We start from the raw sequence: 271528 nt of genomic DNA, 5'->3' as shown, positions 1-271528 counted from the left end.
TTTCAGGAAATTCTGAAATTCAGGAAATGTCTCTTCTAAGACCTCACTGAGGTTGAAAGCACAAAAGGTTTTTCAGCTACCTACAGGGAAATTATTAATGTTCTGCTAATTTTTCAAGGGAAACTTGCCTACTGAGGGGTCAGACAAGCAATCCACCCTGTGCAAAACTAGTGGTGGAAAAAACTAAGGGAGAGGCAAGACCACCTTTGCTCTGTTGGGAGCTCTCCTGGACTGAGTCCCTCATCTTGCAAAGCTGCATCCTCTGCCATAATGACAGTTTCCTCACAGTTGTGTCTCAACCAGCTAAAACACAGTTTTACTCTTGCAGTTAAAAGCCTATGCTCTTCCTCCTCCTTTCCAGTGTCCTCTGATTCCAGTGACTTCTCTGCAAGTTGACCAGAGGAAGCTTTCTCCTGGGCTGCCCATGGTGCTGGGCTCGTCTTCAGAACCACCTGTATGTAACAAGTGCCTCTAGGTGCTTCTCATAGACTTGTCTTGCTCCATTTATTCAGCTCTGCAAAGAAACAGAAAAAGAATCAAAACTACTAGTAGCTGTGTGTTGGTTTTGTCTGTGTGCATGCTTTGGAAAACAGGTAATCAAACAGTGTATTAAGAACCATGAGAGTGACATTTAGCACAGAGCAGGTCTCAGCAGCTCTTGGTGGTAAGGCAAACACAGCTGTGCAGTGTCAAAAAACTAAATTTGGAAAAGGAATAAGAGAATCACTTGGCACTGGTACAGGTATATAAGTCAGCTGGGACCCTTTGGAGGCTGAGGTCACCTCATATAACCTCTTCTGGACCCAGAGCAGGTAGGCTTCCATTAACCTAGCTTTTGCTTATAAGTAGAAGTACATCAAATAAGCAGTCCAAATGCATATTTTTTCTGTGAAATTCAACCACACATTACTTTATCCTTAAATTGATCCTTTAAATACACAAAAGTGGTGAGGAGAATACTATAGTTTTTCTAAAGTGTATCTGAGAGATTTGCTGAAGTAAATAACAACTTTGTGGATGGCAAAAGAGCCTAAATTTTACACACCAACAGAATTTATTTTAAAATTTAAAAAAAAAAAATCACAAAAATGTGATTAATGTGTGGGAAGCAAATGTGCCCTAATTCCCAAATTGCTACCTGCATATCTGCTTATTATTATAAGATTTGCAAACAGAGGAATGTGTTGGAATGGGCAAGAAGGAGATGACCTGCAAGCCCAATGGATCCACAGGAGAACAATGTGTGTCCTCCTTCTGCTTCCCCTGCTCTACAGAGGGGAGATCACATGGTCCTTCACTCCCAGATCAGTGCAGGGAGAAAATGCAGATAACAAAGAAGACAACTACAATAGTTCCACTCACATTTCTATTAATTTAAACCTCTTTACAGCATATGAAAGATAAGGGGGAAAGACACACATTGTTTAGAATTTAAAAAGTCTTATTAACCTTCCATAACTGTCTGACACTACTCAAAGGCCCAGCTGCCTGAAAGACTCCAATATGTAGTCTCTGATTTCACCCCCCTTGCCTGCCAAATAGTGACTGTAATGAATAATCAAATCATATTGAATTTTACATTCTCTGTAGAACTTCACTAATTTTTCCATGGCTAAATAAATATATAAATAAGACCTTGACATTCAATTTCACTTATATGCAAACAGTGGATAGGAAACTCTATTACTCAGACTGCAAACTCTCTGAATAAAGAACAAAATGTCTTACTAAGACATTAGGCATCTGGGAAAATGGAAAAGTCCTTCCTATGTAAAATTATTCTGATAATAGCTGACAGTTTTGAGCAACAAAGAAAAGGGAATTATGAGAGATTTTTCTCGTTGTCCTTCTTAATTTTTTGCCATTACAATGCTGTGTGTTTGAAACAAGCAAAAGGAGATTTTTCTTCCTTCCTACAAGTCATAGTTAAGCTGCTATGCTCATTGTAGCTGAAAATTTTGATGAGTTCAGAAACAGACAAATTCAGGAAAGAATAAGCCACAGAATCATAGAACCATCATAATGCACCATCTCTGGCTCCCGAACTCTTTGAACCTTAAATTCCTTGAGGAAGGGAGATCGCTCCAGAGAAGTGTCTGTATACACTTGTTCTGTTCCCAGATGCACAGTGCATCTGCCAAGAGCCATTGAGGGAGCAGGATAAGGGACAACAATGTCCTTTATTTTCATCATTCCTATGACAAAAGTGAATTAAATATTGCCCAGTTGCAGTGGTATCTTCAGCACAAATGTCACCATGTGTCTGGTCTACATTGCACAACAGTGGATATAATACAAGATATATCTCCTTGATATTGGACAGCAAGGTCCTTAAAGTAGTTAGAAAGCAAAATATACAAAGATTTTGAGTTTATTTTACAAATTTTAAAATATTAGGCCTGCCTTCAACTTTTCAGAAGAAAAAGCAAAATTCTGGAACAAAAACCAAAAAAAAAAGCCTAGCAATTTTTTGGGTAACTAAGCAGATATTGTTGAGGTTATTCACATGGATACTGTAAGCATTATTTGTGCACCAGTTATACGTTCTGGGAGGCTTAATGTACCTAGAAAAACATTTGGAAGAAATGAGTGACCAGGTGTGTTCCTGGAATTCCTTTTTTCTCCCCAGGCCAGGGAACAAAGATGTAGAATACATCAGAAATAAATTGTTTAGAAAGCAACTGATGCATCAGTTGTGCAGGGTGCTAAGGTATTAAATAAGAGAAATAAAAAACTTTAAGAAGTAATATGTTTAATACTTCTGACATAAGTGTAAGAGATTCGTGTGACTTTAATGACTAAATTAATCTTAAATTGTCCCTGACCATCTGAGATGGACTTGGCCTAAGCAATTTGATCATTCCAATCTTTTTGTTAGAGTATGGTTTTGACAAAAAGCCCCAAATCACATAAAAATTTTGAAAGCCTTGAGTAGCAAGGTTAATTTCAGAAACTGTAAAGGATTAATTGGTTCTGATTACTGTGATTCAGCAGATGACTTGGGAGGTTGGAGAAGCAAAGATTTCTGGGTGAGTTCTCAAAGGAAACTTTATATCACACCTTCCATTTCTATAAAAAAACCATAAAAATGCTAAAAGCCCTCATGCTTATGCCAGGATCTTTTGTCATCTATTTTCTCAAATATAATAGATGTAACATGTTTATCTCCCTACAAGGAATATTTAGCTACATTATAAATTAAAGGATTCTATTTTGTGTGTGTATGCTTACTTGCACTGATGCAAAGTTGGGCTTTTGCACACCACAGACATGGACTGACACACCAACAATAAATTGCTACACTTCTTACATAAATTCATTGTCAGGCACAGAAAAGGTTTTGCTGGAAGCAGTGTGCACATTAGTGAATTTTGGGGTGATCTAGCATTAGGTATTTCCAAATTTATTTTGAACTTGATCTTCCATTCACAAATAACAAAGCCACATTTAGTGTTATGTTAGGTAAAATTCATTTAAGCACACAGAAGCTGCAGGGCAATATTGTGCATCCTGATAGCACATGCCTGGCCAAAGCATGACCAAAGATCTTTTCACCACTAAGGAGTGATAAATGCAGGGTGAAAGAAGGACTGAAAGTGAGTCAGAGAGTGAAAATTGCTGCCAACATACATATGGTTACTCTTAATTGCCCCTTACACCAAAAATAAGAAGATACCAGTGAAAAGAAGGGACATCAATCCCTTTTGTATGAATGCTTTCTTGATGAGTCTGGGTTTTTTTCAGTATTTTATTAGTATTTTGCAGGTGATGATTAAAAGCAAGCACTGGGCACAAATGCCACATCAGATTCCCCTATGGAAATTCCCAAAAACATTTGCCTGTAGCTTTTCTATATGAAGTGATGTCTCAAGTTTTCTAGGTCTGATATTTTGGGATCTCCCAGAACAAGAAGTAAGTGTCAGTTCTGCTCTACTTTTGGGACTGTCTTCATTTCATGAGGGCAAATCTCCTGTTTTCTATTGCCTGAAAAATGGTAGACTCCTTACTATTTGGTGGGCCTTAAAATTTGGATGGCAAGTGTTTTTTAACAACAGTTACTTTTGTGGGTGACTTTGTAATTGTTTTTGTTTTTTTAAACTGTCCTTGCATGCATTTGATTTCAGTGTGATCAGTATGTTTCTATGTATAACATCTTGGGCTTTGAATACTTTCTGTCATCTAGAGAACTGCAAATGGTTAATGTATTGGCATGATATATAAATGTGTATTTTGCCTTAATTCTCAGATAAAGAAAATGGGGCAGAGAGAAACAAAGTAGCCCTGTGCTGAGGCCACACAAAACCTGTTCTTAGTGTGTTTCAGAAATATATCAAAACTTGCAACAATAAAAACATTTAATTTTCATGAACATAATGCGGAAGAGAGCTGATTTGCACTTCCACATGTATCCTTCTACCTGTCCAGTCATTTCACCCTGAAAGAGATGAACGTGATAATTCTCTTTAATCCCTTTCAGAAGGTGACAATTTCTCTCCACCACTAGGAAAAAAAGACAAGGTAACCAGCCCAGATGCAGACATCTGAAGCAGGCTGAGATGTAAGAAAGGTGATCTTAACCTTACATTTAACCAAGCATTGCCTCCCCAGGGTAAACCAGAGCAGTCCTTGAGCCTAGCAGAGGTGTAATGTGCTGCCCACCAGTACAGCACTGGCTTGAATCAATCTTCACTGAAACATTTTCCTACCTCTTGAAAGGAACAGAAATAAAAACATCCCTGAGTGAGTTGCTGATAGAGTTGCCAAAGGTATCTATCAGAAAAATGATATCTATATGCCTATTCATTTTTGAACTGTGCTGATAAGTTTACATTAATTCTACAAAATCATCCTTACAAAGAAATGGGCTGGACAAATGCTCTAATTTTTAAATGAGAGTTATGCCACCTATACAGATAATGGCAAAATACAGATAAATCAAAGAACAGAAATTCCTGCAATTTCAGTTGTTTTGTGACTTTTATTCTATTTCTAGACAAACTTCTGAAATAGAAATAACATTAGGAGATAAGTAGCTTTTCTAACAGTGAACAGTATATTTCCTACAAATAAAAGGAAAGTTCACCATTACCAGATATATGAGCAAATACATGACATGGAGTATTTCTCCCTTTCTAGAAAAATAGTATTGGAGATGTAAAGCAGAACTATTTAAAGGAGTCTGTACATATGTTGACTTTGAAATGCAATTTCTATGGAAACAACAAACAAAGAGCATATCACAGAGAGTGCCAAGCTCATATTCATGCCTGGACTGATTTCAGGTCTTTTCCTTGCTGAGAATTAAAGCAGAAGGTTTTCATGCTGAATTCTATAACAAAAGTCTTCCAGCATGTTATTTTCATTCCTTGACTTCTCCCCACACCTTTTTGATAACAAGGCACAAATAACACATTTTATTTTTCCTTAAAGGCTAATAATTTTGAATGCCCCAAATTTTGGGGTATCTACTTGTTAAACATTTTTCATTTTCAAATATTACCATGTAAAAATAGTACAGCAAAACTGTGCACCTGAATATGTCAGTCCAGGTTTTCATGATCAAAGTAGAGAAATGGATGATTTTAGTTGCAATCAGTATGGCCTTTTCAGATATCTACATCACAAGGATCTGAAATACATTCTATAAACACCTATTTATTGTAAAGGGAATCTGCAACAGACTATGTATACATTTCTCTGTGTGCGTGTGTGTGTGTGTATTGCTAAACATAAAGATGTTATGATATATTACACCAAATATAGTAGGTACATATACAGAATAATCTGTGTTTAGGAGATTATTTTCCTAGACACAAACACACAATTTAAAAAGAATCTTGAAAGATGAAGGAAAAAATCCTAGGAGACTTGGAAACTTATTTGTATTTTGATAAACTATGAAAATCTAGCAATTCAGAGAGTTTGTTTCATTATTAATCAATTAATTTTGTGTTTTGAGCCTCTTATTAACAAAAAGGTGCTTTTGGCAGAAATAAAAAAATATGACAGAAATTTCAAATTTTAATACAATACAAATAATTGTGAAAGACCATGTTGAGAGAAAATATGAAAGCTTGCAAGATATAGAATATGCTATGCTGCTTGTCATTAAAAAAAAAAGAAAAGAAGTAATTTTTTGTTAAACAGTGTGTGAAAAAAAGGTGCCTAGTCAATTTTTTTTTAAAATTCTATTTTTTTGCAAAAAAGCAAAGAATAATCAGGACTTTTAAGGAAGATTTTTCAGCTGCCATATACTTCTTTGGAATGGAGGAGATAAAGTAATATCTGCATTACCAGGTTTTTAAACTTTAAAACCATTAAATTTTCACAGTTTCCTTAATATTGCAGCACATATTTTATGAGGGTACAGAACAATTAAAATGTGGGAAGCAGAAAGACTCCCATCTGAAAATATAGCAATATACAGAACACTGAGTATCCTCAATCCTGGTCTTACTTAAATAGGTGTTAAATTTTGAGTTTGAGTTTGAGTTGAATAACAGTAATTATAACTCTCTTCAGTTTAGTTTTCTTCTTCCACTTTTCCTAAAAAAAAAACAACAAAAAACCCAAACCACTCTACATCAAAAGAACAAACCATTATATTTTGGGTTTATAAATGACTTGTCTAAAGGTTTTAATAATTTTGTTTTATTTTAATTTATTGAAAGATAGCCTGAAAATCCATTTTTAAATTAAAAGTTTATGTATTTTATTAAAATTTCTCAAACTAAATCTTCTTTTGTCTTAATTTCCTTGTATGCTTTTAGTCAATTTCAAGCTCAATTTGCTTTTGTTCTAGAGTGATCAAATCTACATTTATCAATGAAAAACGGACCTTTTTTTCTTTTAAATATCTGTTCAAACATCTGAAGACACGCAGTCTGGCTTCAGAACATACATGCAAGAGGAAAACTCATAAGAGCAAAATACTTCATTAATTGCTAAATTTCAAATGGAAACAGCTTTATTTTGACATTTCCTTGCAAAGTCTGTTTTTGTAATGTAAAGGTTTTGTGTAGCCTTGTCAAAGAACAGGGTGAAACTAATTAAAAATCAAATTGTATCTGGCAGATACAGTTTCTTTTGTGAGCTAAGATGCATATATTTATTTACCTGCAAGCAGGTCCTTCCATGAATATGTGACAGGTGAGACAGGGGACTTATTTCAGGTCTCTGGAGATAGACATTTGAGCCATTTCAGATGGAGAGGACTAGGAGAGGTACCAGGAGGCAGACTGGTACCTTCTGGACAAGGCAGACAGTAAGATGGTGAAGTAGACTGAGGCATCTCAAGAGAGTCCTGTTGTGAAAAACAATCTTACTAAATAATGTCATGGTAACTTTTGTCTTATTAGTCAAAAAACCATGCGAACAATTAATGAAAAATAATATTGGTGTTCAAAAGGCATATTGTGATAACCAACATAGATTGAAAATTATGTTTACATCCACCTTGAACTGGAGATTAGCTGCAGGAAAGAGTGGTTCACAGTAGAGCTTAAAAACCTTTGAGGAAATTATGCAGGCTGAATGCATGTACCTGTGTGGCTTTGAAGCAAAATGTGAGCAATAAGTATCACCATTTGAGGACTCAAATTTCCCTCTGCTTGGTCATGTCCTCAATGCTTTTAGCCTTTGCTGCAGGGAGGACTCCCTTGGGTGAGATGAATCTTCATCGTTAGTGCTATGTGTAAAGCATAGCACATTCAGACCTGTGCTATATATTCAGAGCCCTACAAAAGAGAATTAATACATTGGGAAGTCTGGCTGTTATTCTTATTTTGACAATGGCCTCATTATTTTATCCTCCTAATCTGATTTTCAAAGATTTATACATTAATTTTTTGTACATTAATCCCTGAAACTATGCTTGGAAAGCCCATGCTATTAATACCACACAACTAATGCACATGCCAGTAGCAGACAAAATTTACAAGAAACAGACAAACCTCAGAATAATAATTTCATTATATCACCCTTATAAATCATCCCAGCTGTTCCGACACTTTAATTACAAAGTGACACTTCCAGTCTTAAAGTATTGAGGCCTGTGTAATAAATCATTTCACTTTATACATGCTATGAGTCTGACTACTGTAGGGGAGTGCAAAGGCAGACAGTATACAAGAGATTAAATAATATAACTATAAAACTCAATAAAAATATTGCGCTAGTCTTGAATTTATTACAACATATATATGTGCAATATATGTAGTGATTTCCCCATACTCCTTCCCCATATACTACATAAGCTTCTAGTGGACTGCAGTTATGGGCTGAACAGCCTGGGAGCAGGAAACAAGTGGCCAGTACTGGAGCTATTGTACACAAAAAGTGATATTTTATGAAAGCTGCATGCAAAGGACAAAAGCTCCAGAATAATTTCTCTAAGCATCTTGTAGACAAGGGAGTAGGAAGAAAATCTGAGTGAGGAAAAAAAATGTGTGTGATTTGTTTTCAGTCTTACACAATCTCAACATAATTACAATTAAGAAAAAGCAGAAAGGATAGAACAGTTTGCTGTGAACAGTGGCTTCAGGATGTCAAAATGAAAATGAACAAAACTGAGTAATTATAGGAGTAAGTACAGTCCTAGCATGGAGCTACTGGGGTCTGCTATTCTGTTAGGTATGTACAAAAAAATCACAGTAATGTTAACAAAGGCTGCAGAGACAGACAGTGTGATCCATGCACCCATTCCTCTTCAAATTTACCTACAGAGTTATTTGTTCTGCAGCCTTAAATCATGAGAAGCCATTGTTGTTCAAGACAAAATGCCATATTTTATCTTCATTTTGTCTTCATTTTATCTTCGTCACAGACCTAGCACTGAAGCAGCAGGATTGCTGGCAACTATATTGTACAGCCTCTGTGAAAAGTTATTTGCAAGAGTAGATGTGTTGGAGACAGGTCAAGCTGTTTTGCATGGACAGAGCCTTTCAAAGCAGTGGCTTAGATGCTAGAAATGGTCTCCCTTCTTATCACACGATCCTTGTGTCCGCTGCATGTTGCTACATTCACTTTGCTGATTTCAGTTTGTTATCATGAAGCTTTAAAGGCATTTGACTAAATCAGAAATATGAATGTTGCAATTAACATTGATTTGTGTGCGTTCCCCTTTGCGAAGATGAAATAATTTCACAGATGTCTCAGGACATGGAATTTTTATGTGATCATATTAACCTCAGCCTACCAAGCAGCAGTCTATAAGCTGTGAAGCATTATTGGGCTGGCATAGAGATATCCATTATTTTGTTCAAAAAAGAAGCAGCTTCCCCACACACAATTATTGCTTTTAGATAGTAATTCTCCCAGCATACATCCTGGTTACAGTGTTAACATTGTGTGATGCAAAGTGGTATCCATAATTAATGAGCATCTCAAATCTAGGCAGTCATGATTAAAATTTCCTTGTTGCCATTTTTGTCTTTTTTTTTAATTTGTGAGATTCGAATGGAAAAATAATATTATGGCCTCTGTCCATCTTTATTCTATACTTATTTTCCTTATTGAAAGTTTCATCTTTTTGTCTATGAACCAGTAAGGTTCTGCACATAAAGAAACCCATTCTGAAATCAGCTCCATATGGACAGACCATATGGGCACACTGAGTCCCACTGAAGTGAACTATGGTTAGCATTTCTTATTTCTGCTATAATAACATGCATGAGTCCCTAACTATGGGCCTTGCTGTGCCAGGCACTGCACAGACACAAGAAAAACTTAATCTTAGTGCTAGCAGATAAACCACCACAGTACAGATAGCATGAATGCTGCAAGCCATTATGGTGACAGACTAGATTGTTAAATGGCACATATTGGTATTACCCTGTCAGATTTAATGAAATCACCATTTTTATATCATTCCCTTTATTGTGCATCCCTCTAGAAGAGGTCATTCTCATTTCCTTTCTGGGTATAAATCACAAGTGTTCTTTCCTGCTGCCAGTGAGGTTGCACATATGTGTGTTAAGGTTAGAATGAAACATCATTTTGCACTCCAGATATGTCTAGAGAGGGAGGTAGCTGTGGAATATGGGATAAAGGGAACATGTAGTGCATTAATAACCTTACAGGAGCTAATTTTTCTTAAAGCTGGGTGCAGTAAACTATTCAGTAAACATGTCCATGTGGAAAGGCACTGTAAAATACCAATTTCCATATGAATTTATGCCTATAGTGCTTTACAGATGTTCCCTTTATAGGAAAATCCTGTATAATGACAACAGAATTAAACCAAAGGTTTATTTCCTGACAGTTATGTTTTTCATGGCAAATATTTGCATGTAAAAGCTGGAAAGAATGATGCTGATCCACCCAACAAAGGTGAGGACATGCTTATCTGTCCTAGGAACAATATAAAGGTGACTCTTCAGAGAGAAGAAGAAAAGACAGAAAGGCAATTGCATGTACATATTTTGTGTTCATCAAGGCTGCTCAAAATTTCACAATCAAGATCTTTCCAAGTAGGTCACAATTATATTGCAAAGTGCTTGCTTGAAAAACAGTGGTGGGTAATAATCTGGAAACTGAAGATTAAAAATAAGAGGAAAAACCTTAAGAGTTATGATAATATCCCATTAAACAATTTATCTGGGGCTGCAATGGATTCTCTATTATTAAAATTCTTTAAATCAGGTTTGGAATGCTTTCAGGAAGAGATGCTCTCACTTAATCCAAAGTTATGGGCTTTACTTACAGAATTTCGGGTGAGAGTGTCTGACCTGTACTATGCAAGCAGTCAGGTTAAATGATCATAATGGTTCCTTTTGGCCTTAAAATATATCAATATATTAAGCCTCCTGCTGTAATGCTCTGATGCAGAGGCAATTTACATCAGTTCTGAAGCGCACTTAAATTAATTGTTTCATTAAAACCCATTTGAATGCTTCTACATCTTGATGTGTGCTACTTCTGGGTGCCTCACAGATTTCATTTGGAGCTCTAAAGAGCCTCTTATGTTTGCCTGGCCTGACTTGTGCCTTCTGCCGGCCAGAACAGCCTGTTCCTGGGGGATTCACGCGGCAAGGAGCCCTGATACCATGTCTAGTGCCCGTGGGTGGTTCCCTGGCTACCACTAGGAGGTGCTTCCAGCGGCTCCGCTCAGTACTCCTGTTGGCATCATGAGGAATGAGTTCAGCTCTGTGTGGGAGCGAATTTCAGATCTTTCCTACACCTACAGCCTTATGCCAAAAATAAGATGCAATCATTTGTTTCCTAGGTGATAATGGCACTGAGCATGTGCAGTCCCTGCTGCCTCTAAAATGGTGAAGTGTGTTATCAGCCCTCCTCACAGAGCTTTTGAGGCAATGTATCAAGCAGCTTTTACTGCAGAACAAATGGCTTCTTGATTATGTACAGAAGGGGGAAAAATGTATTGAGGTTTGCAATTCAGTACTCATTCTTGGCAAAAATAATTTTATTCTATTTGTTTGCTTTTTCTGTGCTAAGTGAAGGGAAGAGGGAGCAAGAAATGTCAATCCCAAGATTTCTAAACAGTAGAAGACCTTTCAGATATTCTTTCTTGATAGTCTTTTTTAATCTGTGTCTGTATGAAGCTGCGGAAGTTCTGGTTCCAATCTTGTTTTCTCATGAAGATTTTGAAAGCTTGTCAAAGCAGAATATAATCCAAGTGTATCTTCTATCTATAGAGCATCTGAATGCCAAAAAGACATAAAAATATTTGCATTATGCTACTGTCCTTTGCAGGAGACAGTAAAGGGTAGCATAAAAAGTATAAAAATACTTTTTGTATCTTGCTCGATTTTTTTAGTTCATCTTTTTTTTTTTTTCAATATTTCAAATGTCTGCAAGTTTTGAAAATATGCAAAGAATTACTGAGTTCTTGAAATACTGCACTTCACTTATCAACTTCAATTTCATTTTCATTTACAATACCTATTTATAGGGGATTTTATTTTAAAATGTAGTATTTTATTGAAAGGTCTACTAAAACTTCTTTGCTGTCAGAAATTCTTGATTTCTTTGGCATAATGTCCACTGAAAAGCCAATCAGTGATGACTCTCGCTACACATTCTACTCCAGTTAAGGAAAATATTTAAGTTAAAAAGATAATATTCTTTTTTTTTTTTTGTTTAATCTTCTGAGTAGCACTAATCATCGTGGAAAAATTAATGGGATTTCACTATATAAAAATTTTTATAGCCCTACTTTGGGAAGTTGAAATTTGTTGATTAAATTATGAGCATTTTCATCCTGATTATAAGCGAGAGTCTAAGTCTGAAGTTTCATGCTCCTGTGTCCAACTCTCCTAGGCCAAAAGCTGGAACAATCTCTGTGCTCTATTATTGATTGGTGTAGTGAGGTGAAATTCCCATTTCCACAAAGTGAAGATGTGCCACTTTGTCTTGGTGTCCATGGGGACTGTTATCTGCACCTGCCACATCTAGGGGTGTGAGCATATGGGGAGGAGTTTCTTTCTCTGTAAATTGCTTTTAACACAAAATGCTCCCCCCCTCAAGCCTCCCAAAAAACATGCGCATGCACAGCCCCCCACAAACAAACAAACCAAACCAAGGCAGACCAAACAAAAAAACACATGAAAAGCCCCACAAAAATTAGAAGATTGGCTTCTCAACTTCTCCCTTACAAAATCCAGAGGATGACATGGAATTGATGAGAAGGCAAGCTCCAAAATATTTGCAGCTAAATATTTCTCATCTTGTTTTTCTACTTTAATCAAAATCCTGATTATTTTATCAGGTTCAGAAAAAGGTCACAAAGCAAAATGATAATCTGCAGAGCTTTCAAATCATAGTAAACCCATAAAACTTAATTTACATGGACAGTTGTGATATTAAAACCCTGGAGGATTGCAGTTCATAAGACTGCAACAGAGCAAAGTTCTGTGTTTCAGTGGACATGATTCTTGAAGACAATATGGTTTGTTAAATTGCATTTTGATAATATATCTTGGTATGAACAAAGTTATAGAAAAAAGTAATGAATCTATATCACAAAAACCCAGAGGAAGGTGTGATGAATACTGTTATCACATCAATTGGTCTGATAGCTGGCCTCGGTGCTGAATTGTAACAACAAGCCTTGAATATGGGTAGGTGATTCTTGCCATCTTTCTAATGGTATTTTAAAAATCTTTGTTTGTTCCAGAAGCCATCTTTGAGAAACTCCTGGCTACAGGAGTAATTTATTTTTAGTCAACACAAGCAACAAACTTGCTATATTTGAAAATAATTTCTTGAATATGGCCACAAAGAAAATATGGCAATGTGCACTCTCAGTATCTTCTTTAATGTAGCAAATCATTACCAAATTGAATGTACTCTCTGCAGTTGTTTTACAACTTCCTCCACACTTAACTCCTTTTCTTTATATTAGTTCCTTTTTTTACTGAAATTATTAAGGGTATTTCTGAAGAATTAACAAGTGTCTGCTTGCTGCAGAAGCATGTCAGTAGCGTCAATATCAAAGAGACTGCCAATGCTCTGTGTGCAAAACTGAAAAAAATAAAGTAAATCTAACCTGATATGTCTTGTGAAGTTGGTTCCCTCATTGCATCAGCAAAGCTTTTGCATCCTTGTTTTCAAAGATGTTAAACTCCATGTAAGCAAAATCATGTTGTTTTGTTTGCAAACAGTGTCAAAAAACCCAGAAGTATTATCAGTATTTATAAAAAGCTTAACAAAAAGAATCTCTTTGCTGTGGAAGTATTAGCTTCAACTCAGAAGGGAATTGTATATTCAAATGTGGTCCTAACAAACTTGACCATGTTATGAGAGCTTTGTTTCTCTTTTTCCATTAGAGCTAATAGACCTGTGCAGAAAGCAGTGTTTTGGGGCCATTTTACATGTGAAATTTGACTGTGTGCATGAGAGTTGTTGTGTTGGTTCTTTTTTCTGTACAGCACAACATTTTATCTCTGCTTAAAACAATAACTCCTTGCCTTCCTTGCAGTAACACATGCATAGATATCACTGCAGTTTTGGCATTACACACAAATACCAGTCTTCTTCTAGGTCAGGTCCTCCAGACATCTGAGAGGTTCAGATGTTTCTCTTTCCTAGAACTGACCTATTATTTCAAGTTGCTTTCATTCATGCTGTTTATTCAGTGGGTACTGGTTTGGAACCAATCAAAAGCCCATTCACTTCTATAAGCATAAGTATTTTTCTATCTTTCTGCAGACTTTGGATATTACATGGCTTTATGAAATCCATCTTTATCTCACCCCAGTTTCATATCAAGCAAGCAGAAAGTGTCAGATTTTTGTTTACTTCCCTTCTAAATTTTTAAAAAAAAAATTGTTTTAGCAAGACATGACCACCTTCAAAGAAAAGTGGGAGATGCAGGTAAGGCAAACATTTGGCCTACCCTAGAGCTGTACTAGAAACATGGAGCAGTTACTGCAGTTTTCTAACAAAGTGCAGCAGAGCTGTACCTGTGGGGGGAAAAAAATACACTGATTTCTGATTTTCCTTACTTATTTTTTATTCATTTTTATTTCTTCTACGTTCAGAGATCATCCAAGCACTCATACATGAGACCTTCAGAGATAAAATTCTAACAATTTTTTCATTTATTTCTTTTATTTCCCATCCTATTTAAGCCTGAAATGATGTCTCAGAACTTCTTGGGGCCACAGTGGGATTTTTCATGTGGCTTCTTAAGATCAGAATTCATATTGGGAGTGTCAGTGGGGCTGCACTGTGATAAGCATTTCTGTCAGCTCAATGCTGTGGGAGTAGCTGCATTAGAAATATGCACAATAAGGTAGGTTTGATAAATGAATAAGCTCAGAGTGCTCTTTAGCACACCATGTGTCTGAGCTGCTTTAATGCACAGACTGATGTTTAAACACAGGAAAAGTGGAGAAGTGATCATTTAAACTCCATATTCAGCTAGTGACCCATGCTGGGGGAAAAACAGATGGTTGTTTCACTCACTCTCCAAAAAGAAGTGAGTCTTGACCTGAGTCTTGACAATTTCTTAACTAGACAGTTTTTTTACACTGTTTTTCCTTTTTTATGAAAACCATGTTATGTTCATCTGGCCTAACTCTAAGAGCTCATAAGGCATCTTATGATGCCTTATGTATCTGCTTCTCAATTACTCTTGTTTTCATAAATTAGCCAATCTTGAGGTACATTCACTGAAAGACTTCTTAAGGATGACAGTAATTGTATCAGCCAGGCACCTTATCATGATCAGGTTTCTTCACTGATCATGAAGAAAGTATAGATGACCAGAGGTAGAATTCACATTACAGTAGCATACATCTGATAAGGAAAGTTTTGTTATGGATCCACTCTGAATATCTAAGCTGTTCATGCTCACACATTACTGTAAATTACTTGGATCCATCAGCAATTAGATTATTGATCCAGTAGGCTACCATGGCACACTCTTGATCTTGAAAAAAGAATCCAGAAAAGATATTAGGAGAAGCCCTAAGTATAGATAGAATATGACCAGTCAACTGTTTTTTTTTTTTTTTCTTAATGGAACAACTTTATACACCTAGAATAATATAGCATTCAAAAAGAAAGCCGTATTTCTCTTAGTTGTATTTTCTTTTAGTGTGCTTTGTTAGTCAAAGGAAGAAAGTTTGACAGAGAAAAATATTTGGACTTCAGATTTACCTAAGGGAAAAACAGAGCAATATGTAAGAGAAGGGAAATATACTTGGTATTTAATTATAGGTCAAAGTAATTTATCTACTAATTTTCTTCATCAGCCTCTTCCTTTTCTGGAATGGAAAAAAAACAAAAACAAAAACAAAAAACAAAACCAAAAACAAAACCATTTCACAAATTCAAGAGCTTACTCAGTGCCTTACTCAAAAAATTGAGATGCACCTGCTTCTTCAATGGGCCATAGAGAATTAATTAGTTTGACAGAAATTGTAAATCTGTAAACAGCAGCCACATTTCTGGGTCTCAAAAAAGTAGTCATCTTCAAAATACAAAGACTTTTTTGTCAACTTGGTATTACTATGGTAACTATAGTAATTGTTTACCTAGGAAAGCAATATTGGGGATTTACAATTTAAAGACATACACCAAACTTAACACCTCTGATTACTGCTTGCTTTAGTCCATTCCCCCCCCTCTTTTTGATGTCCTGCAGGAAGGTGAGGGACTGAAATAATCTTGTGTCTATGTCCCCTGCCACTGTTACTAGTTCTACTTCTGAGCTGACATTTTTCACAGAAATAGCTACAAGCAAGGAGACAGAGCTGGCTCCAAGTCACCTTCTGTGGCAGGTGAACTGCCAAGCAAGCATGTGCTGATCCAAGTCTGTGTTACTGCTATAGTAAGGTTGTTCTGTGCTATGTATTTCCCAGTCTTTTGCCAACCTCCTTTGTTCATAGGGGGAAGGGGATGCATATCACTGTGTCAGCAGGAGGAATCAGCTGGCCAAGAATAGCTGGAAATATAAGTGTTTCACCTGAAATACACCAGTAAGGTGACTAGTGTGGAGCATTGCAGTGACATTTTGCCACTTTCTTCTGGAGGACAGATTTTTTTTCAGGTGAAATTCACCACCTTTTTACTCTATTTGGTTTATTTTCATGGAGGGTAGTCCTGAGGATGGCTCTCCAATCAAAGGGCAGTTCTCCACAATGGTCAATGATGAGCTGGCGTGCATGAAATTCCACATGGGAATGGAAGAGCTTATGGGAGAGGCTGAAATGGAGAACAGGGACAGGTCACTTTCTAGTGGGTATCTGTTTCCAGTCAGGAAGACCAAACAGATAAGGTGTTCTACAGACAGAGAGAAGCAGGCACACATTCATATATGAGAACACATTGCAATCCAGTGATTGGAAAAGGAAAACTTAACACAAATTTTTTAAAAAGCCAAAAATAAAGACCATGGGCACCATTGGTCTGTCAGTCTCATCTCTGTGCCTGGTAAAATCATAGAGCAAATCCTCCTGGAAACTACACTAAGGCACATGGAAAATAATGAAGTGATTGATGACAGCCAACATGGCTTCACTAAGAGCAAATGCCTGATAAATTTGAAGGCTTCCGAACCACAGGCATATGGTTGGTGGATGAGGAAAGAGCAACTGCTGTCATCTATCTAGACTTGTGCAAAGCATTTGACACTGTCCTGCAGAACATCTTTGTCTCTAAACTGGATAGACATGAATTTGACAGGTATACCACTCAGGAGATAAGGATTTGGTTGCATAGCTACAAAGGGCTGCAGTCAGCAGCTTGATATCCAAGTGGAGACCAATGATAAGCGATGTTCCTCAAGGATATGTGTTGGGACCAAAGCTGGCTAACATTTCTGCATCCAGCTCTGAGGTCTCAACATAAACATGGATGTGCTGGAGCGTGTCCAGAGGAGGGCCATGAAGTGATCAGAGGGTTGGAACACCTCTCCTGTGAAGACAGGTTGAAAGAAATGAGGTTGTTCAGCCTGGAGAAGAGAAGGCTCCAGGGAGACCTCCTAACAACTTTCAGTAACTAAAGAGACAAATAAGAAGAGGGAGAGGGGGTTTTTAGAGGGGTGTACACTGACAGGACAAGGGAGAATGGTTTTAATCTGACAGAGGGAAGGTTTAGATATATGAAAGAAATTCTTGGCTGTGAGGGTGGTGAGACGCAGGCACAGGTTGTTCAGGGAAGCAATGTTCCACCCCTGGAAGTGCTGAAGACTAGGTTAGATGGGGCTTAGTGCAGCCTGGTTCTCATGGAAGGTGTCCCTGCCCATGGTAGGGAGATGGAGTGAGATGATTTTTAAGGTCCCTCCCAACACATACCATTCTATGATTCTATGAACGAAATGAATTTGTAAGAATGTTTACCTCTAATATCATTCTTTGTCTAATATCATTATTTCTCAAGGTCTGGATCCTGGAATGAGTAGAGTTCTCAGGGGAGAATCTATTTCAGAGCCAGGAAGTTCTCTGCCTTATATTCACATGAATCAATAACACTGACACAAACTGGATCTCATTTTGTGTGGGTTTGGGGACTTCATAACATAATAGCACCACTGCCATTGCATCCCCACTGTTCAGCTGAAGCTACCCATCTGGGGTTATCAGGCATGAGTTCAAAACTGGTTGAGTTTCACCCATTCAATATTCTACTTTCACTGCAGAGAGAAGATAGTGTATCATACTGCAGCATAATTGGAGGCTTCATTCTGTCAGCCTTCATTAGAAGCGCTCCCCCACTCAGATTGGAACTCACTGAGTAGAAATAGGAGCAGCAGCATCAGATTTTGAATGATGTGAAAATGCTAAACCACTTTTTTTCAGCACTGACAAAAACATTTTTGTAGAGTTTGGAATTTCCTGAGAACCTTAGTGTTACTGAATTTTACTTTCTTATTTTTGTTTTGGAGTCATGTGTACTTCACTCAATATTAATAGGGAGGCCTGACTATACCCTAAGCTCTCCTTTTAATGTATGCATGCTGATTGCATTTAATTAAGATCCTCACACACCAGTTTTGAGTCTCTTGATAACTGAGCTATAATTCTTTGGTGGGAAATAGTGATTGGAATAGCATAGGATACAATAGGTAGACATAAAATGCACAGATGCTTCAAGAAAGTGGAAATAAAAAAGGAAGCAAGAAGAAATCAGGTAAATGTAATGCATTTTTATTGATTTTATAAAGTTAAAATGCTTATAATATTTGAACCAACAGGAAATTGAACTTGAATAATAGGAATAATATCTTTAGTCATAAAGATAAATATAAGCCAAACTTTCACAGTTGAAGTTACTGCCCCTGAATACTCCTACTAATGTGAACCAGAGCTGTAATTCTGCAAAAGTTCCACTTACCCCTTTTGACAAGTACAGCTACTTTAGACATTAAATTAATTCTCTATAAAGTGCAAAGAAAGAGTTACAGGGAGGACACATTTCCTAGGGTAAACTCAATCATTTGGTTTTAGTTTTTTACTCAGATGTCCTGAAAACAGGTTTTGTTCTCTTAAAATAATTTCTTGTGGGTAAATCTGAGGATATCTGTGTGCTGCAATCTCTTAGCAGCACCAGATGCACCCTGTTACTCACATAAATCTCCATAGATAAATTTTTGTTCCCCTTTCACACACTTCTTGCAAGCACTCTTCTCAGAGCTCTGTATTTTGTCTTCCTCTCTCATGTCTTGTTTTCCACTGATGAGCATAAGGGTCAGGCCAAACAAGATCTTACAGGCATTTATAATTTTAGATTCTAAATCAAAATCTAAGGTAAAAATCCTTACTAGGGGCCTGAATAGCATTGAAGGAGATTCAGACCTAGGTTCAGTTTTGAGTTTCTGATTTTTCCCAGCTTCTAAGAGCTGGGTTGCTTCCTTGCACAGAACTAGAACAGCCTTCAAAGTATTGGGTATTTCACTGTCTCCTTTATACCTATGCACAACCAAGAGTGAAAAATTGGTCAGATTCCTTGAAAGCACACTGGTGTGCTTTCAAGCTGTGGATATCCCTCTGAGGAATAGATTCACTTTGGAATCTCTGCATAGAAGTGGATGTATCTTAATGTCTCCATTTTTGTCATTCTAAACAAAATGGTTAAGGTAGATCACATGAACTGCACCCTAAAAAAAGACAATATTCCTATACTCACTCTGTAGTGGTTTAAACCCAGCTGGAAATTAAGCACCACACAGTTTGTCACTCAACCCCCTTCTTCCCTACCCCCAATCTGGTGGAATGGGGAGGAGAGTCAAAATAATATTTGTAGGTGGAGACCAGAACAGTTTAATAATCAAAAAACAACTAAAAATATAGTAATGATTGTAAATTATTATAATAATGATCACAATTTGGGAAAACTCAAGTGATGCACAATTCAATTGCTCACCATCTGCTGACCATGCCACACCCCTCTTCCTGACCCCAGATTTATTCCCTTTCTGGGTAACTCCTCCCAGTTTATCTACTGGGCATGACAGTTGTACAGTTTGGAATATCCCTTTGGTCAGTTCATGTCACCTGTCCCGACTATGTTCTCTCCCAGTTTCTTTTATGCAGTGGCAGAGCAAGAGACAAGAAAAATAATCCTTGACTTAAGATAAACATGACTTAGGAAAACCCCAAAATATCTCATTTTGAATCCAAAACATAGCAATACAACTGCCACTGAGAAGAACTTAACCCTATGGTAGCTGAAACTAGGAGAATTCTTAGGAGAATATGAAGCTTATATATAAATCTCGACAAAAGAGGCATATAAAATCAGGCCCTTGCATTCCTCAAGGCTGGAAGAACAACATGAACTAAGGATAAAGATTCTAAAAGTATTATTATACCCTAGTAGGCTAGATTTTCTTTTAATATGTGTTGCATATCTGCACCTCTTTTTTTTCTCCTACATAACAGATTTACCATTAGTATACTTGCTAGGGAGGCAAGAGTAATTTTCTTGATTTGAAGTAAGTAATGAACTATAAGCATGTTGGATAATTCCATCTTATCCAAAAGGGAGCAAATACTGCCATGTATTTATTTACATTATATATATATGTATATTATGTATATAATGTATATATATAAAATGTGTACAAACATATCATATCCATTTTCCCCCATTTTTTTTTCTTTGTTTTAGAGATTATTTTGCAAGAAAGCAGACACTTGGCTTATTTGATCAATACAGCATCACCTTCTTGTCCACACTTTGATTGTGCTGCCTGTGTCCCACAAGGTTTATTAATTCTGGAACTGAGGAGAATCCAAATTAGTATTCCCTTAGCCTCCTTATTTTCTGTCTTAAAATGATAGTGTGGTTAGGATGCTCTTTAGAGACACTGATTATAGTGGAGATTTACTCATACTCTTTTCCCCCCTGCAATTATCTGTAGGTACAAGTTCCTCAGAGTGCAGAGATACAGCAAGTGTACAGCCTTGCCAATGTGTTAGTATTTATAGGTGCTACTGCCACAGAAGTAATGAGTATTACCAGTTGTGGGCTTGTAAATTGTAGTCATTATGTCTCCTTATTCAGGTACCAGTTTATTTATCTTTTGCTGCTGCTGTTGCAAACAGGAAGGGGAAGCTTTCTTTTTGTTAACTTTAAAAATAGTATCAAAATAGGAGGGAAAATTTGGTAGTAGGGGAAACTGAATCTACCATCAGTAGAGAAGACAGAAGCTAATTTTATGGGTTCTCTGAAATGGTTGAGAATGATGGAAAGGGAGGAGGGGAGAAAGGGGAGAAAGAGAGCAAAGGAGAAGAACCTTTTATATATCTGTATTTATTGGGACCTTGTTTAAAGGGTCAACGAGAGGCATTAGGAATGTAAATGCCATGGCCACCCCCATCCATTCTGCTTGCCTCCTTTAATCGTTGATCCAGCTGCTCCAAACATCTGGCACAATGAACTCTGACTCTGGGCTGTGATTCACAGGGAGTCCTTGGGGATGTGTGTGTAGGAGCTGCTTTGCATCCCCTATGGCTGCTTCTACACAGATCTGTGTGTCCTGCTTGTGTGGGAATCCTCTCCATCTCCTGCTGGGGTCACCCTGTTCCCTGCCAGCCAGCTGGCTGTCTCTGTTGCCAATGAGATGTGCCTGCTTTCCAACTCCCTCATCACACACACAGTCCCAGGGGAAGGCAGATGACTGCTGTGACAGCCCAGCAAAGCAATGGCACCTCCCCTCTGCCCCAGTTCATCTAACATTGATTACTTCCAGACCCCTGTGCACAGCAATACCACTTTGCTTTTGGTCTCACCATTCCTTTCTACAGACACAACCCTCCCCTCCTTCTGTCTGTTTGTGCTTTTCTACAGATATATGTCCTTTCTTCTTCTCTGTCTCCAGGCTCCTGACCTAGCCATTTCACAGCACATGGTTAATGAGAAAGAATAGAGTCTGAGAAGTGTGAAGAATGAGAAAGATGAGTGTCTGAGAGAAGTATGGGTCTAGGGAGGAACAGGAAAGATGCTCCTTATCTGTCAGCCCACCAGGGCAGCAACAGGAATGGTAACTACTGGGGTCTCCCATTTCCCCTGTCATTTAATAACCCATCTTGATCCCTTCAAGCACCAGCACAGAAGCCCTTGGAACTGTATAGAGGAAGCAAAGAGTTAGAGTCACACACACTCACAGTGCCCTCTGCTTATGACCTGGCCTTTTCCAGAACTTCCATGACTGAAGGACCCAGGAGAGCTGGGTAAGGGTGTGAAGTAGGTGCCAGTTGATGGGCTCCCAGCCAGGCCCTGGCTGGGACTGAAGGATAATGTGAAGGAGAAAGAGGCCATACTCCACACCTGGTAAGGACATGTGGGATATCTATCCTTCACAATCTGGGATAAAAGAAGCAGTCAAGCTGGTAATCTGGTGGGAGAGAGACAGCAATAAAGGGATCACAGGGAATTAGAGACACAGCTGGAGTCATATGAAGACTTTTCCCCTATGCTCTAGCAACTTTATCAAAGTTAACTTGGAGGGGCAGGGGTGTGAGGAGGACATAGTACAGGTATGACATGGCAATGCAATTGCACTGGGGGAGTCACATCATGTAGTGGCTGGGATTTGGGTAATTCAGCTGTTTTTGAAAAAATAAAAAGAGATAATATTTTAAGCAGCAATCCAAAGAGGGGAGAACCAGCAGGGAGTGTCAAGCTGTGGAGCAGTGGCAGAGAAAGGCTGTTAATTCTTGAAAATGGATGCATGAGCTAATCCTTCCCTGCAAATACAGCCTGCTAAATGGTCAGCAGCCTTTTAAATGCGAGCTCAGCTCTTACTTAAATGGCATTTTGCTTTATTATTTATTTATTAATTCATTTTACTTTATTTATTTGTTTATTTGCTAGGAACAGCTTTAAACAAAGATATTATCTCTGTCTGGCATTGTGTTGTGTTGGTTCCTTGGTGTTCCTTCTTATTGCAGTAGGGATGCAGGGATGTGTTGAGTTTGTCAGGGCTCAGGCTGCCTCGGACCTTTCCCACCCATCCACGCTTAGCCACAACCCCCCTCCCCACGCTCAGAGCCGTCGTGCCCACCCTGGCTGGAGGAACAGAGCGGTGCGATGCCGTGCGGGATGGCTGGGTGTGAATGGAAGCAGGAGCCGGGTGTGTGGGGCTGAGCTGTGAAACGGGGGAGAGAGGGAGAGGAGAGGATTTGGGAAAATGCAGGGATACCGGAGGAGAAGGTAAAGCTTCGGCTTCCGAAGGGAAGGGTTAACCGAGGAAAGGTAAATGTGCTCTGCGGGCAGCAGGTAGTCAGCAGGCGAGAGTGTTGCTGTGGGATTTGTGGGAGGGCGGGGAAGCGGAAGGGCTCGGAGGGTACCGAGCCTGTGGGCAGAATGTAGGCAAATAAAAAGCCTGTCCGTAGGTCTGCAGATACGGTCCAAGGATGCTGGCTGAGGAAGCAGAGGGCTGGCAGGGAACTGCGGAGCCTCTGGGTCCTGAGAGCCCAGGATGCCAGAGAGGAGAGAGCCGGGCAGGAAAGGGTGGCTGCAGGTAACACCTGCCGTGGGGAGGAGCGGGGGGCAGCCCGCGAGGGACAGAAGCAGGGGGCACAACCCGCCCGAGAGGCTGGCAGCTCGGTTTGCCCTTGGCGGAGGCATCGGTCCTCATCATGCCTTGTCCAGTGCTGTCACCCTGCAGGCGAGGGAACGGGCGAAAGCTTGAGAGGGCAACCTGTCTTTCCTTCCCTCCTTTTTGCTTGATATTTCTGTCTCTGCGTGTTCATTTTTGTGTAGAGGACTGGTCTCTGCTCCTGCATCCCCCCCTCTCTCCCTTTGCCAGAGAGCAGCAGGCAGAGCCCAAGCTGGCATGTTGCTTGGTTTCCTGGAGGGATCTGTGCCACTTGGTGGCACTAAAAAGTTGCGCTGAAGCCCGGTACTCGCACATACGAAAAGCCCCCTCACGTCCCAGCCCAGTGCGGCAGCGGAGTGCCCGGGACCCCGGCACCGCGACCTGAGCGGACGGGAAACTTCGGGGCGGGGAGGGGGGGGGGAGCAGTTCGCAAAAGGTCGCCGGAACCGCAGGGGTAAACTCTTCCCCGCAACTCCGTTTTAAACAGCTCTGGGTTTTTTTCCCGTCCCCCCCCCCCCCCCCCCCTTTTTTTCTTCCTGCCTTTGGATGATGCTTTTCTGAACCGATTGCCGCTTTCTTAGCTGCCGGAGCATAGTGTCGGAGAGAGGTGTCGGTTTGTAGGGGGACTTTACAACCTTCAGAGCATCTGGAGAGATTTCCTCACAGGGCAGAACGCAGGGTTAGCTCATTATAAACATAGAGAGATTGCAAATGTGAGGAAGGGCGGAGGTGTTTAAGCAGGTGGGTCAGGCTGCAGCAAGTATTTAGGAAGACCAACGCTGTAGTGGCAGAGAGCAAAGACCCATCTGTTGTTTCATCGTTTGTTTGTTTATTCCTCCCCCTCATGCCTTCCCCCTCCCTTAAATCCAGCACTGTTCACGCCTCTTGCAAATGAGATTTGGTCGATGCTGAGAGAACAGCGTGTTGCATGGCGTGTATGTGCATGCATTTGTGGGGGTAGGATACTCGGTCCTCAGCATTTGCCTGTGATCAGAAGAAAATAGGATGTGCCCATAGCTGGAGGAGTGACAATGCTAGCCGAGTGGAGCTCACCTGCTGGTGATCTTTGCAGAGGCATTTGAGGATTATTCAGCTCCAGAAGGTCTGTGTGAGGAGTGCTATCTCTGCCGTGGCTGAAAATAGGAGGTGCCTACCCCTACCTGTCTTAATTATTGCCACCAAAAGGACCAGTTTGCCACCACTATGGGAAGAAGCACTTGCTGCCACTGACAAGGTAACGCTGTGGGTTGGGAGAGGGTATTTATGTGCCCTGGATTGTGGACAGAAACCTTCTGGATGAAGGAGGGACTCTTCCCCCATCTCCTTCCCTTCTTGCTTTTGCTCTGTGCCTTGGTTGATGGAGGACTAGCACAACTCCTGGGGCACCAACAAGCCAGCTGGTGGGGTACCTCTCTAGGGACTGCAGGGGTATAGTGGGGTCAGGGAGCTGGAGGGCAGCTGGCACTGATCCCTCCCTAGGAGCATGATTTGTGTGGGGTTGCAGGAACTGGGGCTGCTGTCATACCTGGGCTTGGTGATGTGTGTCATATAGTCCTTCTGCTCGCAAGTGGGGATTTGTCTCGCTAGGAAGGTATAATGGGAACAAGAATGCATTTTTTTCCAGAGATAGCCAGGCTTAGCTCAGCCATAGACTTTTCTGTGTGACCTTGGGACAAATCACTTGGCTCTGCTCAGTGAGTCCCGTCTGTTACTTGTTTAATAATCAAAGCTAATCCCCCCACGTGCAAAAATGATTCATTATGAATTGAGAGGGACAGTGATAGCACTAGTCGAGCAAGGAGACGGAGACCTAAGCACCAGTGTGGATGCACACATGCATGTCTGTGTGCACAGCCGCTTAGTTGTGGCAGCGCAGGTAGCAATGTTGGGAGTTAACCTCGTCCAGTAGTTTTCTCTAAGACCCAGATCTATGCATTTATTTGTAAAAACGCGATCCTGCGTGCCAAATGTGACCACCGTGGCAATTTTTACCACCGGTTGATTTCTAGGTTGTTTTATTTTTTGTCTTCCCCTTCCCCAGACCTGGCTGGCGGCAAACGCCGGCGGCGGGCGGTGCTCAGCACCAGGGACAGCGTCCGCTCCTCGCTGCCCGCTGCCCGCTCCCCTTCCCGCCGCTGCCCGCTGCCCGCAGGCCGCGTTGTCCCGCACCCTGGGGCTCCGCCACCCCCACAGCCCCACTCAAATTCCATCTCTTCCCTGAGAAGCAATTTCCGGTGGTGGGGAGGGGGTGACTGGGTGCACGGAGAGTCAGGACGTTTCTTTCTCCTTGTCTTGAATACAAAGTAGGGGATCATCTCAAAAGTGTCAGAGGATCATCTTGAAAATACACCATTCTAAATCCTGAAAGGGAAAGATGTATAGAGGAGTTAACTGCCAGGCTCTTTAAATTCCCTATGACTTGTTTTTTTAATTACCATATTCCTAAACATTTCTATGGCATGTAATCTTTTGAGAATCCTCAAATATTTTACCTACATTTTAATATTTATGCTACATGATCACATCACTGATCATAATTTCAAATGTTCACAGAGTATTTTTTGGGTCCCTTTGTGGCTTTTCTGTCATTTTATCTTCCTGCATAGTTATGACATTGCTGGCATAGTGGTAGTACTGGCATCCCACCATAACCACTCCTGTTGCAACTTGCTGGAAAATGTTTTTTGAAACTGCTATTGCCTTTTCTTGATCACCTCCTCCATCCCATGCAGTTTTATCAATTGTTAAAATGTCTAAGATTACAGATGAAAACACACCTGGGTTATTAGTTCCTGCATCACATGGTATAACTGGGTTTTGGTAACAGCAGCAATACGTAGTACATTTGGCAAAATTACAGAGATCATTGCAAGTTTCCCTGGGAAGTTAAGCACCTACATATTAAAGCCAAAATTGTTTCATCAACCTGAGAGCATGTGTGAACACAACATGAGGAAGATCTTCCAGGGATTGCTAAGGATTGTGTTGATAATTAAAGCATTCTCTGGTTATTAGCTATGAAAAAATGAGATCAGCAATTCAGTCTGTCATTTCCAGTGGACGTTCTGACCAAATGGTGGAAATTCTCCCTTGCTGCTTAGCTTTTTTGTATTTTTAAGTGGAATTATGGAAAACTGCTTTGTAGTCTCTCCTTTTGTATAGAGCCGGGGTTGTTTTTTGTTAAAGACCTTGATCTAATGTCCACTGGAATTTGCAGAACTGATAATATAATGAAAAATGTTTGCTTGATGTTGGGTTTTTTGTTTGTTTTGTTTTGTTTGTGGACAGAAAAAAAATAAATCACAATAAAAAACTCAAAACAGAAAAGGGTGCTCACATTTTATGATTTTCAAATAAAGACCATTTGAGTGCATCAGGTTTTGTGTGACCAAAGTGCATTACCTCTGAGGAATGGGTAGGGGGGACCTCCTCCTGCAAAATGAGCCTCCCTGGAATATTGAGAGATAGATTGCCTGAATAGCTTTAATACAATGCTTGGAGTTTGAAATGCCATAGCAGAACTCAGCAAAGCTTAGCATCCTCAGTGTACTTTCTCCCAGTATTGGTCCAAATCAAGATGAGCTGAGAGGTCGCTCTCTTTATGTAACTGTTTCTAAGGCTGTTCCATATTTTGCTACTGTAAGAACTTCACTGTGAGAGAAGTGACATGACTGACTCTGAATCAGTGATTCAGTTGCTGCTTGCTATGGTTTTGTCTTCTCTGATGACAAAACATAGGTTAATTCCTTGGGATATACTGATTTGATCCATATCAACATATATTATCTAGTTTGTGATGGATTTAAATTAATTGTGGTAAGTATTGTAAAGGAATGCCTGGAAAGGATTTTATCAGCATATACAATGGCTTAAAGTTATACAAACATAACATATAAGTAAATTTTGTCACTATGAGTAAATAGATTTTAAGGACGTTAGTTTTTGTGATTTTTCTGGTCCTAAAAATCCTTTAAGGTGAACCTTAAACTTTAGATAAATATTTACAGATATTTGACCAATAGTATTCTTCTTCTGCATAGAAGCACAGAAAGTGCTTTCCTGGATTGGGCCATGAGTTCTACTAGAGCACTGTTTTTTGATTAAGTAATCTGATGTTTTATTTTTATTATTTAAATCTGCCTGAAGATTCAGAAATTATGAACGAGCCTGCTGCAAATTTACAAAAGTGTAACAAACAAGAAACCCAAAGGGAAGTTTGTTTCTCCTCCCTTTTAATTTTTCCCCCCATGATACAGAATAAATAAATAAATAGAATAAATAAATACAGAACAAACAGACAAACAAACAAATAAATAAACAAATAAAACAATTTCCCTCAGCCGAGTTGATGTTTTGCCTGTTGGAGGCCACCGTGCCAAGTGTGCTCAGATCGCACATCACAGGTGTGCTAGTCGCTAGTGGGCGCTGCTACAATAACGTAAGCCCCAGCGGAAAGGGGGTTACCCCGCAGCTTTGAACACACTTAAACCTGCAGGAGCAGAAACCCTTAACAACAGTCAGATGCATCCCCTGTATAAACTCTCAGCCACAAATATAGTGGAAAATCAGCTCTTTGTGAACCGCTGCTCACAGTCTGATTTTTGATCAAGTTGTTTAATTAATGCCCTTAGATATTAGCGTGCTTTTTGTTTCTTTTGGTCTCTACAGACTGCAAGTGCAGATGGACATGCATTTGAGATTGGTATAATTTTGAAAGATTTATATATTTTTAATAATGAAAGATTTGCATGTTGTTTCACGGAATATTACAGATGCTCATTTTCTACTCGGTTAAACCTCAACATGAAGTAGCTGGAACTTTGCCCTAAGGGAACAGTTGAGAATTTCTCCTGACAGAGTCTGGCATGAAGTTTATACTACCAGGGAGAACAGAGGTCACAGGCACATGTTGAGTGCTTCATCAGATCTGTGTCTTCAGTCATCTGGATAGTATGCAAACTTTTGTCTAGAGCAAGACTGAACAAAGGACAGATAGGCGGTGTAATTTTTCTGTCCCACGTCTTCTGCAATTGCTCCAAGCCTCAGGTTAGTGTACCAGAAGACTGAGACCAAAGTGTCCTCTATTGTTAAAGCATGTGACTTCAGGATAAGTTTATAGTTAGATCCATAAAAGAAATAAGCAAGAAATATTGACACACCAGTAATTAAGTACCTGATTCCATTTTACTTATGGTTCTGTCAATTTGGAATAAGTCCATTGATGATGAAGAAATTGAACAGTGAGAAAAATAAATGTGGCCATAAGTTCTGTGCATGTTGTCCATCAATGAGAACAAAACAGATAAATTATTAACTGGGAAACAATTCCCACTACTTTGTTCATGCACTCAGGAGTTCACTGTCTTTGAAAGTGCTGATACCTCTGTTCTCAATCTGAGGGCATGTCAAATTCCCTTTAGGATTGTTTCTAACAAATTAAAGAAGAGTTATATTTAAGCTTATGAAATTTTACTTAATTTTGTTTCAGTACTCATCCTGCTTGTAATAATATGCTGCCTGTAGTAAGAGAGAATTGTAATCAAAATGTGGAGGGACTTGTATGTGATTCTTCTGGGAGAGAAGCACAGTGAAATTGTATATTTGAATAGTTCCCTTGGCCATCTTCTCTTCAGGAAGACATTCACCAGGAAATATAATTAGTGTGCTTAGTCCAGCAGCTCTCTGCTCAACCATTTTGCCTGAAATAGGATTTGTTACCTGATTATTCTCAGGATATCTTCTAATGGCATGGCCAGATGTGCCCAGGAGAAGGATGACAGGCAATTAACATAAATTGAAACACCAAAAATTCTGTTTAAATATATATATAAAGAATATTTTTTTACTGTGACTGTGGTCAAACAGGTTGCCCAAAAAAGTTGTTGCGTTTCCATCTTCAGAGATATTAACAACGTGACTGGACATGAAAGAGATATTAAGAACCTGACTGGACATAAAACTAAGAAATCAGTTTTAATTAAACTTACTGTAATTAGAGGGAATGGACCACAAAACTTGCTGAATAACTGCCTTTCCACCTCAACCATTCATTCTGTTCTTAAGTTTATGAGTGAAAGACTGGAGAACCAAATCTCTATTATGCAATGCAAATACATTGAAATATTTGTCAATATAAATTCCAAGTTGTTTCATTACATTGTGAAAATATTGACTTCAGGTTCTTTGGATGTGAATCCTAAGCCCAATGCTATAAAACAGAAGCAGTGTTCTCAGTGTAATTAGGAATGTTTTAAGTCCCAAGTAAACTGACCTTAGCTTTAATATAGAGAAGACAGTTCATTAATTGTAGAGCACCTGCAGCCTGCGTCTGGCCCCTTCTTTCCTCTTGGATGCCATGGAGGGGAAAGATTTTACTGCTTTCAGAAATAGGAATCCCCTAGCTATGGCATATCCTAATATTGTGGAACCAGAAATATAAAGGAGACTTTCAGCTTTGCCTCATTCTTTACCCTGTAATTTATACTGATAGACACAACTGTAAGCAGAGAAGAGTAAACAGCTGTTCTTTGGAGGGAAGGAGATAAAAATGGCCTTCCTTTCCTCTCTTTCTCATATATCCTGTAGGGAAATTTTTAATCTATAGACGCAAAAAATCTGGTGAATATGTGTTGCAGAATTGAAATGGTGGATTGGATTTTTTTTGCACCACAAGCTCACCCCAAGACCCTGAACTCTCTCTATTTGCACATCTGCAGATTCAAAGGCAGGTAGGTTATAAAAAGGCATTTAATTGTATATCCAGTTACAGTGTGCAGCAGAGCTGGCACTTGTCTATATATACTTGTGTTCTGGATATGTAGCCCTAATTTGAGAAGTTCAGAAAAATAAGCATCCTTGGTGTTAAGTAACAGAGTAGTATTTCTGTTCAAATGTTAGTAAGTTTATAAATAATTAATATTTTTTAAAGTCATAATGCATTCAATTAATTAAAGGTATAGGAATTTAACAGCTGTGATCTTGTACAAGGTTATCCCCTGTAGTTCATCCTTTTGACTGTTTCAAATTATATGCTACCAACTTGAGAGTGATGGAACAAATAATTGCAAGACATAAGCAATAGTGATAGTCTGTAATTAGGGACTAATTAACCTGAACTGAACTACTGTTATTCCTTAGAGGCAAAGGGTTGCAGTATTGATAAGCCAAATCTTTATAGAATAAAAAAAACCCAAACCTTCTTGAAGTGTTTTACAGTTATCTGAACATTATTTTATTATTAGCACTTTATATTACTAAAATTAATATTACATGAACTTATTAATATGGAAATTAACATTTGAATATTATATTAAATGTTTCCTCTTTTTAAGAATTTGCATTTTATTTGGGAATACTCACTCAAACTCACTCACTCCTCTGTGAAAATAATTTATAATTTATACATCTAGGTAAAATAATACAGAAAGCCTAGCATCAAGCAGAAGAATATTTTTATATTTGTGTATCTCATCTTCAGAATTAGGAAGAGTTTCACTGTGTTACTATACTGAACAAACTAGCTGTGAGGAGTAAATCCAAGATTAAAATCCTGTGAGATTTTCAACTCAAAGAAACAGAGGTAGATTTTCTATTGCAATGGTTTCTTTCACTTTACAATATGTAGGCCCTGTTAGAGTCATTGTTAATGGATTAGAAGTGATTGGTGATGTCTGAAATTTATGATTTTTTTTTTTATTGCATCAAAAGATTTACATCACTAAAACAGATTGGAAACTTCTCCAGAATTTTGCAGTTGTTTTGTTAAAAATTAAATTGAGCATATTGGTTCACTATGTAGCTCAGAATCTTAGATTTAAAAGCCCACTTACCTTTCTGTACTACCAATGTATTCACTGGTAGGTGAGATGGTATTAATATGCTCAGGGATCAAGACCTGGCAAACAACTGTTTAAGCACTATATTTGAAAGAGGAAACCTTCTGCTGCAAATCCACTGCTAGGTGCAGAGCATTTTCAAGTACAGTTTCTAGTTAGGTTAACCACAACCCACGATGTGAAGTATTTGCTGATTTGTTTATTTATATATTTATCCTTCAGTAATAGTAAAGATGAGCGCAGATTGCATTGCAATCTATTGGTAAATGTAGCTGATCAAATATTTCGGGGATTAGTACATTTGTACAGTCTTTGTGTTGACTTCTTGATACCAGTGGAGTCTGTAGGGTTGTGTAAAGTATAAGGATTTTTCAAATTGCTTTTTGATGATTTTTGAAGTAAGGATGTTAAAAGGTGAAAATAATTTCATTGCTTTGCTCTTTTAGAATTATTTTTTTCTTTGCTTAAAACAAATATAAATATTAATAACAAAATCAGTTTTCTTAATCTTGTTTAAAAGCAACTTATTTAATGTTGCATCTTGTAAAATAAAAACAGATTTATACATTCTTCATTCCTTAGAATAGCAGCTTTGTGTGTCAACAGCAGTTTCCTAGTGCTGGAATGGATAGTAGAGTGCTGTCCAGGGTACATTAGAGTGGCATATGTGTATTAGAGATACAGAAAGTGTCTGAAATTAAAGGGAGTTGTTTTCGAAGACACCTATTAGAAATGGCAGCACACCTTTCTTCTGTAGAACTAAATACTTTCCAGTCTTTTGTGCATTTGAAAATATTTCCCCAAAGAATTTTTAAACGATTGTCAAAAAGAAAGATGTTGATTTAAACCAGCAGAAGTACAAACCTAAGATTGTGAAACTCTCAAGTGAGATAAAGTTTTCCAGCTTGAAAATTATGAAAGCAAGCATAAGCAGTAGAAATGTATTATAGGCATTGATCTCTGTAGAAATAGGTGGAATTTTAGACAAGATTATAAGATATTGTATCTTAATATATAAGATTATATCTATTGCTGACTTTATAAATAATTTTAAAGATCTTTCTCTTATTTATTAATTTTTGAAGGGTATGAGAATTATGACCTCATGTGCAGCTCTGCATAGCTATCCACTTGGAGATGATGGTGACTCCTTAGAGAACAGATGCCAACTCCTGGTTAACAATCAGTATAGTGCTCCTTCTATTCAGAAGATTTGATAACTGCTTTTCATCAGCTCTCCAACATTTTTCCATCATGTTGTCTCTACCAGCCTAAAAGTTCCTAAAATGGTCCTTTTGCTGTTCCTTGCAATCCTGCTGTTGAAGGAAGATGTCTGCGGGAACTTTGGGCTTTTGGTTTCAGCACAGGCAAATGAGCGAAGAGTGGTTGCACACATGCCTGGTGATATTATCATTGGAGCTCTATTCTCTGTCCATCACCAACCAACTGTTGACAAAGTCCATGAGAGGAAATGTGGAGAGGTAAGAGAGCAGTATGGTATTCAGAGAGTGGAGGCAATGCTACATACCCTTGACAGAATTAATTTGGACCCCACACTGTTGCCAAATATAACATTAGGATGTGAAATAAGGGACTCCTGCTGGCATTCTGCTGTGGCTCTTGAGCAGAGCATTGAGTTTATAAGGGACTCTCTTATTTCTTCGGAAGAAGAGGAAGGGATGGTGCGATGTGTGGATGGATCATCATCGTCTTTCCGCTCCAAGAAACCCATTGTTGGTGTCATTGGGCCTGGCTCCAGCTCTGTTGCTATCCAGGTCCAGAACTTGTTGCAGCTTTTCAATATACCTCAGATTGCTTATTCTGCCACAAGCATGGACCTAAGCGACAAAACTCTGTTCAAGTATTTTATGAGAGTGGTGCCATCTGACGCACAGCAAGCAAAGGCGATGGTGGACATCGTCAAACGCTATAACTGGACCTATGTTTCCGCTGTACATACCGAAGGTAAGAGGTTGCTTTTTACCACATAAAAATGCCTTTGAAATACTCTGATGTGGACTAATTGATGCATGATGATAGTTTAATGTTGTTGGATTTTTACCAGTCAGCTGTCAACAGTATAGACTTTTGCTTAATAATAACTTTACATTCTCTGTGGGTCTGAAGTAGCATCATGTTGTCAATGGCTGAAAACAAATTTTGAAACATAAGATGGTGCATGCTCTAGGGCCACTCACTGGTAAAAGTGCTTGATCTGGAGTCTCTAAATTTAATTTATTTTAGTTAACATTTATTTTTCTTTATCTGCGAATCAATGAATTTATGTAGAGTAATAATTATGACTGTTTTAGAATCAATGGGTAGTGAGAAAGCATCTGGTTTTCATAGTGCAGATGAGAGCTAAATCATCATTTGAAACTGTAGCTGAGTCAGAATGTGTTCCAGTTTATTGTCTGAGCCACAGGTAATAGAAAACACACAATTCTGGCTAATATTTGAATGCAAATTGTCCCAGCTCCTCAAGATCAGATATCTTTTCATCCTTTTTACAGTAGTCCATAGAGTATTGCACCATTTCTTCCTCTCTCTATGGGCATTGGTTTTGGGAGAGAGCAAGGGAAGTTTCCTTGAATTTCCTCACACATTTATGCTCCATCAGGTGTCTAGAAAATCAGAACTGTGTACTAAATTGCTTTACTCTTTTTATTTATTTGACATAGAGCTTAAGCCTTTTATCCAGCATTCAGAAGAGTATGTGATTAAAGGAAAATGCTACGGAAAAGTGCACTTGATTTCATTATTCCTTTTACTGATAGAATTGAGTTCATCTTGCTAGAATTGACTAGAATTTGATACTGTCTTAAGAGCAAGCTTCATCAGCCCCTGCCTAATGACATCCTCATTTAAGGACTTTTACAGAATTAAATTCTGTGATGAGTTTTAGGACCTCACCACTTTGCCTCTGTTCAAATAGACAGATGCTGAATGGCAGGCTTAGAATACAAATGGAGAATTAAAAATTTTAAGAGACTGAGTAGTGGTGGTGACGTTGCTGAACAGTGGCAGATGCTGCTGGCTTTATTACAACCAATAGAGAGCAGATTGCCCTTCCCACACACTGAATATGTTTCTCTGGCAGGCTTTATACTATTCAAAGCCCCTTCTGAGGAGATGCTGGTCCAATGGTATAATATTGAGATCTCTTTCCTCCTACAGATGTGCAGAGAACTTATTCTGCAGCATTAAAAAAAAAAGTTAGAATTTGCATGCAGATTGTTGCAACCACATTTCCATCATGATAGTGAGAGCTGGTAAATAGCTGAAGCCTCTTTTGTATGGGGATGCATGAATACAGTAAGAGTTTAATATAAAATTTCAGTTTTCAAAACAGTGTAAAAATCACTCTATGTGACATCATGTAGTGAGGGTATTCTGTACCAGCTGATGCCTTTGGCATGGTTAGGTGTGCAGCCTTCCCTCCATAAATATGTATGAATAATCTCATGGTCAAAAATAATGTTACTAACAATAGCATAAGATTTTATATTCTGACTACTTTTAATGACTTATCTAGTTTTTGCAATGACCAACTTTCATACCTCTTATTGAGATGGGATGTTTTATATTCAGTGTGGGAATAGTCATGCTTATATCAAAGTCTGATTCTTCAGAGTGAAAATTTGTACTTTTTCCACTTTCTGAGGACACTCTTTAGAGCAGATGGTAGCATATGGCACGTTAATCTTATGGCAGAGGAACTTTGTACTGTGCGTTGGAAAAATGGAAATAGGGACACAACGGCTGGAGTGGGATATAGATACTATGGGCAAGATGAGAAGTCAATGAGGAAAGAGCTGAATGTGAAGGCGAAAAACAATATTATATATGTAGTACAACATGTGCCTGTTTCTGCCATTGTTAAAGTGGATATGGTAAGTGGAACACTGTTAAAACCTGAGGCCTCCTTCATAGCATATTTACAGCAATATAATTTTGGACTTCAGTGAAAGAGCATTAAACTTGGGTGAACCTTATGGTCCTATCATCTAGTTGCATAATCTGGTAAGGATGATGAATAGACTCTCCAGGTAAATAACATCAAAAGTTTTATTACAATAGAATATATGTATTTATGATGGAATAGAAAAATACTAGCTGATCAAGGTACTTTTTTGAAATGTGACAATGTCTGATGTTTAGGACAATTTCCAAAGACTATGTCACATGTTAACCCTTGCATTTTTTTTAAACCACCTTTAAAAAACCCTACACATGCATGCCAAAGAAAAGGAAATGAGTAAATAACCAAAAGACAGATTATTTATTTATTTATGCTGCAATTATTTTTCATTTTACTGTGGTATCTTGTAATATAACATTCCAAATATCCCACTCAACTCAGTGTCCTACATTCACAGGTATTATTTCAAAACAGAAAAAAAATTGTTGAATTCTGTTCCTTGCAATTTTTATTGATGTAGGATTTTAGAAGATCCCGTAGAAGGTAGTCCTTCTTTTCACACATAGAAGGTAGTTCTTGTCAGCTTAATTAATTATCTTTAGCTAATTTTTATTCAGTAACTAGTTTATTAACCAGAGTCTTCTGATCTTTATGATTATATTCTGATCAATAGGATCTTTGGCTTCTGTGAATGATTTCCATGGAGAGGGAGGATCTCCTCCAAAGCTGGATGGAGAGTAAAAAAGAGGCATGAAAAGCCTGTTTCATTTCTTTGGCAGTCCCATGAGCAGATAAATTTATAGGTCTCTTTTTGGTCTAGTGTAAGAAAAGACTGGCATACATCAACAGTTTCATAATAGAAAGCTTCTTGTTTGAATCTCTCCTTATAAACTTAATAATTATCTTTGTCTACAGTGGATTGATGTTTTGGAAGGTTGATCTGAAGTTGGTTAAATCCTTACTGAAGACTTCCAGATTTAAAATACACAAAAAATGTCAAAAGATTCTTGTAAACTTTGCTCCTTTGACATTTAGCATTACAAATTAAACTAGGTGATGCCTCTAGGTTACTTTTACCTCTAAAAGTAAATTTTTTTCCTAAAAATGGGAAGATAGCAAGGATGGCTGTCTGGGTAGCTCTTTTAATTTTGAGGAGGAAGGTTCTTCAATCCCTTCAATAGAAAATGTGAGCAGCAAATGAATGATGTTTCTCATAAAAAAAATAAGTCATCTTCACTTTCTGTAGTGTATTTTACATAGGCAAATCAGAAATATTTGCAAGTCTTAGTCTTGGGTTGTAACTCTTTCTTGGCTCTGTCAGGAATCATTATCACCATCTTCCCCCACTCCAGCTCTTCCTTACATTGAATTGCTTGTGGGGCTCTACTCTGAACCAATCTGCCTTTAAAATAAAACCTTTCCATGCACAATGAGGACTGTTTTTCAAAAAGCCGTATCAGGTCTGAGGTTCAGTCCATGCTGTGGCCCCATGAACAGACAAGTTAGGAGTGCATGGCAGGGAGCTAGGAGTGAGCAGGAATGAGGGAAACTGGGACGTGAAACTCCTTGTACTAAGGACCTATCACTCCAAGCCTGAAGCAACTGCCTCAAAATTTATGGATTACTACAATAGGCATGCCAGGGTGTACTGGAGTTCCTACTGGTCCAACTCTTTCAGCTGATTTTACAGATTTTTTTTTTCCACTTCTGTGATAGGAGCATAGCTTAAACAAACTTTCCTTAAAATTAAACCAACATTCATTTCTTAAACCAACTTCACAGACAGCAAGTCAATAATGCAGCCAAGAACTCTGTGTGCTTCTGTCTGAGGAAAATTAGCACAGCAGAGAGAAGGCCCCTAATTTAGTCTCTCAGTCTTGCAAGAATGTTTGAGATCCTTTTTAGCTCATGTAACTGTTGCCCACCTCTGTGGAAAGCAATGCTCACAGGAAGGCATAGAGAGGGAAATTTGTGTGTGTATTTTTGGGTGATGATGTTTGGCATGCAGGCGGGCCATGCAGCTCATGCACCGTGGGGATTTTTCTCAGCCTTTTCTTGCTTAACCACTTGACACCACAGTTAATCTGGAAGAGGCTGGCTGGCTTCCGAAAGAGACAGAGTTGCCTATTTACCTTATTTCTCATATGAAAGCATTCCTTGGTCTTTTTGAAAGATCAAAGAAAAATATGTGCAATTTTCTTTTCTCCAGTCACTGAGGTTTTGAAGCCTCATTCTGAAAGCCAGTTTGAACTCAGTACCCTCCTGTTAAGCAGACTGACATTTGGACCAGACCTTCCTGCTCAGAAACAAGATCAATCCCTGAGAATCTCTGCTTAAAATTTGCCTCAAGTCAAATGAACTAATAACTAGAAAGGCAATTTTCATTGCCATTGGGAACCATTTATTTTCCTGCACTGAATGGGGTGAAGAGGTGATGTATGCTAGAAAAATAGAACTGGACAGGGGTACAATTGAAACACAATAAGCCAAATATATTTGGGATGGCAAGGGAGAAATTTATTCTGGTTATGTACAAGGTGTAATTTGCTTTTGAAGGCAGCCTTAAGAAATAAGACAGTTTGTTGACATTTTCTTCAGGCAGCTCTGCAGGTAAACATTGAATGAAACTCACCCTTGAAGTCCTCCATGTTTAACTTTGCTTAATTTAAATTAATCATAAGTGCATATAAAGAGGTGTTTCACATTCATTTTCTTGGGATGTAATCTGGCAAGCATAACAAAAGCAGGCCTCTTTTTCCCTGCACATAAAGGTTATGTCACACAGTTCCTTTCATTTTTGTTCAAATATGTCTGGTTAAAAGGTTATTTTTGCCCCCATCATTTGCTCCCAAATAAAAAGCTAAATCAAAATTATTCATAGTCTGTGAGAGTAGGATGAATAAATGAATGAAAGAATTGCAACAAGTTGATGTTAAACCAGTTGCCTGGAAAAAAACTGTACTTATATGAGGTCTTTCCTTCAGATTTTTCTCCTTTAGAGACAACAATTGTATCATAGTCAAAAATATTATTTGCTTTTCACAAAGTAATACAATTGAAATCTGGGTTAATTTAATTTGAAGCAGAGGTGATATTTTTTTCATGCTTTATATGCAGAAAAAACCCATGTTGAAATAATATGCCATGAATGTCTGCGGTTTTGCATTCTTCTCCCTGGTCCGGGCTAAGGGCGCTGCTTCTCAGCCAGACTGGGGTCGGTGAGTGGTCCAGGTGCTCTGGCTTAGCGCACCGGTGTGGGCTGGCCACTCTCTGTAACCGATGCTGGGATGAGGTAAAGAGGTGAAGGAGGCACACCCTGTCCTTGCGGTTGGCTGTAGAAGGTTTTATTGCTGCACGGAGCTGCGATGGAGAGCAGCGACCGCTCCCTAGCGCAGCATAGACAAGATGGCAGCAAACAAAGGAACGCATGGGGTTTTATAGGGGGTGGACAGACACAGGCAGAAACCCCCCTCGCCCAATGGGGACAGGCAACGTGGGAGTGACGTAGACTGTGGCAACCAATGGGGACATGACAGGGGTGCGTACAGGGTTCCAGGATGAACAGGGACACGGGGATGGGGTAACAGACACAGAACTCTCAAGAATGGACAGGGGGGTGGCCACAAGACTGACATGGGGATGCTCCAATGGTAAGTGACCCAGAGCGAACCACCGCGGGGGGAACATGGGCATACACGGGGGTATACAGAACCGGCTAACTAACATTTATCAGAACGCCTAACTAAACTAACCTGGGATGCAATAAATGTCTGTGCTAGTCCATGAAAATATTTTCATTTGCAGCCAAAATCTATTTCTAAAAATCTATTTCTGAAAATTGAAGAATTTCCTGTATAAAGACTGGAGAGTATCCTATTCAATGTTTAATTTTTGCTATTGGGTAAAACTAATTATGTGTTTGGAGTTTTCTGAAATTACTTTTAAACTGTTTCAGACATAAATTTTGAGATCAGAATTATCATAATTTGATATTCTCTTAATCATATTAATATCCTAGAAAAACTGAAAAATATCTCTCATCTGAAAGAAAATATGGGGGAAAAAATACCCAGTTCAAATTCCAGTCCTATCCAGTTGCTTGCTGATTTTAATTAAATATTGACATCTGAAAGAGGTAGCTGTTTTCTGGACTAATTTAAATAGTTGTCCTAGTATCCCAATTGTGAAAAGGGAGCAAATGCTCTCTGCCAGCTGGGAATACTGAGACAGAAAAGTGGAGTAACTTTGAGTTAATGTTTGTGTTGCTCTGCAGTGAGTGACAGCCCAGACAATACTTTAACACTGCTCTTAGGCTGCTCAGGCCAGACATACCTGCTGTGAAGGATCTTGACTGACAGAAAAATATTAAGTGAGGGGTATACTCTGCATTCTGTGAGTGTAACAGGGATGAAAATTCTTAGGGAAAATACCATGAGACTGCAAAAGGAATACGAGCTAGGAGGTGTGCTATTCTAAACCTTAAAAAGAAAAATAATTTTTAAATGAATGATGGAAGGTGGATTTAGCTAAGAGTAGGTAATTTGGGTTGTCAAAATGTCACTTTGCTTCTTTTGTTTAGGGACTGTTTAAATGTCACTTTTTCAGCCACTTAGACTCTACAGTAACTCAATGAAAGTTTCAGTGTCATGAAACTTGCCTTCACTGAGAAGAAACAATAAGAGTCCAGCAACCTCCAGCTTCATCTTCCTTTTTTCCACTGCTCAAGGCCTGGAAATAGCCCAGTTACTGTCCACATGCCCAGGTTGCACCTCTTCAATCAGAGAAGGATCTATAAAGTTGATGAGGTTTGGAAATCTTTCAGAAAACAAAGTTTCACTGCAGAGTACTTACTGGGTCAGAGCAGTTTTATCAAAGATGGTTCTTCTAATGTGTGTTATCAGATACCTAAGGGTAGTGGCAGTGATTCCTTTTCTGTATCCCTCATTGATATTTTGTATTTGAGATTAAAAAGTACATGCTATAGACCTGGTTGGAAAACAGATATTTCATGCAATTAAAACAAATACATTTCCTGAAGTAATTCAAGTCAGAATTCAAAGGTAAAATAACAACATTTTTTAGTGAAGAAAAACTCAAAAAAATTTAGAATTTGGTCAAAATAAACTGCTTGGCAGGTTTATATTGAATTGATAAAAGATAACTTGATAAATCAAATAAGAGCTTTGTTCTAAACTGTGTTCACTTTTAATTTCTTTTCACAGATATTAACATTCCTTAACAGTTTTGGCAAAAGGCTTTTTATTCACGAAAGAGCTTGAAGTTTCCCTTACATCCCATTTTATTTAGCATGTGTCTTGTGTTGCCAATCCTGTATACAAATTAAATATCTTTATATATATTGAAACGTATCCAAAATGAATCCAATAGTTAAGGATTAGTGTCCCATTATTCACTATTTGTAAACATTTGTGGTACTTCCGAATCTTTGTTCCTTATTCTTCAAAGTGTATATTTTTCTTTTTTCATGTATGTTACCTAGTGGCAGGAAATTTAAATCATTAATTTGTTAAGTAATTTTTCATAGATTTTAAGGTTAAAACTAAATTTTGATATATGAAAAAAAAACAAATCACAAAACCAAAAAACTCCTAAAGCATTGTTTCATATTTATTGAAATAGATTCTGTTATTGAGAATTCAGGGGTGATCGGAACACTGTTGAGATGGGACCCAGAAACAAGGGGAGAGAGAGAGAAAAAACTATCCAACACCATTGGAAGGACTAGGATTAGAAAACACTTTTCAGAATGTTAGTTTAAGACCACAGGTAGGAAAAGACTACAAGAAACTAGGATTTAATTTCCTACAGAAACAAGGAAAAAAGAGGATGTCCTGAGCTTGTCAGTATCTTTATACATCAAAACCATATCGTAGGCAGCTTAATAGTACAGGAATTAAATCAATGATGCTTCAAAATTTGAAAATTTCTGTGCATTTAAGGAGCAGAATAGATATTTACATTGGTCCATACATGAAGAACATTTCCTGTGCCTATGAGAGCTAATTTGAGATTTCTTTGAAAGCCAAGAAAGGGCAAAGGGCTTGTGCTGGATCTTTTAAACTTTTCCGCCTTCCCTAAGGCAGTTCTGACTAGCTGATACTTGAATCATGCAGGAGACAATGATCTTGGAGGTGAGCCAAAAATTATATATTTACTTTAATTTAGTTTGAAAGCCACTGGAGAGAGAATAATGTTGCATCCATCTTACTAAAATCTGATTGCAGGCTCATGATATGGAGGCAGCCCATGCTGTAATGCATGGTGTTTATATAATTATATGTGTATACATTAAAGGAGTGATTGGGAAGGTTGTTAACAGAACAGTTGCCATCTACCTTGGCAACTGAATTTGCAGACAATATTCTTCATAAATCATTGCCTTGTTTTTAAATGAACATAATGAGTTCATAATTCTGAATATACTGACTGGAAAATAATGTATATAAGATTTCCTTTAACTGAGGGGTTTGATTTTTTTGTTCTGGAAGTCTGACAACATTTATGGCTGGCCAGATACATGGTCCAGGTGATATATGTGAAAGCCTCCATATAAATTCAATTACATTGTCAAAGGGCAAACAAACAATGTATGGGGAATGGCTTTTCTCAAAGTGCAATATATACTTGAAGAATTGCAAAGATCATATCTGGGGTGGAGGGTAAACCATCACACTGAATGAGTCCCATGGCCAAAATCCAACCTAACTGCTGAGAACAGTGGAAGGATGAGGAAAATTCCTCCAGAGACTGTTCCTCAGTCTATTGTGATCTAGTCAGATGTTTCCTATTTGTCTTTAACTAGGATTACATGTTTTGTTTGTACATTTTCCTCTTGAGATACATTTCTTCTAACTTCCTAGTTGGCATTACAGGGGGTAGGAGGAAGAATAGAGGTATTACTGCCAAAACAGAGGTGCAAAAAAATAGTGAGAGGACTGTGATAAGGATCTAGGAAATTTCAGTGAAGATAGATACAACAGCCAATTCAGTTGTCCAAGACTGAGATTCTGGAGGATATAAGGCAAGCATATATAAACTACGGTTGATCACACATGGCCAAATCACAGAACATGTTCACCCTTCCCAGGTTTGAATTTATGTAAATCTGTTCTCCATATCTTATTTCTGCTGTGTAGGATAGGTAATGAAATGACAGCTAGTTATTAGTAGTTATCACTTAGGCTAAAACATATTGTTTATGAAGATACACACGGAGCATCTTCACCTTAGGACCTCATGTAGAGACAGAGTTGATTTCACTATCAGGTAGCCTGTTCACGCTGTGAATTACTCATTCTTCAAATTAAATAACCAGCTGTTTTCTCCAACCTATAGCCCTTTATTATGATATTTTTTTCCCGGGAAAACCTTCTCTTCCCAGGCATTTTTCTAATCTTTATTTTGGTGAAACCAAAGAGCTCTACTTCTCCTGTCACTTCTGTAAAGTGGCTTTTCCAGGTGCTGAGTTTTTCTTATAGTCCTTGTATAAATCTTTCCAGTTTTGTCAAATTCATTTTTAAGAACATGTACCCTTTCTCTTAGGGAAATTGATATTCTATTTTCTTCATCTTGAAGTCAGGCACGACTTCAGCATACAAAGTGATATTTCTTACCTTATTAGCAAACCAATACCTGCTGGCCTGTAAATATATACTGCTGATTTTTCCCTTCACAGTTATCCTCCTCCCTCTTGTCATAACTTCTGCTTATCTGGCTTACTGTCTCACCATTGTCAAGGTTCAGTGGGTTTTTTTTAAACCCACTGCTGTTGCTTTTCTGATTGCATTAATTCTTTACTGTTACTCCTGGTTAGGATTGATTTTTTTTTGCTCTTATCCCTCCCTGGTCAAAATAAGATTACTGAGCAACTTCAGGTAGATAATTCCATAAATATGACAGGATGCACCGATTTGGAAATTTCTAAAACTTTTGGTTCATGTGACCCTGACTATCAATCAGCGCAGATTGAGCCCTGGATAAAATAAAGGCTATCAAAATTACACACTATTTTTAAAGTTCTTTCACCTAGAGAAGACGTAGTCCAGATGTATCCCAAAGTTCAGGTTTAAGGTCCATATTCTCTTTTTAAAATATATTATTCTAACTAGATATATTTTTCAACAAGTCTACATTCTTAAAGCTTAGTGTATTTCAGTGTCTAAATTTGCAGATTTGGCATTTAGTGAAAAATAGGACATTTTTTCACATGCAAGCAAAGCATTGAAGCTGAAAGATAAACTGAAAATCTTCCTCTATTTTATGTTCAACAGGCTTTATATACAACTTCAGCCTCAATTACGTTAGGATTGAGTTCTTGAACACAATACCTGTTGCACTTGAATAATTCAACACCATCAGGTTGCTTTGAACATGGTTCTTGTAAGCAAGAGGAGTGAGCAGTCAGGGAGGATGTGGACATGCTCTTGGGGGTGTTCCTTTACTTGCAGAAAAAATTGTCAGTGTCTGTGATCTGAGAGCACTGCTGAACAGGCAGCAGACCTGCATCCTGACAGCAAATGAGTGAAGCTATATTTAAGCATGAAAAAGGAGCAAAACTCCTTTCCCATTACAAACTTTGGAAGTTTGGAAGATTGACATAGCTCCTCTGGAAAAAAGGAAGAGAACATTAGAAACATGGGAAAATCAACTTTGGAAGTTTGGAATGGGAGCTTATATCTCTGTTGATGGAGAAAAAACAGTGAGACCATCTCCTTTCCCGTTTCCATGAGAGCTTTGCATCTCAGAGAATAATTTTATCATAGGTTTTCAAAAAAATCCAGGGAGGAAAATAAGTAAAAAACTTGCAGGTGCTGGTCATTTGGTTTTATGAGTAGAACAGAACTTCAGGTTGCATTTGATAGGTAAGTAGTTTTTCCTTTTTCTTCTATCTTTACCACATAAAAATACAGGACTCAAATCATTTTCACATTAACAGAAGCTTTCAAAAAGATTAGTATATGTGCCGAAAATAGAATTCTGAGAGAGTACATATTATCTTTTGAATATAAGCTTTTCATATATCTTCAATCATGGTTATATATAAAAATGGTTTCTTTGGTTTTTTTTCATTCTGGCAGCACTGTGGGATGTGAAGTTACCTTGCTCATTTTCATGCATATGCAAAAAGACAAGCAACTTGTCTGACCTATTTCATTTCCTAAAGGGAAAGTATGAGACAAAATCAAATTTAAGGGGTCTAAAAAAAATGTTAAAGTGAGGTCAGATGCTCTCTTTCCCTGGCTTAAATATCTGCCTTGAAAGACCACTGTACAGGGTATTTCAGTGCTCAGCTTCTTATTTTGGCACATTCATGCCTCCTGAAAAGAAAGTGATATGTAGACGGTCTGTGTCTTACTGGGTATGGAGCTGAAGATTTTGTTCACTGAGACAGATTTTCTATGGAGGACTTTTTTTTTTCTTTTAATCTAAAGGTATTTACACAAAGCATGTCTGTCATCACACTTAAATTGTTCAGAATAAAACATCTGGTGCAGCATGCATTCAGAGATCTCCACCTTATGGGTTTTGTATAGAAGACAGACTGCTGCAATGACTGGGATGAGCTAGGCACACAGTATCTTCTGATAAGCTACCTTAGACTCAACTGAGCTGTGTAAGCTTTATAGTTATACAAACATCCTGTCATGGAGTTTTATTGAGAAGTGAGAGTTGCTTGACCTGTAGATTTACTAATTGTCCATTTCCTCCAGCTTGTAGAGGAATGACATGCAAATAGGTCTGGCACAGGAGACAAAGTGCTGAGAAGAGACTAAGTCACTTGTGGTCAGATATGCCCACATCAGGCTATGGTGAGCCTCTCCAATTGCATGTGATGGCATGTTCATCACACTCAGCCACATTAGGAGAGGGAAGGTTGTTGTGTCCTATACTCTGTGCTGTGGACCGGCCTTTGCTGCTTGATTAACTTCTGTCTCTGTGGATGGAAACACAGTACTCTCTTATAGCCCCCTTCAAGAGTGACAGTCAAACCAAATCCCTCAAACCAGAAAAGTCAGCCTGAGAGTACAGACCATGGAGAGTAAGACAGTGGAGTGGCTACTGGAGAAGGGATTTTGGGATGGTTTATGTGGAAGTGAGATGCAGTTGCTTGCTCTTCTGGACTATCTCTGTGGCCCTGATGAAACTGCAAATTTCATGCCAGTGTCTTACAATGGAGAGACTGGTTCAAATACACATTTGGGCTGTATTGTTGCAGTATTGTTCTCCCAACTCATTAGTCCATTGGGAAGTATGGCATGGGGCACAACACTCTGGAGCTGAGCATCTCAACACAACAGGCTGGATCAGAGCTGCTTTGGGTGTGCCTGCAGTCCCATCTGTAGCCTGGTGGGGACATGCCTTCAGCCATCTGCAAGGGGCCTGCTTAATGATTTTATAATGGCTTGGCATTTTGTAGGCTGAGCACTGGCACACATGGGTGTCTTTGAAGCATTTATTCCAAACACCCACATTTCAAGTGTGTGATAGAAGTGTTGTGAGGAGCAATACTTTGGAGAGAAGGGACACTCAGACACTACTTGGAATGTGGGGCAGCAAAACTTACGGACATGTAGTTTGAATACATGTTTCTGTTACCAAATACACAGGGGATTGTGCCCTTAGAGAAGGTGCTCTGAAACATTGAGGAAAAGCATCTTGATTGACATAGCTCCTCTGGAAAAAAGGAAGAGAACATTAGAAACATGGGAAAATCAAACCTGTAAGGCTGGTTCCTATTTCTCTTTTACACAAAAGCTTTTATCTGATTCTGTTTTTTTTCTCCTCTTGAACAGTTGGTAGAGTGGGTGTTACATTCAACACCTCCGTGTGACAAATCTCAGCCTACAAAATACTGACATGTTACATTTCATTAACCATATGGGACCTAATAATACTGCCAGCTAAAATACAGGTGCAAGTCCTATAATACCTGTTTGCTGTATGTACATGGGCCTATAGAATTTTAAAGTATGTTTTCCTACCCAAATCACAGAGTTCGTTTGACATTTGCAATATGGACAGCTTAACTGAGTTGTATAGAGCCTAAGTTTTAATATCTAGCTGAAGTAAAAGGTAAGTTTTTACTCACAAGATTGAAGAGTTTGGAGGAGAAGGGCAGCATCTGTGTGTGTACTAAAACACTAAAAAATTGTCAATCTTCCCAGGAAGTAGTATTTCAGCATTTTGCAGTCATGTCCATAAAGAAAACTGGCCATAGGTAGACAGATTCCTTAAAACAGAAGAGCATTGACATCCTCTGTCTACAGACAACCTGGAACAAAGTGGCCCAGATTTGGCAGTGCTCTCCCTGTCCTGTCTGTGCTGCTGAGATGTTGGCTTAAAGACATGAACACAACGTAATGCCATTTGCAGCTATTTCATTACAGATTATCTAATCAGGTGGGCTGTGGAAGGGCAGGAGTGAACTCTGTGCAGATAGGATATGAGTGCTAAGAGGGCTCTTAGCAAGAGGAAGCAGAATATCAAAAGGTCTAGGTGAAGGAGGAACACAAGAGTACAGAATTAAGAAAAAAAATTGCAGAAATAGCAACGGTGCTTAGATGATTTGCTTCACTGATAGAATTTATAGACATGAGTACTTAATATACCCTAGTTCCAATTCACAAAATGCCATCTACAAGCCCTGAAATGCTTAATGAATTTAATATAATTTTATCACTAGGAAACCAAAGGTCTGAAAGCTGGCATGCTGTACTGGAGGACAACAATGGTGCCTATCTTTTTCTCAGACCTCTATTCTTCATTGAACTGGGTTGTCTTTCATGGTCATGACCTGTTACTATACAGGAAGTGCCACTTCTTTCAAGTGTTGTATATGTAACACAAGGCCTGAAGTTGTTCTTCAGACCAGAAGTGAAAATGCAGTGAGGTGCTCTCTGTATTCCTGAAGACACAGTTCAATTTCAAGCTAAAGCAAACTATGGAATACAGCAGTAACTCAGAATGGTGTTTGCATTTATAAGCAGTTGATTTCTCCTAAATATGTCAAGTAGAAATGACTGAATTTTGCTTTATAAAATGACTCTTCAAATCAATCATGTTAATACCGTCTCATAAGCTGATGGCTTCTCTCTGGCAAGATGTGTCATTTTGATATGATCATGGTAGAGGTGCTACTTGCTTCATTGCACAAGCAAGAAATTAGTAATTACTTCACAGTTTTGTAGAAGTGTTTGTAAAAAATCATACTTATAACTATGATAATATCTCAGAGATTTTTGTGTGTATTTGTTCTCTACATTCGTGTGAAAACACATCTTATAATGTCTTGCTTATATTTTTTCTGTGGAAAACAGATAAACATTTTACAGTGAAAGGAGAGGATTTTTTAAATGGAAAATGTTTTTCAAAATATCAAGAATGGGTGTTTGTGCATTTTCATTTTCTTTTGGTGGAATTCGCTGTAGTCTTATCATCTACTGCCCACTGTTGTGGACATCCATAGGTGAGACATAATATGTCCAATGGCTATTTTTACTGTCTTCCAAAAACAGCAATGGTGAATTTGCAGTGAAACTATTTTGTCAATCTGCATCGATATGTGAGAAGATGCTCTGACTTCAAAGATCAGCACTTTGCCATGCATGCAAAATTTGCTGAATAAATAATTAGACTGATTGCTTTGGGTTTAAATATAATTTAAAAAGTATTTGGGGCACCATACCAAGTAATTACGTATCTCAGAGGCACAGGGAGTTGGTCAGATCGTGAAGATGATTTATTTAAGGACTTTGCTTGAAATGTGCTATGTATAAAATATATTGTTCTAAGGTTCACAATGAGGTTATTGACCTAGTATAATCTTTGCAACTGAAAAGTCTACAAAAAGTTACCAAGCAACACTTTCTGATGGGAAAGATCTTGTAGTAAGAAAGGATATTTACTGCACTCTTTCTAATCACATACTGCTTAAAGATATGAGCAGTTTACAAACAATCAAGAATTGTTTACCAATTACTTATGAACTATTTATTAGCTAGATATCTAACGTTTCTGATGGAAAGTCAGTAGTAGCAAAACACCCAGTCCTGCAGTGAAAAAAGTATCAGGCAGAGTTACCAGACCTATCTGTGAATAAAAGACCTGTGGAAAAAGCACCCCTTGGATCTTCAGATTAATTTTCAGTCTGAGCTACATTGCCTTGACTCATTGTCTTGTATAGTGTTCTGTCCTGCCAATATGTGAACAAATGCATTGCCAGTTTGTTCAACAGGAACATGAAGATTTCTTTCACAGGCAAGAATTGTTTTGGGGTTTTTTTTCGTACCCCTCTGCCTTTGCTGTAGTTCTGCTGTCTACTTATTTGCACTGAAAGTTTTTCCTCTCTCTTGTTATGCATTTGAATAGCATCTAGCATCCAGGTATGATCACCTTAGCTGGTGCTCATATACATCACTGTAAGGAATTTGTTAAAAGAATTACCATTCCCAAATAGTAGCACTTGCAGTCATGACTCACTTTGCTGTTAGAGCACGACTCCTTTCCTTTTATTAACATTTTTATTTCTGTAGTCCAGAGAATGCAATAGAATTGGACTAAAAGTGATGGCAGTTTCAATCCATCACATACTCTGCAGGGTTCTGGTTCAGCAAGTGCCCTGAACCCTTTTGCTACTTTTACTCTGAACAAGTGAGCTGTCTAAGAGGCAGCAAGTCAGAAAGCATCCTTTTCTGATAGACAATAGACTTCTGATTCTATGTTTGACAAATTTTTAATATTATGTGTTAGAACAAGAACAAGAACTGGAGCTGTGTTCCTGCTGATGGAGGAATTGCCTGCTTGTCTTAATTACATGTTTTGTCAAGGACTCTTATTGTGTGTGGCAACCAGTTTATTCATTTTCCTCCCCACAATACTTTTCTCTGAGCAAAACCAATTGACTCTTTGGTCTTGATTGAAGCAGAAACAGGTATATTATTGTAAATTCTGTAAAACCAGCACCTTGGAATAAAATTGTTGTTGGGGAATGCTGGTGGTTACTGAAATGTTTGTTTTGCATATTTGTGTAGTCGATAAAAAATGGTAGTTGTAACAGGCTGGTGGCTCAAAATTGTATGTGTAAGTTATATTCTCATGGAACTTTTGGCTAACTATTCCAGTTCTGATGCCAACATCTTACGTTTCTCATATTTCTGAGAGTAATTGTAGACTTTTAAAAATAGATTAGCCTGCAGTTGTTTGGAACAGGAAATTTAATCTCCTGGAGCATGTGCATATCAGAAAATAAAAAAGATCAATGGCTGTGCTTAGGCACTGCGCTTCCTAACTGTTAACTCATCCCCTGCTTCAGTTATGGACTATTACAATGACACCTATACAAAGCAAAGCTGTTGCAATGAAGGCTGGAGCTAAGCAGTGAATGCAGAATAATTTATGTAACTTGTCCTTGTTCTGTCCATTCTCCCATTGTGCAGAAGGCCCTGTAAAGCCTATGTGTAAACATAAGGCCCTATGTGTAAACATAAAAAGGCAACATTCTTCTTGGGAGCTTTACAGGAGTAAATGTAATGGAATTCTGATTTTTCAGTTGCTGTACATGAAGAATCTCACTTTGCTTTTTCTTGAAAAGCTGATTAAATCTGATCATACAAGACCTGCATATTTTGAATACTTTGTGATTCATACTGTCTCCAACTGTGCCTGGAAATTATTTGGGACAGTTCAGGCAAAAGTGATTCCAGGGACTATTACAGAAATTTAATATTGTAGATAATAATGTTTCACTGCTAGTGAATGTTCTCTGATGATGAATATACCAGTATAAATGTTACCTTTTTTTCTTGATAAATACCTTTCTTAACCTGCAGGCATATATTAAATAAGGCAGTTATCAGTATAAGTGCAAACACAGGCTTTTTATTTCATTTGAATCTTTACATACTTCTCTTTGTTTTTCAAGGATCTTAATTTCTTTTCAGCTCTCTACAGCTTGTTGAGATATTTAGCAGCTGAAAATGTATTATTATTAAATGTGCTTTGTTTTATTGGAGTGAATAATGAGACACTAAAAAAATCTGTGAGCTTACTCAGTTTTAATTAAATGAATAGATTTTGTATAAACATCTTTTATTGAAAGAGTGCTTATTTCAGAGGAAAAGGTGTTTGAGAAATTAGGAAAGATAATGAATTATATAAATAAGAATACTCAGGATCAAACAGTTGAATACAAGGAAAAGGCAGTAGCAAAAATAGTGATTATTCAATGGTTCTGACTTTCTTATGCCAATGAATGATATCTATTGGAATGGGATCTACTGTTAATGGATTTTCCCACTGGGAATGGAGGGAAGAGCTATGAAACCCTTAAGGAATTTTATTTAGGTAATGTATCATGGATATCCAAAACAATAATGAAATAAAAATTGCAAAAGTCAAGATGAATTAAGTCTCAAAAAGTAAATAAAAACAGATAGCTGAAGTCTACTGTTGCTGTCTGCAAACTTATGAAGAAAGCAAGAACAGATTGTGTCAACATTAAAAGTAATTCAATCTTGGTCCTAGGCCAGAACAAACATTTCTTGGCATAAAACTGGTAGAAAAGATGACTTTATTTCATTTTTTTTCAAGCTGCTAACTAAATTGTCCCAAAGACCCGGTTCACACAATGCACAGTCACTTCTGAGGGGTGATTCAACCCTCCATTTCATTTAACTGTTCATTGGTGATTATTGCCTTCCTAACTCAGGTACTTTAGATAAATATTTTAAATTATGTGTGCTGAATAACAGACATAACAAAGATGAAGACTTTAGAATATGAAGGCAAAGGCAAATTGATTGGCAGGAGGAATAATATGGAAATGACTGCAATGGAAGTGGAGGAACAACTCTTCAGTACAATTAAAGGCAGTGTCAGATGATTGTGGTCCCAAAGGATTAAGACTTGTTATTTGAAAAATCATAAATCTGGCAGCAGGATTTTATCTAGAGGGATTTTTAGATCATCTTTTGGGTGTTTTTTAAAGAAAACAATATTTCAGGAGTAGCACTGTAATACTGGAGAATAACAGGGACAATGGATACAATTTAATGCATGTTTGTGGGTGTGAAATGACTTCATTATCCACAGATCATGTCTCTGTAGTATGTTTGATTTCAAGAAAAATTTTGAAGAGAAGGGCACAGAAGTAAATGTAAGATCCCAGCTCTGTGTCACCCTTATTTCAAGGGATCATTGATTTTAATAGTTTTCTCCATAAAGGGAGAAAACATAGTTTAGATGTCCTCTGTTAAGGCTTGTTAAGTGCTGATATAGTGCTACAGAGGAAATTAGGGTTAGGATTTGGGTTTCATAGTAGCTAGAAACTACTGTGAAACTGAGATGGACAGGAAAGTGGGTGAAGTGGGAAAAGAAGGTATGAAATTGCATAAGGTTATTGTCAGCAGTCTTCCGTGATCAACACTGGGGCTAGTTTCATGTAATGTTTTTGTAACTGATGTAAGTAAGATCAGCTTACTCCCTGTGATTTTCTACTGATGTAAAAAATGTTAGCCAGTGGAAAGGAAAAGAAGAGCAATTGTTCAAGAAGAATTGGGTGGTTTTGGAGACTAGGCTATAAGAAATTGTACTAGGCACTTTATATCTTTTCTGTCTTTAGGTATCTAACCTAAATAGTCTAACCAGAACCAAAGTCATTCTAAGCTTTGTCTGTGTATCAGCAAGAAATTCTGAAACCTGCTAGGGGAAGTTCTATTTTTTAAGTGGCTTCCAGATGAGTTCTGAGGTTTGTCATGATCTCTATTCACTAAATGTGAAGCCTAGTGTAATGAAATTTCTGTCTTGCCTTCCACAAATATTCCTTTCTTCTTTAATGTTTAATGTTCATTTCTGTTGTTTCCCAGGACCTCAGCACTTAGGGAGAGAGGGTGCAGGAGAAAAGAGAATCCAGTATGATAAAGATATGAGAAAGGCAAATGGAATCTTGGAGTGGTATTTTCAGAAAAATAGATTATTTTATCCTGATGTACAAGATTTTGTAAATTATCATCTGATTGCCAAAGTCTGGCAGTCATTAATATCTGGGCAAGAGAGAATCAAAGTGGGGACAGCTGTGGAGAAGAGTTAGTGCAATCTGAAGAGCCTGTTATGAAATCAGGGCCTTAAAGATTTGCCTTTATTTAGTACATGAAAATGAAGCTTTAATGATACAATTAATATTTTTAAATATAGCACATTGGATGGTTCTATGTCTAAAAGAAAAATGCTAAATAAATCCAGGCTGAGTATAAGAAGGATTTCCAGATTCCAGGTGAATGTGGCCTAGAATAACCCCACAATGGATAAACTTTTTGTTCAGTCTGCAGCTGGTTTTGAGTTACAGTGCATGCCTGACCTTCAACAGTATGTCTATATGTATTTTGAAAGAAAAAAACTGCATGGAGTGAAAAGGATCGGAAAGGATACACCTAGAATATCTGAAAGCAACAGGTAGGAGAAGAAAATGCATAAAAAAAGATTGGCACAGTTATTCTTGATGAAGGCAATAATACAATGAATTTTCAGATTACCTTATTTTTCCTTCCCTGAGAAAGAACACTGGCATTAATGATGATTTAAATGGCCTGAGCTACATGGCTGTGAGTGGGAGAAGAGCAAATATTTGTAAACTGGATAAAAACCCTGATAAATGAAACTGAGGTTATAGAGCCTGATGTTAAAACTGTACCATCATTCAAATAAACCAATAGCTATGCCATGTTCAAGTTAGATAAGGAGGCTAGAAAAAAATGGCCTACTATTCAGTAAGGAGGCAGTTCTTCTTAAACAGAGGTGATTTCTGTGTCTTGTTCTTCGTTCTCCTGTCCCCTTCTCTTTCTGTACTCCAGCGTGCAATAACAAAAGAAGCACGATTGAATGGAATGTAGTTTTGTGCATAGGAGGAACCTAAAAATTCCAAAGGAATAATTTAATTGATTTTGGGCTTCCTAGTATGCTAATTACAGCTCAGAGGGAAAAAAAAAAAAGATCAATAAAATTTTCTCAGTATAGGAAAAGGAGGGAGGGAAGGAGGGAGGAAGGAAAGGAATGAAGGAAGGGAAGTAAAGGAAAGAAAGGAAGGGAAGAGGAAGGAAAGGAAGGAAGGAAAGGAAGGAAAGGAAGGAAAGGAAGGAATGAGGGAAGGGAAGGGAAGGGAAGGGAAGGGAAGGGAAGGGAAGGGAAGGGAAGGGAAGGGAAGGGAAGGGAAGGGAAGGGAAGGGAAGGGAAGGGAAGGGAAGGGAAGGGAAGGAGGAAGACCCACACACCTGAGTTATATATCAATGTATTCCTAATGTTAGGTGAGAGACTCAATTTTTTTGCATGCACAGCAGCATGTTTGAAGGCTAGTTCTGGTCTCGGTAATCTCATAGCTGGATGGTCTCTTATTCAGATGGGATCACAAGGGTTAACAAGGAGAAGTATTGTTATATTTGGGGATTTTAACATGAGGATGGTACATCTTGCAACAAGTTTCCCAGCTGGGTTGTAAAATCTCCATCCTTGGAAGTATTCCAAATACTTCAAGTATTCAATTCAGGAAAAGGTCCTGAGCAACCTGATTTAAGTTGCTCCTTCCTGGAACAAGGGGTTGGACCAGAGAACCTCCAGATGCTTCCTCCAACTTCATTTATTCTCTGGTTTAACTGTTGTGTGTGGAAAAAGCAAGGAGATACATACTATGTTGAATTTTGATTTATCTTAACCTTATTCTTCTCTTCTAATCTAGTATAATCTAATCTAGTCTCTCTATAGTCTTATGAAACAGACTGTGATCCTTTGTTTTGAGGGAGGGAGGGATACAGGATGGGAGTAGTCATAAGATATTCCTAAACCTTGCTTTTGAAGCAAGGTTCTGAACCCTGAACGAAGGCTGAGTCAGCCATTGTTTCATGAATGGGATATAACTACAACTAATAGAAACCAGAGGCAGGTTACTCTACTGATCTCACTGAAAACAGTGGGGTCGGCATGGACATCTCTTACTGACGTAGGCCAAATTGGGGCAGGGCTGTGGATCCCATATCCTTCCCACTGAACTGTGTCTGAATTAATTTGGTTAGAAATGAACTTTCTGCAGCAGATACAGAGAGCTCTCCTCACAATGTACTCTGAGCATATTGAGGAAGGTAGGTGGAGGAAAATGAAGTCTATGTTCCATATTTCTTGTCAAGAAATATAGCATGTTCCTTTAGATATGAGCACGTGAATATAAACAGTGCTGAGATTTGTAGGCCTGTGGTAGCTCTCCTAGGTATCAAACAATAGTTTCAGAAGGCTGAAAAGAGCTTCAAGATGGGAGGTAGGCATATTGGCTGTGGGTTGGTATGTGATGCTGGGTTGGTATGTGATGCCAATCTGTTCCTAAGTGTTATTTTTAAATTAACCTTTTATTATCTTCTGTAACACTGGAAAATAAAATTAAAGTAAAAAAAAAAAAAACCCTTTACTTTTTAAAATAAATCTGTGCTATGAGTATCTGACTTAGGTTGTGTGTTTACAAACACTGTAATTAAACTGGAGCAGAGTGGGATTGTTCCATCCTGACCTTCTCAGGAGAACAAACTAGAATTTATATGGACACTGCAGTAGGACTAAAGAGTTTTCTTATCTGGACTGCTTTATATCCATTTGGAAATCTGTGTGTGCATTCACATTTACATGTAATTGACCCCTAAAGCTGTGTGGAGTGACTGTGTGGTCACTCAAGGTCCATATTCCTAGGTGACACAATTATCAGTGCTTGCACTGGGAGCTGTACTGAAGTTTTCTGCCGCCCTTATTAATGCGGCAATGATTCAGTGCTGGTGATTTTTTTTTTCCTCTGACAAATGCAGTCAGACAGCAAGCAATATTTCACTGTGTCAAAAGTTCTTAAGTGGATTCTACCTTGAATAACTGGCATTCACAGAAAAACAAAGATGTTTTTAGATTTATCTATAATGAATAGAGCTAAACAATCCAGTAGATGTAAGCTAATCGACTTTTATGAGTAATAAGTGGGGCAGATCTTTTTCATGGGTCCTACATATCTACATGTTTATAAATAAATATACACATACCTATTACATGTAAGAGAAATTATTAGGATTTATTCCAAAGCTCAAAGAAACTGCATGGAACTATTATAGCCAAATGCAAATATGCAAAAGAAGGTAAATGTTAATCAGGAAAAGGAAGGAGGAAGTGCAGAGGAAGTAATGATCAGTGTTCTGTTTGTTTCACCTGTCTCTCATCTGCACTTACTGCCCACTTTTCCAAATGTAAGGGCAGAATTTCCTATTTCCTAGGTTACCAACTGCCAGTCAGATGGGAAGTATAATGTCAAATTTCCACCCATCCATTAGCAGAGCCAAGTGAATAATGTAGAGAACATGTTAATGACTGATTTCTGTGTGTTGCTGACGATATGGTTCCTTTACCTACTCACCCTAAGACAGGTGAGTAGGTGTGTTGTGAGTTTTCACACAGCTCCACAGATTTAAATGCCAGAAGAAGCCCATCTGCTCAGACAATCAGACCTTTTGCATAACACAGGTCATGAGATTTTACCCAGTAAATCAAGCTGTGGAAGAAATCATCCCTTCCTTTAATTTGAGTGTTATCAAGCCCATGATCTTGTGACTAAACCTGTGTATATCTAATGGAAAGACATTTGGTCTAAATGTAAGGCCTCCAGGAGATGATTAATCAGATACATCCTTTAATTATATTGCAATGGTTAATTACTCTTGCTGTTAAAAGTTGTCTTGCTTCCAATTTGAATGTGTCTGTCTCCATGGAGACATTCTTCTGTGGGAAGAATCGGGTACCATGATCTCTCTCTTCATAGAGGTTTCCATTTGTTTCCTTTTTTTGTAGATTGTTTGTCTTAATCTTAGGCTATAATCATCCCAACTGATGGGTGCATCCTAATAGCTTGGTGTAAATACTGATCTCTTTTATCAAGGCAAAAAATGTGCTTTAGATTTACCTGAGTATGAGGCATTCCAAAGTCTGCCTCTCACAGTTCACATGCTGCTCTTAATAGCTAGAAGAAATCATTATCTGTAAAATGTGCCTCGATTTGGCTTCTCCTAAACAAACTTAATCAAAGTTTCCAGTTTTGATTTCCATTCAACTTGGCTCTCAGCCTCGGGGAGGTGAGGTATTTTTGCCAATATCACAGATTTCACCTTCATAAAGACATACTGAAAAAGAAATAATCTCTCCCAGGAAGGGGCTTGCCTTTTACTAATACCAGCCTGATTTTATCATGCTGTGGTGTCACTGATCAATTAGTCATTGGTCAGTACTTACTGCCTGAGGTACCTGATGAAAAATAGCAATTGACCCCTTTATTTTAATAAATTTTCTGATTTCTTTGTGTAAATTACTTCAGGTTTTGAAATCTAGGTTTCTGAGCCAGAGACTACTCAAGGTAGTCCTTGATATATTTCTGCCTTCTCTTCTGTTGTCAGCATCTCCTAAACACACAGTCACATTCTGTTCAGGCTCAAACCAGTTATCTTATGTAATCCAGCATTTGGGAGCTTTGACATATGTCTGTCTCTGAATAAACTTGACTGAAACAATCATATTGGCTACACATATTTTTCTTATTGATAAAACCTGTTTCAAATACCAGAATAAATATAGTCAGTGATTTTTAAAATGTTATTTTATTGACATGGCATATACTAGTTAGAATTGACTACTGACAGAGATGCTCAGAACCACTGTGCTTTACATTTATTCTTACCCAAATATCATCCACTGTCCACATGAGAGGGCCCTAAAACCAGGAGCATACTGGTTACTAGGTCCTGTGCTAGAAAGGATGTGAAGTTGTTTTTTATTTATTATGTTTTTGAGATTCAGTGCTTTCTCTCCATGGAGATGAGGGCTTTAAAACTACCTCACATAAGCAACATCCGGGGAATTGGTGAATTGGAAAGAGTGGACAGTCCAGGCTGATTTCCACTGACTGTGTTAACATAGCATCTTAATTCACTGATGATTTCAAAAGCATTGACTAAGACATTACACTTGGCAATAACCCAGTCTGCAAACTGGTTAACTTTAGAATAGCAGTTAAAAAAACCTGGTTCTAATAAGATGGCTAGAGAAACAGAAATTTTCTCACAACTTGTCCATAAAATTCTATTTGCCCCAGATTGTCATGTGTGGTAGTGTCTCACAGCTCATGTTTCAAAGGGATCCTGCCCCTGCATAATTAGAAGACCTTTATTGGTCTTCTAAGGGATAGAAATAACCTGATACCAAGGTGGACCCAGCCACAGCCTGCATGCAAAGACAGAGGTGGAGAGGTACAGAAGCATGCCCTGAAAGAATTGGGATGATCCCAAAGTCCTTTCTGGCTGTCGGTTCATCAGATAATTCTATATTTTATTTAATACCTTCAGATAATTCTATTTATTTAATACCTTCAGATTTTTAATCTATTTATTTTTAATCTATTTATTTAATACCTTCAGATAATTCTATATTTTATTTAATACCTTCAGATTTCTGTCATTATTACCATTAGTTCTTGTACAGGCATTCAACCTTTATCTTAAACTTGAAAAATTCTTGATGCAAGTGTCCAAAATAATAAATTTTGGAGGTTTTTTTCAAGTTTTCCCAACTCTTGTGTAAGGCTTCAGGAGTATGAACTTTCCCTTAACTCATCTATCTTTCTAGATCTGTTTTGGTACCCAAACTAGTGTCATCTAGTTCCTCTGTACAGGCAAGAGGCTGCATGTAGAGTGTTACCAGCAGGTGCTGCTGAACACAGCAGAAAAAGGTTGAGCTCTGCCTCTCTTTCATTCAAGAGAGTGACACTAATTTTTGTTTTGTGAAATATTTTGAAACGTAGCCTCTTTTTGACTTCCATTTTGTATTTTGCCTGAGGTGACTGAAATTATCCAAGAGGTAATTAGAATGGGATTGACAGACATACTGTGTTCTGAAGAAATCAAACAAGTATTAGGAAGTCTTTGTGGGAACACAACAAAGAGTAAAAGTGTTTATTGCTTCCAAAAATCCCGAAAAAAATTGAATTTCAAATATATATGCTTAAGATGGGAAAAATTAAATTCTTTCACTATTTCAGTTCATTTAATTCTAGTGTGGTCTTTAAATCTTAATTGTATTTGATTTTTTTGGTCACTTCGTATCAACTTTGGGTACCCTTAGGACAAATGTTCATGTTCATAGTCTCTGCACTGAGTCATATAATTTGTTATCAGATAAAACAAAATTGGTCACAGAAGTAAGATACTAAACATTTATGTGGCTTTTTATGTATTGAAAAATTTCTGTGTCTCAAAGAAAAAGTAATGCCAAAAGATTATTCTGTTTCTTAAACAGATCCAAAAAAAAGACATGATTGGGTAAATAATCGATACATAATTGTAATTCATTTAAGTACTTCAGAAATTAAGAAACATAAAATTAAAAATGTCCTCTTTAAAATAACAAAAAAGCAGCATTAAAAAACTTTACTGGTTGCAAAAAAAAAAAAAAAAAGCAGCATTAAAAAACTTTACTGGTTGCAAAAAAAAGGATCTAGCTAAGTCTTGAAGTGAGGGACATTCTACCACCTCTCTGGGTTTACCTATTGCAATCTTTACTTAGTCTCATAGTGAAGTTTGGTTTTTGGGGTTTTTTTAATGTGTATAGAGAAGCAATTTCCCCTGAACAAGAAAGTTCCTGTTATCCCTTGTCCCATCCCATGGGTTGCTGTGCCAAGCACAGTCTTATTCTGTAAAGATGTTTTAGGTGCTGGAAGACAGTGATTTGATCCCTCTCAGCTTTCTATTCTCTAGGATGAATAAACCCTGTTCTTTCAACCTTTCTTCACATATCAAGTTCTTCAACTGCCAATCACCTTGGCTCTCCACTGGGTGTGTCCTGATTTCTCACTTTTTCTTGAGCTGCAGGAAACCAACACTGTGTATGGCCAATAAGGTATCTCTAATCTCTGATGTCATCCATCAAAGCATGGGCTTTTTTTGGACATGTCACTTGTGTTTGGACCTAGGGAGGGACAAGACTGATCCACTTTTCTTTCCTTTTCTCCCTTTCCTCCACTCCTATCTTTCTCTACTTAAATATTTTGCAGGCCATTTTCACTTTTATTTTATATCATACTCTATGAGGACTAGAAAATACTTATAAATCTGAAATTTTACCTTATATCTACTACTTTACCTTTAGAACCACTTTCATTTTACTTAATAAAAACAGAAACATTTTCCATGCAACTCATTTCAAGGCTTATTGAACTGGTATTTATCACTTTTTTTTATTATTATGGTTAATAATTACACATCTGAGGTATTTTTAAAATTTGTTCAAAGATCAAATATATTATTTGCACAGGAAGTGGTATCATAATGGTCTGATCTTTTTTGGATTATATTTAGTGAGAGCTGAAGTATTTTTCAGACTTCCGGGGTAGAATATATAAGAATTTTTTGAACAAAATGTTGCCCATCGTAGGCTTGTAAAAATTATTTTCCTGACTTGTCTGTCTGTTCCATAATCATATTTATAAATATTGTAATTGAAAATAGCAGAAGGCAATAGAAATTAAGTCACGTACAAAAGCACCCTACCTGCCATAGTACATTTCTGTTGTGGCTTACAATATCTCTTCTATTTTAAAATAAAAAAAACGTATTGAATTATTTCACTGTTTGGTGACAGAACCTGTGTTTCCCCCCAGCTATTCTTACCATTTCCCAGTAGAAAATATTGACTTCAATGAGTTTTTCCATGCAAGTTCTTTGCTGCAGCTCACTTTTCTGTATTTAGGAATCATACTTACATGTGTCTTGATTTTGTTTAACAATTGGCAATGTACTTGTCTTTGCAGAAGCAGCATAGATGGATTGCTTGTTGCTTCTTTCCCCACTTAAATATTTTTAATAAATAATAAAGATTAATATTTTTGCTTGATTTAGGTAGTTGTGTGATCTGGCTGTGTGCTTGTGAAACAGGCATTTCTCTATCTGCCGTCTGGACTACGCTGGTTTTGATGTGTTCACCCTCTATTTACTGAATCCGTGGAGCAATATTTGATGATGTTTGGATGATGGCAAAGAGAGAATCCCAAAGATGATGTTTTTAAAATACTTTGTGAGCAAGATATGCATCCACAGGTTGGTGCTAAAAGGGACTGAGAGCTGCCAACCTCCTGTGAAGGCCCTGGCAATGAAGAATGCAAATATCTCTTCTGTACAGCCAGTGCTCAGCACTGATCAAGACTTTGACAAAGCAGAGTTTTCCCATCACTTTTTCACACACCTACTGGCTCCTGTCATGTAGATAAAGCTGACATGTCCAGAAAAATATAATGTGAAAAAGAAAATTATATTTTTCTGAGAATTCAGAAATTTGGGTTAGGTAGAATTTTGAAAAAATTCAGACACACTTAAAACTGCTATTCTTATTTTTAAAATATTCTTATTTTTAAAAATGGACTATATACATCTGTCCAGTTCTCAAGGACCAAAAGCTGCATTTCTTCATTATTCTGTTCAAAAAGGCTCTGTACCTTGAAATCAGCATGGTGGTTTGGTTCTGACTGCACTGTGGTATTTCACACCAGACTTCTTCCTTAAATAAGGCCAAAATCAAAAAGAGTGCCCTCTGCCAGTACTTGATATGTGACTACAAGACTCTTGTCAGCACAGATGCCAGTCCCAGCCGTTTAGCTCAGCTGTTCTTGCTGATAGCTGCCAAGTGGTGTAGTGGAACAACACATAAATCACGGTTTTGCATATATGAATTAAGTATCGATGAATTTACCATCCCTATGAAGCCTACGCTTCAAGATGACATATCCATTTACATTTAAACAGTGCTTAGAGTTTAGTTGAGGCTTAGACCCATTTTCAACTTAAAAAAACTGTTCATGCTGTCCCAAATTATATGATGTGTATCTGTTTGAGGTACCCTTGTCAGTGGTCATAACAACCATGTCTTTGCCAGTCCCAGCCTAGTTTTACCTCCCACTCCAGGAGCTCCTCTGGCTCCCAGCTGGACAGTGGAGGAACTGCCACCTCATTTCCACTGCACATGGTGAAAAATTGCCTGAGTATTTGCCTACAGAGCAGCACTGCCTGGTATGAATTCACAGTGCTGCAAGCTAAGAGAGTAAATAAGACATTCCCATTACTTGCTGCCATGAGTAATTGATGCCAAGTATCATTAGAGTGATGTTAACATAATTCTGCTTTGCTCCAGCTTGCTGGCACCTGCCTGTGTAACATCAGCAGTGACTGGTTGCTGCATCAGTCAGCCCTTCTTTCCTTTATCCTCTAGAGTTTTGTTTAACTTTGCTTCTGCTTATGGATACTCACACTTTTTTTCACTGGAGTACTGCTCTGACATTCAGCAGTCACTCAAATGCCTGGCACTGAACACTGATGCAGTCCTGGGCACTGGTGGATATTTCCAGATAGAGGAAAACAGCTTTAATTCATTCTGGAGTTGTTAGGGAAAGTGCTACTGAATTCAGGGAGCTTTGGAGAGACTTCAACATGTCCCTTACCCTGAGGTTGCTATCCATGCATATTACACATTCTTTTTAATGGATACAGTTCCATTGCATAGTTAGAATTTAAAATAGCAAAACAGAGGCTGAAAGACTGGAGAGGGGAAAGAAAGATCTGAAAAGCCTGGAAAACTTCCACTGACACAGGGCCGATTGAAATGAAATCTCCAGCAGCAGGGACGGATGGTGGGAGCAACACTGCCATCTCCTGAATACCCTTGGCAAGATCTGGTTTTCCAGATTCTGATTTCTTTTACTCTGTGGAGCACAGCAAGCCTGCAGGTCCATCTCAACATCCCCACGTGCTGGATGCTCCAGTCTCACTCTCAAAAGGTAAGTAATCTAATTGGAGTCCGGATATGCTGAGAGAGAAAAACAAACAGCAAAAAGACAGCCAGGAAACAGGAGGAAGCTAAGGGTTGCAGTACTATGGGAAACAAGGTTTATTTCTAAAATCCTTCTTCACAGGTTTGGACTTCTAGAGTGTTTAAGAATAAGAAGATCATTAGATCATCCAGTCTGGATACCTGCCTATTGAAGTATGTTAAGGTTTTTTTGTTTTACACTGGGCCTCAGAGCTTGTTATTAACTAAGGATGAGCTTCTAGAAAGGTGTTAGAGGCTGAAGTGAAAAATGAACAGATTGAGAAGCTCTTGGTGGTTTGCGTTACCCTCATTCTTAGAAATGTCTGTGTACACTGCAGTTGGAGTATGTCCAGCTACAATTCACAGGTACTGCCTCTATTGCTAAAGTCACAAGTTTCTTGTATTTTTGCCTCTCTGAGAGTAAGTAACATTACAGCCATGCTCTCAATCTGCCTTTTACAAACTGAACATCCATTTCAGAGAAAAAGTAAAGCAAACAAAGTAAAACCAAACAACAGATACAAATCTACCATATTATTGCAGCCACCTCACTGCATAGCTTCTGACATAATTTTCACCACACATTTTAAGGTTGATGTTCTACAAGTAATACTTTCTGTCTTTTGTCATATATTCCAATCACAGTAAAACAATCACTATGATGATACTTAAAACACTGGCATATGAATTTAGCAATTCCTGGAAGGAATGTCTCAGTTTGAGACTTCAGAAGGTGATTCCTTAGGCTTTGTAAAGATTCAGGAGTACATTCTGAAAATACTGTTTGATGGAAATAATATTTTAAAAAATAAGCAAAGTTCAAAACCCAGGACTATGGCAAATGACTGTAGAGCTTCCTGGAACACTTACCCTCAGATAATCCCTGCCTTTTCCATCAAGGGCAGAGCTCTCAACTTGGGAAATTCTGTGTTAGCTAGTGTTAAACTAATGACACAGTGTTTCTTTTTACATACAAATGAACCAACTAAATCGTCTGTCAGACTTCTTTAGCACTCATTTGTCTTCATATAAATAGACTAAGGCTACTTATGCAAAAGGGAAATAATATAAAAAAGCTGTCAGTTTACTTAATCCCAGTTTATATTGTTTAGGAGGCTCAGGGAATAAAAAACTCAAAATACTTTTCTCACTTAATTGAATTGCCTCTCTTTAATTCCCAAATTCACATGATTTTTAACATATTAGCAATTCAATTCACACTAGCTTAAAACTGATCTGGTACAGATTTTTTCCTAAACTTTAATTATGAAATGTCAGGCACATTCTTCATTCTACACTTCATAAAGGTGTTCTTTTACCATCATCCAGTACAGAAAACCAAAAATATTGCCAGAAGTTCAGATTCTTCTTGAATTTTCCCTCCAAAAAACAACCCCCTTGTATATAGTAAATTTCTAAAGTAGTTATTCAAAACACACACACAAAAAAACCCCTGTAAGTAGCACAAAATGCACAGGTGTATGTTGAAGCAATATAAATTCCCACAGTGGGCTTTCTAGGGAGTAAGAAGGCTAAATGGCCTTGTTCTTTGTAGTTTCTTTATCTGAATCCACATCTTCCATTCAAACATTTGTGTCTCCTTTTTAATGTATGGATTTTCTGTTCTGTCCCCTGACTATAAAAGCAAAGCTATTCAAAATCCTAGGCCCCTGGGCAGTTTTCTCTATGTTTTTCATCCCTCCAGCCACAGTAACATGTCCACCACACTTGTACATGTTACAAATATGATTCCATGTAACAAACTTGTAAACACTTGTATAATTGAACTGAGCTGATGACAAATTTTACTATGATTCACAAGTCTTCAGTAATATCATCACTTGTCATTTCCATCCATCCATTGTTTGGGTAAAATGTGAATAGATTCAGTAACATGTAGGGCATTTAATTATTTTTTAAGAGAGAGAAAACTCACTAAAAATATAAGCTGGTTTTTGATAAGCAAAATCAAACTATTCCTTGAAGAATTTTTTCCTCATGAAAGGAATTTGGTAAGTGAAATAAGCCAAACAATATCATATACAGCATTGGAAAAGTGAGGTTAGCAAGGGAGAATTGTTACTGACTGATGTTATGCACCAAAATTCTCTTTTTAAGGTAGCTCTTGAACATAAAACTCTGATGTTTGTGCAGACAACTCATGCATTATTCAGTGGTACATCCATACCTCCCTATAGTGCAGCTGAAAAGATGCTGAAAGCATGATGAGCTGCAGCTCAGTTTCTTGTCAGGGCAAACAGTTGTTACTGAGTCAAGCTATTCAGCTGGTGTTGCTTCTCAGAATTCTTGGTAGTATTGCTCCAGTGGTTGTATTGATGAAGTGGGGTTACAACATCTGTATTTGTAGAGGAAGACTGCTGTTACTAAGGACTGCAAGTCACCACTGCAAATCTTGATTTGTTATTTGCTTTCTTTTTCTTTTTACCTTGCTTGTAGCTCTCTGCTCATCAAGCGTTAGTGCTCGTTTGTGCTGGTGTACCATAGGTGTGCTTTTTGGAGCACATCTTACAGGTTTGTTCCATTCATTAGGAACCTACCTGTCATACTCCCTGAACATATCACTGAGTAAACCAGACCACAATAAAAGGGGGAAATTGTGACAATTACTTCAGAAGCAAAGTTTGAACTAAATGTAGATGCATCCATTATTTGCTGAGAAATATCTGCTATAGAAGGAAAAAAAATATCCTTTTGTATTTATTAGAGCTTTTATTCAGACAGCAGAAAATGAGAGCCCTGGACTTCTTTTGTAAACTGTCAAGCCAATCTGGCCAGCAATATCTATTCAGATGACTTTGGTATGCCAGCTTGACAAGTTGTAGGCAAGGGAGAGCAGTAAAGAATAAACATCAGTGAATTTCTTGGCCTTATCCCCAGACTGGTCTCCTTCTGAACTGGCCTTTTCCTTTTTCTCTAAGGTTCAGCAGGTGTTTAGCACAGCAGGACAGATGTGGGTATGTAAGAGAATTTGGCTAGCAATAGTTATACTGATCAGTTAAATTTGAGTTTGCTGTGTGATACTTTACCAAAAGATGCATTAAATTTAAGTGGCAGACTATAAAGTCAGCTTTAAGTTCTGTTGTGTATTCTAACTGCTTTCAGTTTTGATAGATAAGTACTACATTAATAAAACCGTCTTGCAATGAAATCCCTAAATGTTTTCATGGATGAGTATCTACCACCTCTCTGGGCAACCTGGTGCAGTGTTTCACCACCTTGATCATGAAAAATTTCCACCTAGTCTAAGTCTACTCTCCTTTAGTTTAAGGCTATTATCCCCTTGACCTACCATTTAGGGCACTATTAAAACGTTTGTCTCCTATCTATCTTATGAACCCCCTCCAAGTATTGTAAGGCCACAGTAAGGTCTCTCCAGAGCCTTCTCTTTTGCATGCTAAGCAGTCCCAACTCATCTTTCCTCAGAGGAGAGGTGTTCCATGCTTCTGATCACTTTTTAAAGTCACATAAAGAATGTTAGGATCACAAAACCCTACAGAGACCATGTCTAACAGTGAGTACCTGCTTGACTGTTACCACCTGATATTGCATAAAAACTCATGTGCTGGACCAGAAGGAAAATAAAAGTAGGATAAATCCCCCTCAGCTATTCTTTATTACCCTCATACAAACATCTTTTTCCTGTCCTGTCCAAATATGCAGCTAATTGATATTAATCGAATACTTCTGTGTAGTTAATCCTCATTAGGCAGAATATTTGCAGGACATCTAGCATGTCAAAGTGAATGGAAAAAAATTGTTCTATTTTGGTAGTTTTGCTAGAGGAGATTCAGTCAATGAAGGGAATCCCATCTTTTGGCCACAGGTTTTATCTTTAGTCCTTTCTATTTTTTTTTTTTTTAATTAAGTCCCTGTTTAATTAAGTCCCTATTGTACAGACACTCATTAATGTAAAGAGAGTTTGTTGAAGCCAGTTGAAACCCATAAAACAAGCACATGAAATCTTGCATTCAAGTATGGTTCTTGTCAGCTGTATCTGTCCTCATTACATGTCAAATATTTTATGTTGCTTCTTCCTAAAGGTTCCCCACACTATCTTGCCTTTGCATGCTCTATTTTATGAAAGGAAAAATAAAAGGTTAGATAAAAATATGATAGGGTAAAGAAAGTAGTATCACTGCTGGAAAACTGTTTTTCTCCTGAACTTAATCTGTGATGTTGAAGTTTCCAAAGTAACAAAGGAAAGCTTAGGGAAATAAATAAATGAGTATGAACATTGCTCTCAATGAACAATTGAACCATTATTTTAATTAGGTTAGGAAATTAATTGAGCCAAGTTTATCACAAGTCATGAGTGATTCTGGGATGGTGGAGAGAGATGAGTAGGACAGGGAAAAAGCTGGGAAGAAGGAATGTGAGAAGCAAGTACATTCTTTACCCCCAAACATCAAAAACCTTTTCATAGATCCCCTGGTAGCAAAATTTTGAAAGTATTGACTAGCAGCCATAGGAGCTTAGGGTTTTTTTCTTGAAAGCTTCATTAGAGAATACTCACTTTGGAGTCCTATGTCCTGAAACATTCCTTAGACTGAAACCTATAAAACAGGAGGGATTTACCAGAAAGTTATACGTTTGCAGCATTACTGTCTTCCTCTGAGTAAGTCTCAACTACATCTCTACTGCCAAAAGAGAATTATAGTTGCCTTCAGAATGAGATTTATTTTATCCTAAGGTTGATATGTCAATGACATCAACCTTGCATGAATCTTGCATTAGAAGCATCTATTTTCCCCCCACTGACCTTAAAGAAACCCATAGGTAACAATCATGTTTATAGTTATATCCTATTTATAGAATGTCAGGTTGCTGTTTATGTGTATGAAAATAACATGGTTGATTTCTTGAGAGAAAAGGTGAGCAGCAGCAGCATAGTTGCCTTTTTCTCCTAATTGAAAAGATTTCTTCAAGTCTGGCATTCATTCTGAGTTACAAGTTCAACTTTCCTTGCCTATTAATCTTAATTGCCTTGCTTGGCTCCAAAATGAAGCCTCATGTGCGGCAAGCAGAAGGGAAAAATCACTTGGTTTGATGGGTATACTTTCCTTCATGATCCCAGGATGACTAGTTTCCATCACTGCAAGAGCACACTTGATTGTTTAAATCTTTCCCCTGGACCCTTAGCCCTTTTCCTGCAGGTCTGTCACCTAGGCAGTCAGTCCTCAGCCTGAATTGAATATATGATTCCTGATTACCCATCCTGCTAAGCCATTAGCAAACTCCCTGGCCTGGTAAAACAACCAATGTTGCAGAAAGTCCAGGCCACAGTTGAGTAGCTGCGATAAGCAGCCAGATTACAATCACCCTGCTTTAGAAGGTAAAACAGAGGGATGCAGGCTGCTCCATGACAGTTTGCCCAGTGAGAAATAATGATCCAAAGCATAGCTGTTCCTATTTCAACATGAGCCTGGATTACCTTCCAGCCCTGGGAGTCCATGGCACTGGCCTTAGTTTCCTCACTTTACTCTCATCATGTTCTCATCTCCTTGTTATAGCTGATCCCTGGCATTTACTGACTGCTTTACCTTTGAGCCTTTACCTACAGGTTGAGGTTCTTTATAGGTGCTGACATCAACCTCATTGGTAATAAGGATAAGAAACTCCCTTCAGTTCCATAAGGTTTTGCAAGTCTTATGTTTTCTTTATAATTTTTTTTCAGCTAGACAAATTCAAGAAAATGTGTGGTATAGGCACTAACATGCAACTTTGATGACAACTTGCAGAATCTTCGACTCTGTGAAACTTACCTAGATAGCAGTCTGTTAGCAAAATTTGTCTAAAATTATAAACATTTTATTTTAATGAATTGTAGCAAAATGAGAATATCAGTGTTACTAGTTTATTTTGTCTGTGTACACTTTTCAGGTTGCACTTTTGATTCCGTGAGTTTTACATGAGGAATTTGAATCAAAGATACTAAATTTAGAATTTTGCAACCACATTCCATGCAATTCTGCCTACCTTTCCTGCAGTTTCATTGGCAATTTGCTCATCAGTTCCTAATTTATCATGAGTAACATTTCCCCCCCCTAATCTGAAAGACACCTTATGTAGCAGTTAGACTTGCAACATATGGAATGACGGCATTGAGTTATATATGTGCAGTGGAGATCACACCGAAAATTTGCAGGAAATGAGCTTTAAATACTATCTCCTCTCAGACTTGCCACTCCTAGCCTCATCCATCAGCTTGGCTCTCTCCCACAGCAGGAATTGTGCAGCAATTTTAATTCTCTGGTTGGGCTTGGATGCCTGTCTTTGTAAGGATGTGTCAGTCTGATCTTTTCAATCACAAGAGAAATGTACTTGCAGGAAAGGATATAAATACTCTTTGTCACCAGGATGTTACACATCATTAACACTGTTTAATCTTTTTCTTTGAGGCTTTGTATTGTACACAATCAATTTAATCCATAATTTTCACCTTGTCCTTATGTTCATAGTAACATTTAATCACAATTGCAGCACCAAGTAAAAAAACCAGCTATGTAAAATGCAAATACTGTATTACCTAGGGAAATAAAAATTAGCTGCAAGAAAAAAGAGGCAACTTATTTGTATCCAGTCAAAAAAGGCTTTAATGCCAGAAGTCTTTAATGTTAAAATATAGAGTATGGGCAGCTCATTGTAAACCAAGTTTCTGTTTGACATAAACAAGTTAAGGGTCTTGAAAGTTCATGGACATTGGTGTGTTTTCTTTACTTTGATATTGAAATATCAACTCTGAGCTAAAAGGTCTGGCAGCATTTTTCCTATAGATTCAGATAGGTATAAAGGAAAATTCATATTCTGTCCAGCCTGCCTAGCACAGCACCTTGACTAGCACTAATTTGCTTTGGGAATTATTTTCTTCCAGAATAAAACAAACTGCTATTATTCTGATTTGTGGCCAGTATGAGAAAAAACTTAATGAAAGGCTTCAAGTTATAATGGATTTAATGCTTCCATTGAATACTTGTTTAAATTGCTAAGTACCTTCATTATTAAAAGCATACATCTTATTTCCATTTTCAATTTTGGAAATAACACTGAGAGACACTGGAGATTGCCAGGCAAGGCATAGCTAAATGGACATGACATTCAACATAATGGTTTCACCTTGTTACATAATTTTGAACTTCTGAAGTCATCTCTTCCTGGTAGTTATTGCACCACAGTACAAATTTTTCCCTAGCATATCTATAGAGTTTGATGTTTCAATCAGAATTCTTAGAAATGTTTACATTTACAAAACCTTTTTGGTTTTCAGACCTTATTAATCCTATCATCAAATGAGATGAAGCTGGGAATTATCTTTATATGCAAGGAAATTTCCATTGATGAGTTAAGAGAATAAAGACAGTGCTAATTGGTTACATAATATTAAAATATCTGAAATGTGCAAGAAGACTCAGGCTGTTAATGAAGATAAATTGTGAAAATAGTCACACAGACTATAATTTCCATGTAGTCTTTAAAAGCAATAAAAATATCCTGGTAAAGGAGAAAAATTTGATAATCATCTGAGAATCTGATTATGCTCTAAGAGGTCTAAATCATCTGCTGGTGGCATGTGCATTTTGGGTTTTCAAATTTCCTCCTATCTCCAGTGTTATGTGTCTGTTTTCTACAGAGATAGTGATGCATGCTTCTAGAGTATAATTCAGAAAAGTTATCATAGACAACGATTATATTAAAACTTGATAATTTATTAAAAATCTACTATTCTCATGGCCTGTATGAACTCATACTATGGATATCTGAACCACTTACATTTTACTCATGAGTGGAAGGTACTCAGTGTCCTCAGACTGACTGTTAGAAAGCATCAATGCTTTGTTACTTTAATATGTTCAGTAAATAAATGCTGAAAAATAGGTAGTATATCACAACACAGGATCAGAAAAATTCACATGATTAAGTTTAGTCCATTATATTTTTCTTGGCTCTGTTGTTGGTTTCTCACCATTGATTTTTCTCACTTGTTCCTCAGTTTTTCTGTGAATAAGGCTTCTACTACATCCTTTGGAAGTTTATTTCACTGGCAAGCTGTTATAACTAGGATACATTTCAATGCCTATACAATTTCTAACCCTTCCCTGAAACCTGCACATCACCGATATTTCGTAATGACTACTGACAAAACAAAGTTGTACAAATCCCAGTGAGATTAGGGACCTGCAGTACTAGATAGTATAAGGGTAAGAAAAAAAATTCCATGCATCCCTATTTAAACCTTAAGTACTTCACTGTAGATCTCATACTATTCTTAGCACATTTAAAAATTGCCCCTGGCTTACATGTATCTACTCTCCTAACTGATATGCATTTATGCAGCTATTTCATCTGACAGTCTCCAAGTGGTTCAGAAATTAGGCCTGACTGCATGCCTGTAGGACAGATAGAAATGATACTGCTTTTAATGTAGAGATAAGAAATAGAAAGCACTGGATAGGTTTTACACTGGACAGGGAACGATTTCACTAAGCTAAGAGAGATTTCAACTAATAGTGATGTCGTTAGCCCATGAGGTTCCAGAACACACACTGTCTTACCTGGTCTCCCTTCGGAAGAGAATGAGGGTGTAGATGCAGAGTTCGTGTCCTTCTATTCTAGTAGACAAGTTGAGGAATTCACTGGTTATTACAGGGAAAAATGAGTTTCCTGGACCACACTTTACCTCTGCTGAAAATGGATGATTGTACATCAGTGAATTTTTTCTTACAGATAAAACAATGTTTTGTGCTCAGCTAAAAGCTGAGGGAGGATCTTTACCACCATGATATCTTTGTCACTTTTAAAGTGTGTTCTTTCTAAGCACCATCTTTTGGCTCCTGAAGGTGCAAACCTACAGAGGATGGATAGAGGGGTGTTTGGTCTTATCCAGTATATCTTGATGACTATATATATCCAAATGTTCAAAAATATTTCAAAATGGATATTCAGTGCACACCCTCCTGAAATTTGAAGGCATACTGCTTAGATATTTAGATCTGTAAATATGGAGAATTGAATTATAAATTAAACGGTTACTGTCTGTCCATCCACTTGGAAGAAAGGCCAAAATGGGTTGGGAAGCTGAATATTATATTTGTATCAGTATGTTACTTCTCCAAGCAAACTTCAAGGGAAAACAGACTTTATGAACTAAATTGCTAGGCACTGATTGCAAGAAGTGCTTGGCTAAAGAATGAACTGAATTTAGATGAGGGGATTTTGGTCCATAACCGAGAAGCTGTACAATGAGCTTGTCTCTTATATTGAAAATGCTTAGTATGACAGCCTGTGGGTGGTCCACAATGTACTGATTAAATTTATGCAGAAATCTTCAAGTGGAACAGGAAGAAGAAGCTGTCATTGTGTTTTTCCATAAAGGATTCTATTAGGACGGAATAGCCCTCTCGTATTTTGGCAATAAAGGCAAATTCTTTAGCTGAAGTCCCAGAGAACTCAGTGGCAACTTTGCTAAGTGACAGCTGCGAAGTGCAGTTGCACACTGTCTCTCTGACAAAGATGTGCTTACAAAAATAAAAAAAAAAATCAATCCCTGTAGCAAATTCTCTTTTATGCCCTGAGGGTTCACTAGTGTGCAAGGATAAAACCACCATAGAAATCATGCTCCTCTTGACGCATCTGTGCATTCCCCTTTGCCCCACCACCGATCATATGAGGAGAATGAACTGCACAATTGCTGTGCCAAGAACATTTTTTGGGAGACATTACAAATGAACTATTCACAGCCAATAAGTCCTGTGATATACTTTGAAATCTTCTTACTGGTTTTGTTGAAATTATTAGCAAGCCTGTTTTGATGCTTGCGGTGCAATGAAAGCCCCAAACATTGTACATGAGCCATGTCATATGAAAAGCAGGAAACCTGAGGAGTGACAGGGAGCAAAAGAAGGAAGGAGATATTTTGAGTTAAAAAAACTAATGTTTCTTTCAATAAGCATTTATTAAACTCATTTGTATTACAGTATCATTACATAGCTGGAAGATTGAAATTATTGTCTCTGATACCTGCTTTTGAATCACTGAAGTTATCAGTGATTCAAATCTGAGTCTGCTATGATAACCATTGCACTTCACTGCCTACTGCCCAGAATTTCTCCCTACTTGATATTTTCCATACCTAGAAGTACCCACCAACTAGCTAACTTTCTGCCTGGCTTTCTGCTCACAAATTCACCCGCTGTCCTTCATTTTTGGCCTACCTATCACTTCCTTCTGGGTCCAGTAAAACAGGAAGAGAACTATGGCACAACATTTTGTAGTGAGATTTTGTGTACTCCCTTTCACCGGTGTTAGTGTGACTGCCAGATATAGCTGGCAGTAGCCCTGTGCAGACAGAGCTTGTGTGACTGGAAGGCACATCCATGGTGATTTTTCTCTATGACTGATGGAAGGTAGGATTAAAACTCCCATATATTAACTATGGGATTCAGCTGCATAAACAGAGTTTTTGTTGCTACTGTGGTACCCTAGTACGCAAAATGCACATCCATGAGACATACAGATGTATTGCAAGACTACAGGGAGCCCATGTCTCTCTAATGCACTTATGACCAAGCTGGATACTGTCTTCAGTTTAATATTGTGTTCTGGGCAAGAAGAGAACATACCTGCTAAGCAGAACCCTAAGTTCAAAATTTGGGCTAAATTATTATCTGATCTTCACTGAGAAGTGAGAACTTGTGTGCACGTGTATGTGTTTGTGAGCATATGGGGTGTCCTATTGTGGAGTATCACAGCACCCATTTCTCAGGAGGAGGTGTACGATGGGAATGGCTGATTTCTTCCCTCACCTTTTTTCCAGCTGTATCTGCTTAAAGTTGTTTTATATGTTTTTTAACACAATCTTCCTAACAGCTCTTTTCTTACTGAATTGCAGCTCCATATAACACTTGTTTTTTTGTTCTGTTATTACCGGACCTACAAGCCTGTAATCACTCAAGGACCAGTAACTGTCCACTGTGTTCATATTTTTGACCATAGATAGTTACTTCTACATAGAAAAGGTACCAGTTTCTACTATATTATTTGACACTATCAGCTACACCACATAATTTTGCAAATCACAGAATCATGAAATTATTTGAGTTGGAAGATCCTTAGTTATCATGTTGTTCTAACTGCCTCTGTCAGGGGCAGTGGCACCTTCCAGTAGACCAAGTTGCTCAGAGCTCCATCCAATCTGGCCTTGAACACTTCCAGGGGTGGGAAATCCAAAAATTTCCCTGAAAATTACAGTGCCTCACCACTCTCATGATGAACAGTTTCTTCCTAATATCTAATCAAAATCTGCATTGCACTTGGCCTTGTTGCACTTCACGAAGTTTGCATGGATCAAGCTCTCAAGCCTATCAAGTTCCATCTGGATGCCATCCCTTCCCTCCAGCAGCAGTGTCATCAGCAAACTTGCTAAGGGTGCCCTCAATCCCACTGTCCATGTCACTAACAAAGATGTCAAACAGTGCCAGTCCAAATACTGAACCCTGTGGAGTGCCACTTGCCAGAAACTGAACTGTTGATCATGACTCTTGAAGTGGGACAATCCAGACAGTTCCTTATGCATTGAGTGGTTCAAAGCCAAACTAAAACTGAAACAAATACAGGCAATTATCAGCTGACTGCTACACTACTGCTATCTCAGCTAAGGCAAGATAGAGTTGGCTCAAGCCAAGGAAGACCCTACACTGTTAGGTCAAGAAAAAATCTGTGTCCTTTAATCAATAATGGCAAATTTATATGTATGTGACTGCATTTTCACAGCTACCAAAGTAATACTATGAATCTGCACTCAGGCACCTGCATCCTTTTCCATCCAGGAAATTAACCCAACTACATGATCAGAGTAAGGATGAGAACCTGCCTTACTTTGTGACAGGGAATTCTGCACCTATTTGCAGGCCAGGCAATAATGAGGAAGGCAACAATATGCTAGGGAGAATACAGAATTGTTGGGTAAGTGTATTTTCTTTATAAATTTTACATACACCTTAGTCTGCTAGCCTGCTAGTCTGATATCACCCTGCTTGCAGACAGGGTAAAAGATACAGACAGCTAAAAAGAACTTGTCAAAATCAGGCAAAATAGTAAAACAACAGCAGGAATATAGAGCACAATTTTAAACAACCATGGAGGTGACTGATCCAAACAGTGTTGATGATGGCTGAGAAGAAAAAAAGCTTGGAGGGCAACAAATTGATAAAACATAACACTCAGTTTTTCCTCTGAATCTTGTATTCCTTTCAGCATTATGAATCTGCTTTTGTTCAGAAGAAACAGCTTCTATTGCTCTACATTCTCTTTGTCCACAGATTCAGAAAGGAAATTTTGTAGATGTGAACCCATGATAGCTGAAAAAAGTAATAAATGTTTTCACTGAAGTTAGAGGCTAGCCAGAAGGAGTGTCTGAACTCCATGAGTTTTTGGATAAGGAGAAACAGATGGGTGAAGAGGTCTCTTAGAGGCTGTGCCAGAAAAGAAAGCTCTAGCTAAAGGCTGATATAAAAACATAGTGTGTCTCTCACCATCTTCTCTGGAAATACCACCAAGATTGGTGGAAATACCACCAAGATCTTCACATAATCTAATTCCTTTTTCCCCTTATCTTGGAGACATATTTCTATATAATTTAGCTTATGTTTATACTTAATAGTTTTTATTTAATAATTCCACAATCAAAAACTCTATTGTGTATCTGTGGTTTGAAAGCTAGCTGAAATCCAGCAGGATTCATTTAGATAATAAACAGCTTTTCTAATGTTCTTGCACTACAGAGGTATAGCATCCCATTTTCAAACTGCCAGCATTTTCCTTCTTGAGTTGAAAGACTGCTGAGCAAAGCAGAACTACCTTCAGTAATACTGCCATTGACATATTCAAGGACTGGTATAATGCTTCTTTAAATGATTCAAATAAAGAATGTACAGAATGAAAAGTCCACTGCCTATATTGGAAGCAAATAGCATTTCATGGAGGATTTGAAACATTTCTTTTCTATGGCAGTAGGCATTGGAATAATGCTTTGATTTAGGATAGAAGAAACTTAACAGTTGACTTGTTTAAATATTAATAATAATTTTGTACTTTAGGAAAAAATGCATCATTCTAATCTGAAGATCTTAAACTGCTGCTATTCTGAAAGGAAAGAAACAGCAGTGTTCTTAAAACAAAACAATTTACTTCTTCTTCAGGACAACACAACGCACAGGTAGATGTGTCAGGAGAAGCAAAATGTTGAACCTCTACAATTCCATTACTCCCTACCCTGTTCTGAGCCAATAGATCATAAATGGTTTGAAACTAGTAAGATGAATAAGTATGAATACCTAAAAATCTTATTTTTAATCTTCTGAAGATTTTGCATAATCACACTGAAAGAAGAAGATAGTTTAGGGTAAAACCTCTTTCCTTAGACTTTTCCATCATTGTGCAAATTAGGTTATCATTGGACATCCTTCAGTTCTCATCTACTCATTGTACTGCTCCATCAGTCTTCAAAAGTTCATGTTCTGACAGCCAAAAAATTGTCACATCTAATTTTCTTGATCTCTGGAAGACATTTTACTGCTTTCCATCAATCACGGATAAGCACAGAGCCTACCAGTATCCATGATAGTTAAAACAAATGAGTGCCCTTACCAGCCCTAGGTGCAACCCTCCTGCATGGCTTGGAATTGTAATAGCTCCTTCACAAAGGAGCTACATGCTAGTAGTTTGTGTGCCTTTTTCCTCCCCCACAGACAATCCAAAACTTTCAGCCTGACAATTCCAAACCTGCAAGGTTCCACCAAATGATTTGACACTGATTTAATCAATATTCATTTATTTGTTTGTTGGTTTATGATTTTCTTAGGCTTCTTCTTTGGCTGTGACTTCTAATTTTCATCTGCATTGACTTTTATGTTCCAAAAGACATTTATTTCTCCCTATAAATCATACGAATTCAGGACATGGGACATAAAAAAAAAATAATCGTGATTTGCACTAAACTATTAGGTTGCTAGTACTGTGATCCAGACAGGTTTTTATTTGTACATTGTTATCTCCAGGTCTGTGACAGTGGAAAGCAGGGGTACATATGCTAATGTGCTGTTGGAATTAGACTGAAAGAAAGCATACTGCTGATATTAGCCTCAAGGCTGTAGAAAGGAATAGGTTTATGCAAGACATTCTGTCAAGACATAGCTTATTAGAAGTGTGATTAGTATCAGCTGGCAACAGGAGAGTGGTAGTGTGAAAAAACATTATTTATGCCACAAAATCTATTTACACCTATTTAGAAGTGTTACCGCAGTAAGTGTCTTATAAACAGGTACAGAATTTATTACTGAGCTGTCAGCTTTCCTGGCAAGTAAATAAAAATATGTTTAAAATGGAAAAACACCTTGCAAACATGAATTGAAGAGGAAAAATTAATGAGTGACAATCACTTTGTTTTCCCCTGTAACAAAGTATTTGACTAAAAAATAGTGTCTCTCTTAGTATGGGAAGACAAAAGCCTCTAAATAAAATTTAACATCCGAATATTGTTTGTGCATTTTTTCTTGTTATGTTTTAAAGTATTAAGAAAGAATTGATATGACTCATTGTTTTTGATTAGGTTAATTTTTATTATCAAAATTTACAGCATTAATTTATTAAAAATGAGTATGCCTTTTCTTTGTAGGCAGCACATACTAATTAGCCCTTTTTTAATCTCTGTGTTTGTAAAACTAAAGTTTATCTGGAAGATCTGGAAGATTCAAAACCTGAGATAAAAGGATGTAAAGTCATGTTCAGGGTATTTAAGGTCTTCTAGAGATAGGAACTCTTAAATTTGGTCACTGCCAGCAGATTCTATTGCTATGGAAATCAGTCACAGTTTTGCAAGAGCTTCTCACATAATTTATTGACTGAATATCAAAGTCTTAAGGAGATTTCCGTTGAAGTGTAACTGAAATAGTCAGATATTTTAGGATTTGTTGGGGTTGCACTTTTCTTTTTTTTTTTTTTTTTAAGCTGTGGACTTCTTGCCTTTTTTGGACTGAGAGAAGAAAAGTAAATTCTCAACCTGATTCCAAAAACCTACGCCCTGCTTTGTGAAAGATCATATCCAGATACCTTCTTAGTTTTTAAATAACCTTTAAGCTCTTTTGCCATTCCTGTCTGTGTAACTCATATGCCTGCCCTGTCCTTCAATACATAAGGAAGATGTTGAAACTTTCAGCATTTTCTTTGTGATCTTTATCTTTGAGGAAAATGCAATGTTCTGTGCAATGAACTAAGTTGTTATCTATAAAAGCCTGGTGCAGTATTCTTTGAATCTCAGACTATGTATACTAATAAAAGTAAATCCTGTATTATACCTAGAAGTTCTAAGCAGAGGGAGACCCCATCATGTCAGATTTATCACAAAAAGTCCATGTTCATCTTGTAAGACCTTGCTATGGTGAGGTGTTGCCTGGCCCATGATCTTGTGAATCATATCTGCTTGAAATGCTGCTGCCTAACCTAAGCAAAGCCAGGGAATGTGGTTACAGTTAAATGCTGTACTCAGCCGTGTCTGAGTCCATGGCTAAACCCTATTTCATACATGGAGGAGGTCAACAGGAAGGTGCTAAGGGAGACAAAACATCGCTTAGCTGCAGGAGCTTCAGTTCTAGAAATGAGTCTAAAGGCAGAATTCAAAAAATAAAAAGCATATTTGTTACAGAGGTTTCCAGACATGAAGCCACATGCAGAACAAAAAACAAAAAAGCCGGAAATAAAAAATTCTGATTTTACAATAATGATGATCAAAAAACAGAACAAGCTGCACAGAAATTTTGTGGAATTTTCATCCCTGATGAAAAGTTTCAAAGTTGACCAAACAAGGTCAATCCATGTCTGGGAGGGGCATTCATCCACAAATTCTACCTTCCAGCCTCAATGATTCTCCATTTCTATAAAACAAGGACTATTATTACTGATGGAACAAAGCTGAGTTTTACCTCCTGCTGCTCTTTTACTGGCTTCAAAGTTCTAAAGGCATGGGTTGAGGCGCAGTAGATATTCTCCAACTCCCACCTCCACAAGATCACAGGTACAGCACAGGAGGAAAAGACCTGGACAGCCTTGTGGTAAATGAAGCAAGGAGCTTGGCCTTACCTAATAATTTGCAAAACAAGGCAGTCTGTGCAGTGGCAGCTGTAAATCAGTGTGGAAATATGCATGTGCAGAGTTTCTCTTTGAAAAGCTGAGTCATACCATGAAGGTGGCTTTTATGACTCTGCAGGATGTTAATTTTTTTGCCTTAATCAAGTGCCTGTGCTCTCTGCATTCTGCTGATGTATCTGCTCTGATCTACCCTCCAGTATTTCTGCCTTCTGCTGTACTTACACAGTGTTGAGTCCTTTGGTGACATTTCCTTCACTGAATTTATGGTGTCAGGCACTGCGGGGTGTGTACAGAGCTGCTTTTGAAATACTGTGTTGACTTCTTACACCAAATGCCACATCTCATTTGATATGTTAATTTTAGAATCTAATGAAGTTTTAAGTAAAATAATTTGAGTTAATAATCACAGCTCATGATCCTCAAAAAGGAAGGAGAGTAATGATAATTTAAAACAGTATGGTTTTACTAAGTGTATGAGCTTTTCTTAATATAACTACTAGTTATATTCTGGTAAATTAAAAGCAATGAATATTAGAAATTGTTGTATGGGAGCTTAAAAAAGAAGACTTTTGTTTCAGAGAGCATGAAAGGACCATTTACCACTCTTTTGTAGCTCTTGAAGACTAACCAAGAGTGAAGTCTGGTCTCTCTGTTTACTGAAGGTTTAAATAAGCTTGTGTCATGGTGACATAAAATGGATATTGATGAATGTCTCTGTGACCTTGATTCAGGAAAGTGGACTTCTCAGTTCCATTATAGATGAAGAGAAGGGTGCAGTAATTAAAACTGTTTTGATGAATTGGGATTTAATAACATAATTGCTTTACGATATATAATACTGACTCAGCTGATTCAGCCGTGTTTAAATGCAAGCCTGTTTGTTTTTGGTGGGTTTTTTTAAGTTAGCTTTTAGAAAAATAAAAACCTCATTATTTTATGTCTTTCCTGCTAAAAAGAAAAGAGATGAAAATATGATCAGAGAACACCATTTTAGCTAGAAAATGTCTTTTTTCCAAATGAAGTTATGACTGCTGGATCTAAAGATCTGAGACCCTGATAAATATTTTAGGATTAAAGAAGAAAATTTACCATGCAGACTATGATCTGTATTATTAGCATCCTGCTGTCTGACCTAAATAGAGAAGCGAGGAGAATGCTGATTGCCGACAGACCCCAAAGCTTCCCTGCTTAAATGTGCCATGACATGTGAAATGCATTGTGTATAACCTGTATGCATACCTGTAACTTAAATTCCTCTCAGAAAGTATTGTGATAAACAGGTTTACTGCATTTTAGAACTGAAAGCAGGAGCTAAGAAGCTGGACTATTTCTATTGCTTTTTTTTTTTTATTTTGGATTCTAAGACTCTTCCTTCAAACGTTCCTCAGTATGTAGAGCAGAAGGTTATGATGAAAAATGCATAATGTATTCCATGCTGAAGCTATTGATCCCCCACAAAATGAATATTAAGGCATAAATACCTTATGCCTTTGTCTCAGTCATCAGTGGAAATGAGGATACTGAACAGTACTGGAACTTAAGTTAACTAGTAAAGTCACCATGTAAAGAAAAAGGACATATAAAAATAATATGTTCTGTTTTAATAAGATCCATTCAATGAACAAGGACTTCTGGACTACATTACCTACTAATAGAAACCTGCTGACAACAACTTAGAAACTCAGATGTAAGAAGCTGATTTCACCTTTAAGTAATAGCACTGAATTATTTAAACATAATTGCCTATCATATGATTTGCAGAGTAGGTCTGATTTTTCTCCATAAGGCTGAATATTTTAAGACATTAATCATATCCCACTCAACATCCCTAGCAGCTGACTGCAATTTTCAGATATGTGGGGATTTTTGGGATTTATTGACTTGTGCCCTCTTGAATCATGCATGCTCATTTCTGCTGTGATTCATATAGGATGGCATACTTTGATAAGGATAGCAAAGAGGTACGTCTGAAACCTTTAAGCCCTATTTGATACTGGTTTGATGATTTGGGAATGCAATATCCCCCTATAAATTCTTTGTTCCCCGCCTCTGTAAAAACAGACTTCATCTCCACTGCATTTACACCATTTGAGATTTCAGCCTGAGTTTCTCTTTTTTAGATTGTCAGATTCTATTCTTTACTCTTCCAAGATATTAAATTATGCCCCTTGTTATTGGTGGCACATAAGTAGAGTCATTTAATCACTGGGCCTCTTTGTGTGCAGTGGTCTCCACTGCTCTGTGCTGTTGAACTCAGACTGTGCACATAGGTCAGACAGACCCTCAGGGAACTGTGAAGATCATATTCAGTGGCTTATGTTGTGCTGACAATGATATCAGAGGACAGTTGTGATTTCTGGCCTCAGAGACCTCAGAGTTCTCCTTGCTCTGTGCCTGAGAGGCTCAATGGGTGCTGGGGGAAATGCTCACTTCATTTTCTCTTTTGCATATTGTCTGCTGCAAAGGTTGCATGGGAGATTTAGAGTCACCAGAATATTTCCTTCTCTCTTAATTTAGAACTTAATAAAAACTCAGTTATTTAACTACCAAAGTTTTTGTGACTAGGGAGACTGAATAGTACTGACAAGTTATCAGTGTGCATCTATTGGGTTTCTGAAGCCATCCAACAGAGAAAGAAACTGAATTTTAGTGTGTGCACAGAAACCTCAGTGGAAGTGTTGTGATTTTGCTTCTCTGCTCAGTAACCCAGAATGGAGCTAAAGGAAATCTTATTTGAGTGGAATTCAGATGTTGCAATGGTGTGGGAGCCCTGTGATAATTCACATAAAACTTCCATCTCATCTGCCTGTTAGTGAATTTTTTATTCAATTAGATTAATGAACATTATTTTGAAATTAAAATCTAAAAAAATAAAAAAGAACTTAGGGACATGAAAAAGAGCTTAGGGACATGAAAATTTTCAGGAAAACTGTGCGAATGTAGAATACCTTCTGAATGAGGGATCTCTATCGTCCTAAAGCAGTGAATAAAAAATAAAATTTCACCTTTAATTTTCACTCTTTTATGAAGTGTGGTAGATTTATTTATACTCATTCCCACAATTTTGAGTTCTGTAGACACATATGTTGCTGCAGGAAACTAAATAGGAAGAGACACTATTGAAATCTGTTCTTGATTCTGCCCACAATAGATGTAGAAAATAATTATTTAATGATTATAAAATTGTTGCATTGAGGGAGTTCTTTGCATTATTGGGAGTCCTGGTTTCAACTGGGCTTAAGCAATGACACTGGACCACAGCAGATTTTGCTTGTTAACACCTCTTCCTCATGATTTACAAGTAAAAACCTGACTGGAGTACTCATTTACTCTCCAGGAATACTTCTTTAATAACAGATGCTTTAATTCTTGGAAGAAAAAATACAGATTAAAATGTGCTACAAGAAACCACATGGAAAGTGTGACAGGTATAGGGAGGGATATTCTGGTAGCTCTGTACTGTGATACATTAATTGTTTTGAAAGAATCCCATATTCCTTCATGAGCAGAACAAGAAAAAAGGGACAGTTTGAGAGCAAAACTATTAGTGAATTTGGAGAATTTGAAGAATATTTTTTTTATCTTCAAATTAGAGAAATCTTCAAAATATTCAAAGCTTTAAATAGTTTCTGTAATGTTGTTGATGAAGATAACAATAATATTAACAACAACAGCAACAGTAATAACAGTGATTCAAATAGTATTTTTAGAAGCAGTATTAGGGACCATAGTTGCCAGTGGAACGGAAAGCACCACAGGTATATCCTGATCACATTAATCAGCTGGACACTCATACAGCAAGAGAAACAGCATGCTTGCTATCATGCTCCAAGCTGTGGTTATCAAGATCTAGGCTGTCTGACTGTGAAAGGCCTTTGCCAAGTGAGTAACTGTGTCTTGCATTTGCTTTTTTCCCCTCCAAATTTCTTCCTATTCACTAATCTCATCCCCTCTGTAATCGACAGCTCATCCCCATTTACTCTTTCCACACTTGCCCTGATTTTGCTGGCTTGATACCTTTATTTTATCACCATAGCACTGCTGCCTTGGTCAATTCTAGCTTGGTCAGCAATTCCATTAACCTCATTTCCTACCTATAATATCTCTCATTTCTACCACTTTCCATGTTGCTATCTCACCTGCATACATAATATTACTGTTTCCCTATCTGTAACATCATGAAATATCTTATTAGTGGAGCATCTGATCACAGGTGAACCTCTGCATCCATGTCCTAACAATCACAGATGATCAAAACTGCTCATATAAAAAGGAAAATTCTGTTTCCAACTTGTGTCTAGCCAGTTGTTTCTTTGCAACTTCAAGTCCATATAAAGGCAGTGGTGCAGTGATCTGTCTACTGTTGCACAGTCCCAGTCCTCAGGAAATGCAGGAATGTTATAATGGAATAAGGGCATCCTAATTTCAGAAAGTTTCTCATGCCTTCGTAGTGTGGAAACAGCTTCCATGGATGCTTCAGCCTGCGCATACACAGTGGTAGGCTTAATTTTCCTCTAGCCATTCTCTCTCCTTGTAAAAAGTTTTGTATTTTTGGTTTCCCCTTATTCTGGAATAAGAATGCATGTGATTTATTGCAGTTCCTTTCTAAGTATACGAATGTGAGGAATGGGAAAGGGTATAGAGTTATTCATTAAGACTTTAGAGAGGTAGGTAGCCAGATGTATACAAGATTTCAGAGATTTCTCTCATAAGTGGAGAATCATAATTTCGACTTAGAGTTGCACCTTTCTACAAAAGAAAAACTGTCTCTTCTTGGACCTGCATCTGGCTGAAAGGTTCCATCTGGTGAGATTCTTTAACAATAATATGGACAAGCTATGCACAGTAAAAGACAGAAAATATTCCAGAAAAAATGGACCACCACAGAACATGGGAAAGGATTTAGGAGGCTGTTGGGTTCTCTGTGGAGGAGCTAGTAAAGGTACTGGAATGTCCAAAATACTGACTCAATCAAGTTACTGAGACCAATCCAGCACCCTGAGCAAGGAGAAAGTCTCCTTTTAGTGAGCTTTTGGCTGCTACCAAGAATGGGGAGATGCCAGCCTGTATACAGTAAATCTGACTGACTGAAAAAAAAAAAAAAAAAAAAAAAAAAAAATACAAACAAACAAAACAGATAGAACTTTCCAGAAGACAACAAGGAGAAATCTCTAGTGTCAGGCAAAATCAGAGAAGAAAGTGGGGAAAATAGTCCTGTTGCTTCCATAAAACTGATGGGTGTAATAATCTACCTGCAAAGAGATGAATTTGTAAACACTGACAGGCAAGAAAAAATTCTGAATTTGACAGACAAAACTATTTTTAATTCCTAATCCACTTCAAAAGTGTTGAGTACTTGTTTGAATTGGTTTTGTTGTTTCTTTGTGAAGATTTTGTTTTGTTTTTCTCTCATGGTGTCTTGGGATTTCTTTTCTTTTCTTTTCTTTTCTTTTCTTTTCTTTTCTTTTCTTTTCTTTTCTTTTCTTTTCTTTTCTTTTCTTTTCTTTTCTTTTCTTTTCTTTTCTTTTCTTTTCTTTTCTTTTCTTTTCTTTTCTTTTCTTTTCTTTTCTTCTTTTTTTCTTTTCTTTTCTTTTCTTTTCTTTTCTTTTCTTTTCTTTTCTTTTCTTTTCTTTTCTTTTCTTTTCTTTTCTTTTCTTTTCTTTTCTTTTCTTTTCTTTTCTTTTCTTTTCTTTTCTTTTCTTTTCTTTTCTTTTCTTTTCTTTTCTTTTCTTTTCTTTTCTTTTCTTTTCTTTTCTTTTCTTTTCTTTTCTCTTCTCTTCTCTTCTCTTCTCTTCTCTTCTCTTTTTTTCCTCTAGTGTTGCAAGCTTTTTTTGGGGTTTTATGTTTGCTTTTTTTGTTTTTTTCTGATACAAGCCTTTAGATAATACCTCTTTTTTTCTGTGGCATTTTACAATTAAATAAATGCTTCAAAGGATAAGGGCAGAAAAACAGAGATACATGCTTAGCCACTGAATACAATAAATTTTTCCTTGGCTAATCACAATACTGATTTTTAACACTGTGCACCATCAACAAGGGAGAAAGGGTAAGAGAAAGAGGATTCTTAGGTATTCAAGAAATCTAGTTGTAATCTCTCACAAGTTATATAGATAGTGACATCTTGGAAGAGAGACTTGTATTTATTAAGTAATCACTGATTTTTATCATTACCATTTGTGCAAAGAATAAAAAAAGAGAGCAATTATTTATTCAGCTGGGCTTAGAAATGCAGATTAAAGACAGAACCTATCAAAACAGGTGCCAATAGAGGATGCAAAGACTTAGGAAGGTGTTCACAAGCCAGCTATATTTGAAAAAAACATTTTGGTTAGTTCAGAATAGCTTGAAACAACTCCACTAAATCCTTAGAGATGTCGGGATGTTGATAGGGAATGCTGTACTCTAGTGCTTAATTGATCTGCTGTGGAATACAGCCCTAAGTCAGTGGGGGTTAAAGTGCCTGATAATTTATATTTTGTTCTTAGGACAAAAGATTATCAGTCTTGGGTTTTTTATTTTCTTTCTTTTTTTTTTTTTTTTCCCTGGTATTGATTGTCAGGAAACAACAAAAATTCAGTTTGTATTCTTGTGTTATAACATTTTTTTCGCTGGTGATCCAAACTGTGTCCCAATGGAGATAATCTGAATTAGTAATGATTTCCAATCACTGTGTCTATGGGCATTAAAAATGAAGTATTAGAATAAAGACTGATCAGATTATCAACTATGATTTGCAGTGTCTGCACAACCTTTACTCTTTCTGGAAGAAAACAATAAAACAAAACAGTAAAAATCAGATTAAGTAAAGTTCACTTTTAAACAGACCTATTTTGTCCTGTTTGGGCCTTTTAAAGCTGTTATGGGATAGCAAGCAGTCCACTTCAGGACAAAGAGAAAAGTTCTTAGTATGCACGCATACTGATAACATTCACAGTTTACTATTCTATGAAGAAGAGCAAAAAAGGAATGGGAAAATAAAAATCAGAAATTTTCTACCTTTTTGCGCTAATTCAATACAATCAGAAATTGTGAGGAATTGTGGGAGATTTAATGATTCTTGTCTTTTAGACTTTTTTTAAATGAACAGTGTAAAATTGAATGTGTGGAGTCTCCATCCTTGGAGATGTTCAAAATACAAAAGGTCTTGGTCCTGGCCAACTGGTTCTTGGTGGGCCTGCTTGAGCAGCAGTGTTGGATGAGATGATCCCCAGCAGCATCTTTCACCCTCAGTGTATCTGTGATTCTGTGCCACTGTATTCTTGCCAGTCCAATTGATATCAGTCTATTTCAACTGTGAGTGAAGTCTGGGCAGCCACGGGCCTGTGTCCCCCTACATTACCACCTCTGCTTCCTACATTGCCAAGTTATTAAGCCATACCTTGACTTCAAAGGTGCACCATGAGATGCAGAAGGAATCATACATTGCCTGCTACACAAGGTGTTTATTCACATTTAAGGAAAAACAAAGTGCAATTTTATTTAGAGTTTCCAAGCAGTCTTGGAAAGACCAGCGGGGCTTGTCAATCACCATGCCCATGGATTTTTGGATAAATGAACAGCTGCCTGTACATCCCTAAGGAACTTGTTACTCTGTGATCAGACAGAGTGAATAATAAGTAATAATAATATTTTTTTGGCTGAAACAAATGAGAAGGAATGCCCTCACTAGAATCCTGTGCTAAACAATTCTATCTCAATTGATCTGCAGTACAGATGGAAAAAACATTAATTTTTCAGACTGATCAAAGTAGAGAACGTGACATGGTTGTCAAATAATTGTAGCCTTCCCTCAAATTATTTCCATTGGTGCTTCTCAGACTTGAAGTACATTTAGTAAAATGAAAGGGAAGAGGAAAGAGAGAGGAGGAAAAGAAAGAAAAGGGTAAAAAGAAAGCAATGGCAAGAAAATGGAAAGGGAAAAAGGAAAAGGAAAAAAGGAAAGACAAGACAAGGGAGAATTTGTAGCTGTCAGTACAGTAATATATATAATTCATAATACAATCTCTTTCTTTATATCCATTTACATTTTGTTTAGTTTTCTGATGATTATTATAGGTATGTGTGGAAAGAAATATTGCAGTTTGAACAATGGATTAAAAATAATTGTTCAGTTGCTTAATCTTCATTGTCAGAACTTGCTGTTTAATGTAACAGAAATAAAAGGTAGGTGATGGAAATCAGCATGTATTCTCCTCATTATTACAAAAAAAAATTGAAGAAACATATATTTCATTACATTCTCAGTTCACATAATGCAGTTTCCTTCAAAAGCTGTCACAGCCTCCTCTGATCTTTGAAGTGGAGGTCATCCTTTATTTGTCCAGATGCTTCTGTGTGACTGTAACAGGGAAATTTGGATCATAGGTCTTAAAGACTAAATGTAAATAGAAAGCCTCTATAAAAATGAGTTGCTAAACATGGTTAAATTATTCCTTTCACAGCTAAATTTGTGCACTAATGGAATTATTTTTAATTATGTTAAAGTGAACTTTTCAGTAACCTAATAACACCACAACTTAAACTGATGCAGAACATAAAATTGCCTTGGAAGCAGAATATGTTTCTGGGGAGGTCTAGAAATGTTTGTTCATGTGACTGTGTTGGATACTGGCTTGCTTGCTTCTAACAGTCTCAGTTTCAGTTATGAAGTCTCCCATTCTAGTTTGCTAAATTTCTTTGTACAAGGTTCAGAGAAACAACAGATTTTCCAAATGGGTTTTGCAGCTCTTAGAAAAGGGGATGTTGTGCTGGTTTCAGCTAGGACAGAGTTAATTTTCTCAGTAGCTGTTACAGTGATGTGTTTTGGATTTGGAACAAGAATGGTGTAAGATCTGTACTTTAACCAATAGCAAGCATAAATTTACCATTTCTTGCCTTTTCTCCATCCAGTTTAAGGACTATTGTATTATTGGCTGCAAGGCAACATTATTTAATCAGTAGCAAGGTCCCTCCCATCAGTTTCAAGCTGTTGGTAACATTTATCACATTTAGATTTCTTATGTTCATTATATAGTGAGCATTTTACAAATGAGTGAGATTTGTAAACAGTGTCCACTGGTCTAACTCTTCTGGCATCACCTGGAACACTTTCCTCCCAAGAATCCCCAGAAGATCTCCTCACTATTAAAGTCAGTCAGAATCCATTTATATTCCACACATCTTTTGCAAGAAAAGAATAGTCATGTGTTGTAGAGTATTCAGATGGCCATAACACTGGAAACAATGAACTTCCTATCCACAATATTTTTCCACCCGTTATTGACCGTTTTGGTCTTTCAGTGATGTGGAGGTTTGTTCTTTGAGGTCTCAAGGCCTTCATTCAGCCAAGAAGCTATGAAGGGATCGTGAATGGCCCCCATGAGCATAGGGACAGGGTGTTCTCTGATGTTATCATTTATGAAACATGAAAGGGAGGCAGTAACTGGAAGAGTGTTTATTCATAAAGTTGCTTAGTTGATATGTAGAACATTTTTGTGAGCACTTTAACACTGATTGACGCTTATTTGTAAAGGGGAAAAGAAGATTTCTTCAGGTTTTATAAATGAAATCTTTAGGAATAAATATCATGAGACAGTCTAGGAAATTGTGCACCAGGATAAGCATGTAGTTAGATGAAAACAGAAGGAAATAATACTTACTGAGAGGACATATTAATGAGGAATTTACTTGTTTTTCTAAAAAAATCATACAATTGACTTATTTACAAAGTTATAACAAAATCCCTTGTGCCCACCAATCATTTATTAAAAAAACATTTTTAGTGACCTTAAAAAGCAACAATGTGTTGTTGTATAATCAATACTAAAAATAAAATTATTTACAAGAATAAAAATATAATTATTTTCAAATTGCTATCTTCAAATGGCCATCAAAACCAGGTTTTTGATGTTAATTGAAAGACTGGTGCATCCCCTTTACTCAAACCACCCAGCTTGTTTTTGTTTCCAAAATAAGGAACAATTTAGTGTTGACTTGAACCTTCAAGCTCTTGGCCTTTCTCAGTTGTTACTAATGCATTTATAGACAGATGAATTAACACATGCTTGAGGCCATGGACATGATTACCATAAGCAGAAGTCAACTGATTTTTTTAATCTTGGCATTTCAAATCCCATGCCGCTGTGCTCTAGACTTATTTTCACCAAATATTTAAACTGCAAAGGAGATTGTTTATAGTTGGGCAGTTTTGAATGGTCTGTGTGTGAATGGACAACTCTCAACAGTCTTTGAGGTGTTAGCAATTCACATAGCAATGATCCAAATATATTATTACTAAGAACCTACAATCAGTCATATCATTCTTCCCTCAGATTTTGTCTCAAAATGTTAGTCTCAAAAACTTCTTCCCTGGGGTAAAGACTAGTGGAGACTTTGAGCATAAGAGCATATCAAATCAAACCCTTTTATTTTCCAGGTCTATCACTGGGTTTTGCAACTGCCCTATCTTGACATTGTTGACTCTTATGGAAGACCATCAAATCCCTTCTCCAGCCAAAGGACAAAAGGATGGGTTGTAGCCATTGAGAAGACAATAAAATCTACTTAATACTATTTCCTTATCCTCTTGCCTACCAGAACCTGTGAGAGATGGCTTCTCAATTTAAAATATTTAAAAATACTTCTGCTCTTTCTGCCAATACATCACATGAAAATTTTCTTTTCATTTGCTACTTTCTTTCCCTTGAGGCCTGTATTACAGCATATTTTTCTCAGATAATATAGACATTACAGATATTGATGTTTAAATTTTTTCAAATACTTAATGTTACCACCACACACTTGTATTTATTCCTTATATTGGAAAGCTCACAGATGAATGACTTTAGAACTGTGTTAAGCTGACATTTATCTGAAAGGCAGAACAAGAAAGGTGTTAACTAAAACAAAAGTTAACCAGCTTACTTCAACAGCTTTACTCTGAAATATTTGTTTCATTCAAATGTCTTTAAAGAAACAGATAAGAAAGCTGTCCAGGTTCTTACATTAATTATCTCATATTTTAGCTGTCCTATCTGGAAAGATGTTCCAACCAAACTTTTTCAGTATCTGTCTTTCTCTCAATTTACATTCTTGGATTTGGCATTTGCTTAACTAGCTTGTAAAAATCACCCTTCATTTTGCAATACTGTATATTAGAAAGTATAAGGCAAAAGTACTGATGTTTACATGGTTTTCAACTGTATTGCTCTCCTTTGTATTGAATCAGCTGCCTTTGCTGCTGCTGGTTTGCAGGGCCTGGAACCGACTGCTGATGATGGATAGTGGTTGTAACCTTGCAGCTGAGAACAACAGCTGATTCTGGAGAAAACGTGAAGGTTGTTTCACATCAGGCTCTGAGCCCTATCCTGCTGTCAGCAGCATTGATGCTCCAAGGAAAAAACTCCATGCTGGTGAAATAGAGTATTATGAGTTTTGTGACTGGTAGCACATCTGCCAAACATTTGATAGCTTCATGCTTTTTATCCAAGCATTTTAAACAGATTAGTTGCATATTTAGCTAGCAGATAATGCTAACATTTTTTAGATTTAGTATAGTAAAATCAGTGTCAGAGCTCTATTCTGTGAGAAATGTTTTGATAAGGATAAAACCAGGGCTATTCTTCCTGACAAGCATGTCCCTGCCAGTGTCTATCAACCCTTCCTGGGTCAAAGGCAGCAAGAGAACCTCTGTGTGTAAACAGTTGGTCTGAGAGGTTTCACAGAATGTCATCAGGGAGATGCCATGCCTCATGTCTCTGGTTCAAATTTTGCCTCTCTGTCCTCTAGGATGAACAAGTTAAATCTGTTTAGATAATTTTAATGCTTAAATAATTTTATTTTTTCCATGCTATCTTTACTATTAGAAAGGTTTTCAAGAGCAGAGTCTGAACTCAGGAATACTTACATCCTGCACTTCCAACTTCATTATAAACTTGGTGCATTTCCAAGAACCCATCTATGCAGTGATTCTTTTCTGCTTCCCCTAGCACTGTTCTGTTTTCTCAGAAGAACATGATCCCAATGTCCCTGGCTGTCCCATCAGATGTTGTGGTTTAAGGTCGCATAAACAAAGACTCTTGCATAAGGCAACATTATGCTCACAAACACAGACCACTCATACATGTTCTGAGTGGAATAGAACCTGTTTCAGGTTTATTTTACATCAAACCTTTCAAAGTTCCATGCTAATATGTAAAAATATAACTACCTTACAGACGTCCCTCATGTTTTAAATGTCACCACACTACTGTTTAAACTGGGAAAAAGGTGTGGTCCTCTGTACAAAGTTTTAAAAAAAGCATCAACAGAAACCATCTGTTATTTTTGTATTTGTACTGTATTTAATTACAGAAATGCTCACTTAACTGTCAACTGTCTGACATGAAGCTGTCCAGAATTTATTTAAAATTTAATTTATTTTATTTAATTTATTTAAAAGCTGCCTGTTGTGCTTTCTGATGTCCTGAAACACAGAATGAGTGACAACGTTAGTGTGTAAAATACCATTCTTTATAAAACACATTATAATTTCCTTATAATCTTATTTTCCTTAGAATCTTAAAATTGGTAGTTAAAATACAATGAATCAAATTAGTTGGGTTTGGAAAACAAGAAGGTAATTAGATGTACTCTAAGTGAATGTCCTGCAAACCAGATTACCTTTTATAAGGAGAGGCTTCATTTTCATCATTGAGTCTTTTATAATATGTTTTATGAGATTAATAATTTCTCAGATGTGAAGGAAAATGAAAGCTTTACTTAAATCTTAAATAACTTGGCTTTAACTACTCTAGTTCTTTTGTTTATATATAAATAGTACCTTTTTTTATTTGATTGTTAATTTGATTCAAATATAACCAAGAAACAAACAATGCCTTCATTTAAATTAATTGATATATTAATTTCTATTGTTAGATTGTTAGAATATTTCCATATAAATTTCTACAGAAACTGCGGAAAATACATAGAACTTTAACACTAAAGTATTCCATTCTGAGTGGGTAAACAAAATATTAGTGTCTTTCACAGAGATTATCATGGTTTATAATTGGCATATCCCATTCCTATGAAGAAGGTCTCAGAAAGAGCTGTAAATGTCACTGCGTAGAACTATTCTTAATGCAAATGTGATTTCAAGAACTTTGATCTGCTTCATCTATTCTAATTATCCAAACTATTTCTGGTACTGTCAACAACAAAGTACTTGAAAATGAGCATTAGAACCATGGTTTTGTTTTACAGTATTACTGAGCTGGTTCACACCAGCAGACAGGATCTGAGAGAACAATGTAAATAGCATAATTCACATTTCTTATTGAGCATTGAAGAATTAATTTCTTCAAGGAGTTTTGCTATTCTATTTCACTGAATATTTTTGCCATGATTCTTCTGTTTCACTGCACATGTTGATTACAAACCATTTGCTCTGAGTGCTCTCCACTGAAAATCTCTGAGAGATCAGTTGTTTATTGGGGAGGCTGGGCTAAGGCTTTACTGCTCTCCAGTCCCTCATCTGGAGCTGTAGTGTCTGCTCCCAAAGCACACAAGGCTACCACGGGTGCACAGGTCTCACTCCTTCCCTCATTCAGGCTGTCTGTGTGTCCCACAAGAACTGTTGTGAGAGGAACTAGTATAGTTTGTAATCAGTGCAAAGAGACTTAGAAATCATTGCAGTTCTTCCCAGAAGAGCCTTTCTTATATGTGGCAGCAGAAAATATTCCTAGAAAGAGCAGTAGTAGAAATAGGCTACTGCTGGATTGATCAGCAAGATTTTGTTGTAGTTAGGTAATGTAATGTAATGTAATGTAATGTAATGTAATGTAATGTAAATGTAATGTAATGTAATATAATATAATGTAATCACAGGTGCAATCTACTCAAGTTAGATAAAAAGGGTTTTACAGAGTTAGGATGACATTTAGATTTTATGGCCTTTCCACTTAACTATTGGTTAGAACATTTCCAGACAGAATCAGGATGCCTTTTTCTTTTTTTTTTTTTTTTTTTTTATGTCTTGATTGGTTGTTTTTAAGCATGGACCTGCATATTTAAGCTTGATATACCTGTGCTTCTTCAGAGCATAGGGGCAGTCTGAAAGAGTGGAGAAAATGAATGCTATCACACTGAGTTAAATGAAATGTCCCTTGAAAATCATGGGTCTTTGTTTCTTTCCATGTAAAAAACATCTTTTGAAAAAAGTAAAATACAATAAACACAAAATACATAATACTATTTTTAATGTAGCTATTTGTACCTATTTTCCAGAATTTCAATGGTACATCAACAGTAGTAGAGCAAAATAATGTCACATCACTTCAGAATATGATGACTTGTCATATTTTCAGACCTACTATTGTACAAGTTATACTATTGTCTCCCAATATTTCAACACATTTTAGTCTTTGTGCATAGCATGAATTCCACCTCAAAATCTCATATATGATGAGATTTTTCTCTACTGCTATTTACACATTGTGAAAAACCATGAAAAAATTAGAATATAAATCCATGCCAGAAGAATATTCTAAACCTTAATTTCCATTTTCAAGAGTTTTTTTAAACTCACTAATTTTGAAAAGTTTACAAAATTTTAATTTTATGGTAAGTTCTGAACTTTCTTTTTTCCATATCTGTCTGAAAAGTGTTGAAATGCTTAATTATTTTTTTTATAATTGATTGCCTAAGTGTTGGCAACCTCTGTTACAGTCTCTGAATTTTACAAGTAGAAACTTATCACAAGTTCTTTTATTACAACAATATTGATTTTCCACATTTCCAGGTGTATCCATAATATAATAAAACCATTATAATTACCATTTTAAGCTCTGATCATTTCCCATTGAAATTTTCCAATTAACCTTAAAAGGTTCAATATGTTAACACCACATAGTAAGGATAGTTTAATAGCAGATAGTTTAAATTATCATTGTTATTCTTATTTGTGTATTGCTGGCAGTGTGTGCACTTGCACATTCTACCAAGTTTTGCATGAAATTATAGGAAATTATGTGAATCCCATAGAAGCTGGAAACGGTTTCTGAAAGCAGGAGAGTGATAAGAAGCAGGGGTCCAAAAGTTCTATACTGGTTTGAACTGATTTTTTTCTCTGATAGGTTGGTTAGCTTTGTAATTTTATAAGTATCACAAAGGAACAGGGAAGGAACAGACATACAGCTTTTGTTTTGTAACTTTACAGGAAGGACTTAGCTGAAAGCAGGGCTGCAAATTGAAGTGTGAAATAATAGTCTCATTTTATCTTCAATGTGAACATTTAAATCTGTTCGTTTATGTCCTATGTAAGAATTGTTACAGCTGGAGAGAAGCTTAATGAGAATGTAAGACAACTTTGAAAAAATAATGATCTAACTATTTTCAATGTCCTGGAATGTCATTATGTTCTTGAGCTTCCAGCTGGAAAATACTTATCTAAATTTGAAAAATCTCTGTATTACACCTTTCACCAAAGACAATCTATATAATTGTAATCTATATAATTACTATTTCAAAATCAGTAGAGATTATGTGACTTCTTTTTTCACTATTTGCTCTAAATTTTGAGAATTATTATCTTGAAATAACATAACCAATGTGTTTCTAAATCACTTCACCACAATCCTTACTTTTCTGATTCGTCTTTACCACTCAGTGACTTTTGTTCCAAGTACCAATACTGCATAGTTTTGGACAAATAGTCTTCAGAATAGCTCAACTAATTTCTTCTTCTTAATACAGCTTACAAATTTCTCTGAGTTCTCTCATACAGCCCTTAAATTTTACCTGATTTTGTGAGTTGAAGACATCTGTAGTTCATTGATACAGCTGTTATCTTGTTCTGTAGGTTGATCAGCCAAATCATAAACTCTTACTTCCAGTTCCAAGTTTCCAGAATAAATACAATTAAAACTTGATAGTTTCCCTTCTTCAACATGGCCCATCGGCCAGCACATAGGCCAGATTGAGACAGAAATCCACTCCCTTGGGTTCTACACTAACCCACCATACAGATAAAATCTTACTTCTGTGATCATCTTCCTAACATCCCAATATCATACTAACATCAGCAACTCTCATGCATCATAATCAAGTCACCTTGCCCTTATTTCTCACAAACTAAAGAGATTAAGCTTCATTAGTCTGGAACATACGGCATTTTCTCAAGACTTTGCAAATGTTACGTGTTTTTTTACCTACCCATTTGTCAAACAAGAGCACTGGGGTATTTCACCATGTGGAGATGAATTTTTTGTCTCTCCTAGTGAAGATATTGTGACATTGTTGTGGCAATAACAAGTCAGGTTTATCTTAGTGGAAGATTTTCTTCCTGATGGTGATCACACATTAGGTACATCTAACTTTTTTCAGTTTCTCCCATAGTATCACTTAGAAGATTTCACTTTGCACTTAATCTCTAACAACCTGCATCTTGTGATTTTTACTGACCCAATAAAACACATCTCTTGGTGATTATTGTAACTATGGATCTTCATTCCTGTGGATTAAACTGCAAATTTTTGTGAAGATTAGGCTAAAAATTCAAGCAGCTCATTGGACCTGACTAAAAACTATCAGAATCACAGCAGTCATAGCCCAAAACTTTCAAAGTAACCCTGAGCACTAGATGACATTGTGCTTTATATCTCTAGCTAACAAGGTTCTCTGTCAAGTCAGCTGCAAGTCACCTTTAAACCTACCAAGGCAAGAAATTTCCAAATTAAAACTTAAGCTCCATCTTTAAATCACCTGTAAAATGTCCTCATAATTATTTTTATGATGATTATCCAGCTAATTTGGAGTATTGATGTATAATGAGATCAGGTAAGGACTGTATGTCTGCCATAAATCCTGATTTCCTTGATTCAGTCTGCATGAGTCAGGTCACAGTATGGACATTTATTTCAGCTAAAATCCCTCATTATCTGCCACAAGTACACAGTGTCAGAGTAGATGAGGGGGGCACAAAAACTTCTTTAAACAGAACAAGACCATTTTGAAAAATGTTGTTCTATTGATAGCTATAGAGTAGTTCAGCCTCTTCTGAGATTCAGAGATTCCTTTCTCTCTTGAACCAGAACACATTCGTATCAAAAGTCATGCCTGGCTGAATGTCTCTCTGACACAAACCTAATTTGAAACCTGTTAGTCAGTGTTCTCTGTGAACCTCCTTCCATCTATCTCACACAGGAGAAAATTGGTCCTCAGCTAGAACAAGTGAGGTCAGGTAAAGCCTGCGGCTGACTTTCATAAAATGATCTGCTGCAAAAATTTATTTTCTCTGCAAGGCAAACATGAAGGTTGGTCAGTTTTATTAAACTAATTGTTTGCACACTGTCAGCCTGTGTGAGTCTAAGTTTATTTTTTCTTTTTTTAATGGAAAATGTGTTTTTATTTATTATTCTTATTAGTGATTGACTGAAAATTATGGATAACAAGAAATGTTAAATTAGAACAGGATAGATGCAATAAATGAAAGCCAGTATGATTATCTGTGTCAAAACATGTCATCTTTGAGTGTGGGCAATATGACTGAGATGATGGCTATTTGATTTTTCAGTCTTTTCTTGAAGCTACCAACATATATATCCAAGTGGCAGGCCACATGTAGTGAGGACATCTCCTGAGAATGACTTATGCTCAACAAAACTTTCTCTTTGATAAGTCAGCCCAACAGACTTACAATAATGTCTGTGAGTTACTACACCTAAAACTGATTCCTGGATGTCCAGGAGAAAAAAAATACTTTGATTGCCCTTGCCTTCAACAGGATTAGAATATAAAAACAAAACCAAACAAGCCCAATATAAAGCTTGTACAATAACTTAGAATATATAAATTCAATCTTATGGTACTTTTATTGCCTGAAACGGAATAGCTTCTCTAGATAAACCTTTTACAGTGTCAATAGATCTTTATGTAGGCACAATATTGTCCTAAGAACAGCTGTTTAGACATTCGTTTACTTTGGAGATCATTTGTTGAATCATGTGTTTGAATAATTACTGACGACAATCACTCCAGTCAGAACAAGGACTGTGAAAACAAGAAAAAAATAGGTTTTATCCTGTTTTTTTCACCATATTCTAGTCTTACATGTGTTGGCACCAATAGCACCAATACAGTGCCAACAACTTTGCAGTGGAAAGAAACATGTGTGTATACAAGTGTTTTGTATACACATATATGTATAATGTTAAAGTTCTGATTTCCTGTAAACCCCTGTGATGATTAACATTGTTGTTATTTTGTTGCCTAATAACAAAAGGAAAAAAACATTCAACAGAGTTAAAGAGATAAGACAAAAAAGCAAATCTTTAATGGAAGCTTTCAGGTGCACAAAATACTGCATTGCACATAGGTGATACAGGATTTCTATAACTTTTATAAGGTTAATGAATATACATAGCCTGTATATACAACAGGAAATCAGTTACCTCAGTAACCCATGCCTTTTTCAGCCCCCTTGGAGTGGGTCCAGGGGCTTCTTTGCCCTATTTACTTTTTATATATCTTAAATTCTGATAGAAAATAAGGTGCCTTTGTCAGGAATTCTCTTCTGAAGAATATTACTAAACAGAATTTCAAGAATGCATTAGTAAGGATTTGTTAAACTATGAGAGATGACAGGAAAATACTAGAAGCTACACAAATATATATTAAAAATCTATAAGGCTGCAAAGATAAGAAAATATATATAAAAAGCTAAAAAATCTTTTGCCATCAAATTTATGGTTCAGTTTCCTATAATTGAAACAAATAAATTCTGAGTAAGATGGGTTTAATTCTGTGCATAAATTCACAGTTAGCAGGAGAGTTTGGCCCTTTGCTAACATGTCACCTCTGTCAAGCAGAAGATACTACAGATGCTCACCTAGCTGGTGCTAGACAGGGACTGCTGTGAAAATCTTCTAACTCAGGTTGCAGAGATTCCTTGTGTTCAATCATTTTTTAAGCTACAGAGATCCCTTTATGGCAATATTAGATAAAGTTATCTACATGGTAGACATGTGAAGTTAAATTAAATAATCTCCTTTTGCACATCCATTTGTATCTCTTACTCTCTGTTAAGTAATCAGACAGTGAATGAGTCACACAAGTTGCTCTTCTTTTGGATGAGCTGAACACATTGATCTCTTACACTCTCGATTATTTTTGTCTGAACGATCAACAATTTCTCATTTTCTCTGTTTTATACGGAACTAACCTAACAGCAGCAGCTGTACCAAAGCCAAGCACACAGATAAGGTGACTGTTTACTGAGCTTCAATCTGTCTCATTTTCTGTAGAGCCTCTTGAATGTACCATTGCCCAGAAACTTATCCTCAAATAATGAATTATTGTAAGTCCTTTTCAGGAGCCATTGATTGTCTGAATAGACATTTCCACTCTTCAAATACAGACTTCCTCTTCTGTTTCCAAACTTATAATTTCACATTTGGCTATATTCAAACACTTCTGTAGTTTATGTCCAACTTGCTGAATCACCCAGGATGTTCCAAAACTTTGCTCTATTTTTGTTTATATTTTTCAGTTCATCTGCCTTCATATGTTATGGAATTGATTAACACTTCTTAATTTTTCTCCAGGCTTGTAATAGAAATATTAGATGTCAGAAGGTCTAGGATTACTCCCTGCAGGATCTGGCTACAGTATATTAATTAATTCCCCTTTTACATTAACAAACTATTGGTCAATTCTGAATGTGATGATTAAACTCTGTTAGACACATGCTTTTAAAGTGCATGAATTAAAATATTGAGAATTATTAGAATGAAATTAATATTATTGATTACTAATTTTATCAAAAAAAATTGTAATTTAATTCTTAAAATCACATTGCTTTGATAGCAGCAATTATTTTGTACCACATTAATGATGGTGCTCAACTTCTTTTTAGTTGGTTAAACTTCATATTTCCTTTGTTTAGGATTTATATCAAACAGTTATGCCTATTCTGCAATCAGCTTTGTCTCAGCCAAATGTTACTGGTTTGAAATCAGACTGTATGGGAAACTGAAAGCAGAAAAAATGGAAAGCCTGAAGAAATGTTGTTCAGCTGCAATAGACAGAATGAAATGTCCCTTCCATTTCTTAAAAAACCAAGATATGTTACTGAATAGAAAATTATTATCAATAAATATTTTTTAGTGCTATTGTTATAAATCCCAGGAGCAGTTGTAACAGTTTCTATGTAATAACTAGAGTTTGAAAGAGGGATTTAAATGAGAACTTTTAACTGAAGTTTACTAGGTTTTCACATTACTTGATCCATCCATTGTGTACTTGTGCTTATTTTGGGACCAAGACACATTAAATTTATTAAAGTATATTCTATGTGTCATTTGGCAGCCTAGTTTCAAAGCAAGCTGCATCCTTTTGAAGGACATTAAGATCTTGGCTTTTGAAATTCTTTCTTGTTATTTGGTATTAAAAGGGATTATTTCATGCTAACTTAAATTGCCCTACTTTTTACTATTTTGCATGTCATGGATGTAATATTTATCAAAAGGTGGCCTACTTTAAATACATATCCTAATTGCTTATTTTCAGTAAGTGACTGACTCACAGATCAGAGACATCCCGTCCAAACTCAGTGAATGACTGTGTACTTCTTGCAGCTCTAAATCTTCTACTTCCATCTGGGGAAATTTCAGCTATCCAAATAATCCCATTCTGGACACCTGGATACCCCAGAAAAGATGATCACAACGACCATTTTGTGTATAAGTAAGGGATGAATTCCAACATATCATTGTGGTTCTAAGCTCAAAGAAATACAAAAGACTCATATTTCATAGACAAATATATACATGTCAGAAAATAAACCGAATAAGAGTCAGAAAAAGATCAAACTGTTATTCATTGATAGTTGATATTATTTTTATGCTTTCTGAATTGTTTTTTTTTCTTCTAAATTTTTGGCCAAAGTTTGGTTTTTTGTTCAACATCTCAGTGCTCAACTCCTGTTCAGGATAAGAGGAAATGATGAGTGGAATAATCCTAGGTATGACAGGAAATCTCTCTTTTGCTTAGCTGTTTCTTTTTGCTCCTAGGCTTGCAACTTCATTGCCTTTTTCAATTTATACACACTTTCAAGTTATTAATAATTATCCAAATAATTAATTTCCCATTTTAATGAAACTTTTAAAAAGTTTATTAGAGTGCAATTTGCTGGTGGATATTAGTTTAAAGAAAAAGTCCTCTAGAGGAGTTTAACTTCAGGTTAAGATGTTAAATTGTACCTATGTGCATGTGAACTGTGATCTAAATTCCCATGATATTCAAGAGAGATCTATTCTATGGAGCCTAGAGACTATTCATCACATCAGGAAGTAGGCACCAGGTTTCCTACATTTTTCTGCAAATTGCTATCCAGCTGCCAGTCCCAAAAGATAAATATATCCTGTATGTCCTGAATCACATTTGTATAACCCTGCTTTTAAGTTTTAGCAGCACTGGTTCCTACCAGGCACCTCCCAAACTGAGGCCCTATGTGCTGGAACACCAAAGCACCCATGGATGTGACATGATGTAGATCCCTAAAATGGGATGCCTTACTGAGTGTCCCTGAGCTGGCCCTCTCCCTCTCTGTCATTCAGGTTGTATTTCTAGGTAACTCTGATCCAGCTGATCCAGGGTCTACCCCTAAAGCCCAGCCCCAAACCGTATGTGTGCCATGCCATGTGTGCTACTCTCCCAGCCAGCTGTGGTGCTGGGGGCAGTTTGCTCCAGAGAATGGGATGCATTCCTTCCATCCTATGCAGTCTTCTTCCAGCACTATCCCAATAGATCATGTGTTGCACAGACTGAATTCTACCCTTATGCTTCATCATGCTACAGATAAACATCCTCAATGTCATGCTGCAATAACACAACTGGGACGTGGGCATGTAAGGCTTAGGGAAAACACTGCAGTGCGCTGTGGACACATAGACTGGGGTTCAGCTGCCTAATTCTAAATATTCAGTGTTAATTTATGTGTTGATAGATACCTCACCTTTCTTTCAACTGCAGCTCCAGAAAGAGGTCGATCTTCTGTAAATCTATCTTTCGTGCCAACTCTGTGCAGATGGTTTGGATACATTAGGGCACATAAATGGCACTGGGAGCCAGTAATCAATTTTGTAGTGGTTGTTTTTAACAAAGCAGATATATTTTTTATCATCTAGTTCATAATGATAATCATAATATTGGCATGTTTTCTTTTAAATATCCCAAGTCCTTCCATTGTACAAATTGAGGAAAAATTAATATTTCACTAGTAAAATGAAAATTCTGACTTTATGTTTTCAGGGAACAAGCTGTAAATGTCAGCCAAGTACATCCTAGATTCTGAGCACCATAAGGCAAATGAGTAGAGCCCCAAATTCACTAATGATACATCATATCATTTTTTATCAATTTCATTCTTGCTTTAATTTTAGCAGACAGTACACACAGAATTCCTGCTATTTTTGTATACTAATAGTTGATGATATTACATTTATTCAAAGAAAGCTTGGGGGCAACCTCCTTCCTTAGGGAAAAGAGCCAACCACCACTGCACTCTGGGAAAAATTCATTAATTAACAAGTTATGGAAAGGTTGCAGAGAGAGGGAGAATATCTTAGGACATGGAAGCTTTGTTACAGCTTTTATTGGCAAGACACCATCAGTGTTCCTCTATGTGAGACAAAAAGTAATTTGTAAACAAACTTTGACACATTAATGATGACATTTGAGAGCTGAAATCTGAAAACCTGCCCTGGTGAAACCAAAACAGAATAAATGATTCCCAGTGAGTCAGAAAATAGTTCAGAGCTCTAAAGAAATGAGTCAGAAACTAAATATACTGAGTAGGCTAAAGACATGAAAAAAAACCCAAAAAACTTAAGCAGTAGAAAGAAGCTGCAGGAAGCTCAACCTAATTCAGTCAGGCTAATATGATCAAAATCTGTAAACCAGTTCATTTGTATTAAACATGGTATGAGGTATTTTGATCACTTTGAGAAAAGTAGCATTACATAATCTATTTGCAAGCAGTAGGAATTAAGTGTTTAATGAGAAAGGTAAGCATTCCAAGGAAGGGAAGAAAAGGGAAAGTTAGAAAAGAAAAGAAAAAAAAAAAAAAAAAAAAAAAAAAAAAAAGGAATAATCACCAAGAAGTGATAGAAGTTTCATTGCTTTCATTGCTCCAGACTGGACAGAGCTTGCCAGTGCAGCCTGGAGTGAATGGGCAGCTGCAATCTCGAGGGCTCAGAGACCAATGCTGTTGCTTGGACAGAGTCAGCACTTCCAGCTGCCCTGCTTGCTGTGGTGTGGATCCATACAATTGCATCTGCTGTTCATGTATATGTGACCACAGCAATAAAATGTCCTTTCCCAAAGCTGAACACTTGGACTGGAATTTTGCAATACTCATAGCAATTTGAAAGTTACGCATAAGCATTGAGGGCGCAAGAAATCACTGTTTGCCTGTGGTTTAGTCATTAACTGTTAGTAAATCTGCACATAAAATGGAAGCTAACTGCAGAAAGCATTTTAATCTCTCTTTTCTCTATTCTAAATCATATTATCAGGATGGGGAGATTTAGACCCTCAAAACAGAGATGCAGATGAGATCATACTTGACGTCTTACAACAAATTTCCTGATGGCTTCATTCTTTGTCTCTTACTCTGCTAACATGAGGGCCCATGTAGAAGTATTCTTACAAGTGAAAAAATATTTCCTTATGCTGAAAGTGTGGGTGTTGAAGAGGAGGGAAAAGTACTTTATTCTATTTTTTAGAACTACAGTAAGCTCTACAAAGAGGGTGTTCAAAAAATCACAAAGGTTAAAGGCAAGAAGCAGGTAGTGGTGCTTGGGCTCACTGTGAGTACTTGATTTGCATAGACAGTCTAAGAACAAAAGAACAGTATGGAAATGTAGGGGGCATGAGGGAGATATGAAAGCATCAACTAAAGTGAGTAATAAGCAGGATAATAGAAAAGAAGCTATATTTTAGAGACACTCAGATGAACACCTTTGCAACTATTATCCAGGAGCAGATTCCTGTTACATTCAAACAGGAGGCTCTAAATAATTCAGTGTTATTGTTTCCATTCTTACCATAGACAGTATCAAGGAAAGCAAAAGACGAAAAAAAAAAAAAAAATTAGCCTTCTTACCAGTTTTGTGGCTAAAAATAGCAGTTGAATTTCTCAAATTTACATACACCTTTTTTTTTCCTTTGAAGATAGTATAAGCCTCTTCCACTACCTTCTTCCACTGCAAAATATTAAAAAAGGCAAAGCAGATCTTTCACAGTAGGAAACAATTCTGAAACAGGTATGTTTAAGTGGCTTTGAGAATCTTGGAAAACTTATCAAACACTAATGGGACAATGGAGAGATGGTCAGATCATTTACTTTGAGTAATAAATTAGACATCATAAAGTCTAATTTTTCAGGTACCCACAGTCTTGTAGAATTTTTACAGTCTTGTAGAATTATTCTAAGGTCTTTGACTAAGACTGAGTAGATGGTATGCCTTTTAGATAGACAGGCAATGGTAGTTCTTAAGGTTTTTCAGAATTATTCAGAGATACTGCACACTTATAAATAAAATACCTGAGTCTGGCCATATGAAATATTAAGTCCAGGGTTGTCGGAATATGCTGTAGAGAAGGCATCTGTCTTTTTGCATTCTTTGTGATAAAAAATTGCCAGATGGAAAATAAAGGGGAAAGGAAGGCAACAGGTTGATCCAAGGATAGCTACATTGCTGTTTCCGGTGTCTCCTAAAACTGCACCTTTAGAGAAAAGAAGACAAAAGAATAATGTTTATTTATTTGGTCCTTTGCATGCCCACTGACATGTCTCACCAAGAGGGATGTTTCCAACATCCCTCTATAGTGTATGACATGGAAAACTTCTGTTATCCCTCTTCAACAGAAGTAGCTGCAGGTTCAGGTCCTTCTGTTGGAGAAGGCATCAAATCTGTCTCCCACTTCTGACACAAGTGGTTTAGGTGAGACACAAATATAGAAAGAGTGATCACTGCTGCCCACCAACATTGAATAAACTCTTCCTCACTGTTCTTGAACACTCCAATTTGTATTACATGTGGAGACAGTAATTTTCAAAATCAATGAGCATATACATACATGGTATATTTTAAACTAGTAATCCAACTTCATGTGCAGTTTATTTTTTTCAGATTTGTAAACTGGACAGAGCCACTAATAATTATTGTCTACATCCCATCTCATCTCATATCTTTCGCTCTTTCCTACTGCATGTCCTTACTTGATATGTTCTCGAAACACGGAATATATATTTGTACCCAAAGAAAAATTCATTCAAATACTACAGAGCCTTTTATGCCACATTTTCTTCAACCAGTGCTAAATATCTCCTTTGAATAGGACAGATTTTGCCTTTAGAGTGCCTTTATAATTCCACATTGAATAGTCCAGGTGACGGCCTCTATTTGATCATCTGAGTTCCATCATGTGTCATGCGGGATTTCCTTTTCAGCACCATATTTCTAAGTCTAAAGCTAACTGACATAGCAAAGAGCATGGCACCAAAGCATAGGCATAGGCACTTCAGCAACAAATTTTGAAGGTAGGTGCAAAGTAAGTGTGTGAACATTTTGTTTAAGAAACTTCACAGCTCAAAAGTAATTATTTTTTTAAGAGGTAGTTACATGTGTTAAAATATTAAGATATCTCCTGGGTTTATCACGCCTTCCTTCACTGATGCTTAGAGCTAACATTAGTGATAATAATAGATAATGGCTGTAACACTTACCAATTAATGGTGACCTCCTTTCTGAAGATCAAATACAAATTAAGTTTCCCAGTCTTCTTGTGAAGTCATATATCTAGTTACATCATTGGCAAATATGTAGTATGCTCCTATATTCATTTACCACTTTTTTGCTTTCCCTACTTTTGAATTATGATCCTTTTTTACATCTTCATTTAAATGACATTGTAAGCCTTTGAGAGCATAATTACCTCTTCCTTTAGATTTTTTATTGGCAAGAACTGCATTGCAGGACATTAGTATAATGTTAATAATCCCAGGGACTTAAAAATTTATCACAAGACTGTCAACAGTAGAGTATAAGTGGGGACCAAATAAGAATTCAGCCAACCTACACAGATATAAAGGATATTTCAATGATGAACCATATAAGATGCATGTGGATTATCCTGAATGCAGGTGCTTCACTACTAGAGAGCACATCTTTCTGGTGTGCCATCAGCATATTGTGATGGATTAATGTGTTAGGTACCAAAATACCTTACTGAAATGACCTCATGATAAGTACCCAACAATACTGTAGGGATCAAGATTGTTATATAGTTTGAAACCCAGAGCTGAATGAATATGAAGCAGGTTTTGCTTTGTTAAAATAATTTATAATTTTAAATATTAAGTTTATCCCTTATTAATTTTAAGACATTTTCTTTCACGTAGACAGACAGTATTCCTCTTCTTTCTTCCTCCTCTCAACTGACTTGAATGTTCTTCCAAGGGTTAAGACTTCTGGCAAGAATAATGGAAAAGAAACTAGCATTTGATATCATAAGAACACTGAGAATCTAAATTTTCCTCATTTGATACAAAAAATCTATAGAATGTTTTTGTCCTAATTGGGAAGTGTGCATTCTGTAAAGAGTTCCATTTCAATAATATATTTCACACTGAAATCTGAACATAAACATTGGATTTGAAATCTTTTATCCTGAGGGATGTCTCACATTCAAGTCCAACTATAGAGGGCACAATTTCGTCTTTACTGCTGTAATAGGTCAAACTAAACTTAATTATCAGTGAGCGTTTTGCTTTGCTTTTCTCCAATATGATATTTAAATGTAGGTGTTGTCTTCTGGGCTGTCACATCCACTGTGACATAAAAACCCTGTACATAGTGATGAAACTGAAACTGCTAAATATGTAATGGTGACCTTTCTGTACTGTTTCTGCTGAAAGCTCATCAAAGAAGTTGAAAACTTAAGGCTCACAACACAAAGGTCACCCATCACTTATTTATGTTTGGAGGGACTTTGATTCATTAACAAGTCTGTGTTTTGAGATGCTGCTTCTTCACTAAGGTAACAGCCCAAAAGCTGCACTACTTATAAACAGAATGTGATCTCAGTAGAAGAAATGATTTTATCACAAACAAATCAACATTAATAAGACTGAATACTTAGTGAACAGTCTAATATAGGTGTAATGCAATCAGCAGATAGTTGACACTTCCTCTTCCATTCCTCCAGGTTTCATTAGCAGTTGTCTCGCATCACTACTTTTTCAGACTTGGCAGTACAACCATTACTGGTGTTGTCATGCCAGATGTAGGAATAGTGAGGGTTAGGAGTGGTGTATTTATGAGGAAAAATTTAGAAACCAAACTTTCCTATAAACTGTTCCACACTTTCATTCTGTACACCACTCTTCATCTTTGTTTTGAGTAAGTTTTTGTGTACATTATGTGTTAATTTGTTTTCCTAACAAAAATGATAAAAAATATGTTTGTTGTCTGCGTTACATTATCTCTGATATACTCTTTGAAAGTTAGCTATATTACAAGAAAATCAGTTCCAATTTACAAACTGCATGTCAATGTTCTCTTTACTTTTGGATATAAACCACGATCAGTTTGTTCAATCAATAATATACTGACTCAATGTTTTCATTTGGGAAAGTAAATGTCTCTAATTATTCCCAGTAGTTCAGTTTCATCAAATGAACTTTACTTGCAAATTGTGTATTTTGGATGGCAGCAACTGATATTTTCATATCTTGGAAAAGACTAACTACAGATACATTAAATGAATGGCTGAATAATGGTATGATTCAACTGATACTTTGGAGATGGGTATTTGTGATATGGGACAGCCTTCATTATTTGTTTCTTGTAACTAAGCTTACCTGCTGGTTACAATTTACTGGCTATAACACAGTGCTATTCAGCTCTGGCATAGAGATCTGGGTTTAATGTACTCTGTTACCACAGGAAGAATTGTATTCTGAGCTAATTCAGAGCAAATATCAAGCAAACAACAGTGGACGAAAAAGAAGAACGAGGGACTATAACATTATGTAGATAGAAGACTATTTCAGGGGTCACAGAATTTTTTTTTTTTAAATAAATTGTCAATAGTTGGCTGATTCACTGACTTTGTAGAATTTACTGATTATGAAATTATTGTAACATAAGAACTCAAACTGGGTAGTTCAGTCATGTTGATGAAAAAAGTAATTCACATGAAGAACTAAACTTGAATTTTCATTGTGAAGGAATATTTTTGTAAATTTTGACATTTATTTTCAGTCCAAGAGAATGAAGTCTTGGCTCTTATTTTCTTTTAAATGATGCAATCTGAAAAATAATTTATTTTGAGTCAGTCAAAATTGTTCATACTGATGACATTCTATGTATTTTTTACAACTTTAGATTTCAAACTAGACTTGAAATCCTCCTTTAAAAATGTCAGAATTTTTTAAAAATGTAATTTAAAAAAATGATAATTTTCTAAAGTCATATTTTCTGTCAAGCCTAATAATAATAACTATGTGTCAGGCATTGTGAATGTGGGAGGGTTTTGGAAATTTGATTCCAGACAAGGAAGTCATAGCCAATGTCTTCACCTTCAGGATATGGATCGACAGATAGGCGCATGTTTAACTTGTCTAAAAATCCCTGATGGAGCCAGCAGAACCACTCACACAGATCTTGATTTTGTAGCTTCTTTCTCATGTGATTAACATTTCTGCCATGGGTAGTAGTGGGTTAAATAAAACCAGATGGGCTTGCACAGTTCTGGCCATAAATAGCAGCAATACCTTAATCAGAGTATAAAAGTAACTGCAGTAGACCATAAAAATACCAGATTTGACTGGTATTGTCACTCTGAGCGTGGTCAGCTCTTTACAGAAAAATATGAGATACTCTTCCATGACAATGAACTCTCTTTTTTACATATTTCCTCATCTTTTGTCAAAGTTCAGCTCAGGACCTGCAGTTACACCTACATCTTTGTCATTGTCCAGTCCTTTTCTTCCATTAGAATGTGTAATTTGTTTTTCCACAACTGAATGACATCGTATGGTGGGTCAGCCTTCATTAACCACCAGTTGCCTACCAAGGAACACAGACTGCTCCAGGATGGGTCCTCTGTGAGGCCACAAGTCCTATCAGCCAATCTGCTCCAGTGTGGGCTCCTCTCTCCGTGGAGCCACAGGTCCTGCCAGGAGCCTGCTCCAGCACAAGCTTCTCACAAGTTAACAACCTCCTGCTCTTCTGGAATGAGGCGCTCTGGGGGCTGCAGGTGGATCTCTGCTTCCTTGTGGATCATTATGCAGAGGGACATCCTTCCTCACCATGGTCTTCACCACAAGCTTCAGGAGAATCTCACCTTCTGCCCTGCTTTCTAAACTGATCTTGGGGTCTAAAGAGATGTTCCTCTCACATATTCTCACTTCTCTCTTGCCGTAATTGTGTGGGGTTCTTTTTCCTTCTTAAATATGTTATCAGAGAAGCTTTACCAATGTCACTGATGGGCTCATCTTGTAGCCAGCTGGAAGTGATTCAGCCCAACCACTTGGGAAAATGCTTCTCACAGAAATCACTACTGTGGCTTTTCTGTTACCATAACCTTGGTACATAAACCAAATACATTTTTGGACTCTATAACAATCTTTTCTGAAGTTCTTCTGTCTATCACATTTCTGCTCATAATAAAAACCAGATGTACTTCATTAGTACAAGTGATATTCAGATACTTCCACATTTCTCTTTCTCCATTTTTCTACAGTAGGAAGATATTTACTGTATTTTCATTCTTTAAAAAACTTCTTCCTTTCATAGCTTTACAACTGATTTTCTTAGGAAGTGTAATGCTAACAAGCATCCAATAAACCCTGTCAAACCCAGAACTGATGTTTACTGAACCCAGAGAAGAACAGATAATATTAAATTGTAGAAGAATTTTATTTCCATTTAGAGAAGGATATTAACATTTTGGAGTGAGAAGTTTCCGAGATTAAATCAATCTGTGATACAAATAAAGTTAATATTTATTCATTCCACTTTTCTCTCATGATGTGTTTTATTGATGTACTTTACATCCCTTAATGGGGAAATTTGAACAATAAGTAATGTCTTCAAAGTATATTTGTGTCAAAATCCCTCATTGACTTTATACATACAATTGAACATGAGAAAAACAGGATAGAAAATCTCTTAGAAAAAAGTATTATAGGAAATTGTTTTGTAACAGATATATGAAGTCAAATTCATACGTGTAATTTTATATATTATATACATTAATTCAGTTTCAATAAGAGCAAAACAATGAGACTAGTTAATAAATATAGTAGTTCATACATATTGAATATTGCAATATTCAATACTCATAACTCTGGAGTTATGCCTGTGGCAGATAACTAAATTTTGGGAACTAAATTATGGGCCATTTAGTGCATTGAGTGAAGTAAAAAGCAAAGGGTCAAAGGCTTGCTGTGACATCCTTTGGTCTGATTTCAGGTTTCACCTGAACAATGTTGTCTCCTCAGCACAATTGGAAATCGTGCTGATTTTTTTCTAAAACTGCATAATATTATTTTAACAACTTTTTTTTTTCTCTGAAGGGTATGCTTTAAACAAATGTAAAATTATTTGAGAACTCAAGTTGAAGTTCACAAATAAAAGGGAAAATATATTTGAAAACAGGCTGGTTCATTTTGGCGAGAAAAATAAAAACTTTTTATTCAGGAACAAGCCCAAGATGAACCTTTCTGTCGCTGCATCTAAATAAATCCATTGTGCTCCATGGATCTCTCTACTTATCTTTCTATCTGTGTTTCCAGCTGTCTGGCATCTGCATTCTTTCCTTTAAGGGTATTTTTTGGCAGACAATACAGAAGAGTCCTTAGAAAATTCAAGATTGTAGAAAAAAAAGATGGGACACTGACAGAAGTGCTTGGCCAGAAATAGAGATTTAAGTTACACTCAAACACTCACACACTTGCATACACACACACACACACACACACACACACATCTCATTGGTTTGATAATTGGATAATCTTCATGTTCAGCTTGTACTGCTAAAGAATTTGTTCCACTCTTTTTCCTCCTGTGCTGTCCTACTGCTGCCTTGCTCTGGCTTCATAAAGAGCCTGGCAAAGGAAAAAAAATAGATTTTCTTAGTGTCATGAGCACTGTAGTGCTGGGAAAAGACTGTGAGAAGATGTGACTAGGAGAGGTGAGAGAGAGTTTGACTGATGTTGTTGGGAGCAGCATTTCTGTAGATTAACACTGCTTCTCAAATTCACTAATTAGTATTTTTACATGAAGGAGCAAAGTCAGTTACCGTAAGTAACCCATGGTGGAGGTAAAGGAGACTGAAATTTTTTTTTTCCTGCTAGTGTTTGTTACTGCAGCATTCTTTGATCCTCAAGTTTTGCATGCAATAAATACCTAGGGAGAAAGCAGGATACTAGCTGTCCTGTACGTATGGAAAGAGCTTGCTACAGCTAAATTATACCTGAGTAAGCTGGGAAATTTTTAGAACCTATCCATTCTTTCAAATACTTAATGAATATTAACACGTTAGTGGTATTTCCTAGGAATTGCTTTTTATTGTGTTGGAAAGCTAAAAATAAGACATTTCAAACATTATTTCAACAAACAACTTATTCAGCTTGTTTACTTTTTTTACATGTTGATCAGTTATGCCAGATTTCCTTTGCTCAGAAACTATTCAAGACTACAGACTGTTTTCAACCTAAAGCAGTTAGAAGACCTGATTTTCTCTCCCGTAATGAAATTTGGGGTTAATATGGAGCTAAACAAAAAATTCTGCAAAAAAAATCCCTAGGAGAAAAATAGGGGAAAAAAATAGGAAAAATGTTTCAAGATATCTTTTTAACAGAAAATAATTTTTTTAAATTATTAACAAGCATAAATTTTCCCTTTCAATTCATCATCATAGTAGAATCACATCCAACCCCTTTACTTTGCTGCAGACTGCTAAGCAATGATAGAATACATGAGAAAAAATGAATTTTTTTATTAGTAGAACGTTTCTCCCTGAGCATCTCTCTGAAAGAAAATTATACTTTGAAATCTATATTTTGTGCCTTAATAAGACTGGATCTATGTTACAGCCTGAGAGTAAGTCTTTTGACTTAGGCAGTTTGTAGATTCCCAATAAAGAAAAGAAAATTAAGATCAGAGAAAGAAAAACCAGCTTTTTTGGTTTTTTAATTGCTTGAAAATTGATCATCTAATTGTATGAAATGTCACAAATTAAATCAGATGACCTCTTGTTTTGCTCAGTCTTTGACACGGGTATAAGAATAATTGAGATGTGATGAGTTGTCCCCAGTGTTTGACTTCAGTGACTGTACAAACCTTCCTACACAAATCTTGGTAGATATGATTTGATTCTTTACCTTCAGAATAAAATGAATGAATCTGGAAGAGGTTTAAAATCAGAACAAGCAAAAACAATGGTCCATTTTAAGGAAGAAAGTGATCATATTGAGGTCAGCTGATATTACATATGTGAGGCTATCATATATTACAATATGTGACCAATTTGTTTTAGCAGCTACAAGATCATACTTTTGGGATGACCATGGAGGCAATTTCTTACTGGAAGTATTCCGCACCTTTTCTCCAGCACACAGGGGGGAGGAGAAATGCTCCATAGTCCTGTCATTTAGATGCAGTGCTAGCCTGCATTCAAAGTCCTAAATGTAGGGGCAGGAAAAAAAATTGTTGCTCTCAAGAGAGAGGTTGTTGGTAGTCCTGACATTAAGCTGTTCCTTTAATTTAATGTTATTTTTTGGTTTTTTGGTGTTGGCATGCCTATTTATATGTTTCTCTATGCTCCTCTATTTAGATTTTGCTTAATTCCTTTAGGTTCCAGTCTTCTGAAAATCTCTTGAATCCCCTTAAATATCATCCAGCCCATCTCACATGCACTTGCTCGGCTCAGTAAATTTTATCCTGTTACAAGGGCTCATATTTCAAGTCAATCTCAGGTCCATCTGTATCTCCTTCAGACCACTGCCACCTGGTTTACTTTCTGACCAATCACGTTCGTCACTCTGATAAGTCTATAAATCACACAGAAACCAAGACATGTGGCCTTATTCCTGCTTGCAAATAAGAAAACAGCCAAAGGAGACCTCAACATTTCTTGTATGGTAAATAATTTTCTTACATGGAGGCTTGAACTCTGAGCTTCTCAATAAACTGTTTTTGAAGCAAATATTGGAATATAAAAAGGAAAATTTCTAAAATTGGAAAGGTATACAAAATACTTCAGGCTTTTCTGTGATTGAATATACATCTGAGCGTTCACTTTGAGAACAGTCAGGAGATTTAATTAGCTTGATAGGTGTATCATTTGAAAAATTTACTATGACTCCAAATAGAATGAAACTATATTTAGTTGTGCTCTTTTCCAAACATGGTAGAAATCTGTCTTAGATTCTGAACTCTGAATAACCTGCTTGTCTGTTTGAAAAATGGTTATGTTGCTGTAGAGAATATTAAAAGCTATTCCTACAGAACATAGGAATCTGTTTTAAAATACTTTAGTAGATTCTTGATCAATTCGGGTCAGTTATTTGTGGGATCATATCACTCTTTGCTTAAATGTATTTTGATATCTCTCAATTAATGCAAATTGTCACAAAACCTGAAAGGTTTCACCAATGATATCACAAAGTTATATTTATCCCCATGTAAAAATATTTAGGAATAATATTTTTGCACTATTTTGTGTGGTTCAGTGAGGACATAAGGTGACAGGATTTGTGTTGATATCATATGCAGAAAAATGGTTAAGCATCTTGAAAGTTAATATTACTTTCACTAATTCTTTAGTGGTTTAATTTGATGGTTCCTATAAATGTTCAGTCACTTTGTATTTACATGGTCTGATCCTTTTTCCAGTAAACAGTAAAAGTTTAACTGATTTATTCACACTCAGACTCACACTCTGGCTAAAGAATATATATTTTTAGTTGTATAGTGAAAGGTAAAGATGATATTTTGTTTGTTTACTGTATTTATGTCTCATTTACATTACATCCTTTGGCACACCAGGCTGCTAAAAGAATTTTTTGCTCTAAAGACTGTAAAATGTGATTGCAAAGTCTGGTCTTATGCAATGGCACAATATCCCGAGGCAGGATCCGATGAAGTATGGATGTAAGCTATCTATTCCATATGTTTCACTGATCCTGTTTTTTGCTATTGACTGAGTAGGGAAAGTGGATGTCTTTGGAGGCAATGCTGGTGTTCCCTGTTCCACCAAAAGTACAAGGCAACATAACCCATAGTTTATGCCCTCATACATTTGGCTTTTTGCTTAGCATTCTACTGGCAGTTCCAGGATCTGTTTAAATTTCACCAAATATGTCCTTGACACTCAGCTAGTCAACAGTTTCACAAGGACATTTACCCTATTTTTTGGTGTCAGGTAGGTGAGAGTCAAAAGATACCATGAAGAGCAGAGTGGACTTCTTTCAAAAGCAGGGAACTTTCCAGGTGAGGGAAGTGAGGTTTTCTTCCCTGAATAAATTATATTTATATTCTATTGAAGTATATAATGTGCTCACTCAAGGAAACTAGAACTCGACAACATGACAGGCAATACTGTATTCTCAGTGCTCCAGCAATGAAATAATTATTGAGTTTTGGGTGCGTCATGGAATTGAAGATGTTTACAGAGTGGAACAGTATGACCTTGAAGATTTCTACGAGGCATTTCTCCCAGGTGTGACAGAGCTCAAAAAAGTACCTATTTCAAAATGTAATAAGCAGGTGGAAGAGGCTGACATCGCAGCCTGATCAAAAATCAAATTGACATTTCAGGACAGTGAGCGATGATAGAGTGAGGGAGGAGAAACTGCCTTGGGAGGGAAAACAACTAAAAGTAAAAACAAGTATTTTGGCAGAGAGACAATAGAAAGATGTAAAAACCCTGAGCAACCCGGATCATAACAGTTCCTTTAAAATTTGTTATAATTACTGATAATCTGTTAGTGTTGGGAGCATAAATTTATATATTCTACTGCAGAATGTATTCTTTTGCACTTCTAAAAGGCAAGCTGTCCTTCCAGAATCTCTCTGCATGTGATAAGCAGAGAAACACTCCCACTGGAATATGTCAACTTTTCTAAATCTTTACGATTCAAGAGAGAAAGAGATACATTTAGCTACGATAGATAGATGTCTGCATTAATAAGCAGCATCTTTGCTGAGGAGACTCCCTTGAGGATGCTATGTCCACATCAATGAAATGCCATCAGACTGAGATCTATTATCTTGGCAGCTGTTCTGAAGTGAAACTCACGAGAATCTGAGATGGTGATGCCTGCCAATACAGTTTAACAAATAACAGAATGAAAGGATATGCAACCGCATAATCTGAGCTGATATAGCACAGAGATTAGAGAGACCCAGTAAAGCAAGACAGCTCATTCAGTTTGAAGGCTGAAAATCTGTCCTAAGTTTACTAGGTGGTCTATTATTCTAGAGCATTTGCTGGTGAGATGGTCAACAATTATTGAAGTCCATAGGGACCAGGTAATCTAGACTTTCATATTCCAGAAGTGGTTGTCTCTTTCACGAAGTGGTTTAATATGACCTTGAACAAATTTATATAGGATGTTTGAAACAATTTTAAACTTTATATACTTTTCAGGGTTTTAAAGGCATTGATAATAGTTAAAAAACTTTCGCAGTTTTAAATGCAACAATCATATCTGTTCTTATACACACATACAATATTTTTCAGGAATTAATCACCTATTTTTAGACTGAATTAACTTGTAGATGTAACATATTTTGCGATTCCTTAGCTCTTTTTGCTTTTATGAAGAACAGCATGAAACAATGGAGATCAATATGACATCATCACATCCCTGGGAAATTACATATTCTTCCTCTATCATGGTACAGAAGAGACCTGACAGCATGATCCATGAGTTAGTCAATAATAATGTACTGTGGTTTAATAAATTCCCAGCAGTCCCCATGTAATAGTGTACCAATCTCTAGTTTCAAAAGATTTCTAATATGAGAGAAATGTAAAGAACATGATAAATCCAGGAGTATCATTGTTATCTACTTTTCTATACATTTGGGTAGTTATGTCTTTAAAATTCTAGAATAATTTTTACCCAAAACAGTGTTCAGATATCCTAAAATTTACCTTGTATTTTCATATTAAACCCAGTGTTGATGCTTGAAAGTGAAGCGTCATTTTCCCTTGGTTATGCACATAATCTGGACTCGGTATCCTACTCTAAAGAGAAATGTGGTACAACTTTTGTCACAGCATGCAAGACATAAAGTTTGAAAAAACAAAAAAAGAGAGACTTTGTGGAGAGAAAAGACCTCATATGTTGAGAGTTTAGTCCAAAATTTCTAATGGTGGATTTCTCCTCAAAGATAAAGTCATTTGAAGGGTCCAAAAAACCCTCTGCAGCCCCATGAATTGAAGCATAAAATTTTGCGATTTAAGAGATCTAGAAAGGTTTTCCTTCTTCAGTTTCCTTGTCAAAAACCAAGGAAATATTCCATAATTATGTTTACTTGGTTTATGGTTAACAGTTATCTCTGGTACTTGTGGTTTTATTAATCATTTAAGGGTGCTCTGGCATGTTCTGATTAAATTATGAGATTATATTAGAAGTACAATAAGCTTGAATTTTTCCGAGTATAATGTTATGCTAGAAGATTACAATGATTTTTGTAGCTGGCTTATGTACTAGTTCAAACTGAATATTCAGTATCTTAACAGAAAGTACATGGGTTTTCAGATCTCATAGTGAAAATAACCACATTTTTTGAGACAATTGGCATATTCATGGAACATCTATGACTTTTGTCAGCTTGTCACGTTGCTTCTGTCACATTTGGAATTTCTCATGCTATATCCAGTAGTTTCTCACAGTCTACTCAGATAAACCTCAGGATAGTCACTGACCTGCACATGGCAAGGGATGGAAAATGTAGAATTTTAAAGAAAGCACTCGTAATTCCTGTTCCATATACATTGAAGCTCTGGTAAATTATGTGAAGAATAGCTAACTGAAGGTAACATATAAGGTAAAAGATTTTGCCAGCTAAAATTTTAAGACAATCATTATTTGCATTACTACAAATGAGTGAATTCCAGCTATGTAATGAATTGTTAGATCATCACACAAGTGATATATTACCTGATCATAAGTGACCATTTTTTTTTCAACAAAATTTATTTTTTTTAATCGAATAAGTAAACAACTGGGTCAGTAAGCAATAAAAAAAGTTGTATCTGTATTTCTCTTTAGGTTTAAGTGGTTCTATTTCTGTTATGTATCCAGAGGCTGATACGATTAATTGATAGAATCATAATATAGTTTGAATTGGAAGGGAACTTCAAAGATCAGTTAGTTTTAAGCCCCCTAGCATACACACAGAACCCTTCCACTAGACCAGGCTGCTCAACATCCCATCCAACCTGGCCTTGAACAAACTGTGGGGCCTCCGAAATTCTCTGGGCATCCTGTGCCAGTATCTCATCATCTTCACAATAAAGTTTTTCTTCTTTATGTCCAATCAGAGCCTTTTCTTTCAGTTTAAAACCCTTGTCCTTCATTCTGTCACTATAGGCCCCAGTAGAAATTTTCTCTCTGTCTTTTTTGCAAGTCCCCATAATAAGTTGAAAAGCTGCAATAAAGTCTCCCTGGAGCCTTTTCTTCTTAAGGCCAAACAACCTCAACCCTCTCAGCCTTTCAACAGTTATTTGCCAACAGTTAGTTGCCAAATACTGCAAAATATTTGTTACCCAATTTTGAAAGGTTTTACCATTTCAATCAAATTAGCTTGGTTTTCAGGTATATTAATTTGGGTTTACAGCTAGGAATTGCTCTAGACAATATTATTGAAGAGTCTAAGGAGAGTAACCCTATTTCTGCACACCTATGACTCAATCTCCCAAACTTTTTAAGCAAGAGTTTCACAATTAACATGATAAAACAGAAGCTGAACTATTCCAAAACTACTTTTTACTTTCTTCACTGTTTAAAGCAGGAAAGAGAGCATTTCACTAGGATTGGCTTTCTGTGTAAATGAGACCAAAACTCAGGGCAAAAAATGTTCTATGTCAAGAGCTCTGCCTACAAGGCTATTTTCAAATACTCTCTCTGCCCAGACAAAGGTTGACTAGTAAAGCAAGTAGAGAGCTAGAGAGTGCATACTGGAGTGTGTGTTTTCAGCAACTTTGTTAGATTAGCCCTTAGACTCCTCAGGCATTTATTTTCTCCTCTGTTTTACTGCTAAACAGTTTAGCTTCATATGCGTTATATCGTTGGTCAATTGATTAATTATTTAAGGCTTGTTGCAATTGATATTTTGGAATGGCCCTTGCAAGCCAGCTATGTCTCACCTGAATTGTGAGCAGAAATTAAGCAGTGATTATATTCATTTTCTTGAAACCCTAATGCTGCCCTTGACTTTCCATGGTGCCATGTGGTTTGAATAATCACATGGATCTCCCTGTTTGCCTGATTCCAACTTCTCAGATGGATATTAGTAACTGGACATTCAATTCATACAAACACATAGGGCATAAATTGAGATAGGAAAAGGTGTCCTGCTCAAATCAGAACTTCACAGCAGTTCAAACCAGATAAAAATACAAAATACAATGCCTTGATGCAACACGCATGTATCTTGTCACCATGATCATTCTCAAAGCTTTCTCTATTTTTCAGTAGAGCACTGACAGACAGCTGATTAGATTTATAATATGGGAAGTGATGGACTGCAACAGTTTTTTGTAGGTTGGCAGTTGCAAAAAGAAGAAATTTGGAGCATTTACTAGATCATATTGTATCTCATGTACCAAAGCAGAGAGCATGAGAAAACATGGACATTCATTTTTAACTAGCACTTAGAGATCCGTTGATGACTTATTCCATAAAAAAGAAAGTTAATACTGCTAATTATTATCAGTTTGGGTAAATAGATTTAGTATTGCTTTCTTCATGGTTTAATTCAGCTTCCATGTTCCTTACTGTTTTTTTTTTCTTTTTTTTTTTTTGTATTTATCTATTTTGTCTCTAATTTGACTAAGTTTTCTGTCATTTCAAGAGTATTCTAATTTTGTTCTGATCATTTTACTCAGTTTTGTCACATTTTCTTTTAGAGTCCTGTTGATGCTTCCAAGAGCATCATTAAGGGCCAAAAGTTCCTGAGGAACATTAAATAAATGAAGCTGGACCAAAACCCCATTAGCTTCTCAACCTAAATAAACATTTATGTCCTCATGGGATTGATGTGTTTTTAGCCAACTCAAAATTAAAATTAACATTAATTAATTTGTGTCTCATCTCTATTCCTCTGTGTGGACTAGACTCTGGAAGCTGCATTATTTGGATGGAAAATTGCTAACTAATGTTAAGGTTAAGGAAAATAAAAGTAAACATACTGGCACACCGTGACCTTATCTGTTTTCAGGGAGAACTTGGTAGAGATTCTGACTTCTATGCAAAATGTATTTTGTTTATCTCATCTCCCACTCCTTTTCATGTTTTTAAACCATTGTATCTTTCTCTTCTATCACATTTTCAACATTTTGAAACTGAAAATATATTTGATTTTTGTTTACAGCAATTAGTACAATGCATTGAGCTCCTTTGATCCTGGCTTCTGTTCATTAGAGTGAAGCAGATAATGGCAAAGCAGTTGTGAATGGCAGCAAAGAGAGAATGGTGTCACTGGATTCTCTGGACACTAATCAAGATCTAGTTGCAACAAACAATACTGAACACACTTTCCACTGACACAAACTAAAATCTTCCTCAAGGCGCTAAAATCCTCATTTGTCCTCTTGATATTCCCTTGGTACTTAGTTGCTGAGTGCTACATGACTATTTTCTGCCATATCTCAGAATGTTGGAGGCACTTTGCTATCTCCCTTACATCACAGGTCCAGGTTCTGTGCTTTAGAGAAAGATGAGAACACCTGATGTCGTGTTCAAGTGTTGGCATATAGTAATTTTGCAAGGACAAGACACCATTGCAGATATCCTCCTGGTTATTACCTGAACATAAAATTAAAGAGATGATTTTAGCTGTAGACCTCACTAGTAAACTGGTTTTATTAAACCTTAGAGAAAAAAATTGCTGCCTGCATTTTTGCTCTTCTTGAAGAGAATTCTGAAGAATTTGCTTTAACCAAAAGCAAATAACTAATTTCATGAGAACATAAAACATGTTTTTCTTTTGTTATGAAAGATAACATTGACATGCTCACAGAAGGTCCTTCTCTGTTTGAAACCTTCAGATGCTGAAAATCAATTTATAAATTTCATAAGAAAGTTTCAATATCAAAAATTTCTGAAAGGAAAGAGGCATTGAAAGTAAACAGACTGTTGTTAAACAGAGTATTGTCACATAATTATATATTACAGGTAAAATGGGGATAACAAAAATATTTGCAGATACCTAAATAAATCATATAATAGTATTTTAAAGGTGAATAAGAAAAAAAAAGTAAAAAAAAATACCAAAAAATGTAGAATTTGATTTTTTTCTTTCATGCACCACAAAAATAATACCAAAAAGGCAGAGAAGTTTGCAGAACTTCAATCAGAATTTTCTGCCTTACACTGCTATACTGAGAGAAAATCAACATTAACATCATTAACTTTTATGCAGGAGCAATACACAGAAGCAAAAACCTGCCTTTAATGCTGCAATATATAGTAATGAAAAGCTGACAAACATTCAGGAGTCCACTAACACAGGAACACATAAAGGGAAGAGTGTGATCATTTGGAGACCAGCAGGCATCATTGCAGATTTCTACCTGCCAGCCTTGTTAATGTTATTTTTGACTAATTTTTACAGTTTATTGCAACATTGGTTAAAATTACCTCCATTATTCATGTACTTTCCAGAATTACAAATCATACACATGCTGTGGGGATAGGGATCTTTGCAAAGCAGTTTATTTGTGTACATACCAACAAAGCCCAGTGCAAATCTTCTCAAACCTATTTATCGGAGAATTAAAGCTGTTTGCTAATAACAAATTGGAAATCTGTGGTGCAGAAATATTATGCATAACCTTGTAAATCAGATTAACTGGTGTTCCTTCTTTCATACAATAAATTCCGTAAGGAGCATCTGTTCAAGGCAGTGCCTGATGACCTGGCAGCAGATCAGAGAGCTTGCTGCTTTCTGCACTAATTTTGGAACCTGGTCCAACCGAGAACATCATTACTTAGAGTCAAACCTATTTTACCCTGAGATTAACATACTGTGATACCTGCTCATTGTGGTTGTGCCATTTGAGGCCTCAGCTGTGGTGTACTTAGCGGCTCCTCTGCTCACTCTGAAGTGCTGCTACATTTCATAACATAGACATTCCACACCACTGTGGCCTTTTTTAAGCAAACACATCATTACAGCTGATGAGATAACAGAAATGCAAAGAGATCTGAAAAATCAGAGAAGTTTGCCACAAGAACTGATCTGCTTTTTAACTGGTATGTCATTGAATTTGAGAAGAAAACTATTAATAGTATGAAGACAATGTAAAAACTATTGGACACATATCTAAGACTGTGGATGAATAACAGTGAGAGCATATTGCAAAGGAAGGTGATGAGTTCATCATGTCCTCAAATAAGAAGGGAAAATGAGCTTTAGATGTAACTGACTCTTGGGGAGGATCCAAGGTGAAATTCTGCTATGCGCCTCAGGTATGGAGATTCTGTCTTTGTGGTAAACGTTTGTTTGCACTGTCTAACATAATCTAGAACTGGGCTTGTCATGATGGAGTCACTTGAATGGAGGAATCGTTAACTGTGGCTTAGGATCTCAATACATTGATGTAAAGGACTAGGAAGACAACAGGCATCTAAACCATACAGAAATAAAATGCAATTTTTTTTCCTTAGCTACTTAAAATGAAAAGTAGCTAGTTTTGCAGAGTCATCAATTTTAAATAATGAAGGACTACATACTATTCCAATGGTCCAGCTAGTCAGTAGCCAACAGTTTTGGCTGTAATGCCAATAATGAAAGGCATACCAGCCACTCTATAACAAACATGTTAAATTTTCACAGCTGGTGCTGAGCCATCTAAAAGAAGGTAAAGAATGTTCTCTATCACCTACAGTTTACAAAATATTCCTTGGGAGAATTTTTTATTTCATTTTCCCTGATGTAAAATCAGCCTGTGGAACCAAAAAAGCTCACAGAAACGTGGGAGGAGAGGTTCTCCAATACATGTAAACTTTTTCTAAATAAGCCAGTTCTTTCATGGAACCTAATAGTATGAAATTTTCTAAATCTAGTATTTGATTCCTTCTTCAGCTCAGACTCCTACCCTTATGTGGTGGACTAAATAATCTCCATGATGACACTCTTACTAGATCTGGCAATTTATTTTTAAGGGTGAGAAACATTCTTTTTCAGGTTCAAAATTGCATTGAACATTTGGTGGAAAAATACCCTGCAAACCAGGAAGATTTTCCTGTGAGGAGAGGGAAGGAATATTTTCTTGGAATTAGGTTAGTGAATGAGAATGGCCAGGGTCAGTCAGATTATAAGGAGCTTTGAGCAATACATCAAGTGGGAGGTGTCCCTTTCCATGTCAAGGAGGTTGCGCTAGATGAGCCTTGAAGGTCCCTTCCAACTCAAGCAACTCCATGATTTATGATTCTATGATTTAGCATGTTTTGGGTGAGTTTGTTTGGATATCTGAAAATAAGGCAACTAAGCAAAACAAATGATGCACTCTGCAACTCTAGGTGACTACCTCATCTATGAAAAAAAAAAGATGAAAGATGTGTAAAATAGGTAGGTGCACCATCTCCTGCAGTTGCTGGTTCCAGGAGGATGACTCAAGGTCCCAACTGACAGGTTAAGATCACAATTAGTGTTACAGTGGGAAATTTATCTAGCCTTCCTTTAAAAATAATCAGATGCCTGACACTTTGTAAGAACTTTTTTTTTTTTTTAATCTTAATGTGACTTTATTTCCATTCTTATTCTTTGCTTTTCTTGTATAAATAGAATTATGTATTTTAGAAAAGGTGCTCTCTTACCCTGGCTTTGTGTCATGCTTAACATGGTGAGGTCAAGATATTAGCAGGGGTCTGCAAACAATATTTAGTACTAGCTGAGCTTGTAATCACAATAATTATTAATACACCATTTAAAGGTATAAATACATACCAGTTTATCTATCTGTCTACTCCATACTTTGCTTTATCAACAAAGTAATATATAAAAAATATTACCCTCATCCCCTTTCTGTCTCCTTTCTTTCTGACTGGTACATATGGTTATGTGTCTGTGCCACCTTTGCAAGGGAAATTTTCTTCAGTTACCATCTTGTATGGACACTGCCTGTTACAGTACACTGTGGTCAGACATTTCTGAAAATCAACTGCTCTTGTGATGTGGTCTCCATTTGATCACATCTTGTGATGTGATCTCCATTTATATCTGAAGTCAATACAATGTGCCAAGAGAATGCATGATGAAAAGGACTTTTACTTCCCCAGTCAGCCTTGAGCTTTGCACTTGATAGGGATCTCAGATGAAATTTAACCTGAAGCTAAAATCATGAAGAATGTTGTGATCTTTTTGTACGTAGTACTTAAAAAAAAAAAAAAAAGAAAAAAGTTAAATCCAAAGTCTAAGGTTGTTTTTGTTTTGTTCTTTCATAATTATAATTTTATTTATTTCTCCCTTCTCCTGATATTTACCTTGGTGTTTTTTCATAAAAGACATTTTATAATTAAGTGCTTCACTGTTGATGAACACTGCCACTTAGTGCAATATTAGGTCTTTAAACAGGTTCATGAAGTTTGTTAGGGCCTTATAAGCTGGTGTTCTTGAAAACATAAAAATTAAAATGAAAGTCTGAGGAAGCTTTAAATATGGATGGAAAAAAAAATCCCATTTGACACTTCAGTCTATTTCCTGCTTCTTCTTTCTGTGTGCTCCTTAGTTATACTTTTAATTAAACTAAGTCCTGGCAGGTTTACAATTCATTCATAAAGTCACATAGGGAAGGTCTCCTGCCACAGCCTTTCAGACCTAGTTGTGCCTTGTGGGTATATGTCTGAAAGGAAGGTAATATTAGATATTTTTCTACCCCTTTTAAAAGTATACGTCTCTTCTGGAATGAGGTATAAATTAGCCTCAGAGATTGTTGGGAATGCAGTTTCTAATATCCTGATTTTTTTTTCAGATTGCAGCTCTGAAGGAAAAGTAATTTTTTGTGCTCTTAGAAAATGGAAATTCTCTAAAGAATAAAAGCTAGAAACAATTCAAATAATTAAAATATTTAAAATATTTTGCTTTAGCATTACAGGAAGGAATGTTTTATTTTACAGAATACTTTTGAATCTTTTGGCTAATTTTCCCAGAATTTTTGGTTTAACTATGACAAAGAGCCTTTTTCTTTTGCTCAATTTCTAGTCAAGTCAACAATATCTTTAGAAAACTTTACAATGTTTCTGTGTCCTGTCTGACATCCTCAACACTGTCCAGTTAAAAGCCATCTGCAAATTTAATTAACATTGTTTACTACCTTTTCAAATCATTAAGGAACAAGCTAATATAATGGGTGACAGTGTTTAGCACATCACATGAGGCTATCTTATTGAAACTTGAGCAGTTTGCAGTCAAAAAGAGCTTCAGATTCTCTGATCACTTTGGCCAAAAGGCTTTTACCCTGTTTCCTTTGGGGACCTCAGCACTCTGGAATAACTGCATATATTTTTAATGCTCCCTTAGGTAAAACGTCTGTGAGGTGCATAACCTTCCAAAAAAACTGAAATGAGGTAACACTACCTCTTCTTGAAAGAGAAACTGAGGAAAGAGCTCAGCCAACCATATTTCACTTCTGCAAAAGATAAACAATTTTTTTTTGTAAGAAATGAGTACTTTCCTTCCGGTGTCATAAAAGAGGGACAATGTATTCTTAAAAATAAATCATATCAAGTCAACCTAGTACCCAGTTCAGAACATTTGTGTGGAATGAGTGACTTTATTTTAAAACCACATACTAAGAGGCTATGCATCTAACTTCCCTGTATTAGATGCAAAACAGAACTTAAATCATTGTTCAAACTGTACTTCTCACTTTCTAACAGGTGACATAAGCTCAATGGCCTTCTCACAGATCTGCCTTGATTCCATTTTTAATTATAGTTCCAGTGATTTGAATTATGACAAACAGAGTATGTTTATTAAGTCTGTAAAGAGTACCATGCTGGATGACACTGCTCCTAGAACAGAATATGCTAATGCTTAAATACTTGATGAAGAATGACTGACTGAGAAGCCGTTCGGCAGAAAACTAGACCTAGATAATTAAGATGGATCACAAGTTATACTTGAGACAACAGTGTCATTCCATTTTTAAATAAGGTAAATGTCCTACCAAAAACACACAGAGAGGTTATGAGTTTTTGAGGCATGAAATAGTCTTTCAATTCTACTCTGCCCAGGCAAAGTATAAGATGGGAAAGTACCATATCTTGAAAAAAAAAACTGCACACTATCCTGTCTGGACAACATAAACTAATTGGAAATCACCCACAAGAAAGCAGAATACTGGATTTGTTTAATCTTTAAAAAATTAAGCAGACATGTGGTGACTGTCTTAAAGACTGTTGAGGGCTTCTGAAAATATCAATTTGAGAAGCTATTCACATAATTGATAGAAAATATTTACTAGGGTCAAATTCAAAGAGAATATAGAAAAACAGGTTAAGAACCAGGGAAGAAAAACTTATTGAAAGACTAGCTTAGCTTTGGACAGACTGTTCAAGGTAGCCATGAAATTTCCACTACTCTCGAGAGCTTGTAAGTATGCAATTTTTAGTAACTAATTATCCTTTTTTTATAGGGCAGCTCAGTCTGAAATTCAGCAAATCACAGAATTACAGGATGGTAAGGCTGAAAGGGACCACAGTGGGTCATCTGGTCCAACCTACCTGCTCAAACAGGGCCATCCCAAAGCACACTGCACAGGATTGTGTCCAGATGGTTCTTAAATATCTGCAGTGAGGGAGAGTCCACACCCTCTCTGGGCAATCTGTTCCAGTGCACAGTCACCCACACAGTGAAGAAGATCATATTCTTGCCTTCAACCCCATTCTGTTACTATTTTCTCCATCTTCAGTTTCTGCGTTCCAAAGCTGAGGATCATAGTGCCCTAGTGATATCATGTGAAGGTACATTTCAAAAACCACCTTTACCCCAACAAACTCAAATACATTTTTCAAATATTCTTGTAAGAATTAATTCTTTGTTATCAACCAAGGGACAACAATTATGCAACATGTTCCTGAAATGAGAACATCCGCAAGAAAGTAGCTGATCCCACAGTATTGGTCTTCTCGTCATCCTTCACAGTATACTCTAAGAATTAGAAATATACCCCAAGAAACTTCATGTTTCCCCCTTTAAACCCTTTTGACAAGCACTCCCAGAAATACAATAGACCTGTCTTCCAGTTACCATACTAAACTTCCACAGATTCCTGATAGACTTCTCTCTTCTCCAAGTTTATACTGAGAAAGTCACAAAACTCACTCTTGTCCCAATTGAAGGTTCTGAATAACAATGTGCATAATCATTTAGAGTGAAAATAAGGTGTACCCTTAGCAGTAGCCTTGCCATCAACTTCAGCTGCTGTTGGGAAATTTTAGGCTTTTTTTTTTTTTAATGAATGTTAAACAAACATTTATACATAATAAATGTGATATGATTATTATTACAACAAAGCAAAAGCAAGTTTTTGTGAGGCAAAACTGTCATGTTTCACTCAGTCTGACCAATGTAGATGGTGCTCTTTTGCTACAGTTGTCTGAGTTTTTCATAATATGTTTATTCTTGCCCTATGACCATCAGGGAAACATTTTTACCTTCATTTCACATATGAGGACAGAGGGCAGAGAGAAAGACACTTAGCAGGAAACTCAAGATTAATTGAAGGCCTTTGGAATCTAATAATCTCTGAATTATGCTTCCTTTTGCTGGATGACTTCTGGTATTGCTCACCTTCTGCATCAGCAAAATAAGACATCATGTGTATTTCAGAAAAGACCAGATGCAAACCATAGCAGAGTAAAGAATTAATATTACATGAAGTTATGTTCTAGTTTGTGAATTTACAGAAGTGCAATGTTGTTCATTTGTAGAAGGGACCAACTTTTTTGAGAAATATAATAATTGATAGCCTAAATTAGAACTGGGACTAGGTCCAAATGCCGGTGAATAAACCCCAAACAGCTAAATTCCTTGGGAATTCACTACACTCACAATGAAGGATACAGAATCATAGACCGAAGAGTTCCTATTGCAAACCCCTCTCCTTTCTGTCTTAGCTTCTGTCTCAGCTTCTGTCTCCTGGAAGAAACAGCCTCCAGTCCAATACTGTCAGTCTCAGGTGTTCTTGAACTGTTTTTTATTAATGACAATATCTTAGAGTCAGGTAGATAGAGCTATTTCCCAAACAGAAAGTACAGAAGAATCTTAATCTCTCTAGTCTGAAAACAAGGAGAGCAGTCAGAGATGGCAGCGTGTTTCTGCAAGAGCTGTCAGACTTTAAATTCTCTAGTAGACATTAGCATCATGTAGGACTTCAAACATTGCTCAGTGGACAAGAGCCACAAAGCTGCAGACATTCCAGTCAGCTGGAGAGATCAAAGGAAGCATACAGAAAAGGCTGGTTCTACGCTGTTCCCTTTGCTCACATAACAGCAATGTTTAAATGAGGTTTCTCTTTTAAAGTTATGAGGTGATAATTTAAAAATACATAAAAGTGGGGTGCATTAAACTGTGAAACTAGGTCATCATTATCTTGAGAAATTAATTTATTATTTCAAAATAGTTCAGAGAAGATGAGAGAGAAGAGGCTTTGATATCAAACTGATACTTATGAGATCTCAGATGAGAAGATAATGAACAGATTTGTTTAAGTTAATTAAGTACAGTTATGTTTGGAGTATATTACATGTTACTTTTCTAAAATAATTTAAAAGTTGGTTAGTTAAACAAATACTTTATGAATAGATCTGGTCTAAATGCCTTTGGATTAGAATTTCTATTCAGAAAATACCTAGTAGCTGAAACTTGAACTCATAGTAAATAGTCGATTATTTTCTTAATTAAACGCGTTAAATTTGTTTTTAAATGTTCAAATATTTTAGCTAATTACTTTAGACATAAAATAGCTTCCTGATTCAAAATACATGTTTGAATTTATTTTACATTGCAGAAAGAAATATGAATCTTACATTACATGATAAAATGGTCAATATCTAAATTAAATATTATAATTTCCACAAATTATTTCACTGGATTGAATTTTAAGAAGATTAGAAGTGGGGGGGGGAGGGCTTTGTTTAGCTAACATTTTTGTGATTATGAAAAAATTTCATGTCTTCAAATGTAGAAAACTAAAAACCTCAAAACTCTTCACAGAAACAGAAATTAAGCTTATAGCTAGCATGATATCATGGTAAATAATGTTTCTTTATATTGACACATATTGAATTTTAGTAGGCAACATATAGAGACATAGGCAACCCTTTTGGGTCTGAGTTTTATGAGTGCTTGGTAATAGACAAATGCTGCTTGAAGAGCTTTCAGTTTGAACAGATAAGATTAACATCCAAGAAAAAAAAAATTATTCTCCATTATCATATGGATAGCTAAGGATAGAGTCCCAACTGCAGCCATCAGTGGTGATGTCCCCTATGAGGCCTCAGATGTTAGATTTTGTCCTTTCAATCACTTTGGAAGTGTCTGTGCTTACAGAAGGCAAATATAGCAATTTTAAGGATGGAGTAAGTAGCACTCCTAATTTAATTCCTTATGGAAATTTTTGCCCTGTGCCACTCCTTTGCTGAGCAGGGCAGAAATAAGATTTCTCCAAGCCCAGCCAACATTCCCTGTTTGCTTCAATAGAGAGGTCATTTCTTTGGAGAAACCTGTCCATACAAAAGTGTGTACATATTTATCCTTTTTTTCAATGAAATTCAGATTTTCATGTTTCATATTTTATGAGGGAAGAGCCCAGACATCTTGAAGTTGCTGTCTAACACTTGAGATTATTGAAGTGGGACACCCCAGATTCCAAGTGATTATTAAGAAAAAAGGAAATATTGAAAATATTTAAGTGGAATATATTTGAAAAGACTATTCTCATTTAAGTTGTTTTTAATGGGTTGCTTTCAAAATGAACATTTAATTTAATTTTTTATTGTTTTACATATATATATTTAATATAGAAACTGAAATTCCATCTAAAAATCATTTAAGTATTTGGATCAGATGAAAAGAAGTTGGGTTTTCATTTTTTTTTAAACACACATAGACAACTCCAGAATTTCAGGCATATGTGTTTTGATTTCATTTGGTTTGTACCCTTTAGAATAAAGTAACACTCTATTGTAATGTTCTATTTGCAGACATAGCTACACAGAAGGCTATGATTTTGATCATGTTGTATCAGTGGCATGTCATTGCTCCAGCTGCTCAAAAGACTTGATTTATGCCACTATTCTTGAAAGTGAGATACTTTAAAAGACCCATAGTTGCAAGAGTAAGATGTGGAAAATATCTAGCAGGTAGTAGCAGGTACTATTGGTGTTTTTCCGTGATTAATTTGAATTGTAGCAGTCAAGGACACCTCTAACATTTCCATTTGGGAAACACGCCCATAAATTCAACTTTTGGGAAGATCATCATGCTAATCAGCCAATATGTTGCCTTTCATAAATATACTGTATTACTCCCACATGCATTTTCAAAATTATACCAAAGCTATACCTTCTTTTTTTATATTTCTGGCAAAGTTCATCCTTTTGGTGCGAATGGAAACTAGAGGAAAATGAAGCTCTGTATTACCCCTATTTCTTGAAAAACTTATACTGCAAATTTTAATCTGTCTTGACTTATTTTCTGTGGCTCAGACACAACATAGAATATTATTCTGGTCTGCTCTTCCTTGTCTAGGAAAATAATGAGAGTATTTCTGCTTAAATAAATATGCTTTGTGACAGGAAGAATTATTACCAGCCTAATGAATAACATAATGCATTTCTACTGTTTCACTCAAGGCTCCTCTTCTTTTGCTGTGTGAATTTTCACTGTGGCCTGCCAGAAACAATCCTACATCTTAAATCTCTCCTACAGGTTGATGCTCATCTATGGTCAATGAGAATCTCTTAAACAAAAGAACTAGCTGATAACAATTTTCATGTACAGCTATTGATTAAAAAAAAAGCTCTTTTATGAAAAAAGACATACACGACATCGCAAAAATTCCTGGGCAGGAGAAAATGTAGTTTGTTCTTCCATTTGACAGTAGAGACTTTTCACCTTCTATTGATAACCTTTAATCTGATAAGGCAGATGTTAATAAATTTTGATAAATATTTTAAGAATTAAAACATTGTTTTGCTGTGTAATGCACATAATATCTTAATGGTATATGGTTACGTAGTTCAATTGGCTGAATTTCTGGGCAGGAGGGGAAGCAAAAGCTGCCTGCAGTTTGCCTGACCCTTTTCTATCAGATTGAAGTATTACTTTATGCTGTACTATATTAAGCATCATCTGGAAAAAAAAGCACAATCTGTTCTTTTTAAGCTTCTTAATAGTTTCTAGTACTGATTTATGAGAAGTGGAACCAACAGATTGTTATAGTTAGACTGTAGGTGGGGACACATATGCTTGAGTTTTGAACAAAATTCCAACTCTGCAGCAGGGATGTCTTTTGCACGATGATGTAATTGCTTTTTTAAAAAAACATGAAGAGACATATGGGACTAGCTTTGACTGGGCTTAGGGCCAGGTTTTCAGGTAGGCAACATGCAGGATCCAGGCCAGTATTTTAAAAGAACTCAGCTACCACTTGTTGCCAAGAGGACACATTTACAAAAGTCATCTACTGCTAATAGTTCTGATGACAGCACTGCAGACAAAGTTTCAAGAGGACAGGAACATCAACTAAAAAACTGTGATATGCTCTCCAGCAGAACCAGTAGCAGTATAAAGGTGCCAGTTTCCAAATACTGAAACAGAGATGGAGTTGGGTGGGGCAAGAGGAGCTGAATTTAAATTGACCATACTTGAGCTCCAGCTTGTGTTGTTTGTGGAGTCTTTTCTGATGAACTGAAATTAAGCAAGCAAGAGTAAATCCATCCCTCCCTTCTGTTGAACATTTCCTTCAGAATTTTCTTGAAATTTAGAAGTGGAAACAAAATAGATACATGGATAAATTCCCAGGATGTAGGCAAATTTCATCATATGGGACTCACCAAAAACTGTTAGTTTGTTTCCAGCTAAGGAGTTCTGAATTAAATTTCACTTGGAGGTGAAACTACAAACTGCATAAGACATCACCATTGTCCATCCATTTGTGTAAATCCTGAAGCCCCTATATCCTTTTTCTTGTGTCATAGACTTGGTTGAACAGTGGGAACTGCCCAATTGGTGGAAACTTGCCCTTGCTGTGGCAGTTTTGGTAGTACTGCTATAGGTATACCGAAGAGTCACATCCGTGAGGAGGCCAGTTCCATACAGAAAGCATGGAGATCCTCTTCCACTGTGAACCTTACATCTCATCCTCAAGGAAATGACAGAATGTACCTTACGTGCTTACCCACTCTCATTTCTTCAATGCTACATGTATATGTTTATGCATATATATGTTTTATTCAGAAAGAAAGAGAGCCCAGAGAAAATTTTTGCTAATATATGGTGCAAAAAAATTTAACAGAAAAGATTTTCTTTTTCCATCAAGGAGTGTTCATTATCCCTACACAATAGCTCATACGAGATATACATACCTCATCAAAACACTTGCACAACAGGAGAATTCACTATGAATAATTAATTGCATAGAGTTTAATCATCAAGACAAGAGCACCACTGGTGTATTTGTATGAGTGTCTTGAGGCAAAGCTGCTTTCTGTTTTTATCAAATCTCCCTTGAGCTCATGTCATAGAGCTGTAGTTTTCCCAGCTGGAGACCTCAGTGACTCTCAGATTTGGACTGCCAGGATGTATTTTCTTCCAAATGTTAAGAACACAACATTTTCCTAAGTACCCCTGGTAGTTGAACATGTTTCCTATGATTTTGGATGACACATAACTTTTTGTATGGTTTCATAAAAATCTCCCTGTCTCGATGCTTGATGAAACCATGGTGTTTGCGCTTGAGCAGATTTTATTGGATTGGAAAGGAGATAATGCACTTTGTGCTCTCTAAAAGATGTGCTATTTTTCAGTACTGTAATTAAACCTATTCTCAAGTTTATACCAAGCCTGAGGATAACAGTTTGAATGCTTATAACACTTTCAAATAAATACTGCAGTATTTGCAACATAGAAGATATGCAGTTCTATAAGTAAACTAGACCTGGCTGGGAATTTTCCACTCAGAGTTTTTTGATAGCGAATGAGATCTTCAGAATTTCAATGTCTTTGGGTGTCATAATTTAACCCCAGCCAGAAACAAAGCACCAGACAGCCACTCACTCACTCCCCTACCAGTAGAATTGGGGAGAGAATCAGAAAGGTAAAAACTAAAGAACCCATGGTTTAAGATAAAGGCAGTTTAATAGGTAAAGAAAAGCTGTGCACACAAGCAGAGCAAACAAGGAATTAAATCATTGCTTCCCATGAGATGTTCAGCTGTCTCCAGGAAACCAGGGCCCCACCTGGTGAAATGGTGATTTGAGAAGACAAATACCATCATTCCAAGCATCCCTCCCTTTCTCCTTCTTCCCTGAACTTTATGTACTGAGCATGCTGTCATACGGTCTGGAATATCCCTTTGATCAGCTGGGATCACCTATCCCGGCTGTGTCTCCTTCCAGCTTCCCATGAACCCCCAACATCTTCACCAGCATGAGAGCACGAAAAGTAGAAAAGGCCTTGTCTCTTTGTAAGCCCTGCTCCGTAACAAAACATTTTTATGTTATCAACCCTGTGTTCAGCACAAATCCAAAACATAGCACTCTACTAACTACTGTGAAGAAAATTAACTCCATCATAGCCAAAACCAGCACATTGAAATATATAGATTTTCCTCAAACTTACATCTTCTATGGCAAAGATTGACAATGTTTCCTTGTTCTTTTCATGTTCTGATAGAAAAAGTGAAATAAAACATTTAATGTTGATCCAGAATGACCAAAATTAAAACAATTTTAGACAAAGTAGTTTCTTTCCTGTCAGATGGCCTAATTTTATTTTTGAAGGCCTCTGGGGTCTGCTGGGAATCAAATATGACTGACCACAATTTTTCCTTCAGGCTGACTTTGGCAGCTATAATATATATTTCATGAGACACCACAGTTTTGACCTCTAGATGAACTGTTTCAGCATCCCATGGGAATCATTTGATGCTCATGTACCAGAGGAAACACAGTTTACCCTAAGGGCATGACACAGGCATAAGCAGTGGACTCCTGATTTACTACACTCAGGAAGCACTGCAACAACTGAGCTTAAGTGACATTTTGTCGGGGAACAATTTGCATGGTAGTGTGGTTTCCATTAGGCCTAATCACAGCAAGGAAGAAAATGAAAGTCCCTTCAGGTAGAGAGACCTGCATTCAGGTTGCCATTCTGGTTGGGTGCAATTTGGAAATTTAGTAGTCTCAAGGTCACAGTGATTCATTCCTGGTGTGAAAGGAAGATAATGTTACTTCCTGTCTTCTTGTTCTTTGGCTCCTTTGACTATTTAGACGGTAAGATCCTAAAACTGAGCACTATTTTTACATTCATATTCAGTGCTGAGTGTAACAAAGCCTCTGAGCTGTAGCACCAGAGTGACAGGTTTGACTCCCCAGGTGGGCAAGATGAATTCTTGATGTCTCCAATGTCCAAAGTAAAAAAAAAAAAACAAAAAAAAATGACAGTCCAAATCCATGTCTGATCTTCACTGCTTTGTATACATTTTAACTGTCAGTGCTCCTTTCTACTTGTAGTTCTGCTGGTAAGGGAGAGAATTTTTCTTACAGATTCTTCCATTTGCAAGCTAACAAATTTGTAAAGGATCAGTGGTTTCTTGCAACATCATCACTTGACATTCACAGTTTTATTAATTAATTAACTGATTGTATTTCTGTGGAATATTACTGAGGGTTTAAGACATTACTTTTGAGAAAGATTTCCTGCCTCAGAGGCCTTCTTGTATAAACGAGACATGAAACAGATTTCAATAGCCAGATGGAGGAGCACAGGGAAGCAGACACACAATCATGGTCAGGATGACTGTCAGTGGTATCAGTACATCCACTGTTTAAGCACTGTGACTTTTATGTAGGCCTGGCAGAGAAGAAAGTTTCTGTGCTGAGACAGAATAAAGGAAAAAGGGTATCTGTCTGTTAATATATATTACCAGTTTATCCCCATAGAGAAAGAAGATATTGAAAGAAAATATGAAGTTTTTCCCAGTGATAGAAATTTAATTCAGAACAAACAAACAGGAAAAAAAACCCAGAAAAATATTAAAGCACACTGAGTTCATCTGTGCTCTAGTGATCCCTGTAATGCTAATCCTCAATTTTTTAATTCATTCTCTAGTAGAAGTTTTTACATCAACAAAATAAATTTTACTTTTCATTCTAAGTTAAAAAAATAGTGCTTTTCAGATTGCATTATGAATTAGGTGTTATGAATTATGAGGTTTTTGCATATATTTAATATATTACTCCTAAAAATTAATTCTCAACATTTTTTTTAATTTACTGAAGTAAATCACAGAGCTTTTGGCCACATTTAGTCAGTTTAAGAGAATCAGAAGAGATTGCCATTTGTATATACACTGTTGTATGCATTGTGGACTAGATCGTCACAAGTAGCGAGGTACACAACAGCCTTTGTTGTGTACCTCACTACCTGTGAGTAGTGCAGAAGCAGAGATGCAGTCTCTTGAAGAGGAGTGAATTTTCCAGGAAAATTGGTTGACCTTGCCTTGAAAAATTAATTAATTAAAAGATTAAAGTGATATTGTTATGATTGGTACAATGATCTTTCTGCAGATATGTAACACACTTAAACTATCTGATGTTTCCAAATGAAGAAAAGCTGCTGGAGATTTAATATGTGCATTTGTGTTTCTGTTTGTATTTAGGAAACTATGGTGAAAGTGGGATGGAAGCTTTCAAAGATATGGCAGCCAAGGAAGGGATCTGCATTGCACACTCCTACAAGATCTACAGCAATGCTGGCGAGCAGAGCTTTGACAAGCTGCTGCGAAAGCTTCGGAGCCACCTGCCCAAGGCAAGAGTGGTTGCCTGCTTCTGTGAAGGCATGACTGTGAGAGGCCTCTTGATGGCCATGAGGCGCCTGGGACTAGCTGGAGAGTTTTTGCTGCTAGGCAGGTGAGTAATACTGTGCAGTTATAGCCCGCTGTTTTAGTCAGCTGGGCAAAAAAAAAGAAAACTGTCCCATTTTCTGGACACATAGCACATGCAGCAGAGACTCACGGCCTCTCCTATACCTGTGCATATCTAAAAGATAGGAAGTAACGTCAGCTCTGTCATAGCAGTGCAAACCCTACAAAGACATGCATCATTCTCGTGACATGCCAAGCAAACACGTCTGCTTGGCCTCTCCTCGCAACAACGAGTAAGGGAAAGCTGGCACAAAAGTCTTTGATCTATATCACTTGTTTTGTTCACTGCAGTTTAAAATGCATTGTGTACATATACAGCTGGAAGCTGTGTCTCATCCCAGTAACTGTGTTAAGGATTGCTGATGTGGCCTCTGGGCTTACCTGAAACAGAACATCCCGAAACAGCATTTGTTAACTTTTTCTTCCTGAGTGCCCATGTGCTGCTGTGCATGCTGTCCTAAGGGAAATACATAGGTAATCCTTTCTCTTAGCTCAGTGATAGCAGTGTTTCCTTTCCTAACTGCCAAAGGAAGAAAGGAAAAGTCACTTGGTGTGTGTTCATCCAGAAGGAAAAGATCCTGAGCTCGTAAGAAGAGAAGTAAATTATTGATGTGAACCTAAAGGGTTTTACATTTTCCCCTTATTCAACAAGTGGATCCTAACCAAGACAGGAAAAATGATGTATTGAAAACAAAATGGAGGATACTGGGAGTCAACTAATGTAACTCATCACATTTTCAGTGCATTATTAGAAGGATGACCTGTTGTTGTCCCAGGCATGAACAGGAATACAAGTAAAATGGTGTTAGTGAAACCAGAAGTCGTGGTAAGACCTCCAGGGAAACTTTCAAGGACTGTCTTGGCAGCTGGGACACTGACTCTGTCCAACTGGTAGGATAACCAGCCTCTGTTCCCAGTCTGCCTTGTTGTACACAGCTGCCCTGCCCCCTTAGGCAAAGGGGAAAGCAAACAGCCAACAACTGTGGCTCTTGTCTCTGCCCTTACTCCTTGACATCAGCCTTCATTTTGACATTTTCAGATGGGAATTTTTTAATTCTTTCTCTGATACACGACAACTGTCTCCATCCTTCTTTTCAAATACATTTTATATATACAGACTTCCATGGACTGTGTTGATCCTTTTCTGGACACCCAAAGGGACCACAATCCTCAAGGTGAAATTCATATTAACATTTATAGATGTCTATAATTTAGATACTTCCATGTAGTCATCAGTATTTGCTCTACAGTTAATTGAGCTTAAAATAGGACCTTCTTAGGTCCCTTGTTTGTAATGTGAATATTTTGAGTAGCTCAGAGAAATCCTATTCTAGAAAAGAGTTTGTACAAAAAACTCTTTTGATAACTACCTTTGGTGAAAAAGTCTACTTGTCACTTGTTTAGAGAAGATTGGAGCAAATGCCACCTCCACTATCTTTAGCTGAATCTGGTGCAATAGGATGTTTGCTATCTTCTTCTGTCCTAAATACAAGAAATTGTCAACTATCTGCAGCAGTACCCAAATTTAGAAGCACATAAGCATTGTTTTCAGAAAATTTGTTGGCCCTTAGCTACGCCAGACTCCAAATAGTACATAATTTTTTATGGGATTTATGTACAACAGTGCTAAATTTAGTCCTCTGAGATGCTTTTATGAATAAGAACTTCAGGAATTGCTGACTGTGAATAAGAGTGGACCAATTCAGATTATCTCTTAAAAAAAAAGCAAGGTCTAAAGAGAACTGGGTTTGAGGCTTTGCTTCAAGTTTTTGTTTGTTTTGTCTGTTTTGTTTTGTTTCTTTGTGAAAAATACCTGTTTCGACCTGCAGTGGGAATTGTAATGAGTAATTATAAGAAAGTTGTTATTTGGTATATGACTTCAATTGAGTAAATTGAAAGTGATAGCTTCTCTTAGAAGCCTAAACTGTAAAGTCTTTCCAATTGAAACAAAAATCATTAATTCTAGCTGACCATTTGGAGTATAACCATGCCTGTGGCAGTATTACACAATTTAATTGTGAAAAATGCAGCATGAACTGGAAGTATTTACAAAGAAAGAAAAACGAAAGTGTAGGGATTTTTTTCTATCCTTTTAATTTATTACCAGAGATTCCAAGGTAATGGCTGAGAAGTGGCTACTCAGACATGAGTTAATATGTCCCTAGCCAGTAACTACTGCATCAGACAAGGATGGCTGGAGAGATATAGTCTCTCTACATTTAGCTCTGCACTTCAGAGATCCTAAGGATCTTGGAGCATCCGGTATTTTTCAATATATTTGTTTCCAATTTGATATCAAAAACAGCTATAAGCCAGGGAAAAATAAACCAAAAGAATAAACAAACAAAAACTAACTAATTTTGCCAGCTGAGGACTTTTGTTAGGCTTTGAGTCGCCCTTAGTCTGTAGAGAATTGTTTTATATTTCTGCCATGCAGCAAGAATCATGTGTAGGGTGTGTGAAGTTGTGGAGTAACAATGTTCCACAAAAATATTCATTCTTATGAAAATGTTCTCCTTCCGCTATAGGCTATAGGCTATAATCTCTAGGTTTTGAGACAGAGGTTAAGAAAAAAAAAAAAAAAAAGAGCAACAGAAAAAACAGAGAACTTGAAAGAACTCCTTGACATAGATGGGGCATAACACAATTATATCATTATCCAGTGATAATCTGAGTTCCTGTAGGGATTTAAAGGTTTGTTTTCCAGGACCTTGATGTACTGTGTGCTCTCTTGGGTTTTGACTGTTTAGCTCTGTTGTCTGTGAATATGTACCTGTTAGTCAGAAGCTAGGGTTGTTGGTTGGTTCTGTAGAGAACAATGGAAGACACTGACCTGGGATGGATGTGAGACCAGCACAAACCCAGATCTCATACAAGCAGATTATACTGGGGACCTTTTTGTACATCATTTGTAGGGGAAAAGACAGTAGGCAAGATTTTGAGATGAACAGATGGTTCAGAGTGCTCTAAGGGGAAAGAGCAACATCTGAAATTAAAGAAGGCTCATGAAATTAATTTTTCTTGCAATTCTATGCAGGAAAATGGACTAGGATAAAATTTATACTTTCATTCCTCATCTGATCCTGGAGTTGCTCTGGGCTACCCATTCAACTGAGAAGGTTATAAAAGGGCATTCCAAGTGTAGTGAGAGTGCCTTTCACTGGAATGCAGTGGGCTTACAAAAAAACTACAAAAACTATTTTCTTCCCCCAAAAATTCTTCCCTGTTGTTTTCTTAAGTGGAGAATAATTTTGTTTCTTTTCCAAATGCACAGAAAGAACTAAAGTCACAAAGTTACACAGTAGCTTTATGGGAAATCATAAATTAATCAACATTTCCACTTCCTCTTTGCTTTCCTTTATGTTCCATTTTTAAATTGGATTTACCCCTAATATTTTCACTCTAAAGCCTTGCAAAAATACTGGGATTTTTTGAAGCTATTTCTCACAACATATGGTTTATGCTCAGATAAACAGAAAATGGATTGGCCAAGAGGAATGCATATCACATAAATTCCCTTTACAGACCAAAGGGGAGGAAAAAAATACCTTTTAATAAACTCTCCACTCTTGACCTACTATGCAGTTTGTGAAATTGCATTGCCTGCTTGTGACAGATATGCAAGGTGGCATGTTATTAGTGATTGTAACATTCCAGAGCTTTTTGATTCATAGAAAACATTTTAAGTGCTTGGCAAATGTTTACCTTATGCATCTTGAAGAATTAGACTTAACCTCAAATGCAAAGGTGAGTGTGCTGACTTTCAAATGTGAAAAAAAATGTTATTGAGTAACTTAACTGTTACTCAGCTTAATTGAGATGTGGACACCAGGCTTCACCTGTTTGTCTTCACTGCTTCTGTCATCCACAGGTCATATGCTAGGAGATATCCTTAGAAATAAATTAATTTGAGAATAAATAATACATTCACATAGCAGAATAACTTGGAAACAGATTTCAGACGGAACCATGGAATATTAATTGTGTAGATAAAACCAGCTTGGTTGTACATGATTTTCAGCTGTTCCTCATTTTATGTAATATTCAGACCCAACAGCTGAAATTTTCTTTTGTGTTGTACACCCACCTTCATCCTGCTCCTCTTGACCCCTAGTTTCTGATCTTTGGATAAAGTGTCTGTGATAATTCTCTATTATGATATTTTATTTGATACCTTTCACCTGCAGGAATTCCAAAACTTGTCTCAGAATGACTAAGCATCTTACAGCTAGGTCATATGATTTTTCACAGTAAAATAGAAACTATTAGTTGCAACATGATGAGTATAGATGCAAATGATGAGAATTGACTATTCCTGTCCTACATTAAATTGATTCAGAAAATACTACCACAGCACTGAATAATTATATTCTTTTTGCTTGCTGGATTTATTTTATCTTATATCAATTAACACTTTCAAGATGAGACTCAGCATGGTGTTGGTGACAGGATTTACCAAGGGATTATTACTAAGAAGCAGCTGGGACATAGATAATCTGTTTTGGGGTAGAAAAACATCAAGATTCATGGATGTAGTTACTATATGTCTTTTACCTCTGGACAAGACAACTTCCCCTGGTTGATTTGTTTATTATTAGAAAATAGTTATTGTACAAACCTAAAAAGCAAAAGACAGAAATTTTGCAAAGAATTTGCGATTCCAAGTGCAAGACAGACTTATCCTACCTAAGGGAGAAGGGAAAGGAGAAGGGTATTGGAATGGTAAGGCATTGGAACAATTCCCTGCCCAGGGAAGTGGTGAAATTATGATCCTTGGTAGTGTTCAAAGTGCATGTGGCACTCGGGGATATGTGTTAGTGGTGAGCAGTTGGATTTGATAATCCTTCAACCTTAATAATTCTATGATTCTAAAGGGAAGGTGATGTATACAAAGATAAAAATGACTTGCTCAATGTCTCCAGTTTCCAAATGACATTCCACAAGCAGTACCAATCTTCAAGAAAATACTGGGACTTCCATTTGCTTCATAGATTCACGTATGCATATGGTGCATCAGATTTACTACTGTATTCACTATCATATCTGATTTTTAAAAAGAGTTAATTAAAATCATCCAGACATTCTATTGTATTAAATGACAAAATTATACACAATGAATAAAAAACTATGTCAGAGATGGAAATATGTCCTTAGGCTCTAGGACTGATTCTGATTTTCAGCTGTCCAGCTGAAGAAACATGACCAAAATTTATCAGTCAGATATAATCTCTACATGACTCTTAGATACTTAACTTAGCCAGGATTTACAGAAATAATATAAAACTGTGACTTAGCTGCAGTATGTACAGCAAAGGAATGGGAAATCTAGAGCTGCAGGGCATCCCTCAGAGTTTCCATCTTTGAAGTAGTCAGGACTTGATGACTATATGCTGTAATGTCCTTGTAAAGATGAAGAACCAACTCCTGCATTTTCAGGATTCACTCTGTTCTGTGATATGTGAAGTCTGTGCCTCAGGGTGCCTCAGGCCATGCCTCTGAAGCATGCCATGGCTGCAGAGCACGTCCAGGTGAAATGGTTAAGGGCAGGACACCACTCCTAGCAGTGTGATCATCAGAAGCAATTCAAGTGAGGCTCTGCAAGAGGGCAGAAGAACCACTGAAGCAGTGCCCATTCTTCTCAGAAGAACACAGATATTCTCTATCACAAATCACCTCTCCTAATAAGATATCTGCTTAGCTCCTGAAGAGATGGATTGGAGGAAATTGTTATTGATTTTAAGAGATATTGCAGCAAATGAGCTAAGTAGAAGGTAAGTAGTCGAAATGAGGATAAGGAGGGAGAATAAAATGTGGAGAAGCATTAGTTCCAGGAAGTCCCCAAAGTAATTCAGCTGAAAGGAAACTCTGCAATATATATGAAAAAAAGCTGGTTAGCAACTAAAAAGGGCAACTATAGCTGAAGTTAAATTAAAGCAAAATAGATGATCTGATGAAGGAAATTAGTTCCTTTTAACAATTTAAAAAGAAATCTTTTGTGAGATTTTAAAACGTGTTTGTTGGATAAAGATCTCACTGTAAAGGATGTAGTGATTTTCTTCCAGAAAGTATGCTGTGTGCTGTGGGTTAACATGCCTTTTTCTATCTTTGTACAAGTCCAATTGGTGAAGAAGTTCTTGTAAAATAAAGTAGGATATGAAATTTTGTAGACCTAAAATATGCTCTAGATTAATTTTTGGTTGTTTCTGCTACCTCTGGGAAATATTAATCAGATAAAATACTTCTATCTAGAATACTTTCTGCCAAACCTACAACAAAATTGTGGAAGATAAATGCAATATAAATGTGCAGATCTTTCCTCCAAAATAAGCAGGTGAAAAGGTATTTTTAGAGTACAACTGTGCAACCCCAGCCTGTATGAACAGTCTGATCCTTTTTCTTCAATCCACAGTAAGCAGGAGTCTGGCGCAGCCTCACCTGAATGCTGGTTTCTCTAAGACAACTGTCTGCTGCCCACTCATTATTTATCTCTGTTCTCTTGTTCAGGCATCAATGTGTAGCCCAAGGAAGCGGGTATCATTGTATATGTAGTAATTAAATGTGCTGTAAATAGCAACATTAAGTCAGAATCTTCATTGCTACCCAAAAAAAAAAAAAAAAAAAAACCATGAACTTAACAGCCAGACAAAGGTTTGTTTTCTAGAGCTGTAAAAGAAATTAGGGAAGTGAAAAGTTGCCTTCCCTCCTATATCCAAACAGAGCCTTAAGAAAGAAAGCAGACTAGAGGGTAAAGAATAACTTGGTTTTGAACAGGAGTTTCGTGGTCTCCATTTGAGGCAGCCTCATGGATCAGAGACCCTCAGGGTGAGCAATAGCAGTGGGGTCCTGCTGCAGATGGAAGCAGTGAAGTGGTTGGTCAAGGCTGTTTGTACAATGATTGAAAAAAGCATAATTCCCTTTCTGTGGTTCAGACTCCACAAGTTATGCTGGAGGATTTTAGGGAGACAAGTGAGGCAAACATATATCAAACATATACACTGAAAGTAAATCGATCTACCTGACTGTTTAAACTTTCCTTTATGCCTTTAATTTTTTTTTTTTCTTGGCACCTATCTGACCTGGTTCTAATAAATAGTGCACTTTGCCATCTAATTTTACAGTCACTAATGTAGATCAGGTAGAGGTGATAGGAGTAAGCTCTACACCTATTTGGAAGAATGTCTTCACTTTGTTGTTTCAGGAATGATATGTATTTCTTGGGCTGGATGTTGGTGGTGGTGGTGTGGGAGTGGATGTCTACCATGGCATCAAGCAAACAACGAAGAATTTCCAAGTGTGCATACTGGCAAGCAAGCACACCTACACATCTGAAAACGTAGCATTAGAAAATACTCTATCAGGTCAGATCAAAGGTCCATGAAACCAATGTGTTGTTTCTGGGAGTGGTCAGAGGCAAATGAATGGCAAAAAGTGACACCAGGCCAGGATGGAGCAAAGCTGTCCTGGATAATTCTTGGTGCCTTTGTAAGGGAAGCCCTTGTGGTCATCTTTGTGGCCCTCCTCAGGACTCCTTCTAACAGGTCCACAGCCTTTCTGTGTTGGGACCCCAGAGCTGGAAGCAGGAGTCCAGGGTCTCATGAGAGCAGAGTAGAGGGGGAGAATTACTTCCCTCAGTATGATTCTTCATGCATACTTCTTTTGATGCAGCCCATGATGAGTTTGACTTTCTGGGCTGGGAGTTCACATTGCTGGGTCATGTTGAGCCTCTCATCCAGCAACAACCCAAAGTTCTCCTCAGGGCTGCTCTCTGCTGTTTGGGATTGCCCCTTGCACTTGGTCTTGTTTACCTTCATGAGGTTCACATGGGTCTATCTCTCAAATCTGTCAAATTCCCTCTGGATGGCATCTCTTACCTCTAACCTTGTAATGACAAATCATGTGTGTCCAATTGAGTTATTTACTTCCTGTAAGTAAAGGTCCACTCTTTCTCACCTACAACTAGCATTAACAGCCAAAGGAAGGTGGCTTTTTTAGTCAATTTGTTTGAATAGAATTGTGCCTCAGCACTGTAGGAAAAGACAGTGGTTCCTTCAAGTCTTTTGCTTCTGCACTGGTTCACCTCTACCAATTCATGCTTGAAGGATCTATAGATAGATCTGCTTAAAGTCTTTCAAAGACAGAAATTACACACACTCTTAGTTTGCTTCTTCCCAAGCTTAACTACTCCTTATATTCTTCCTAACGTCAAACCTACAATTCTTTTAATCCCATTACTCCTTGTCCTACCCATGGGAACAAAGGAAGCAGTTTCTACGACTGCAAGTTCTATATTTGAAGACTTATGCTTACCCTTGTTCTGTTTTGACAACTTTCAGTATGAAAGGTTTTACACTTTAGAATGACACAAGATCTCTATTATCCCAGAGGAAATGAGACACGAGGCAAAGTACAGAAAAAGAGATGTCAAACAATCCTGAAGAATTATATAAGGTTTATTTTCATTGCAAAATGACAAATTCATGAGATGACCTACACGGTTGAAAAATAGACAGTGCAGCAATCTCAAAAATAACTCCATATTGCCAACAGACCTGTACTTGCAGTTCTGCGTGAAAGTAAGTCAGAGGCATTGCTGGGAAATTGTGTGCATTTGTGGGTGCCTCTCTGTTATCACACAAGAGATGTATGCTTCTGATTTTATATTTGACTCAGAAGCTCTACTTTATCCCACAGCTTATTAAAATTCAGAATGGGAGAAGTCTATGGGTGGCTGACTTAAGACTTCTCTTCAAATATGTCTTCTGAGAGTGATAGGCAGCAATCAGAATTTTCTCATGTAAGCCTATTTTGAGAATCAGAGACTCTTCCAATTCTAAGAAAAGGAATCAAAAATACCCTTGGAACAATGAAAACATTTTTTTATTCAAGCTTGAGGAAAGATTCCTTTCTGTTGTCTTCCAAACCATGGAGTCTGATCTGTCTCTTCTCTCAGCAAATCTGCTATTAATTCTGTTCACATCTTAGTTTCCTAGTTACAGAGATCCTCTGTGTAGGTAAGCTGTAGAAAAGTGTGTGGCAGACAAAGGGGAAGAAATATTCAACCACTTGGACAGCAATTGTTCACTTGTCCCAGATTTGCAGCTACTTTCACATGTGTTCCATTTTTTTGATTAGAGGACAGTGGGACTGGGAAAGGCAGGCAGATTTTTTCTCCAACTTCACATTTGAGTTATTTAGTTGTACTTCAAACACCTAGAAGATCTGAACATAAAAACATTACCTACACAGCAGAGATTTATACAGGTGAACCCATCTCACTAACACTGGTGAGTGATTATGGAAGAGCATTACTCGGAGTAATGAAAACTTCTATTTTGTAAACTTGTGGTGTAATTCATTTTTCTATCACTCTATTAAAGTGACAAAGCACTCACAGCAGCACATTTCCCCCTCACTACGGCTGAACTGATGGTTTCTAGCGAAGCCATTTTCCCTCCAGAGGTTAAGGCTGAAGGCAACTGACAAGGTGAATGAAGTACCAGAACTCACTAAACCTCATTCTAGTACAATTTAGTCCACTCCTGCCTTGAAAAGACATTATGAATCATGGCAAGAATATACTACTTTCAAGAAGACCAGATGAAAAAGCCATGTCCTGTTTCAAGGAATGAGGCCCAAGCTGAACTTTGTTGATCATTTTCATATTAGAAATGTGTAATAACAGAATTGATTAAATGAACAGTGTTTTAATTAGGAAGCTAAAGTTAATAAAATTTATATTTGTCAAGGGGTCATACTGTTCAACCTTTATTCACGTTGGTTAGTGACACTGAAGGAGGTAAAGACTGACTGAATTATAATGAGTAAATCATCTCTGTCCTGGGAATATATATAGTTATAAAACATGGTGGTTTAATACATTTTAACTGGCATGTTTTTAATCATTCCATGTCTTGAAGTGCTGATATGCACAAATCAGTGTTAATCTTGGATGCTGACTATTTTGAAATATGATTGACTGATATAATTTTTAATATAATTCTACCAATGCAAACCAAAAGTAACATTATTACTCATATCCTAGGAGTTAAAACAAAGTAAATTAAATATATTTCTGAAACTTTTAATGTGTTCAAAGGTTTCAAGCCTTAGCTACATCAATTTACTTATCATAGCCAAATGTGTATCATGTAGATGCTATCTGAGTAAAAAAAATCATTTTAGCCACACTAGCTCTAACTTTATCTGAGCATTTCAGACATGAGGAAAACTATACTATAACATAATGTCAAATCAGCAATATGTTGAGGAGGATGACCATCGTAAAATAAAGGGGTTGATGTTACACACTTAATAGAGATTTTATGGAGCTTTAAGCAAAATTAATATACAAAAATGTGTTATTTAGCTGCTTGACCTGACACCAAATATTTATACAAAGAGCTAGAAACTTGCATAGAAGAGAATGTCAAGAAACTGAAACGACAACTGCAGGTTGTTTGACTGGTTTTGTTGATAGCTCATTACTTGAAATCGCCTTCAGGGAAAGACATTAATGAATGCACAATTGGTTTTGGTCATTAAAAAGAAAAATCAAAGCCAGAACTGCTTCTGAAGTTGTCATCTCTTAGCTGCATTTTTGAGAAACTTGAAGTGCATTTTTTTTTCTTTTTATTATAAGATATATAACTGACATTATCTAGCAATAAGAAAATAGACAGCTTAATTACTTGTGCAGCAATTTCTTTGTCAGAAACCTAATTACTTCTTGCTGCACCAAAAGTCCTTGTCATTGGGAACCTCCCAGTGCAAGGGTTGGGTAAAGGTAATTAGTATTTTCTAATCATGTCCCCCTTATTTTGCACTACATTGAACTTAATATGCCAGTTTCATCTGCTGTCAGCCAGAAGCTCCAGTTTGTTACTTCATTCTAACTGTGCTCCTGTAACCAGAAGAGTAAGTGATTCATATTCCAACAAAGCATTAACTCCTCTCTCCCAAGTGAAAACAGCAGGGCCAAAGGAGCACCCTAAGAACTACAATAAAGAAATAGTACAGGGACCACAGAGCCTGCATTTTGTTCAACTGCAATAATTTGGCTGGGAGATGCAGAAATTGCTAACCACAGGAAAGCAGCAAGGTCTTTCCAGCAGGCCAGTTGAAAATTAATGCCTTCCTTCTGAAGTGCTCAGGGTTAGAGCATAGATTCCAGGCAAGGAAACAGTTTTTGCATTTTATCTGAGGCTTTCTTGTAGCAGGTGATGACTGTTCCATTTCTCTAAGAGTGATGCTAATCCTGAAGTCAGGTTATATACTCTTTGATTCTCTGAGATGAGTGTTATCTGAACCTCAAGTCACACATATTAGGGAAAAGGAGATGATTGATCTTCAAAATAAGCACTAATGGTTTTATATCTTAATTTCATTCCTAATTTAAATCAGTTTTCTATCTGACCATTAAATAGCACTGATGGAGAAGCACAAGACTCGTCTTAAATAAGGCCAGTGTTAAATTGACCTGAGCTTACTCCAATAACCAGTAGCATGGTGCAGGCATTGTACACAGTGATTCAGACCAAGACAAGGAAAATTGTCCTGTGCTGGGGGTTTGGGGTGAATACCTCCAAACATCCATTGTGTGCTGAGAATCAGGGAAGATAAAATTTTCACTAATGTATCCCTCTCTCAGATGGGAATATTGCCTTTGTGGGAAAACAGAGATGTCGTTTTTCTTCAAGTAGGTGGACAGATGCAAAGTCAGGGACAGGTTTATCAGACATCTGTTCTTTAAAAAAGGGGTCCATCTATGGTGAGAATCTACTCAAGGGTAGGAACTTACACATGTTCAGGAAAGAAAATCCTTCACCCTGGATCCTTTTTTCCCAGAAATGGCATAGTAAATTCACATTCCTGCATACCTTTGCACCTTCTCTCTGTTCTCAGAGGCAGGTCCTGACATCTTCTGCTGCCTTTTATCTATAAAAGGAGCTATCAGTTAGATGTGCCAAGGAGCAGCTGAGCCTGCCAAACAGACTTAGTGCTTCCTCCTGACTGAGGAAGCAAGTGCCTGAAAATTCTTCCACGTTTGGGAATTCCCAGCCAGGACTATCCTGGAGGCTACAAAGTTCAAAACCTTAAAACAGTTATTCATGAGAAATTTCAAGGAAGAAATTTGTTTTCTGGCCTTGATTTCAGCTTCACTGATTCTGTCTGAGGATGTTGCATCCTGACATTTCTAATGATTTAGTGTCTGGGAGCTATCAGAGACAGATGAAGGTGAATCTAGATGCTTAGAAATTATAAAATAGTTTCTAAGATTGCTTTCTCTTCTATATATGTAGCAGCTTTAATGGTGACCTTCTCCCTCTTAAGGCTCTTAAAGGCTCTTAAGACAGAATCCAGAGCCTTGTGCAGTGATACTAAAATTTTATATGCTTGTAACAACTGAGAATTTACTATCAGAAGAAGGTAAATGAGTTCTAAGATTAATTGTATACTCCTGCAGATTATCTGCAAGGGTATTTTTGAGCTGCTGTCTTTTGAAAATTAATTTTCTAAAGAATTACTAAGGTTGTACATGTTTGTTTTGTTATTATAATCTCTGTCAGTGCTCAAGAACCAGAAATTTCATCTGATTCAAAAGAAATCAAGTATTATTTTTTAAAAATACTGATCAATATTCATTAATGATGCTGCATAAAATTTATTGAAAAATTATTACAAATTACTTTTCTTTAAAATATTAACTTTAGAAAAATGCAACTTTTATCTTGATAGAGGAAGAATTGAAAAATCCTCACTATAGTAATACATGTTCTTTCAAAGTTCTGGAAAAAAAAAACCCTCGAGAATTAAAAAAATCTTTCTAGAGTACTACAAATTACCTGGTTCTCAATCCCAAATTACAAAACTTTGCAACTAGAAAAATTTTCCTTTATATTAATTTTTAATTTTTTTTTCTTTGGTGGGCATTGCCTTCACTGTCATTCAATTAATTATGGTTGTATTACGCTGGGAATATAGTTCTCACAACTATTTCAACAAAACTAATTTAACTTTGGCATTTTAAGGGACTGTCAAATCAAACACAATAGGTGTAAGGAATACCAAAAAAACATTTATTTTCTTTGACTGTTTTAGAGTGTGTTTTTTTTGTTATTTTTCATCCCAGAAAAAAATTATTTTGAAATGAAATGCTAACTTTGTTCTGTATCAAGTAATGAGGAACAATCAAAAAGTGATGTGAACTATGAACTATGTTTCTGACCATAAGTATTTCAGGAAGTGATGATTTCTGCAAAGCACTCTTTGCCCCAGCAGCCTTTTATAGCTGGGACATGCTTCCTCTCAAGATTCACAAATGTCTCATCCTCCTTTAAATCTCAGTTTAGATGTTGTTCTCTATGTTCCTTCTAAAAACATGGCAATAGTGAGCAGAAGGTCTATATCATATTATCTCATGATACTGTTGATTTTTATTCTCCTATCTTTATGTATTTTTGTGTTGTTTTTACTCTTTTGTCGGATTTTATTTCTAAGTATTTTATGTAGCCCAGTCCTGCAGAGGTCTTAACACCCCAGAGTCCTGGATTTTGTCTATGAATCTTAAATTCAAAAAGTAATATTAGTGATAGATTCTAGTCCCTGCTCCTAGTTAGGTAGGTTTCCAGCTATTGGTTTCAGGCCTTAAAATATTTTAGTCCATTTACTCCCTGTCTGAGCCTTTACAGGCAAATCCTATCTCACATACTTAAAAAGACAGGAAGAGTTTGAGCATTCAGGAGAAAACAGATAAATCAGTCATTTAAATCAGAGATTGTTCGCAGTTGTTCCCATAAACAACTCCTAAACTCAGAGACCTTGTGTAAATCACAGGGTACAATTTGCCTTTTATTTCAGAATTAGCATCTTAATTGGCTATCTTGTTATTAGATCTTAGGAAAAAATGTTTCAACGGGTTGTGATATTTAATTAAGATACAGTAAATTGTTTTCTAAATTGAATTTTGTATTCCAGTAGATGTGGTTATTGGAAAAATCAGTTGAATGGAAACAAGTATCTTAATAAATTATTTTCTTCTGCATTTGAAGCAAGTTCAGTTCTTGAATTAATGCTTATTAAGGAAAATTCTCTAGAGCCTTGAATTATCTTTACCTTGAACTAAATTATTTGTACACATATAAACCTGATTTTGCTGTATTTGCCTTGCCCTTTACCTAAAAATGTGTTTAAGAAAAGGAAAACTCTTGTTTATGAGATATTCCCAGATTTACACCATCCCTTCAGCTTCTCTTTGCTATATGATGTTCTCTTGAAGTGTTTGGTTAGGAAGACTAACTAATTACTGTGCTTTAAAGTCCCACACCAGATTAATACTGGGTGTGCAAGAGGAATTTGCCATTCATTAATTCCCAGTTCAAATTCAATGTTCAAAAAAAATGTTTTGAGAGTAGATAACTCTGTCAGTCCTGAACATTACTTACATTACTATTTTGAACAAACTAGTTGAATTGAAACTGTTCATTACTGGGCTTTTGTTAACAGCTGGTCTGTGTTTTTTTAGTGTTATTCCTCCATCCAGCTTTATGTTCAGCAACACTAATCCAGAGATTATTAATTATCCACTGTAAAAAGATGTGCATAAAAAATCATTCCCTATCTCTATAGAGAGAAAATTTAACCTGAATCATTGTTTTAAAAAATTGCTACTCAGCAAAAACCAAAACAGCAGGGTGTTTCAACATTATTCACATACAAAATCCAAACCACAACACTCTACCAGCTACTGAGAAAGAAATTAACTGTATCCCAGATAAAATAAGGACAGCTTTATAAACCATAATATTCATGATCTACTTCAAGAAGATCATTATATTCAGTAAACTCACATTTATTATGCATGCTTCTATCAACCCAGTTGCACCAGGGAAGTTTTAGATTAGATATTAGGAAATATTTCTTCACAGAAAGAGTTGTCAAGGATTGGAACAGCCTGCCCTGGGAAATGCTGGAAGGATTAAAAGATATGTAGATGTGGTGGTAAAGTGAACACATTTTAGTAGTGGAGTTAGCAGTGCTGTGTTAATGGTTGAATGGTTGAATACTTTCCCAACCCAACCGAAATATTTCTATGATTCTGCTTGGAAAATAGGGACATATTCAAGTCTTAATGAGATGAGAACTTCCACATTTAAAAGGATTGTGGATTGTGGATCCTGAGACAGGTTTTATTGGAATAATCAGATTATTTACTCTATTATAAAAGAGCAAATTTTTTTTTCCTATTTAATATCCTTTTCTATTCTGTAATCCTGGTAACAGTGCTATTCTTGGACAGTAGAGACACATGTATTCTATGCTTTTCCTCACTTTTGACAGTTTTCCTTTGATTTTATCTGCATCATCTGTCTTATTACTTCACCCTCCTGTAGGAACAATAAGTAAAGTAATTAGGAATTATCATGGAAATCTATGTGAGACATTAAATAAGCACTTTACAAATGAATATGTCATGATGACACTAATTTAAAAACAAGCTCTTTAAAATTGTGCATTTTGTTATGGCAGCTGAACTGCTCGCATGCCAAGGAGCTCACTACACAGAGGAGCTTCAAGCAGGCTGAAAAGCCCAATGAAGGAGAGTCACTAGGTTAAAAATACCCAAGTGCTTTATGCAGGCATGAAATATCATTGTAAGGGAGATGAAGTGTGTTTGTTCTGAACCAAAACTCTTGGCTGGCTGGTGATTCTGCAGGGTCATTGAGATGTTAACAGGAAGGGAAAAGTTCCTTGATTTTATGTACACCAGAGGACCTTTTCGTGCCATGGTCTTCCAGTCCTTGAACCTTCAAGCATTTTTCAGATGTCCCATGTGGGAGATCATATCTGATGTGTTGGGTCCTGGAATATCTGAGAGATGGGAGTTTTGGGCTTCAGGTATTTGAGGCATAGTCTTTCATCCTCCACATTGGTTCAATCACTCTGAAATTACTACTGTATGGGTATGCTCTTCCCCATGATTAATAGACAATTTATGTTCAGTCATATTCATAGGACTCTTCTGGGAAAAAAAAGAAGGTGATGAGCCCTAAACTTAAAATTTAAAATTAAATTTAAAATTAAACTTAAAATCTTTTAAGATCATATGAGCCAACAAGTTTGGAAGATCCAGTACATAGCATTCATGATGTTTCTTTAACATTTGGGTTGGAAATCTATAGTTCCTGCTATAAATCATCCCCTCTGTTCTCTATAGAGGGAAATCCAATCAATGTAATCAGCTAATGTTAGACTCTGAGACTGGATGTGTTCAACAACCTAATAATAAGGTTTCTCATAATTTTAATGAGGAAAAATGTATTTCATGCATTAACTCAAATGAATTGTTTGACTTTACTTTCCTCAATAGCTGAAAATTATATTTCCTAATAACCAGTTGCACTGTTGTAAATGAACTTGTGGGCTGTACATGCAAAATGGGTAAATTCTCTAGTCCCAATTTGCATGAGGGTGGTCTCTTGGGAAGAGTGTATTCACACAAGATCAGTGCCATCCTAATGGTCTGAACCTGGAGTGTGTTTAAACACCTTCAAGTGCAGAAACAGGAGCCCACATCCATCTGCATAACTATTACCAACGTCACTTGTTCGTGCTCATGCAGAAACTCTGTGGTAGCCCTTAAAATCAAGACTTGACTTTGCATATCCAAAAAAGAAACCTCTCAATTTTAATTCATATTAAATATCTTTTCAGTGTCCAAATTCTGTAAGTAAAAGAACTGTTCTTCATGCCTATGAATTACTCAGAAGACTCTGAGATATTTAAAATAAATAATAAATAACACTTAAAATTGGTTATGTGACATTTTCTCTTTGCGTTAAAGAACCCAAAGGCATTTTCTTTTCCTTCCCCCTTGAAAATGTCCTATCAAACTAGTCTGGACTTCTTTGATTTGAAAGAAATGACAGGTTGGGAGTTTGTCCTTCATTCTACAATTAATTATGACATTGGATTTATAGCCACTTTAAAAACATTGCTCATAATAGCTAGTAAGAAAACAGTATTTCTATTACTTATATAGACGAATTGCAAACTTTAAAATGTGAATTCAGCAAGTGCAAATAAAACTAATAAGACATGTATAAATGTCATTAAATAGTGGTTCAATTTTCATTTTTGTTCTCAAAGCCCTTAGAGAAAAATCAAAAATAAATATAATGAGGAGATGAGATGCTACATGTCACTATACAGGAAAATTAAGGAAAATTAGGTTGCTAGTACTCATTCTCTGAATATTTAGGTATAATGGCTTCTGATGTTTAAGGATAAATGCAATAATATGAAAAATGAAATTAATGGGTAAGGGCTAGAAGAAATATTATCTAAAAATGGAGGAAGAGTTGCTATAATAATATATTGGAAGACAGAAGAAATAACTTATATACTGAGAATAATGTAAACCCTAAACTGAATGGAAAGGAAAAATGAAGCAGAGGTGTTGACAAGCAAGAAAACTGCTGTGATAATGAATCAGATCATCAGCTATTTACATACTCTTGAAAAAATTTATTTAGGAGGAACTGAAATCTTCCTTAATTCCTCTGGACCATTTCCACCATCCCAGTTCTGTCAAATAAATACACTAAAGATTGACAAATAGGGGAGGTTTTTTTGTCATTCTGCATGTCAACCTTAAACAGCCAAATTGTACTAGTGGCTTGAAATGCATTGTGCTACTTAAAAATAAATCCAACGGTCTCATTCCATTTACAATCTCAATATGTGCTGATTCATTTCACCACTACCAGATTTTGAAAAACACCATCAAAGGCTACCTAAAAACACATATCACTTCAATTTTCATCAGTCATTTTTCTTCTGTAACTTCTAGAAAATAAATAATTATGAATGCTCCTAAAAATCTTAACGGTGGTGAGCAGTAAGCCCTATGCCAAGACAAACATTTTAACTCAAAGAGAAAAGGAGTTCTGTCTTGAAATACATTTGCCACTTGCGCATGCTTGAGGGTGTGAATTAGGTACTGCTGAAACTAACAATTCCCAGAGACATCTCATCACATCAATTTTGTAGAAATGTGAGTTTAAAACCATCCTCAGTACTTGAAACATGTCCAGGCAAAGCCATTATACTTTTAAGATATAACATTTGTATTCATGGCAAGCCAATAACACATGCCATTTGATGACAATGGAATTGTGCAGCTGAACTTGTGATTATTTAAGAACCAATATAGAAGAGCTGCAACACCCGTTAGTTTTTTTACTGCTGTTATTTTATGATATTTCCACAGGAAGCAGAGGCAGCTGGAAATGACTTACCAAGATCTCCTCCACAGTATTTCATTATCAACTAGAGGTACACAAAGAAAAAATTATTTGCTGGACTTGGTGGAAATTTTACAGAAAGGAATTGAGCTATATATGCATGCCTATGTCCTTCAAGTTGAATGACTTCAAGTTTTTCAAAAGCTTCAGAGGTTGCCACACATTAACTATGGAGGTGTTCTGTGGCCACTTAGCATGTGCTCATGTTTAAAATCTGGCATTACCAAACTTTATCTCTGTAGGTGCTGACAAGCTGCAGTCTGGGACAGGATTTCCAAAAAAACGTATCCATACACACTGGCTGGTTCAGTTCTTTGACTAAATCTGTGGTATAAATCAAGATAAACAGACTTACAGGTTAGGAGGAAAGGTCTAGTCACACATTGCCACAATGATATGTGTATGGCCTGTAGACTAGAACTGTTTGATTTACATGAAAACATTTCTGATCCTTAGAAAAGGTATATAGCACTGGGAATGCTTGAGCCTGGACCCATTTTACTTAATTTCAGCCAGCTAAAATTTGAATACGTGACCCGATCTGGTAAAGTAGTTTTGCTCTATGAGAAATAGAAAGAGATAAATATTTATGGGAGACAATTCTCCCTTCCATAAAATAGACTCCTTCATCATTTCATCACTTCCAGAAGGAATCCAAGAGGTTAGTTTTAGTAGTTGCATCTGTTGTGATTTAAGCAAAAACCAGGATACATCCTACCCTGTCTGGACCCTAGCGGCCACTGGAAAAGTGGATATCCTTAAGTCCTGTTTTGCATCTGCTAGCCTTTTTCAGGTGTCTTATCTGCTACATGCTGAAGTAGATATTTTCATATATGCAACTGCATCAAATTCCAGTTGGTGAGATTTAGGTAAATAAAAAATTTACAGTTGATTTAAATTTTAAAATTTAATCTTATCCTTATGGTCTTGAAAATCTTTCTCTTATCTTCCCTGGAAAAACCTGTCAATTTTCAATAATCAGCAAAGTAAATTTAGTTCAATATAGCACTGTTTGATAGACACATAATGTCAACATCATGGTCAAGAGCAAGAATTCAGAGATTTCTTTCTCCTGAATGCAATGTAAAACATACGCTAAAATAAAAACTGCATGGTTCCAAGCACATAGAAATGCTCAAAGCATAGTCTAAAGTAGAAAAAGAAAGGAGGAAGAGATTCATATATATTTACCCATCCAAGTAAAAAGGGTTTTTTAATACATTTTTGTAATTTTCTATGGTGGATATTTTTTACCATGTATCCTGGGACAAAATCCCAGGCTAGTTATTTGATTAAATATGTTTGGGTATGAAGAACATGTGTATTAATTTGCCTAGAAATTTGCCTTTGTCTCAGAAAGAGAGTGGCAAACATGCAAAAACAAAACATATTGAATAAATACTTTTTCACATGGCTGCATAATTATCAGTAGCTTTAATCCAAAAAGTAAGTTATGTTCTCCATGAAAAAAAAAAATGAAAATGAACATATAGTTGTTTCTTTTTAGTTGCCATCATCTGTGCCCAACTCAAGAATTTATTTCCCAAAAATCCTTGATATATGTGGCTATTTGCATATGACATTTGCTTCAGGTTTTTATTCCTCATAGTTTGAGAAGATATTTTGAAAGTGTTTCATGTATATGACAATTCATTTTTGCTACAGCTTATGTGTATGTGTGGGCTTGGGAAGCTACATGTAATATTTTGAATAGATTCAGTAACTTATTTCTAAACATTTACATGATTTCAACCAAATTTTTGACACTCATCTCCTTTTTGAAATTCAAATACAGACCTTGAAACACTTTATGCATATGCCTAATTTTATTTGGCGTTAGATTTCCCCATGCAGTTAGAATTTTTTTAAGTAATCAATACAGAACTTTTTAGCTTGTGACTGAGTCACCTATCCAAGTGTCCATTTCCCATCACTGAATACAGTGAGGGGAGGTGAATCTCCACATGTGATTCTGCCAATCTAATCTGTTCCAGCCATCTGATTAAGCTTTATCACCCTTCTCTGGACTTGCTACAACAGATGCATATCCTTCTTATGGTTGGGGTCCCTGAGCTGGACACAGCAGTCCAGGTGGGGTCTTACAAGGGCAGAGGGGCAGAATCCCTTTCCTTGACCTCCTGCCCATGTTTCTTTTATGCAGCTCAGGATATGATGCTCCTTCTGATCTGCAAGCACGCGTTAAAAACTCATGCTGTGAATCTCATCAACCGACACCCCCAAATTCTTCTTCTCAGGCTTGCTTTCAATCCATTCTTCACCCAGCCTGTATCTGTGACTGGGCTTGCCCCAGTCTTGCCCAGGAGTAAATAATCTTTTCAGAGTGGTGGGGAGCCCTCATGTTAGGTTATGGCTCAGAATGATTTTCCATGGGCACTTTCTGTAGCCCCAGGCACCTCAATGATTTTCAGTTGTATCACATAAAATAGTTCTGTTGAACATATTTGTTTCAGTTTTTGATTTTAATATTCAAAATTCACTGCAAGTATAATGTGAAGACTGGGGCCTCGATGTGCTAAATAATAAAATGTGTCTAATCCTTAAATATTTATACATGCTACAAATAATTTTGCTAAGGATCAAAACTTTCAGGGTATCATTTCACTCTCAGTTCATCCTGATTATAATGGATTCTAATCAGCTGAAAGTAGCATGCAAATTAGCCTGAAGTGTTACTTCTTCTGAGATTTTTTTCACCAGTGGAAATGTTATTTTGAATTAGTTTCTAAAAGATTTGATTATTAAAAGTTGGGTTTTTTTTAGAAAACCAAAAAGTATTTTCTCAAATTCTACTGCTTGTTGCAATATGGAAAACAGTTTTGACTTAGCAGCATTTTCTGATAGAAAAGAGCACAAAAATATAGAATTGAGTATAACTGAGACCCTGTTAACTTGCATCAGTCTCCCAGTAATTGTTTATGCTTATCCATGTCAATCTTGTATATTAATCTCTAAATCTAGGCTATGGAGTAAAAAATCGAGGTTGTGAAGTAAAGACGCTTAGGAAAATATCTGAAGAAATGTCACTAGCAAACCTAAAACAGGAAGTATGGTAGTAGAAGTGGTGTAAGAGTGGCCCATGCTGAGCAAATACTCCATAACTCCTCAGCATTCTTTGACAGTTCTGCATTCAGGTACTGCTGTGAGAGTCAGATGCCACAATCTGTGGGTGACGCATGCACAAAGGGAAGAGGACAAAAAATTATCAAAACCTATACATCAGGGCCAAGAATGTTAATTCTCTCCCTGCTTTTACCTTCCCTCAAGATGCAATACACAGCTCTTTCATCTGCAGTGATACAAATTTCCTCATTCTCGTGTCATTTCAGTTCTTGTCTCCTTTTTATGCACCGTTTTGTAGCACAGTGCAGAAGTCATCTATGCAATGGGTTTGGGTGTGTGATGCACTTCATGCCTGACACACTTGAGCCTCGTGTACCCAGTGTCATCATTCTCATCAGCTGCAACAGAGAAGAAACAAGTGATGTATGACTTTACCTGAAATGCTTCAAAACCTGTAGAGATGTTATCCATCCTCAGTTGCATGTCTAGCAGAGGAAAGCTTAAGAAGCTTGGAACCTGACCTAATATCTTATTTAACAGTGTTTCTTGTTTATTCCACCTTTGCCCAAATTCCTGGTATTACATTACTCCAGGGATACCTCTAGATTACTTGGTCCCTTTGTTTCAGATGACTGCATTTCTCTGTCTATTAATTTTCACATGCCTTAAATGTCATATGAATCTCTTTTGTTTCACCATCTCCCTGTTACCTACCTATTTGTCCCTCTACCTCTCTGCTTACAAGGCTAAACCTTTCAGGCAGTCCTGTCTGAATCTCTGGCAGGAATTGCAGCCTTGCTGCCTTCAAGGTGCAGACAGGTCCTGAATCCAGATGGAATGTGCTGTGACTCAGCAGTTCAAGTGGTACCAGCCCTCTCTCAGGTACATCAGCCCCAGCAGAAGCAGTTTACGGCAAAAATACCCCCAAGGCCATTTGTGTGCGTAATTTGCACTACCACAGATTCTGTGTAGGATGTGGGTGACTCTAAGTGTAATGAGCTATGCAATTTGCTCAAAAAAGCTTAGAAAAACAGCTAACTACCTCAGAATATATTTGTTTTACTAAGTAACAAATGTTGCCCTTATATCATTTAAGTTTAAGTAGTTATTACCCTCTGCCTACACCAGATGAAATACAATAAGTCATAAATTTACCTAGAGAAATTAAATGGTAGAAGCAGCAATTAAATATTTAAAACACACAGGAAAATATGACCTCACAGTTGAAAAGAAAGACCTTCATGTCACAATTAGGGAGGATTCAGTCTTCATTAGATATTTTTTTTTTGGTTTAAATACCTTCTCAGGAAGTAAATGATGGATTTATTTAGTAGAAGTTTTCAGAAGGTCAAGATCTAGTTTTTCTACAGTTTTGGTAAACTGCATATGTAAAATCTTTAACCTGAGGGTCTTTAAATTTTGCTAACAACAGCAAGCCATTTTTTTGTATATATAACTCTATAGCTATATTTAAATCACACTTTTATATACTATTACAAATTAAAACAGCTGATTTTGTCACAGATACATTAAAAGCATCGAATGTCACCCCAAATCTTCTGCAACTGATCCTGGCATGAAATCAACATCAATTTGTCCGTTAGTCACAGCCAACCAACCCTTCTTGAAAGGGATGTAGCTTAAGTCAGTATCAGCACCACACCATTCCACCTAGCAGATTTGGGAGACAAATACTTTCCTCTCAGTTTCCATAAGAATAGTTTTTCCAAGTATGAGAAAATGGGGCTATTCATTGGTTTATTGGATGTGGAACTAAAATTCAACTATTTGAGGTTGGAGTAAAACTGAGGGCATAACTTAACTAAAAGTTGTCTTTAGCACTATGTCAAGACTTGAACCCGCTGTTAAGACTAAACTGATTGTTAGTGTGAAAGCTCATAAGGAGTCAGAAAGTAATTTTCAGAGCATGTGAAAGCATATCTGAATAGGTCAAATGAATCAACAAACAGCTGGACATGACAGAAAAGGCCTCTTTGTGTTTGCCCAAAGCAGTTTTATGGACTAACAAAAGGTAGAGAGTAGAGAGTTCACTGTTTACACCACTTCTAGAGAAGCTTCTCATTCAGGTTGACATGTAGCTAATGCACCCAGTGATTTGGTGAAGGAGTTTTTCATTCCAGAACATGTCTGAAATTGGTAAATGAATTAGCGAGGGTCATAGAAAGGTTTAATGATAAAAAAAATTGCTATATTTAAGAATGGTGATGTGCTGAAGATAATTAATATCTTGTAAATATTTTTCCAAGGTGTACATAGATAAGCAAAAAATTGAATAAAATTAAATAAGATCCAAGATACAAAAGGTAAATTGCACAGCAATTACCTGCTAACTTTCTTTGAGAAGATAAATAATCTTCTGGAAAAAGTGAATGCATTCCATATATCATCTGAATTTCTACAATGCAGATGATGTGATGGCACTGAAAAAAAGAAAAAAAAAGCTGTTGTAGGATTAGTGCTTTAGGATGACTCTACTTCACCACAGGGGTTGGACCAGATGATCTACTGTGGTTCCTTACAACCTGACCCATTCTGTAATTCTGTGAAATGAAATTAAGTAATCACAAGAAGACTTCATGAATACTAGTTTTGTTGAGAGAGAAAATTCTACAAATAGAGAAAGGGTCTTGGGTTCATGTTTATTATTTTCACATAGGCAGATGGCACAAAAAAATAAAAGAGCGTGAATGAATCAAAATTCATTTTGATACATCAAAATTGAGACATGTTGCCAAAACAAAGAATCAGAAAATTGAAGAAGACAAAAGCAGCTGTAGTACTTCAAAAGGGAAAATGTAATACTACAATGTTCAAAAATGTACATCACCACACCAATTCATTTTTAGAGGGTTTGGCTGAGGTGAGATCTTCCAATATTTGCCATCTATGAAGAGACTTCCACTGTAAGCATGTAGTTAAATAGAAATATTACAAATCAAACACATTCATATAGTAATTTGTTTATGTTCTATGATTATGCTTGTCTTAAAATGAGTTGATAATATCTCCAACAGGAATGAGGTAATAATGCTATGCTTATAGAACCACTGTCTAAGCTACAGCTGAGACAAGATACTCAGACTGTAAATCAAAAATTTTGGTCTGATCCTTCTTACAATCTCATCTGGAAGACTCCGTAGCATCTTCCATGTTTATAAAAATACAGTATAACCGGAACAGGCATGAACAAGCTCTGTGGTATGGTTTATAAAATTAAAAGTCCATTTGAGGAACTGTAAGAGAGAAAGGTTTTTCAGTGTGGCACAGTGAAGGAAGAAAGATGTCATGTTTCCTTTCAGTAAATGCAGTAGATCAGAGTAAACATAATGTAAAAGTTGAAGAGGGAGAAATGTACCTTAAAAATAATCCCCAATAACAAGTCCTGGGGCAAAGGTGATGAACAGCTTCCTGGATGGCATTAGGAAGAGCACTGCCGGCATGTTGAGAAGAGATCATTCTCCCCTACTCAGAACTGGTGACAGGTAACTGCTCTGCTGTGTCCACTGAAGGATTCTTTCATCTGAATTGAAAACTTTCTTACACATCTGTTAAACACTTAAGTAGTAACAATGAAAACAAAGCTTCCAAAAGCCATTTAGATTTCAGAGAGAACCTCAGCAGTTTAAGAGAAGAATTATGTTACATTATGCCATTGGGAAACTGGTTTTAGTGATCCAGGAAGACTTTCCCAGTCCTATGTTTCTCTCAGATTTTTAGTGAGGCTGCTGAGCATTGAGTGAGTCACAGACTTGCCATGATCACTTGTATTTCTAGGTCTTCTAAATTCTTCTTAACTCAGCAGGAGCAAGCCACAGTAAAAGCATACTCAAGTACATTTCCAGCACAGTTTAAAAGGCTTTGATTTCATCAGAACTGGGAGATGGTCATAGATGTTCACTTTAAGTATTCCACAAGAAGCAGTTATGTGAACTTGTATCTTCTGTCAAGCAATACCAGGACAAGAACAGCTATTTAGATTGCTCAAGAATTCCAATAAAGACTTTAAAATGTTAGAAGGGGAAAGAATCTTACAGCTGAGGACCCCAAACAGAAGAGGTCAGGTATCAGAGTATATGAGAATGGCATTGATACTTGATATGACTACCTTTCCCATGAAAAGGTATCTTGTCATGTATCCAGAACCAAGTTCACCTTTAAATTGATGCATCATACTCTAATTAATTTGTCCATGTTTCCTGCATTGACACTTTGCCCAACTGTGACAATGTGGCCAGTCTCTGCAACCTCAGATATTCTTCTAGTATAGAGTAGGAAAAGAGTGCAACATCTTAGCATTTTTGAGGATTAAAATTAGATAAAATTAAACAGGAGAAAAATAAAAGTAGGGAAAACCAAGTTGTGGCTAAAGGATTAATTAGATGACCTATAAATACATCAGCAAAAATACAAAAACAGTTGAACTATAGAATAAGTTTTACAGGAGCTATTTTGTGACACTTTTCACTGTCATTAAGCTTTTTAGGTATTTAAATGCTTTGCTGAACTGAGGTGTAATTGACTGATATGAATGGATGAAAAAGATTTGAAAATAACTAAAAAGAACATATTTGCTTTTAAATTTTGAAAGAATGCAAGGAGCTACTAATTCAGCCATCTAGAAACTTAGAAAGTAAAGCTTAACCAGTTAGGTTTCTGTGTAATTGTCCAGGAATTAATAATTTTGTTTTCTTCTATGAAGATTGTCTCTAGTACAATTCCACATCAGCAAAAAAACAAACAATCAAATTTAGGTATAATGAAGGCATGAAATAAAGCATTATATTGAATGCATTAAAGATAGTTATTTGACTATTTTTAGACATCCATCTATACAATATATGACTGCAAATTTAAAGCAGATGTAAAATGTTGATCATTCAAACCAGTAACTAGAGATAGGAAAGCCAGAATGTTAAATTTAGCATGTCTTGTATTTTTCAAATATATTCAGGGCCAAGAACTTCCCTTGAAATCATTAAGCTAAATCAAATAATCCAAATTGTTAAATTATCTATAAAAGAATTAAGAAAGAAGTCTAAATAAATGGATTTGTTTTACATTTAACAAATTATAATTAGAATGAATCCATAATCCCTTTCACTGACAACTTTTACAAAGATTAAAAATTCATGAGGTTCTTTCTTGTCTTCTCTTTCACCCTGAAATTTTTTCTCATAATGTTCAAAAATCTAACTGCAAAGTTAACTGGAACTTTTTATACTTATTTCAATTGCTGTATGAAAAAAAAAAATCTGTTTTTCTTAAATCTTGTACTATCTCTTGCTTTGCTATCAAATAATTAATTTCTCTCTTCCATTGTCCTCTCTTGTGTACTATACTGTCTACACTGCCTTAACTATTTGCTGTGCTTTATTTATCCATTTTTGTATAGATGGATTTCATTGTCAGAATAGTCAGTATGACAACAAACTAAAACAAATGAAACAAGTATTTCAGGAACAAAGTCTATTAGTTATGAATGTCCCTTTTACTCAAGGTTTTTAGTTTGAAAAAGTCAAACTAATAAGCACTAGTCTATTCTTCATGCCCCTGTTCTATAATCTAAGTGGTATCTATGTGTGATTTCTGTAGATTAGATTAGAGCCTCAGGGTTATATTTGCCCCACTTCATCTGCTTATTCACTGTTCTGTATAATATAGCTATTTAGTCTCTCTGTGTAGGTAGTTAAATTGCCTCTCCAATAGTATTTCATTCAACTTTTAAGCCCTTGAAATTAAGTGAGACAATCTCACCCTAAATTGTTAGAAACTTTTTGAAGATGTGTCTGTTACAAACATTTACCTAATAGTCACATTTTCAAGGGATTAAAATATCTAGAAAAAGTATTCAACAATGTTCAGAGTCAAGGCTACCTATTTCCTGACAGATTATTAGTGAAGTATCTCATTAGATCTTCACTAGAGGACTATTTGCATTGAAGTCTCACTTTTCTAGTCTGAGAAGTCTTCACAATTCAGTCTATTTTTCATAGAAAAGTTTTCAGATTTATTGCCTGATATCCAGTGTACACAGACCCTTCCTTTTCACCTGGTTGATGCAGTTTGCTAAATGAGCAAAACACTATGCAGCAAAAAATTGAGTCACCAGGTCAAATCAAACAGGAAGTAAAAAAAACCCATGTTACAATCCTTTTTTTGTAAAGGGTGTATGTGTGTAAATTTTAAATTACTTTCAACAGTAAAAGCGAATTTTAATTTTTTTTTTTTTTTTTGTTATGGTTGAAACTTCATAAATAAATGCCACAGAATTTTTAGAAGTGTCTCTTCTAATTTTTGGAAAATACATCCTCTAAGAGGTGCCATTATGTGGTCTCAGGATGGCCATTGAAGATCATCATAGGCACACTATATTTTCCACCCATTTCTAAGTAAAAAAGTTTTATTTGAGTAGATCACTACCAACACGCTTCATGATCGGAGACAGAGGGTGTTGTTGCAACTGCTGTCTTGTAGCAAAGATTTCCTTTGCAACAAAGCTGTCCATATCACATACGTTCCTTTGGTGCCGTCTATAATGCTCACAAATCACAAAAGCCAAGGGAACAGGAGCACACAACCAGCCTCATAAACAAACAGGAGTGTGAGCAGTCAGGGTACTACCTCTGGCTGCAATCAGTGTAGCCAAACACAGCCTTAGTTTCCATATCCATGGAAGCGGCTGTAACAATGCCCTTCCAGCCCTTGACTGAACTGCTGGATACACCTATTAAAACCAGCAGCTACAGACCACCCATGAAGAAAAATCAATATACATTTGGTTTTGTTGAGTGGAAGAGTTTTCACTTCAGACTGGAGAATAACTTTATCTTCACTGATAAAATCTTCCAGACCAATCATTATCGCAAATCCAGTTTGTTATCCATCTCATGTTTCCATGTCATATTTTCCAAGTGGTAAATACTAGGTAAATACTGAGGGTTGAGTTTAATTCAGCTGAATTTGAGCCATCTGAAACTTTTCATCCTTGCTGTGTTGCTTTTCTGCTATTTGAAGACCTTGGAGGGAAATGAGTGTCTTTCCTGACATCAAGTTGTACTTCTATAGCGTACCTTTAATTCTCTACTTTTCATTCAATCTTCCATCAGGACAAACTGCAGATAAAACCTTTATGGACATTCAGCCCTGTGATGCAGGGTCTTTGATATCTTTTTCTCATGAAGTTTTATCAATCTGCAGCTGTTCCCTTCCTCCCTTCCGTTCATGACTGTGTTATAGAGCAGTATCTCCTTACAGGGTATAAGACCCTGCTCCAGAATTAATTTCTTCCTTAGGCATGAGTGATAGAAAGTCTCTATAAAGAATCTCTCCCTTAAGCAAAGGTGGGTTCTGTATCTGTTATCTGTACTTTTATCTGTATTTGTTATTTGTACTTGACTTCTGAAGTGAGGAAGAGCACCAGATACACACAGGGATATCTGATTTAACTCACTGAAATACGAAAAAATATGGATTTTCTCACCCTCCTCCCCTAGAGTGATAAACCAGGAATTATGCATCTTTGTAGCAAACAGAAGAAAACTCACTGGAAAGGAGGTACAGACACTTTCATTCTCATGTCTTAATGTCCTAGAAGAGATTGTGGAAGAAACTGATTTGTTTCCATTCAAAATTAATTGCACTACTTCAGTGCAGGAAAGCTCACTACTGGTCATAGGAGTATATTAAAGGGAGGATTGTCTGTGACTTACATTCTGATGGTTTAATAAGGAGTTTCTCTACAGTCAGCCTAACTCATATTCTGTTGAGTCAGGAGCAAGCCATGTCTTTTCCAGCACAAAACTTCTCCATCAGAGCTGGATTTCAGTGCATGAAATGAATGTCAGAGTTTGAGTCGGACCAAAATCCTCCTGACAAACCTTTAGGCAAAATTATATTTATTTTTTAAAAAGTAGCTTTTCAAGATCTTTAGCTTTTTTAAAAAACTTTCACTAGTTTTTGGTTGCCACCCAGGTAAAATCATCACATCTTTAAAACCTCTTTTCATATATAGTGATGCCATCTTGGGCTTTTTTGTAGTACCTAGTGGGTTACTCATCAGTTCCTTTAATATTGAAAAGCCACAAGCTAACTGTTAACAGATACAACAATATGTCACTAAGGATCACTGAAGCAGAGCGAAACATATTTCAAGTTTCTCCTGCTCAATTTTGTCCTTCCATAACTCTGAGGGGAAGGGAAGGGAAGGGAAGGGAAGGGAAGGGAAGGGAAGGGAAGGGAAGGGAAGGGAAGGGAAGGGAAGGGAAGGGAAGGGAAGGGAAGGGAAGGGAAGGGAAGGGAAGGGAAGGGAAGGGAAGGGAAGGGAAGGGAAGGGAAGGGAAGGGAAGGGAAGGGAAGGGAAGGGAAGGGAAGGGAAGGGAAGGGAAGGGAAGGGAAGGGAAGGGAAGGGAAGGGAAGGGAAGGGAAGGGAAGGGAAGGGAAGGTTTTGAAACATCATAAACCACTGTCCTACAGTAGCAACTGTATTTGTTTTTGAATAACAAATGTAGTGCCTTTTCTTCTGGTTTTGTCCTTGACATAATTGCAGCCTTGGTTCCAGATCATCATATTAAAACAATTAGTATGAGAATGGGCACCTGTATAAGACTTATCATTTGGTACTTCATTAAAAACCATGCAAAACTGTAGATGCAAGAGAATTGACCACAAGCTAGAATAGAAAGAGCTGTATGCCAGAAGAAAATAGGTTGGAGACACAGACTATATTGTTTTTTCTTGTTGCCATATTAGTACTGTCAGAGACCATAACAATAACAACCATTTCCATTTGTGTAATCACTCTTGTTCCAAATCACATGACAAATCATAGGCCAAACTATGCTTTTGGTTATGTGGCTTAATAAAGGCACAGATGCTTCCATTCCAGAGTTGTGCTAGTGCCACGAAGCACAATTTTATCTTTATTTTTCACAAAGAACGAAGAAAGGTTAATATGAAGCCCTCTTTTGAATGGGATGCAAAAGTAATGTGGACATACAACATGGAAAACATGGGTTTTTCCCAGGGCTTAAAGGAATAATTTGAAAAATCTTAGAAATAGTACCTCAAAAATAGTGTTTTATTTATGAAAAGTTTATAGCAGAAGGGTAACATTTGTTACTTGTAACAGCTCCTTCCTTGATGATTTGCATCACAAAAGTAACAATGCAGCCTTCTCTAAAGACTGAAAGTTACAGGCAAACCAAGAGCACAGATAAGTAAAACACAGCAATATGCTAGCAACATAAGCATTATTTGAGCCAATCACCTGCTAAAAGGTTACTGAATCAGCATACTGTAAGAACATCCCATCCTATTCAAGCACCAAGAACTTTAACTCTCCACTGACTGACCTTTTGTAGAGCACAGTGTTGTTTTTCCTCCTCCACCACTGGCAAAATTTCCATATCTGGTCTCTCAGTCTGAATTTTGCCAGCCCATTCAGTAAATCTTGCAGTTGCTTTTTGGGTAGATATAAAAAAATATATATTTTATTACAAATTGCACTATATTTTAATTTTTTCCCTGTATTCATTTTGCTGTCAGAGAAAGAAGATGAACAAAAGGTAATTCTTCTTTTTATAAGAAATTTTCTAGTTTCAGTTTATTTTTATAATTTCACACTATAATAATCCTCAAGCCAAATACATCTTCCTGTGAAAATGTAATGTATGTCTAGCTGAGCGATTGCAGAACTAGATTCTCTACTGTGTGAAAACCTTCAATTCTGGAAAAGCGGTGTTCTCAAATGCTGATTGAAAGCACACATTTTCTAGTCTACATATTTCTGCAACTGGAAGACTTGGTTCCTCTATATCTTAGGATAACACTTTAAACACCACTATATAATCATAGAATATTGTTTTATGTACCATACCACCATAAAAATATTGCCAAAACAATTTTTTTTCCTGGACGATTCAGACCTTTCTAAAATTAGGATAAAAACCAGACCACAAAAGTGTCAAACTTCAATTCACTTGAATTCATGATTCTTCATGTTATCACACCAATTTGATTCTGCATAACTTGAAATCAACAAATAGATATGTGAAACTCAAGTTTCAGACAAGAAAATATAGTAGAATGTTATAGCTATAATAATAAATAGGGTAAGAATTAGGAAAAGGAGAAACCATTAGAAACCCCAAAGATGAGACGCAAGAAAACCCTACAGAGTTAACTATCTCCCTTTCAAATTAGTAATTTTTAAGCCTAGAAATAAGGCTAGAATAATAAGGCTAGAATAATAAAGCTAGAAATAAGGTTAAATATTAAGGCTAGAAATGTCATACAGTGTCATGACTTGTTTGCACATTTCAGTTTGCATCTAACTGGCTTGTGAGAACATGGTTTTATTGACTTGCTTTCTGTAATTTAATAGTGGTCATGTAGTCATTATTGATCTGCACCTGAAGCAAAACAACATCTTCATTTTCTTTGGGAAAGTAGATATCTGTGGCCTGGATTTGTCTTTCTTAAATGGAGCATTAAATGATGTGCCTAAGCTGGAACTGTTATTATTTACATATCTTATATAAAGAATTTTTCTTGATGACAAAAATAATAATTGTATATTAGAATCCTTGCATGGAGCTCAGAGAGGACCCATGAACAAGGGCTGTCTATCCTGAACATGACCAGTGTCCTGGTTTGGGACAAATATAGAGAGGAATCTCTGAAGTGGTATCCTACAGAAAGCAAATTCAAGCGACCCATCCCCCAACCTGTTTGGGAGATAAACCTCCTTTGAGAAAAGTGGAAAAAACTGTTTATTTAACAAAGTAATCACAAACATAAAAAAAGGAATAATATTAAACAATGGAACCTTTCATTGTTCTGAAGAGGTGGCAAATTCAGAAAGTCCTTTTCACGGGGTGTATCTTGGCTCACTCAGTGTCATTTTCTCCTGCGTTGGAAAATGCTGTGTCCCAGGCCCTGGTGGACCACAGGTGTGAGCTCCCAGTGTTTTTCTGGGTTTTCAGTCCAAAGCAGGGCTGATCAGTTCCAAGAAAAAGAAAAGTCTGGGGAATTTCTCTGCCTCAGCTAGCTAAAAAACAAACTAAAAGCAAAGGAGAGCTCTCTCCCCTTGTCTGTCAGTGCCGTCCAGGAGAGGATGCGAGGGAGCAAGTGCAGCTTCTGAAAACAAAATACGCGCTTCTTCTCTCCAGTCTTAAAGGTTCAGAGCTTAATATCCAGCACAAAGAGAACAGACAACTGGGGATACAAACATCATAAAGTCACCCTAAGACAACTGGTTTGCACCCTAGGCTTCAAAGTCAGGCAAGTGTGTAGTGTTGTTTTAATTGCCATTATAGATATTACCATGTAACATGTAGTGATGCCAAGGTATTAGAGAGCCTTGCAATCCTCCAGCTTCTCTGCTGTGGTATTGGAGAAACCACCCATGTTATTATGACAAAATCTGTCACTGGCCACAGTTGAGTAAGTCTCACTGCAAACTCCAAGCACACTGAAAAGGGAGTATGAAAAAAGAGCATCTGCTACAGAGGTGAATAAAACATAATATGGAATAAACCAGCATGATGCCAAAAGTCTCTTGTATTTGTTTCTTTTCCTGCATTTCTGTGATCTACCACCTGCTCACATAAAGCTGCTTTCACATGTGTCTGGATTAACACTCAAAATTATATCAGGGCAAACTGAACAATAACATTTTCAGACTGTACTACAGGAGTGAACTGAAAACCAGGCAATAAAGCTGAACTCGTGTTAAGGCTCAAATGAATCACCACTGAAATTTGCTAATTATTCCACTTTTAAATGAAAACTAGTACCAACATTCCTTTTTTATTTTTTTAGCAGAACAAAAATCAAATCTTTTATAGCTTTGCTTAACATCAGTGCTGTAAAGTTGAATTTAAAAAGCATGTATGATAGGTATGTTTGGATTTATACCAGTAATTGTTCAGTAACTAGAATGTCTCTCTTAAGTTTTATATTGGTTGCATAGAAAGAGATACTTCCTTCAGATGAGTTATGAAATTGTTAAAGATTCCAGTGCCAGCTCCAGAAAATCCAGAGGTAGTCAGCATAGACAGACCTACAGGATACAGTCGGCATTAATTCTTGCCATAGTCCATGAAACCACAGGGCGAGAATACATTAACAGAGGGCAAACATTTTGTCCCATTTGACAGCTTTCACTGGCACTTCAAGCACCAAGGAGCTACCAATTATTTTAATTACCTCCTCTCTGCTAACAATAGTGCTTGATTCTTAGTTTTTTGAAGATTTTTTTTCCAGAAGACAGATAATTTGTGAATGTTGATAGCAATCCAGGACAGATTCTGATGCTTTTACTCACACCAAGTAGTAAACTGCTCTAGAAGTAGTTCTGCTAATTAGCACAGAGAAAAGCTATTAGCAGCAGGAGACATTTCAGGCCTCCTCTTGAATTACCAAGGCAGATGGTAGAACCTCCTTGAATGTAGAGAAGTGTGAACAAAAATTTAGTGTTTAAAATATATGTTTAAATGAAGGGCATATTTTTAGTTTGTCACCCATTTGAAAAAGACTTTTGGGCAAGATGTTTCTGTGAGAAACAAGAATGAGGCTTGTAAGAAGTGCCCAGGTGTGAGGAAATAAAAGTAATCTGTGGGCTTCAATCTGTGTTGCTGCTGACAGAGTGGCACTTAACTAGTATGTTTAAGTAAATACAAAATCAAATACTAGATTTCTCTTTAATTCCTTTGTTTATTGGGTGTAAATATTAGAAAAACAAGCTTCTGGAGCGCACTGCCTGACACATGAATGCTGTGGGTCTTGGGAGGGACTAGTTTTTTTATTCTGAGGCTTCTCTATGGAACTTGAATTAAGCTCTTCTTGTTGTTATCACTATTAGAGTCTATGTTTTTCTATACACGTAGATACATGCATGAAATAATATGAATGATAAAAGTTAAATCTAAAGGCTTTGGCTTCTGTATCTTTATGTAAAAATCAAACCATTGCAGTCCTTGTGCAGCAAAATCATCTTCAAACAGTATCAGCCTTGGGGAATGATAGCAAATATATTCCGTGCTATTGTCATCTGCTACACACCATTAAACCAAGATTTTTCTAAAGTGACCATGATTATTATGTTTGTTGTCATCAGTGAAACAACAAGAAAGTCCAAGCCTGGTGCTCCGTAGGAGAAGAAGAAATGCAGAATATTAGTAAAAGGCAAGAAGTTGAGAGGCCTTCATAGAGAATGCTGAAAGCTAGAAGAAATTCAGGATGAAGAGAAGATAAGGACAGAAGTATGTTATTTTGGTTGCTAAAGTATTCAGGATAAAATAGGCATATCACATGCACATATGCATGCTGGGGAGACAAACTGATTGCATTTAACAGAGATGAGCAAAATAATAAATGGTCATATAAGTCTCCAGCACAGAAGAATCACATTTAGTCCATGTATAAACAGTGATCTATGTATAATTTATTTTGCAATTATGCTGATGATTTATGAGCCCTATACAAAAACTGTAGACTTACACTATTACAGAAGTTTCATGGGACAGCAGCAACCTTTAGAACAAACAGCCATGTTTCAAACAGGCAAATAAACCATGTTTAGTGATACCAGGAGATGTGACAGATGTCACATTTATCTGAGCTTTCTAAGCAAAGCACATCTGGGTGAGAGGTACTCTCATAAATTCAATTTCCTGGCATCTGTTCCTAAGGTGAATAAGCAGCACATAATTATTGCCACCGTGCTTTTCACTTTGGCCCAACTGACTCCATCCATCACTATACTCTTACCTGGAGGCCCTACCTTAGATAGAGAGCCACCATCTGTGCAGCCTGTGGCAAACAGGTGAGATATGCAAGAAACATCTAGACTAATGAATAAAAGAGCTTAGGCACCATTCCTTGGCTTTGAGACTTACAAGACTGGTAACATTTGTGTAAACACAGACCAATTTTATCCCTCTCCCAAAACACGGTAACAACAACCACATTGCTTTCCAGAATGGGCTGTTACAGACCATACTTGTGGATTGACTGCCCATAACAGTGCTAGTTGGCATGGTCTGAACATATACCAGCCTACATTCATATTAACATTTAAGCAGTAAAATTGAGTGATCTTACCTCTCTCATATTGCACTATAGAAACAGCTAGAGAGGATACCTTAACCCTTTGTCTTTCAAGGTACTTATGTTTCACATCTTGAGTTACAGCTCTGTAGCTTGGATGTGTTTCCTAGATATTTTAGATTTGTTGTGTATGTCTCTAAACAGTTGGCATTCATATAATTGTAGAAATCCTAGTAAGATATAAAATACAAGGAGAGGAAAGTAAAGATACAAAAAGATCTTAACACCATATAAACTAGCCTGAAGAACCATTCTCTAATAAGCCTCTTATTTTTAAGACAGTCTCAAGCCCAATAGTATTCAAAAAGGGTTTGAACAAGCTCAAATATATGGTTAAACTTTTAGGTTGTTTTGTGTAGTCAGGAGTGTGACTCAATTGTCCTTGTGGGTCCCTTCCAACTCAGAATATTCTATTACTCTCTGATTTTAGTATATATGGTTTGAGTTCATGGTATTGTAGTCTTATCAATTTAAAATAATCTCATTTTCTTTTACATAAAGCTAAATTGTAAGGTTACATATACTTGGACTTGAATCAATATTTTAAAGTCAAAGTAATTGATAAATATTTTCTTAAAGAAAATATGCTAAATTGACCCATCACCTTTTATTACTTCAGTGGCTAACAATAAACATTCTTTCTCCAACTCAAAGAAAAATCATTGTGATTTTTGTGTGCCTTGAACAGTTGTGGTTCAGGTGGATTTTTCTTTTTCAGATCTAAATTATTTTTCCCCATTTTCAAAGAAAACTAGCAAATTTTCACATTTAGGTCACACTGCATGAGAGCTGAGGAAAGATTAAAGGTGATTACTCTGCTTTTCTGAAAGCTTTTATTGGCATGCCATTGAACAGTGACATACAAAGCACAGTTTCCCTGGGCAACCCGATAGAAAATTTTAATGCACAAACCCTATACTTGCAATCCAAACTTTACAGGAATGCAGTCCAGAGATACAAACAAAGGAATAATTTCAAAACAACATTTGGGAAAAATTAGGAGCAGAAATGTCTTCCTGATCTGTAGAACTTGGTGAGAAAGATTTACTTATGTGGTTTGGCATTTTTCATGTATCTGTTGTTGGGCAGGAACCAGAAGTAACTTTTTCATTTTTACTTTGGAGGTCTTCTACACATGATGTAGAATGCATTACTTGATCTGGTTCTGCTTGTTTTACATTGATAATGTGTAAAAACTCAAACTGTCCCTCTGCCAGCATGTCAGTCTCATACTTGGATCCCATTCACTGTGTTGATCCTGCTGGTGCATATCCCTTTTCTGTCCCTCTAAGTATGTTGTTCCACATCCATATGCTGCTGCGTACTCCTTTATTCCCATCAGTCCCATCCCTTTGTCTGGCATAGTCTATGTCTCTTTCTATGTCTCCTATGTTCTTCCTTTCTTTTCAGTTATGTTCCTTCTTATACTTGCCATCTCTCTCTTCTCAAACAACTTTTAGAAAGGAAAGTGGTCATTACATATCTCTCCTTAGATAAGGAGAAATTGAGAGGTGGTGATCTGTCCTCCAAGCTCATTCCCTCAGAAGGGCAGTGCTGGACATGGATCTGGTCAGCAAAACCTCACATGGAGGCTACTCATTACTTCTTGACTTTCATACTCCCTACTGTTTTTTGCTGTGGTCCTTTCTTAGCAATAATCAGCTCAACAGGCTTGACAGGCTAGAGAAGTAAACCCATGCAAAATCTATAATGTTCAACAAAGTAAAGTGCAAGGTTCTGCACTTGGCCTGGGGCAACCCCAAATATTGATACAGGCTAGAGGATTGAGAGCAGCTCTGCCAAGAAGAACGTGGGGATACTGGAGGATTAAAAACTGCATGTCTCAGAAATGTGCACTCACAGCCCAGAAAGCCAACCATGTCCTGGGCTGCATCAAAAGTAGTGTGGGCAGCAGGGTGAGGGAGGGGATTCTGTTCCTCTACTCTGTCCTCATAGGACCCCACCTGGAGTGCTGCATCCAGCTCTAGGGTCCTCAGTACAAGAATGCCATGGACCTGTTAGAGTGAGTCCAGAGGAGAACTACAAAAATTGTCAGAGGCTGGAATACCTCTCATATAAAAAAAGGCTCTGGAGAGATCTTTTTGCAGCCTTTCAGAACTTAAAGGGATCAGAACCTAAGTAAGATGTAAATAAACTTTTTACTAAAACATCTAAAACATACTAAACCAGTGACTATGCTGATGCACAGTTTTCTAGATTTAGACACTAGAGTTATTTCAGGATGTCCTTGTGCGGCTGTGACACATCTGGGCCTTGGGCAGGAGTCCTTCAAGAATGAAGATGATAGTAACAAATGGACTGATTTATCACATAGAAAATAGGGTATTATGCAGCAGATTCATTAATATAACCTTACTAAGTATTTCTTTGGTATATCTACCAACCTTTATAAATACCTTACTTTATACATGTAAATCTACAGAGTGTTAGTAGAATAAAACAGAAGCACCTCATGTGTTTCTGAAACACAGTAACAGCTTTGCTTTCTCTTTGGATAAAACAAAAACAAAAACAAAAAACAAAAACAAAAACAAAAACAAACCCAGCAATTTTTACCATTATTCTATCTTTACTTCTCTCACAAGATGATGGCCAAAGAAATTCAGTTTTGGAATCCTGGAAGAACAGAATATGATTGTATAAGCAATTCTCTAAATGAGCAATTTCTTAACCTTAGAATAAGAATATGATGGCATCAAATCTGAACCTTCTATTTGAAAAATGAGAGTTCAGTACAAAGTTCTTTGCTTTTAATTTATTTGTGACAAGATCATCTGGAACTGAGTGACCTTTTAGAAATAAAAATGAATAAGAAACTGTTTTTGAAGTATTTTTTAATATGGTACTCTGTAGACCTTTAGAAAACATGAAAATCACTGCTGTACAGCAATTTGTAGTTGTTAAAATGATTTTTGGATAAGTTAAAGTGAAGTGTTAAATCACAGTCTTGTTGGCATATCATTAAAAAAATTTGCACTATGGATTGTTTGCAACAGAAAAAGGTAATAGTGGCTTCTGGCTTTTTACATCTGTGAACTTGGGACAGAAAGACTGGATATGTTTCCAGGAATAAGTAGGCAAAGAATATTCTCTCTAAAAAATAATACTCCTTTGAGGGAAAGCATTCAAACTCTGCTTATATCCACACACATTTGTGCATAGTTTAGTGTGGAGACAACTTGTCTCTTATGTTCAGCTGTTAGGGTGCAGGGTGCATGGTAATTGTAGGATACATTAAATCTTGCAGTTGCGCAAAAGTTTTACTCATGTGAGCACTGCAGCACAAATAATGAAACACTGCACCCATCTCTGTTGCCCTCATTCCTGCACTAGTGGTGACAGCCTTTGACCAGTCTCACCAAGAAAATGCTTGTGAGAACAGGAGTAAGGGGATGTCACACTGCGTCCACCATCCGAAGATGCGAAGATGTTCACCATTGTCACACATCTTCTCCCAGCAACTGAGGCAGAGAGAGAGAAAAATGGGGAGTGGGAAAGGTATGCATTTGGCAAAGTCATGGGTTTGTCATGAGTGCATGGTGAGGGCTGTTAAGACTGGATATTTCTTATATGATCTATGTGACTGACTGTCCTTATAACTAATGCAATGGCAGCACTTTAGACCAAGATATTTTCATCTTTTTGAAATATTATTACTGTGATTGACAGAATTTCCAAGATGAATCAAGGTCTTAAAGTTCTGTAAGTGGATGTCATGCACAGACTCATCTACCTCAGAAATGAGATGGTTTCAACTAGTCCCCTTGGGCCAGATATAGGGTATCATTTTGTATTTTAGTGTAATTGTTCTCAGCAGGTTTTTTCAGGTTGTTATGGCTAATGTTTTTCCCTCTTTTCAAATTACTGGTACGGGAGTCATTAATCAGATATTGACATCTACTTTGTAGACATTTACATGCCATGTTAATCCTAAATCACCTTTTCTTTGATGTAGCTATAAGTGATGTCCTTGGGATCACTACTCACATGAACAAGACCTAACAGAGTCTAACAGAATTAGACTTTAAAAACAATATTCTCCAAAGGTATAAATCAGCACCATTTCAATGACACGGATGGGAGAATACCACAGCTCCAAACTGCAGTAACAATATTTTGAGTAATGCAGCAAGTATTAAACAAATCATGGAAAAGATTAATAAAAAATGTTTATCACTCCCTTGTATCTACTAAAATGGATTTCAAATTAAGTCAATAATTTTACAGCATACTTATTTGCCTACTAGAAGACAAAATTAGACCAAAAATGCATATTATATAGTGCAAGCTCACAAATATCTGTCACATAATACCTTTGATTGCATCTGTCATTAAGAGTTTTGCAATTCATGGGTGGCTTGTGACTTCAGCTATAAGTCATCCATACATAAGTTTTGTGTGCAAGTATGTATGTGTTGATTGTAGATAACTAGGACATCTTTACAGAACTGCAATATGCGATGCAGGACTTAGTGATTCCTGCAAAAGCAGCAGCTGGAAGTTGGGTGGGATACCCTTGGGCATTTCAAATAGAACTGGATGTTTATAATTAGGCAAATTAAATTTCCCCTGTGTGTTTATTTTGAAAAATATGAAAGTTTAAGAGTTTTGGAGCACTGCTTTACTCCTTTTCCCTCCTAGACTCTCGGTATAATCCTCTACCCTTTCCAGTCACTAAAGCATGACCTAGATGCAAGTCTACTTCTAGATGCAGGTCTACTTCTGCTTCAGATGTCTCTTTTTTTCCTACCTGGACCCCAGAAGCCATTCTTCACTGGTAAAAGATACCCCCATCCCTGTATTGTATCCTCCAGTCCTATGCAGATGTAGAGCATTTGAACTGGCTTTAGACATTTACAGAAAATGTCCCCATTATTACCCTTTTTCTGGAAATAAATCCTGCAAGCCTTAGACAGGGCACTAAAATTCTCAAGCTTTGCATAACACATGTCAGGGATAAAATAACTGCATTGTGAAAGGTGTTGAGATTGCACAGATCTTTCCATTTGCTTTCCAAGATGTAAAGGAGAAGCATATTTTCCTTCAAGTGGCTTGTACTAAACCAGCACCCCAGACAAGTGTCTGCATCCAAACTCATCTGACTACCAGGGAAGATGTGTAGAAGATAACCAGTTTCTGTGGCATTACCTCTTTCTGTTAACAAAACTCCGAATATCAATTGTACTATAAAATAAATCTGACTCAATTTGCCTTTCTCGTGCAATGACAATGTACAGGCTTTTTCTGTGAAACAATTCCAGGACTAGAGACCTTTAGGCAGACTGCAATGCAGATACCAGAGCATTCAGATTTGATCACCAAAAAAAGAAGCTTGCATTTTTGCGTTTAAGTCAAGAATAAGACTTGAACCACAGCATACCTTAGTTGGAGAGGATGACCTCAACATTAGTTGCTTAAAGAAAAAAGAAAAATTCTGTTTCTTACATAAGCCCTGGAAGCTGATTAACACTCCATGTTGAAAATGAGACAGAAAAATACTTCCTGAAATTGCTGATTCCCTTCAATCAACTGCATATTTTTTTTCTGGAAAAAGACTAAGGACTTTATCCTTTTGTATCAAATGAGATTATTAACCTGGAAATTAACCTTGTTTCTTGTACAGTTGTTTTCTGCTCCCTCTGGGAGCAATGATAGAAATAACCAACCACAAGAGTCTAACAGGGTAAAAAAAGGGATTCTGAAATCTTAAAAATTCATACCAGTCAGATTGTCACTAGGAAGTTGTGGTGGTGCATCAGGAAGTCTTACCTGCAAGTGTGTTTGCATTTTTCAGAGAAGTATGTCACCAGACAAGCCAATACTTTGCCTGTTTGCTTTTCTTTCGGTTTTTTCATAGTGAAATCAATGCACTGACATGGCTTTATATTCTAGTTATATAACAGCTGTTTACAGACCAACACACAAACAGCCATAAAACTACTTTATTCTTACGAGTTTACCTATCCCCTACTGCCATGCAAAACCTTTTCTATCAGCAGTCTTAGATTATCAAAGATCTGTTACTGAAAGCAGCTGTTATTGAAAGCAGGTAGTGCACAGCTAGAAAAAGACATGAAATCAGAAGAGAAAAAAAGTGTGTAAAATTTAGACCTATGTTTCATTTAGAAATCTCCTTTAGTTGCATACCTGTGACCAGCTATCCCAAGATAATTATTTCACAGTCTTATTTTCATATCTTACATAACTGTTATTTGCTTTCCTTTGCTTTGGAAGCAGCATGTCAGAACAATACTGGCAAATTGACAGGAATGGTGATAGCACACTTTTATTACATTTGCAGGTCTCAGATGTAAGACCAAAGGAAATGCACAAGTAAAATAATTTGCTCTACAGTGGCAGCCTGATTTTACAAGAGAAATAGAGCAGACTAGACACAAAGTGATATCAAAGCAAATACGCAAATTCCTGAGAAATAATTGTTTGCAGTTCTGATAAGCACAAGTGTTTTCATAATAGCAGCCAGTAAAACAATCTAAGACAAAAATATAATTTAAAATTGATAGTCTCGTTTGAACAGTACAGCTCAAAACATAAAAGCTGTGTATCTCTGTGCCTGCTCTGTTTTGATATGACATCCAGCTGGGCTAAGCTTTCTCTGAGTGAGCTGTCCTTATAATCCACTCAAATCAGTACAGTCATAAAACAAATGAGGATTATCAGCATCTGCTGCAAAATGATGCAGCTTCTGTGGCTTCTAGATTATCTTTTTATTTGAAATACAAATTCTGTTGGTTAAGCAGTAACTGCAGGACTTCCCAGTATTTGAAATTTAAGTATTTACAGTGTTATGATGTTGTGATGTTCTAGCACCAAGCAGCTCCTGTGTGGCTTCTAATCTTTGTGTGGGAAAAGAGATGCATTGTGTATGAGGATGGAGGAACAAAGGAAGAGATGTTACCAAAGTATGAACAAACATCCATGGTATGAACAAAAGTCTCACACATCCCAGTAAATGCATAAAGGCTATTTTCAGCAGCTTTTGCTCAAACCACCAAAGTGTAAATAGGACTAGTAGGTAGGACATTTCCCCCATTAATGAAAACCCTTCTCATAGCTGGAATTATGGAAGCATAATGCCACAGGTGGCAATGCCAGATGCAAGCTCTTTACTTTCTTGGCACTACAGCAGTTTCTCCCTCCTTAGTGGAGGGGTGAGGAGTATCAGTAGCTCACATACCAGCAGGCAGCCCTGTACTCTGTGCTGTATCCCTAAGGAAGATATCTTCCTCAGATCTGCAGAGGCAGTGCAGACTTCTGATTGGGTTCTCTCTCACAGAGAGAGATGGCACAGGTACATCAGTCCTGACCTGATGAACACTTTGTAGGTCATGAGGGTCTAAGTTATAACTCTTGAAAGTTACTGTAATAGGGAGTGAATCTATACTTGGTTAACTAAAAATACATATTTTTTTCTGAGAAATGGGGGTTTCAAATAGGTATGTTTGATTCCAGCCATTACTGCAAACTCTCTTCAGTTACTTCAATAACTTTGTTTAATTGGGGAACTTATGACAATAGGTATCTTTATTTCCAGTGGTATTTTCATAGGAGAAGCTCCAGATAAACTGTGATCCTTGCTTATTTAATGGAACTTGTTCTACTTTAAACTCATTCTCTCTCTGTGTATTTTTTGTACACATTATCCATATGAAAACTCACATGAAAAAGAAAAAGTGTTTTGTACAGTTAAAATCCAATAGAAATGTTAAGCCCTCTTCCCTGATTGGCTGGTAATTTACTTTTGCAGGTGATGAATACCTATAAGAAATATAATTTTAACTCACAAAACAATCTGTGTGTGGCAGAACACTTGTTTTTACTAGAAAATTAAGCTTGGAATTTTTTTTAAGAGTTTTAAAATGCACTTGCCCAAATATAAATATGCTTTTAATTCCTTTAACCATATGTGTGCATGTGTGTGTTGGCTTCATCTGTCAAGTTAAACAGATTTTACAGACCTGTTAGATATTTATTTTTTTCTTGTTTTTTTCCCTGACTGATAGGGCATGTACTAAAATGATCATGATATTCCTGGCAGCTCAGTTTTAATCTGAACAGTTCAGTAGATGATGTCTCTCAGGCATTCAGCTTTTCGCCCATTTGGGTCAGTAATACATTTTCATTAAAGGGGACAGGAATATAATTGTGGTTAGGTAAGCAATAAAAGGATTCCACCACTTTGCAGATATTGTTCTTTCCCTCATTTTCATTACAGAAGGGCAACTGAGCATACTTACAGACATTTACATTTCCATTACATTGCAGGTATTTAATTTCCATTTTCTTCAGACTATTTCTATTTTTGGAAATGCCCATCCATTCTCTTTAGCCAGTAAGTTCTGTATGTGATAACTAGGTATCCATTGTTGGCAAGATGTACAGTACAACCCAAATCTGTTTTTCTCAAAAGGAATGAGAAAGTAATGAGGTGTGTCAATATAAAAGTGAATTGTATTTCACTGTCCCACAGCTTTGTGTGTGTCAGGCCCTGATCTTCCTTTTGCCCATTCATTTGACAGCCTGTTCTTTGAGTCCAATTTAATGATAATAGAACAACGGAACAATGGGCAGCAGTGGATTGCACTCACTTTTAGGAGATTTTGTGAACTGCTCACAGCAAGAAGGAACACTATTCCAATAAAAATTAAATTGTACACTTCTGATTTCATACCACTTGATTGACATGTACTAACCTCTGCTTTCTATTATTGTGAGAAGATAAGAAATTTGTGTTAGAGAAGTAGGTGTCCTGTGATAAAGATAACTTCTTTTTATGCAGAATAAGCAACAGCATCTATTCTTAAAGGTCTCTTATTGTCTTTTGTTTCAACTGATTAGAAAAACTTCTGCAGCTTTTGACAGCATTAACAGAACCTGCCGTCATGGTCCACAGGTCTCCCATTTAGCATACATGGGCATAGTAAATCTTCAGTTATGATCTGACTTTATAGATAAGCACATTTTTTCTCCTCTCCATTTTGTGATATCAGAATGTTCTCCACAGTTGTTATATGGTAATTGAATCTGAGATCAAGATCTGATTTGGGGTAAAAACAAATAGTACAGATAGGAAGCTGGTGCCCATCTGAGGCCACTAGCGCCGTCAGCAGCTTTGGCCAGGTAGCGCACCCACACAAATGTAGAAATGCCAGGTCTGAATCTGTGTCCAAGCAGACTGGGCTTCCTATACTTGTATCTACTTCATTTTTGAGCAGCATTATGGTGTGACACTATAGTGGGTAGAAAATCCAGGATGGAAACGTCTGTGCTAAAAGCATGTTTCCCCAGATAAACTGGTCTGGCTTGCTGAGAGCTAGAACCTCCCAAAACAAGTCTGACAACCACACCAAGCTGAAGGCCACCTATCCACAACCGAGGGCAGAGAGCTACTGCTAGTCAGAGGGAAAAGCAGCTCTGAAGTTAGTGACAAACTATGTTAGACTGTACAGAAAAGAGGTGCAGGCAACTGTGCTATAAGGAGAAATAAAATGAGCATGAAGAACAAACTTTCTTCAGAAAATGCTTGAGGAAAGATCCATTTTGATTCCTCAACACTGCTTCATGGACAAATGACTGCAGAACTCCACAGAGTAAAGGGGTCCCTCTCAGTCAGGTTTGTAGCCACAGGAACAGGTTTAAATTAACAGCTGCAAATTTGAGCTAAATCCCTCCCAGAGCATTTAGAAGTGCAGGGAAGAGGATTTTTCAGATTGCATGTCTCACAGATCTACACCACAGGGGTTAAGGGGTGATCATGCTGTTAAGAGTGGTCCAACCTTCAAGGGTGATCCCAGGAAATTTGTTCTTTATTTTGGTTAGTTTACTGCATTCTCCCCTGCATTATTTTGCAAAATCTCAGTTACTGTTATTGCATTTAATTACAACTTAACCTCTGCTATTATTATTTTATATCTGGTTAATGAATGAAAAACAAGATTGATTCTCTAATATCTCTGGACATAAGAAAAGTTCCTGTAGAGTTAAATATTATGCAGAATTGTGCACTGCAAATTCTCCTTAACCTCCACATGTTGTGCAGAAAAGTTATTTTTATTCCTTCTAATTTAGCATCTGTTTCTGCAGTATAGCAGTCCCATGCAGAGCTTCATTTAAGTCTGGAGGTCTGTGTCAGTATTAAAGTCCCTAATAACAGATTGCAGAGAAAAATTGAGAAATGGTTATACACCACATTAGTTTATGCAATATAGAAAAATAGAAAAGATTTGAAGAATGTCTCTGTTGGAAATGAAAGATCAAAAATGTGCCACTGAGTTTAATTTATTTTTAAAAAATTGGGTAGTGGATATTTGGCACATGAAGAAACCTTATAACAAAGCTTCTATAAAACATTCTAGTCCTCTGAAGCTAAAAAACATGTTCTTTTTAATGCTGTTAAGAAGAAGCAAAATTCAAAGGGTAACAAGTTGTAATTGCTTTTTTGAAAAGAAGGCTGCCTAAAGTGATGGTTATTTTTGTCCATTTACACAGTGTACTGCGTTTCCTAGCTAAATTATAGAAAATTATATGCCATAGTTTTCTTTCTGCCTTTAGCTTTATATGAATCTTATAGTTCATGTCAAAAACTCTGTTGCATTGTACCAGTCGTATTAGGTTTACAAAAATATTCTACCCAAACACTCCAGATTCCTGATGATTGGCTTTCTGCAGGGATTAATGATGAGCGTATTATTCTCTTTGGTGCAAAGCTCTTCAGGGGACCATCCTTCTATATTTACTTTGTCTCTACTACCCACAATACCGAATCAAGTTTATTCTCTTGGAGGTCCATCTTGAGGAACCAGAGATGAATTTATTATAACCAGCACCATGGAACAAAGAAGCAATGACATGAGTGTTCTGCTACTTTATAATAAAAAAAGTAAAGTAGAAAGTAGGTCAAGTTCTCCTTACTTAATTCAAATAATCCAAATGATTTCTCAGTTCCTGGGCAACATATAGAAAACAAAATAAATGTGGAGATCATTTCAAGTTTTTTCTCATTCTTGAATAAAATCACATAACTCGTGCTTTAAAAAATTATATATTAAAAATTGTCTTTGATTAATCTACATTTAATTATAATGTCAGTGTTTTGTAAAAGAGTAATGGTTCCTTTTTATTTAGAAACAACTGGAAACAAATACAATCATTAGAAACTGTTTTCATTATGGGAAAGAATATGAAATGTCTTTTGTTTTGGCCTTTTTCCTCTGAACCCGAGGCTTTAAGCTCTGATATTTGAGCCCAAAATGCACAATAAAAAACCATGAGACAAATTCAGGAAACGTAAACATAGTAAATATTGAATACCATAGTCCCAAATGCAGTCTCTTGTTCAGGGAGCTGCCAAGTGAGAAGTAGTAGGAAATGAGCATAAATCAGCAGTGGAAAGATAAATGTGTACTGACAGCCAATTCTGGCAAACACTGGAGACAGCGTACTGATCTCTGTGTCACTTTGGTCTGACCCACTGTGTTAGCACTTACGTCTTCAGATATTTACTTTCTTTTCTTTTTAAAACATAGCTTGAGTTTTGGGAGTTGAAACAGCTCTCTACCAATTGGTATATGGACAGGCACTCTGAAATGGGAACTTTATTGCCAGAGTAAGATATTTTCTGTGTCGTTGCTTGCCAACAGCCATAATGCTTTCCAACTCAAGTTAAGCAATTTTATTGCTGTTCCAGCATTTATATGCTTGGAATAAACACGAAGCACAGGGTGCATTTCTGTGTCCTTGGACTTGTTTGTTACTGTGTACTAAGGCAAAATTGTAGGAGATAAGACAGCCTTTGTGGCTGTGTTGGATGGACATGTGTGGCACAGGCTAGTGTCCCATTATGGGTTTTAGATAAACACACATTCACACACACACAGACGCTGGAATACTGTCCACAATGGGAATGAATGGTGTTATTCTCAGGGCATATTTTAGGATCACCTGAAATCTTCTCCAGAGAGACTGGGAGATGCTCTGCAGCCCCTAGGTTTCTATCACATCTTGTCAACCTGATATGCATTGCCTAGATTGTTCAGTGTTTCTAAGATTTGTAGGGAAAATGATGGAAGAAGGTTTTTTATTGCTGTCTCATCTGATAAGGAGAGATTGTCTGTGGGGCTTTGCCAGTATTGTGACAGGGTTAGTATGAGGGCAGCACTCAGCCAGAAAAGTCCAAAACTGAGAAGACAGAAGCAGCTCAAGAGGCTTAAGGGGAATCACTGAAGGACAAGGCTGACTTACATTTCTGTTCTTTGCTGAGGCTCTTTTCATCAGCATTCACAGCTTGAGTGTCAGGCTGACAGCTTCCACACTAACAAATAATATAAGCGAATGCACTGTTTTTTTATATGCTACAGTCTGGCCAATGCTCTTGTGTCTATTTGTGTCCGACTTAACCCTACTTTTAATGAGCTTTTCTTACCTCTATACCGAATTATTTAAATTCATATTACACTGCATACAGCTAAGACTCAATTATTCAGAAACCCTCAGCCTTCCACATATTTGATATAGCCTCAGCTTCACATGAGCAGCCTAAAGTTTTTAATCTCCTTCTTACTCCGTCTTCAGCACCACAAGTCAAGAGCTTAAGATGAGAGTCTGTTGGCTTGCAAGCCAATTTGTTGTGCTCTGAAGGCTCCTGAACTTTGTATGCTTGCTTCAGACTCTACCTTTACTCCTGAGTAATATAAAAAGAATCACATACTTTTAAATATATCTGTGTAAATTAAAAGCAGAATCACACTATCACAAAGTGGTTGAGGTTGGAAAGAATCTCTGGAGGGCCTCTGGTCCAAACCCCCTACTCAAGCAGGACCCCCTAGAGCCAGTAGCCCAGGATCATGTATCAGATAGCTGTTGAATATTTGTCAAAGAGGATGGAAAATCCACAACCTCCCTGGAAAACCTTTTTCAGTGCTTGGCCACTGTGGCAGTAAATAAATGAAATTATTTCCCGATATTCAGAAGGAAGCTCCTGTGTTTCTGTTTGTGCCCATGGCCTCTGGCTGTGGCACAGCACTACTGAAGAGAGCCTGTTTCCAGTTTCTTTGCATGGTCCCTTCCAGTGTTTATATACATCAATAAGATCCCCTCTGAGCCTCCTCTTCCCAAGGACGAGCAGTCCCAGCTCTCATAGCCTTTCCTCAGAGAAGTGATACTCCAGTCCCTCATTCAGCTCTGTGGGCTCTCTTTGGATTTTCCCCAGTATGTCTATGTCTCTCTTGTATTGGGTGGTCCAGAACTGGGCAATAGAAAGGTGACATTTAACATATTTAACATAAACATACAACTATCATGGTATGAAATTAATATTTTAACAAACAAATCCCAATCAAAAAATCATTGCATAATTTTTTATTCCTTTTCTGTATCTTATTTTGCTGATGAGTAAATTTTCAAGCATTTACAGCTACAGACAAATCTGGTTTAGTCAGAGTGACAAAACAATCCAGAGGCCCAGAATTTGCCCTTTTGCTAGGAAAGTAGGTTTGAGCCTTCAGATGTCAGGAACAAAGAAAAATAGCAGGGGTAATCTGCTGATCAGAAAGGGAGAATTAGTGATTCTTAAACTCATCTCCCACTAAGAAAATAGAGCTTTTGCTTTGGCTTTGTATTTGACTCCTGACAAATTTAATTTTTCAAGGAATTAAGATAATTATGGGATGCTTTTAAAAAAAAGAAATCTCATTTTTTAGATCAATTAATTTGACTAATAAATGAAATATTTTTTTTTTTTCCAAAGGATGAGTTTACAGTGCAAGGAGAGTTCTAGTCAGATCTTTCAATCTATGTGTTGTTTTCAATAATTGGCATAGAGCAGCAAATGTACACTTGCTATTTTAAGGACATATATCATGTTTAATTTACATTGAACTTGCTGGCTTAATAGGGGAAGAAAGTGATATATGAAACCTAGGTGTGCAACTAAGCTGACTTCAATCTGAGGATAGCAGGAAGTCATCAGAGAGCAATTCTCACTTGGAATCCATTCAAAATGAACTGCTGAATCCTTTCATCCAATCCAGAAGAAACTCAATTACAAGAAGTGACATTATGCAACATAATAATAGTGTCAGCTCCAAATCTGTGAAAGCGTGTTGACACAGGGAATGACTCAAACTGATGGGACCATATGGTGAGAAGGAGTGTGTGAACAAGCCTCTGTGTCTTCCAACCAGAGAAGTTTATGGCAGCATTCTTGACTGCAAATAAATCTCACACCCTTTAAATCCATCCATTGAAATGCCGCGCAGAAAATATGAATGGTGGTGAGCATATCAAGGTGTTCTACGAAGGGAGGTTGTGAATGTAGCTCTGACACACCTGGGTACAGCCCAAGCTTGCTTACATTGACCAGGATGTGCTGGTGTACTGCCACAAGGAGCCCCCACACAAATTGTCATAAACAAAATGAATCATTACACAGGAATTCATAGTCCCACAATGGAATTTTAAAGCAATTTATTTAGTGATGAAATGTGAAATAACGGTCTTTAGATTGTCACAAGCTTTAAAGCACCCACACTGAAAAGGCCACTTGTTCACAGAAGACTAGATATTTGATAACTCTGAAGCCAATTACAGTCTTTCAATTGACTTTAACTGGACTCAAATAAGCTTAAGAGAAGAGGCAGATCACCTAGAACACATTGGTTTCCTCCAGTCAGATAAATGCTGATACAAAAAATTGTGGTAGAAGTAGTTCATACTCTGCTCTGCTCTTATGCCTACAGAGTTCTAGTCAAATGGGAATGAGAGATGCTTACTAAGTAAGCAGTGAATCCTATATTGTAGGAAAGTTAGACAAAATTATTTTGCTGCGTTAATGGAGGGGCTTGAATTGTTCCCTCTGTAAGAGGGAGCCTCAGGGTTGTGTGGGAAAGAGGAAAGAAAATCATAAAGAAAGGAAGGAGAGATTTATTAAAAAACACAAAACAAATAACAAAACAAAACAAAAAAATAGAAAAGCAAATAATGTCAATTATCGATGAGTAAGGAAGAACTAGAAATGTCACTTTTTTCCCTAAAGGTGAAAATACTAATGTTCCTGAGCAGCCTTACAGAGAATAATAAGAAGAAAATCAAGATAACTTAAGGATGGAGTCTCTGCCCAATATTACAGGAATCTGTAGCCCATGAAAAAAAAGATGGTTGAATATTTTAACTCGCAATGTGCTATTTTGTGTGTTTACACTAGTTAAGAAACTGGTTAAAGACACAGAGTGCAACACTAATCCATCATTGTTCTGACTGCTATATGATTAGCATACTCCCAGGCATGTTTTTAACCTGAACCCAGCAGCACTTTCCTGGACAGAAGAATAGTTTGGGAAATAGCACATGCCATAAATTGCTCTCAGCAGGCAGTATGGGACCATATTGCCAAGGGAAGTGAGAGAAAGAAAACATTTAGTCATGGGCAAATTTAACAGTGCCATTTCTCAACAGTGCCAGGGAATGGCCCCAGAATGTCTTAGGAGTAAAAATATATACTTTAAGCTATTTTTTCCTTTCAACTTAACTAGTCATTGTGCCTAAAGTGGAGATTTAAGAGGAGAGAACTAGCTTTTGGAGGCTGGATATAGCCAACTGCTGTGGTGGTATTGCAGTGAGATTTCCAACCTACCAGTAGCAGTGACCAGTTTATGGTGCTAAACTGGTCTGCACAGTAATGTGTTTAGAATTATTTGTTAAAGTGACTTTTTTCCCTCCTATTTACTTATAAAATCCACAAATCAGTCATTTTATTTCCCCTGATGCTCTTGCCAGAAAGACTAGAGGTCAAGTGCTACTTCCTTCATCTTCTCACTCCTAGGAACAGATTATCTAGCATAAATGAGAAGCATTTTGGCCCTTTCCCAGCCTGCATTTAAATAAATTTGTAAATCTTTCATTCAGGAAAATTCTTGTTAGCCACTAAATTTACACAAACTATCCAATGCACATAATAATGGAGCAAAGATTTCCCTGCAGCATAATCTGAATTAGCTGTTTTACAAGTATGGTATCTAACTTTTATGGACAGATAAATCTCTTTATGCAATTAGTCTTAGGTTGGGGATTTGTTTGGTTCAATTGGTTTTTTGCTTTTGTTTTTGTTTGTGGGGTTTTTTTTCCCCTTTTACTGAGTAAAACTTTCAGTTGCTGCAGTTTAATTCTGGGAGGTAAAAACTAAGTTCATTGAAATGACACCATTTGCAGAGATTGCAGTGTTCTTTGTTTTGCAGTTTGGGTTTAAAATATTCTTTTTCATAGTTTAGAATAATTTTAAACCATTTCATCAAAGAACAGGTAACTATAAGAGGAATCAAGTTCAATTGAATACGATGAAATTCAGAGCCTAACTTACCTGGTACTTCAAATGCTTCAAATGGGGATATCCTTTATAAAATTATGACTTGAAAAGTGGTTTATCAGGATTTTATTTTAAAATAGTTTGGTTTCAACATTTTTTAGTGTAAGTTGATATATTGCCTCAGAATCCTGACAGGAGCCCAAATTTAGTCTGTTTGGTTGGTCTCCTTAATCTCTCCTTAGCTTTTTTAATGTTGAAATATAGAATGCTAAACTATGTAATACCTTCTAATTTATTTATTTAATTTACAGCTACCTAAAGTATTACTTACTTCCTTATTCTCCTAGGTAATTCAATATGGCCTTAATGGATATATATCTTAAATAAATCAGGTCTGATGCCTGAATCAAAAAAAAAGGGACCTAGCTTACTGAAGCAGTGAGCCTAAAATGAAAATTACAGCTCCCAAATAGGTGATTCTGCAAAAATAGTGGGGCCTGCTCTTGGGTTTTTTAATGATCTGCAATGCACCAGAATGGCCCCTGGCATGTAGTTAAGCTACAGAAGGAACATTTTCCAAACTCAGCTGCATTCATCCATCTTCATAATTTCTATTTCTTTGCACAGACTTTCTGTTCTTGAGGCCATGTGGCTGACTGTTTAAAAGTGCCACAAAGCTGGGTACCTGAAACACCCATATCTGAGAAAGTGATTTCATATGCAGAGGTAATCCTGCATCACTACCCATTCCAACCCAGCATTCCAAAACATCTCTTTAACGGTTGTCTCATCTTTTCTAAAATCTTCTCTTCTGTCATAGTTGGTTTGAGACAAGAGCTGCAGTTTTATTTGCTGGTTGTGTAATACTTAGCATGTCAGAGCCCTGGTTTGCTGCTGAGATTCTTGTCTGCTGCCACCAAGCAAGCTACAGGAATTTGGGAACTGAGCTCTGGTTGCAACATCTCTTCAAACCATTCACAGATTTACTTGTTTAACCCAGTCACTGCTGTGTGCCTCTGGAGTTGCTGCTTGCCAGCCTGCTGAGCAAGACAACTAAATGTTATTCTACTATTTTCTTTCAGCTAGGATTTTTTTTTTCTTTTTCCAAATACTGAGTAGAATCCCTCTTTATCTTCCTTGCATTTTGTCTAAAGCATGTATCCATCCCGATGTATTCCATGTCATACTCACTACATAATGAGTTTTCATTGAGAAGGATGTTTTTAGGTACAACTTGCAGGTTTTGCTCTACATTTTTAGCTCTCATTGCTACATTTGCAGGACCTTAAGTTGTGTTATTTTGGAATGGGCTATTTTGAGAGTATGTGACACTGATTTGAATCAGTGCTCTTTTCTCATCCTGATGCTTTTTTTGTAATAATCAAATTATGATACCATTCTTGCTCTAGTGCTTCCAGCAACACATGCATTCACCACTGACTTTTAAGTGTGTGTCCAGACACTGTAGTCTGTGCTAAGGTAAGGGGACATCCCTTAAAAACTCTGTTCAAGTTATAACCCTAAGACCTTGCTTCCAGGCTTCAAGTCCAAGAATTGAATCAAGGTGGGATTCTAAATTAATGCATCACATCACTGTACATAGAAGACTGAAGAAATCTGAACAGAATTCTAAAATTTTATTTTGCTTTTTGCTTGGCTTACAGCTGGTAATTGCTACTGTATTTTACAGGTGTGGCTTACAGCAGGTAATTGCTACTGTATTTTACAGGTGTGGTGAATGTCCCAGGCTCATTCACATCTGAAGTGAAATCTTCAACAGTAAAGTCAATGTGATATTGCACAGGGATGCAAATCCAGCTGTCCCTGTGTTTGAGAATTATCTGACTTAAATCATAGTAATGATGAATAAGCTTCATACTGAAATTTTCAGAAATGCCTCATGAGATGAGGCTGAGCTGACTACAAGGACTTCAGATCATACTAGCTGCTTGACTTCCCAGGCTGCTGCACAGGTCAAATTTGAGCAATAGTTTTAGCTCTATTCTTGCTCCAAGGCATAACTGCCTGCTTAATGATGTAAAAGTAGTTGACCTTTATCTTTCTCTTTTATTACTCAGTATGTCCCTTCATATGGCCAGAACAAGGTTGGTATGATAGTTTTAAGTTGATCACAGACTGCTTTTCAAGGGAGGAATCCTACCAGATTTGATTAAATCTGTGTATGAAAGGCCCCTAAATACCAGCAGAGCAGCATGGCGAAGCCCAGAATAAGACTGAATTAGAGTTCTAAGTTGTAATTATTATTAGATATATATAGACAACAAGCAACATTCTCTTCATCAGCTCCCTTCTAGTCTTATCTTGTTGCACAATGGTTCTCATCACTTCAAACTGAACAAAGTCCTTCAGGTCTCAGAGGGTCCTGCTCACCTTGCTGTCTCACTCTTCTGCCTAACCACTGCTCTGAGACATGGGAGAGACATCCATGTCATTAGGACGTGTGGTTCTGCTTCCACAGACCTGAGCAAAGTCATGATGTGCCATCATGTCCCATGACCAAAAGGAGGTTTGCAGGTTAGACATTCATGCATACCAATCCTCTTAAAGGTTTGATTAGGGAATGTGCAACAAAAAGCCTAACATATACTGAATGGATTCCCCCATGAAGAGTTACCATTACCACTTTTACTGAGACAGGTTGTTAGAGATAATATGTACCTTGCATGTAATAACTTAACATTTACAGCACTTGGCCAGGAGATAGGAATCTTGTCTTCTGGATCCTCCATGGTCCAAGGGAGACTGAGCTTATGTGTCTCAAGCAAACACCCTAAACCCAAGATAGATTTGGAAAAAAAAAATGTTAAGAAGGTTTCATAACTCTTTGTTCATCCAAGCTGGTGTACATCCTGTGAAGTGGGTTACACTGGGATGGAGACAGAATGTGGAAAGGCTGTCTGAATGGCATTCAAAGAGATGTTGGCTGGATTTGTGGTTCTACTCAGGACTGAAGTTGCAGTTTGTATGAAATAGTCATTATGCAGAAGATGAAAGTAAGGACCAGCCATCTTACTTTATATCATAATGTTCCTTTTTGGATACAATTTTAGTCATATAAAATAAGACAAGAGCAAAACCAACTTAGAAAGAAACACAGAAATTAAAGATATTTCTGAATTCATATTATAGAAGGTTGGAGTCCCACTGTTCAGTACTGTAGGCAGCTATTAATTATTTCATGCCTTAGAGGACACAGTCATGAGCTGACACTTCAATATATCCTACCACAAAACAGAAACCAATATGACTGTCTGTCTTTTAAGAGATGGGAGAGAAAATTATGTCTGTCACAAAGTTCACAGGATCTCAAACCTTTTGATAAAATGAGACAGAGACTTACTGCCTTACATCTATTTCAATGGAAGTGAGGTTTATATACTTCAACCTAGATACCTTTTTCCTTTTTTTCTTTATTAAAAGGAAAAAATAAATATACTTCTGTTAAATTTTTCATGTAAGTTCTCATGAAGAAGAGATATTATTCAGTTTTGCCTGAGAGTTTTCACTTTCCATCACTCTAAGCAGTTAGAGCAAAATTCAGAGAATAGATTTAAATTAACATCTTATTCTTTATAAATTACTAGAAGAAGTTTATTTTGCATACTCTGAATTAATTTAAAATACAGTAGGCAATTCTAATTATACTTCAATATAGAGCAGATGACAATTGGAATTACAATTGTTTTACAGAAGACATCTAAATCAAATCCATGGTACTTTTATAGCTGGTTCTAATGAATCAACATCTTACACAGCACACATGTACATCAGTAGAAATCTTTGTTTTTCAAAAATTTGTATTTTAAAATAAAAAAAAAAAAAAAACCAGAAAGAATAGATGCTCCACTGTAAATTCTCAGGTCCAAGGAATTCTCAAATCTGATGAATGCCTAGCATCAATGAGAGCTTTGTTTTAATAACTTGAGTTTCTTAACATGCTGTTAAGTCAAGATCACCTCAAGGAGCAGTTTAAACAAAGTGCACCAAACAAAGCCCGGCATATTCTGCTGGAGTAATCAAGATCAGATCAAAGAGACAGCACCATATCAAAGAGATGGCATTCTGGCACTATGGTTTTTCATGGAATGATAGATGGCTATTGCAAAAGCAATAAATATTATTAAGAGGCATGTTAAAGGAAGATGAAACTAAAGAAAATCATGTGAAGGCTGTCATGCTCAATGACCATGATTAGCTAACAAAACCTCTATTTCTTTACTCCCCTGCATTTCAACACCCAGATTGCTCATATAGATAGCACTTCTGTAATGTTTCCTTTTAGATTTGGAGTTGGCACCACTACTTCTTTTCTGGAATGTTTTACTCTTGTCCTTTGTTGCAATCATCCTAGAAAATAAAGTAAAGGCAAATTTATCCCTCCCACGTAGAACTAACTAACTGCAGTAATTTTCTTATACTTTCACTGTAAATAACTTTTACTTTTTTTTTTCTTTTTTTTTTTTGTGGTTGCAATCCTTAGTTAAGGCTTTCTTCCTTTTTTAATTTATGCTACATATGCCATGAAATGCCAGTTGAATAATTCCTGAGTTACTTTTTTTTTCAGTTTGGCAATGTGGCTGCACTTTTGTTCTATTATTAAATTCACTTTTGCGTATGTGTTTTACACTCAAGACCTCCTTCAATGCAGAAATAATTTCAAGATCAGCAAACACTAAGGTAAAATAAAACCAGAATTCTCTGCTGTCCCTCTATTGGAAGTGTTGCACTTTGAGCTGAGCAGATACATAGGAGCATAAAATGTTGTTGGTTTTATTGGTTTGGTTGGATGAGTAAAAACTATACAATGTTAATTTTTTTTCAGGGAATGATCCAAATATTTTCTGCCAAACAGTCCCATGAAAATGTCCCAAGACATTTGACAGCAATCTGCTGGAAAACACCAAGAAAGCCATGAACAACAGAGAAACAAAATACAACACCTCTATTATGTTCCCCATGCCCTCAGTCATTGCCCTGTCACATGAGCTGTAATCAAAGCCTTGTATTTTCTTATATTGTCACAAGCCTCTTGGTAGCTTGACTTCTAATTATTTTAGCCAGAGAATACTGATGCTATAGCCAAACTAAGTATAGCTTTCTGAGTAATGTGGGGATATTGTGCAGGCAATGTTCTGGATCAATTATTCCAAGTTTTAATAAGCCAAATTTCACACCAGCCAGAGCAGATCCCACTGAGAGGGTGTGCATCAGAAGAATTATTAGTTTCTCTTGTATCCCTATACTTGGCTCATACTTCATGGTTTGGGAATCTCTGCCTCAGATTAGCAAAATAACTCCTATTCATGTATTTTCATGTCTTTCTTCCCATTCTTCTTTTTTATAACAGTTCTTATTAGCATTATCTTCAATTTTATCACTGAAAAACAAAAACCTCTGGGACTTTTAATTGCGTGAGTATGGAAATCTGAAATTCTTTTATTTTCCTTAAAAATTTCAAGGGAGTAGGCTGGGATTTTTTCTGTCAATTAAAGCTATATATTTCTTTTTAGAAACTACGTTTATTTGCCTCATAAGTTTTTTCTCTTCAATTCTTATTGTCTAATCCTTTCTCATCACATAAGCACTTTGATTAAAGAGCACTAAGCAGTTTCAAGACTCTTTTATCATTCCATACTTTCTGTGACTAATATGCGTATCTCAGATAAGGTCATGCTTTTAGTTTAGAAGCCTCTCTGGGATGAAAAATCCTCACAAAATACTTGAATTTCCTTTATAATCCTTTTGGCAGACCTTTAAAAGGCAGTCTGGTCTATAAAAGATTAAAATATAAGAATTCTTTAGCTGTATCAGACCCTGACTGCTGAGTCTAATTTGAAACAAGTTCCTACAAGAAAAGTACATCTGATTTCATTTTTTTTCCCTGAAAGTGTTGGTTAAGGCAGTTTCATCTCTTAATGTCCCTACAGCCCTTTTTCATCTTTCTTCTTTTTGAGCAATTCAAGTGGTTAAAACAATTATAAAAATATAGATGGATATAAATAAGCATGTGACAAATACAGACAAGCATGAGTCTTGGGTTCTTAACCCACAGAGACTTCAGAAATAAATCCCCAGATTCCAAATGGAATGTACTCTGATCATACACTTTAACTTTCTCAATTAAGAAATCACATGCATTATCCCACCAAAACTAATTTGAGTCTCATTCTTCCAACCTGTATAGGATTGGATAGCCCACAGCATAGCATAGAATTTAATATAAGTTCAAAGTAAAACCCTCAAATGTCACAAAATACAATGATGACATAATCTTGGTTTAGAATCAAGCATAAGAATATTTATAAGTTTCCAAATTTTTGGGAACTATGAAATTATCAGCACAAGTTACTTTATTTCATCCAAAGTATAGTCCATACCTCTTGTCACACTAATACTGTGTGGATAGACACTCAGTTGTAATACCCGACACTACTCCAGCCTAATGGAATTAGTTTACTGTCAGAAAGAGAAAAAAAATCCAAATAGTTGTGTAACCTGTCAAAGAGTGGTTTCTTCGCGATATCACTGCCTGAACATTAGGTGGAGCCATCTGCTCAATGCCTCTTCAGACCTCAGTTGTGATGGCACTTTATCATCAAAAGCATTTTGCATTTAGTTATTTCCTCCCAAATTAAAGAATCTTTCCCAGTCAGCTTAATCTCTGTAAACAATAGGAAGAAATTAAATTAAAACTGTTTTCTGTATATTGCTAGGTTCTTTCCTGAAAAATTCTGCATCGGCAATGACTTGCTTTTTTGTTTGCCACTGTATTAATTGCACCTTCATTTTACATTTCCCCATGCCATATTACTTATTACAATTCCATTTGGTTAAGGAAATTAAAAAAAAAAAAAAAAAAAAAAAGAGACGTAATGCAGTATGTGACCTATTTATTTAAGGAAAATGGTGTTTTGCTGGTATGCTCAGGCCCAAAATTATTGCTGTTTTCTTACACCAAGGTTCATAGAATCATAGAATCGTTGAGTGATTGGAGTTGGACGGGACTTTAAAGATCATATAGCTTCAACCCCCTGCCATGTGCAGAGGCACATGATTTGCCTTTCTCTCCACCTTTGCTATGTAGACCTAATTTTATCTCATGTGCCACAACTAGATGAACTAAATTGCAGTTCACTTTTGTCCGCCTCTGACATTTCTGTCTCAGAGTATGAAGTAGATGTGTTTCCAATAAGTAGTCACCCCTCAAGGCTAGGTACCATGCAGTCCACACATCAAGGGCTCTACCAGCCATCTGCAGCACATGAACTGCTATTCTACCCCTACTACATACTGCCATCATTTCAAACACAGTATTTTTTCAATAGGAGCTATATACTTACCCAATAGTATTTCCTGCCCTTCCTGTCCCTACAACAGCCTCAAGGAAACCAAAACTATGGCAACACAACAAACACAATAAATTTTTGTCCCACTGTGCCGGAGAAGCTGTTTTTCCTATGAATATGTATTCTTGGCTGTCAGCAAACGCTGTTGTAAGCTTTGTGTCACTGCCCACTCACAGACCACAGGAACACCTCAGTGTCAGTGGTGTTTCCTTGCATAGCATATTCAGAAGGAATGACTGCTCTGCTCTCTCCAATTGCTAGTTTTCGCAGTGTGTGTTCATGTCTTTGAGAGCACCGTGGGTCTGTTTTATTTGCTTCATGTAGGCTATTCATAACTTTCCCAGGATATTGTAGAGGAAGTAGGCATATATGTACTGATGGCATCATAGTAAGAGACTTACTTATATCTCTGGAGAAACATGCTAAACAATAATTTGTGGTAGAGTGTTGCAGTTATTTCACCTGTGACAAACCAGCAGTCATGATACTGTGGTTGCACAAACCTCCACTCTGTTCACCTTCCCGGGAAGAGTGTTCAGCTCCCCTCTCCCTCCAGTCAGGATAGAAATTGATTGATCAGTAAGTTCCTTAAAAGTTATTCTGAGCTACTTCTCTTTCAGCCTCATCAGTATTTCTGTTCTACTACATAGAAATCATCAAAATGTTTTCATGGCACTTGGGGATATGTTTTAGCGGTGGACTTGGCAGTGCTGGGTTAATGTTTGGACTCAATAACCTTAGAGGCTTTTTTCCAGCCTAAGGATTCTATTTCCAAGCTTAATTGTCTAACCACCACATTGTTTAGTCATGTTCATTCACACTTTCAATTAATAAATTGATGCAGAGAGGATTTTATAAAAGAATAATATCAGCTTGATACCTACAGGAAAAGGAATGACAAAAAGAGGTCTGATGATGAATATTTGCTTCATTTTATTAAGTAGTATAAACAAATATTCATGCCAGGATCTTGAATACAACAGGAACTAAGAATCATCATCCAATAAAACCTTGGCCTCGTTTGTTGAGATACTCAGAGTTCTGGCTGATACTGACAAATGAAAATAAGTAAATATATTCTTAAGATATATTTACTAATTTATTAAGAATAAGCAGGACAGTCTTTAATGCAGTATTTTTAAAAAAGAAATAAGTAAAAGTACTGAAACTATGCATATCTTGTTTTAAGCAACATGGATTTAAAATTTATAAAATAAAATACTCAGTGTAAGCAGGCAATTTTTATTTAATTATCATAGAGTTATGGTCAAATAATACTATTTTAAGTATCTAGGTTTCATACTGTCAGCGAGTTTTGCTGAAAGGGTTATCTGGTAAAAAAAATCCCAACAGCTTTGTTTCAAATTGATTGGTATTAAATAGACTAGAAAAAAGTATTTCAATAGATTTTGAAATGAAAATTAATTAAAATTGGCATGCAGGTTCTGCCTACTAAACTTTTAAATGTCCCTCAATGTGGAGAATTGAGAAGATGTTTTTTCTATTTTTTTTTTCTTCATATTGCTTCTTTTCCTTTGCTCCATTTAAAGCCTCTCAGATTGCCAATATTGGACTATACAGTGCATTTTCAAAAAGTTCTTGTAAGCTTTCTTTGGAAAGGTCAGGTATGTCCATTGATTTACTATTGTTAGGTACTTCTGAGGTCTTTAAGAGATTTAGCAATAGTTTATGGCTCAAAAGATTTATAAGCAAAACAAGCAAAATAAAACCTTTTAAAAGATTCTCTTTTTTTCTCCTCTGGCATAATTCTATTTAAAACATAGCTTCTACCAGTCTATTATCACAAAATTTAAGTGACATCACTCTGTTGAGAAAAGCTACTATTGAGACTTCCTCTTACAACCCAAATCTCTTGTGGCACTTATATGATTTTGTACTTCAAGCTCAATTAGGCTCTATAACCCTACTAATATTAATTCTTTTCAGAGTCACTTCTTACTTTACTTTTTATCATGCTTCTTCTAGTTAGGAGAGCAGGTCTATGCCCTCAATCAATATTTCTTTTCAGTCAGGGAAACAGAAGATTATCTACTGACACTTTGATTCAAGAAAGTACATTCAAATGTATAACATGGCTTAGAGATCTGCTTTGGCATAGATCCCATCTTGACTCTAATATTTCCTTCTATATTTTTATATTTTCTTAGTTGAAAACTGTTGCTTGGTAACATGAATATGGATTCAGCACTTTACATTTTTTCTAGCTTTGAAAGATTACTTCTTTGTTTGTTTGATAAAGAGATCTGTTTCTTCCGTATTTGTAATGTTATGAAGATGTTCCCATAAAGTTTTATGAAATATTTAGAGTATTGTAAGCACTGAACTAAATTATGGAACCAAAAAGTTCAAGATATGTATAACAAAGCTGTGATGTAGAGGCTTTGTTGTTCTCTGTTCATTCTGACTAATGCCAATCAAACTTCTGGAAAATGTTCTCTCAATATATAAAATTTGGAATCAGTTTTCCAGTGGAATATTCATGTTAGGATTTGGCTCAAATACAGTCTAACAAGAAAATTCATTAAGCTACTCTCAGCAATAAACAGTGTTTGTGTTGCCCATGAAGCTAGTGATAAACAGTTGCAATCATCAAGAGACTTGCCCTTGAGTAAGAACCATGAATGAAAGTGTTTTAAATGTAAATGTGTAAATAAGATTTTAAACTACGGACATAGCCCTACAATTAATGCACCATTTGCAGAGGAATAGATAAAAAATGTGTTATCATATGTAAAACATTTTAATTGGAGACCTACTTTGCTATTTTAGTTGGAGGTTTTCACTTACAGTGCTGTCACAAGGAAAGGTCTTGCTACGTATGAACTGATAAATCATGATAGATTAGTCTGTATTATCATAAGTTATCACTGGTTTGGGACATGGCTACACTAAGGAAAGCAATAAAAAATTGCTGATGGAATCATTACACCTTGCCTTATGTCTTTCATGTCACTTTGAAATATTAACAAGGTACATCTCAAATGTCAATTTTGAAGCAACAATTTTTTTTCAAATTTTCAGATTTTTTAAATCTGTGACATATAATTGCAAGACAGACAAGCGTGCGCTTCACGAAGTTACAATTTATTTTACAAAAAAGAATCAGGTGTTGATTTTGCATCACGATTTCCCAAATTTATGTCATCCATGTGATCTGTGTATAAGTTAATTCTGCAATGTATTTGCAATGCAATTTTTGAAAGTACTTGTCATATAACAACCTATTGTGTGATTGTACTACAGAAGAGATATTTTAACTTTTTAGATAACCCCAGCATACTATTTTTTTTTTTCCTGTAGGCCATTAACAATCCTTTATTTTCAAAGCTTGGTTTTAATATATTTAAAACCAAAACCGTCCAAACCAGATCTAAATATTTGCAGATGAGTGAGCAGTTCTAGTGATAAACTGTGTTCTCAGAGACAGACATGGAGATGCTGACAAACTTCACTTGCAGGATTCACTGGTGGTAACCATAGCCACATTTCTGAAACCTAAAGCCTGATTATGATGTCTTAAGGGCTTTGCATGAGTATAAGCATTGTTTTCAATAATTTCAGCAAAAATAGGTTAAAAGTATATACTGATCCTTTCTTGGCAGACTTACAGTTAAATACAGATAGTATGTTAAATGACACATTTTTACTTGAAGCATGATCATCTCATCATATTTTTGTGCTTTTTCTCTCAATATATTCTGGATGGCATTTGTTTTCAACTTTACACTTTGACTACTTGTATTTTTAAGCAAATTTCCAATGCAGAAGGCAATTTCACAGGGTACAGATCACCCATGGGTCTCATTCTATTTTTGTTAAGGCAAATCTTTGTCAACTCAATACAAAAAAGGAGCTATAAATGTGCTGTTCAGTGAAAATCAGGCCCACTTGAATAGAGAAACTAGGCAAAATTTAATGGTCCTGATCTAATGGGGTTCATTTTTGTGAGTTCTCTCACCTTATTTTAAAAATGTTCCTCCTCCACATGGGTTAGCACAGTGTAAAGAAATCAGCAATATTTATGCTGAGAGAAATTACTTTTTTTAATGACATACTAAAACACCGAGATGTGGTAAAGAAGCCACTGGCTGTGAATTTTTAAGGTTTCCTGTACTTGTTTAGAAAGTGGTATTGTAAAGAGGTGTTATGATTTACACCTGTTTCACCCAGATTGAAATGATCCTAAAGACCACTTCAGATTGCTATTGCTTCATGTTGCTGACAAAAATCCTCACCCATTAAAATGGTAGAACATGTAAGCTGGTGTTTGTTAAACTTATTCAAATTCTTCTCCTGGGCCTTGACTACATATAAAAATTTTTTACTGAACTCCATTAGGGAGAGATTGCTGGGTTTCACGAGCTTTGGTTTGAGCATATTAAAGCAAGTTCTATCTTGTCTGTGTGGATGGCAACACAGAAATCAATCCCTTATTGTGGAGTTACAGTCACTTATTTAAAATGTCTAAGTCCAAGCTCTGGGCTGGGCAACTCAAGTAATTGATATAAAATTAGTTGAGTGCATGGATGTGCATTTGCTTTTGAAAATGATAGTTCTAAACTTGTAGAAATGAGAAATACAAACTGCTTCAGCAAAAGAAATCATAAAATCATAGAATGGCTTGGGTTTGAAGGGACATCTTCCACTAGACTACATTTTTCAAAGAGACACTATTACTTAAAGAAATAAAACAATAGAAGTCGCTCTGGTTTCAGATTAGTTTGTGCCACCAAGATGTAAATATATTCCTGTGCTCTGCTTCTTGTAAAGGATTTGTGTTTTGCTGCAGTGACGAATCCCTTCAACAGACCTCTCAAACCTTGTGATGTACATATTGCATCATGGCTCTGAGGTGTCAGCACATTCAATATGACCCATTCTTTTCAAGAAGAAGGTGGCTTTGAATGCTGTAGAGCAAGAAGCACTCAGACTGCAAGGTCTTTAACATATTTACCTCCTCTGAAGCCAATGACGGTCTAGTGATGTTCTTTTTCTGACAGTCATGAGTCCTCCTCAAACAGTTGACTAAAAGAACATCACGTTTATAACCTGTGATGCCTGAATTATTCTGAATTGAGCTTTAGAAGATGAAGGGCTTATAAAACTGCTCTATAATTCAATTCTCTGTATATCCATGGATAATACCAATATGAATGGATGGGATGAGCTAGTCATCACGCATTATATTGTCTGAGGGCAGGCACTGAATTAATTAGAGGGATATGTCTTGATCTGAGCAAAAGGCAGTCTTACTGATGTCAGTGGCAAAACTCCAGCTGATTTCAGCAGGAGGAGAATTTCAGTATATTTACACTGTTTGTGTCATTATTCTAGGTCTAGCTTGGTTTCCTTTGCCATATTTGCCTCCACTTGCTGAACACAATGTTAAAAAAATTATTGAAATCACTAACTCCCTGGGGGACTGTGACTATTAATTTATTTGTATTTTTGATTAATTAACAGTGTGCTAATTGTTGCATTTATGGGCTTGAAATTACTTATTCTTTCTCTGAAAAAAATCCTACCTAACATCTGTCATTTTAAAATCTTTGCACATGCAGAATCTGCTATGCATTGTTCAACTGAAAATTTTATATTAGCCCCTCTAGATCTACTAGAGCATACACCAAAGAGATTTAAGACTTTTAAGAAAGTAATATTCTGCTTAGCTCTGTACTATTAGACCAGTGCAACCTTTCTAGGTAGGCATGGTTTTAAAATAGGTCTTAAAATAATATTGTTAACATACCATCTTTATCTTTCTGTTCCATGTTCAAAGGTTCATCCTAAAGTTTCTGATTAGCCATAAACAAATTCTCTCCAAAATAATAAGGTTTAGTGTTAATATATGCATTGCTATTAAGAGTAGCTACTGAAATATGAAATATGCTTCTTTATATTTTATGTTGGCCAACTTTTAAATTCATTTTTGTTTAATGTTTACTTCTCTGTGAAATACCTAGATATATTAATTTCTACTGATTTAGTCATACTGTTCCTTGTTTATACATTAAGTATATTATTTATTACTAAAAATGTTATTCTGCAACAACAATAAGAGGTAACATCTCAAGTGTTATTTTGAATTATATTTCATAGCATAGTTTAGTAAACGTTAAATGAATACATGTTAAAAGCACTTAAAAGCTGGAGTACAGACATGAGAGATTATTGCATGCTGATTATTGCATACTGATTATTGCATGCATATTTTCAGGCTGAAAATTGTGTAAATATATACTCAGAGGAAAAAAATATATATGTATGCTTATATAAATCATATGATTATACACGTTAAATTTTCTGTCAAATAAGTAAATGCCTTCACTTAAACCATTTTTTTCCCATTTCTGAAGTATTTTTAAATTAGTAAGGCTATCACAGTTATCTGTTCATTCATAAGCCTATTTTTGAATTTATCTTAAGGATTGTTGTTGCATGTCCCTAAAAATAGTGGCTGGATGTCTAATGGGGAATCATTCCATCACTAGCAGCCTCAGTAAATTATTATCATAAGATAACTCTGATTCAGAATAGGATTTTTTTCTCCTGGTGGACTTGATGTAATAAAAAATCCTCTGAATCAATGAGAGCAATCATGAGTAGAAATGCAACACTGGTTTGTATATCTGTTCTGCAGCAGAACAAACTGAGGATCATTCTGCATTTAGGGTCATTCCAGAGGTGTTTCCATTCGAGGCTCATGGGATATGTGGAAAATAGCTTTGTGACAGCATTTCAAGACAGTAGGCATTTGCTTATCATTTCTGACAAGCCCTGATTTCTGTTTATGATTTTTTTTTTGTATTTGTTTACATAATATAGCAATGGACACTACTTTCTGGTGCCCTGAAGCTATTCTGAAGTTTGGGATTCTGGAGGAGATAAAAATCAGTATTTTCACAGTAAAAATACATATGAAATTGAAGTGCTTTAGACATGAACCATTCTTTTTCCTTTCCTTTTTTCTGCTGTTGCTGACATTATGTAACTGGTGCTTTTAGGCTATCACAAGGAGAAGTTTACGGTTTGAGGAGCTTAGAGTGAATTTTATATATGACTCAACAGCATTAACATTGTTGAAAAGAAAAGCTGCTACCATATTTGGAAAATACACTTCAAGGGTATGAAGTAATCTTTTTACCCTCTAAAAAAAAGTGATGGAAGCAGTCCTGATGTCTGATGGCCAGCTCCCAAAGAAATTTTAGGTTTTCCTACAGGGCACATCCCTTCACTTGGTTTTACTCTCTTTTGACCATCCTTATCCAATGCGAAATCTGAAGAAAAGTGCTTCCCACTCCTTTTTTTACAACGTTGTCATGAAAACTTGCTTTCTCCTCCCTTCCTGCTCCTTATTAAATCCTTATCAGTTTCTCCTGGTAACTATAGCCAGGAGACTGGACACAGTGTGGGAACTGACTGCTTGGAATGTGAACAAGCATTTGCTTAGGATAGGACATCCCTATGCCTATAGGGAAGAAGACATTCCATCCCTCCCATCTCATCTTTAGCCCACAAAGCTCTCATTTTGATTCTCACTGACATCAGCACCCAAGTCACATCCCTGACACTGTCAGCATTGTCAGAGCATCCCAAGGTAGCACTGAGTCTGTTGAGACGAGGACCAGCTGGGCACTTCAGGAAGAAAGACACCTTGGATGACAGCAAATTTAGAAATCAGCTTGTCAGAGGAAAGTTGGATAAAACTGGGCCTATGTAGTCTAGACAAACATCAAAGCCTTTACAAATAATTGATCTAGAGTGAACATAGCAAAAAAGTAAGGGACTTCCATTATAGCACAACTTTGCATTTAATCCTAAGAATACCAAGTTGTCTAGCCATCCAAAATGCCTTTCTTCTTGGAGATATGTCAAATATTTTCCTTCTCATGAAAGAATTATTTGAGAATCAAGAGAGCATATTGCACAATTTGAGTGTTCTTGGTGTTTTCAGAAGTTTTCAGGCAAATTTCCCCTCAATTTAGGGGGCACCTCATATGACTTATATGTATAGATATAACTTCAGTTAAAATGATGAGCTTTGACACCTGGCAAGCATAAAGAAATAGGAATCACACATTGGAAAGTGTATTTTTTTTGTACACCCGAATACAGTCAGGCTAAATTACTTTGCAGCTCTGAACTACAGATGAACACAGCTGCAAAACTCTCTGTTTTCATGCAAATTAGATGTTGCTATAGGCTACCATCCTTCAAGTTGCCATCACAACCTTTCTCAGCTTGGGGAAGTTTGGATACTCAGCAAGTAATTAGTACCAGTAATCCCCTGTGTAAGGTATTGGCCAAATTCACTGCATAGCTACTTCTCGTTATCATGTTGTAGAAAACTGTGGGCCATACTGCCTAAAAATAATCCAGTCATTTCTTTCCTTCGAATTACCCTTAAATTTATTTATCTTTATATTATGCATGAAAAGGAAGAAAAAAAAAAAAAGGGGGATCTGCAATCTAAAAAAAGCCAGGCAGCAAAACAAGAATTCATTGCATGCACAGTTATTATAAAATGAGCTCATCTAAATGCATCAGTTTACAGCTGCTCAGCAAAAGCAATGCCACCCTCCTCTCAGTATTAACCAAATAAATTTACCTTTGCAAGTCTGGTAGTGCTTTGAGAAAAGTGTGAGGACTCTTTAATACTTTTAGAGTTTTTAAAGTACATGGAAAAAAACCTTGGAAGAGCAGAGAAATACAGTGAAATTAATTTTAAAGCCACTTAGACAAAAATTCCTGCACAGGTGGAGAAATATATTTTCAAGTGCTATCAGTCAGATTTTTGGCAGGAGAGTGATTATAGATGTGGGCAGAAGAGCAGTTTCCATCATTATTATGTGACCTGCCTACAAACAGATTTCTGCATAACAAAAAAAGAGACCAGTCTACAGCCTAATGAATGCACTCATTAACTGTAATAATGTTAGCTATAGCTTGAAAGGGACTCAGAGAAAAAGAAATCAGCTCAACCGATTCCAAGACCCTGCTGCATTTTCAACATAGAAAATAAGTGGAACAGTTCGCAAAAGGGAGTCTATTTTTGTTGTACACATGTGTTTCTTAGTATTTTGTCTAATCTTGGAAATAGAGGTTTAGAATGTGTGCTGAATTTTCCAGGTGGTTTTCACAGGAATCCTAAAGCTATGTTTGCCAGCTCACTGACACTATCTCACAACATTTTACTGTTCATAATTTGTCCAGAGCCAAGAGCAGAAAACTTTCTTTCAACAGACTGAATCATTTAATGGACCAAACCACTAGACATCTCTGCAGCTTTCTATGCTCTAAAGAACTTGTTTAAAAAGACAGGGAACTAGGTAACATGGGGAGGAGTTTCTGCAGGAACATCACCTCCAGCTGGTGTTCTGGATGTCCACCAGGTTGCAATTGTAGTCGGTTTAGCATTAGACCTCTCCCTGTTAACATCTCCCACCCAGGACTGGCAGCAGCCTAGTGCTGCTGCTCCACCATCCTAGTTAGTTAGTTAGTTCTCAAAAAATCTTTATGTCTTGATAGTATATTCTTAATAATACAGGATAGATCTTGATAGCATATACCTGATACCTTGGTAACTTAGCAATGACAACCTTTTTTTTAAAGTGAACCACTAACAAAAATATCACCGATAGTAAAAAAAAAAATCATATTTTCCACTCACTGTTGCTTAATTTATTAGTACAATAAAATTAAAATGAGTTGATTGTCAAATATTCACAAAATAGTGACTGAAAAGGGTTGCAGTAGTTTCAGGGCCTGTCAATTTGCACAGTGCATCTGTTTGTTCTGCCCTGCTTGTATTATCCAACATACACTCTTGCTAAATTTGGAAGCAGACTATAGTTAATGGTCTTCAAATCACAGGTTGTGTATTGCTTTCTATAATTCGATTCTCACAAAGTTCCAAAGCAAAGTTCCAACTCTGTCAGGATACTGCATGGAATGAAACAAAACCACAACAGGCATTGGCATTGTTCAGGAGTACTTAAATCTGAAGTTGTCCTTGAAGGATATTGTGATACTGAATGGAAAAATAGTCAATTATAATATTTATTTAATCTCTTTATCAGCATAGGATTTTCCAGTTTGAAACTTTTTTAGTCCAGCTGTCCCAAAAAGTGGCAGAATTTCCATACTTTGTTGAAAAGCTTCTCAAGAATCTGAAAACATTCATTGAAATCAATATTATAAACCCTATAACTGAGATTTAAGAAATGTCTTAAACAATGTAAAAGATTTGTAATATTTAAAAATTAAATCTGTCTCTATTTAGTGTGTAGGTATGTCAGTTTGGGCAAATCATTTTGTAGTTGTACAAATAGAATACCTTATCGTTGACTCATTGGTTTTGGAGTTTCATTTTCCATGACAAAGGTCATTTGGGCTATGGTATTCATAAGTCTTACATATAGGGCCAATATTACAGAATTGGTGCTATGAATATTGAAAACTGAGCAATTGGTCTTAAACTGCTAGACCTGTGTTTACTTCAGACTGTCAAACAAAATGTCTAAATTAGGGAATGTAGAATTTCTTTTTGATTTTCAAACCCCAAAGGATTATCTTGATTATACTGAGATAGAGTTATTTGGGGATTAGATGTAAAAACCTTCCTTTCACCCAACAAAAAGAGAGATAAAACAGTTTCATTTTCATTTAGAGTCATTTTGACCCAGTGCTCCTGCCTACCATGATTGCATCATTGGAATTAGCTGTGTATAGCCTAACACATCATTTAGCCTAAATACATTTCTCTTTCTTGTTGCATCCCGTAGCAAATACAGAGAGAGAAAAAATACAATAATGAATAAATAACTAGGCCAAAACATTACAAGAACCTGGGGGAGCTGTGAAGGAGAGTTATTTTAACTTTCTTTGAATTTTTTGTCTAATCTGCTGGGTTTTACAGAATCATCATTCCCAGACAAATGTCAAATCTCAACAACTATTAATGCATAGTGGATGTCAAAAAGTCAGATAGCCTACTGCCATCCCTTCACCAAGGCAGGGACATTTATATCAGATGGATGCTCATCTGTTTTGCTCTCTGACAACCCTAAGAGTCTTCACTTCAAGCTATTCTAGTTCCTCATTTTCTTTGCTGTGAGGAAAATTTCCTGGTGTCTGAGTCATTCTCTTTTCAGTTTAAGTCCTGAATGCTTATCTCAAAATGATAACCAATTTGTGATCTTTTTGCTGATGTTTTTGATGTACCTGAAGACAAATAGCACGTCTTCCCTAGTATTGTGTTTTGTTCTTTAAGCTATAAATCTTCAGCTAATTCAATCAAGCCTGTTTTCTCCATCATCTCACTTTTTGGTTCACCCTTCATCTCTGAAACTGACAACTAGACTTTTTAAATATTCATTCAATTCTGTATCCACTTTCACTAATTTTGGGATAGTAATTTAACATTTGCTTTGCCACATTGTCCATCTGAGGCTTTGTGATCGCTACATCATTGCCTGTACAATACACACTTTGAGTAGGTTTTACAGAATATTCCTAAACACCCTTTGCTCTAGAAGCTAAGCTGAAATACTTATTTGGATGAGAAGCAGCTCCGCTGAATTAAGAAGCTCTCCTGCAGAAAAGTTGAGAAGGAGGGTTATGTAATTGTCATTAAAAAGTGGTCATTTCCATATTTTTTTAATAATTTAAAGGTATAAAATGGTATCTCTGTTGAAAATCTTAGAATGATAGCTTATCATAAAATAATTCTGTAAATTTTATAGCACCCTGCTGGCTTAGATCTACAAAACTGCTCCTTTGAAAATGATAAAGAAATTAATTACAAGAAAACGGGCTTTTTCTAAGTTTTCTATGAGACAGCTCATAAAGCTGGGATGCTGACAGCATGGCTTTAATGCTTTCATATTCTACCCTGTTTAAAAAAAAAAATCCCACACTACAAAGCCTATCACTTCCTGCATTCAAAAACTTGTCAGGTTTTATGAGGGTGGATAAAACTGCTTTAAAAACTTGCCAAAGAACAAGATGAATCTTTTATAGGAAAGGTTAAATCAGTAATAAATTTAAAACACCTTCTGTGGCTTTTATCACAAAACAACCCATAATGGGTTTTAACTCTGTCCAGTAAACATTCCTGGTGGAAGTGGTTTGACTTACTTGAGCCTCTTGAGTGCAGTTGGGAACATTAACACCTGTGTTAATCCCTAAACTGGAAGGTAAATTTTCCAAGTGTTTTATTCAAGCTGAACAGCAATGCTCATCTTTCTCCTCTTGTGAATGCATATTTTACTTTTCTGTGCTGAGTAAATCAGTACATTTGAAATCTGAAGCATGTTTAGTGGTTCTTTCATTTTGATTCCAGACACTGGATATTTTTTCCCCCTGGTGAAGCTGCTATTTACTGACGTCGCACCTGTGCTAGGAAGATGTAGTCAAGAGTCCAGGCTCTGCTGAAATAGTGTCTTGTGCAGGAGTCACTCTCTGAGGGCTTTTGCTCTGTGTGAGGACAGCTGAATGCACAGCATAAGGAACACACTGGGGACCAGGTGTCTGCAGCAGGATTCCTGCCTGCTCTGCAGTACAGTAGAAAAGTTTAAGACAGGCAGTGAATGATCAAAAAATAGCAAGAAATCCAAACACAAAAAGGTCACCTACAGCACTTAAAGTATGACTAACTTACAGAAGGGCTAGCTTTAAACAAATCATGAAGATTTAAAATAAGACAAGTTGAGCTTATTTTTTATCCGTCAATTATTCAACTTTTAGGATCTAAAGGTACTCTCTATAGTCAACATCAGTGACTTTTTAGAGGGGGGGGGGGAATGCTAATCTGAGATTCTTCTCCAAATCTCTGACTTTTGAAAAATTGAAATATCATGTTCATGATAAAAGAGAAGAAATCTGAAATGTTATAATGAAATATGTACTCTTTTAGGGTTGAGTGAAACTTCATAAATGCCAGTACTTCCAGGAAAATCCATTGTGAAAATGGGGAGAGGGAAATTACCCTGAACGTTTGTGACATTTTGTTTGAGTGGGGTTTTCAGTTGCTTCTGTCTCCTTGTGGTTTGAGTGTTGCAAGCTGAAAGGTTAACAGAAGGGGATTAAAATTCTGTGTGCAGTACAGTATCACACAACCCCATAAAGCTCCAGCCACAAGCAACAAAGAAATAGGAGCAACACCTGGATCTGCATAATGCTCTGCCTAGCTTCATTAACCATGTCTGCAGAGAGGATTAATTGCTTCAGATGCAATGCCATGTTGTCTCTGTGCTGGTGTTTCTGCTTGAGCAGTGCCAGCCCATACAAGGTTTGCTTCTGGCTCTTTGTGCCATGCTTCATCAAGAAGTACGGACATGGTCTGCAACATAGTGCTGCCCTTTGCACAGTGAGTGGTTCTGTCCTCAAAGTCACATTCTCTCAGGTAGGAGTAGTATTAACTCAGTGTCAGGGAAATGCTGAACCCAAGGTTTTCTCCCTTCAGTGAGGTTAATTGATGCAGAGATGCACATATACACAGCAGATTTCAGGATCTGTGATTTTTAACATTTTTTCAATTACCTGACATGGAAAATGTGGAATAGATCATTTAAGTACGAGGTGCTGATGTCAAGCACATGTAAGTAAAACACTGAATTCTTCCTCTAGAAGAATTACAGGTGCTTTACAAGACTTCAGTGAGAATCACAACTGCTAGTGTGTGTGCTCTTAGGCTCTGATTTTCAATGTTAAGAAAGCTCTTTTCTCATTCCTTTGAATGGTCAATGTTGTGTCCCTTTCCTTTACCCCCGTAGTGACGGCTGGGCAGACAGGTACGATGTGACAGAAGGGTACCAGAACGAAGCTGTTGGTGGGATCACGATCAAGCTGCAGTCCCCAGACGTGAAATGGTTTGATGATTACTACCTACAGCTCCGGCCAGAAACAAATCATCGGAATCCATGGTTTCAGGAATTTTGGCAGCACAGATTCCAGTGCCGGTTGGAAGGGTTTCCCCAAGAGAACCCTAAATACAACAAGACCTGCACAAGTAAGTGAATTTATTACTTCTGCTGAGTGAAACGATGTGAATGAAGGTCTGGTCTGATGCAGCATGGTCTGGTGAAATAGTGAGTTGGATTGGAAGGAAAAGAAGCTGTAATTGCAATGCTTGTGGTTTTCAAAATGATAAAAAGCACAATTTTAAGTGTTGAGATTTCTAAAGAAACAGATAGAGCTTCAGTGCCTAACTGCTGTATTTGAAAAACTCCATGCTACTCCACCTCCATAGGCATGAAAACACTTTAAAAAATGCTGCAACACAAAATTAAATGTGCCTTTTCAGAAAAAGAGCTAATCATATTGCTTTGGGTCAGAAAAGCAATGAGAGAGCTAATATACAACAAGTTATCTGAAGCCCTTATGGCAATAATGATTATTTATGAACTTCATATAAAACACTAGGTGATTTGAAAGATATCATTAGGTTTTCTTTCAGCCATGGGTCATTTCAGGATATGCCATTTTGAGCTGATTATTTTCATTCAATTGTACTAATTTTAGCAAAAACTCCCACAACATTTTGTCATTTCTGCATTGCAGATAGATGTGGTACATTTTTTCTGGGGCTTTGTTGGGGTTTTTTAATTATTTATTACTTCTGTTAATTGCTCTTTATTTCATGAGATGCCAGGCAATACTAATGTTTTCTAGGCTGTAAACTGGCACCCCTGTCTTGCATTCCAAAGGGCATGGGGACCTGTGGCACCAGTCAAATGACAAGAGACAAAGCAGTAACCAGCGACTCAATGCCTCAGCGACAAGACCTCAGACTACCTGGAAAGGATCCTTTATTCAGGTTCAGAGTCCCAGAGTCTTTCCTTTGAGGCTAAGATTGTTTCACAAGCCCCTTCTCATTCTCTCTGTAATTCTCTGGGCAAATTTTTAACTATTTCTGACCCTTGAAGTATCACTAATACCATGGGTATTCTGGCAGTGTTGAGGATAATGTGGTGCTGTACTCCAGCCACAGCTCTAAAGCCCAAGGGCTCTTCCATCCTAGAAATGTGAATATCTTCCACACACCCATGAGACTGAGAAATGTCTTAAAGGATCAGTTTCTTGGATTTGCGCAACACAAACCCCTACCTAAATCCCACTTAATGATCTTAAAGTCTTCTTTTTGATTTGGACACGGTCTCAGAGGAAGTTTGGGAGAGAGATGTAAATTGAATCTAGGAATCCCAAAATCTCAGTGTACACTTTTCACATTCAACTCACTTTTCCCTATTATTTTTGTTCTGTTATCCTTCCAACACAGTTTGAGACAGATTTTATTTGCACTATTGACAGGTACTGCATATTGAGCAACAAACTTCATTGATTTCCCCATGAAAATGTGGACCTGTTTCCTGAGCTGTCAATGCAATGGGCATAGCTGGATGCAGGCTAATAAAGACTGGTTTCCATCAGTGTGCCATGTAAAAAACATTTCAATTTGACTTTTGTTGGTTTATTTTTAAACTTACCTTTTACCAACAATGTGAGAATCTAATTTATGTTTTATGTGAAAGATTGGGAACTATGAAATGTAAGTGCCTAAGGAGTCTTTTATGGCATCTAAAATAAAATTCACTACCACAGAAAAATTATCTTGGGGGTGCAGGGGGATATTATTTTATACATTAATTCACCAGTCATGGATATAAGACAACTTAATAATTAAGCTTGAATTGTTTGGTGTGAACAGCATTCATGGCTGGAAGCTTTCCCACAAAGAACCACAGCTCAAATAGGTTCCTAAAACCTAGGAATGTCAAAGACACAAAAAAAGGTGGAAAAATCCAAATCTTCCAATTTGCAAATCATTAATAGAGAAGAAGAGCAATCCAATTAGATTGCTCTAACTTCCTTTTTTTCAGTTTTGTTGTAATATTCAGTGCTGGATCATGATGTGTACAGTAAAATAATTAAAACCAGATAACAAAAGCTTTAATTCTTTCTTGTTGCTGTAGGGCAAAAATGTTAATTTTAGTTGTAGAATTTCCTGTGGATTAACCATCACGAAAAACATAAATGTATTCACTGAGAATTGCAAGAGAGAGACATTTTGATGCTGCAACTTTAAGATCAAAATTACCATGAATATTTGAAATTGGCATGTTAGTTGTTGTTTCTGCCTCATTTCCTATCACCCATACGAATTTGAAAATTATGTCTTTTCAATTCCTATATTACTATTTATTTATTTTGAATACTCAAAGTTATGAGTCCTAAATTCCCTCAGTTCAGACTTCACAATTGTAAAGATGATACTTGCCCTCAGTGGTCATAAATGTTTCACAGACTGTCCTAAGAGTTTCTGCATGCTGAGGAATTAGTTTTGGCTCTGATTTCACCTGGTAAGAAAACAGGACTATGTCCTTTATTTTATCTAAATAAATGCATGGCGTTCTCCAGAAGCTGCATAATTAAATATATTAAAAAATCCAAACACACAAAAAAGTTAAGCTACAGGCATTTCTTAGGATTACAATTAATGAGATTAAGTTTACTGAGAAATGCTGGAGAGAAATCTAAACCTTTTTTTTTTACATCAAAAGTCAAACAATTCTTTACTTCTTGGAATAAAGATAAAAAGATAAACATAGAGCTGATGTTAATAGACAAGGTCATTATTGAATGAATGTGTCTATATAAAAGGCAGTAACCATTATATTAGTGGGAAACAAAATTAATTGTTCTTTGTAATCCAGTTGTGTTGTCACAAAAACATAAAGAATGGTTAACAGTATAGTCAAGTTTATTCAATAAGAAAATAAACACAGGAAGATATGGCTGAAATCTAAGTAATAACTGACTTCATCTATGCACCAGCTATGAATTTAGTTGTTAAAATATCTTATTTGCTTTGATGAATCCTGCCTAGTAGAATATTAAGCTACATTTATCCCTGTGACGGAAAATACATGAAGCCATAAACCATTGTAATCATCTCTAGTGACTTGCGAGTATATTTCTCACTTTTTAACATAAGCTATTCACAAACAGTTTCAGGGCAGGTATTATTATTAATGAATACATGATTCAGTATGATATGTATAATCAAATTATGAAATCAACCGAACAAATAGAAACCAAAAAGCAATAAAGATTTTTTTCTCCATTCATTTCTATTAAGCACTAAAAAGTTTCCATTCCTTCACATAAAGTTAGTTCATATTGAGATGAAAATTTCGGCATCCAGCTCATTTTTCATTTGCAGATTAGAACATACTTGCTTAATCCAAATGGGTGTCACTGCTGTTGCTGCTAAGAACATTGATTTTCTGCCCAGCTGGAGCACTACAGAAAGTGAGAAGTTCACAGACTTATCTGACTTGATTTTCAGTATAATCAGTTCTGTGACACAGGAGAGCTGCTACAAGCCACCTCTGAAGAACAAGAGTCAGAACAAAAAATTTAAAATTCATGTGTAAAAGGAGACATTTAATGGCTTCCAAACTCTAGGGATTTTACAAGATTTGGGGTTGGTTTCACCTCTAGCACCAGTCAGAGATTTTTTTAATATCTAAGACCATAATTCAAAGAAGTTCATAAGTAGGTGTGCAAGCGGATCCAGATGAGGAACTCCACTCAATGACCAGTTTCAGGTCTCAAAAGGATAATCTAATCCCTTGGTATTGATTGCCTTTAGACCTTTGAAGACGAGATGTTTATATGATTGCTTTCTTTGAGATGGAGTTCCCACCCAACCACTTATTCCTAGAACCTTTTCATCCTGGTGAGGGTGTTTTAAAAAATGCATCTTAACACCAAGCAGAAACAAAACCCAACGTGAGTTAATTATGTGGTGAAGCTCTGGCTCAATGGACAGTACTGGAAAAAGACAAGTCCTCAAAGTCACCAGGAGCAGAAGCATATTTATTACATTTACCAGTCTGTTAAATTATTTATATTGCCTGCACTGTTAAGTGATAGTATTTTTCCTATGCTGTGCAAAAGCTGGAGGCATGGATGGAACAGCCATTTATTTATGGTGATACTCAAACACAGAATATACATCCAAAGTATCTGTGATCTAAGTCATAGACAATAAAGAGTAAATAAATAGAGGCTGATGCTGCTGAAGCAGTGCAGTATCTTACATTGATTGGCAGAGGCTACAGACTTAAGAAAAAAATAGCAGTTTCATGTAAAGGAACAGTGGGAACAAGAGCCTGGAGGGAGGTGATAGGTCACTTGTGCAGGTACTTACAGCAGGGTCCTGACATTAAATACCGTGGTTCAAAGCAGTGAAGTAGAAAACAAAGGGAAATTATGGGGGCTGGGTCATTACAGACAAAGGTCAGCCACAAACAAGACATAGAGGGCACTGAAAGTGAAGAAAGCAGCCATGGCTCAGTCTGCCATGGCTCGGAGCAAGGACCCTGTGACAGGGTTTATAGGGAAGAACACACAGTGATGTACAGGTGTCCTGGTTACAGCTCCCAGGAAAAAGAGATTTGCAGCAGCATTTTGAATGCGTCTTAGAAAGGTGCAAAAATCCCAAACTCCATTCATGATTTAACCATGTGGCTTCTATGAGATAAAAGTGCTTTTTCCAAGGGTGCAAAAATTCTCATAAAAGAAGGATGGCCAATGTATCTCCAAGCAATTTAGAAGAGGATTAAGAATGAATGAGTTTATTTGCAGAAAGAGAGATTAGGGAAATTTGGGATAAATACAAGAAAAGTTTTTCTGCTTAAGGTACAAATGTGCACATAAAATGAAAGTGCAAAAAATACCTACCTGTTTGCTGAATCTCATCCTATTGAATCTCAGCTATTTTTAATGAGTACAAAAGGACACACAGAAAGTCCACGGTTTCAGATGAACAGAAATTTGGTTTAACAAAAGTCCCTTTTGGGTTTCCAGATAGAATGAAGGAATAAAACATGACTGTCTAGTCTTTTGCACTGCAACATGCAAATCTGTTGATTAAATGCAGGTTCTAATGCCAAAATTGGTTTAATCAGAACTCAGCCAACAAAACATAAATGCTGTCAGAACAGAAAGGTATTTTCCATATTTTAAGGAATGTGTCACATTTAAGCATCATATTCCTCAGACTTAACATTCCTATACTTTTATTTTTAGACTGCAAATAAAAGCAGAACAAAGTTTAAAATTAATTTCTGGTTTTTTAACCAGTGAATTAGAAAGCTTTTAATTCTCCTGAATAAATCCTGTGTGTCATCCAGCTTGATATTCAGCTTGGGCACCGGAAAGCTGAATTATAGTCCAGCCTTTATTTTTATGTCCCACATTTCAGGCTTGGAACTCAAACATTGTTATTACTACTTTTACAGTGATGCTGGGTCAGATCCAGAAATTTCCAAAGGCAAATCAGCTGTAAGGCATAAATCCACATCTGAGTTTTCTAGCAGCCTGATATAATCTGAGCCAGGAGCCCACACAGACATGTTACTATTTTTTTGATTCAGAGAAAAAAGCAGTGTGAGACTAAAAACTGCTATATGCCCTGGTTTATAATTTTGAAAGCCTTTTTGATATGAATTGATCCTGAATTTAACACTTCAACACTGTAAGTCAAACACTTCAATAGCTTGACTCTTCTCATTGTTACAGAATTCATCAAACTCCTCCAAAATCTGACGACAAAACTCCATTTGTTTTTCCCTCCCTTTATGTTCCCTGACTTCAGTATATTAGATGTATGTGATGATACACCTAATATGTTTTTCTTCTTTATATTACAATTCTTTTTCCAACTGCCTTACTGAGCCTTGGAAACTATCTGGACCATGTCTCTCTAGTCTTAAAAATTAACTTATAATTAAATTTATTCAGATTAGATACATTTCATATTGGATGTTTCATTGGCTTAGCTCCTGTCATTCTTTTCTCTTGGCAGTTCAACTTCCTGTATAGATTGAAATACTTCATATAAGCATGTTTGCAAGTACAGAGAGTTTTATGCCACCGTTTATTGTACTTTTGCATCTGTAGCAGTTGAACTTTGTTGCAATTTGTGACCAAAGAAACTGAATTCTGCAAAGAATAGTACTGTTAAGGAAATTATATGGAGAAGTAGGTATTTACTTACTTACCTTCTCCTAGGACTACCTATTGCTGTTGATCTTTTTTGCTGATTATACTGAACTTGACAAGGGAAGCCAGACTGCCACTGTTTTGTGGACACCCAGGGATGAAGGTCGGGCTCTTGTCCGATTTGTGAGCACTCTGAGAATGCCATGGCTGTGCAGGTTTAAATAGATGTAAAATTCCAAAGTCAAATAAGTACTCTGAAAAAAATCTTTTGGAAGTTATCTCTGGATTTCAATACATTGAATTTGGTCTCTCAGTCATTCTCAACATTTTGATGCCACTCAACATGTAAAATGTAACAGAGCTGATACTGGCTTTTCGTTAAGAAGAGTGAGTTAGAACTGGTCAAAAACATTGGGTGAGGGAATTACACTGGAAGGTACTTGTCAAATTTCAAAAATGTTCCATAGCAGCATTAAAATGGGTCATTTTTGTTTTATCTCAGTAACGCTGAAAACTTTGTTTCAAGCTATTAATTTACCTTCACATTTTTCAGTTTTATGCTATGTGTTTTGCCTCAGCATCAAAATGACATTTCCCAGAGAAAAAGGATATTTGAACTGCATTAAATTTCCCAAAGAGCAAGAAATACCTCTCTTTTCTTCAGTCCAAGAGCCTGTAATAAATTAAAAAAGGAAAACAAATAAATAAATAAACTACTGCAATTGATTTTTTTAGTAGAAAAATATACCCAGAACCTTACAAATTATACAGAACTGAAAGTTACTTTATCATTTCACATTGCTTTGCTAGAAAGCTCTGATAACAGACTTTGGAAAAGGTTCCAAAATCAGTCTTTTTTCTATATCTTTAAACAAGGAGAATTTAACTAGATATGAACAATATGGTTCTTGTGTACAACCTTTCCTCTGTTTTACAAGATACCACACATTTCTTCAGTGCATGTTTCTGGGATGAGTGACTTGGTGACGTCATCCAGAGCATACAGATCCAGGCAAAGTTACATGTGTTCCCAAGGAGTACAACAGGGATAACATGGACCTGCTGACAGAGCTAAGAAACCACACATTATATCCTGCAGAAGACAGGCACTACCTTGGTTTTGTTGAAAAGGTTACCCTGTTGTCCTGATTTTGTCTAAGAAATTCACTAAGGCAAAGGAAAGAAAATATAGGAAAACACATCCATTGATGGACTTCAAGTACTGTGAGCAGAATGTGAATGTGGGACATATTTGCCATCAAACTTAGAGCTCATTTCCATCAGCCTCGTGTCCCTCAAAACAAAACTTAGCACAAAGAATCACTGAATATATGGCATATTTATGGAAATTGTATAGAAACTAAATTGTAATATAATCATGGAGAAATATTATGAAATAATTAGAGACTGTAGGATATGCCTGTGGTTTCCTTTGTAATGTCTCTTATGACTTTGTAATAAACCACTTTTTGATCACAGAGAATTTTTAAAATAATAGTAATAATAATAATAATAATACTAATAATAATAATAATAATAATAATAATAATAATAATAATAATAATAATAATAAACACTAACAATTTCCCTTCATTTCAGTGCTAAACTCATTGCAAAGCAAACATATTGCTCTGTACTTTGAAAAAAATATTTTCCAATATTGTGTCTCCTATTTTGTTCTCCTGTTTCTCCTCAGGGAATGAAATAAGGGGGTTGAGGGATTGCCCAGAATGTAAAGTATTTTCAGTCTTCATTTTACCCTTTATTAATTCTTTAAAATGCAAAGTATTTTCATCTTTGGAAAAGTTAAAAAGCAGAAAAAGAATATTGAACCATAGCAATTTTGCACTCTTTAGCATCCTTGCTTGATGAGGCTTTGTAGTAACACAAGTTGGCAAGTATTTCATTTTCCTTGAGGGTAAAAACATGGGGAAAAGAAGAGGAATGAAATTTTACATCAAAAATCTGTAAAATAATGAAATCTATTGAGGAATGCTTATTTCTTGCTCAGTACTAGAAACAGTAGCCAAATTTCAGAATTTGCTGCAAAGATGTAGGTTTGGTTTGTTTCGTTTTTCCATATTTGGAAGAAGGGAGTCATTCTTAGAAGAACTATTTTATTAGTCTCACTGGTAGCCAGGACCACCAGTTCTGGGAGCTGCTGGAGTAGCTCTGGAGCGTGGGAAGCAGTCCAGAGCTGGCTCACCATGCACAGGGACTAACAGCATCCATAAGTGCTTTCTTGGATCACTGCCCATAAGTACACTAATTGTTTCTAAATAGATCCAAGAAATGAACCACTGTTAGTTGGAATCACTTTCTCGGTGAAAGAATATGTTTCTTTTTCATCATCTACATATTTGTGTGCTTTGGAGACTTGACAGCAGAAAAGAACAAATTTGGATGAGGAGTTTAGTGCTGGGCCATCTCCGTGCAGTTAATCATACAATAGAATCATGGAATAGAATGGTTTGGATTGGAAAGGAAAGGACCATAAAGATCAAGTAGTTTTAGCCCCTCTGCCACAGGCAGGTACATTTTCCACTAGACCAAAGCCCCATTCAACATGGCTTGAACATTTCCAGGAATGGAGCATTTACAGCTAATCTGGGCAACTTGTTCCAGTGACTTACCACCTTCAATTTCTTCCTCTAAACCTGACCTCTTTCCATTTAAAGCCATTCCCCTTTGTCTTATCACTATGTGCCCTTTTAAAAACTTCAGCATAAATTCATAAATAGGTTGATATATACCAAACACTATCATCCCCATTAATTTCACCCGTGCCACCTTTCCATGTCATGACCTTGTGTCAGGAAAGGTTCTTGAATGAAGACAGTACTCATGGATGAGTAGTAAGGGTAAGACTATGTGCTAGAGTTCCAGCAAGAACAATATGCAAGAATTCTTGAGTGAATAATGTGTTTAAGGCTACCTAAATTATAATTGTTGCCGAGATAGATTTAAAATATTGTTACGTTTTCTGTTTTTTGTTGTTGAGTGAGAGACTACCTTTTAGCCTTTTAGCTTGTGTATTTGGCCTTCCCTTAGAACCACTGCTAGGGTTACTGGGGTAAGTAAGGGTTACTTTTATGATTCAAGTCTGACATGCCAAAATACTTTCTGAAATGGGTTGAAAGTAACATTTAGACTTGGTTTTGATTGGGATTTTTTTAATGTTGCCATTTTTAAGGCTTTATTACAATATAGTAAAAAGAGGAAAAAAAATTATTTTGTCTTAGTTTTTGTGATTTTACCTTAAATACAGAATCTTGTGGTACTAGAAACTGACCTTGACAGGTTGAATTTTGCCCTATACAGCCAAGTGAGGCAATTAATATCTCAGATGAATGTGTTCTCCAGCTGCAGGAAGTATATTAAAATTCTCACAGCAGCTAAATCCCTCACAAGTCCATTGCCAATTGCCAGCAGCTTCTAGGAAGAGCTAAGCAGGCTTATTATAAATCATCAGGTGAACGGAATGAGGTTCAGTGTGTAGAGAAAATCAGAATAATAATTTCATAAAATTGAAGCACGAAGCCCAGTGGAGAGTAAGAATTAAGAAGTTATTAGATTTTTAAGCAATCATATGCAATAAAGCAGCTGAAATATTGTTTTATGATAAATAATATTGCCAATGCAATCTGATTCATTCTAATGGCTACTATAATTAACTGCATGTTGTGTAAAGTGCTAATTTTGTGGATGAATAATTGGTTAAAACAAGTTTTATGTATTGCACTGTAATACGCTTGCTCAATTTTCCACTTAATTTCAATTAATATGGGTTTTACATGTACTCCACTGTTGCAGTTTTCATGCCTATTATTTTTAATTGGGGAAAAGAAATACCATGGTAGAACAGAGCAAATAAGCAGCACTGTGTGTTTTTCCAAGGTTTTTTTTTTCATTAACATACTTCAAGTTTGTAGTGTTTAGTCTTCCAAAATGTTAATAATCACTGCTCCTGAGGCTGACTGGAAATGGTGGTGCCAGGTTCCACATAAAACAGAGGGGAAAAAGGAATCTTTCAATTATCTCTTTACTTTCTGACCTCTTCACAGTGTTTTTCAGTTCAAACCCTTCCTGTTTTATTACCCTTCCTGGTGTTTCCAGTGCTGCAGTAGATTTTAGTGATTAGAATTGTGGGGTGGTGTTCTTGTTCACCACTGAAAAGGTGTGCTTGTATGTAGGCATACCTGCTTTATGACAGAATTGATCCCCAGCTGGAGATTCTTACCCTTTTCCAACAAAGGTGCCTACCCATCAGAATGGTTTCTTGTCTTCTGGATGTATATTTTCAAACTGGATGAGTGCCAGCCTGAGAGTCAATATATTAGTCTTAATTTCTTTAAAGAAAAAGATTGTGTGTGCCTCAGTTTTCTCATGGCATAAAATACTTCTCAGATTGTGGCCTCTGCAACTCAGATGTGCAGGTGTGAGCACTATCCCTGCCCCTCACTAATGCCTCTGTGGCAGGCAGACTCTCATGGAGTGGACAGGTTATCTGCATTCCCTTTACTGCCCACAGAAGGGACTCCCTAGCTCCTAGGCTCATTGCTTGGTTGATAAAAGCAGAGGAAATGTTCTAATAGAGCTTTGTTTGTCCTGCCTCCAGAGACAAATCTTTCTAGGTGTCAGATAAATATCCAGCACCATTGATGCAGTTGTTTTATCTCTGACTCTTCTCATTTCCCCATTATTAAAGATCTTGTGACCAGAGTGCAGCTGTGAAGAAAAATTCCAGCTTACCCTTCCTTAGTTTGCGTGGTGCTGTCAACAGAGGAAAGCTGTGTTAGTAATAAAAGTGTGCTATAAAAAATAAAGGTATTCAAGGTGCTGCTGAATGAATTTTTTCCTGTGAATTTTACAGAAGCATAAATAGAGAATAGAAATGCAAATATCATGCTTTGCAAGCCAAAAAAATTAAGATTCACCAATTCTGGCTAAACAGAGTAATTTCCTAACCCACACTGTCAAACCCTTCACAGATTTTAATGTATTCATCTGTATTGCATTGTTATCCTCACTTCATAGAGAGGAGCAAAAGACGTAGAAGTAAGAGAGTTATTGGGGGGAACTTTTGGTACAGTAAAGGAGTGGTGCCTAGGTCAGTCTGTTTGCAGAGGATTATCTCCATGTCTCTGAAACAAAAGTGTTTTCATAGAATTATAGAATGGCTTGGATTGGAAGAGACCTTAAAGATAACGTAGCTCCAATTCCTCTGCCGTGAACAAGAACACCTTCCACCAAACCAGGCTGCTTAGAGCCCCCACCCAACCTGGCACCCAACCTTGAACACTGACACAGATGGGGCATTGACAACTTCTCTGGGCAAGAGAGTTCACTGATTTTCCAGAAGTGGAACTTTTTTATAAGGTTTCTAGAGAGTTTACCTCTTATTAGCATTTACACTTCAACTAATATTTCTGAAGGCTTGAAGAGATTTCTGCAGGTTGAGAGAAATCTCCGGGTTCCCTAAAATATTGTGTTATAATGTGCATGGTGCATGCTTTAAAGATACACATGGAAGAGCAGCACTTTAAAACCAACATATGTGAGGTGAGCTGATGAGCTGCAGAGAGAAATATATCATCTGGATAATACAATATTTAAAGAAAACCTCTACTTTCATTTCTTTATTTTTATTCTAACATGGTCAGCATGTGTACCAATAAAAACATCTTTTATGACCTATTTAAGACATTTAAAATACTTTTCCCACTGTTAATAATTAAGCCACCAGCAGATGTCTGAAGATCTGGCTGCATCCCAGCCCTATTCACTAAACCCTCTACTTGTTCCCTGACAGGCCAGATGACTCTGAGGACACAGCATGTTCAGGACTCCAAGATGGGTTTTGTAATCAATGCAATATACTCCATGGCCTATGGGCTCCACAACATGCAGCTGTCCTTGTGCCCAGGCTACGTGGGCCTCTGTGATGCCATGAAGCCCATAGATGGTCGGAAACTCCTGGAATCCCTCATGAAGACTAACTTTACTGGGGTCTCTGGGGACATGATCTTATTTGATGAGAATGGTGACTCACCAGGAAGGTAAGGTTGACATTTGTCAAATTGTTTGAGAGCAGAGATACAGTAGGTATGTGCAGACTTGACAACACAGCTAAGGTCTCATACTCCTAGTTTTAAATTTCCTGATTCCTGTGCTTATTTTGCAAAAATATTTTTAATGTGCATTTTTTATGGTGTTTCAAGTTAGAGATATGGACTTTCAGGTGTAAAAGCTTCCTGCATTAATTTGCATTTACATCTCTACCATTTAAAAGTATTATTATTGAAAACAATATGTTTTCAGACCTTTATGTTTGTAGACCATGATGTCCACCACAGCTTATTTCTCTCTTTGTTTGGGTGTTTAAGTGTATGTGTTTGGTTGACCTATAAACAGTCATAGCAGACTCAGTTCTTTTATTAAGAAAACTAAAACAATACCAGAAATATTATACTGATGCATCTGGGATTTTTTTAATCAGAATTATTAAAAAGCTGCTTACATATATTTCAAATGAAATCTTTCCACTTGCATAACACACTAAGCTATCAACCCATACTGTGCTACTCTAAGACAAATTGAATTTAAACAAAGCTTAATTTGCTGGTAACATGCATAAATATGTATACATATATCTACAAAATATAAGACAAGTTTTCTATGACACATGTATCCATAGAAATGCACGTTGGAAACAGTCTTGAGGTGGGAATTTTTCTGGGTTTCTGCCTACTGAATTTTCAGAGGAAGAACAGGAAGTATGATAGTATTCAAAGTATATTTGTTCCCTATATTTCGATGTATTTTCTGTCTCGTTCACTGCTTTTGCTCCAGTATTGTCTAAGATAACCTATTTTGTCCATATTATTGGAAGGTTTTAAATATCTTATTAATGGTGCCATATAAACAGATGATTAGAGGGAAAATTTTTATCCTATATACTCATTTAAATTTTGTCTCCTCCCACTAATGTGAACAAAAAGGAAATCATTAACTTCCTAGTAGAAATGGGTTGGAAAATTTAAACTCATTGGTCAAAATATTTTGACATTTCCAAAACTTTCTGTGATTTCAAACCTGATTTTTTTCTTCATTCTATTTGCAAACCTGTAAATTCAGCATTCTCCTCAAAAGCAAGCAGGACAACCATCTACACAGCAGTCTGTGTCTATTTCTGGAGACACAAGTTTTCAAATTCTTCAGAATCAGACTCTAAGGAAGGGCACTGTGAGATATTAGGAGAACTCAGGCACAAACTGGCAGAAACCTAGGAAAATTTCAGACAGAAATTTGTTTACAGAGCTTTTTTAGCATGAGCAAGGCTGTCTTCTGCTAAATGTTTCTATTTTTACAAATAGCTGAATTTTGAAGAAAGGTGTTAAGTCTGAATTTTTCTGGCCAATTTCTTTTTAAGAGACATCTCAGACTTCTTTAAAAGGATTTATTTTTTGTTTTAAAGATGCTTAGATGCAATGGATTATATCCTACCCCATTCCAATCAGTTTCTTGTATAAAAATGACTGCAATTGGTCACTGCCAAATACAAATATGTGACTTGATAACATCAATAGCAATATCTAAATATTGTAAAGAGATCTTTGGCTTTCCTTTTCCTCATGTTGTTATTCTTAACAACAATAATTTAACACCATTTGTTGCAAGGAATTTAATGGAATATCTTGGATATTTTTAAATTCTAAGAAAGATGATGAAGAAATTATATCATGTGAAGTCATTTGCTCAGTCACAATTGGATATAAGTATTTTCCTGAAGAGCATGGGGACATCATGTGGAATGTGTACCTCAGGACGGCCTAATTTTAACAAGGTCCAGCATCCCTGGATTTGTGTGATATTTGTGTCTACTCAAACTCATGAACTGTGTGTGGTTACAAAGTGGTACCAGGATTTGTTTTCTTTTGAATCATAGTTATTTGTCCCCTTTTTCCAACAATAGTCACATCACTAAATCCAGTCTATGTGATTAAGTCAGACAACATTGAGTCAAATTGTACTCTTTCATGATCAAGAAGATTTTATAGGAATTTCCATTTTTAACTTCCAGGTTTTGAATAGTGTATAGTCTTTTAAGCAGTGTCAAACACTTTTTGCAAGAGCTTGGAGAGGGTGCAGTCATACTGGAACAACTCACTGCCCTGTTCCCTTGCACTGATAACTCCATCTTTACTTTGTAAAACAGGAATTTAAATCCTCAAGCTGTACTGTGGTGGTGGTGTTAAGCAGGAAATCAGAACATAAAAAGCCTTTCTGACCTAGATAGCTCAGGATTTTAATGTATAGAAGAAAGGTTTGGATATTATACAACAGATGATTAATCTACAAGATGCTTTGAATCCTGACCCTATTTCAAAGTCCTTTATGTGTATGTTGAGTTTTAAGCAGGCAGACAGTCTAGTGTAGGACCTGTTTTATATGAGTCAGCAGACATGGAAAAAAAAAAAAAAAAAGATTATGGAAGCCATGATTCCTCAGGAAGATAACAATTATCTGTAAATACTACCAAAACTCTAAAGAAGAAATTGAGGAGGAAAGAACTTTCAAGAAAAAAAACAAGATCCTGATGTTCTGACTGTTCTACCAGTAGAATATGTATTCCTAGCAACATCATGGCACTTCTGTTTTGAAACAAGTATTTTGCACAGTGATTAGAGCACTGCTGGAAATGTGCTATTGTACCATCTGGTCTCTCCTATCCTAAAGTGACAAACTGTCCCTGTATTATCTCAAGGAGCCTCCAGGGAACCAGTGACTCATGAACCTTCACTGTAGCAATGGGCTTACTGAGTCTGGCTATTTCTACCCATCCATCAATGCTGTTCTCCACAGAGAAGAGAGACAAGACTTATTGAGGCAATACTGTATTAAATTTGTTAGGTTCCTTTCCAGTATTCCCCTTGTGATATATGCATGGAACTGGGGGAGTTTAGCTTCTGTGGCCTGTCAAACACTGGCAGTACTTTTCTTAGTCTGTCCATGAAACCCTAAACTGAAAGCTTTAACAGTTATACTCATAGGTGTGTGGCAGTGTCTGACAATGTTGAATAATGGCTCTACTGTGGCTTCTGTGCTAACTTTTTGGTTAGTCTGTTTAATCCTCAACAAACTATTACTATGGCTGTGAACCTCAGAAAAAAAAGTTAGTTTATAACCATGTACACAAGTCTGTTTCTTTGGGTTTGTGCTTGCATTATCTGTATTCAATTATTTTGTGTCAGTTTGGCATTCATATCTCCAACTTTGAGGAGATCATTGTTGAAGCTATGGACATTTCCTTCTTTATACAATATGGAAAGTGAAGCATTTCAAAATCTAGAAGAATAACAAATTTTTCATTCTGTGTTTGCTTATTTCTTCTTCCTTGTAAAGATTCAAGAACAATATAATGTGTGTAATATCACATTGTCCATTCAGTCAGACTCCACTTTCATTTCCTTTTAGAGGCTGCTTGCAGTCCTGATCCTGCCCTGCGTGTGATTTTGGCATTGAATCCCTGCTGTACCATAGTTTCTCCACCGTGACAGAATTTTTCATGATGCGAAGCATCTTGAGATCTATGGAAGGACAATATCATAAAACTGTTTCCCTGAAATTTTTTTTTTTTTTTTTTACATCAGCACGGGAAAAATACTGATGTTAGATATAGTATGGCTACTGCTTGTCCATCTTAAAAGTGTTTTCTCAAAATTTAAGAGAGATATCTGTGCATCTGTCATGGTTTAACCCCAGCCAGAAACCAAGTACCTTGCAGCTGCTTGCTCAGTTCTGCATCAACAGAATCAGGGAGATTCTGTTGCAAGAAAGAGCAAGAGCTAGAAAACTCATGGGTTGAGATAAAGGCAGTTTAACAAGAAAAGCAAAAGCCACCCACACAAACAAAGCAAAGCAAACCAAGAAATTCTTTCATTTCTTCCTAGGTAGGCAAGTGTTCAGACATCTCTAAGAGAACAGGGCTCCGTCATGCATAATGGTGACTTGGGAAGACAAATTGCCATAGCTTCAAACATCCCCTTCTTCCTCCTTCTTCCCCCTACTTTATATACTGAGTATGATGTCATGTGGTCTGAATACTCCTTGGGTCACCTGGGGTCAGCTGAGTCTCCTCTCAATTTCCCATTCATTCCCAACCTCCTTGTCAACTTGACAGTGCAAAAAGGCCTTGGCCCTGCATAAATCTTGCTCAGCAATAACAAAAATATCTCTATATTATAAACTGTTTTCAGCGCAAATCCAAAACACAAACCTATACCAGACACTGTTAAGAAGAAAATTAACTCTACTCCAACTAAACCCAGCAGGGCATCTTACTAGAGAGATTGCTTGATTTAATGAGCAGGTTATTTTCCTTATTTGTACATTGAACTTCACTCTTACAATACCACTCTTAATGCAACCCTGTCTATATGCTTTGCCTTCAGGACTAATTTGGTGCCTATTGACAGGGAAAAGATGTCTCCTTGTTTATGAGACAGCTTTTCTAAAGCCAAGATTGTCTTAACCTTCTTAAACTTGTATATTGTTTTCTTGTTTTCCATCAGTAAATTTCATATTGCTTAGCCATATTAATTCCAAATCCACTAAAGAGGAGACAAAGAAAAGCATGGAATAATTTCTTCGGGAGCTGCCCAACTTTTCAAACATGATTTTTAAAAAGGTGCTAAAAGAACAGGCCTGTATGGCAGAAAGGTGGGCTGGTGTTCAGCTGTAGGAGAAAGTGAGTCCTACGTGGCTCCACAGATTTTCTGCAACAGTGTGGGAACAGAAGAGAAAAGTAGGAGGAAGAGAAACTGAAAACTCTGATGAGCTCCATCTTTGACCCAAAAGCAGCCTAGGACTGAGTCATAAGTAATTTTTCTCTTCCACACCATACTGTACAAGGAATTAAATGTGTTTCAATCACCAAGGAATTACTGTAATGACTGTATAGGTGGGAAAGACCAGAATTTATTGATGCAATGTTGGAGAAGAGAAAAGGGAAAGAAAAAAAGAAGAAAGATTCCTGGACTCTATGCCTTAAGAGTGGTGCCTGATTCCTCTCTGGGTGCCACACCAAATTTCATCTTGCAATCTTACAGCACAGGAACTTTCCTTTAATCACATAGAGGTTGCTTCTACCTCACTTTGATAGTTTATCTATCGTCTTCTTCCCTCAGGAGGGGAAGAAGCAGCTGCAGACAGCGAGGAAGACATAGTGTTAGGAATTGGCATTACAGGTTTAGATTACTCAGCATCTGCTGTAGAGGGAACTGGGGCTCCGTATGCAATTGGCTTCCATATGCAAAGGGCTGGAAGTTGCACAGATTTAATTTTGTTTGACTCATTTAATTGTTTTCTTTAAATAAATAGTCATTCTCAGAAACACAGTCACTTAACCCCAGAGTGTTCGGGGGACTTTTTATGGTGATAGAAAAAACCCCAGAAAAAAACCAGCAATAAATGCAAAGCAAAACTTAATAAAAAGCAAATAAAGAAAACACCCCAAGCCCCCAACTTAACATACTAAGGAAAAGGAAGATTATGATATCACAGAAACTACTGTGAGATACTCAAGGGTATCGTACTCATAAGTCTTTAAATTTTTTCTTCTTCTTTTCAACATGCTTGATTTTTGACTGTATGGTGTTCCTTTAATTTGAAATATTTCATTATGTTCTCCTCAACTCAGCTATGTCTCTCCTTTCTGTTTCCAAAGATATGAAATCATGAATTTTAAACAAATGGGGAAGGACTACTTTGATTATATCAATGTTGGCAGCTGGGACAATGGTGAGCTGAAAATGGACGATGATGAAATATGGTCAGAGAGAAGTAATATCATCAGATCTGTGTGCAGTGAACCCTGTGAAAAAGGCCAGATAAAGGTAAATATTTCCTTCATTTGCTTCAGTCTTACAGTATGCACAGCCTTTAAATTTGAAAGCAAGTTTTTTCTTTACTTCTATATGGAGATAGTATCCCACACTTAAATTAAAATGTACAGACTTATGTATTTAATTCTTAGTCTTATCATAATCGTCTCACTATTTTAATAAGCTGATATTTTCTTGACTCCTATATCTGGACTGCTGACTTTTTTTTTAAAATTTACATTCTGAATGCTTTCAGACAGGTATTGTTTGGAGGCTTTTTGCTGCATATTTTTAGACCATTTGATTCAGTGGAGTGCAAATCCCTGACTGGGACTTCTCAGTACAATTGCAGGCAAATTATAAATAATAATTGCTACTATTTCAATGGTAGTCACCCAGACTGGAATATTATTAATCAGACCTTAAGTCTATGGTATCATCAGAGAACATCAACTACTACCACTATTTCAAACTTCAGGAAATATAGGCAATATATTTTTTTAATCATACCTGTTTTACTGTTTCTTTGTTTCCCAGGTTTTTTATTTTTCCTTCCTCCCTTTCCATGCTGCAGTAAGCAAGGAATGTAGATGAATCTGTCATATATTAATTACACATTATTTTCCTTCAGCATCCCAAGGTGCTTCCTGCAGAACACTTAAAATACTGCAAGTCCATAGCTTGCCTTGCTGTCATTTATATAAAAGCCAGTGCAATGAGGAGATGGGCGTGTTCCACCATAAAAAAAATCAGGTGTGATTTCTGACAAGTCTCACTGGAAGCTCAATTTTCTCATGTGTTAAAACAGCATGACTGAAAATTGGGAAGCAGCTGCAGAGAGGGGATGGTGGGAGCATGACCAGTCTCTGCAACCTAAAGTGAATCTCTTTAGTCTGAGTTTTACAGAATTTTAGGACACCCTGTTTAATTCACTAATTAGTCTTTGGCGGAGTCATTTAAGTGAGTTTCATCAGATTGCATTTGTCTCCAGGGTAAACATAAAGAATTATTATGTCAGACTTATGAAGAATATGCTATTCCAGATGAGGAGTCATCTCACCCTTGTGTAGGCTTTGAAAACAGCTAAGATCAAGCTTGGTGTAGAGCAACTTCTTTCTCTTCATAGACGGTAAAAGACACCCAGACAGGACGGCTGGTTTTGATGAGAACACACCTTCTGCAGGTGTGTTCTCACACATAAATGCCCACAAATGCAGGTGGGATGAGTTATTGTCATGGTCTGTTAGCCCACTCCAGGCACAGCCACACATGGGGAGAACAGAGAAGGACAAACAGCTAACATCTTCAGAACCACGTGGCTCTGAGTTCCTTTATGATCTGTTGTCACAACAGAGCTGAAGGGAAGTATCTTGTGCTCTTCATTAATGCAGTCACCTTCCACCTTCTGCCCATGCTCCCAAGAATTCTCTCAAGAGGATCCTTCACTATGAATCTAAGTCATCACACGCTTAGATATATGTTTGAAGTCCGGTGTTGGAAATGTTGTGTTTGGTCCTCATATTGTTGTTGATCATAAATCTCAAAGTTTACCTGATAGTCTTTATCTTCATGGTCTTCACAGATGATGGTGGGACCTTGACCCTACCAAGCTCTGTGATGGTTTTCCTGCAAACTTCTGTGTGACTGAGTTATTATGGAGGAATTTAAAACATTGAATGTAATGCTATCCAACATTCAGCTAGAGTTGGTGAATCCATCCACAGAATTTGATAAAACCCTAATACAACCCAACTCTATATATTTGAAATAGTGTGAACATATGATTATTTAAATAAATACAGGTTCAAATGATTGTACAGATGACAAGGGGAAAGGAAAATAATATTTGTTTTAAAGATAATTAATTCTCTTAAAGGAGACAGAAAGATTAATTTGCAGTTAAGTGATACAACAAAGAATTATGCAGGAAATGAAAAATAAAAGGATGAATAAATTGCTGGCTAAGAAATTTAACACAAAAAAAAAGTCTGACTTTACTCTGAGTCTTGAAGAACAATTATCTTGATTTCTAGAGGAGGATACATAATCCTTCTCTGGTAGTTCTAGGTAAGAAATTATCAGTGTACCAGTATCCTGATTGATTTGTCAAATTTCAAGTACTTTACAGAAGATCTTAATTTACCGGAAAGTTACTTGGAAAAGGGTAAATTAATTGTTCATATAGAATTTTAGGTTTTGATAATAACATAGGGTTTTTATTTTGCCATTTAATTTTCTTAATTATTTTATAAAACTAAAATCATGGATTTTTATAATGTTTCAAGGTAATCAAAATATGTTCCTTAAAATTGGTACAAGCTTTCTAAAAATTGATTTTCCCAAATTAAAAAAAAAAAAAAAAAAAAAAAAAAAAAGTCATTTTTTCAACTTTTCATTCTATTTCAAAATGAAAGAAATCTCAAAATTTATTTTTTTCTGGAGGACAGATAATCTGTTTTGCAAGTAGCTCTAGTCTCAATTCTTGCAGAATAAATTACTTATGCTCTTCTAGCCTTACCATCAATTTAACTGTTTTGGTGTTACTGTTTTTCTTTTCATACTCTACAATTAAAAACAAAACAAAACCAACCAAACCACAAAATTTGAAGCTTTTCAAGTCCCCATATTGGTGATGAAAATTAGATAATAGAATTTGTTTTTAACTACAGCATTGCAAAGAATAATCCCATTCTTTTTTATTATGCTCCTTTGCATGTTTGGTTTTTTAATTAAAAAGGCAATAAAGACATTTGGCTTTGAATACACTTTCTGAATTCATCATTGCAAAAGATAAAAAAAAAAAATCAACCTATTTCTTATACTGTAATTGGGAATATTTGTTTGTAAACTGTTTGGGAAGAGGAGAGAAACTGGGAACACTTTTTTCAAAAGAAAGTCATATTGACAAGAAGCACAGATGTTCCCAGAGATGATATATAAGGAACTTTAAAAATCTGCATTTCAATCTTAAGCATGCAATAACATTTGATAGTAAATTATTAAATGAGTAATCAGGTCAGATGTTAGAATGGAAGAAGATTCTCACCTTTAAATGGTAATTAGAAATGCAGCAATTAAATAATTCTGGAAAAAATATATATTCTGTTTGCTGTCTGGAAAAATCAGTTTTTAATAAATCACTCACTATTGGATGAAAAATAAGCACCCAAAAGTCTTTGGGTAGCTAACACTTAGGGACATATTACTGTTGATATGTTTCTCTGTATGGACCACACTAGAGTGAATTATGTGTCTTCACTATCATGTACTGACTTCTGTAGGCACATTGACATCTATGGAGCTTTGCAAATTCTAAGAAGTAAAAACCCCATATTTTTTGTCATTCTGTACCTCCACTTATACTTCTCTGGGACTGGTAGATTCTTTCTTCTGGTACCTACATGATGGGGGAACTAAGAACTTTTGTTGCATTTTATCTTTGAAAACATATAATGAAAAGGAATAATTAAATTTAAAAAAATCTTCTATTAGAAAAAAAAAAAATTGAATTAGCAATTGGGTTAGTATGAATGTGTGTTTATGCTGCTAAAAGAAAATGTCAATTTTTGTCTCAGGTGATCCGTAAAGGAGAAGTGAGTTGCTGTTGGACCTGCACTCCATGTAAAGAAAATGAATATGTCTCTGATGAATACACATGCAAAGCCTGCCAGCTTGGCTCCTGGCCCAACGAGGACCTCACAGGTAAATGAGATGAGGTTGTGCTTGTGTTGTCAATGAAAGCGCTCATCTAATGAGCTGAAGAAACAAATGGCACATACAGGTGAGTATGAGGATGGTTTTAGTCAGAGGGAACATGTGGATAAAGCTAAAATTTGAACTGAAGCTGATATTTATCTCCTGCCTTGGCATAGACCTCTGTGCTCTTGCAGAATACCAGTTAAGCTTCTCTGGAGATAAATTACTCCAACATAGTATCCCACAGCCTCTCTTCTTTATGACTAAGAAACAGAATTCAAGTATTCAAGCATTCAGAGCACAAACCACTTCAAAACACTGTTCAGGGATCATGTTCTCACTGTGCCAGACTTTGTATAGACATGGGGAGAAAAGACAGGTTTGTTTTTTTTTTTCTTTTTTTCCAGAAGTCACAGACCTGATTTGCATATAGTTTCTGTGGATGAGGGGAAAAACTTTAAGGTGTGAGGGAAGACAAAGGAAAATGCAGTTTGCTGCATGAATTTATGTAAGTGGGAGAGTGTAAGGCAAGGCTTGGCCTCTAGGCAGATTTTTATTTACAAAGTTAATCCTTTCCTGTTTAAGGACTGTTGCATTGCTGTGATAAATGAGCTTGGCTACCAAATTATTGCAAGAATATTATTTAACTGTTAAACTAATGGAGTACTTTTCAGAAAATGTCAAAAATGACACTTTCCCCAAGAAAAACACCTTTCAACTGAGAAAACTGGACTAGCAGCAAAATGGACTTTCAAGTCCTCCTGCGTCTATGCTCCCATAGCCCTGCTCCCCCAGTTCTGCCTCCCTGGGCAACCAGCAACCAGCCAGCAAAGTCTTTTCTCAGGGAAAGATTTCTTGTGCCAGGAGAATGGAGAAGGGGAGAAAAAGAGAACAGGTTGCAAGTGTCCCCAAAAGCAGAGTATTGAGGGTGTCGTTACAGTGTGAGATACACTTCTCAGAAGCTTCCAAAGGCCAGGTTGCAGGGACCAGGTTACTGCACCAGGCTGGTCAGTTCTTGAAGGACAACTAGTGCAACTGTTTAGCTTTTCAGCCTCCAGGGATTTTGCCTGAGATATTGTAGATCCCATCTCATGCCCTTGCTTAGGTGAGCACCTGAGGTTTTACCCAGCATAGATCAGCTAAAAAAGGAACTGCTACAAGTCAGTTAGGAGGGCATTTGTTCTAAGTGTCAACAGAGAAGCCAAAGAACCAATGGTGGGAAGGAACTGTCCACTGGCTTGGTGACGTTTGTGTAATTAGACACTAAGTACCATATGTAAGGCAAAGTGGAGTGACCAGGCCGCCAAGTTGACCCTCAGGCTCTGTGCTTTGAGCTGGCTCCCCAGGACATACAAATTTCCATGGTTCAAGCATGACATGGTGTTGTGGTTTCGTGGGATGGTTCATCCTCTGAAAGTCTCACTTTCCCCTCAGAATGGAAAAGTGGGATGTGTTGATTCCTCAAAAGCTTTTGTAGGTTAAGTCAATGGTTTTCCACCTATCAGTGATTGTTTTTAAGGAAATCAGTTGTATTTTTACTTAAGCCAACAGATTTATGCATTACATGAGCAAACATTTTGTGTTTGTTTGCAAAATTACATTTTACAAACCATTCGTCTGGCTTCAGACATGCATTTTATGCCTTTATGGGGACCAAAATCAATCTGTACACAAAGGAACCCTTGACATCAGTGCCAAGCAATGTTCCTCAGGAGATCTAACATTTGTTTCTCAGCCAGGCACAAATTTGGCAGGCCCTATTTGGAAGTCAAACTCCCCCCCCTCTTTGGCCTCCATGAGCACAACTGGTGGAATGTGCCCTCCTAGTAATAGAACACCCATCTCACAACTTCAGAGCTGTCTAGTCCCCACCCAGCTGATTATCGGCATAATGGCTGGATCTTGTCTTATTTAACTTTGTATCACAAAGAGATTTTAAGAAATCTATTCCCAGCTTATCCGTACAAAATAATGAGCTGTATTTTTAATGATCATATTACTAGTGCCAACTTTTGCGTTTATAAAAAAACTGCCTCTCAATCTTGTTTAAAACATAGGATTTAGTAATAAATGTGCATTAAAAGTAAGGAGAGGTTGGTGTATTTTATAATCTGGCAAGGAAATTTCCTTTCTGTTTATTAAAGTATGCAGCAATCTCCTTGAAACGTCCCTACATCTGATACTGCAGCATACTAAGTCTCTTTGCTGCTTGATAAAGCCATTTCCTAGGGAATGTCAGCTCCACAAGGCTACACATACAAAATCTCATTAGAATAAGTCTTCCCTGCATGATCACCTTCAGATGAGAGTCCTGTAAATTTATCAGCCACGCATCTGAAATGGCTTTCAACATGGAGATGTGCCTCACTGTTTGCCAGAGATCTGACCTTGGATAAAAACTTATTTGGAATCCTTTCTTGACTCACATAACAAAACATTGCTTACATCTTTCTTGTGCTCAATGATCAGCATCAGTGTTGTGCCACAAAGTTCACTAAATAAAACATGTAATGGCAGGGAAGTTACTGACAGAAAGGAAGATAGATTAATGCACTTTTTCAGCCACCTATGGAATATCAGAATTCAGATGCAGTAGGGGGAAGACAGAAGGGATGCAATATGTCTAGGAAAACAAAGTTATTCTCAGAACAGAAAGAGACATTGAAGTGCTGAAGTACAGAAAGGTACAGAGAATCCAAAGGTAGTGGAAAAGGTAAGTGGGAACAAGAGTTTCTCTTGATTAAATCAGTTACTGGAAAATGTCTCCACCTAGAAGTGAAGGTGAGGCAAGAAAGAGAATGTTAACTGCCCATATTTTATTTTGTCACAAATTTCAGATTGCTTTTGCATGCAAAATTCCCCAGGGAACAGGCTCCTCCATGGACAGAAACCTAGTAAGTTGCTTCTTTTTCTTAAGATTTATATGTACTATCCCAACATGTACCAGAAGAAATTTTCTTCCTCCTGGCTTAATATCAAGTTATGCTTCCCAATCTGCTGTAGCTCCTCTATGTCCCCATGTGTTATGTTGGGAGCATCCATACAATACAGCACCAATTTACACATTCATGTGGCCAGCATGGCTGAGCCACGGACTCAGTAACAGCAGGAGGAACTCAGTGTTTTAAATCCAGAAGTATATGCCAGTCACTCCACTGTTCCTCAAAGCTCTTCTTTGCAGAAGATTCACAGAATTCACATCAAGTGGAAGAGAAATAGATGCCATGCAAGTTTAGATAGAGGTGGAGGGATTTACTTAGTGCTAATGGCCAATGCTGATGTTGATTTTTCAAAAGCTTTAGGAGAATCTGAGGATGTGACCTTCTGCATTCAAAAATGGTGCTCTAGAAAGACCAAATAAATTTTGTTCAATGTCTCAGAGCTTTTCCACTGTATGTAGTAACATCTTGGTTCAGTTACCAATAATATTTAAAAACCTCTTTGAGGTGAGAAAGAAGCAATTATTCTGTCATTCTGACATTCAAGGACAGCATTCAACAATATTAAAACCAAAGTTTTGTCTAGTGACCTCAGGAATGGCAAGAAAATTAGATTATATTAATTTCAGTGACAATTGGATTATTTTCAGGTTGTATTGACATTTTTCTCAGTCTCTATGTATTCTAAATATGCTGACTATTTGATTTTCTTAATTGGATTCCCATGGAAATAGGAGCTTAACTATTTACACCTCTTGAAATGTTTTGTTTGCCATTCAAGGGTGAGAGTATATATCAGAAATATGTATTTTTTTCTATAGCTACAAAAATACTTTCACCAAATAAAGTACAGTAAAGCCAGGATAACAGTGTCATGATTTTGCTGCCCATCTGGAAGTGACAGATAAGAGGTGGATTATCCAAAAAAGCCTTGGATGGAAAGGACTGAAAAATGTGAGTGGCAGGGTCTGAGCCTCAGTTGTCTCATAAGACTGGATTCTGCCCCTCACCCAAGCAAAAGGTGATTAATCTCTTGCCCAAAATATTTTCAAAGGGTAACTGCTTGCTCCCATCAGGCTGCTTCCTTGTATTCCCTCTTGCAAAAATGTCTCAGCCATGGGTGATTTCAGCAATTGTCTGATGTAGGTCAAAACACAATTTAGTCTGTGTTGACATTGATTTTTCTGCTGAAACATTACTAGGATCTTGCTTTTGATCATAATTGTAAAGGATATAATTGAGACTGACGGTAGGAGAACACAATTTTCATCTGGTTATTTCTAGTGTTATAAATGCACATCAGCAGAGATAATGTCCTGTTTTCTGTGCCCTTTATTTATCTTTCCTTTTTCTTACTCCAATTGAAATGTAACCATTGCCATAAGTCACTTTCACTCTATTCCTCTTGGAAAAGGTGTATGTGGATGAGTTAAGGCTTAAGGTGGCAATATTATGACCAGGATCTCATTTTCTGCTCCCTTGGTTCTGGTTTGCACACTTTTCTTCCCTCAATTGCTTGTTTCAGATAGGGTATGAACTTCAGCTTCCAGTCCAGTGTGAGCCACACAGCACTTCAGTCTCAAGTGAGTTCACTCAATATTGCTAGGCTCAACAAGCTGCACTTGGAGGCTCCCTAGCTGGATGACGGGGAACTCACCAACAAAGCCAGAAGGATCCACTTGTAATTGTGCCTTATGTTATAGAAAGTTTGCATTTGGAACCAAACATTTACAACACAGAGAGCCAGCAGTTTTTAGTGAAACTTAAATCAAACAGTAGAGCTGGCATAACGATAGACCTGATTGTTGTAATTCATCAGTTGCTCCCATCATTCTGCACACTTGAGTAATTAAGGAATAATTTCCCATATGGTCACAAAGTAACTTTAATGTACTATTCTAAGATTCATGGCCTTGCCTCTTACTGCACAGCTAAATCCATATATTCCAGTTACTGGGGACTCAAGCCCCTGAGCTGCAGGTGCTCTAGCTTTCATGGTTTAAGATGTGACCAAATGCAAATCCTGCCCTGCAGAGGCAGCAGAATACACACATGCCCAGTCATCAGCTGCCTCCGTTGCCTGTGCAAAGCCACCTTTGCCGATAGTTTCAGTAAAATGCCAGTCTGGGAGCTGCACCAGATAAGAAAACACCTCTACATGCCCTGCTATTGTCGCAAGTTCAAAAGGTCCCATCAGAGTAGGGCAAAACACTGGTGGCTACAGTAATTTACCACAGCACCAGAGCAAAGTTCTCACATGTTAATGTCTTCTCTCCCTTCAGATGGTACAGATTCCATGTGAAGGTCAGGGGCCTGATATGTCCCCTAGGACTCTGGAGAGTGAAATCCTCTGTTTGGATAATGTTGGGGCTGAAAAAAAAAAATTATATAAGCTACCCCATCAGCTTTATGCAGATTTTTATTCCGATGCTGACATTTTTGCATCTCAGCTTTCCATATATGTGGAAGCCTAAATAACTAATCAAGATATCCCTCTCCCATCTTTTGGGATTATAATGAGAGAAAAATTTAGAAGCATTAATATAAAATATTTCATTTCATAACATAAATATACTTTGAATATACATAAGTATACTTTGTATACTTATGTTTTACAACATAAATATACTTTGAGTGTTAAATACCATATGAAGACACATTCATTATGAAAATGTGGCTGGGTTGTTGTTTGCTTTTCAACCTTGAAGTTTCGACTTCTGATAACCTTGGAAGGATGTCTGAAAAATTACCAAGAAAACCAAATCTATTTTAACAGGTCAAACTTGCTGACCAGAATGCCAAATCCAAATGAAAAATATTTAGAACTTATTAAACCAACAGCAATTTTCTGCCAGTTTTAGTCTCCATGTGCAGATTCAGTGAGCTTTAGCTCATGATGTTAACTTAAGAGAATTTGTTGAATTACCTTCACTTTTCAGAGTCAATCCTATTCACAATCCTATTCTGTCAAGTTTACCTTTGAAAATAGTTTAGTTATGTATTTTACATTGGTTACCATGGACGGGATTTATACTAAGTACTTATTTCAGTACTTATTTCAGTACTAAGCTGAGCATTTTTATGGATGCTGAAGGCATCTTCTAGGTGTCAAGGCTGTAATAACAAATTAAAACAGTGCTAAGACAAATACAAATCCACAGAAAATATAGTCTATAATACAGTGCTTTATATCTGTAAACTCTTCTCCCAGATGAACTAATTTTAAAGCAATATGAAAGATCAGAAATAAGGGACAAATTTGCCTCTACAGAAAGAGGACAGTATAGTAATAGACCTACTAATTGACCTATGGCAGTGGTCAGGCCTTCAAGGGCATTTCTTCTCCTTGTTCATGGCAAAATTTAGTCCATCCATGAAGTAGCTAGAGGCTTTTCCAAAATATCAGAAACTACTTTTTTTCTCAGAAGATCCTTAGACATCCTGATCTGTATTTTCTTGGTGATTTTTGGTGGTCCTTCCAAGAAAATCTTTCCCTAGCATGTTAAATAGAATTCTGATTTTTTCCTATCTGCTCATCTTAATATTCACATGTGTATCTGGTGTCTTGCTCCACACTGGCTGTCTTTCTGGCCAGCAGAACAGTTTTATGCCAATTTTACTGGAGCTCCAGGTACCCCTGAGCACAGAACAACTCGACACCTGCTCCAAATTGGACTGGGTCCAAACAGCCTTTCCACCACCCGAAGACCACCTTAGTGCCTCAGCACACTGTGGGCACCATAGGACAAGACTGCTGGCTTTGTTCTACCTGTTTCTGAGCCAGATAGGAGAGAAAATTTTCCAGGTGCTTGGAAACATTGATAAAGTGTAAGACATAGACCATGAGACATTGTCATGGCCATTGACAGGAATGAGTTCTTTTTGTGGTACCATTTTTCAGCTTTTGTCTTGGTATAGTCCTGGTCATCAATCTAAGAAGAGTCACATTGTTGTTTTCCCATCTTTCTTTTACTTGATCTAGCTGTCCTTCTCTGAAAATTGCCATTGTCAGAAACCATTACCTGCAAAATTATTATATGAAAACTTCACCAATCATTGTTTCATGAAGATGATCCAGTCTTTAAATCTTAATTGAGGGATAAAGCATTGCAAAGTTTAGCAATCTCCTTGTAAAGTATACTCAGTGATGGGAAAAATACTACAAGTTTTCAACTCTTTTCTCAGGTATTTCATCAAGAGAATGTAAAAAGAGTAATAAAGCAAGGAAGGCATGAAATAGTCTGAAACTAATGAGAAACACTAGGTTATGATTCACCTCTGCTACAATGTTAGAAATGAGGCAAAATTTAGCCCCTATATCATTGTCTGCATGTAAAGGCCAGCTGCCAGACGAAGACCTTTTCTCCTCAAATCTCCTATCAAGAATATGTAGCAGTGTTAGCAGCCAGAAACTATTTGTTTTCACAAAATATTAGTTAAATCTTGCTAAAATCAGAAATAGCTTTAGAGGTCACTTACTTATAAAACTTCCTGGGGAAGAACCCACAATGGGATATCTGCACAAAACACATACAAAATATTCCTTCCTATTTTCACCTTTTTTTAATACTTTCACTTGTGTAAAATGCTGACTTTTTTATGATGTGATTAATGTGCTACTTGAAACTTGAAAATGTCAGAAAGAAATACAGTGTCTCCTTCACACTGAATACTGAATATGTAAACCCATAAAACCAGCAAGGGTTAAAATGGTATCATTAACTAATGCAGTGAGAATGTTTCATGAAAATCTAATGTCTTTCTTACATTTAGGTGTGGTAATAATCTTATTAATGCAAGAGAAAGCTTTTCACATAAAAGCAGGCAAGTATGGATGGCAAATTAATCTGTATTCAGTAAGAAGCCCAATTCTCTTACACTAAAGTGACTGCAAATTTGTATACTTTAACTGCACTAATGTGAAAGACTCATTGACCACAGCCGTACTGATTTTTCCACTCTCTTCAAGAATACAGAAGTATCTGCCTTGTGCTTTTGCCACCTGATTGAAGGTATCATATCTTCAAAAATATTATTTCTGTAGAGATACAGAATGCAAAAATACTTGGAGAAGAAAGGAGCTAGGCCTAATATCTTACCATACTGTTTAATTAAATGATTTTACCACTAAGGATGTTAGCGGCAGATTTGGAAAACTCTAAACTCCACATAAAATACAGGAAAAGGCATACAATAAATCTCACATGTAGAAATTCCCAAATTATAGTCCTGATATGTACATTTACTCCTGCTCATCAATTAATTGGGAATTCAGGTTGCCTAATGAATTGAAATTTCTTGGCATCCACATATCCAGCAGACAGTCCTAACTACCCTCACTTCAGAAAATACAGAAGTGAGCACCTGGTACTTCATCTTCACAGCGTGAAGTGGCTTGTCACAAGCCACAAGTCAGGATGACACTCTCCTGCACGACCTAACCAGAAGACAGCAACATGATTATAAAAATACAAAATCTTGAAGTAATTTAAATTTTGCAATTAAGCTGAACACAAGTATAGGGGAAATAAAAGCTTTTAGTTGCATTTTCTCCATTCCATCATCCACTCCCTGCTGTCCTGCCCTGGCTGACAATGCCAGCATGTTCACTGTTTTCAGGAATATCAGATTCCAGAATATCAAGGTGCTCCCCTTTTTTATTACTATATTGTGTCCAGCTGAGATGGAGTTCATTTTCCCCATAGCAGCCCTCACAGTGCTGTGGTTTTCATTGGTAGCTAGAGACGTTGATAATGCAGCAGTCATTTTTCCAGGCTGCCTCTCCAACATGCCTTCCTCACCAGTACGCTTGGGGATAAACAAGATCTTGTGAGGGGGCACAGCCAGGACAGCTGACCCAAACTGACCAAAGGGATATCCCATACTATATGATGTCTGCTCAACAATAAAACCTAAGAGAAAGGTGTGGGTGTGTGCATTTTTTGTTATGATATTTTTGTTCTGGCGCAACTGCTACATTTACTGAAGCCCTACTTCCGAGGAAGTACCTGGATATCACCTGCTGACAGGAAGTAGAGAACAAATCTTTTGTTGGTAGGTACTGGTATAATCTGGTGCCACAGGACACAGAAGCCATCTGCATCTTGAGTGAAAGTCATGAAAACAAGCAAGGTCAAAGGACCTGAACAGGAGATTCAGTTTTTGGAAATAAAATGCAAGGATGAATGCCATCATGGGCTTATGGCTGTAGTCAGCAACACAGTTACTATGTCTGCCCAGAAATCCTGGAAGAGATCATAGACTTGCCAGAAAGCAGAAATATCTATCCAGCCTTGACAGTACATACACAAAGGGGGGAAGAAGAAGGGATGCCAGCAGCAAGTTTTCTGACAGCTTTTACTCCTGTCTATTGATCTGTACACTGTAGAATTAAAAGGCTTTTTGACTTCCTATGACCCAGATGCATAGAATGATTTACTAAAACCTATGCAAAACTGAAAAACAAGTGTCCTTAAATGGGTTGCACTGACTAATTCAGCTTTGTCGCTAATTTATTAACTTCAATGTTATTTCACAAGTTATATTAGGTTTTAATTTTTCAGAAATTTCAGAAGGACGAGTAGCAGAAAAAAGAAGTGAGTACAGTGTGCCATTCCAAATTGCCTATTACTTACAAGTCCAATTCTAGAAAATTTTCATTAGAAAAAAGGTAGCAAATCTGAGAAACACTCTTTTTTTTGACAGTTAGAATCTGCAAGATTTCTCTCCACAATCATTTAGCAAATACCAGTATCCTTCATAGTGTACAGTATAATTAGTAGGATTGACATCTAGTCCTTTAAGTGCAAATAGTATGCAGAAAACTCTGAAGCACTTTATATTGAGGTTGTGCAACTTGCTATGGAAATTTGTTCATAAATTCCTATATTCCATAGAATTTAAAAGGCAAATTTGCACTGTGAGATGTGACATCTTAATCAGCTTGGTCATCATGTTCTATTCCAGATAAAGTGTATTACTGAAATAAGCTGTCATTGAAATGTATTTATTATGCCATTATATTGACATTATTTTAACACAATCTGAGCCTATACTCCACACCATGGCAGCTTCCTGAAAAACAAAAAAGAAGAGAAATACCAGGAAAACCTCTAACTATCATTAACGAATCTCACATCTACATACTTCAGTTTACCTTTCTGTTTTTCTTTTTCTGCAGGTTGTGACCTCATCCCAGTCCAGTATCTCAGATGGGGCGATCCTGAACCAATTGCAGCTGTTGTTTTTGCATGCCTGGGTCTGTTGGCCACACTGTTTGTTACAATTGTGTTCATAATGTACCGTGATACTCCAGTGGTCAAATCATCCAGCCGAGAACTTTGCTACATCATTCTGGCCGGCATCTGCTTGGGTTACTTGTGCACTTTCTGTCTGATTGCAAAACCTCAACAGATTTACTGTTACCTTCAGCGTATTGGCATCGGCCTATCGCCAGCTATGAGTTATTCTGCTCTAGTAACTAAAACCAACCGCATTGCAAGAATCCTGGCTGGAAGCAAGAAGAAAATCTGTACAAAGAAACCTAGGTTCATGAGTGCCTGCGCCCAGCTGGTTATTGCATTTATCTTGATATGTATACAATTAGGCATCATCGTTGCCCTCTTTATAATGGAGCCACCAGATATAATGCATGATTACCCAAGCATCCGAGAGGTCTACCTGATTTGTAACACCACCAACTTGGGTGTTGTGACTCCCCTTGGATATAATGGGTTATTAATTTTGAGCTGCACCTTTTACGCATTTAAGACAAGAAATGTCCCAGCTAATTTCAACGAAGCAAAATATATTGCCTTCACCATGTACACCACCTGCATCATTTGGCTGGCTTTTGTGCCAATATATTTTGGAAGCAACTACAAGATAATCACCATGTGTTTCTCAGTGAGTCTGAGTGCCACGGTGGCCCTTGGCTGTATGTTTGTGCCCAAGGTCTACATCATCCTCGCTAAGCCAGAGAGGAATGTGCGCAGTGCGTTCACCACATCGACGGTAGTCCGCATGCATGTAGGAGATGGAAAGTCATCTTCAGCTGCCAGCCGCTCCAGCAGCCTGGTGAACCTGTGGAAAAGAAGGGGATCATCTGGTGAAACACTTAGGTAAAGTTTTCTAATATGGGAGTGTGGGGAGGTAATTGTGATCTTCTGAGAATTACTAATAGTGGAAAGACAAAGGGAAGTGTGCTAACTTCCTCTGCCTCTGCACTGGGAGTGGAGTGAGTCCTCTGTCCCACATCTGCAAGTTTTGGGTTTCATTTAGTCAAAATGCTGTGCAAAAACTGTTGAAAAGAAATGGGAAAACAAAGTTGGAAGCACTGGCTGTGACAACTGTGCATGAATCTAGGGAGAAAAACAAGACTGTAGGAGTAAAAAAACTCAAGAGAATAAGAAATACAACTCATTGTCTTGTCCTGAATGCACCCATTTACAATCTCTTTCCCCTAAATGAACTTCCTAGTGTCTGTATCTTGCCTCTAGTGACAGCAGTAAAACCGGCTTGCTGCTAGAGTTCCATAATCGAGGTGGTGTGTTAAACACAAGACACATCATGAGCAGCCACTCTAAGGCATTTAAGGATTTGTTTTGTATGACTCTTCTGTTACACCTTTTATCTCCTGTTCCCTTGATTTTCCTTTCTTATACTATCTTTTCCTAATTTCTTTCTTTTTGTCCTCACCTATCTTGTCTTCCTTACCTTTTTCTGTAAACATCCTCCTAATGCTAACCAATTCAGCTTCTCTGTCTACCCTTCCTGCCATTGAACAGATACTCCCTTACAAGATATTTCTTTGTTTCTTCCTAATGTATTATTTGAATTCAGCAATCGTGAAGACAACTTATACGTTCAATGTATAAAAATTATCTTAAGTGAACACTAAAGAGAAAGGAGAGCTCTGGAGTGAAAACTGCCCTGCTCTATAAACAGAACCTGTAGGTGTGCACGTTGCCCTGTGGTTGGTTTTCATCCTTTGATCCTTTCACTTTTGGTATGGGTGCTATGAGAATAATTTAGGTTATTTAACTGCTGGCATTAAAAAAATTCTGTCGATATGAAACTGCAAAGAAGCAATTTTGTCATTCCTCAGCTATGCATGTCTAGTCTGGAAGTGACATGTAGCTAGATTTTTCTCCTTACTGAAACACACATGGATTTCAGGATTGATAATTTGAATATTTCCAGACATGTCATTGTTCATAACTGCATTTGGCATAGAACAAGGACAATTTTTACTTCCATTTATATGTGAAACACAATTTAGACCTGAGGGAGGACTTTATTAGTAATACCTGCAGGATATATTATGCCAAAGTGATTTTTTTCTGTCAGAATATTACTAATGATTTTCTTTCAGAGACCTTCAAGTGGTACAAAAATGACCAGTTTATTACAAGATATTTTATACTTATGATCAGTTAATGACAGGGTTTTTTTCCAGTTCCTTTCCAGGTGCAGAGTAGGATGATATTTTCAAATGATAAATCATTTCTCAGATTAAATGATGGTTACTGAAATATCCATTTCTGCAACTTTTGTCTCTATATATAAATGACCTGAGGTATTTGAATTAGAAGCCCTGTAGCAACTTTTGGGACTGTTAAAAGAGTCATTAATCAGAATATGTCTTCACTAGAAGGCACTCTTCACTGACACCATTATTATTTTCCCTCCCTTTTGCTGCAGAACTCATTTGCCACCTTGCAACCTTTTTACACAATAAGATGAAGTTATAGATGACAAAAAGATCTCGGGCTTGGGAAGGAATTTTTTTGTCATCTGTTCGGGTCTGGTTTGGAAAGACATTCTTCTAAAATCTTTGTTTTGTTCTGAAAAGCAAAGAGTACCCCATTATTAAATATCCTAAATGACAAGATGCATTTTCTTCTTTTTGAGGACTCTCTTTTCATTTCTTTACATCCCTCAGTGTGTAGATAATATCTGCAGTAGGGATATATTAGCAGAATATAATAGATCTTCAACAACAAAGACTTCTTTTTCAATAGCACTGTCTTGGGAATTACTTCAATCCAAAAGAGCTTTGAGAGTGCCCAGTATGTGTGTGTAGGGATGAAAATGGCAGTAGAAAGCTGATACATTGACATATTTCCCTGGATACAAAGAACTTGAACTTTGCATTTGAAACTTGGAGAAAAACTTATATGTCATCAGCAGTGTTCATCAATGTACAAAACTGGAGCAAAGATCCTCCTGATATATGTGTCTGAATCCCCAGCCAATTAAGCTGTGATGGTGCCACTGAGTTTAGTAGTGCTCAGTCAGTGTGTGCCTGAAGGGTCTAGGCATCCAAGAGCAAAATTATTCCATTAATCCTAGGAAATTCTCTCTAGTCAATACAAATTTGATTACATGAAAGAGAGTCCTAAAAGATGATGAGTACATTTAAAATGGTGCTCAGGACTTCACCTAGGTCTGGTATAATCTCCAAGAAAGTACAGAAAACCACTGTCAGTTTCAATTCCATTTAGTGTAGAAAATGAGCAGAGTTCCACCATTTTACTTGATAATCAAATATTTCTTTGAAAAAAATTCTGGTTACACAAAGAACCAGGTTTCAAGGTATTACTCAGTAATAATGCGCAAAAGAATGTTTTGAAAGTTATTCAAGTAAACACCAAAGTATTCAGAATCAAAGGAAATATGTACTAGAACTTCATGGCATTATTTAAATAACTCAGAGGGGTTTTATAAAAAGAGAGTGAGTCACTGTTGAATTTTAAAGAAACATGCTATTTAAGTCACCAGTGCATAGAGGGGCCTCTATCATTAGCATTTTGCTTCTTGACACTAATTTATAGTACAGTGTAGCATTGCATCAAATCATTGTCAAACAGATAATGCCAATGCTCCATTCAGAGCTTTCACATCAGCCACAAAGTGACAGATTACAAGACTGCTTTTGCCTAAATAAAGCAATGCATCTGTTACAGTCCTAAATGACTTTTTGCATGGGATGTTCTTCGATTAAGAAAACCCAGGCAAGCTGTGTGTTGCGATGAATCTTCACATACTGAAACATGTGGAAGGAGAGAGTAAAACTATTCATTACCTAGTGAAATGAAAACCATTTCATGTAGGCTATTGTGATTCAGAACTACTCACCAGGAGATATTCTGCCCTCATTTAGCATAGGGCTAACGAACCTGACATTATCAGAAGTGACTTCACAAAGGAGTACTACAGAGCTGGAGTCAAAGCCATATAGAAAGTGTAGAGAGGCATCTGGAACTTCTGATCCCAGTCATCTTACCAGTTTGTTTCATAGAGACTAGGAAGGCCGTAAATAATTGAGTAAATCTTAACTCAAGGTGCCAGGAATTATTATCACATATTATTTCACAGCCTTTTTGCAAGGGCCGAAAATACAGGGCTAATTTATCCTCTCCTCACTCTCAGATAACTCACTATTCTATGTAAGATAAAAGCTGTATATTTCTGCTGCAAGAGCTTCTATTATGATGTTTCTAGTCAGGACTGCACATTAAAGGGTCTCAGTCATGTTACCGTGACCTGGAGAATAGTGCAGATGTTCAAAAGCTCCTCTTAGCTTTCTAATATCATTGCCCTGGATTTCACACAAAAAAATAGCCACTAGTTGTTTATGTCTTCTGGAAGGTGTCTTTAAATGGCACACATTCTCCATTTTTTCTCCATTCACATTCATCTCCCCACAACTACCTGAAGAATAGCAAGATTTCTTGCCTTTAAAGCAAGTAACTGTTCTGAGTAACCGGCAAAGTATTAAAAACCTCCCTAAATACTTCTTTTGCATATTTATGTGCTATTTAAGTCCTTAAAATCCTACCAGTATTTTTCTCAAATGAGAGAAGCCTATAAATGTCCAGTACAAGCCAGAAGTACCCTCCTGAAACAAAACAAGACAGATTATCATCTTCTTAATCAGTAACTAAGCCAGAAGGTTGAGCAGCACTTTCAATCTGCAACCCAGGCAGGTAGCTATGATCACTCTAAAGGAAAGAATCATCACCAGCTCAGCCAGATAATGTTAGGTATATTCAGGATACATTGGCTATGTTTTGTGCCTAATTACTCCATACAGATGTGAACAGCATAATACTAGACTACAGAATAACTATGCACATAAATCTCTGCACCTTATCATAGACACTTCTCTCATAAATGTTTTTGAAACTAAAGCTTAATAAGTTGGTGTGGCAGTGATACTTTATTCTACTTACTATGCGATGAAGTATTTCCTAAATATTTAAACATAACCTATGGCTGTCAAACTAAACAGAATACTCACCTGTTTTTTAATGTATTGTCTCATCCACTTAAGAAGTTTGTCCTGCACTGTATGATTACAAAACTGAGCATGGCTCTGTGTGCATCTGCAGACGTGATAGTACTGACAGCTTTCATTCAGGACTGGGGATCTCTTGTCCTAATGAGCCAAATTCACCAATAGGAGAACCAGAAAATTTTTCTTATAAAAATCACCATCATTATGTTTTGTCTTCCTCAACTTAAATAAAGACGCTCACACATCCACCTCAGAATCAGGCTTCTCCCCCGCAAGCACTACACTGCTACATCAGAAAAAGCCATCAGGTACCTGGGCTTGCATGCTGTTAATTGCCATTCCATTTCTCCTATGAAGAAAACATGGTAAGCAAAGTAGATTTTTTTCCACTGAATTGGATCCAGTCCTGGACCATCAGTGTCTGTAGTTAGTGTATAATTAGACATCAGGCAGTCCCAAACTGTGCCATAATGAAATATTTTGGAAACAGGTGTCTACCAGCACACTGCGTGCTCTGTTTCTGCAAGGAACAGCTGATTTTCTCTCTTCTCTATTCTCTTTTCCTGCTTATGATTGACTGTAGATATTTTGTTACAATTCTAACAGGAGCTATTTTGGACCAGAAAATAAAAAAATATGCTTGGCTCAGCCTAGAAACTGCCATTCATAATTAGAACTATTCCAGTCTAAGTATTATATAATGCATCCGCATGCCATATTTCAGCACCAAAATTTTGGGATAAGCTTTTTCAGAAGTCTGAATTGAAGTTTCTCTTTTGTTTTTCCACAAGAAATTCTTAAAACAGTACTTCTAATGTTGAATATGAATAAAATCCATATAAAGTACTGAAAAAGACCAAGTGAATAAAAAATGTGAAAACTTCAAGGCTTCACTACTGCTATTCTGCATTATGAAGAAAGTCCTGGGAAGACATTGATTTTCCAGACAAATGGGAAACCCCACCAGAATAAACTTCTACCACTGTTACACACACCATGGCAAGGTCCCCAAGATGCAACCCATGCAATTCTCACTATCCAGATATCAACTTTTCACTGGCTGAAAGCCACATACATGAATAAGTAGATAGATTTGAAGTCATGGCCATCAAGCTGTGATCAAATCTTTTTAGAGAATGTGTGTGTATACTCATCATGAGGATTTCAAATGTAAATGGGACAGATTCAAATCTCCTATGCCTCAGCAACTTGCCTGAGATATGAAACAGGCCTGTTATTTGACACAGAGCTTTTAGTCCTGTAAAGAATATGGAGTACAAGAAAAACTGAGAGATTTTTTGTGGAAAGCTGAAGCTGTTTCTCATTCCTCATGTGCAGACCCATTGGAAAAGATACTGTTCCTGAGTTTCTGCCACAGCACGTTCTATTGAGACACATTTTTTATAGTGCAAGTGCCAGTTTTATCTTCATATATATGCAGCTTGAACAATTTCTCTGACACATTTTGAACCATGATAAAAGAACACTACACCTCACTTCCACATTAATTTTTAAAAACTTTTTATTTACCAGACTTCTTCAGGACACAGACTATAGGCTCATACTCAAAATTTTCATAACCAAAGGTCTGAGATACTCCTGGTGATCTGATTGGTCATACAGTACACTAAGATTAACACTCCATCAAGTCCATTGCCTGGCAAAACAAGGCAAAACATAACTTTCCTAAACACTAGACTAACAGTCACAGATTTCATGAAAGTCATCGGTTCTACAGTTTCTGCAGTTAGTTGAACTGATTGAAACATGGAAAACATGAAACTGAATATAGAACAAGTTGTAACCCTACAAGACTAAGCTTAGAACTAGTGCATAACCTGTTGTATGGAGTAATATCAGCAGCTTGTAATATATGACAGCATGGGTTGCTTTCCTACTGGAACTTGGCGGAGCCGTTCTGTCTTGTATGAAATAAACACTGATTGGAATAGAAAAAAAGAAAAAAGCATTGGGAAAAAAAAAAAAAAAAAGAGATACTTTCTAGCCTGGTGAAAAGTAAAATGATTTTTAATGTCAGTCAGTGTCATAGGAGAGGTTCCAGCCCACCTTATACCCATCAGACTGTTACAGTAGCTTTATAGTAAAAGATCTTTCCAATTCCAGTTTTGTTTCACTATGGGAAAAAAAAAAAATGTGGGGGACATTATTTGAAATCCCAAAGTTTTATAGATTAAAGAAATCATTTAGAGGTGATGTTTAGTGTTGCTAAACAACTCTTGTGTGTACATAGAATTAATTGGGAGATTATCAAAGAATGTGAACTGGGAGAACTAATGCTTAAGTTACGTTCTAGAAATGATTGGCACCATCTTTCAACTAGTAACAGTGGTAACAATGACCAGCTTTTAGCCATTGCCCACCTCAATGCAATAAATCCTTTTGGAAACTGAAAAGTAGAAAAGCTGCTCAAAACAGGACCACATATTACTGTAGGGCAAAAGATACCATAGAAAAATCATTGTGCACCAAAAAAATAAGTTAATTTCACCAGATTCTCTTTAATGGGACCCTTGATGACAAATTGCACAAAAGTAATTAGATGCTTCTGTATTATGAGTTGATGGCCAGAAAGTGAGGGCTAAGCTTCTTACATGACTTAATGTAATTAGAGCAGATAACAATTTATATGAGGTGAAGGTTTAGCCCAATGGGTATTGTTCTTATTTAAAAAAAAGAAAATCTAGGCATAGTATAAAAGATACTATTTGTTTGCTTCATAGCCTTGCTAAAATTAAATGTTGATGCATGCAGGATAAAAAAAAAAGACTCTTCAGAGAAAGTCATTATCCTTTTGATGGATTAGTCTGTATTTATTAATGAATCAGTTCCCAAATGGATCATCTGGAGCTATTTTAATCTAATATGCTACAAAAATTTAGATTGAGAGATTAGTGAATGATTTGAGTCCTTCACTTTTCCCTAAATAATTTAGTCTTGGTGTCTTTTTGGACAAGCTTGATACTGTGATTAATTAAACTTCAAATACTCTGAAATGACTGAAGAATATTTTATAAAACTCAGTGAAAGGTATTACTGAAAGCTTTTGATAAATTGCTGCTAAAATATTCCATCTGTATAATGAATTTATATTCTTGAATGACCTTATTACATTGGTTTTTGTGTACAGTGTTAGTGCTGTTGTTTTGAATTTTCCCCTCAAATTTAATTAAAATATTGATTGATTGATTGATTGATTGGTTGATTGATATATTTTTTTTGGCTGCATTAACTGAGCACATGTCTTCAAGCCTAATATTTGGAATTATTTATATTATTAAGACACTGTTACAATCATTTTAAAACAAATATCATAGCTGAAGTCTGCAAACTAAATGACATTATGAACAGTTCCCTGCCTATTGTTACCCGCATATGCTTTAGGTTGCAAAATGAAGTCTTGCTACTATACGGCAAAAAAGAAAAGGAAGGAACAGTGAAGGTGGGACCCAAAAGTTCTATATTTATTTAGGGAAAGAAAGAATTTCTATTTTCTAGAAATAGCAGTGTTTATCCCTTTTCCATTTTTTTTAATCTTCAAGCCTGTCTTCCAAAATTCTGATGACAAATAAAGGCCACCATATACTGTATCACCACTGTCCTTATCACACATGCTGGAGAGCACCCAGAGAAGCCAGCCATGCAGATGGTCTCATGTTCATTAGCATGCACGATGTAGGTCCTGTCTACCAGGTTTGTCTACCAAAGGAACTTCTGCTTCTTTCTACAGTAAACTTTGATAAAAACTCGCATTGTAATTGATTTGATGCACTGTAATTAATCTGATAAACAAAAGACTAGGACATGCACTCCCCTCCTTCCAAGGCCCACCAAGTCACGAAGCAGTCTGCCACCTGTATGAATTATAATGAATAGTGTTTGTATTTGTACCCTGGATGTTGATGTGGACTAGTGGAAGAGATGGCATTTCATCTGGCTGAGAGCTGTGGGGTTTTTTTTTCATGACTGTGACTGAAATTTAAGGAGGATGCCTGCTAAAATATATAATCATTATTTATGTTTATAATATATAACAATTTTAATCTGTTATAGTTTTGAATATAGCATTATATATTGAATGTTTATATAGGTAAAACTCTACTGTATGAAAATCCTGTATAATGGTTTGTCCAGCACTTCAGAAATATCTTTCTGGAACAAGGGAATTAAACAGACTGGTAATATTTTGCTATCAGTCTAATCTTCCCTTGAGCCAGTATAATGCTTTGCATATCATTCCAACAAAAATGTTATTTTAATTCACCAGTAATGAATGATTGCTTAATTAGAATAAGCTTTAAAAAAAAAGTGAAACATTATGCTGCACTTGAAAAAAAAAAAAAATTAAGTTTGGATCTAAGTCAATTTTACTTACTAAAATTGTGCTAATAAGCAAGTAATGTTTATACATTGTTTTTTTTTTTTTTAATGAAAAACATGGCATGCTTAATAATACACAATTCATTTTAGCCATTACAAAAATGGGTGAATTTCACACAATAAACAGAGACTCTTTCAAAATATTCAGTGCAATATGTTGCAATTTCAAGATAGCATGACCAATCTCACAGAATCAATTTTCAAGAACACAGTATGTTTGTAGTTCAAAGCAGCCCCTATAGTAAAAACATTATTTTTCACATTCCATTTTTTAGCATTTATGCAGAAATCTTTAAACATATTATCTAATCTAAAGACTGGCTTTAACTCTGCTGCTATGAAATTTAGGTTCTTCATAATTTCTTAATATCAAAAGCAAGGAAAATTGCAGGTGAAATATACTGCTTGTATATACATTAACATTGTCAAGCACACATTGGGTGCTCAATAATCAATAACACTTCTGCATGGCAGTATGAGATTGCATATTTGAAATATGACCCTTATGTCAAAGAGCAAGACCAGTTTATAATTGGTCTTTTTTTTTTCAGAGAACAGATTTTTTGAAAAAACTGCTTTTTGTGAATGCAAGTTCTTGTCTTTTGAGAAATCTCTCACCCTGCATATTGTGGACATTTTAACAGAACCTGTGCATTACCATCCACATTCTATCCACAGATTATTTTTCAAGGATTCAATAATGTCTTCGACCAAACTATTCATAAATGTAGGCCATGGTACAGCTTCTAGGTCTCCCCTGCCAACATCCTCCAGACAGGGGATGTACAGCCATATGAAATGTGCTGCTGATCAAGGTATCCAACACCTGCATGGAAACTGGGAAAGAGCAGAAGTACAAGGGATGATGAACAAAAAAGGGTCTCACCCTAACATGAAGTCAACACCACCAGGATACCAGCACCTGGATCTACAGTGGAGGCATAGTCTAAAAAAGACTAGAGACTTGTCAGCACAGATTAAAAAAAAAAAAAAACAAAACAAAACAAAAAACAACTAGTAGGGATCTACACCTACACATACATAAAAGCTGATTTCTACAGATTTTAGTGAATGACTACTGATCTCATTCAGGATGATGATGATACCCATATTCCCCCTTTTTTTTCCCATAGTATCCATTAATATTGGTCTACAAGAGGAGTTTTATTGGAAGGTGAAGAAGGCCAGAGAAAGGTCTAGAAAACCTTTCTTTTCTAGGTCTTCAAAAAAGGTTCTCCTGAAAAAAGGTCTTCAAAACTGAGCAGTCTCATTGGTGTTTCCTGCCATATATCACATGTACATTGTCTTCACTAAAAACAAGGCAATACAGTCATGGTTTCTCGAAACTAGAGTTTCTCTCTAGTGAGGCTTTCTGGAGAGAGCAGAGCACTGCTGTGTAAGATAGAGTGATGTGACCAGTCATTTGGCAAATGGATAAGCTCTGCAGTGACTGAGTTACTGGGAATTACTTCCCAAATTTCCTGTCACTGATCAGCACTTATAAAACATATTAGTATTTATCATTAAATATTTTCCTTAAGAAAACTTGCTCTTGTGCCAAAAAAATGACACAGATCACCATTCCTCACCAAAAGATGTAAGAAAAACACTTAAGGATTACCCAAAATATTTTAAATCTTTTAACAGAATTTAGTTGCCACCTTTCTGCATAGAATCAAAGTCTTCTATCTTTTTTCTAACCAATATATAGTCCTGGAATTTGAAGAAAAGGAGAAAAGAAGTTTGTTCTTGCAAATACTGCGTACGCTATAGTGGTTTATGCTTCCTCCAAAATACCCAATTACTTTTCACATTAGTATTTCTTATGTCAACTGTAAATGCCTGAGGGTTTTCCCTCTCAACTGATTTGCTCTTTCAAAGCAAACCTCGGTTTTAATAACCTGGGAGGAGACATTTTTGTAATGCAAGGTGTTCTGAGCCACAGTAATTTCTTGTGTCTGCTCTGAGACCTGAAAATATTTTATGCATGCACCATTTTATTTTGGTGTGCCTTTCCAGAATAGTCACTCAAAGAATTTTGCAGCTTCCTTTCGACAGCAAGATGCACTTTCCACACCAGAAGGATTGATTAGAGTTTGGTCACTGTTTTCATAATTCCGTGGACATTTAGCACTGAATGAATGGCAGCGTAGCAGTTACTATGGCTCAAGGCTTTGAGGTTTTATGAGACAACAGGTTGTTTCTGATGGTGCAATTTGCTCTTGAGTGGATGGATAAACTTGAGAGATTCATAACAGTGTCTCTGCTGATTTTCACGGTAGTGAAATTTATGCTAATGTAAAATGGACAGTTGTGGGGGTTTATTTATCTGGGTCACATCCGTCCTAACCAGGGGTTCTTTAGGATGGGATTACCAAGGACATTTACCTCTTGTTCTTTTTTGCTGGCTACTTTCTAGAATTCTATTTATTGTGAGCTTTTAGAGTCTCCTAGTTTTTTCTAGTTTTGATTTTTTCCCTGTGCCTTGCTAGACAAAATATCTCTTTATTTACTCTAGATATAACTGTATTTCCATCCTGATCCTCCTAAATTCTACTTTCTTTGATGTCTAACACCTTCACTCCAAGTTTATTTCCTTTTCTTTCCTGTGAAGTTTCTACACATTCTTTTCTCTCTCCTTTTTCTCTGGCTATACCAATTAATTTTGTACGATCCATTTTGACTTCTTTTGTATTTTTCAGTACATTTATCTACTCTCTAAACCCATCCACTTTTTCTCTGCTCTAGGAATCGACTTCCATTTAGTACCTGTGTCCTGTGTGAGCTTCGTGCCTATCTGGGAGCACTACATATACCACACTCCAGATTGTCTTAAAACCTTGGTAGCCAGTCTGCAAAATTGATGTTGTTCGTCCTTTCAGTAAGGTTACAATTTGTACACCAAAGGACTTTGCACTTACACATCTCATTTTGCTGTCTCCAGTTCACTCTCAGATTCACTAAGCTTCTTCATCAGTGATTTATGTAATATACTCTGCATCTGAGGGTCTACTACAACTGCATCCAATATTTAGTTCACTTTCTCTGTACTCAGGTTGTTTATCTTTTCCAGGGTAATTCTCGTCAAGGTACTTTTGTTATCTAGATCAGATTAATGAATGAGCAACAAAAAAAAAAAATCCATTATTTTGTCATTTTAACAGTGTTAAATGCACAAACTTCTCCACAGAAGTGTGTTAAAAACCCACAGCACAGCTCATAGGATTTGGGGGTGGGATATCACAATCTCTTTGAGAAGACACATGCAAGAATTTTTCCCAAATTTTTCTTAAAGGATTTAAATAGGTATTTCAACACCTAGCACAAGAATTTGTATGATTAAGGGGAAGTTCACTGCTGGGAGGAGAGACAGTACGAGACACTACATTACCCACATACCAACTGAATGTTCAGTAAGTAAACAACGACCAGGTCTTATCTTGTATCCCATCCATGAATTAATTAGATGGTCAAATATTAAACTGTTTATCCAAGTGATTTTTTTCATCAAAGTGCGAGGTCTTGTACGTAAAATCCACATAGTACTGCATTGGGCTCTAGGTTTGGTGTTGATCTCATTTGACTTTATGTCTAGATCTCAGCAAGTCATCTAACTTCTAATTGTTGCCAGTGGAGAGAGGAAGTCCCACTCACGACATGAACTGTGAGCCCACACCAATTTTACCCAACCAACCCACTTCCCTGGTGTTTGCTTTGAAAAGTGGAACAAGCCACATATTACAGGGATGTAGGACCAGGGAAATAAGTTATCATTGAGAACATCGCCACCAGATGATTTCCCACTGATTCTTAAGTGTTGTTTCCCTTAAACTGTTTCTCTCTAACTGTTTTAGTCTAATTCAAAAAAAATATTAAAGTATTAGCATGTTATTTATTCTGTAAAACTGTTTGGCTCCTCCTATATAGAGATACAGATACAGATATATATAAAGAAAATGGTGAGCACCTGTCTTGCATAACCCTGTTTGCTTTAACACTGCTCTGGGGTTTTATGCAGTTATTCCACCACTCCCACAGCTGCTTTGCACTCTTCTCTACCACTGCCACAGTAACATTCATGTGCATGGCCCTTTGCACAGCAGCTGTCAAAGAAAGCTGAGCACACAATCACTTCTCTCTGTTTGCTCCTGTTGTTGTCGTGATTTATTAGGTACAAAGGCAGGAGACTGGCCCCCCCGCACAAGTCGGAAATAGAGTGTTTCACCCCAAAAGGGAGTATGGGGAATGGTGGGCGAGCTACAATGACCAGGTAAGCAAAGAGCAAGTGGCCTTAGGTCAGTGTGATATGTCTGTGAACAGAAGGAGTAGCCCAGGATAATTCTAGGCTAGATCCTCTGTCTGTAATTGCTGTGTATCTCATAAAGTATGTTTAGACAAGGAAAAAAAAAAAAAAAAAAAAAAACCAACATGTTGCCACTGCTGATTTCTGTGTTCCATCTGACTACCAAAAAACCCCTGCACCGTGTTCATTCCAGTGATCTGAACCACATGTCCTATGTGATGTTGTTGTAATATGGTGCTTTGAAGAGGAGAAATCTTACACCTGACTCATTAAGCCAGTTGGGCAGATGAAAAGAAGCAGCATTCAAACTTGGAGTAAGGGTAGGTCGGCTACATATTAGGGGTTACATTAAGTCTAACCAAAAGATCTTTTTAAAAGGGCAGAGAAAAACTGATTGATAAAAACATATTCAATATAAAAATGTTGGTTATTCTCAGTCAAATATCTTATGGAAAAGTGCTGAGTTTTACAGTTATTTTAAGGAAAGGTTTCAAAGTAATTTTAAATACAGTTTAAAGCATCTTTTTCGTAACTTTCTCAATTCAATTAATATAATTATTTTTGTTTCATTATCATAATGTTTTGCATGACATTAAGCAATGCTACAATTCAATGAACATCAAAGACTAGAGTTTTTTCAATGTTACTAGGATTAACTGCTTTAGTATGGCCATTTTGATGTTTTTCCTATTGAAATATTTCAAACTACTTAATTCTGTGAAGTACTTGGAGATTTCAGCAATTCTTCTCATTTTGAGTCCAGCCAGATTTCCAAAAGTTGAACTCTCCCACAGGACACAATTTTCATTTCTCCATACATGTCCTTTCATAAATGAATAAGCACATACATGCCAAAGATGGCTATACATCTTTCATGAAACAATGCTCTTAAGAAGCATTGTGCCATTGTGTTATGTTCTACTAAGTGTAAGAACCATTTTACCATTTATTAAAAGATCTACTCATTCCTACTCAAGCCCTGTAGGATATTTATAAATGTAACCGTAGAGCACAGGGTGATCAAATTATACTGTCACTTTTCCCAAATGTTATATCCCTCGGGAAATTTTTTCGTTGCAGGAGGGTGTTCAGGGAGATACTTGCAAAGTGTTATGTTTCCCTTGGGTAGAGCATTCGCACACATATATAGGGCCATCAACACTCACACCACATAGCACACATCTGAGGGCTCCTGCAGTTAAAATACCATCAGAAACATTGATTGCTGAGTGTTGTACACAAAGTTGTTTTTTTTTGTTTTTTGTCAAATGGAGAGGTTTCTTGTCTATGTGTCATTTGGAATTTTTTTCTTACATTGCATTGCCTTTAGAAATATTTATTCTTTATTTAAAAGCTATCTGAAATCAATATATAATGGAACTTAGAAGAGTGGGAAAATACATGTAATTCTCAGACAATTGTATTTTGTTGTACAGTATTCAGCTCTGTTTTACCTGGCCATATATACACATTTGAAAAACTTCTTTTTTATATCTTCACAGTGAAGAATCTGTTTGCATTCCAGACTGTAATCGATCTGAGTCAAGTAGAGAGGAGAAAAAGGTTCCTGTTAAAGAGGATGCCCTGACAGTCAAAAAGACTGGAAACTGTGTCAGTCTAATAGTTCCACAGCAAGACTGTCAGCTGCAAGACCTACTCAAACAGTTAAGAACACCTGCTGCTTAACAGAGAGTGCAATTGCATTTGATGGCTGTTTTTTGTTGTCTCCAGCCACAATGTCCTGGCCAATGGTCCTTGTCCAATTTTGTGAGCTCAACAGAGTTGCTATTGAATAGCCTGGGAATCTCCCAGAGAGAACTAGACATTGCAGGACAGAAAGTAGGTACTTTCTCGTGCCCCAGTAAGTATCAGACCAGTGCTATAAGTCACTGAGGTGAAGAGCAGATGGAAAAAGACATACAGGGGCCTGACCATTTGTGAATGATGAAAAAACTCACCATCTCATGGGACAAAGAGGTCCCATGATACTGGACAAATCCCACTTACAGTCTTTCAGTCTAAATAATGCTGTGCAATTAATTCTGGGCAGTGTTGTTCTGTTCATGTCTTCAAATCCCTTGTGCAGCATCATATTTGTGTTCCAATTCTACTGTGGACATTTTCCACATCTGGGCCTAACTATGCCTTTATATTAGTATTGGAAGTGGCTTTGGATTTTTCAAGATGAAAAATGACATAAAAATAGAAGTAGTGGGTCTATTATGTGATACCTTGTAAGACTATTTCCAGTTAGGGAAGTTATAACATCCTGCATCACCTGTGAGTATCATTCACACATAAATGATAAAATCAGCTATGGAATGAGATGTTTTATGAAGCTTTCACAAAACAGGCATCACAGCATCAGTTCTTTTGCATTTCTTGAATAATATATACATTTTTTATTTGACTGAATGCAATTAATAAGAAACTGCTTAATAACTCAAAGGAGTAATTTTCCTGCTGATAAGTCCCATGTGGAAAACTACTTCTGTGATTGTTTATTAGGCATGCAAAACATGTAAAATTCCTCCAGTTGCATGCTCTTTGCAGAAGATAGAAGTCAAATCAACTCTTGACTTTGGAGAGCTAATTTTTTTTTCGTCGGTGTGTTGGTAGGTTTTTTGTTTGTGCGTGTGTGTGTGTTTTGTATTTCTTTTTTTTTGTGCACTGCTTTTACACTTGATTTCAGTGTCTGGTAAGGTGATGGTTTCTATTTTTTCCAATTCCCATTTAATACCTTTAGCAATGAAAATAATGAAAAATCATGTTGACCAAGTAATGCTGAAAACACCTTAAAGCATGTTCTGCTTTAAGCAGAACTCAGGAAGCAGTGCTCAGAGTTCAAGAGGTGTCATTGTCCTCTCTCCATCCTGTGAATAGAATGCTCCAGTGTAGAAGAGATGTGCTCAGAGATGCTTGAAAGGGCATTTTTCAGAAAAAAAAAGCATAACACAGCTCTAGTTACCTTAATTAACAATAGCAATGTGGTCATGATACTAGAGGAAAGAAGATACATCTCATACCATGATAATTTTTGCATTTTGGGTTATGATATACTAGAAATGTTGCACTACTGATGTACTAGAAATGTTTCATTCAGATACCAGACCCTCCATTTCCCAATCTAACCAGGTGTGCTGCTGAAGCAGTTACCAGAATCAGCATCACTGGTGGCTGCACTGGGAGGCCACTGGCAAAGGTTTTGTTCATCAACTCTCTCTCACTTAGTAGTTTCTTTCAAACTTACATATTAAAGTCACTCATATAAATGTCAGCTGGGATTTTCATAAGGAAATGAGGTATCAACAGATTATGATTTGTAGAGTAATATAAATAATTGCTCTTGCTGTTCAGAACAGAAAACTACTCTGAAAAATAATTGCAAATAATTTTTTATTTCTAGAACTCAGGACATGACAAAATTATTTTTTACCCTGTATCATTCCTCTTTTCTGTTTTGTTGTCATTTATTTCCATAGAAAAAGCAGTATGAGATTAATTTAAACTAAATAATTTGAATAATATATCACTAACAGGTTATTTGTGTATGACAGAATTGTCTTTTACCTAGGGAAACAATTACATAAGCATGTAGAGGTTTTCTTAAAAACTTTTTAAAATTAGAGGAATAGCAACAAAATGAAACATTACAGTGGTAGAATTGACTTAATTCATCACGGGCACACACACATACACACACCATCCCTTATGAAGAATCAAATTTTAATTAAGTCTACAGATAGCATACAAATCCTTTTCAGGCAGAGTAATTACATCATTGAGTCCTTAATAAGTTTTCAGTAGACGAGTCTAAAACGAGAATAGGTTCTTGCTATTTACTTTGAATAACAAGGGTTTTCTTTGGCAGAAAGTTATATGAGCTGAGCCAAGTACAGAAGTTTATCCTGCTTATCACTGCCAGCTTCTTCTGGGGATAACATGGGAAGACTTCTCCCTTAAAGATGCAAGAAGTCTGCACAGTATTGGAGCTGTACATTAATTGTAACACTTCAACCATTGAAATATCTGGGCACAAATTTGCTACGAATTTTAGCTCCATAAAATTTAGATCAGTGTTCTAAAATACAAGCTTCCAATCATGGACTTATAAACTTAAGAATTTGAAATCTTTCCTTATTGTAGTCACACGAGGGCAGGTTGCAAACATATCATATGTGTCTCCATCAAGTTATTGTCCAGTGTGTGTTTGCAGTTGTACCATTTCACATTTGGAATTAGATACCCATGTTAGTATCTGACAGGGAACAAAAGTTCCCTTACATTTTTATGGTTCCACTTATATTTTGGTTTCCACTGCTGAATAATACTATGCAGCTACGCATTCGGGGCTTTCTTAAAAAATAATGAATTCCATCATTTTAAACTGATTTTCCTAGTTCAGTCAAAGATATTAAGAGAACAAGTGACTTATTTTCAAATTGCATATGCTTTCAGTAACTGCCCCCAGTACCAGTCCCTAGGCGTTCAGTACAGAATTAATTTTAGCAGATCTGGGTAATTAATGAGAATGGCACCCTTGTTAAAATATGAGAGTTTTCAGCTGCTGTGCCTGTAAATTCCTTTTCCTATTTTTCATTTCTTCTGCATTTTGAAGTACCTTACAAAACAAATTTGCTTCACTAGCACCTGGCTAAAAAAAACAGTTGTGGCAGACCTATGAACCATCTTATAATCATACAACAAGGAAAAAATACTGCAACAAAACTGCTACTACCTCAGGAAAAAACAAAAGGCCAAGTGATCCATTCTAGACAGTTAAAAAATATATGTATAAAGGGAGGGGAATATTTTTTTCACACCTAAGTGTATAAAAAGTAGTTAATAGCTCTCATGAACAGAAAAAAATCCCTAAAGACAAAACTCAAGTGTCTCTAAAGAGATTCAGTAAGAAAAATAACAGGAGAAACAAATCTAATTGCTATTCTGTCATCAAGTGGACAACAGTAGAAGAAATATTTGAAATATCAGCTACTTCCAAGTTTTCTCATTTATTCTAATTTAATTTCTTGTACATATTATGTAAGTCTAGAAGGCAGGGGAAATTGCAAGTCTATCAAAATCAAAGCAGCTTTTAGTAAAGACAATGGAGAAACAATTACTGTCTGGTTTTCGGGAAATTTCTCTTGTGCATAAAGATGAACCTAATTAACCTATAGCAAAAGAAATTAAAACCAAAAAAGTGTTCTGCAAAAGGCTTTGTTTTACAAAAAAAAAAAACCCTGAACACTTTGGTATCACTGGTTGAAGTTTGCTGCATTCTCCTCTGCTCTATTCAGTGCAATGTGCCAGCAGAACTGGCAGATCAGAAGAGTAGGGTAGAAGAAATTTGTATTTAGCCAAACTTTGTAATGAAATTCCTTTGGGAGTTCAAAAGTGTAATTATTATGTTTTCAACTGATGGAGCCAAAATCTGTTTACAAGAAAAATCTAAAATTTCACTATCCTAAAGTTTCCCATCATTGAAGAGTCAAGGCAGAGCTGGACATAGTAAATGTAAACAATTCTATTCCTAGACATCTTATTCTATGTCAATGATCTATCTGTATTTCTCTATTTTTAAGTTGTAAGCATTGTGTGGTTTCCAGTTGACTTGACAGATTATCAATCAATAAGCAATTAGAACATGATCTTAAAGTATTATCACAGCAATTTATCCAGAACCCAGTTTCATGCCAATATGAGAAAACATGTGGTGCTCCTTTCACAGAGGCAAAAAAATAATTGCATCCTTCAGTCCAGTGTTGACTTCCTAGTAAGTAGGTACAGCATGATAAAGCATAGGATACATTTCTGACACAGAAATTCTTCAGCTATAGGGTTCACTCCTTACTGAAAAATTATAGAATCAAAAAGGTTGGAAAAGACCTCTGAGATCAAGTGCAACTGTAAGCCAAACATCACTGTGTTCACCACCAAACCATTTTCCCAAATGCCACATCCAAACATGTTTTGAGCACTTCCAGAGATGCTGATTCCACCACTTCCTTGGGCAGCCCATTCCAATGCCCCACCAAGTGGATGGTGTTTGTGTCCTATTCAGTTTGTAATATCAAGGAATTTACTGTGAATAATGGTCAAGTCTTTCAGACTTTTGCACGAAATTTGCATTAAACAGCCATTGGGTCTCCTTCAGAGCCCTAGGATCAACATGAGAGCCACATGCAGAGATTACTTTTGGGCAGAGTACAAAAGAAGTATGAGTGTATCAGCCAAGACTGACCCAAACCCAAACTGAGATTCAGGGAGGCTGGTGACTTGCACTACTGAAGATTTACTGTTCACTATCTTTCCCAAGGGTTTCATGCAAACTCAGATTTCATCCTTTCCCTAGGTTCTTCAGCCTCATATCCCTTCTTAATTATTGTCTCTTTAACTGGAGGAAGTAGCATGTTGCCTTCACAAACTCTTACAATCTGACCTTCAGGCCATGAAAATATCTATATGCACTTAGCACATTTTTAAAGGGTTTGAACATCTGTGCTAAGCCAGTGCTTGAAGTCAGGAGGGGTGCTAGAATACACCACTTTCTTTGGGCAAGCATTTCTACTTACATTGACTAATCCTTCATGTTAATGGCATTTATTTCACCCTTGTGGCAGGCAGGCCTGTCACAGGTCCTTCTAAGACCTCACCAGGAGGATATCCAGGACTGGATCTGCTCCTCTCTTTCTTTCTGATCAAAGTTACAAGTGCCAGATCATTCTCCCTCCTGGTCCAGGTCAAACACAGTAGCAACTGGGACAAGGTTTCATGGTCATCATACTAGAACTAGAGGCAAACAATCCAAATTCTGCTCCTGCTGCTGTCACTGAGATCCCACTGAGCTCAGGACTCAGCATGACTTGTGAGCCAGGGCTCTCAAACAGTTCTCAACACCCACAGAGTATGTGCTGCAAGTGCATGGTCCTCAGAGGGAACAGTTTTACTCTGCAAGACATTAGTGCCAGCTCCTACTTAGACCAGAACTGGACCCACAGAGATTCAAAGAGTCAAAGTGAGCAATGCTACAGGACAGAGTTTGCTTTTCCTTCTTGCTCTGACTGAAGTACAGCAGAAGTAAGGGATTATCTGAACAGCAAGTTAAAAGCCACCAGCTGTTTTGCCTGGCATTTTAGGGGTAGGGGCCTAACAGACAACTTCCAAGACACAAACGTCCTGGTGACCATTGCAGCAAAGGGGGGAACCCGTATGTACTTATACATCTCCTTTCCCAGTCCTTTTTTTTTAGATGGCCAGAAGAGCTATTAAATGGATAGTTGAAGGAAGCCTCCCCATGAAGGCTGGTATAAAGTCATCTGTATTTATTAAAGTATGCGTTTTGCAAACTATTATGCTGCAGGCTAACATGTGAGGATATCTATTGCAGACTTAAAAAGCAAAAAAAAAAAAAATTTGCAATAATCTGCCAGGGTCTCCAATGTTGTTGTCTTTTCACAAATCCTAAACCGCTATAACAAACATTTTGGAAACCAAGGCAAATTGTCTAAAGTTTTGTTGCATTTTATATATATATCATGTTTATTTGTATGTGTACACTGTTTTTCCTGTTGACATCATTTCAGAGTCATTGTCTGTTTCAACTAAGAAATATTTCTAATATCTTGCTTATTTCCAAGAACTATATGTTAATGTATGTGTGAACATCAGCTCATCAGACTGAGGAAGATGTAAAAGGAAATACTATGTGTTTATAAGGGCCACAGCTGGCTTTTCTTAGGTATCAAGAGGAGACAAATAAGCAATTTTGATAAAGAGTATGATGGCATCTGAAGAGAATTTACCCTAAGAGGACTCACTTTGCAGAAAAGCTGAGCAAAATGTTTATTGCTGTCTCCAAACTCATGTTACCATGAGGAGCTGCTTGTATAGCTTGTCTGGTATTTCTTTCCTACTAGGAACATAGTTTCATTATCTGAGCCGAACTGCAATTTGAAAAAAAAAAAATTATTTCTTTAATTTAGTGGCAGGTAGCTTGCCAAGTGCCTTGATGAAGAAGTTGTTGCCCATTACCTACAACCAGCATAGCCCCTTTCTGTGTATTGCTCCAATGCTTTCAAATACTCGGACATAAAACAGATTTTTTTCCCCCAGCCTTAACAGATTACGCTTCTTCATCTCCCAGTCCACAATCCCTGCCCCATACCAGGAATCCATTCAGAACATTATACCAAGCTCCTTACCACTGAAAGCTCCCAGGCCTGCCCACACACCTGCCCCTGCACTCTAGCCAGTCCAAGTCTCTCATTCATTCTCTTCAAGCATTTCACTTTTCTTCACTCCTCTATGCATCCCTCAGTCCCACAGGCCCTCATCCTGACACCAATCCAACAGAAGGGAAGCCATCAAGCTGCTCTCCCCCCCAGGATGGACACTGCCTATGTCCCAAGGGCCTCAACAGAGGGGTCAGCAGTGGCCATGAGCTAGCACAGGACAGGTGATGGCTGGGTGCACAACTGGTCTGTGAAATGAGCTGACATGCTGCTTGTTTTCCTCAAACATGCAGGTATTAATGATAGAGATATATATATTGCAATAAATAGATATAGATGAAATTACAGTCAGCTTTATGGTGAATATAAACTCTGAAATGCCACATGCCCTTGATATAGGTACAGCAATTATATTTTTAACTTTGTTGCAAGTTACCATCTTATCTCATTTGTGTTTACAGCTCAAACGGAAAATCAGTTTCCTGGGCCCAGAATGAGAAAAGCAGCCGAGGAGCACACCTTTGGCAGCGGTTGTCAGTCCACATCAACAAAAAAGAGAACCCCAACCAAACTGCGGTGATCAAGCCTTTTTCTAAAAGCACAGATAGTAGCCGACACAGTAGCAGCGCTACATTTCCCGAGGCTAGTGCCAAAACGCTTTATGACGTTTCGGAAGCTGAAGAGCAATACCCAGCTCAGTACCGACCACAGACTCCCTCGCCAATCAGTACTTTGAGCCACAGAACTGCCTCTGTCAGCCGAACAGAAGATGAAGCCCCTACCTTGCAGTCAGAACCTCCTCAGCGAAGTAGCTCCTCTCAAGGCTCCCTCATGGAGCAGATCAGTAGTGTTGTTACTCGCTTCACAGCCAATATCAGTGAGCTGAACTCTATGATGCTTTCGACATCTACTCCAGGGACAATGGGGGCTGCTCCTCTCTGCTCTTCATACCTGATTCCACGGGAAATCCAGCTCCCTACAACAATGACCACGCTTGCAGAGATCCAACCGCTTCCTGCCATTGAAGTCAATGGCACTTCACAGTCTGCTAGGAAACCTTCAAATGACAGCATTAAAGAAGGCACTTCAGAGACCCCAACAGCCAAGCAAGATCTGGAGGAGCTGGTAGCTTTAACTCCTCCTTCTCCTTTTAGAGACTCCATCGATTCTGGAAGTGCATCTCCCAGCTCCCCAGCTTCTGAATCAGCTCTCTGTATCCCGTCCTCTCCCAAATACGACACACTCCTCATCAGAGATTATACTCAAAGTTCTTCTTCGCTGTGAATGTAGTTCAAGATGATGTTGGAGCTCAACAACTACAAGCAAGTAGTGAGGGGACAGCCAAGTCTTCAAGATCTCCAGTGTTTACGCAGACAGAGTGAGAGGCATTGGGTCATCTTGTGAGGAATGGAAGAGAAGAAGAGGAATCACTTGAGAGGTGGAAACATCAGATTAATTAAGCTGATTTAAAGACAAAATGACTCTTGGCAGATAATCGTGGCCTTAAAAAAACATGGGCTTTTCAGAAACACTGAATCTATTTTTGAGGGCTTATAAGGAGTCTATTAATCCAGTTACATACCAAGTGCTTTGCTTTAGTATTACAATGAACTGTGTGTACAATATAGGGGACGCGGGGAACTAGATTGTAAACAACAGTACAATGGTTTGTTTGTTTACTCTGATCCCTTGCCCAGAAGTGAACCTTGATCTTTTGTCAAGAATAGAAGACCAAACGTTGAATGTACATTTTCTAACAGACTCAAATCTGGGACCAACCTGTCAAACTTTCTTTCTTTTTTTTTTTCTATGAAGATCACAAAAAGCAGTAATATATGTTATTACGAAACATTTTCCTGAAGAATATTGTGTCTGTGATACGTTACACGTGGATAACACTAAGCTGAGGCTTTGCAGTGAGTGACTGCAATATGGAGGGCTTTACAAATGACTTCTCAGCCTACACATTTGTTTATGAAATTCTCTTCTATCGGTATCAAATTTCAATTTGCTAACATTGGATTCACCTTCACAACAACAAAACCCAAGGAAGATTTCCTGACTATTTCACCATGTTGCCAACTAATATTGAAGTAGCAAAAAATATTTTCTGGAGTACTGTTTTGTAATTCCCTTACCAGGGCGAGTTGTTGAGATGAATATTCTCTTTCTAGCAGCACTACCAAGCTATATTATAGCTGCACTCCCTAGTGAAATTAACACATTTTTATGGACATCCTCATGATAATGTTACCAGTTAAAATACTTATTCAGACTCACATCTTTGCTTGTAACAAACAGGTAAACACCCTAAGGATTCTCTCCATCCTTTGAATGACAGAATTCTAGGATACCAATTTGGATTATGACGAATGCTAACTGTCAGTGGGAAAGGTTGTCATAATCTTAATTTATATACATATATATATATATATATATATATATATATATATATATATATGGAAAAAAAACCTATGTCAAAGTCTGCTTAGAGGTGATTAAGCTACTCTTTAACAAGCAACAATTTTAAAATGTTTCACTGCTGATGCCTTGCAGCTATGAGCAGTGACAAAAAAAAATACATTCAAAGCAATACAGAGTAAAGGCTAAAACAAAGAAGAGTTAATGAGATATGAACCAACAGAATCTTTGTTTCTTAGCAACTCACAGAAGAAACAAGGGGATTCCTCAATTTTTTTTTCCGATATCAAGGTAGTACAGTTTAGTGCACTTCATATTGTCACAGCACTTTTTTAATACAGGCAGGGAAGAGTTTTAAAAGTTTGAATAGTAGCTAAATAATTTTTGATAGGGGTAGTTACATAGAACTTGTAAGTCAGACCCTAAACGCACACTGTATTTGCTCTCTTCTTCATGACATAGCTGTCCTCAGGTGCCAAACTTTTATGGGTTTGTTTTATTTTATTGAATGATAGCATGAAGTGATGAGTAATGTACTTCAATTCAAAGTTGAGTTGATGTAGCCTTATACAGAAGACAGCCTCAAGGAAGGGAGCCTTGAAATAAGGCTGTTATATTTTATTTTCAAAACCTTTTGATCTTGTTTCTTCAAGGATAACAAATATTTTGTAATCAAAATTCATACTTCCTTTTTCTTCCCCATGTTCAAAATAGCTATTTGATCAGATAAGTAAAAGATGAAAGCACATTCACATACTTTAGCAAAGAGCATTTGCTATTCCTTTGGGATGCTTGTTCCACTATTATGTGTTGCACCCCAATTTGCTGCTCAACAACATTTAAAAGTTAAAAGTAATAGATGACTGAATTCAGACCAGCACCTCACAGAGATACTCTAGTGACTCTAGAGTCAGGCAATGTTATACAATTGCAGTCTGGGCATGCTTGTCTTGTCAGGTACAATCATTTATCAGCTTTGCCTATAGCATGAACAGGCAGGTCACAAAACAGCTCTACTCCAGAAAGCAGATCCCTACACTAGGGCATGACTGAAGGTCCTTGTTGCCCATATGCCTCCTCGCATGACTGATCAGCACGGATGCAGTTTTGTGCAGCTGCACAGTTCCCAGACTAGAGCTCAGTTTTTCCCTCTTGGTTCACAGTACTAGCATGTCTCATCATTCCCTAGCTGTCCATGTCTTCAGGAGAAAGCATCTTCTGTCACAGGTTACAACCCACATTTAAGAGGAAAGCATGTCCAATCAGTCTGTGATACAAACATTCTTATTAGGGGAGTTTAGACCACTTAAATGTTGTTCATGGAAGACTTATATGATAATATTTGTCTCCCATCAGTGCAATGTTGTTTTAATGTAGAGTGTACTGAGATAACTAATGTGAATTTTGAAGGGATTCTATTACTACCTGTTCTCTCATACTTCAAACTATTGACCAATATTGTTACAAGAACATCCTCCACCTTGATCTTTCCCTAGCATTTTAGATCCCCTATAGTCTTTTCTTATGGTGGTGGACAATTAATATAATTGTATTCCTGCTAAAATCTGTGGGTTTCACTGCACTGTGAAATAATCAGCAGTGGAAATAAGGATTATACAGACAAACATAAAAACCTTTCCTTAAATACAAAACTAGTAAAAAGGAGCGAAAAATAGAAACTGTCAAGCTCAGCATAAATATACCTCTTCTGCTCTCAAACTGCACCATAGATATTGCTCAGAGCTTCCTGACAATGGTCATGTATACTGTCATGACAATTTGGGTGAGGATGCACCATGTGCCCTGAATGCATGTTTTAAGAGCCTAAAACTCTAATGTTGTGCAACCCGAATTTTAAACACTTTTGTTCACTCTCACTTTCAGTGGAGTCATGTATCTTTTGCATATCTATCAGCCACAGAGATATTTTAATGACACAAGGAACCATGGATGGACCCTGTTGAGGTAGTACCCGCTTGAAGTCAGTCTATTTTTAATAAAAGATTGGCAACCTTAGAGGCATTTAAAGAAGGCAGAATCTTCTTTAATTGTGCAGATTGGAGTGCATCAATGTCATTTTTTATTACATGTTTGAATTTCAACAAAGGGAGGCAAGGTTTTGTGGAGAAGAAGGCAAAAATGGTGTAATGCCTGTAGTAATAATCCAAATGATCCAAGTGGGAGATTTGCAAGACTGGAAAGTTCTCTGGGAGAAGCCAGTGGGTTTGACATAAGAGAAAAAAATTATTAATTTTTCATTACTTCATTATTCTATTTGTATGCTAGTCTCTGTTTAGGACATTAAGATAGAGTAGCAAGGGTTTTCAGATATAAATGCAAAAGTTACAATCATGAACACTTTTCAATCTTACTAAAGAATGTGCAAGTACCAAGTGAATGGCTTGAAATTTGCCTTCCAGTATAGTGCTGCTGACACAAAGGGAATTAAAGGATATGAAACTACTGTCATTCTTGACCACAAGGACCTCAAAAAAAAATCTTTTATTTCTTTTGTGCTTGAGGCCAACCCTTAAGAGTGATGGTGTAATCACTTCTGGATCTATGCTTTTGAAATAGAGTCACTCTGGCAGGCCACTTGGAAAGGAGCCTTTGCAATATTGAAGAACTGTATTTTTAAATTGTCTCTGAAGAATGATTGCATGACTTTGAAGACGTGCTTCCTTGTACTTCTATCTGAACATTTGGTGCCTAGACTCATGCAGATACATTAGACCAGAGATTTTTAGACCACAGTCCACGAATCACTTATCAATGTTTCATGGAGCCTGGTAGATCACAAGGTGTTGGCTTCTTCCATTGATTTCCAGCTACAAAAGTGAGATATAAACTACATGCTAATTCAAAAACTGTTAAAAGTTCTAAAAGAAAAAAAAAATGTTAGTTTGCTTGGATGCTTATTTGGTTGTTATGTTTGTAAAAGGAAAACTTTTGTGAAAAACTGAGAGCATAAGCTATCAAAAGAGAGTAAACGGGAAGCCCAATCCATGACTCTCACTCTGGATGATAGAGGAGTTCCCCTGCAAATGTTTTCTTTAGTGTGCAAGACCAAACTGAAAGACAGCATAGCTGTGGGTGTAAGTTCTCTAAAGGAAAGTGTGCAACCTTGTTATTCTGCTGAATACATCATTTATGAGGTGAGAGGATAAAAGATGACAGCAACAGACAACATAAAAAAGAGTCAGTTCCTTAGGGAAATCAGAGCATTATGCTCAGGACTAACAATGTGACCACTAATTTTTTATTGTATTGGAGACCAGTGTCAGGTCTGGTTTGGCTGACCCCAAAAAAGAGACTTTGGAGCCTAAAGGTAGGATTTCAGTAGAATTTAATACCTACATTTTAAACTCATTTTTAAAACAACTATTCAAATGCCACCTTCCTCTAGCATCTAGCATGGTGTGTCTGAGTATGCTCAGAACTAACCTGATCATCACACATCTAAGGATCTTTGTACCTAAGTCATGTTAAAACCCATCAAGGATGCAGAAAACACAAGAGAGTACACAGAACTGTACACAACTGTACAGAACTGTACAGTTTCCTGGCTGGAAAGTGCTCCAATGACTCAATGTTGACATACCCTTTGTTCATTTCCCCAAGGTAGCTTCACAGGACAGGAACAAATTCAAGAGTATTGCAGTGGAAAAGGAATAGTGCAACCTGATAAGACATACATTGAATAAAATTAGAGCTCATATATGACCATTTAATATAAAATACTTTAAAAATTTCTGGAGCAGAGACCAGGTATTTTAACTCCAATGAAGTGGAGGCAACCTTCTGTCTGCGCTACATATTGGCTAAAAAAAAAGTTAAATGCTTCCATGAAAAATGTGTTTGTGACAGGAGGAAGGATGTGCCCTTAGATAACTTTTCCTCTGCAGAAATCTTGTCTTCCATTTGGAGTTCTCAGACCCCAGCACAGAAAAGAGAGATTGAGTCTTCTTGGATAGGTGAAGGAATTAAACTTGAGTTCCTACTTCTCTGAGACTGCAGAAACAGGGACACATTTCATTTTCCTCCAGCCACATTTTACAAATGTGACCTGGCCCATCTTTGAAACAAAATATATAGATGTCTCCAGAAATTGATCTCAGTGGAAAATTAACATTTTCTGCACATTTCATTTCCATACTGGCTCAAATAAAGTATCCCTAGACATCTCTTTCCTTGTGTTGCTTTCTTGGGCACTAACTCTTCTCACAAACTCCACAGAAAGGCTAGATATTTAACAAAAGGTCCTGACCTCCACACTAGAGCAAAAAAACTATGTATTACACTGAATATTTTTAAGTGCTGAAGTTCTTTACTGGTACTGGCCCTTAATCTATTTGGGTCAATGGAATAATTCCAGATTAATATCCATATAAAGATAATCAAAGTTGAATAGTGGTCACTGAAGTCTAGATTTTGACTATTTGTTCTGCAGAGAATGATAATGACAGGATATTCTTCCCACTCTCTTTTGAATCAAACAACAGATGGATTTTATTAGGTTCATTTCTGAAGCTAGGCTTGGTGAATAGGTCCTTCCTACCATTCATCTTTATCAGTCCTACTCTATCTGGTATCCCAATGGGAAAGTCATCCTCTAACTAAACATGTTAAGGGATGTGAGTGGACATGTCCAAAAATACCCAAGAAGTCACAGTTTTACGGCAGTTTAATGAATCTCCAAAAATGAAGTCAATACTCTCCATGAAAAAGAAAAACATTCATCTGCTACCGATTTCAGTGTGCACTTAATTTAGTAAAGACTGAAGTTGAATTATCTGAATTCACTTTTTTTTTTTTGTGGTGGTTTATTATTTTATCCTCAGTTCAAATCTCACCCACAATTTTATACTGTGAAAACAAAAAGAGATACAGGCCAGTGAAGCATTAAGGTAAGTAAAAAATTCATCTGGGTGATGAATTGGTGTATATGGCTGGTTTTGTCTCACCTGAGCAATGACAGTATTAACAAACAATAAACATTAAGTCACTCCGATCTGCCAAATGGGAACAAATATACTATGTATATTACATGTACTAATAGGATTATATGGCAGCTGCTGGTGGTATTTGTAATTAGAAATCTATATAGAATATAGATGTTTTAGAGAGATGGTGCCAATTCCAAAAGATTTATGTGGGCTACAAGTGCTTGTAATTATTTTTTTTTAATTTGCTAATAACTTATGAAGAACTGGTTTCAAACATTCTGTGACTGTTTGTTCTTTTTTATGTTGTTGCTGCTTATACTATTAAAACATAGAGAATGTAAAGTTATTATTTTGATGTGAACTGAAAAAGATTTTTCATAAAATTTACCATTTTTATCAGCTTTGGTTTGCTTTCTACCTGTACAAATGTAATTTATTTTAGCATTGAAGAATACACTTGCTTGTTTCTCAATTGTCTACATCATGTTATAGTTGGTGTTTATGTAGAGTCAGGTACTTTTTGAACAGTATTAAAAAGAATCTGTGATATGACTGAAAACTGGATTTTTTTTTTCTCCAAAACTCTTATAGCTATGTTTTCACTGCATTTTTCTACAAACCAGGTATGCCTATGCACAAACCCTTGAATTATAATCTTTCTCTCTTTTTCACTCCTCCTTCTCTGTTGCTTTAAAAGATTAACTTAACATTAATCCTATCATAGTTACATAACATTCTAGTATAGTTTGATCTTTGTCTTTTGAAGCACACACAATCTCATTGATAAGGAATATATAGATTTGAGAGAAAATAGTAAAATAATCTAGTCTTGTGCAACAGAAAACAAAGCTGTTTAACTTAGAATCATATACCAAAACTTCATTTTTATAGATGTCCTAAGAAACTGCTTTACTCCTACAATTGTAGATTCACATTTAATCTTGAACTGCAAAAAAAAAAAAAACAGAGAAAATTGTTTATATCCTTTAACAATCTGGTTTCTAAAGTTCTGCCTTTGTGACCACAAGGAATAAATGTCTTATCTCAGGTCTGGCTACATTGTGTTTCCAGTCAATAGAATTTGCTATACCTTCCCTGCTAAATGCTAAATGCTAAATGCTAAAAAAAAAAAAAAACAACAAACCTCACCAAAAAAAAAATCAAACAACTACAAACAAACAAACAAAAACCACAAAACAAAGCAAAAAAAAACCAACAAAGCCACTACTCAATAAACCCCAACCCATACAAAAAAGCAACATAAAAACCCTCCACAAAACCAAATCAAACCAAACCAAACCAAAAAACCAACCAACTAACAAATAAACTCCACAGAACAAAGCCAGCTTTCTAGTTTGGAAATCCTCTCCCTCCCATTCCAAAATCTAGGGTTTGTAATAGTCTTAATATTCTTACATAGACTGGCATGAATTTGGAATAATTATACTGCATGCAGTGAAACGCAGAGTATGAACTGCAGCACTCAGATAAAAGCCAATCATGCACATTATTTTCTAAACACATTTCTAGAGATACAGCTGAATCAGTTTATTTGCTGTTGACAAATTAAGGTGAGTAATTCATAATACAATGGTAGGTAAAATGCCCAACTCCAGCTAAAAAACAATGTGAATTCATATAATGTCTTTGAACCACCTAAAACTCTACATCCCAAACTTAATTCTTCCAGTGTAGAAATCCACAGCAGCTAATTCAATGCAATATACTGCTTTGTACCAAAAGAAGCATTGCAACTATTGCAATTTGAAGATAAAGTCTTTGAAAACCATATGCAACATCTTGTTTCATTGCAGAAGATTTTTAAAGCAGTGTCTTGAACACTAGATCAAATTTGTTTTGTTTGCAAGAACAGTTAATTTATGCCATGCTCTATGACCACCATATTTCTTCTGAGTTTCTGATATCACTACAAAATGATGACATTTAGAGACTAATAAACTAATAAACCCCATTCCAAATTAAATCACAAATCAATGTTTACATTGATTAAAAAGAGAGGGGCACTATTCTATAATACACCTTCAGAAATATCAGGGCAATTAGTAATAAGAAAAGCAAAAGTTCAATTTTTTAAAAAGTTTGGAGTCTAGTTTCTCTGTCTGTCTGGAGCTTTATCTTTCTTTCATGTTTGGTCCATAATTCCTATTTGATACCAGAGAAGCCTTACTGCCAGTACTGTCCTCCTCAGCTAAACTAATACATGGACTGGGTGCTCCTCTCCTTCTCACGCCCTCTGTCTGCTCACAGAACATTGGGAAAAGGGCTGGAATTTTAAGAACTGCAATCTCCCTTTGTGTTTGTTCAGAGACTATTTATTAAACTTGTTTTCCTATTGTAGGAGTTTAAGACCAAATCACAGTGGAGTGCATGAGGCATTTATTACTGCAAAGGAAATGGATGAGCTTTCTTTTACATATACAGAGACATTTGTGGTGTATTTACATTTTTTTCAGGGCAGTAGTTTTAAATCACCATCTACTTTTATTTGTTTGTTTGTAAACCAAGTCTTACAATTTAGTCAATTTTTTAGACTAAAACAAAGCAATCAGCATGGTCACTACGGTTTTGTTTAACAGGGATTCAAAACTTACCTCCACATAACTTACTATATTTAACTTCTTCCCAAAGATTAGCAAATGAAAACCTCCACTGTTAAGGGTTTCCTGGGCTTTCTTACATATGTTGTGAACATATGTGTCATAGAATCACATGATTTTTTTATTTTGGAAAAGACCTCTAGGATCATCAAGTCCAAATGTTAACCCAGCATTGCCAAGTCCACCAGTAAATCTTGTCCCCTTGCTCCACATCCATGTGTATTTTTTAACATTTCCAGGGATGATGATTCCACCACATCCTAAGCAGCCTGTTCTAATGCTTGAAATATGTTCACATGCATATGAGGAGTGAGACATCAGATTTGTGCTTTGGTGAGGTGAAGAGTAGGCTCAAGTGCTTGTCACAAGATTGGTGTGGTGTGTTACACACACACTGTGGTCTGGTCCTTGGCCCTCATGAGAGTAATTCCCAGAACTTGGTCCTCCTCTACTGATCACCTTCTGCCTAAGCCACTCCTGAGCTTAGGCAGAGGTACTCCAGAGCTTTCACTATAAATACTCTTAAACATGTGTGTAAGCACCAACAATGTCTCTTGAATCTTAGCTTAAAAATCACTTTAGATTGATATTTAACTAATTGTGTAGACACATCACTGATGAACCCAGAGAGGAAGATGCCAAGAGGATATGGAATCCTAAAAATCTCAGTCTAAGACTAGGAGGATAAGATTTACTTCTACTTAGAAGATGAACACTGATGGGGCCCTGAATTTTAGGTGTCAATGTCAAGTTTACA

General features: G+C 36.7%; 1 protein-coding gene across 3 annotated transcripts; it reads left to right on the top strand.

Moving 5' to 3' along the window:
• The first annotated feature begins 32633 nt into the window (after positions 1 to 32633).
• On the top strand, positions 32634 to 262070 carry GRM5 (glutamate metabotropic receptor 5). Of its 3 annotated transcripts, XM_053971397.1 has the most exons (10): positions 32634 to 33312; positions 133514 to 133763; positions 206793 to 207028; positions 218843 to 219089; positions 224759 to 224927; positions 228491 to 228617; positions 238731 to 239670; positions 252421 to 252519; positions 254055 to 254216; positions 261248 to 262070. In XM_053971397.1, exons 1-10 carry the CDS (start codon positions 32634 to 32636, stop codon positions 262068 to 262070), a joined length of 3732 nt encoding a protein of 1243 aa, XP_053827372.1. The 3 variants fall into 3 exon arrangements, with proteins under 3 accessions (XP_053827372.1, XP_053827373.1, XP_053827374.1); XM_053971398.1 differs by lacking the exon at positions 254055 to 254216; XM_053971399.1 differs by lacking the exons at positions 252421 to 252519; positions 254055 to 254216.
• The last annotated feature ends 9458 nt before the right edge of the window (positions 262071 to 271528 follow it).

The sequence above is a fragment of the Vidua macroura genome, chromosome 2, assembly GCF_024509145.1.
Source record: "Vidua macroura isolate BioBank_ID:100142 chromosome 2, ASM2450914v1, whole genome shotgun sequence".
NCBI lineage: Eukaryota > Metazoa > Chordata > Aves > Passeriformes > Viduidae > Vidua > Vidua macroura.
The sequence above is the reverse complement of the archived record's forward strand: the minus strand, read 5'-3'. Positions and strand labels throughout refer to the sequence as shown.

Excerpts from the sequence above, each read along its gene's own strand:
- GRM5 (XM_053971397.1), top strand. The coding sequence starts at position 32,634 with ATGGTCCTTTTGCTGTTCCTTGCAATCCTGCTGTTGAAGGAAGATGTC. Across the intron at positions 133,764-206,792 it reads GAGTTTTTGCTGCTAGGCAG|TGACGGCTGGGCAGACAGGT; the intron begins GTGAGTAATACT and ends TTACCCCCGTAG. Across the intron at positions 207,029-218,842 it reads ATACAACAAGACCTGCACAA|GCCAGATGACTCTGAGGACA; the intron begins GTAAGTGAATTT and ends GTTCCCTGACAG.